Source organism: Pteronotus mesoamericanus, unplaced genomic scaffold, assembly GCF_021234165.1.
Source record: "Pteronotus mesoamericanus isolate MK-2021 breed Mesoamerican mustached bat unplaced genomic scaffold, CSHL_Meso_final contig_24, whole genome shotgun sequence".
Taxonomy (NCBI): Eukaryota; Metazoa; Chordata; class Mammalia; order Chiroptera; family Mormoopidae; genus Pteronotus; species Pteronotus mesoamericanus.
Genome location: NW_026555100.1, coordinates 28,585,413 through 28,873,770, shown reverse-complemented (window position 1 = coordinate 28,873,770; position 288,358 = coordinate 28,585,413). Strand labels below are relative to the sequence as shown.

The following is a 288,358-nucleotide window of genomic DNA, read 5'->3' as shown; positions in this document are numbered from 1 at the left end:
GAGCCCAGGGCCTTCCTTGACATAGAAGAGAATGTCTGCTGATCCCAAGAGGACCCAGAGAATCCCAATGCCATCTCCAGGCAAGCTGGCTCCCAGTGGGCTTTCATTCCCAACAGCGCCTGTGCCTCTCTTGGAGGAAGGGCTCTCCTCAGTCAGAATTGCTTTCCCTGGGTGCCCTGGAGAAACAGAAGTGCCTGGAAACTGATGTCTCCCTGGAGGCAACCCTTAAACAATGATCAGGACAATCCAGGAGTGATCTACATGTCTCAGAGAGCTCCTGGAGGGTTGACCCATACTTACTCTTTATGGGAATTTGCTCCATAAGGCACCCTTGGTTGGCTCCCTCCCTTCTGTGCCCCATTTCCCACTCCACTCTGGCTTTTCCTGGGAACAAATCACTTGAAAAGGATCTTCCACATCTCAGGGTTTGTTTCCAGGGAACTATGTGCCTCACAGCAATGATGCCCACCACCATGCTGTATATAGCTGCATGATAAATACCTGTGTGTGGAGACAGAGACGGAGACCGGGCGTGGGGAGGGAGGGGGAGGGGGAGGGGAGGGGATGGGGGAGAGAGAGAGAATGAGAATGAGATCTGAACCACTTTTGTCCATAGGCAAGAACCCTGGTCAGGGCAGCATATGGTCAGAAGAGAAAACTCACTCTAGAAAAATCACTGTAACCTAGGGGCATATAAAGGCTATATTTTGTCCTGTGGGTAGAATTTCCTCTTTATTTCTTTTAGTGAACACCTCCACAAACCGCAATGTGTTGGGTATAAAATCTCTGACTCATACCTGAAGGAAGTTCAATGTCAGGTCAAAAAGCAGTGAAAGAGAGGTGAGAGAACATGCCCAGAGAGCAAGGTCCAAGAGAGGCAATGGCCAGAAAACATTGCCATCCAGCCTTCTCTGGACAATCAGAAGAGGTGGAACCAAGACCAGAGCCTCAAGTTTGGCAAATGGCCTGCTTCTTCCCAACCTCTTCTTTATGCTCCTGCCACAGCAACCTTTCTGGAATGAAGGTAAGGACATTGCAGAGACGGTGGCATCTGTGCTAGGTCATTGTGGTAGGCAAAGTAATGCCCCTCCCTCCCAAAGATGTCCAAGTCCTAATATCCAGAGCCTGTGTCTATGTTATCTTACAAGGGAATATGCGATGTAACTTAATTAAGGATGTTGAGATGGGAGATTTTCCTGGATTATCTGGGTGAGCCCAATGTGATCACAAGGGCCTCTTTAAGAGAAGGGCTGGAGGGTCAGAAAGAGGGAAGATGTGATGACAGAAGCAGCGGTCAGAATGATGTGGCCATGAGCCAAGGAATGCAGGCAATCTCTAGTAACATAGTTCTGCTGGCACCTTTATTTTAGCCCCATAAAACCCATTTCAGACTGCTGAACTCCAGAACTGTAAGGTGATAAATTTGTGTTGTTCTAAGGTTTAAAGTCTATGGTAATTTGTTATAACAACATTAAGAAACTAATGCAGTCATGAAGGATGAAGAAGAGTTTTCCAGGAAAAAAGAAGTGGGGAAGTCAGACATTTTTGAGAACAAACACAAAGGCCGTGGCTGACTGAAGTGTGTTGAAGAAACAGTAAACTCCTCCCAGTGCCAGAAAGCCTGTTATAGACACTGTGTGTTGCCAGTCCAGCATCAGTTCCCCCTAATTTCCTCTTAAGAAAAACGCGGTTTTGTTCAGGTCATCCCTCAAACCCCATGAAGGCATATGCCCCATGAAGGGGAAGCTGGCACCAATCCCTACTTGGGGGCGGGAAGGGAAGGATGGCCTGAGAGTGATGCCAGGCTCTCACCAGTGGCTGACTGGGGAGTGGGTACCAGTTCTGGCCAATGAGAGACTCAGGCAAGTCTACCAGAGATGGGGGCTCTGAGGAATGTTTCCTCTTCTCCTCATCTGTACATTGTTAGGTCTGGTTGTGATGCCTGGAAGGGAGGTGAAAAGAACCCGGCTCTTTACCAATATCACTGAGTCCTTCAAACAAACAATCTGAAGTCATCCCTACTAGTTTACTTCCTGTATCATGAGGTCATTCATTTTTGTATTGCTTGAGTCACAGTTTCTGTTATTTGCAGCCAAAAGCACCTTAACTGGTACAGCGAATTTAAAAGGTTGAGATCAGATTACAAAAGGCCTTCACTGAAGTCCACAATAAGGGATGAGAAATGCAGCCAACTATTACTGAGGGATTAGACATTTTTAACAGAGAAGCGACTGTCAAACTTGTGTGAGAGATAAATGATTGTTGGTGCACAGAAGGGAGTTGGGACTGGGAAGAGACTGGATTGGAGAACAGAGGGCTCCCGGGTCAGTGCAGGTGAGGATTCTGAAGGTGTGAATCAAAGCAGCAGGCGAGGCTTGGGGGAGGGGAGGCTGAGGAAGGACCAGATTCAGGTCCCATCCGAGATGTTGGAACCTGAGTGCATGTGGAGGATGAGAAGCTGGAGATGCCTACAGGAGTTTAAAAACAATACTTATTACTGTAATCCCAAGAATTAAGTGTTTTAAATGCCTTTTAATGTCTACACCTGTATTAAAGGGAAGCCCCAAGTCTCCTTCCCCTTCACCTTCAGCTGGGCTGTAGCCTGTATTTAGAGTGAGTCAAAAGAAACAGCGATTGAAGTCAACACAGATGTTAAGAGTAAGATTAACGCCCAGAAAAGCTGCAGGGTCCATGGCCTTCCCCAGAGCAGGGAGCCAACAGAGGCTCCTTTTTTCTTTTTTTGTCTCTTGGACATGCACGGAAACGTGTTCCAGCTTAAACATCTGGAATTGCACCAGGGCCTTTCCTTTCTTTCTTTCTTTCTTTTTTCTTTTTTTTTTTTTTTGTCTTTCTGTTTTACATCAAGGGACAACCCAAATAGTGTACTTGGCAGTGACATTAGCACTTCTGCAGTAGCCACGTCAGTGTCATTTTTCAATTAAAAAAAGCTTCGTTTCAGATTTTTGCCCCAGGTCAGAGATTCCTTTCTCAGGTAAAAATATCATCCTAGGCATGGAAATGGGACTCTGAAAGGAGACCCAGAGCTCACATATTCCAAATGGCACCTGACTTCTGGCTCTTGTCGCTGGGAAAACACTGCAGGCTGCTGAGGGATGATTAATAGTCCTAACGCTGTAAAGTGAAGACTGAGCAGCACCACCGCGATTTGGAGTCTGAAGAAGATCTGTGGACAATCTGCACATTTGACATCATAAAGGATGTCCGATGAAAGATTTCTGCTCCAGAAGCTGCTGAGGGTCTGCCTTCTCCTTCAGCGGCCTCCCATTCCGCCTCTGTATTTATATATGTTAATATATTACAGTTTGAGATTTTCAGGTTATATTTCACGGGTGACATTTTTAATCTGCCTCAAAATGTAAACATAGCAAGGGTGTTCTGCAGACACACTGCCTGGAGCAACTGTCAAATGGAAAATTCAGTGGAAAGTTTAGCCTGTCTCCAGTTTAACTAAGTTGAGGAATGTGGCAAAAACAGGTGTTGTCTGACACAAGTAATAATTATCTTTCACCTTGATGGATGTTAGTTTAATCTGTTTCTTACATGGTAGCTTGGTCTCAGCTGACTGAATCTGGTGCCAAAAAAGCAGATGAGAGGGCGAATGTGGCTGGTATGTGACACTATTTACAAGACAAGGCTTAGGGGGCAGATGTGATTGATTTTCATAAAGGCATTTAATCGCTTCTCCTGTTTGCCTGATAAATATTTAAATCTAGATAGATATCATGGTACTCTGGTAATGCACTAACATTTTCATTACAGAACTTTAAGAGTTTCATTGAAAGGTTGAGTCAAGTCAATGACTTTAACAGAAAAGAGAAAATGACTTACTAGAACATTTTTCTAAAACATTAATAGACCCAATATATTAATGCCCCAGGATAAATTACTCAGCTAAGGAACTGCAATGTTAGCTGGGGGAACAGAGAATAAACACATTCCAAATGCTGATCACAAGCTCATTCAAAATCTTTCAAGCTGGAGGGCTGAGAATTTTACTCATGTATCCAGCAGTCCCAGAGGCCTGCCTGTGCCAAACGATGAAGCAGCATTGTCCCTATATGACTTGTTCTTTTTGATGTTCCAGAAATTGTTTTGTTTGTTTTTTTAAGCAATGACAGGCAATTCAAGAAGATCCTGATCTTGGTACTCTTTCGGACATAGTTCTTTCAGAAGGCGAAATAGTCTATCACCCCCAAATGGCAGGAATAAGTATTGTATATCACCTTCAGAGCAAGGCCTGTAAAGCTGACTGTATTCATTCGTGGAATATTTAGGTTCCTCTCACAAAAATCAATAGGGTGTAGTGGGTAAGCCTGGGACCGTGGATTGCCGGATCTTGGCTCCTTCACCCACGAGCTGAGTGGCATTGAGCAAGGCACTTACCTTCACTAAGCCTCAGTTTTCTCATCTGCAAATGGGGATAATAATATTGCCTACTCCATGGGACTTTGTATTAAATTTATAAAATATGACATCTATGTGGGGGGGGGAATAAAATGATGAATAAAACACACAGGGGTGCATATGTGCTTACAAAAAAACAACACAATGAAAGAAGCAGAGGCACATGAATTATTGCAGAATAAATGGGATAAGGAGAACGTGTAATGTGTAAGTAAAGAATTCTGGGAGCAAGGAATGATTTATCTCAATGTGCGTTGGGCCTTGAAAAATGAGTAGGATCCCCGCAGGAAGGAGACATGAGCAGGTGGGGCAGCCGATGAGCTGCAGTCGTGGAGAAGAAGTGAAACCAGTAAGCTTCCCGCCGCTAGGACAGTCCACAAGGAACCAAGCAAGGTTTGTCCTAACATACACCCCTGCACCAGACGCAAAGCACAGGGAAAACTCAGGGCTTCTTAGTCATACTGTTTCCATCACCCCAGAACAGGCTGTTTGAACAAGCCTGGAGCAGAGCCATCGGTTCCGTGCAGATGAACAAACCATGAGTTTTATACACCCAGTGTCTTCTCCAAACCATGGGGACCGAACGGCTGGTGGATGAGCTGGAGGGGAAGCAGGTCCCCTGTGCACATTACTCGGATGCCCCCTGCTGCAACCTTCAGTGAGCCCAATGGGTCACATTTATGGCCATACTCCAGACTTCCCAGTCTTCCCCCAGGATTTCACCCCCAACCCTCACCCCCAGGAGTTCCACCTGGGAGACTGGTCTCCAACAACAATGGCTGACATTTACCGCGCGAGCACCTACCACGTGCCAGCGACGGTTCTAGGCTCTTCACACTCTAGGTACTTTATGGAGAGGTGGAAACTCAGACTCCCTGAGTCTGGCCCCTCACTCAGGGCTGCACTGCCTCGGTGTCCTGTGATGGCTGTGGCTGCTATTGTCCTGTCTCCCACAAGGCAGTGCCTGGGCTGCCACCACGCTCCTCCCATTCACCTACCTCCAAGGATCTTCTCCTGTCCCTTGAGGTTCCCGTGAGAGGTGTTGGGCTCGAGTGAGTGATTGTTCTTACCTTAGTACCCAGCCCTTTCTCAGAGCACCATTGGGGGAGAGGGTGAGGGAGGAATCATGGGAATGGAGCCTATGTATACCCGGAGACCCCTGATCCCTCTTCATTCCACTGCTTAATCTCACTTTCTCGGCCAAATTTCTTCGATCCAGGCGACTTTCTCTCTAGGGACACCATGATCTTCCCTCAAGCCTGCCGCCTGTGGAGACTCCCCTCCCCCAGGCTATCTGTCAAACAGAACTTAACGTGCCCACCAAAGGTAAACTGTGAGTCAAGTTCAAGCCTCCCCACCAGTTCCCAATAAACAGGAGGAAGTTGGGCCTCTAGTTTAGTGTTTGTTCCTAAATGTCCTTGAAAGAAAAGTTTTCCTCACATATTATGACAAGAGACAGTTGTGCCCAGAGCATACAGAAGTCCTTTGGAGATCATTATCTCCGCCCCAGTCCAAAACATCCTACACCCTCTGGACATAGCCACAGGCCTATAGTTTGGAAGTCTCCCTAGAGGCCTAGTCTGTGCTGACGTCTCGGACAAGGGACGAAGGAAGCTTTGCCTCACTCCTGAGCAAAGCATGTTCCTCCTGCCCTCACCCATCCATGCCCACCCAGAATGCAGCTTTCACTCCAGAGCCAGGGCAAGATGGCCCCGTATGATCAGGAATCACAAACACATGATGACTAAACCAGCTGAGCTTGATGATAAGTACATGAAGATATTAAAAGTTTAGCGTTCTGAATATAATAATATCAACCACTCGGGCAGCACTTGCCAGGCCACACAATTTATAGAATCTAAGTCATTAATTCTCACAATAATAATAATAATAATAAGTGGGTATAATTATTCTATCCATTTTTCAATCAGAAAATTAGGGCTTAGAGGGGGAAAAGTTGCACAACCAAGCAGTGGCAGAGCTAGAATTTAAACATGTGCAGTCTCACTCGGAGCTGAGTTCTTGTTCTGCATGCTCTACACTCGCCCCTTGACGGGCCTGAAATGTAATGGCGGGGGTTTGTTAATGAGCTTCAGACCTTGTTGGGAGTTTCAGGGGCATGAGTCCTAGCGAAAGAACTCAATTTTTCATCAGTGTTTTCCTGGGAAAGGCCTTCTTATCCATTCACCCCACTGAGCGCCAATATGTGCTTTTCCTCGCTGTGCCACACCCTCACACAGCTGCGGTCTCGGACGGTCTCTGGTGGTCTCCCGGTGCCCCGCTCGGCCCCCTTTCTTCTGGACCACTTGGCACCATGGGGCAATCTTGGAGATCCACACCCCTGCTGTTCTCCTCATCCTTGGCTTACAAAACAGCAAGACATTCCTAATTCCTTTTCTCATTCTTATTATTTAATAAATTCAAGTTCCGGTTCTTGTTTCAGTCCCGTTTGCTGCTTCCTTTTCTTCTTCCACCCATAACGGGGTGGATGCCCCTTGCCTGTTCCATTCTCAAGTTCAGTCCCGAGACATCTATTCTTCCCTAAGCTAGAGGTTTCAAACCATAAAGCCAAGAGCTGACAGGGCCTGGACAAGGGTCCGGGACAGTCTAACCGCAAAGCTTGCAACCAAAGAAGGAGGCACTTCCTCCACAAGAAATCACCAATCTGCCCTACCTAACAAGGTCAGGAGAAGCTATGGGCCCATAGGAGCTCACGCATTCACTCTGTGGGAAAGAGGCGGTCAGCAGAGGCACAGTGAGGGGCTGCCTTTCAGGAACTCTCTACTCAGGTCAGCAGTCAACCTGCACACCAAAATTCAAATGTGGACGTTCAAAAGCTTCACAGGTGCCACCCATGTCAGCTTAGCCAAAATCACAGAACTAGAGCGATATTAACCTATAGCTGGAGTAAAGTAACAGTTTGGGGGAAAGGCTCAGGAAAGAATGACATGATGAGACCTTAGTAAAGTGTTAGCTGAAGTTAAACAGTAAGACTGTGTCCATTCCCATGGTGGCAACAGTGTACTGGCCATGAGACCTGCAAATGCGTCTCTAACCATCTTCTTCCCAAACCCTCAAAGAGGCCAGCCCTCCAAAAATGGTGACTGAAGAAGGGTCTGAGGTCCTTGTCTGGATTCCCTTGTCTCCTCACTAGCCTCTTTTCTTCCTCCACCCGCATAAACACCTGGGTCTTTTCTACCACCGTGGTCCCCCTCAGGGCATTGGCCCCATTTGGAGGGGTAGAGCAGATCATTGAGGTCCTCCAACCCCGAGGGGACACCAGATCTTTCATTCCTTCCACAGTAAAAAATGTTAACAACTGCTTATCTTGATAACAGTGGCCATAACTCTGATGCATTGTCCTCCTTACAAGGTCTCCTTTTCTATGCTGGAAATGATGAGAAGGGGAAGTAAAGAAGGAGACGAAGCGGGAAGAACAATCACGCATCTCCCTAGTAACTACTTAAATGGTAAGTCTCATCCTTCCAGAAAATGTACCTAGCATGGAGCATGACACATGATAAAAATTCAATGAATGTATTGCATTGAATTAAAACTTATATATTAAACATCTGTGTTTAAAGCTCCCAGGACCTATGACATGCCAGCAAAGCAAGCACTCTGAATGCCCATCTATACATCTACACTAGAAACTTACAGAGTGCCCAGACCACATTGTGCCAAGTCCAGTGTAATCACCCAGAACTGAAGGTAGTAGATTAAAAAAAAAAAGTTGGCAAAGCTCATCAGTAATCCACAGAGCAAATGGGCTTCTCATCCAGCTCACTGTGAAAGCTGGATTCCTGAGGATTTAACTCCAGGGTCAAACTCAGGTAAGACAGATGTAGGAAGCTTTCCTTCCAGGAAGGCTCTTCTGGCTTGGTTATGACCCAAGAACATACCTATGGTGACATCTAGAAATAAACACAAACCCAAAAATCTAGGGTGGGAAGAGAGAGAAAAAACCATGCTGAAACCCAGTGAAGCTAGACTAGAGCAGTGAGAATTGAAATGTGTATGTGTGTTTCACACACATACATATATACACACACACACACACAGAGACCACACACACACACACATGCACTTTTTTTAATGGCTAAGAGTGAGTGAGTCCCAGCATTCTGGAATTTCACTATGACAACCATGAGAAATAAAGAGACAGAAATGAAAACTGACGAGAGGCGATTGCAACAAAGTTTTTGTAACTCAACATTTAATTGATTTAAACGCATATTGTTTCATGTTTACTACATCCCCATGCTAGGTCTGGAGATCAAAGGTGACAGTAACATTATCCCTGCCCTTGACAATCTTACAATGCAGTAAACCTCACTTTCATTCCTCTGACTTCTATTTGCACTCTTTTGACCATCTTAAAGGTTACACAGCCATAGAACAAGAAATCAGCCTTCATTACTGACAAACCAGTCAGGGAAAGTTAAATAAAGCAAGAACTAAAAGCTAACAACACTTACTGAACACTTATGGCCACCAGCTACTGTGCTAAGCACTTTATTATGCATTATCCCCTTCATATACAACAGCCATGTGAAGCAGACACTACTATTACTCAGTTTTACAGATGAGGGAATAGAGACTGAGAGAGGCTAAAGAATTTGCTCAAGGTCATGCAACTAGTAAATAGTAGAACTGAGATTTGGACCTAGATCTATCTGACACCAGAGCATAAATTTTTTTTTAATTAATTAATTTTTTAAATTGTATTTTTTCATTACCATTTACTCCCCTCCCTCCCCACAATTACCATACCATTGTTCATGTCCATGAGTCTTCTTTCAAACTTTTGGCTAGACCCCTCCTCCTGCCGTTATAGCTGTCATCCTTCTCTCTCTCTTTGAGTCTGTTTCTATTTTGCTTGTTGGTTGAGTTTGTTCATTCAGAGCAACAAATTCTTAACTGCTAAAGTGCACTACCTCTCAGGTGTCATAGTGGTTATTAGAGGCATCTCACAAGTAATATCTTATTTGACTTCAGGATGGCAGCCCCAAGAATGGAAGGAAGAAATGCACATTAAAGGAAATATTCAAATGTCTGAAAGGATTATGTTTCCAGCCAATTGATTAAAAGTCTACAAGGTAGACTAGGTCAGAAGTACAGGATGAGGTAGGTAGATGGGAAGATGGAAGAGCCTGTCTGTAAAAGAAAACGACAGTTCCAGTAAGTGGGCATCTACAGCTGGAGCAGAGACAGAAAGACCTTGGGTCAGAAAGAGAGGGTAGGGCAGTCAAACCAAGGAATCTTTCTTGTAGACCACGTGGAGCCTTTGAAGGATAATGAACAGGAAAATGGCTTAAAGGAAGCTGAGGAGGCACTGAATGGGAGAGGGGCAGGAGGCTGAGGGCAGGCAGTGGATGAGACAGGCCAACGCCAGAGTCAGTGAAGGCTCTGAGTTTATAATCTGGGGTGGGGTGAGAAGACCTGAAAAACCTCCGTGACACATTCTGTCACAGGCTGATTGGACAAGGACAAAAGTCAAAGAGGAGACAAAGATGACTGACCCTAAGTGTAGGTCTGGATCTTGAACATGGTGTTGTCATTATCAGAAAAAAAAAAAAGAAGACGAAGAAGAAAAGAAAAAAAAAAGAAGAAAGAAAACCATGTGTGCTAGCTGGGGTTTGTGTGTGTTTGTTGGGGTTGGGGTGACAGAAGCAGAGATGAGTATTATGTTTGGGCACTTTACGTTTAACATGATAGAACTTATTATTCCCCATAAACCTAAAGCCTGGAAGAGATATCAAGGTTAGAGTGTAAACTTGGGCATTTAAGGGGATCAGATTGTTCTCTGCCTAACCTCCCCACCCTGAAAAAAAAGAAGAAAAAGAAAATTTTTAAAAAAAGTAACTGCAGCCTTTTTGATTTGCCTCATTTTTCAAAGTGAGGAGGACCTCAAGGGGTGGAGGTAATTGGAACACTATCAGTCATTGACCTTCCCTTTTGCAAGTTTTGAATTTGACACTTTACATACATTATCTCGTTTTATTCTCCTCCCCACAGTCCTGTGAGGAAGGGCTTATTTTTCCACATTACAAGGCTTACAGAAGTTTATTAGATCGTACAAAGTCACACAGTTTGTACATGGCAGAACTAGGATTAAAAAAGTCAGATGGGGTTCAAAACCCAAAGTTGCTTGTTGTTGCAGTCACAGCGCTAGGTCAATGTTATTAGCTCACTGGTTGACTCAAAGGTCAATGTCAGAATGATCTTCTGAACCGTTAACCACCAAACACCACCTCTCACACCCTGGAATGTGGATACCAGTTTTCCAGCTTGTAATGCTGGAAAATTCTTTTGTCACAGGTATTTGGTCTTGGTTCTCTGCCCATGGCTCATTCAGCCCCTCAGATCTGATTACAATAATATTAGCAGAAATGGCTACCTTTTGATAGTAATATTAAGGATTTTTTAAAATCCTAAAAAAGGTGTGCTTGTTTCAGCAGCACATACACTAAAATCCTTAAAAAGTTGAACAAAAGTATCATTAAAAAGACAAATGAATTAGAAAACCCCTTTTATGAAATCAATGTTTGCCATTGCCCATGGGTCATTGTCCAAGAAGACTCTCAGAGCAGCAAAACAGCTCTGAAGTAATTTCCTGAGACGTGTGTAAAGAACTCCTCCTTTTTTATGCATGTACACAGCATGTAAGAACCAAGATTCTTTTATGTTAATTAAAAATGCCAAGTTTGATTCTACAACACGGACTTCACTCAAAGACAATCATTCTACAAAACAGCGCCATCAATAATTGGACCCTCGCACAGCCTGGCACCTTTGTCTCCCCATGGGAAGGAGCTGGCTCCTCGAAATGCAGACAGCTCGTCCCCAGTCACAGGGAGTCGTCCCCAGCATCTAATAACTGCTTGTCTTGCCAGGAAGACGGGCAAGCCAGGGCAGGCCCACGGCCTGCAGCATCTGCATCTGATTCACTCTCCTCAATAAGCAAACTTCCTTCCTCCCCTCAGAGTAGGGCAGAGATCAGGCTGAACCATTCCACAGTCTTGGCCCAAGGACAGGTCTGGCTGGGATGCCACCCTCCAAGCATGAGGCATAAGAGGTTCTTACTGCAGGAGAACCCTTCGCCTCACCCCACCCGACCAATATTTCCTGTAGCCCAGGGGTGTCCAAATCCCACCCTCATACACACACCACTCGTAGCCAGCCAACTCCCCGGCCCACATCATCCACTCAGCTCATGCCTAGGCTGTTTCAATGGACCTGTCCAGAAATCCTGCCTCCATATGGGAACTGGAAAGAAGATTAAAACCTAACTTTGAAGTCATGAAAAATTACCCTTGACAGTTTTTGAATGAGCAGAGTTGTCTTTGGGAGTACACTTGGATCCATTCATTCATGAAACAATGAGCTATGGCTTTTTCCTGCGGTGTCAAGAAGTTTGTTGTTCTTGTTGTTTATTTTTGTTGGCTTCTACATTCAAACAGGATTTAGTTTTGCAGAAGCAGGTTTCCTAACTTCAAGATATTTTAAGATTTTTATGATTTCATTGCTAAGTGCTGCCTTTTATGAATGTGTCTGGCCCCCTAGTGGGCCAGATAGTAGCCTCCATGTGAGCAACAAGAGCAAAAGACAAGACTTGGACTCACAGGAATGACTGTTGATCTTTGCCAATGCAAGCCAGGCTGTAGAACCATCAGTCCTAAATAGCTCAACGTCAGTCCTCACTAAACAGATCCACCCAGACTTCTTGGCATTACAAGTTAAGGATAATTTTTTTCTTTTACTTAGGACGCTGTGGTGATTCCTTTTTTGGCTCTTTTTCACATGTGTCCTTAAAAGGCAAGGACAGTGTCAGTAAAGTGTTTAGCACTCAGTAGTGGTAACTCCCATTCTACAAGAAAAGGAAACTGAGGCTCCGAGCTAGTCTAACAGCTATTATGTGGCAGTATCAATATTCAGATACATGCCAGGGGCCAGTTCTCACTCATTTCTCTCCCTCCCTGGGTCATGGTCCCAAGAGTAAAGGCTCTGACCTCAACCAATCCTACCCGTGTCCCACAGGCTTTATAATGGCTTTTCCTGTATCATCATTCACCTCCCCATCAGCCACAGACTCCCTCACTTATATGTGAAAGTATGTAGCAGTGGGTTGGAGTAGGAGGTAGAGAAAGGCTGGAGAGAGATACTAATAAGCAGCTAAGGGTCTGTTTTTACATACAGGCAAATATGTGTATATATTACCCATTTACTGAGTACCTACTAGCTAAAGGGCATCCTAGGACCTGGCATAGAGAAGATATTTGATTAATGTTCGGTAAACTAATGTCTGAATGAATTCACAAGAAAATTTCAAAAAATAATAATGGGTTTCTGCACTAATATCAGAAAAGCAAGTCCCAGGCACTGCCATCCAGCCTCTGTAACCTCAAATAAAATGCTCTTTCTGTCCACCAATGTACCATCTGAAAATGACAAGCTAGTCTAAGGGAGCTTGCTGGTCCTTCCTATCCAAGCATCATGGGAACTTATAATGCTAGTTTGATTTTTTTTTTTTTTTTTTTTGTGGAGAGGAAGGGCTGCCCTATGTTTCCTAGATGGCTCTGCCTTCCCTTAGCAGCCCTGGGTGCTCAGTAAATACATGATGAATGACTGCCATGTAAGCAAGATACACTGCAGTTAGCTGAGGGAGTCAAGCTTCCTAGAAAGTGAGTTTCCATTAAGTGAATTCCATTTTCCTCCTGGTCTTCAATGTCAGAAATTAATTGTGCTTGAGCTAGCAAGAAATAAAAGCCACAAGATATAAAAGCACACTCAATGTCAGCAATCAAAAGAAATGCACACGCATTTCATTTCCAGCAGACTAGTGACCTGGATATTCTGAAACATTATGGCTACAAAAAAGTTTAAAACGTTAGGCACAATATAGAAATCCCACTTAAAATAAAGAGATAAGGACTTCCAGTCAAGATGGCAAATTAGGTAAACACAGCTCACCTCCTCCCACAACCACATCAAAATTACAACTAAAATATAGAACAATCATCACTCAGAACTGTCAGGAATCAAGTGGAATGGAAGTCCAACAATTATGGAATTAAAGAAACCACATCCATCCAGACTGGTAGGAAGGGTGGAGACACAGAACAGGCTGGTCCCACATCCATATGTGGTAGATAAAAGTTCTGGAGGGATATCTCAGGAGCGAGGAGTCCCAACCCCAAGGCAGGCCCCCCAGCCCATGGTTCCAGTACCAAAAAGATATTTCCCCATAACTTCTGGCTGCAAAAACCAGTGAGGACTGAGTCAATGGAAGAAAATTCTGGAGTTCCAAGGAGTTCCTCTTAAAGAACCCACACATAGACTCACCTACTCAGGCTTACTCCCTCTGAGCTCCGGCACTGGGGTACGAGCTTGAAAGGACCAGTGGCACACAGGGAAAAACTGAAGTATCTGGCATCAAGTAGAGAGCTGGGGACAGCCTTCTCCCAGACAGAAAGGTAGGCAGAGGCCATTGTATCTTTTCTGAACACCCTCTCCCCCCGACCCACCACCACAGAGCCACAGAGCCACAGAGCCACAGAGCCACAGAGCCAGCAAACTGGTGTCATATTTGAGTTTCCATCAACCTGGCTAACACTGTTTACTCTGCCCTGGAGATCCCCTGAGACTCCACCCCACCCAACTTACAGGCCCACACAAGCTGTTTTTCCATATTAACGGCTGGTCTTGGCTCATACTGCATACTTCTTAAATCCTCTCAAACAAGCAACAGCCAGCATCAGTGAGGCCCCAGTCCCCATACCTCTTGCTCAGAGTGGCCCCAGGCTTGGCACTAGCAGCAGCCACCCTAGATTCAAACTGTGGCTTTGCCTGGGAATCTCCAAGCCCATCACAAGTAGCATCCATCTCATATTGCTGTATAGCTTAGGCAGATTGGTCCTGCGCAAAACACAGGTCAGGGCTGAACTTGGCCTGCAACAACTGGGAAATTCCAGAGCTTGCACACCCAGTGGACAGCTACAGACCACCATCCTGCCCCTGCACAGCTGACCCTCCACAGAGGGTGGAGGTTAGTGACCAGTGGTCACAGCCAGTCCTTGCAGTTGACTGGCCTGGGTAAATCCCTCCTGTTGACCTGTCAACAGCAATCAAGACTCAACTACAAGAGGAGGATGTACTTAGTCCACACCAATGGCGTACCTTGAGTACCCAGCTTTGGTGATAGGGGAGGCTGTGCCACTGGACCCTACAGGACACCGACTACATTGGGCCACACTACCAAGACATGGAGTCATAGCAGCTCTACCCAATACATAGAAACAAACACAAGGAGGCTGCCAAAATGAGCAAACAAAGAAACATGGTCCAAATGAAAGAACAGATCAAAACTCCAGAAAAAGAGCTAAACAAAATGGCGATAAGCAATCTATCTGATGCAGAGTTCAAAACATTGGTTATAAGGATGCTCAGAGAACTTAGTACGGACTTCAACAGCATAAAAAAGATCCAGTCAGAAATGAAAGATTCCCTAATTGAAATAAAGAACAATTTAAAGGGAAACAACAGTGGAGTGGATGAAGCTGAGAATCAAATCAATGGTTTGGAACATAAGGCAGCAAAAAACAAGCAATCAGAACAACGAGAAGAAAAAAAGAATCCAAAACAATGAGGGTAGTGTAAACAGCCTCTGGGACAACTTTAAGCATTCCACCATTTACATCATAGGGATGCCAGAACAAAAAGAGAAAGAGTAAAAAATGGGAAATCTATTTGAAAATATAATGAAAGAAAATTTCCTTAATTTGGTGAAAGAAATATACATGCAAGCCCAGGAAGCACAGAGAATCCCAAACAAGATAGATACAAAGAGGCCCACTTCAAGACACATCATAATTAAAATGACAAAGGTTAAAGATGAAGAGGCTCTACCCTTGCTGGTGTGGCTCAGTGGATTGAGAGCTGGCCTGTGAACCAAAAGGTTGTTGGTTCAAGTCCCAGTCACGGCACATGCCTAGATTGCAGGCCAGGTCCCCAGGTGGGGGCATGCGAGAGACAACTGATCGATGTTTGTCCCACACGTTGATTTTTCTTTCCCCTTCTTTCTTGCTCCCTTCCCCTCTCTCTAAAAATAAATAAATAAAATCTTTAAAAAAAAAAAGGTAAAGAGAATCTTAAAAGCAGCAAGAGAAAAGCAGTTTAGTTACCTATAGGGCAATTCCCATAAGACTGTCATCTGATTTCTCAAAAGAAACTTTGCAGGCTAGAAGGGATTGGCAGGAAATAGTCAAAGTCATGAAAAGCAGAGACCTACAGCCAACATTGCTCTATGCAGCAAAGCTATCATTTAGAACTGAGGGGCAGATAAAGAGTTTGCCAGACAAGAAAAAAAACTAAAGGAGTTTTCATCACCAGACCATTATTATATGAAATGTTAAAGGGTCTTATTTAAGAAATAGAAGGTCAAAACTATGAACAATTAAATGGCAAAAATACACATCTATCAACAATTGAATCTAAAAAACAAACTAAGCAAACAAGAACAGTGACAGAATCATGGATTCGGAGAGTGCTTTGATGGTTGCAAGATGGGATGGGGATGCCAGGGAACGGGTGAAGAGGTGAGGGGATGAAGTAGAACTAGGTAGTTACAGAGTAGCCAAGGGGATGTAAAATACAGTATAGGAAATGGAGTAGTCAAAGAATTTACATGCATGGTCGGTGGACGTGAACAACGGTGTGGGGATGGCCTGAGGGGGTGGGGTTGCTGGGTGGAGGGAGACAGAGAGAGAAAAATCGGGACAGCTGTAATAGCATAATCAATACAATATCATTTTAAAAAAACAAAGTGAAAAAAGTCTCCACAAATATTTTTACCCCTTCCTTCCCTCAAGCCTTCCTTCCTTCACTTTCTCCACCTTTGGGAATACAAAGTTAAAAGCTAAATTGGCCAAACCTTACCTAAAAATAGAAGAAGTCATCAGAGTGTCAAACACCATAAAAAGATCAGCATGAAAGCCTCTGGTGACCTGAGCAAGAGCCCTTCCGTGGCTTGCGGAGGCTGGAAGCGGGAGGGCAGCAAGGAGCGAGGGAGAGGGGAGTAATGAGCGCGATGTGAGACATGGGGTCAGTTCACCAGAGGACGTGGACGGGGCACCGGGACAGGCAGACAGAGGTCTAAGGGGGCCTTGTGTGTCTGCAAATATAGTTCGTGTAAGACCGCACTCTGCGTTCGGAGGTGATCATTTTCACAGTAAACTGGGATAGAAATTCAAACTTCGAAAATACATGAATTGTTTTTAATTCTAAAGCATTAATATTCTTCTAAGACATTTCTTTCAGGTTTATTTTAAGCTTATATATACTGAGTGCTGACACTATACTAGTCACAGAGCACTTTATATAGATTATTGTTTAATCCTCCAATAAACTTTACAAGGAACTATTATTTTTATTCTCACAAGGAAAGCAAAGCTTAGAGAAGTTAACTTATCCAAGGTCATGGAGCTAACAGGGAATCAAGTCAGGACTTGAACTGAAGTTAGTCTGACTTCAAAGCTCATGCTCTCTTACTACACTTTTTTGCTGCTCTTATCTCTTTCTACTATAGGACCCTATTAACCTTTTCTTTTTAAAGTATAGGCCACTATATGACAGTAAAACAACTATGTGTGTATATAACTTAATTTATATCACCATAACTTATAGTTTATATAACATATTAATAAAATATTTTATATTATGCCATATATGTAGATATTATTTGATGCATATTATTTTACTTAATACAAAGTGACTTACTCAAGGGCTGTCACTGACTCTGTGTCTGGGGCACCAGTATGTGAGAACACTGTTTATATCTTACTCATCTCTGTCTTCCTTGTATTCAGCACACAGCAGGTACTCGATAAATGCTTGCTGAACAAAGGTCTATGACTCTCCCAATAGCCTGTAAACACTTTAATATTTTTAGGTGAGGATTTTTTAGAGATCCTTAGTAGGTGTTAGAGTATGCACATAAGGTAAGGATTTAAAAAACACCAGGTTTCCAAAACAGGGCCCAAAAAGTGCTGATAGAGTCAAGAACAACAGATTTCAATTCTAGTTCTGTCATTAGCTACTTTGCTATTTCACTTCTCTGCAGTGGTATAAATGCAGTGGTGTAAATATTTAGCAACAGTAAAACATAGCCCTAATTTGTATCACTTCCTATTTCCATGATGTAAATACTCCCACTGTGGCTGATTTCTAGGTAACATGACATCACTCTGTCATTAACAGCTGTGTTGACAGCACTTTGAACACGGAGCTGGTAAGAAGCATGCAGCAGTGCATCATTTTCTAGCATTTCCACCGCGCTTGTGCAATAGACACTAATAACCTCAAGAGCTTCAATAATGGTAAAATATAGTAAAATAATTGGGAAGTAATGAGTATGGAGTATATTATGATCTTTGTTTACTTTCTTATTTAATAGATAATTTATTTAACTCTAATTTAGTTCTATGCATGTAATTTTATTTTTTAATAATGGTTGTATTTAACAAGCAGATTACAAAATTCTTGAAAAGTTAGCAATCAGCTCTCATGCGCCAGTGGCCCCAGCATAACGCTGCTGCTCTGGATCTCGTTATTCTCATCTATCTAATTTTAAGAATTATCATAAGGGAATAACTAAGGACTTGTGCAAAAATTAAACTGAATTAAAAATGAATAAGAGTATTCATCACATTATTTATAAAATTAATAAATTTCAAACAAATAAAGCCTCTGACAATAGGGTAGTTAATAATAACAACAACAATCACTGAACACTCACAGTGTGCCTGGCACTGAGAACTTGGCAGGACAGTCACTCACTTGCTTGTCTCCAGTTAACAAACTTGCTAACTGACCACAGCCATCCCTACCATCAAATGTCCTGCCTGCGGCAAGTTGAACATCGGCCTAGGTGGCCTCTCACCAGTAGACTCCTGCATCCTGCTCCTACAAGTGAGTTCTGTGCTCTTCAAAAATAAGGTGTGCTTGTCCCAAGCCTGCTGATGCCCGCTGTACAGCTGACTTGGAACAATGCGGAAGTTAGTGGCACTGACCCCCAATATGTATGACTTTGAATCTATGGTTGGCTCTTTTCATCAGCAAATTTAGCAACCTGGGACCAAAAACAGTAATTTTCCATCTGTGGTTGGGAATCTGCAGTTGGGAATGAAAAAATATTGTTATTGATCCCTGGTTGATCGAATCCTCAGATTTGAATCCAGCCAACATGCAGGGCCAACTGCATTTATCAACAGCAGCAAAATTTACCTGTGAGAGGACCTATATACTTCAGACCCCTTTGGTTCAAGGGTCAGCTGTCCCTGTTATAGTGCATGCTCAAATTAACTATCGGGTACAGCAAAGAAACAGAAGTGATAAGAGGGAGTTACTGTTCCTTTGAATCTCCTTTCAATGCTTTGGAATGATTCAAGATGAAAAAGCTTTCAAATTAGGTGTGAGAAAAACACCTCACAAGATCAGTCATAGATATAAGAGCACACACATATGCCTAAAAATTTTTTGCTGTTTATCTGTAATTTAACTGAGTGTCCCGTAGTTCGCTGCCACTCTGCTGGTGACTCTGCTACACACTCCTCTTCCCAAGTAGCCTCAGATAACCAGCTTTACTCGTAAGAAGGTGTTCTATCCTCGAAGTAACCTTAGTGTCCCTACAGACTGCTGTCTGACAGCAGCAAGACAAGGCCTGCAGTGGGGCCTTCTCTGAAAGGTGGCCTGAGCAGCTGAATCTGTGGGAGCCAGAGGTCCCCATGAAATCCACGACACTCATAAATGCTTGGGGCCAGTGAAAAGCAAGGCATGGCCCGGAAGATAACCCTCACTTACTTGACACGTTTGCCCAAGACTAGCCTGTGTCTTCATGAGGGCTGATGAGAAGCCAACCCAAATTTCCCACGAACCCTCCCATGCTCTCCTGAGCCATATCTCTTTATTGGGCAGTTCATCTCACACATCCAAATCCCTTTGAAATCCTCACTCCTGGATTAAACAACCTCTCTTCAACTGCAAATCAAGTCATGTATATATCCTTCCAATGAGTCCAGATCCCAGTTAGACAGGAAAAGTCCTTACCCAGTCAATTCTGCCCCAGAATAGAAGGTGAGGCATTGTCTAAAGGTGCTAGAGTGCGGCACAAAACACACATCTGTGAACTTTCCCTTTGTCTTGGGACCTTCTACTTTCCCCTTGCCTTGGGACGATGCATTTTGACATCCCCATGAAAGATGGGGTTGCTGCTGCAGTGAGGAAATTGCCCACGATTAGCAAAAAAGGTGAAAGGATGGGAAATCCCCTTTGGAGCACCTCAGACAAGGTAATAGCTGTCATGAAAATGACCCCAATTTTGCCTGCTCTCTCTGGGGCATGAGAGAGGAATCTAACTTCCTAACATTTTGAAGGGTCCTCCTTGGTGCTAGTTTGGAATGTAGGAGATTTCTAAGTTTCAGAAAAACCTATAGGTTTAGGCAGAGGTGAAATGAAGTCCCAAAGCTGGAAACCGCATCTCAGAATTTGGTGATTTGGAGTTTAACAATAACGTTATTCCATAGTGGAAAAATCGGAAAGGGTCTGCGTGTACATAATAGAATTGCAAAAATAAATGACATGCTCCTTGGATAGAATGCTCTGTTACCATTAAACATGACATTGAAGATTAGTTAATGATGTGAAAGACATTTGTTATATAATTAGGTGAAAAGTCACAAAACATGTGCAATAATAATCCACCAAAATGTGGACAGTGGTAATCTCTGGTAGAATTACCAATTATTTTTTCTTTCTCATTAATACTTATTTACTTTAAAAAATGAATATGAATTGCTCTTCTAAAAGAGCAAAAAAGTTATTACATACAATTAAAAATCATTAAGCACTCCAGAATCTAGAAAAATGCTTTTAATTCAGGTAAAGAAACAAGGAACCAAAGACCTATTTAAAGCCAAACCACAGCAAGGAAATTCAGCAGGGATTCAAACCCTAGACATAATAGTATTTTTGAAACGTAGAGATTCATAGACTCTCCATGAGAGCAATGAGAGTATGTGTGAGCTACAAAGAACACAGTGATAACACAATGAACAGTTAACATCCCCAAAACTCTTTCTCACTCTGTGCCGGGCATCAGGCTGAGCAGTGATTCTCTCATTTAATCTTTTAACAACCCTGTGAAGTAGATACTATCAAATATTATTCCCAGATGAGAAAACTGAAGCTTTGCGACTATAAATGACTTGCCTTAGGACCCACAACCAACACACAGACAACCCTGACCCCAGTCCCTGCATTTACGCAAATCCTCTCCTTTGACTTCGCTAAGTGCCACATCCTCTGGGCAACCTCGGGAAGTAGGGTCTCTCACTTGCAAGAGGGCGGAGTCCTGGCTTAACTCAAAACTCAAGACCTTTTTTTTTCTATTTTAATTATCAGAAAAGAAATCCATGCCCTGGCTGATGTGGCTCAGTGGACTGAGCACTGTCCTGCGATCTGAAAGGCCACCCTGGGTTTGTGGGCCAGGTTCCCAATTGGGAGCACGCGAGAGACAACCGATCAATGTTCCTCTCACATGTGGGTGTTTCTCTCCTCTTTATTCCTCCATTCCCCTCTCTCTAAAAACAACTAAATGAAATCTTTTTTTAAAAAGAGAAAGAAAAGAAAACCGCAAAAGCACCAAGAATCTGTGTATTTCCTTCAGCATTTATGCGGGATAAAGTTAACCACATCTATAGTCACGTGCACCTGAACCAATGCCAGCAAGCATCAGAAAAGGTTCAGTTCGGTCAACCAGCTGGTTATTTGTAGAATAACTAGTTGGATCACTGACTTAACCAGTTTTCATTTTTTAATGTTATAATCGGTTGCTCGGCTTCAGTTCCACCTCTACTCACACTCCTGCACCCTCCCCCACCCCCACCCAAGGAGGAAGAAAATCAAAGTAGGTCTATAATAAATTCAGCCCAAACAACAGGCTAGGGAATCCAGCCTAACAACCAGCCGTTTCTCTATGTGACAAACAACCTTTTGATATTTGTTTTGGTTTTTTCTCTCTGAGCTGATGCTCTGTCTTATTGAATTAAGTCGAGCCTGATTGGATATCTTGTTCTTGAAAAATATGGCAGCATAGAAATACGCCAGCTCGCTCCTCCAGGGGTCTGCGAGCTCCCCCCTCCACTACAGAAGCACTGCAGTCTTGACCTCTAAACCCAAAGGGATTTCCCAGCAAGACTGTCACACACACACTAACTGTGACTTTTGATTCCTGAAATGATCCCAGCCCAGGTCTCTCCAGCAACAAGACAGTACTTAGAAAGAGTATAAGGAAGTTGAAGGCATAAGGAAGCTGGTACCTCCTTCACGTTAATCAGGGTAAGAAGAGGTTTAGGAGCCCAACTTAAAGAGAATAAGAAAATCCAAGGTTTCATTCTATAATTCTTATTCACTACTAAAGCCATGAAGCCAGGATGTGTGTTTAAAGCCTCTTTAATTCAAAGACCTGTTATCTTTACTTGACCTTATTTCCTGTCATTGGTGAGAATCAAGCTGCTTCTATTCCCCCTAATAGCCATATAGTATAACTCTTGCTGGGAACAACTGCTGTGTGTACCTTCCTTTGTGGCCCGCCACAATCTTGGGAAGTAATATGTCTGTTTTGAAAAGAGTCATTTACAGCCTGCTGTTTGACCTAAAGGATCCAGGAGCCCACCCTTTTCTGGCCTCATACACTGTATTTCCTTCCTGGGTTTTTCGCAGGTTTAATGCAGCACAGGTGGTGGTTTGTTTCCAGACCAGGTGTCTGAGGCTAAAGACATTCGCGAAAATATTTGGCTCGTATTTTTCTTTTTGGCTTGGAATTTAGCACTGTGAGCTGCAGAGTCTTGGTGATGACTTCATTTTTTATGACATTTTTTACTGTCCTTTACACAGTTTTTCCTCCCTGCATTTTAATACTCTCTAGAGGTGCTATAAAATCCACACAGTTTACTGAGCAACACTTTTCAATGTTGTGTTGATGCCACACACACAAACAGGCTGCTCTTCAATGGACTGGCTGTGGGGCTGGGGCTGCAACTACCTGATTGGGTCACACAAGGACGCACCACAGAGAAGAAGCACCTGGACAGGTTTGTGGCTGGAGACAGAGTAGGTCACTATGCTGGTCACATTGTCCTATCACCACAGAGCAACCAATGTCCAGATTTTAACACTGTTTGGTATAAGGCCAAGCCAGGGATTACACAAGTTTTTATAAGCAGCCCAGTAATAGAATAAAAATAACTCACATGTATTGAGCATTGACTGCGTTCCAGCACTGCACCAGATAAACAAGGTCTCACTTGACCCCTCAATAAACTTCTGAGGTAGGTGCTGTTATTCGTCAATGTTTAGAGATAAGAAAACAGAATCAGAAAGGGTCAATAATTTGCCCAAAGTCACAAAGCTAGCTCATAAGTGATAGAGCAAGACTCAAACCCAAACTTTTTAATCACTATGCCATCCTATCCTAGGGTACGTATGTCTATGCACCGAAAGCATTTACTGCAGGATATCTGGACATGTCAAAGGGGGAAAGCTGGTGCAGATGGTCACTGGCATGACACTACAAATGACTCCTCACTGGCTCTAATTTCATCAGAGGTTCTATTTTTCAGCAAAACCTACTCTACTAAATCCTCTTTTATAGAAACAGCTCTACTATAGACAAGTTTCCAATGTCTGATTAATCACCTTTGATGGGAAATAATGATATGAGTTCTACACCCAGTTCTCTCACTTACTAGCTTGAGAACCCTGGCAAAGTCATTTAACTTCTCTGAGGGGTATAGTTAAGGTGACCATATGTTCCAGCTTGCCCACAACAGTACCAGTTTTCATCTATTGTCCCATAGTAACTACTAATGGTCCTTTTAACTCTCTGAAGTATTCCAGTCTGGATGATAAATTGTATGGTCACTTTAAGTATAGTGTTTAAGTACAGTGTTCACTGGGTTTTTTTTTAATCCTCACCCAAAGATATATTTATTTATTTCAGAGAGAGACAAAGGCAGGGGGGGAGGGGAGGATCATACACACCCTGACTGGGGGCTGAACCCACAGCCTACAGGATGATGCTCTAACCAACTGAGCCACCCAGTCAGGGCTACAATGTTCATCTTTTGAGGCTATTTCCTACTCTTTTGGTAACGGCACCTCAATGGGGCTTGAGGAATTCTCCTACCCCATACGATTTAGGTAGCCCAAGATGGCCAACTAATGTTCTGAATTCTCGTGGTCATGGTGATTGGTTCAAAGCTGGGTATGTGGCCCACTCTGGCTGTGAGGGTAGACATGTTGGACTTTGTAGATACTACCAAGGAAGTGGCCCTCTCTCTCCAGGAAAGTTGCTTGGGCTGGTAGGGTGTAAGCCTAGGGTTGCTGGCAGCCACACCATGAGGAACATGTGCCAGACAAGGAAGCCATGCAGACGGTAGAACTGAGAAGTGGAAAGAATGCCGACAGGACTGCCTGAATCCCTGGCCTGACGCCAGACATATGCAAGAACTTTCTAGTCAAGTGTACCAATATTTTCCCTGTTTGCACAAGCTATTTTGACTTGTGTTCTGTCACTCACAACTGAAGGAGAAATGACTAAAAAGAGGAGGTTGGATTAGAACATTTCAGCACTGGCCTGTCAGGCTTCCATGGAGAAATAAATTCATAGGTACACACACAGAGAATTACGTGGAGCTCCATCCCCCCTGAGAAACTGAGGCATTGCTCACCCAGGTTCTTCATGGTTCAGTAATGCATAGAAGAGCATCAAACATTACCCAATCCAGTGGTTTCCTGACTGCTCCGTGGAGACCTGGCTTCGAACTATGTCTCAGTGGCAGTTCTGGAGGGTGAGAGGGCAGGTATGAAAGTTAGGCATAGAGAGTAAGATGGGTCCAGACTCAACAGCTGTCCCCTGCATCACCCAGGGCTTCACTGTTGCTTGGTTGACATGAGGTCTGTCTGGAAAAAGTCCAGCCATTGTTAATATAACAAGAATGATTTACAGGACATCAATGCAACCAAGGAGAGTGGACTGGAATATACATGCATGAACAATGATGATTTCACTATACTAGCCAATGGGGGTGGTAGGCACTGTTGAGTGAGCACGTGTGCTGTGTGGCTGTCGCATTCAAAATGACTGAGTGAGTAGAACAACGAATCAGCCCCATATTTTGTGTTAAGCTTGAGCATTCTTCCACGGCAACTATTCAGATGATTCAGAAGGCTTTCAGAGATGATGCAATGAGTACAGCACAAATAAAAGTGTGGCACAAATGCTTCAGAGATGCTCAAGAATTTGTTGAAAGTGATCCATGTTCTGGAAGGCCTGCAACAAACAGACATCTGAGAATGTTGAAGATGCACAGGCTATAATCAACAAAGATCAGCAACAGCAATGCAACAACTAGAAGCTGAATAGGGAGTCCAAAGAGTACTTTGTCCGAGATTTAGACACAGGATCTTGGCATGAAATCTGTCATGGCAAAACTCATTCCTGTGGCTTCTGCTACCAGAGCAGAAGGAATATTGTGCTGCAGTTGCTAATGACTTGATTCAAACTGTAACCAATGAACCAGATTTCCTCAAGAAGGTCATAACTTTGAGGGGGACTGAGGTGCCATTGTCCTATGTCCAATGTTGCTTGAATCTTCCACGAATGTCTCTAGTTTTCATAGTGTGTGGCTGGATACTTTCTGGACAGACCTCAGGATATTAAAGTTCAGTGTGAGAGTTAACATAGGGAGAGAGGATTCCATTGCTCTAAGAAGATTGGAAAAGTTCCTATTGGGTCAAAACCTATCATTTTAAAGATAAAGATAACAGAGTCCAGAAATACTAAGGGGCATTCCCTCACCCTTCCCACATATGCTCCCCCACCTCTTCCCCTTTCAACCCCGCCCATACACACGGTTACACATAATTGATATGAGAGGGAAGACCTGAACCTTCTCTGGTGCTCTTTGGCATTGCAATATTTCTAGGGTATATTAGAAAACCTTTCTATTCACAGTTTTATGATGACCAAAAAGAATTATATTTATATTATAAGCAATACATACTTACATGTTATGAAGTATAATATAAGTAATATTGCTTTTTTTTTTTTTGTTTGCTTAGTGTCTGTGTCCACCACTAGATTCTAAGCTCAATGTGCAATAGAAGTAGGTGGACAGGAACCCAGCACCTTAAGCACAGTAGGATCTCTAAAAAATCCATTTTAAAAAAAAGTTAATAACCAGCCCAGTGGTGTGGCTCATTTGGTTAGGAATCAACCTGCAAACTGAAACGTGGCCGGTTTGATCCCTGGTCAGGGCTTGTGGCTGGATTGCAGGTTTGGTCCCCAGTCGGGGCACGTCCAGAAGGCAGCCGATTGATGTTTCTCACATCGATGCTTCTCTCCCTCTCCTTCTCCCTCTCTTCCCCTCTCTCTAAAATCAAAAATAAAAATTAAATTTTAAAAAAGTGCATAACCAATTTGCCGATGCTAAATAGCCATGGGAAAGGACAGAAATTCTACAGGAGAGTTTTTTTCAACAAATGTCAAGAAAAAAGATGGAGATGATGTCTACAGAGTAAGAGAGATCTGAGGAATACTCACATATGAACAAGATGGGATGTGTGGATCTGATTCACACCAACCAAATGTTAAAATTATGAGATAATCAGGAAAATGTCAAAGGCTATATTAATTTCATTGATTAATATCATTGTTGTCCTCTTTTAGGTGCAATAATGATACTGTTTCTATGAGTCCCTATCATTTATAAATAATTTATAAATACACACTAAAATATTTACAGCTGAGATGATACAATGTCAGGAATTTTGTGCAAATAATCTGCAGATGGGAGGGATGACCGCAGGTACAGAAGAAAGAAGATTGGCCTCAGGTTGGTCATATTTTGAAACTAGGAAGGCCTATCTTGGGGTTCATGGGACTATTTTGCTATTATTGTATATGTTTGAGATTTATGTATAATAATTTCAAAAGAGGGAAGAAAAAGAAAAAGAAAGGAAAGACAAGAATGATTCTAGCCTGTGCAGTGACACCTGTATTCAAATCTTGGCTCTTCCACTTACCAGCTATGAGAGTCAAGGTTACTACTTATCATCAGTCTCCTTAGCTGTGATGGGACTAAAAATAACATTTGTCTCCTAGTGTGAGTTGTAAAAATCAAATAAAATTATATATGTAAAGTGTGTCTGATAAATAGTATGTTATAAATGATAACTGTTATTAAGACCAAATGTTAAACGTGTTATCAAGTATAATTTGTGCTAAAAATTACATTTTAATAACAATAATAACTAAAATTGCAGAGTATTTACTAGATACCTAGAATATTCTATGTTTTACATGTAAAAACTCATTTAATTCCCATACTTAAAATGAATCCTCTTTAATCAAGATTAAAAATTTTGTAGTAAATAGTGACAATAAAGGGTGATAAAAACTGGTTTTAAAAATGAAATGAAATGAAATAAGGTTATTTTATTTTATATTGAACCATATTTGAAAATATAGTAAGTGTGCTCTAAATCATAGAACAAATAACAAATGACTAGGTTTCAGGAATTTTGGTGCATTTTTCTGACAATATTATATGACAGAATAATAGTAATATCCTTCACTTCACATTTATTTTGCAGTATAATCATTAAAAAGTCATTTTCTCAAAAGTATTCACCCATTTGCTGAAGGCGTTCTTTTTTTTTTTTCTTGTTCAGTTACAGTTGTCCCCCATTTCCCCCCATTTTCTCCAGTGTTCCTTTGCTTGCCCCTCCCCCTTCTTTTCCCCGTTATCCCCCTCCTCCCTCCCCTCTGGTCACTGTCAGTTTAGCCTTTATTTCCAAGTCTCTGGTTCCATTCTGCTTATTTGTTTGTGTTGTTGATTAGGTTACACGTATAGGTGCGATCATATGGTATTTGTCTTTCACCGCCTGGCTTATTTCATTTAGCATAATGCTCCCCTATTCCATCCATGCTGTTGCAAAGGGTAGGAGTTCCTTCTTTCTTCTGCATAGTATTCCAGTGTGTAAATGTACCACAGTTTTTTGATCCACTCATTTACTGATGGGCACTTAGGCTGTTTCCAGCACTTGGCTATTGCAAACAATGCTGCTATGAACACTGAGGTGCAAAGGTTCTTTTGAATTGGAGATTCGGGATTCTTGGGTAACCATTAGAGAGATGCAAATTAAAACCACAATGAGATACCACGTCACACCAGTCAGAATGGCCATCATAAATCAACAAACAACAAATGCTGGTGAGGTTGTGGAAGAAAGGAACCCTAGTACACTGTTGGTGGGAACACAGACTGGTGTAGCCACTGTGGAAAATAGTATGAATTTCCTCAAAAAACTAAACATGGAACTGCCTTTCAACCCAGCGATCCCACTGCTGGGACTATACCCTAAGAATGATTTTCTGAAGGCTTTCTTAATGAGTTATCTTCAAATTATTCTCTTTGGAAGCATCCTGTCAATTTTCTCTCATTTAATAGATGAGTGGATTGATTCTGCCAGATCCACATTTGTTAAAAGCTTTGTCTGAACCTGTTGGAATTCATGAACAACACCCCTCCGAATGCTTCACAAAATCCTCTATTTTTGCAAGATTTCTTTTATGATTTTAGCTTGGATAGATGTTGACGTTAGGTTGGGGGAGGACACAGGTATACAAAGGGGTACTAATTTTATAAATTGTTAGTTGTTAGGGAATTCTGATTCCCTGTGCAACCTGTCAATTGTTGGGACTAGAATACAGTATCTCAGATGACCTCTTATAATGTAAAAGTTTCATGTAAATACAACATAGCAACATACTCCCAAAAAGCATTATTAGAATTAACATTTTAGTATTTCAGGCCAAAATGGTTTTGGCTTAATTATCTTTATAATTGCCCCCAAATCTCTATTTCTCTTTAATTTAATGGATGTAAGTTAAACAACCTCCTCTTAAACCCATTCAGATGGACAAGGATAAAAAGAGTACCAGGGGCCACCAAAGGGAAGATTAAGAAATTAAATATGTGGCCCTGGCCGGGTAGCTCAGTTGGTTAGCTCATCATCCCATATGCCAAGGTTGTGGGTATGATCCCTAGTTAGGGCACATAAAAAAATCAACCAATGAATGCATAAATAAGTGGAACAACAAATCAAAGTTTCTCTCTTTCTCTGTCTCTCAAACCAATAAAAAAACAAAAAGAAAAAAAAGTTAAATATGTACTTTGGCCTTTTATAGATCAGCATTAACCAAAATTTACACTCTCTCCACTTAACCAGGGGCCACCAAAGGGAAGATTAAGAAGTTAAATATGTACCTTGGTCTTTTATAGATAAGCATTAACCAAAATTCAAACCCTTGCTGCTTAACCAGAGAATTCCTTTCAATTCAATACCTGCAAATAAATAGTTCAGCTCTAAAATACAAAGTAAAATGAGAAATGATACCTCAGGGTGTGAAATATTGCTGTATTTTAGCTGTACCACCAAATATAAACATAATCCCCACTGATTATTTTGGATAATGTCATAATATTAAAAAAATCTGAGCAGTATCCGAGATCAGGGGAAAGTACATTAATATAACAGGAGACAGTTTACTTCCTGAACCACATAAAATCTTGCAAAGATAAACAGTTTACAGTCAACTGAGTTTATATACATAATTGTGCAAATTCACCTATACCAGTGTTGACCAAACTAGGCTGAGCACATCAGAATTACATTTGGAGCATGTTAAAATAGATTCTCAGGAAAAAAATTTCTCAGGCTCCTCCCATTGAGATTCAGTAGTTGTACGAATAGAGCCCAAGAATTCATATATTTTAACAAGCAACCCAGGAATTGTTATATTCATTTATGTTTAAAAAACACTAACTTAATAAGTTAAGACTTTAAAAGTGAGGATGGTTAAGCAATGAATGCATCTGATCTTTGGTGTCAACATGGAAAGTAGTTTGAAGAGATCCAAGATGGCCGAGGAGTAAGTGGAAGCCACACTAACTGACTCCCAGGACCAATCTGGAATTACAACTAAATTGTAGAGAAGTCATCCTGAATAACCCACTGAACATTAGCTGGAGAGAACCCTTATAACCACAGACAGACAGAAGAAATCACTTCACCACAATGAGAAAGGTATAGAGTGCAGAGGAGGCACAAGAGGGCTGGCTGGGCTCCCATGGGCAGCAGATGAAGTTCTGGGGAAATATTTCAGTGGCTGGGGGATCCCCACTGAAAAGTGTGGGGTCTAAATCCCAAGCTCATCTCCCCAGCCTATATAGTACCAGAGCCAGACAGGAACCCAGATAACATCCAGCTGTGACAAGCAGCAGGGTTTCTGCCTTCCAGGGAGAGACGGGTAGAGACTCAGAGAGACTCTTAAAGGGCCAATGCACAAAATTTCATTTGCAGCCACTTACCCTGTGCTCTGGCAGAGGGAAGGCATGGTGGACCAGAGATGTTTGAGAGTTTGGGGTTGGTGCCCTGGGAGAGAACTGAAGGAAGAGCCACCAGGATCCCTGTGCTGAGTCACTCCCCATACTGCAGAAGCCATCTTTCTCAGGCAGAGCAGTCCTCTCCAAATGGCATCAGCCTGAGGGAAAGCAATAGCCCCATTAGCAGGAATTACTCTGCCTTACCCTGTGGAGCTTAAGCCAGGCTGCTGATTACAGATTGAGGCTATATCACTGATTAGTTTAACAACAAAGGCATATCACTGAGAGCTCTGTGAGACTTCAGCTGACACCCCCACCCGACCCCCAGGCCCAGTGCTGTAAAAACCAGCCTTGGTGCACAGCCTGGTTCTTTCTGTACACACCAGGCCAGGCAGAGGGAGCCACATGCTGCGGGTCACTGATAGTTCCAAACAGGTTGAACAGGGCCATTCACCAGGAGACTCTGACCAAGGCCTACACCAGAGTTTTTGCAGATCTATCTAATACATAGGAACAAATACAAAGAAGCAGTCAAAATGGGAAGAAAAAGAAATAGACCCCAAATGAAAGGACAAGAGAATACTCCAGAAGAAGAGATAGATGAAATGGAGGCAAGCAATTTATCGGGTATAAAGTTTAGAGTAATAATTATAAGGATACTCAACAGCATGAAAAAAGACATGGAAACCATAAAAAAGGACCAGTCAGAAATAAGGAATGCAATGTCTGCAATAAATAATACACTGGAAGGAATAAACACTAGGTTACATGAAGCAGAGGATCAAATCAGTGATTTGGAAGATAAGGTAGAAAAAAACAACCAGGCAGAGCAGCAAAAAAAAAAAAAAAGAAGAAGAATTTTTTTAAAATGAGGAGAGTTTAAGAAACATTTTGGACAATATGAAGCATAACAACATCCACATAATGGGAATGCCAGAAGAAGGAAAGCATGAGCAAGGGGTTGAGAATTTATTATGACTGAAAACTTCCCTAATCTAAAGAAGGAAAAAGACACAGAAGTCCAGGAAGCTCAAAGAGTCCCAAACAAGTTGGACGCAAAGAGACCTATGCTGAGACACATCATCATTAAAATGACAAGGCTTAAAGACAAGGAGAGAATCCTAAAAGCCACAAGAGAAATGCAGGTAGTTAAGTACAAGCAAGCACCAGTTAGATTGTCATCTGATTTCTCAACAGAAACATTTCAGGCCAAAAGGGAGTGGTGTGAAATATTCAAAGTGATGAAAAACAAGGACCTACAACCAAGGCTGCTTTACCCAGCAAGGCTATCATTTAAAACTGAAGGAGAAGTAAGGAGCTTCCAAGACAAAATAAAGCTAAAGGACTTTGATAACACCAAACCAGTACTGCAACATATGTTAAAGAGCTTGTTTAAGAAGAGGACAAAGAAAAAGAGAAAAAAACAGAGGAAAATAGTCTGACAATAAAATGGCACTAAATACATATCTATCAACAATCACTTAAAATGTAAATGGCTTAAATGCTCCAACCAAAAGACACAGGATAGCTGAATGGATGAGAAAACGAGACCTATATATATGCTGCTTCCAAGAGACCCATCTCAGATCGGAAGATACACACAGACTGAAAGTGCAGGGATGGAAAAAGATATTTCATGGAAATGGAAAGCAAAAAAAAAAGAAAAGAAAAGAAAGCTGAGGTAGCAGTACTTATATCCAACGAAATAGACTTTAAAACCAAGGCTATAGTAAGAGACAAAGAAGGACACTACATAATGATGAAGGGAACAATCCAACAAGAGGATATAACCCTAGTAAACATTTACACACCCAACATAGAAGCTCCTAAATATGTGAAGCCAATCTTGATGGACTTAAACAGAGATATCTACAGAAATACAGTTATAGTCGGGGATTTTAACACCCCATTGACTTCAATGGATAGATCTTCCAGACAGAAAATCAACAAGGAGATGCCAACCTTAAACAACACACTAGATCAAATGGATTTCATTGATATCTTCAGAGCATTTCACCCCAAAGCAGTACAATATCCGTACTTCTCAAGTTCACATGGAACATTTCCTAGGATAGACCACATGTTAGGACACAAAACAAGTCTCAATAAATTTAAGAAGATTGAAACATATCAAGCATCTTCTCTGACCACAATGCTATGAAACCTGACACCAATCACAAGAAGAACATTGAAAAATACACAAAGACATGGAAGCTAAATAACAAGTTATTAAACAATGAATGGGTCAACAACAAGATCAAGGAAGAATCAAAAGGTACCTTGAAACAAATGAAAAGGACGACACAACAATAAAAAAAATGTGGCACACAGGTAAAGCAATCTTAAGAGAGAAATTCATAGCATTACAGTCCTATCTCAAAAAACAAGAAAAAGCTCAAATAAACAATCTCTTTACACTTAAAGGAACCTGAAAAAGCACAACAAACAAAGTCAAAAGTGAGTAGAAGGAAGGGAATAATGAAGATCAGAGCAGAAATAAATGAAATAGAGTCTTTAAAAAAAAGATACAAAAGATCAATGAATCCAAGAGCTGGTTCTTTGAAAAAATAAATAAGATTGACAAACCTTTAACCAGACTCATCAAGGAAAAAGGAGAGAGGACCCAAATAAATAAAATCAGAAATGAAAGGGAAGAAATAACAACTGACACTAAAGAAATACAAAAGATTGTAAGAAAATATTATGAACAACTATATGCCAACAAACAAATTTATCCTAGATGAAAGGGATAAATTTCTAGAAATATACAATCTTCCAAAACTTAACCAGGAAGAATCAGGAAATCTGAACAGACAGATTACACCTAGTGAAATTGAAGCAGTAATCAAAAAACTCCCAATAAACAAAAGCCCTGGACCAGATGGCTTCACAGATGAATTTTACCAAACATTCCAAAAAAAACCTAACACCTCTCCTCAAACTATTTCATAAAATTCAAGATGAGGGGAGGCTCCCAAACTCATTTTATGAGGCCCGCATTATGCTTATACCAAAACCAAATAAAGACACTACAAAGAAAGAAAATTATAGGCCAATATCCCTGATGAACATAGACACTAAAATCCTAAACAAAAAACTAGTAAACCAAATACAACAATGCATCAAAAACATTGTACACTATGATCAGGTGGGAATTACTGCAGGGATACAAGGTTGGTACATTTACAAATCAACAAATGTGATTCACCACATAAACAAAATGGAGTGTAAAAACCACATGATCATATCAATAGATGGAGAAAAAGCATTTGATAAAATCCAGCACCGATTTATGATAAAAACTCTCAGCAAAGTGGAATTACAAGGAACATACTTAAACATAATAAAGACCATATATAACAAACCCACTGCCAGCATCATACTCAATGGGCACAAACTACAAGTGTTCTCCTTAAGATCAGGAATAAGACGGAGATATCCACTTTCACTTCTCTTATTCAACATAGTACTCAAAGCCCTGGCCATAGCAATCAGATAAGAAGAATAAATTAAAAGCATCCAAATTGGAAAGGAAGTAGTAAACTGTCTTTATCTGCAGGTGACATGATACTATATGTAGAGTACCCCAAAGATTCCACCAAGAAACTACTGGAACTGATCAATGAATTCAGCAAAATAGCAGGATACAAAATTAATATCCAGAAATCAGTTACATTTTTATATGCGAATAATGAAATAACAGAAGGGGGAATTAAGATACCAATCCATTCACAATTGCTCCAAAAAGAATTAAACACCTAGGAATAAACATCACCAAGAATGTAAAAGACCTGTACTCAGAAAATTATAAGACACTGAAGAAAGAAATTGAAGAAGATACAAATAAGTGGAAGCTCCTACCATGTTCATTGACAGGAAGAATTAATATCATTAAAATGTGCATACTACCCAAAGCAATCTATAGACTCAACAAAATTCCTATCAAGATTCCAATGACATATTTCATAGAACTAGAACAAATATTTCAAAAATTTATACAGAACCACAAAAGGCCCCACATAGCAACAGCAATCCTGAGAAAGAAGAACAAAGTGGGACACACAAACTAATACCAAACTTTATTATAAGGCCATAATAATCAAAACAGCATGGTTCTGGCATGAAAACAGACACATAGATCAATGGAACAGAATACAGAGCCCAGAAATAAACCCACACCTTTATAGTCAATTAATATTTGACAGAGGAAGGAAGCACATAAAATAGGCTAAAGATAGTTTATTCAATAATGGTGTTGGGAAAATTGGACAGGTATGTGCAGGAAAATGAAACTAGACCACATTCTCACACCACATACTGGAAAAAATTCAAAATGGATCAAAGACTGAAATGTTAGACTTGAAACCATAAAAATTATAGAAGAAAACATAGGCAACAAAATCTAGGACATTGCTAGTAGCAATATTTTATTGGATATTTAACCCTAGGCAAGGAAAACAAAAGAAAAAATAAACAAATGGGACTACATCAAACGAAAAAGTTTTTACACAGTAAAGGAAAGCATCAATAAAATAAAAAGACAACCCACAGAATGGGAGAACATATTTGCTGATACGTCTGATAAGGGTTAATATCCAAAATTTATAAAGAACTTACAAAGCTCAACACCAAAAAAAATAAACAACCCAATTTAAAAAATGGTCAAATGAGCTGAATAGATACTTCTCCAAAGAGTACGTACAGATGGCCAACAGACATATGAAAAGATGCTCAATGTCACTAATCATCAGAGAAATGCAAATCAGAACCACAATGAGATATCATCTCACACCTGTCAGAATGGCTGTCATCAATATATCAACAAAAAACAAGCACTAGCAAGGATGTGGAGAAAGGGGAACCCTTTTGCACTGTTGGTGAGAATGCAGATTGGTGCAGCCACTGTGGAAAACAGTATGGAGATGCCTCAAAAAATTAAAAATGGGTTTGCCTTTAGACCCAGCTATCCCACTTCTGGGAATATATCCAAAAGAACCCAAAACACTAATTCAAAAGAACATAGGCACCCCTATGTTCATTGCAGCATTATTTGCAATTGCCAAGACGTGGAAGCAGCACAAGCGTCCATCAGTAGATGAGTGGATAAAACAACTATGGGACATTTACACCATGGAATACTACTTGGCTGTAAAAGAAAGAAAATTTTACCATTTGTGACAGTATGTATGCACCTAGAGAACATAATGCTAAGCAAAATAAGCCAGGCAGAGAAAGACAAATAGCACATGATTTCATTTATATGTGGAATCTAATGAACAAACTGAACAAGGAAAATGAGGACAAGCTCATAGATGGTGAGCAGGATGACAGATGGTGGGGGGTGATTAGGGGGTGGAGGGATTGAGCAAAAAGGAAAAAGGACTCATGGACATAGACAACAGTGTGGCGATTGCTGGGGGGAAGGGGGTATAAAGGGACTAAATAGTAATGGGAAAAAATACAATAAAGATTAAATTTTTTTTAAAAAAGAAAGTAAATTGAAATAAGTGTTGGCAGCAGGGAGAGTTAGGATGAATCTTGGCTCTGCCCCTTACTAGCTCTAAGCATTTTGAACAAGTAACTAACATTTCGAAGCTTCTTACTCCTTGTGTGCAAAATGAATATAACACTCAAAAAATTGTTACAGAAATTAATAAGGTAAGTAAATGAGAGAACTCAGCACCACACATAATGTATACTAATTGTGCAGTAACTATTAATTCCCTTCTCATTTCGCCTTCCTGGAAAATGGGCCCAATAAAGAATACTGCAGGGCTAATACAGGCTATGAGTAATGTCATTCTTTATAACGATTCAGTGGGTGCTGTATTCCCCTTTTCTACCAGCCTCTGAACTGCTGCTTCCCATTCATCCCCCACACCATCCCCATCACACCTGACTTTCTTCCTATCACAACCAAGCTGTATTGTGCCAGTGCTGCCACCTGGTGACAGGTGTGAAGAACTGGTCCTCTCTTTCCCCTCCAAGGGCTCAAACCCACACTGTCCTTTTTTTCTGTAACCATTTCCTCTTCTATTACTAGCAACAGGCACTGTCTTTCCCATGAAACCTCTCTTTTCTTTCCTGTCTTTCTCTCAGAAACCTCTGAAAGCTCTTCCTCTTACCTCCCCCAACACCTCCATCTGCATTCTATCTTGGTGCCAAAACCAACCTCGACAGAGGCTGATAAGCATAAGGGTAGCTCTAGGGGCTCTCCTAACTGTAGCACAAAACAGAAAAGCCATCTGTTCAAAAGTGAAATTGCAGTAAAAAGCATTGCTATCAATCTGGGAAGTCTTAAAGGTGCCCAGAAGTTCTCTTCACAATCGCTCCAGAAACCTGTGCCTCTTTCTTAACCTTTAAGAACAATTCTTAAATTCCAATATTTGTGATCAGTCCCAAGCAATTTCTTTTTTCATTTTTTTATTGCTTCCCTTGAAGAGAAGAAACCCTTGTCCAGGCTCATGCTGGAATCATGGAAGCCCACATGTGCGAAGGCAGCGATCTTTCCCCTTCTCCAAATTGCTTCTTGGGGCCCCATACTGGAGCTCTTGTTGGAGTGGAGTGAAGAGAACCCTGCAGATACTGGCCCCCTGCTCATACCCATGTTGGGTTTCTCCCTCCTTCGTCTTTCTTTTCTCTTCTCTCAGTTACTGTTTTTCCTGCTCCCCGACTTAGCGCCATCAGACCTGGATCCCAATTCTGACAGTACCACTTACTAGGTGTGTGGCATAGGGTAGACTACCCTTCTGGGTCTTGATATTCTCATCTTTAAAGTGGGAGCCAAGACAGTACCAATTTCATAAGATCACTGTGAGGATTAAATGCATCAATAAATTCAGGAGAAAGGGACAGGCATAACATCATGGCTGGCACAGGGTAAGCCCTTAATGTTGGCCTTGCTTTTTTAGGCCCTTGGCATCCTTCACCAACACCAGCATGGACTTGCCAGCAGCCTTGGGGGAACGCTCCGTGACTGTTCACGCGCTGGACTCTCCCCCTACAGCCAGATGTGTTCAAGTAGCAGCAAAAGAGGGATGAGCAAGACTTCGTGGGGTTAAGGAGCCCGCAGGACTTTTCCTGAGGGAGGTTCGCCTTTCCTCTTTTTTATTTTCCCCCTATCTTCCAAGCCTCAACAACTTCAGGTTCGGAACTGGCCAAAGTAGTTTAGTCTTTGAACACACGTTTTTTAAACCTCGAGTCAGGGTACATTACTAAATGTCTTTCTTCTAATTATAAATGAGGCATGATTATTGAGGATAATTTGGGAAAACAGAAAGTTAAGATGAAAATCACCTGACATTCCCTACTTTCACAGAAAACCACTAATAACGTTTGCAATCTTTTCCATAGGCATAGATCTGTTTGTTAAAAATACACTCTTAACATCTTCAATGTTTTTGTTGTATTTCAATGTTTTGCTTTTGTCACTTAACTTCTATAGTGAACATTTACCAGGATTAAATATTCACTGAAACCATAATCCATCACGAAAATATATCTTAATTATCGACATAGTCTCCATTGTTTCCAATTTTCTGTAATTTAAATAATCCCAAAGTGCACATTTTTATCACAAAATTTTTGTCCTCAATTCAGAGCATTCGGAGGGTATTAAAATCTGGAGGGGAATTGCTGAGTTCAGAAAGGAATGCTCTTTTTAAAACTCTAGGTAGATACTGCAAAACTTCCGCAGAAAGGTTTTACCACTTTACAAGCCCATCAGCGAAGTCTGAAGGACCAAAGAGGTCCATTTTAATCCCAGGGTCCTGGCAAAATAGCCACTTTGGTTTCTGAGTAGAGGTTGGGAACACGTACTGGCCAGAGCATTTGAGAGGGATCAACACTGCTTCTGCTTCTTACCTGTCTTCAAGAGAAGCTCTGGTGTATTCAAAAGGTATCAAGCTTCAAATCACTCCTCTAACCTGACACTACTCTGAATTTCTCCACCATCTTTTTAGTCAGACCCCAAACGCACCAGGGCTGAAACTGGCCTGCCCGCAAAGCAACACCTGAAACCCGCCTTCGCCACCCCATCATAAGCTAACTTAGCTCCTCAGGTGTTGCCTGTATAACACCAACCACAAGTAACTATTTGCTCACGTGATTCTCATTTGTCTCCCCCACAATAATGTAAGCTCCACGAGGGACCATCTTGTCTTATTCATTGCTGTGTCCAGCCCCTGGCCCTCTGCCTGACACAGAGCAGGTTCTCAAAAAGTACTGCTGACTGAATGATTTGTATTTGTCCTTTAAAGAGCTTCCTGTACCACACCTGCCCTTCAAGTTTACAAGAGCCAACATGAAGTCCATAAACAGACATAAATGTTTTCTAGTGACTTACAGTACAGCCACTTGTATCACCAAAGAGGACAGAGTTTCTTGACTGGCTTTGTCAACTTTGTCAGCAAAACCCCCTGTTACTCAGAACCTGCCCCGTTTAGGAAGTCACTTAGAGGAGAGCCACCAGCATGCGGCAATGGCTTGACTGCTGCTTCACTGGGCTGGGTTTCAGCGCTGTCTCACAACTCTCATATTGGGCTAAGGGTCGCTTCTGGGGATCCCAATTCTAGTGGGATGTTTTAGACCAATTTGGGCCAGCTGAGCTCTTCACAACCCCATGAGGTGAGTGCAAGCTGTTGAGAGAATTGGCTTACTGTCATTTAAAGTTTGAAGTGCCCAAATTAAATGTCTTCAGAGCACACAGAGAGTGTAGGAACCACACTGTCCAGTTTGAATCCCAGCCCTCTTACTAGTTGTATAACTCTGGATAAGTTACTTAACATTACTGTGCCTAAATTTCTTCATCTGTACAACAGAGAGACTCAAGGTCTCTTCCTCATAGTTTCATCCATTGAATCTGCCTAATTGGGGGGTTACAGATACTGTCCCACAGGGCAGGAGAGAAAGCTCACACACTCATCGCGAATGTGTACAGGTGTCACAGGTGGGCACAGTTAACCAGGTTCTTGGTGATCGTGGACAAAAAATTGAGCCAAACACAGTTTATAGCAGAAAGCGAGGGAAAGCAGACTTATTAAGCCGCACAGAACATGGGAGCAGGCCAAATCGGAGCAGAGCAGAGCAGAGCAGAGAAGAGCAGAGCAGGGCCTAACAGACCCGACCTCAGGGGCTAGAAAACTTTTTATTCCTTTAGGGTGGGTCTCCCATGATTTCCTTGATTGGCCACCGGGAAGGGGGGCCCACAATGCTAATTTATTTTAATGCTATTATAATGAAGCAGGGGTCAGGTAGCATCTCGTGCAAAGGTGCATTCCTGACTCACTAGGATTCAGTGCTTTTCCAGAAAGCAGGAACTACTAGTCTTAGAACAGGGTCTCCGCCCTTTATCCGTGTTCTTTTTCTTAGCCCTGTGGCACCTCTGGAATTTCCTCCTTCTTGACTATCTCCTGCCTCCTGGAGACGGCTACTCCAGTGGCTGTGTTCCCCGGCTCTATAAGTGAAGAGGGCAGCTTGTGCCCTCATGGGCCTCACAGAGCTGAGGATGTGTAAACCGTTACCCACATGCAGTGCAGTCAACTCATCATAAAAATGCTCACTGGCTACAAATGGGAGTGGAGAAGAGATTAAGGGTATGTTTTTTTGTTTTTGTTTGCCTTTTTTTTTTTTTTCTGACCACAGCTCCAACCGGCTAGTGTCTCTGGAACAGGTCTTTTCGCCCCCAGTTCTGCACACTGAGGACTGAAAGCCAGCTAGGCCCAATTCCAGGCCACCTGAGGGGCCTGAAATGCATAGTCCTTTCATCAGGGCAGCAAGTCCAGGGACCAGCTGGTGGTTTGTATCACCTCTTCTCATAGAAGAAAGTAGCTTCTTTGTCCACAGTGTTGGACAAAGGCAACCCCATCGTGGGCTACAAGTCAGGTTGCCTTGTTTGTTTGTTTTCCCTTCCCTTTATGAGCCTAGTTGTTGAAAGGTCCTGCATAGAACCTACCTTTAGCAGTTATGTCTCTTCATAATTATGCATGAGGCAAGGAAAAGCTACAACTGTAACTCGACACTTGGCAGTTCAACTTAGCCGCCCTAAATAACTGCCAGCGTGGGTATAAGAGTATAAAACATCCGCAACAATGCTGGCCCAGTGGCCATTAGGGTGATTTACTCAGCCACATGAAGTTCAGCGGCCGGGGAGGAGGGCAGAGCCTGAAGCAGCCTTTCATGCCAGTGTTGTAAATTCAGACAATGGCTTCAAAGGTGGTGCCAAAGTGTTGGTCGCCCAAAGTCAAGGGGCCTAGGTTTTGTTTTCCAGGGCAAAGGGACACCATCAATGATGGGAGAGTTCTGCGGAGGTGACCTAGGGATGGGTTCCCAGCCACCTCTCCCCTTGCTGTGTCCCTTTGGCCTAGAGGAAGGGGCATAAAAGGTGTCAGTGGCCCCCATGCTCGGTAAATCACTAGGTGTGAGCCCAGCTGGGCTGGGTGACAGCCTTCAGGGACCTTTTCTCCCGGAGGCTGAGTCCAGCATGCTCCACACTGAGTGACCCCATCGATGGGTCACTGTGAATGTGAGATCAGCTGTCCTGCTCAGGGACCTTCTCTAGGATTAGGAAGAGGCAATGAAAAAAGAGTCCTCGTTCCCCAAAAGAAATGGCCTCCACTGTCTTGTTGGGTGGGAATTTTACTTTACAGAGTGCTTAAAAAAACACCACATGCTGATGCTGACAATTTAATAATCTCCAGTGTTTATTGAGCTCAGGCTTTATGCCAGGAATAGTGCTACTGAAGAAAAGAAGGAGGGAAGAGAGGAGGGAAGGAGGGAGAGAGGGAGGGAGGGAGGGAGCAAGGGAGGGAAAGGAAACATTTTATTTCAGAATCAAAAAGACCAACGCAGGGGGTGGGGGGTAGTGGATAGGCTGCATTTCAAACAAACATTAAAGTCATTCATCAACACCTCCAGTCTATCAAGGGAATGCTTTATCCCAATATTTAACATTAAGAAGTAAGTATGATTAGAATTGCCATTTTTCAAGAAAGTGAGGTAAAAAAAAAAAAAAAACAACTTACCCAGAATCTCATGACTAGCTGCCCTTAGGTGTGTGCATACTCTTTTTATATTACATTGCTACATTAACTTAGATTTTGAACATTCAGAACTGGGATGGTACATTTACAGTTAGTGATAAGGTCATTTTAAGCAAAAAGAACAAGTGTTTTAACCATTTTTATGCACTTTTTTCAAAATAAATGTCTTTCTCTTTATTTTATTCATTGTAGTAGCGAAAAAAATTGGCCCAGCCTTCATGTTAAGCCTGGGTACTTATTAAATGAGGGGGTTATCACAGCTGGTGGCTCAAGGAGGTCCAGCAGTTTAAGAGACCTGGGGTCTAATCCCCCACCATCATTCATCTGCTGGGTGGCTTTAGTCCAGTCCTTTCCCCTTTCTACGTGTATCTCAGGCTCATCTTCTAAGGTGAGGGAGCTTATTTCTCAGGTTCCCCTCACCCCAGCTCCAAAGTTTAAGTTTTAATTGGTGCCCTGGGGAGGGTAGCCTGCCACTTGGACACCTCAACCCAAGAGACTGAAGTTATTCAGGGTCCTTTATACTTTATCTTGCCTACTGTGCTCGTCAAACTAGATTTGCACTGTATTGGAACCATTGAAAAGCCTCATTTTATGTAGCAAAAGCTTCAGTCACTGACACTACCGTAATGCCCCAGTCCAGGGATGTCCAATAGGCTCTATTTTGTTTGCATTATATCCATCAGGGTTCAGTTAGGGGGCAGAAATCATACCAGTTATTTTAATAGACTTTCATTCAAAGAATTGCTAACCAGGTAACTAAACGGATAATAAAAAAGAACTCAGGGAATTGTGGAGGCAATAACCACAGGAAGCAGCTACCGCCCCTACAAGCCAGTGCCCAAAGGGGATTATGAAAACATGGAAGCTTGGACAGGGGCCCACAGAGCAAGACTCAGACGTCCCACCAAGGGGCTGCAAGGCTGGCGGCTGTGTCTCTAAGTGGGCACAAGGAAGCTGGGGTTGCAAGTGTGATAGAGAAAACTACAAACTGTACTCAGCTTTTGCTATAGGAAGAAACTGCTGCTACGGGAGTGAAGGAGCCTTTCCTGGGATGCTCCCAAAAACACAAGCAGACAGGAAGGAGCATGCCCCTTCCTCCCCCCCACCCTCCTCCTCCTCCTCCTCCTCCCCTTCCTCCTCCTCCTCCTCCTCCCCGGCCTCCTGCAGCCAGGCGGCCTCCCTCGGCCTCCCCCTGGCGGGCAGATTCCCAGCCCTAGCATCACAAAGCAGGTGTAGAAGGGTGAGGCTGGAGGTGAGACAGGCATTTGGGCATATTACCTGGCTCCTGTCACCTTCAATCAGTTGGGTGACTGCTTCCTAGAGGGCAACACTGAGGCTTAGGAGGCCTAGTCTGGGCTCGGCAGAAAAAAACCTAGTGATTAATTGGTGATATTAGCCATATAACTAGAAAAGAAAAATGGTGGCATGAATGCCACATATTTGCCCTGTCCCTGGTGACTCAATTACCTGCACAGTGAACAGCAGAAGTGAGCACTGCTTCCCAATTTCCAAAAGCAAGGGCAGCTGGGCAAGCAGAGGGAGTGGCAGAGCCCAGACAACGGCACACAGAACCTCCTCCCTTCCCCACCTTCGCCAGCAATCACTTACCTCATGGCATAAATAGGTTGTTGTGTCAAAATCTGAAAGTCAAGTTTAGTCCCCTGGCCCAGTGCTTCCCAGGGAAACATTGATTAGGGCAAGAGTGGGACGGTTTACAAGGATGCCCCTGGCTGCCCTCCCCTCAGCCAAGGACGTTCTCCTCTTACAACTATGGAAGGTCAAGAGTCGGGGACAGAGCAGAACCTCAGACAGCACAAGGCAACCCTCCCACTACTACCCACCCAGGGCCCCAGCCTAGAAAATAGAGTCCATCGGAAGGCTAACAAAGCCTGGTAACCCTGGGTTCAAATCCCAGGTCACACATTTTCTTGGTGTTTAGATTAAGTAACTGATACAACTCTGTCCAAAAAAACCAAATTAGTATCTTTTATGAAGCACAACTTTTAGTCTTTTCCAAGGGGGTTTCCGGAGGGGTTGCAGGGATGCACTAGAGCCAGCTTGCACCAGCTCACAGAAGAAGTGCGCGCACTCTTCCCAACGCTGCATTCGTTGGCCTCAAGTTGCTTGCCTGAAAGCAGCCCAGGTGGGTGGAGTAATGCCACCAAATCAGCAAGTGCCAGTAAAAAGGTCTGGCTGGCTTGCTTGATTCCCTCCTTCCTTTTTTTTCTTCCTTTTTTTTTTAGTATGAATAAAATCTGTCAAATACTGTTCTTAAAGTTCTTAAGCTTTTGGCGGGGGTGGGGGGAAACCCAGAAGCTCTGTCTCAAATCTACCTTGACCTCAGGAGCACAAGGCAGAGTTTTTGTTTAAATGGGAGAAACAAGGGGGGGGAAATACTGAAAAGGGGGTGGGCATGGGAAAGGTTAATATGGCAAAGAATTTAGGCCACAAGCACATTCCAGAATTCTGAGCCGTTGGGTTTTTTTACCAATAGAATGAGCTAATAGCTTTCTCACACTTTTACTGTTCAGATTTGAAGGACAAATACTGTTAGTAAATGGCCTAGATAGTGGTTAGCACATAGTAGGTCCTCAATAAAAGGTGGCTTCTTTCACCTTCTTTGAGACTCAGTGCGGAGAGAAAGCCAGCAGTGGGGGCTTCATCCTCTCCTGCCCTGCGCAGTGGCAAGAGTCATGATCCACTGGGCTGGGCCATGTGACTTATCCTCCTGGGCTTTCAGAAGCAGACACTGGTATATTAACAAGGGGTAAAAACCCCACATGCAAAATTAACATGAAACGTACTCATAGGTTACTCAAAAAGGCAAATGGAATTTATAATAAGTGACTAAAACCAGTAATGCTCCTTCAAAGCATGGAATCTTGGTGAGCTGCCCTCTTTTGGATGGTTTCCCTTCTGCCCCCTTCCAACTCTTTCTTCTTGCATGTTATTCTGACTCTACATGTTCAGCCTGGTCAGTTTCATCCATAACCACAGCTTCCATGCACCTTCCTACTGCCATCCATTAATGAATCCCAAGTCAATTCTTCTGTGCCCTGAACACCAGACAATATTTGCAGCTGTCCCTTGGACCTCTCTGGCTGAACTTCCCATAGACAACCCCACAGCCAGCATGTCCCATCTTACACTCTTCATCATCGCCCTGCTTCAGATATTGACTACGATCTGTCTTCTCTCTCCTAGTGAATTTACTTTCAGCTCTAGTTCTCCCAGGCGCCTCCCCCACTCTCATTCTTCATATCCAGTTGATCATGACGTCCTATAGTTCAACACCCCTAGAGAAATTTCTGGGCCCAGATAGCTTCACAGGTGAATTCCACAAACCTTTAAAACAAAAAATAATACTACCTCAACACAAACCCTTCCAGAAAAGTGAAGAAGAAATACTACCCTAGTGATCCTATGATGTCGATTATCTTGGCATCAAAACCATACAAAAACATTACAAGAAAAGAAAACTACAAACCAATATTCCTCAAGAACATACATAGAAAAAATTCTTAATAAAATTTTATCATATCAAATTTTTAAATATATTAAAAAGCCAAGACCAACTAAGCATTATGCCAGGAATACAAGGTTAATTTAACATCAATCAATATAATTCACCATATTAACAGACTATAAAAGATAAGTCATATGAGCATCTTGATATATGTAGAAAAGGCATTTGATAAAATATCCATTCTTGATTTTAAAAAACAATACGAGCCCTGGCTGGTGTGGCTCAGTGGATTGAGTGCCAGCCTGAAAACCAAAGGGTTGCCTGTTTGATTCCCAGCCAAGGCACATGACTGGGTTGCAGGCCAGGTCCCCAGTAGGGGGTACGCAAGAGGCAACCATACATCGATGTTTCTCTCCCTCTCTTCTTCCCTTCCCCACCCTCCGCCGCTCTAAAAATAAATAAATAAATTTAAAAAAAATTTTTTTTAAATAATATGAACTCCCTTCAAACTGGGAATGAAGGGAACTTCCTCTATTTGATAAAGGGCATTTTAAAACTTTCAGGCAACATGATATTTTATAGCAAAAAACTTAGTGGATTCCCACTGTGGGGGCTAAAAAAATTAATATTTTTCCTCCCACCTTTTAAGTTCTTCTAGCTGGGCTAATAATCAACAGACAGGTTCACAGGAGAAAATCAAATTATAATATATGCCCAGGGGGAATTCACATAAGCATAAAAATTTCCAAGACAGTGACGCAACAGCAGGTATATGAGACATTTTTGAACAAAAGAGAAAAGAGGGGGGCAGGGTATTAGATTTCAGACTTAAGAATGGGGGATTGACAGGCAGCTAAGGAAGAGCAGGAAAATTCTTGCTGGGCGACAGAGAAACAGCGGGACACTAGCCAGCAGGCCCCTGCCTGAATCCCTGTTCTTTCCCAACCTTCCTGAGGGTTTCTCGGTCTGAATCTCTTGGACAGGAAAGAAGGGAAAGCCAAAGGTTCTTAGTCCTGTTTCTTCATAAACTGCTTAAAGTCAACATCCTAAAAAGGAAGCTTCAGGATAGCAAAACTTTGTTTCCCTTCACCACTAAAATAAAGAAGGCAAAGATGTCCCTTCTCTGCACTTGTAATCAACACTGTCCTGAGGGTTTAACAATCCAAGAAAGAGAAATAAAAGACATCCCATTGGAATGGAAGAAGTAAGACTGTCCTTATTCACAGAAGACATAATCGTTTATGTTATAGAATACAAGGTCAATACACAAAGAATTGATTCTATTTGTCAACATAAGAAATGTCCAGACCTGTAAGAATTTTTATGAGTTTATTTGAGCCAAACTGACAATTGCCAGAAAGCAAAATCTCAAGAAATTGAGGAAATGTTCTGGAAAATGGCAGTTTTTCCACTGACTGTATACACCAGAATCAAAGGGGAAGACCGAAGGAGGTAACGAAAAATCCATTGATGAGAGATTAGGGAGGCGGAGAAAGCAAAGCCAGGGAAACCTCTCAGACTGGATAAAAAGTAAAAGATATAGACACGCACTTCTTTTACATAGGTGGGTGTAAGAGAGTTAATTAACAATTAACATGATAATAACAATGAGGGGATTTGTGGTCTCTGCTCTGGGGTGGTGGCTGTGCTTTGAGGGGTCCGGAAAAAAATAAATTACCTTGATATTCCACAGGTATGTTATCTTGGATACAAAAAAAACTACAGATAGCCTCAATTAAGGCAAAGTTTGACTTTGTTACGGAAAAATACTGCTCCAGGACGTGACCTCTTAACCTTGAACCGCTTTTAGTGAGAAAGTTTTAATTTCAGACCATCCTGTACGGTTACTTTAGGGCTCTGAAGTAGGAGACCATGTTGGCCTCCCCTGAAATTGTATGGCCCCTTTTCCATCCACATATTTTTATTTATTTTTTTAAAGATTTTATTTATTCTTAGAGAGAGGGAAACGTAGAGAGAAAGACAAGGAAAGAACCATTGATGTGTTAGAGGAACACTATTTGATTGCCTCTCACATACCCTCCACCAGGGATCCGGCGGCAACCCACGCACGGGCCCTGACCCGAAATCAAACCCCCGACCTTCTGGTTCGCAGGCCGGCACTCAGTGCACAGAGCCGCGCCGGCCAGGGATCACCCTCATATTTTTATATCCCCACAATGAATGATCACAAGTAGAAATTAAAACAGTACCATACAGTATCACCATGAACATGAAATACTTAAGCATAAATCTGACAAAAAGAAATGCAAAGTCTTTATGCTGAAAATTATAAAACATTCCTAAGAGAAACTAAAATGGAAACATATCTCAGGTTCTTAGAAAGGACCTGTGGGGGCTTAAAAATGATAATAAAAAGTGGGAATAAATGATGATGGAAGGAAACTTAACGTGGGGTGGTGAACACACTGTACAACATACAGATGATGTATTATATAGAATTGTACACCTGAAACCTATATAATTTTATTAACAAATGTCACCCCAATAAATTCAAAAAATTAAATTTAAAAATAAAATATAAAATATAGGACTTTTCAGAAAAATTATCCAAAACTTAAAAATAAGGCAGAAAGGTGGGTCCCACATTCTTTCAATGTAATACAGAACAAAGTTCAGAGATTGCTCAGAGAAATGTATTTAATTTCTCTCAATATTTGCTATTGATCAAAGGTGCCAGATTTTAAATAAATAAATAATACTTTTCCTCCCACCCTCTAAGTTCTCTTATCTGAGATAATAATCAAATTAACAGATAGATTAACAGGAGAAATCTAAGTTTTATCACATGTACATGCAGCATTCCCATAAGCATGAAAATCTCTAAGACAGTGAGGCAACATTGGGTATATAAGACATTTTGAACAAAGAAAGTGGGAGGATGAGGTATTAGATTTCAAAAGTGAGAACGGGCGATTTATAGGTAGTTAAGGAAGAGGTAGCACACAAGGCAGGCAAATCTTTGCTAGGCAACTAAGAATCAATGGGACACCGACCCCTAGCTACAGACCCTGCCTGAAACCCTTCTATTTACCATACTTAATTCAAATTAGGCTAAGGTGAACATCCTAAAATTTCCTCAGTGGAGTGGCAGGTTTTTCTGTCTGAATGTCTGGGGCTGCAAAGTGGGGAATGGAGGGAGGGGTGAAAAGGTCATTCTGAGTCTGTGTTTGTTTGTTTGTTTAAATGCTTTTTATTTTTTTATAATCTATACATGTTTTTGTTTGTTTGTTTTTTAAAAGCAATGCCTCCACTCCAAATAATCAAGGTCAAAAGAAATGAAGAGCTCAAGATAGCATAAGTCCCATTTGTCCTAGTCCTCCTGGTATGTGGCTGAAAAGGAGCAGGCAGTTATGATGAAGGCGATCGGTCGGAACTGCCAGAAGGGTAACATTTGTCCATTTCTAAACCATGCTTGAAGAGAGTCATACGTGGGGTCGCACCGTCCTCACGGCTGTCCAGCAGAGTAACCATGCCATCTGCATGCATGTTTTCACCAATACAGAGCTGGTGGGTTTTGAAATTAGCAAGAATATGCTCAATGTGTTCTGCAGCCCCTATCATAAAAGGCTTTACTTACTCTGGTTTGTTCTTCAAGTTTCCCTTTGGTTGATTTCATGTAATCTTGGACGTACCCCTGGTAGGCTTCTTTGTAAAACTGGTTTTCGGCAAATGATGGTTCATGACTATATGAACACGAGCGCTTACTGTGCTTTAGGCACCTTTGCCCTCAAGGCCTTCCGCAGAGGCACTTCCACCAATAATCAAGTCATCGATGTTACCCTCTGTCCTACTGACTGTCCTTCCGCTCTACACCCAGACACAGCCCATCTGCAATCTCCCAGATCTTGCGGACGTAGAAAAACATCTCCTCAGGGCTGATGAGCTCGCTGTAGAAGACGATTGGTAGGAGACGATGATGGTGGCTGGAAGGAGACGTGGGGCCACTGGAGCTGTGCCGGGTGGTGGCCTGGGGAGGGGGGTCAGGCCAATAAAACTTTTGTTTCTTAGTAAATGGCTTCCACTCAATATGCCAAAAGGCAAAACTTTTGGTCCCCCTCAGAACACAACCAAAGATGTCTTAAGACATCTTAAGATGTCGGTTATCTTCAGATTGATCTATAGCTTCAACACAGTCCCAATCAAAATCCCAGTATACTCTCAGAAATTGAAAAGTTAATCGTAAAAGACACATATCGAAATGCCAAGGCCCTAAAATAGCCAAAATAACTTTGAAAAATAAAAACAAGATTGGAAAACTACACTACCAGATTTGAAGACATTATTAAACTACACCTATTAAGACAATGTGCTATTGGTGCAAAAACAGACAAATAGATTAATGGAACAGAAGAGATAATCCAGAAATAAATCCACACATATATGGACTACAGATTTTTAACAAAGGTGCAAAGGCAATTCAGGGGAGAATAAGGAAATTTGGCCCATATCTCATACCACTTACAGATATTAACTAAATGTAGAACTTAACACTATAAAAATTCTAGAAGAAAATATAAAGAACACCTTGTAAGTAAGTGTTAAACAAAATTTTCATAGAAATGACACCAAAAACATGACCCATTCAATAAAAATTAAAGAAAAAATTTATAAACTAGATGTCAATAAAATTAAACCTTCTGTGAAAGATACTGTTAAGAGAAATAAAAGACAAAGCACACAAAAGGAGAAAATATTTGCAAGTCACATATAAGTGACTTGGACCCAGGATGTATAAAGAACTTACAAAACTCACTAAAAAAATTTAAAAATGTCCCCTCCTCCACCCAAAAATAGGGAAAAATATATACGCAGCAAACACATAAAAACATAGTCAACATGATTTGTCATTAGGGAAAGACAAATTAAAACCACAAAGAGAGACCACTGCACATCTATTAGAATGTCTAAAATCAAGAAAAGGGGCCGTAACAAAATACTGGAGAGGATGTGGAACAAGTGGAATTCTCATATACTTGCTGGTGGGGATGTAAAATGGAGCAGCGCTTTCGAAGTTTGGGGTGTTTTTTTTAAGTTAAGCATATGTTCACTATATTAATATAGGAGAAGGGCATGAGAACTATACAAATCAACTAAAGACATACAAAGGTAAGTCAGTGGTCTGCTTCGTGCTGCCGGACATGGAGCTCCGCTGACCGGAGAGGCAAGCTGGCCACGAAAAGCCTCCAGACACAGACAAACCCTGAGAAGACTGATGAATAGCTCCTTACCAATACCTTATCATTTACCCATATCATAAAGGGAAAACACAAGGCCTCAAAATATCCCTTATAAAGGTTAAAGTTACTCCTAACATTTTTTCCACTCTTTATTTCCCCATGCCAGCAATTTTCCACAGAAACTACAGACAGAAGCTCAGCCTTTAGAGATTGTCTCTCTCCCTTCTCTTGTGAGGGGGTCTGCTACTCTGTGGAGTGGCTGCTTGCTTGTCCCCTGTGCTCAATAAAACCTGCTTTTCCACTTTAACCTCTTGTCTGGATCCAATCTTAAACTTTTTCCTGCTAGAAACCACGAAACCTGTTGGCTTGGGGCTTGACTCCTCCCTAGGGACTCACCCCTCCAGCATCAATAGACCTGGCCCTTCCACTACTATGCACTGAAGGAGAGCAAAAGTTTTGCCTTTTAAGATACTGATTTTAAGCTGGTTTCTAAGAAACAGACTCAGAAAGAAACTTTGTCCCTCTCCCTGACTGCTTCCTGCCCAGGTGATTCAAATAGAAAAACAAGCTTCAGGGAAGATAAGTTAGGATGTCCCCCTTAGCCTAATTTGCATTAAGTATCCTAAACAAGAGGGCTTCAGACTGGGGCCTATTAGCTTAATATCCCCCTGTATCCCATTGTTTCCCCCTCCTCCTCAGCCTGTAAATCTCCCATTCTCACTTCTGAAATCTCATATCCTGTCCCGCTCCCCCACTTTCTCCTTTGTCCAAAATGTCTCATATATCCAACGTTGCCTCACTGTCTTTGGAATTTTCAAGCTTATGCTCCCCATGTGCATGTATTAAAATTTTGATTTTTCTCTTGTTAATCTGTCTCTGTTAATTGGATTATCAACCCAGCTACAAGAATTTAAAAAGTGAGAGGAAGGGTATTAATATTTTTAGAATCTACATCATTTACCCAAGATAAATGAAAGCATATATCCATACAAAGAACGAATGTTCATAGCATTTTTATTTGCAATGGCCAAAAGCTGGAACCTAATTGTCCATCAACAGGTGACTAGGTAAACAAATGGTGGTTTATCGATATAATAGATCACTACTCAGCAATTAAAAGCAACTAGTTATCACGTAATAGCATGATTGATCTCAAAATAATCATCAGACTGAGGGAAGCCAACAACAAAAAGAGTATACTCTATGGTTCCTTTATAAAAAATTCTAGACAAAGCAAACTAACCTATGATGACAGACAGGTGACTTCCTGGGGACAGAGGAGGAGGAAGAAACTGCAAAGGGTACAAGGGAACTTCTGTGGGTGATAGATCCTATCCTACCCTTGATTGTGGTGATGGTTTCATGGGGGCATACAAATGTCAAATTTTAAGAAACCGTCTATTTTAAATACGTGCCATTTATTGTATGTGCATTATTCTTAAAGCTGTCAGAAAGTCAATATATACAGAATAAATTTTCAAAATCAGCCCAGAATCAGCATTTCCCTTCAGCATTTTTTGCAGCACTGTTTTCTGGTCACTCCCCCTCCCTGCTGCGGAGAGACCGCGATCGGGGCTGGAAAAGCTGCGGTCGGCAGGAAAGCAGGCTCCACCCCAAACCCCATCTCTCCCTGGGCCCAGTGCAGGCTCCTGCGCCTGTTCAGCTTCCTCCTCCGCGGGCTGCCAGCAGATTCACTGGGAAGGAGCCGCTGGCTCTCCACCTCTACCTTTGGCCCTGCCATTCTGCCCTTCTCGGTGTGTGGCTCAAACAGCTCTCCCCAGCTTATCCGCTGTCCTCAAGCAACAGCTGGAGTGTGTGCAGTGGGGACACCCCACCCCTTCTAGTCCAGGCTCTTCTCTCACCTTTCTACCTGAGGTGGTGAAAGGACCCTCTCTGATCCCTCAAGGCTTCAACCCAGCCCCCTTGGTCAGTCACTGCTGGGCAAGTCCCCTAATGTCAATGAGAAGAGATTGGAACAGTTTGGTTCGGCTTAACGCTTCTGTTTGCACTGCAGAGTTTGTCACACATGCTAATGAATAATCAGGATGCCCCGCGGGAGCAGACGCAGGAGCAGAGAAGGGGTGGGGGTGGCCTCTAATGAATCCTTCCTGGCTCCCAGGCTGATAAGATGCAGACAAACAGATGACAGGGGTCTGGCTCCCGGACTTAGGCCGGTTCACCTCCCCGAATGGCTAAGCTCCCAGGCCTGTGCACTTGTGGGGCCATCGTAGGCTGCGGTAAGACAGGGAAGGAGGTTGGCCACTGGGTGGGCGCGGCCACTGGGTGGGTGTGGCGACTGGCGGAGCCCAGCTCCTGCCCACTCTCCCCACCAGGCCCAACTTCGGGCTCCCCTCCGTCCGGACTGAGGGGCAGCTGAACAACCTACCTGAGGGTCGCGGCAACCAATGCAACCCTCTTCTCCCTCCTTGGTTCTCCGCGACTTTTTTTCCTTTTTGCAAGACTAGTTCCTATGTATTGTAGGGCATTCTGAAAATAAGGAAACAGAGGAAAATTAAACATGTGACCCCATCATTCAGAGACAACCATTTTCATTTTGCTTTCATTTCTTCCTTACCTTTCTAATTCATTATTGTAGGTACTAAAAACAACAACAAAAACAAAAAACCTTTCCTCCCACCTTCTAAGTTCTTCTGGCTGGGCCCATAATCAAATTAACAGACACATTCATGGGAGAAAATCGAATTTTAATATATGCCTGCAGGCAATTACATTAGCATGAAAATACTAAAGACAGAAGACAACATTAGATATATAAGACATTTTGGACAAAGGAGAAAGTTGGGGGAAGGGGACAGGATATGAGATTTCAGAAGTGAGAATGGGCGATTTGCAGGTAGTTGAAGAAGAGGGAACACCCGGGGCAGGTATTGCTCAGCAACTCAGAAGCAGTGGGACACCGCGGGCAGCCAGTTGACAGGCCCCTGCCAGAAGCCCTGCAATTCACCACTCTACTCGGATTAGGCTAAGGCATCACCCTAAGAGGCCCTTCCTGGAATAGGGTTTTCTCTCTTGAGTTTCTTAGGCAGGAAGGGGAAGCATCAAGCATTCTAAGTCTTTTGTTTCTTAATAAACAGCTTAAAGTCAATATCCCAAAGAGCTTCAGGATGGTAAAATTTGTTTCCCTTCAATATGTTTTTAAAAGCTAAAATAGTATCATCATCATCATCATCATCATCATGTTTATTGAACAAGTGCTTACTATTGGGCGGATCCAGAGAGTGAGTCCAAGATGTGCCTGCCTGGTACTAGCCTATGCTAAACACTTCATATGGATTGTCTCACTTCCTTTTCACAATAACTCTAAGTGATGATGTAACTATTATCCTCATCAACAGAGTAACTGAGGCTTTAAAAAGTTAAGTAGCCTGTCCGATGTCATCCAGCATTGAGACAGTGGGCTGGGATTGCAACCCGGAAGATGTGCTTCCAGAACCAGCACTCTCACTGCTTTGAAACTAAATATCCTGTAAATATCTTTCTGAGTTTTTAGCTTGCAGTGTCATTTTTAATTATTATAGTGATTAAAGTACTCCATTGTTCAGAAGTACCATAATTTCCTCAATCCCCTATCAGTGGACGTTACGTTGTTTTCAGTAAGTCATTGCATTCTCCAATGAGCATGTTCATAGTTAAATGTTGGCTCAAAAACTAAAATTAAAATTCTTGGGTTCAAAGCATATGTATTATTTTAAGGCTTTCGATACATGTGCCCAAGATTGTCCTCCAAAAATAATGGACCAAATTATTCTATCTACATCCTCATCCACACCAGACTACAAAATAGTCTTCATCCAAGTAATTAGATGCAGCTTAAGTTCTGCCACGTGAATAATAAAGTTTAGATTAATTAGAGGCTCGGATTAGCCCAATCTTTTCCATCAGAAACTCCATCCCCGCCCCCCACTAACAGAAGACCCAGAACCTGACATTGGGCAAACAGGAGCCTGGGCCAGAGGGTGCAGGACCAAATTCGGACGGACTGAATCAGCTCAGTATCCTCAAGTTCTCTGAAATGCCTTGTTTCAACCATTGTTACCGAGCAGTCACTGACAACTACCAAGGGAGAGAACAGTGTGTGGAAGGTCTGAGTTCTGTCACGGCTGGGGAAACAGTCCCCTTACCCTTTTTAGTTTTTCCAGCTGGTCAAATAATTCAAACAGCGTACGGCAGGGTGCGTTAACGAAGAAAATCAAAAGTGTAATATGTGCTCATAGGGCATTCACATAAGCATAAAAATTCCAAAGACAGTGAGGCAACATTGAGTATATAAGACGTTGGGGGGGGGGGGAAGAAGAAAGGAGGGGTGGGGTATTAGATTTCACAAGTGAGAGCGGGCAATTTACAGGTAGTTGAGGAAGAGCAGAACACACAGGCAAGGGAATCCTTGCTAGGGGGTGGGGGGTGGAATCCAGCCTGATGCTTGGAGCCCTCCTGACGGCTGCTAGGGTGTAAAGTCTTAAGGTGATTAAGCCAAGGCTCCCTTCCTAAAGCAGTTTTTTTTCCCCTATCTGAATCTCTTTTTTAAAAAAAGAAGAAGTAAAAAAACTTTTCCTGTGTTTGTTGGGCTTTAATTCATTTCAGTTCGAAATAATCTGCATGCCAGGGTGGGACATCGCAGGACACTGGCCCCCGACCCTTGCTGCCCATTGGCTGCTGAGTCCAGGTGGCAGCAGGTTGGAGCAGGGAGAGGCCAGAGACCAGGGTGTCAGGACACACCGGTTCTCGTCCTGGCCCTGGTAATGTTATAAGCCCCAGCAAGACACGCCAAGCCTCATTCCCTTCACCTGCTAATGCCAAGGGTGGACCTGGAGTTTCCACCCACTCCAATCTCTTATGTCCCAGAAGAAGACAGCAGTAAATACCAGCTAACACTATGCTCCTACTCAATACCATGCACAAACTAAGCACTTGGCTGATGTGTTCCCATTTAATTCCCACCAAATCTTTACAATATGTTTTGTGGTACTACTTTTTCCCTTGTTTGACAGATGAGAAAACTGAGGCACAGGAAGCTTAAATCGTTTGCCTGAGGTTGGCCTGGGAGCACAAGGCAGAGCTGAAATTCGAACCCAGGGCAACCTGACTCACGTCTCGGTGGCCTGCACTTCGGCATGCTGGACTGTGGGCACTCACCCCATCAGAAAACAGGCTCTCTGGGGGAAGGGCTGTGTCTGCACTGTCCCTCACTCTGTCCCCAGCTCCAAGCCCAATTCCACAGTAGGCAGTAAAGATTTGTGACTGTATTAGTTACCTCTAGCTGCACAACCAATTACTAAAAACTTAGTGACTTGAAAAAGCTGCCATGTATCATTCCAGAGTTCTATGGGTAAGAAGTCCAGCCACAGTGAAGGCACCAAAGTTTTGTCACCTGAAAGCTACCTTTTTGGAATATGGATTTTAAGCTGCTTATTAAGTAACGAGATTCAGAGGGAGCCTTTGACTCTCCCTCTTTGACAGCCCAAGAGATTCCGACAGGGAGACCTGCTTGAAAAAGAGAATCGCAGGATGTGGCCACAGCATAAAGCTGGGTGAATAGAGGGCTTCGGGCAGGGGACTGTTGGCCAGGTACCCCATGTCCCATGGCTTCTGAGTCGCCTAGCAAGAGTTTGCCAGCCATGTGTGCTCCCCTCTTCCTCACTACCTGTGACTCACCCGTTCTCACTTCCTTTGTCCAAAATGTCCTATATGCCCAACGTTGCCTCAGTTCTTGGAATTTTCATGCCGAAGTGAATTCCCCATGCACACGTATTAAAAACTAAATTTTTTCCTGTTAATCTGTCTCTGTTAATTGGATTCTTAGCCCAGCTAGAAAAACGTAGAGGGTGGGAGAAAAGCACTCATTTTCTTAAGCCCCCGCCGCTGCCTCGCTGGGCTCTCTGCTCAGAATCACACAAGGCCACACTCGAGGTGTCAGCTGGGCTGTGCGTGCATCTGGAGCTCAGGATCCTTTCAGAATCACTCAGATTAGTGACAGACTCAGTGTCCTGCTGGAGTATGACTGAGGTCCCCACTTTCTTCCTATCAACCAGAGACCTCTGTCAGCTCCCAAAGGCTTCCCTCAAGTCCTTGCCGCGCAGCCCCCTCCATATATGTCCTCTCACACTGTCACATTTCAAACCTCTTACTTCCGGAAGGGGCCATTAGGCCAGGGCCCCCAGGATAATCTCCGTTTTAATTAACTCAGAGTCAACCACTTAGGGACCTCAATGACACCTGCAAAATCCCTTCTGTCATATAATGTAATATAACCGCAAGAGTGATGGGCCATCATTGCCACAAGTCCCTGTCCCATTTGAGGGGTAGGGAGATGTGTACAAGAGTAGGGATCCTAGGGCTATTTTAGAACTCTGTTTGCAACAGTGACTGTGTGAATGAGTGAATAAATGCTTAATGAATGAATGAATGCATGCGTGAATAAAAGCATAATGAATGAAGTGCTCATCTGTGCTGATGGAAGTGGGGAGGGTGGGCGAAACGTGCCCTCACTTTGGGATACACCTTAGAAATCTTTGACAGATCCCAGGCTCACTTCACCCTTTAAGGAGCAGGGACCATGACAGCTACCCTTTCTGTCCGGTGTCTGAGGCAGGACAAACTTATGCTGAAGTTGAATGTATGGTCTGTTCTCTGAAGCCTGGAGCGGGGATAAGTACTAATAATCCAAACAGCAGTGAAGACAAAAAGCCCTGCTTTCTCATTGGGGCAGCAAACTTTCATTCCAAATCCCATTTTCCCTTTGCTTCCCTTCTCTCCCCTCGTGGGTATTTACACTGCCCCCTCTTGGCAGTCCTCTCACAGACCCCACTCTGCCTGCTCGGAGAGCGCACCCTGGGAAAGCCCAGTACGGTCGCCTCAGGGGTCAGAGGCTCTATCCAGGAAGCCGCCACCACACTGAGCTGGGCCCATGAAGAAAGGCATGGACTTCAGCCCCAATTACCCTGGGTTTCATCTTTCTAGCCCATAAAATCACCCTAACTCATGACCACATGACTCTTGAGTATCCCATGGGCCCCAAGAGTTGGGCAGGAGTCCCGGGGCGGGGAGCTAAGGCCACCTCCATGCTCGGTTGCCTCTCAGCCTGAAGTGATGAACTCTAAGTCCTCCACAAGCTGGCGGTGACCATCCCAGTATATATATAACTCAGGGTATGTATGACTCAGGGCACTTTTTTCATCAGAGGAAAGAAGCAGATGGCCTTCCTGGCCTGCAACTGGTGACCTCACTCCACTTTAAACATGCTAGCATCTCGGCATAGGACTTCCACCCCTTTCTGAGATGCCTTTTGGCTGAAATGTGTACCCACTCATTCAACAATGTTTTTTGAAGATCGATAATGAACCAGGCACTTTGTTCTAGGTGCCAAGGGTGCAGTGATATATGTATCCTTATCTTCAAGGGTCTTACATTCAGTGAGGAATGTAGACTGTACACAAGATAAATAAGTTAATTATTCATCATATTAGATGGTAATAAAGTGCTCTGGAGAAAAACAAGCCAGGAAGGGGGGGTGGGGTGGGGGGCTCAGGGAGAAAGGAAACAATTTTAGATAGGGTAGGCGAGAAGCCCCCCCCCCCCCCGCGAAGGTGAAGGACGAGCCAAATTGAGACGTAACTGTGATGAAAGAGGGGTCAGCTGGGTGTCTGAGTAGCTGCAAGTGCAAAAGCCGTGAGGCGGTCACATAGCGTGTGCATTTGCTGATCAGTAAGGGGGCCACACGCAGCCAGAGCAGAGGGAAAGAAATAGGAGGTAGGTAAGGGCAGAGAGGTAAGGCAGGCAGGGGCTTAGAATCATTCTGGCCACTGTGCGGAGATCAGGCTGTGGGGGTGCGTAAGGTGGGCTGCCTCACTGGGCCAGAAACATCACGTCAGGCCCAGGGGATCTTGGATCCTGAAATCCTGGCCCTCAGCAAACATTTCTTAAGTAAGTGAATTGAATGCCTGAGACTCAGGCCAGCTGAGTGTCTGTGGAAAGCATACGGCAGGAAGGGGACAAGGGGACATGGTTATCAGGTCATCAGGGAGTTGGGACTATGGCTAATAGACCAGCCGGGTAGAAGGAAGAGCAGGTGGGATCAAGAATTGAGGGGCCAGCAAGCTAGTGAAGCCCAGGTCAGCAGCCTGTCCTTCGGCAGACGGTGTTTGCCCTCTGCCCAAGCCCTGTGTTTTTTCCACTCAACAAATCCTTATTGAGCTCCTACTGTGTGGCAGGTGCCTTGAACACAAAGTAGTAAACAACACAATCAAGAGCCTGCCACTTAGTGGGGAAGATAGTCAAGCAATTATATAAATAAGAAATAAAATAATTATGCATTATAGTAAGGGCTGTGAAGGATAGTGTTAATATAAAATAACTGGAAAGGTTGTCTAAGGAGATGATAGTTCATGTGAACCTGACCAAAGATTCAACCACCGAAAGCGTGGCAGGGAGCAGAGTATTTCAGGCAGAGGAGACAGCATGTGCAAAGGCCTTGAGGAGGGGAAATCCACCATGGGCCTAAGAACCAAAGGGAAAACCCTACGGATTAGAAAGTTAATCAGAGACCTTGGGCACTCCTGGTTAGGTGGTCCAGGGCTGTGAAGGAAGGACCGGGACCGCCACTGCCAGGCTGCCGGGAGTGGCAGCTGCAGGTGGGCGCCGAGCTCGGGGGATGCGCACTCCCCTGAGAGACTCCCAGAAAAGCCTGTCAGCACCAGTAGTTCCTGGGCGCACTCTTAACTTCAAAGGACACCAACAACCATTGTTAAGTGGTCCGAGCATTTTAATAAGTTTATACCTGAAAATGTGGTAGGATGGTGTAGGGGCTTGCTTACTCTGTTAGTTCTTTACTCCTTGAGAGTTTCATTTCTGCTTAAATACAGATAGAAAGAAAATAAAAATACTGTTTTCCTTCCAGATAGCTTCCCCAAAACAAAAGAAGTTTATACTCATATATCCATATTTTTAGCTCAATTTTTGGGTTAAAGTAGAAAAGGGAAAAACCCAAATCCATGGAAATGCCAATTAAAAGTTGCTTTGCCATACATTTTTTAAAATTACATAATGCGTCTGTTCAATTCCGGCTAACATGAAAAATGTATAACTAAGTTTATAATATCCTACTCAGGGAAAGATCCTATTTCTTCTCAAAATAATAAGAAAAAGATGACAGAACTCTTCTAGATAATACAAGCAGGAAAACAAGAAAAATAAATCCTCCCTCAGGTAATTCTGAAGTAACATCAGCAGCATCTCCCCGGCTCACAATCCTTGGGTCTTTCCTCTGGGAACCCTGGGAGCCCCGCTCCTAACGTGCCCACCGGGGACACCTGACCCCAGCTGGGCCAACAGAACTCTCACCCAGGAATGTGGGTTTCAACTGACAGTTTATCAGACTTGGTAGTGGGTGAATGGGTAGTGGGTAAATCTACCCAGGAGCTCCCACTCAGCCCTGTCCTGCTATATGCTCAGGGAACTGAGAAAGCTGTCAATTCCACAAACATCTATAAGCTCCTCCTGTGGCTAGATCTGGGATCCAAGGATAATCTGGTAGTACACATGGTCTTGGTCTTTCAGGACGGCCATCTGGAGACGGCTCAGGAGACAGACACGCTCTCAAATCCTCAGTACCATCCTGGGGAAGCTGTGCCAGTAACTGGGAGGAGTGAGTCTAGCACTTCCCACTTGGGCCCCAGTTTCCCCTTCTAGAAAACAAAGAGCCTCTGCCAGTTCTACAGCCTGTGGTTCCTGAAGACAAAAGTAATCTGATTGGAGGTTGGAAGGCAAGTTTAAATCTCCCACCTCTTATGGACTGAATGTGGACGTCCCCCACCCTGCCCCAAATACGTTTGTTGAAGTCTTAACCCCCAAAAGGATTGTATTTGGAGATCAGGCCTGTGAGGGGTGATAAAGGTGAGATAAGACCATAAGAGTGGTGAAAAATCTGCTTCCAGCCAAGGTGGAGGTGTAGGTAGATACACCTTACTTCCTCGCACAACCAAAAGAAGGACAACAACAAATTTAAAAACAAAAAACACACAAAACTGCCAGAAAAATCAAACTGTATGGAAGCCTTACAATGAGGGAGTTAAAGAAGAAACATTCATCCAGACCGACAGGGGGGCGAGGCAGAGAGGGCACGCAGCAAGGCTGTGGCTGGTGGACCAGCCAGGTGAGGCGGCAGCTGGCAAACTGGGCAGTCCCATATTTGCGTGCAGATAAACTGGGAGGAACAGCTGGGAGTGATACAGACCGCGCAACTCAGGATTGCAGTGCAGGAAAAGAAAGCCTCAAAACCTCTGGCTGTAAAAAGCTGTGGAGGTTGCGGTGGCAGGAGAAACTCCCAGCCTCATAGGAGAATCCATTGGAGAGACCCATGAGGTCCTAGAATGTACACAAACCCATGCACCTGAGAATTAGCACTAGACGGGCCCAATTTGCTTGTGGGTAGCAGGGGAGCTGAGTGAAAGCCAACCAAGGGCCAAGAGCTAAGCAAGCGGCACTGTTTCCTCTCAGACCCCTCCCACAGATCCACAGACAGCATCACAACAAAGCGACCTGGGCTGCCCCGCCCTGGCAAATACCTAAGACTCTGCCCCTTCAACGTAAGAGGCATGTTGAGACAAAGAAATGTGGCCCAAATGAAAGAACAGGTCGAAGCTCTAAAAATAGAACTAAGCATCCTGGCTGATGTGGCTCAGTGGATTGAGCACTGGACTGTGAAGCAAAGTTTGATTCCCAGTCAGGACACATACCTGGGTTGAGGGCCAGGTCCTCAGGTGGGCTTGTGAGAAGCAATCATATATTGATGTTTCTTTCCCTCTTTCTCCTTCCTTTCCTTTCTCTCTAAAAATAAATAAATAAAATATTTAAAAAAAATAGAATTAAGTGATGAACAGATAGCCAAGCTATGAGGTGCACAGTTCAAAACACTGGTTATCTGGATGTTCACTGAATTGGTTGAGTATGGTCGCAAAATGTAGGAAAAAGCGAAGGCTATGCAAAGTTAAATAAAGAAAAATATACAGGGAACCAAAAGTAAAGGGAAGGAAGCCAGGACTCAAATCAATGACTGGAAGCAGAAGGAGGAGATAAACATTCAACCAGAACAAAATGAAGAAACAAGAATTCAAAAAAGTGAGGACAGGCTTAGGAACCCCTGGACAACTTTAAACATTCCAACATCTGAAGCATAAGGGTGCCAGAGGAGAAGAGGAAGAGTAAAAAATTGAAAACTTATTTTAAAAAATAGTGAAGGAGAACGTCCCCAACCTGGCAAAGGAAACAGACTTCCAGGAGATTCAGGGAGCTCAGAGAGTCCCAAAGAAGTTGGGCCCAAGGAAGCACACACCAAGGCACATCATAATTAAGTTACCCAAGATTAAAGATAAGGAGAGAATCTTAAAAGCATCAAGAGAAAAGGAGACAGTTACCCGCAAAGGAGTTCCCATAAGACTATCAGCTGATTGCTCAAAAGGAACCTTGCAGGCAAGAAGGGGCTGGAAAGAAGTATTCAAAGTCATGAAAGGCAGGTGCCTACATCCAAGATCACTCTATCTGACAAAGCTATCATTTAGAATGGAAGGGCAGATAAAGTGCTTCCCAGGTAAGGTCAAGTTAAAGGAGTTCATTGTCACCAAGGCCTTATTATATGAAATGTTAAAGGAACTTATCTAAGAAAAAGAAGAAAATCAAAAACTATGAACAGTGAAATGACAACAAACTCACAATTATCAACAACTGAACCTAATAAAAACAAAAACAAAAACAATCAATGCAAACAACCAGAACAGGAACAGAATCATAGAAATGGAGATCAGAGGGGAGGGGAAGGGGTAGAATGGGGGGAAATGTACAGGGAATAAACAGCATAAATGGTAGGTACAAAATAGCCAGGGAGAGGATAAGAATAGTACAGGAAATGGAGAGGCCAAAGAACTTATATGTACGACCCATGGACATGAACTAAGGGAGGGGAGGGGAAAGCTGAGGGGTGGGGTGATGCAGGGTGGAGGGGAATAAAGGGGAGAAAAAAATGGGACAACTGTAATAGCATAATCAATAAAATATATATTAAAAAGAAATAAAATCTTAAAAAAAAAAAAAAGAAGGCATGCTAATTGGTGGGCAGAGAATAGACAGGGGCATGTTAAGAATAGTATAGGAAATGGAGTAGCCAAAAAAAAAATTCATAAGAGTGAGAACCTCATCCTATAGGGTTGGCATCCTCATAAGAAAAGAAAGAGACACCAGAGCTCTCTCTGCACTGCAAGGACACAAGGAGGCGGCCATCTGCAGGCCAGGAAGAGAGCCATTGCCAGGAATTGAGATAGCTATCATCTTGACCTCAGACCTCCTAGGCTCCAGAACTGTGAGAAAATAAATCTCTGTTATTTGATTTTATTATTTTATGTTAAACAATTTTTCTTGTTTTAGCTTTTATTTACTTACTTCTAGAGAGGGGAAGGGAGAGAGAGCAACATTGATGTGTGAAAGTGATTGGTTGCCTCTCACACACCCCCAACTGGGGACCTGGCCCGCAACCCAGGCATGTGCCCTGACTGGGAATCGAACCAGCAACCTTTTGGTGCACGGGGCCAGTGCTCAATCCACTGAGCCACACCAACCAGGGCAAATTTCTGTTATTTTAACCACCCAGTCTGTTGTATTTTGTTATGGCAGCCCATGTCAACTAAGACATCACCTCTTCCTCAAAATTGAGCAGAAGGGGCTCTTCTATGATGATATAGTTGCCTAGTAGCACCTCCTGAATGCACCTGGCATACTTAAGAGGACAGCAGTCACCAGCTTTCCAAGTGGTATGAGAAAGAAGGTTCTTCAGGATGCCCCCAAACCTGCCCTGCCCTCAGGCCTTGGCCACCGCACTACCAGGATGCAGGAGCTGACAGAATTCATGCCAGTCCCTCCGGGCACCCAGCCTGCCTCCTCTGGTTCATTCCAGTTGCTCTGTCAGTGGGCAGGGGAAGCCCCACTTGGTAAGTGAGCAACCTTGGATGCAGGGGACATAGCCCAGGACTGAGTGCCCAAGGGCTCCTGACCCCTCCTGACTAGGCCCCCCAGGCTTTCCTGCTGAGATATGTGTTAAGTGCCAGCCAGGTCCCCATGGAGTGTTGGGGACTGGATGACCCCGGGCCCCTCCTCCGACCAGGCTGTAATCACCCAGGATTTACATAAAGGCTCCTCTCCTCTCTCTTCTCTTCCTTCATCTCAGTTGACCTATTGCCTCCCTGAAGCTCACAAAATTCCATCGTGTTTTCATTCATTCAGGAAAACCACCATGTTCATTAAGATGGAAGACAGAGATAACGAAGCAAATTTTCCTCTTGTTTGTGTGTTTCAGTGATGAAAGCTTAGCCCCTCAAAATCTGACTTCTGCCTTTTTCTTTATAGTTCTGTCTTAGACCTACATCAGGCTCTCTGCCCTCTGGAGGTACCTCCTGAAGAGCCTTAAAACACACACATATGCATGCACGCACGCCCCTCTCTCCCTCCTCCCTTGGCTTCCTGGCTCCCTGGCTTCTCCCCCACTCTCTGGCCAGTCCGCCTCTGGCTCATCAGCCTCCTCCCAAGTCCTTAGCGCCCCTCCCTACCTGCCACCCCACCCCGCCCCCCGCGCCCCGGGGGCCCAGCTGACATCATTCTCTCCACAAGCCAAGCCCTCCTGAGAAGCACACTTGGGCCCAGCCTAGGCGCACTTTTACCTGGTTGCTACATGGGTCCCCACACCACAAACCCAACCAGTGCCTGCTCCTGGTCTCCTTCCCTCCCAGGAACCTCACCTGTGTCCCGTCCCAGGGGCTGCCCAGCTTGGGCTCCTGCTGTCACTCCCTGACCGAGAGCCTCACCGAGCCCCAGCACACCCACCTCCCCCACATCTCCGGCTTCTCGACCCTCCTTGACACACCCAATATGCCTTTACTTCCATTTGTCTGAACTTTTCCAATAACCTTATAACTAATTACCAGCGAGGGAAATTGAGACAAGTCACGTGTTTTCCTTCTTGAGTTTCAGTTATTCTCCCTGCAAAGTGGGTGGAGTGATGCTCGCTGCTATGGGGCGATAGACTGTGGAACACAGAGAAATATAAACCACCCAGCACAGTTCTCAGCAAGGGCCAACCAAATGTTAATTCATCTTTCCTTCCCCCACTTCTGTAGCCCTGTTCTCCATCCTGTGGTTTATCCTCTCGAGGCAAATCTGATTTCTAGAGTCACAGTTTGCCAAACACACCCTGCAATTTTCTGCTTCCAATCATCCAGCTGCAGGAGTATTGAGTGTCTTTTTTTTCATATTAAACCACGTTGATATTGTATAAAATTATCTGGTTATTTTGATTTATCTAAAATATGCAGATCAGGAGGATACCTGAATTTTAAAAATAATTATGATTTCTTAAGGCTTGTCTCAGGAAGTTTTTATAAAACGAAGTAGAAAGAACTCATTCCCTTTAGGCATTCTCCTTCCTTCCCACTCTGCTTTTGGAAGGATTTGCAATTCAAATTGAGGATAAACTGTATTTTTCACTTAGAAAAGAACACATTTCCTCTAGCAATAAAATTTTCATTTGAATAAATTACCCACAAAAGAGCCATATCTTTATACTTTATATGTGCAACAATTCAACACAAAAATGCTATTGATCTCTTCCTTATCCCTTTCTTATTCTTTCCCATCATGTCTCTAATGATGAAAATTTAGTACTGCACACACACACACACCTCCTTTGTCTTTTCAGAGTTTTTTCCCAGCAAATCCTCACAAATGACAGTGGTCAGCTTTAATTTAAATGATTTTAGCTGACATCAGCTTAGGACCAGATCCTCAGCATCAAAATGAAATGAAAAACTGAAATAAAACCCATGACTTCAGCAGAATTATCCTGACAGTTGCCCAAAGTTCTATACACCCAAAGAAACTGATCTGAACTGCTTTCAGATCAACCTAGAAGAAAAAGTGTATTGGTGTGTTGGTAAGCAGAATGGACAGACGGTGCTGGCATGTCAACTTGAGTGTGTGACATTCCAGTATTTGTCTGATGACAAATACTCTGGGCTGGAACCCCAACTGTGCCCCTCACCAGCTGAGGGACCCTGGGTGAATTGCTGGTATCTCTGAATTTCAATTTTCTCATCTGGGGTTGTTGTGAGAATTAAATTAAGTAATTCATGTACAAAAGTTGGGACTGTGCCTGGTACATACGAAGTGATCAGGAACAGTGGAGTACAATTATTATTCCAGATATAATCAGTGCCAATTCCAGGCACTAAAAACCTGAAGTCAGTATAATGTAGTGATCAGAATCTTTTACTCAGCCAGCCTGGGTTCAAATCCTGACTCCGGTGCTTACCAGCTGTGTGACGTTACAAGTTACACAACCATTTTGTTCCTCAGTGACTACGTGTAAATAAAAGAGCATTAAAAATTGCACTCGCATCATAGAAACGCTGTTAGAATAAAAGGAGAGAATGCAAAATACTTAGCACATATAGTAGTTGCTCAATGAATTTTGGCTGCACCCCACAAAAATATACATAGTTAACTAACTCAGAACTACTTCCCCAACCACAAAAGCCTGTAAGATTTTCCACTTTAGTTTTGACTAGGGGCTAATTTTCATTAAAACACACCCCCTATTAGGATGGTAGAAAGTCCCCTTAGACAAAAGGAGGTCAGATTTGCCCTCTCCCCGAAGTTGGCAGCCAGGGCACTGGCAAGTGACCTGAGCTCAGCCAAACAGGTGTTCACAACCAGCAACTGGACCATTGTTTCTGAAAGCAGAGAAGGGGGAAGGCTGGAGGTGGGAAGGGAGGGAAGAAAGGGGAGACTGACAGCGGACCCGTGGGGTCCCATTCACTTCAGCCACAGCACCTTCACTTTTTCTCTGTCCTAAAATTCCTAATCACAAAATCAACACATAGTTTTCCGACCAGAAGAAGCATCTATAAATGTACTCAGACAGTGTGATGAATCTCCACGCAAAATATGCCCCTCGAGTCTCCTCACCAGGTAGCTAAGTCCTCCTGCAACTGATTCTCACTCCTTAACAGCATACCATAGCCATTTCTCGAGGCGGCAAATGTCTATGGTAGTCACTCTATTATGGCTTCATGATTTTCCATAATATAAAGGTACTACTATTTTTTTTTTTCCCAACACTCCTCTTTGGACAGACACCATTTTGCAATTTTAAATTTACATTCTCATTGATGCAGCAACCTCACTTTCGGGAATCAATCCTACAGAAACAAAGCACTAGTTTGTACGAATGGCTACACATACAAGGATATGTATCTAGCACACGTTGCTTGGAGTATCTGAAACTGGAAATAACCTAAATGCCCAGCAGTCTCCCCTCATCTGCAAAAGCACTTTATGGAAACCACTACTCAACTCTGGGTAAGAATGGGACTTTTAGGTTCCTTCCAACAACGAAATTTTAGATGACTTTTATTTTGGGGAGTTAGGGGAGGCAGGAAGAAAACATAAGATGTGCATGTCAATGTTAGATTACTACAGTACAAGTGGGTCATTGTTAGATCTATTTTATGCACATGGACAGAAAATCTGAATCCTCAGCCAGCCCAAGTGCAGGTTTTGCTCAGATCTGGAGAGTCTCAAACTTATGGAATGTGCATAAGATTCATCTGGGACTCTTGTTAAATTGCAGTTTGATTCAGCAGGTCTGGGGTGGAGGCTGAGATGTATTTCTAACCAGTGATGCAGATGCTACTGGTTAATGGACCACACTTCGAGTTGTAAGGATCTGATCAAATCACATCTGCTGGCTAACTGAATTTTCCTCATTTGTCAAATACTGTGGTTAACTAGGGCAACCAACCATCTGAGTTTTCCTAGGACTGTCCCAGTTTTTCCACTAAAACCGCTGGGTCCCAGGAAACCAGGGTGGTTGGATTAGGTCCAGGTGAGATAACTCAGGGGCCTGAAAAGCAATATACATGAAGGAAGTGGGCTAGTTAAAGACTTTGGCAAGCAGAAGAGTTTAAACACCACTCTCTCAGGCTCTATACAAGTCTCCAGCTGACAGCCTTGGTCCTGATGATCCCTTAGGCTCTATGCAGCTGAGCAGTTCAATATGGCAGCTGTCAATGCCCACAGGTGACAGGTCACAATGAAAATATTAGAAATTATCCCTGGGCGTTGAGTCACAGACCAAAAGGTCACTGGTTCAATTCCCGGTTGGGGCACATGCCTGCGTTGTGGGTTCAGTACGCTGTTGGGGTGTGTTCAGAAGACAACCAATTGGTGTTTCTCTCTCTTTCTTTCTACCTTCCTTCCCCTCTTTCTAAAAAAATCCAAAAATAAAATTTAAAATAAAATTTTTTTAAAAATTAGAAATTGGAAAATACTAAATGTATTAGATAATATCAGGTTTATTACCTAATATTAGAAAGATTTATTGGGTAATATTAGAAAACATTAGACTGCCCAAAGGAGATAAAAAAAAAAATTTTTTTTTTAAACAAAACTTTACAGAGAGGGCAGGGAAACAGTCTACTCATGTACTCAGAAACTAACTATGGTAGCCAGCCTCGAAGATGGGCCCCGACAAGTCTCACCTCCTGGTATTCACCTCCTCATGTGGCTCTCTCTTACACTGGATGGGGCCAACCTATGTAATCAATAGGATGTTGTGGAAGTGATGGAGTATGACTTCCAGCGCCGGGTCATAAAAGAAATGGAGGCCTCTGTCCTACTGGTTTTGTAGATCCCTTGCTCTAGGGGAAGCCAGTGGCTGTATTGTGAGGACACCCAAGCAGTCCTGTGAAGAGACTCAAATAGCAAGGTCCTGGGGCCTCCAGCCAACAGCTCCGTGAAGGAGCCTTCTCAGAAGCGGATCCTCCAGCTTCAGTCAAGCCTTCGGATGGTGCAGCCCCAGCCACCATCCCGACTGCAACCCAACGACAAGGAACCGCTCAGCTAGGCCACCCTCAGCTGAACACTCTGAAAACCCCCCAGTGAGGAAAGACACACGAAGTTGCAAACTCACAGCCAGCAGGGCCAAAAACAAGTTTTATTTTGGCTCTCTAATTTTTTTTAAAAAGATTTTATTTCTTTACTTTTACAGAGAGGACAAGGGAGGGAGAAAGAGAGGGAGAGAGAACATCAATGTGAGAGAGAAACAGCAATCGGTTGCTTCTTGCACATGCCCAGACTGGGGACCAAACCCCTCAGCCCAGGCATGTGCCCTGACCAGCAATCGAACCAGTGACCCGTCGCTTTGTGGGATGATGCCCAGAGACACACCAGTCAGGGTGCCTAATTTTTTTTTTAAATGTGGATTAGTTACCAACATCTAGAAAACAGAATATTTTCATGCAAGTCTGAATTCCAGCATCTTCTGAAAGATTGGTAGGGCTTTCATTCCTACAGGTCAAGGATAGGCAGGGGCTGAGCAGCACCTGCCCCTTAAGAGGGGGCTGGTACGCCCTGCATCGGCACTCCCACCACCTTCAGATGTCTCTCCCCTGGCGCATGTCCCTCGATAAAATTACCAGCTAGCCCTGCTGCGTCTGTGACCCTCGCCTTAGGGATAAGAAGGTTTTTTCACCAGCGGTTCTCAAAGTGTGGTCTCAGGACCAGCAGCATTAGCATCAGCACCACCTGGCAACCTGCTAGAAAAGTAAATTCTTGGATCTATTTAAAACCTGTGGAGTGGGACCCAGCAATCTGTACTACAGCAAGCTGTCCAGGGCATTTTAGGCAGGTCAAAGCTGGAGGACAGCTGTTCCTCACAAATAATGTCCTTCACCCTGAGGCACTGGACCAGGTCCCTAGGGCTGCCATAAAAAAGCAGCACAAACGGGGTGGCTCAGAACAACAGAAACCGGTTGTCTCCCAGTTCTGGAGGCTGTGAGTCCGAAATCAAGGTGCTGGCTTCCTCTAAAACCTGTACTGGAATCCTTCACCGACTCTTCCTAGTGTCTGGTGGTTTGTGGGAAATCTTGGCTCTCCTTGAACTGCAAATACATCCCCCAGCCCTCCATCTTCGCGCAGTATTCTCCCTGTGTCTTCTCTTCATCTTCCCTCTGTGTGTGTCTTTCCCAGGGTCAGATTCCCCCTTCTCTTAAAGACTCCAGTCATACTGGGTTAGAGCCCACCCTAAGTCCTCATTTTAACTTCATTATCTCTGTGAAGACCCTATTTCAAAATAACATCACATCTGGATGTACTGAGAGTTAGGACTTCAGCATTATTATTTTTTTAGTGGGGGGAGGAGGAATACAGTTGAACCTATAATAGGAATCATTTTCTGATGTTCAGTTGAAGGAGCTCAAAATGTCTGAGTGTCCAGCACTACCAACGTGCAGCCCCAGCGCGAGCCCCACCCGAAGCACCAGCCACCTGTACGTTCTGCCAGGCTTTGCATCAAATCCTTGCGGGATGTGTGGCCATACAACCCCAAGTTCTCACAGCCCCTCCGAGAGGTACAGTGGGTAGCAAGACCCTGCGAACAATTTGGTCTCAAATAATCCATTCACCTGCCTTTATTTTCCTGACATGTATATAAATAAACAAAATAGTGTTTTTGTTTTTTTAAATTAAGGGCTAATCCTACAATGTGCCGGACACCAGACAGCCAGGCCTGATTCTCTGTTATGACCTTAAATTTCTCAGAGCCTCAGATTTCTCGGGTGTAAAGTGAGGGGCTTGAGTCCATGATCTCCCCACTGTAACTGAACGCAGGTCCGGCCGCCTGCCACTTCGAAAGCCAATACTCAAGAGGCAGGTGCTGAGGTTAAGATCAGCAGTTTATTTTCAGGTGCCGGTCCCCTGGAAGATAGGGGACTCATGTCTCAAAGCCCATTTCCCCCTCTCAGGGGAGGCAGAGGTTTTTTTTAAGGAGGGAGAGGGGAATAGAACAAAGAGATCAAGGGGAGGGGGTTGCAAAATTCTCTACGTGCAGACGAGCACAGCCCATTCCAATAAGGCAAGTGATGGTCCCGCGTGCGTCATCCTGGTTTAGTCCTTCTGGCTTCACGTCATCCCGGCTCCACAGTCAAAGGTCACCAAATCTCCCAGAGCAAGGATGCCTGAAGGTCAGAATCTGTATCTTTTGAAGTTAGTTCCTAGGATTCTTATACAAACATGCTGTTTATCTGCAAGCTACATATTAGTCAATCAGCATTTACAGAAACAATGGCAAAGGAATCCTGGGGTGGGTTAGAATTCCCCACCTCTACAATTTTCCACTGTTACACCTCCAGCTCTAAAAGCCGGTGAGTAATTAACATTAAACAAACTTTCCATTTCAGAATACCAAAACCCCTCCTCTATCCTTACATAAGTTACTGTTACACTGGATGATATGGCTGTACTTAAATGAATCGATCAATGTGTTTTGTCAAATATCTATTATAAGCAAAACAACTTGTCATCTCTTGCAACGCACTTGAATTAAGTGAACCTATTAGTAATTTCAGGTAAAAATCTGGAAGCATCTACAGTCAGAAATGGAGTAGATTCCAAACCTCTCAATGGACCAGGGAGGGGCGGTCGGTGGTGAGAAATCATGCAGTGTGGGTCAGCTTCTGTGTTGTGGGTACGTGGCTATGAACATTGCAACACGATAACTCTCACCCAGAAAACCCACCACGTAATCCAGGGCTAAGTTTCCACCCTGTCTCAGGGTTCTAACTCAAGTTGACTGTACTTCAAACGAAGGAAAGCTTGTTTGGCCAAATTCCCATGGAGCGTTGGTTTCAGGAATGTGACATGCTGTTAAACCACAGCCGTGTAAGCTTGCGTCCACTGAGATTTTCCAAGGATGAAAGTTTCACTTTTCAAAAAAAAAAAAAAAAAAAAATGGCACCACAAAGCTGGAGACACATAAGGTGAATGGTGTGGCTCAGCCCCAGGACTCTTTCTCTCTCAAAGAACACCTACTACGAGTGAGTCTGTTCTGGGAGAGGGCAGGAAGGTACGGGAGAATGAGCTGTTACAAGATTACAATGATAAGATATAATTCCTGCCTTTAAGTCTTTTTAGGAGGCGGAGACAAAGTATAGTGGGATAAGCCCAATGTCAGTGCGTGGCACCTCAGAGACTGGGGAACCCTGGGAAAGTTGCTGGGTGTTACCCCAGAAGCCAGGCCAAGTGGGCGGTCAGCATGGCACAGCCTGGGGAGGCCAGAGGGGTGCTGGAGCTGGAAGTACTGGCAGGGGAGAGGCTCCCTAGCAATCAACACAGGGTGCTCAGCCCCTCTCCCAGGTCAGGCGTCGGGCCTCCCTGGCCTCGCCCTCCACATCTGTCCAGGTTTGGCAGAGTGACCCCCAAGGACTGCTGAATGCTGCCAGGAAAGGATGTGGGGATGTCCTGTCTCCCTAGATTGGAGCTAATTAAGCATTTCAAAGTGAAGCAGAAATCTGAGGAACTGAATCAATACAGAATCAAATCTCAGAGATTCACTCGAATCATCCTAACATAACCTCTACTTCCCTGTGAGAATCCCTGCGGCGGCTTAGTGACTCAGCTTGTTTGGTTGCCTCCATTGACAGGGAGCTTGCTCTCTCACGAGGAAGACTATGGCACAGCAAAGGGCTCTCTCTAATGTCTCAAAATGTTCTCCTTATATGGTGCTAACATCTTCTTCTAACTTCTCCTCCTAAGTGCACGCTACGTCCTTCAGAACAGGTCCAAACCCGTATTTTCTGCAACAGCCCCTTACGCAAAGGTGGGGCCACCACAACATCTCTTACACACCCCTAATTCCTCCCGCAGTGCTTTGGAGGGATGGCTTCTTGGCCCGGTTAAGGTCCCCTGAACACTGACTGGTATGTTCATGTCCTTTGAAAACCATGCTCCCCACCTCCCCAAAACCAGGGCCGTTTTCCAGGATAGTGAGAGCAACATAGAAGAATGTGGGCAACACTGGGAAGGCGAGCCAGCTGACCTCGGAGACCACAGTGGGATGGTGGCCACCTCAGGAACTGAGTGATGATCCCCATCAACCCAGCCCTGGGTGGCCCTCCCAGGGAGGCCAGGCAGCTTGACCAGGCCTGAGGCTGAGGATTTCCTAAGCCCTAAGTGGTCTGTAGCCTCCAGCTGTCTGGGGGAAAAGCAGGCCCTGCGCCAGAGCCTGTGGACGCTGGATTTCAGGGACACTGGTGGGGCAACCCCTGGGCCCTGAGTTTGGCATAGAAGGGAGAAGTCCGCCCCCTTGTGGACCTCTGGGGGGTGGCAAGGTGCGCCGAGCACCCTGAAACCTCTCAGGAGATGAGAGATGTGGAGGAGCAGCCACTCCCAGTCACGGCTCTCACTTCACCAGTTGTCTTTGGTGGCCTGCAAGAGAACTGATGTTGACCGTCACAGGGCAGGGGAACGGTGGCAGGGGATATGAAGGGAAGTCAGGGGATACGAAGGGATGTTAGGAGGTGAAGACCCCTGGGCCTAGTTGTCCGGCAACAGAAAGTGGGAGAGAAATTAGACAGGTGTTATTAGCTATTGGGAAAAAAAAAGAAAAGAAAAGAAAGAGTTGGGGGAAGGCACCCGGAGGCCTTTGCTAGCTCCGCCACTCCCTGGGTGGCCCCAGGCAAATCACAGTCCCTCTCTGGGCCTCTGAGGGCTAAGCTTGGGGAAGGCTACAATCCCTCTGAATGCAAATTATAGACACAGCTGAAGGCTTTCACATGCCAGCCTAGAAAATGGCCTGTCATTGGTGGCACCCGACCCCTTATTCAAGAGAGGCGGCCACGGCAAAGGGCACATGTGGAAGGGTAGGCAGAGGGCGCTCCCTTCCCCAGCTTGGCAGATCCACCTGTCCCAGTGATGTGCCCTTCAGTCAGTGTGCCATGTGCCTGGGAGCCCCAAAGAGTCATTTGCCCCCGTGGTCTCCCCTCCTTCAGAAACTCTGGCCCAGCCCGACTCTGGTGCCCGGTTCCTCCGGGAAGACTTCTCAGCAGAGAGGCCTGGGCCATGGCACACACTTGCCCCAGACAGAGGTGGCCCACAGGCATTGACCCTGCCTCACACTCTCGGCTGCCTTCACTCAGCACTAAGCACATTAACAAAGATTGCATTTTTAACGTATTTTTGAGGTGAATTCTGCACTACTCTGTAATCAATGAGAATCGGGCTTAATGTAGCCCCAGGAAATGCAAGCCAGAGCACTTTCCTCAAAGCTCTCCAGATAAAAAATAAATTTGAATTTAAAAAATTGAATTATATGCTAAAATGGCTCAAATTTTCTTTCTACTCATTGCTCACAGGGACACGCGGTCATAGAGTCACCAAAAACGTTTTGAAAGGCCAACTGTTTCCTGGCAAATGAAAAGTATTGAAGTCCTTAAAAACTGGCCTTGTATAAATTATCTGAAATAATGTCCTCAGGCTAGCATGCTCCCAGCTGGAATGATCTAGGGTGACTGTTACCGGGGGAAAGGTCAGCTCCGCACGCCACAGTACACAAGAGCTTGGGCTGGAACTAAATGAGCCTGTAATTTCTCATTTAAAAAAATATTATAAGGTTATTATAGGAATTACAAGTTGTTATGTAAACAGTCCTTAAAAATCAAAGGACTCCAACAATAAGTACAATCTAAGTTCTACCTAAAAAAACTAAAGTCAGGTAGAACATGTAAACTCTAATTGTAGACAGACCCTTTTCAAACACCTATTTAGACCACCCAGTTTCTGCAGCATTGCCAAATTTTAAAATTGTAATGAAAAGTTTAAAGTCCAAAACCTACAAGCCATCAGAGGTTCAGTAAGCAGATTGTGCCATTTCAAAACTGAAAATGTGCTTGCATAAGCAAGTCACCGGGGCTAACCTTTCTGGATGGAGTCTGGCCTTCAGCTTAGAACATGGCTATGCCAGGGTCAGAAATGTGACAACACTGCTTTCGCGGGGGTTAGCCAAGGTTCACAGGGTCACGACTGGGCCATTTTATCAGTCATGTCAGGCTCACACCCTATTGCCCAGCATAGATAAAAACTTTATCTGTCAGTTTGCTAAATCTACTCCTCCTGCCTTATTTTCAGTAGAGAAAACCTGGACTCACTTATCTAAACCAGAGACTGGCCTTTCCCAGTACTGTTTTCATGGCAACTTCTGAGTAAGGGAAACACACCAGTGATTTTTGGTCTCACTTTAGTCAATAAGCATCCATTACTGGAGGGACTGGTTTTGTCCTACCTAAAACCTTGGCTTCAGAAAACAGTTCTGTTGCTGTGTGACAACATGGATATGTTTACTAAACATAAGTTTATGGCTGAAGGGTTTATGTTAGAATGTGATTGTTCTCAAAGTGTTACCTTTTCAAAGTCATCTTTTCCTAAAGTAAAACAAAATCACCAAAAATCTAAAATTAACTTTGATAGATTTCCCAAGTAGGAAATCTAAATTGCCATAGAAATTTTACAAAGTTACCTTTGGACTAATACACATATCCACTATATGTTCTCTAATATAACTGTTAAGAGGAAAAAACAGCTAAAGTTCCTTCCTCGTAGAAAACAGATATGTAAGGATGACAAATACAGCCATGCGGGGAGACATCTAGGAACCTGGTTAAATAGAATAAGTACAAATACTGCACCAGTGAGTTTTTCCTACATAGAAATCTTAAATACAAGACAAACACCTTCAAATTCACTTTATTTGGAAACTATACAAAATTCATTATTTTAATATTTAAAGACTGTGGTACCATAGTAGAGACACATAAATATTATAATATACATTTAGAAATTAAATATAATAAAATCAACATGACACTATGTAAAAACTCATATGTACACTCCCAATAAGTCAGTCCGAGGTGTAGGCATTCATGCCCGTCAGATTTCTCCCTGGAACCGGGTGAACCGCGCCGGCAGATCATCCACAGGGTACACAGTGGGGCTGGTTTTCATTGTAGGAGGTCCATTTAGAAGCCTCCAGTCACAATGCCTGGCCAGCTCCACTGTAAATATTTTGAGAAGAATTTTTGCAAACTCTTTCCCTACACAGCTCCTCAGGCCTCCTCCAAATGGAATGAAGCTAAACCTGGATGCATCCTCAGGGTGCGGCAGCATAAACCGGTCAGGATTAAATTCTTCCTTGTTGGTGAAGATGTCAGCCACATCGTGAGTATCACAGATGCTGTAGATAACATTCCAGCCTTTGGGAATCTGGTATCCCTGCAAAAGATTATGAAGTCCTGGGGCTGACAAACTGGAATCTAACCTTCAGCAACAAAAAGCTATTGCTGATATCTTTGGAGTTATGAGTTAAAACAAAGGGTGGGAGGGAGAGACAGACAGACAGGCGTTCAGGTCGCTGGAACGAGGGGCAGGACACTGTTATCAAAAGCATTATAAGCCAATGCACAGCGAAGCAAGGGAATATTTAAAACCACAACAAAATGGGAGAGGAGAGCTTTTAACTTACATTTAATTCAAAAGTCCTAAGGGCAACCCGAAACCCTCCTGGAACTGGGGGATTCAGTCGAAGGGTCTCTTTAATAACACACCCAATGTATTTAAGCTGTTCCAAAGTTTCCATGTCCAACTTGTTGTCTTGATTGCTCTTGCAAAGTAAACCCTATCAAAACAGTCATACAGAGGTGAACGGTTATTTTGTGCTCCAATAAAATCAGACCAGCAGACATAAACAGGGTTTAAGTGGCGACCAGACCCAAAGGGCCCCATGATGGAAGAGCGTGAGGGGGAAAACAGTGAGCAGCGAGTGACCATTTGCCTCCACCCTTGGACCAAATCCACTCTCTTATTTACAGTTCCAAGAGAATGCTGCTCACTAGTTAGAACCACGAAGCTTCTTCCCCTCCCCCATCACCACCACCTGCTGCCACCCACCTAGAAGTCCCTTATTCATGCCCTTGAACACACAAATCCAAGAAAATGGAACCTATATGAAAACCTCCAAGATTCTGCAAAAGGTGCAGCTAGGGCAGGGATACAAGGTCACACCCTGCTTGAGTAGGAGCACAGCTCAAGATTCCCCCTTTTTATTCACAAAGCAAATTCTCTGTTCCCATCCATCCACCCGCCCCTGAGCCCTGCCCGTTAAAATACTCAGCAAAGGCAGCTGACTTATGGACTGGGAAGTTAGCTAGGAAGCAGAGGAATTTCTTAAGGTAATAGGGAACCCTCAGAATCCCCTACCTTACTCTTCAGCTCTTCCCGCACTTTCTGGAGGACATGAGGGTAGAGCCCCAGGTAAGTGATCAGAGATGTAGCAGCACTGGCTGTGGTTTCATGTCCCCCAAAGAGGAGTTCGGTTGAAGATTGCTTAAGTGCCTGAAAGTGAAATAAGATGAACATTTTTTTTACAAGTCTGCACGTAATTTTACAGAAGGATTAATTACTCACAACCCAGCTGCCAGTTCTGGAGGGAAGAGGAGAAGGGCTAAATTTTGCTGACAGAAAGTCAAAGAAAGCAACTTTTTTTTTTTTTTTTTTTTTTTTTTTTTTTTAATTCTAAGCAGAATGTAACGTCAGTTTGTAGCTGAAGCAGGAAGGCCAGTAAAATCCCAGTCTACCGGGAACTCTTGAATTGAAGCCTTACTTGGGCAATTAAATAAAATTGCCCAAGATTTCTTATTTACATTTTGCAAATTCCAACTTTCCCTTTAACACCTGGAAGGGCTAGGGGACGCTCCCTGATCCGCTGCAGCCTCTTCCACAGCTCTCCTCCCGGTGTCTCAACTCCTTCCGCGCCACATCGCGGGTGTATGTGCAGGCTGCCCTCTCCTGGAAGCTGGGCCCCAGGCCGGCGCTTTGGGGATCCCAGGAATAGCATTTGGAAAGCCAGGAGCCTAAACTCCGCAGTGCCCCTTTGGAAGCTGCCACTCACCTGCATATCCAGCCTCTCTCCCCTCTCCCACGAGTGCTCGATCAACAGCTGCAGCGCATCTTTGTAGTCTCCGCCCGCCTCGGCCGCCCGCAGCCGGCAGATCTTGGCGCGAATGTTCTCTTCGATGCGCGCGTGGATAAGGTTCCGCGCTTTCATGCCCTGAGCGCAAAGAGCGCACCGCAGTGAGCAGAAGCCGGACACCCGTGCCCCCGAGCCCCTAGCTCCGCACCCTGCTTGCCGCCATTACCCGGTATAGCCCGCTGAAGGGCACATCGATGGGCAACGAGAAGAGATTGCGGGTCATTTCCTCGAAGGCCTCCACCAGCTGCTGCTCGGCGTCCCCGCCGCTCGCCAGACGAGACTCGCAGCCCAGCAGGATGCGCATGGCGATGCGGAACATCAGGCGCTTCACCTGGGGGTAGACCAGGAGGCCCCGCTCGCCGCAACTCAGCCACTGCTCCAAGCAGTGTCCCACTTCTTCGGCGATCACCGGCACGTAGCACTGGAGCGCCTCACGGCTGAAGGCCCGCATAATCACCTGAGCCCCGAGGAGGGGAGAATGTTAAAACCCGGCCCCACTCCTCTCGTCGGCCGGGGTCCCCTTCCAGACAACCCAGCTCCGCCAGACCCAGGGCACTTTCCCGGCTGGGAAAGCTAAGCTGGGCTGGAGAGGGTCCTAGCCGACGCCTCCTGCAGCTAGCGCTCGCCCAGCATCACTCTGCGTAAACCCCGCCGGCGAATGGGGTCCCCCTTCCGGTCCAGGCGCCTTCACCTCCTCCCTCACCTTCTTGCGCTGCTTGTGCGAGGAGTCGTGCAGGTTAGAAAGGCAGCCGGAGCCCAGGATGGTGCGCACCGACGCGGGCCAGTGGACGGACACTAGCCGGTGCTCCCCGAGCAAGATGCGCCGCACGTTGTCGGCGCCCATCACTCGCACCGTGGGCCGCCCGAACAGATGCGTCTTGTAGATGAAGCCGTATTTCCTGCGCTTCATCTGCAGGAACTTCCTTCGCTGCGAAAGGAAAGCGGAGAGGAGAGGCGGGCGTGAGGGGGCGCCGGGGAGCGCCGCGTCTCGGGCTTGCCCAGATCCTAGCCGTAGTCACGTCCTCCCGGGGGCGCCTGCCCCGGCTTCAGTGGAACCCTGGAGCCGAGTCCAGAGAATCGTCCTGTCCCGCCCCGAGCTCCCTTACCTGTAGCACCATCTGCAATGTTTCCCCAAAGAAGGGGAAGCCCATAGTTCCGGGGGGCAAAGGGAGGGCGCAGCTGCGGTCGCGGCTGCTCACGCAGTACAGGTCCCAGAGTTTGATCGCGGCTAGGAAGAGCAGCAGCGGTAGCACGAAGGTGCAGAGCGCACTGGCCAGCAGCGCCAAGAGACCCATGGCGCGCTGCGACCTCCCGCGTCACCTGCTGCCGCCGCCAGCACTCCAAACCCCGCCGCGCGCCCGCTTTATAGGAGGCCCAGGTTGCTGCCCACGTTACCTTGGTCAGACAAATTAGTTCACCCAAAGTTCATCTTTAATTGCGGATTGGGTCCCTGGCTCCTCCCCCCGCGAGACGCTGCCCAAAATCTTTAACCGTTTGTTCCGCGTCGAGGCAGAGGCGGCGCGGAGGCGGCTTCCCCCGGAGCGTGCCTCCTGAGGCGAGGAGCTTGGAGCAGCCTGGCTCCGCATTCCAAGGTGTGTGGTGCTCCGAGGTGGCGACAGGGGCCGGCCCAGGCTCCCGGGAGCGGGGACTCCAAGCCCTGGGCTTCCTGGTGGTCTCTGTGGAATCCCTCCCGTCGAGTCCGACTGGCGGTCCCAGACCGGAGGTGCCTTCACCGGTTTTCCATTTACAGGCGCCACGTGGGCTCCCCTTCACCTGCTGGGGGAGGAGAGGGAAGTGCGTTCAGGGATCGTCAAGCTGCTTCATTCCGCTGACGGGGAGCTGAGGTCCAGAACGCAGAGTAAAACGAAGGCCTCCGGACTCTTATGAAGATCCCGCAGAAAAGCCGGGGGCTGGGACGCATGCGAGGGCCGCGGGGAGTTAGGCATGACCGGAGGATCATGGATCCCAGATCCCCAAACCCTAGAGGGGGCCAGCACTCATGAAGTCATGGAAGGTCCAATCTACGGGTACAAGAGAGCTCCCAGGTCCCTTAGAACGCCAGGTGCAAAACTACGCAAGTCAGCCCCAACCCTGACGCCACAGTGAGGGCAACTCCTCGGCGGCTGGGCAGCCAGCGCGCTGTGATCTGGCCACAGCTGGCCGGATTCCGAGGACCCTGGGGCGTGCAGCCCCAGAGTGGCAGAGGGGAGCAGGAGCCTTAGCCCCGGCAGGGTGAAGAGGCAGAGACAGAGTAAGGGAAGCGCGGGGGTCTGGACTCCGAGTCCCGGTTTCATCTCTACTTGTATCACCTTGGGCAAGTCACCACACATCCTTGAGCCTGTTCTCCTCCCCGATTTGGAAACGATCTTTCCCAACCTGTCTACACCTCGGGGTAGTTGTGAGTTTCCCAAAGGGGCCTTTGGTTGCAAATACTGTTCCCAGCTCCGGGAACGCTAGGTTGCGTACGCTACTAGAGTGACCTGGACTCCCGGCACTGGAGCCTTCCTGCGCCCTCCTTGCTCCCACCCAGCGTAGAGCCACCCGCGTAAGTGGGTACCGGCTCCAAACCCAGGCCTATGGGAGTATTGGTATCCCAACTGGGAAGCGGGTCTTCTGGCCTTTGCCCAACTACAATCAGCTGCTACTGCAGCCCGTATGCTGCCAATGCCTAGACCTCAGACACAGCGGCAAGTGCACGGGCGATCCCCGCTTCCCACCTGGCCGAGCCACGCCGCCTCGGACCAGGCAGGGCCACAGGCTCCCGTGGTTTCGGCGCGGAATGCACCAGCGAGGCCGAAAACGAAACAGAGTAACATACGTTTGTTTAAAACTGAACACCGGCTCTTGCACGAGCCAACCTCACGCCTTGGAAAGTGTCCCATGAGATGGAGAGCTCTTTGATCTTGAGAGCTGTTAAATACATGGCCCTCCCGCGGGGGTCCCCAAAGCCGGCGGGAACGGAAAATATCTGCCGAGTCTTAGGGATCGAGCAGACCACCCCCCTCCACCCCCAACGCTCCAAGCCGTGGTCGCCACAGCCCGTGTTTCGGGGAGTCAGAGTTTCCCCTTAACCCGACTTGGCGTTTCAGAGGCTCTAGAAAAGTGTTCCTCCGACTGTCATTTCTTCTGACGATCTGGTGACGGTAACTGGTGCCAGACAACTCCTGGGCTCCGGCCGGCAGGAACTGGAGCCAGACGCGCTAGAGGTAATTCTCAGAAATCCCGGGCCCACCCCTTTCTAGATTGTGCCTCTGGCGGGCGAGCAAAGTGGGCGAATGGGGGCGTGACCTGGGGCCCAGGCCGAATCCTCCGGCCTGACCCGCCTGTGACCCCTGCAGGCCGGACCGTGACATCAGAGTGAACTCTGCAGGGCCACCTCGCCAAGTTCAGCGCGCGCCGGGTCACAAGATGAGCGGGGCCTGCGGGCTGGAAATTGCGACAGGGGAGGGGGTGTGTCTTGATCTGCCCATCCAGACCCGTGCGGGGGTCCTGCGGGGGCGTCCAGCAGAAAAGGATTAAATGGGCAAGTGGAGACCATTGAAGAACATCTTGAAGGGGGATGGGAGAAGGGTCAATAAATTACCAGCCCAATGAGAACTTTGATCGAGAAGCCTTGCCAATCTTTCTTAGGTGGTGGAGGGTGGGGAGGGGGAGTTGTTTCACTGAGAAGCAAAATGTTTCCAAACTGTTTACAAAACAATCTCCTTGTGGCTCAGGTTGGGGTGGGAGGTGGGGGGTAGAGGTTAGTTTTTGCTGGGGGAGGGGAGGGGAGTAGGATGAGCGAGGGCAGCTGAAGCGCCCCTCCTCCTTTTTCTCCCTTCAGCTCCTTCCTCCCATCTCTTGAACTTTGCGCCCTGTCTCCGGGTTCTGTACCTGCTCTCCCCTTTGCTTGGGGAGCCCTTCTCCCAGGTCAACGCAGGCTGGTTCCTTGCAAAGTCCAGTGACCTCTCCTCAGAGAGGCCTGCCTGGCCCACCCTGCTGAGTGTAGCCCCCAGGGAACTCAGCATCAAAGGCCTGTTTGATTTTCTCTCCAGCACTTATCATCATCGGACATATTCTCGCTCTTTTGTTTTCTAGTTAATTTATTGTCCACTTCCTTCGTGAGCATATCGCATCCAGGAGGGCAAGAACCACGTCTGCTCCTTCCTCAGGGAATCAGGGGCTACTAACAAAAGAGCCCAGGTATTCTGTGAAATTACTTAAAATGATGGATCTATGGGAGATTAGAGTAAAATTAGAGCTGCCCCCTACAGGGGCTTATAGTTAGTACAGGATCCAAAACAGGTACACCAGGTCCACTGGAAACAGCTACACTGTCAGGGCTCCTGCGAGCCCCCTCCCCCCATATTTCTCTTCTCTCCCCTAATCAAAATCCACCCGCAAACCTGATTCTCCTGCCATGTCACCCTGGCAGAGCTTCTCAGGCCTGGCTGCTGTCTCTGCTGCTCAGAGCCCCCTGAGGGCAGGCCCCAGTCTCTCCACTTCCGCTGGCTCAGGTGCCTGCCAAGCCCATGGCCCGGCGCCGGTACTGTGGTCAGCAGTGGTGATGAATGGCTCTGGATGGGGTTATGGCAGTGTCAGCCGGCTCAGAAAGGCCTGCTGCGCTCTTGAGCTACTGGCCCTGCTGCTTCCCCCTTTCCTCCTGGCCCAGGGATCCACCTTAAGCATAAGGTCAGGAGGGCACCAGCTTCCTTCTGGTTCACTAAGGGGTCAGTTGGGGCCTCAGCAGTGGCAGCAACTTTTCTGGCTCACCCATCACGTCCAGCTGCCCTCGCCTGTCTAAAGATGGGTGGCAGGTTTAGGCTGTTAGGAATGAAGACACCGGAGGCTCTTGGCTTTGATTTAAACGCTGATGGGAACCTCTGTTGGAAAGGCCCGGAGAGAGTTCTTAAGCCAACCTAAGGGTCACTATGATAGGATGAAAGGGCTGAGTCCTACCTACATGGTGGCCACAGGCCCAGAGCTGAAGGAAGGAGAGGGGTTAAGCGATTTGGGTGAGGGAAAGCACTGGTCCAGGAGTGCAGAGGCCTCTCAGGTGGGTCTCAGGTGGGTCTTTTGCCTCAGTTTATCCTCTGTAATAAAGGAGGTGGGGGTAGTGACCCAGAAGGTCCCTGCAGCCAGCTCTAATGAAGATAATTCACAGCCCATCTCCTAGGACTTCCTGTGCTCAGCAGGGAAGTCTGTCCATGGTCTGAGTCCCAGGCTGCTCCAGCTCCCCGCACCTCTCTAGGTATAGGCTGAGGGGGTTCTTGCGGTGGGAGTTTGGGGGGGTCTTTCCTGGGTGTCCCCCCACTCTCCACTCCATGCCTTTCCATCAAGGAACAGCTAGCTGCCCAACTAAGCCCAGCCTCCTCGCTCAACTGTTGCCAGTAAACTATTTTTTGGCCTTCCTGTTTTTGGTACAAATATCCCAAACCTCTCTGAGTATGTCTCAACCTCCCATGAAAATAATCCAGACTTAGAGAATAAGTGTGCCTATTCTCCCATATAAATGGGAAGATTAAAGGAGTTCTTGAAGAAGGAATTTTTCTTTTAAGAAGTCGCCAGCAGAATCCGGTGATGTTGAGCCGTTTAGAGCTCTGGAGACGCCCACAATTCTGAGTTTCCGCCGAGACCCGCAGAGTGGCCATGGCGCACTATGTGGAGGCCGACTGCCTGGGGGCCTTCCGTTGGGAGCCTTCTCAGCGTGTCTTCCTATGGCCCAAAGCCAGGCCAGGGATGTGCTACTGGCGTCCCCGCTTCCGCGCAAGGGTTGCAGCCCTGGCCGTGCGTGCTGAGTCTCTGGCATAGTCCACGAGGCGCAATACACCCAGCAGCCGCTCAATCCAATCACCCTCCCCCGTTTGGGGCAGAAAGGCGAGGGTGTCCAGGCGAGAGAGTTTCTAATGTAAATCTGTTCCTTGTATCCCTGCTTCGGGATCCTGGGAAGAGCTTAAGCTTGGCGAACGACCTTTCCTTCCTAAGGGTGCAGAATGCGCAAGAGACAACTTCTCACCGGCCTGGGCTCTTCTCTACTTCTGCGGCGGTGGCTTGCGCTCCCCCTTCATCAGAGTCCCGCACAGAGACACGTTCATTGACCGTTTGTTGAACGAATAACTTAGTGCACGACTTGGCACCAGAGAAGCGCAGAAGGGTGGCGCTACGATTGCGCCAATGCCACTGGCCAAGTCATATCTCAGCGCAGCGGGTCAGAGGCGTAGCCCATCTCGCGATGCCGAAGGCACGAGAGGGTGGAAAAAGAGCTGCAGCCCGTCCACCGGGTGCACGATGGGCACGGTCTGCATGGCGGGGAAGGCAGGCGTGGCCAGTTCCCAGCGCGCCGTGCGCACCAGCTCCACTGCGAGCAGCTGGAGCACTGCCTGCGCCAGTTCCTGGCCGAGACAGCTGCGCGCACCTCCGCCAAAGGGGATGTAATGGAAGCGGCTCGAGGCGCCCCGTGCATCCTCCCCCGAGGCGCTGAAGCGCTCGGGATCAAAGCCCTCGGGCGGGCTGCGGTATACCGCGGCCGTCTCGTGCGTGTCCCGGATGCTATACATCACGCTCCAGCCCTTGGGGATCTGGTAGCCCTGTGGGGAGGTGAGGAGACCTGCCTGATCACAAGGCACTTGGAAACCGGGCCTGAACTGACGACCCTCCACCCTGGGCACATCACACAGAATTCTGAAAACTACCAGGAATTTGAGTCTCTCCCGGAAGAGTGGTCACTCTGCGTTCCAATCACAGTTCCTTCTCTGGTGAGCTGTGTGCCCTTGGGCTAACTACTCGATCTCTCTGAGCCCTCAGTTTCTTAATTGTAATAAATAAATAAATAAATAAGTAAAATTTTAAAAAATACTCCTTTTGTTGTGAGGATAAAATAAATGGGTCTGGCCTATATGTTGGTGGTCAGTAAATGTAATCTGTTGTTACTTATGTTTCACTGTTTTGTTTTTATCTTTTTTCTTCTGACATTAGCCCAGGAACTAAGTTTTAGTTCTGCGCCTACCAGCTGCCTACGCTGGAACAAATGATAGAGACCTCCGTTTTTTTGTCAGGGGCCAGCTCAATTATAAAGTTTTTCTTTGCACTGAACTGAAAACTGCCTCTCTGTCCTTCCTATCCATCCGCTGTAAGATAATAATGTTTAGGTCTGGTAGCTACACTTTAAGAAAGTGCACATGAGAATTAAACTGGGGAGTCCTAAGATGTTGGGAAGCAGCTTTTATGTTCCCTCTGAGTGCCTCTAGCTTTCTGAACTAGTTCACTGTTTAATGTGTCCTCCTACCTCAACTCTCCTGCTTCCCTTGCCTGAACAGACTCCACAGGGCCTACTAGGAGACTCTCCGAACAGCAGAGAGATCTTAGAATTGCCAAGGAGCTCTCTCGCTCTCCTCCCTCAGCCTCCTTTTTCCCATCTGTAAACTGGATGGCTGAGACCCCTGAGCGCTGCTCACACTGGGGGACCTGTGCTCCTCCCCCCTTTCCCTGTGGTCTTGTAGGCACACTAACACCTGCAGAATGACATCTGAATTCCAAGATGCAACATCCAATACACTTCTAAACACCTCACTAATCCACCCGCCTTTGTGGGGGCTGTCCCCTCTCTGTGGTGTGCTGTCCCCGCCCTAATCCTTTATTGCTCCAGCTCAAATCCCAACCCCCAAAGTGTTATGATGTCATCCAGGACTACAGATCATTCCACACCACATTCGGGATAAAACTGTAGGCCCAGCCCCCTTTCTCCCCAGGATGAGGTCCTCCAGGGCAGCACTCCAGTCTGCACTGTGCCCGGGATCCTGGGATGCAATGCACCAGGGATGTTTGCTGTTTTACATAAGGGTCAGGGAAGGAGATGCCCGTTTTGCCTGGAGCCTCCCAGGAACTGAGCTGGGGGAGAAGGGACTGAGACAGCTGTTCAGGCAAGCACCTTTGCCAAGTTAGGGCTCCACTCCCAGATCCTGCCATTGTGTAGCACAGCCTGGTGCCACCTGGAGTGTCAGAGCTGGAAGGGATCAAGACGGCTTCCTTCCACAGAGTAAACAGAAGCCCTGAGTGAGGTGGGAGCTGTCCCAGGTTTCACAGAGATGGAGCCAGGCCTATATCTTAAACTTCTTGCCCTGACCATGCCAGCCTGGTCAGATCATTAAGAGAATCTAACCCATATTTTCATTGTCCCGTTCTTCCGGAATCTTTAGCGAAGGCCTTGGACAGGTAACAATGATCGGTTCCTTGATCTTGTGAAGGAGTCAGAGGGGCGGGGTACGGGACATTCAGGGGAGCTCTTTGTACTCCACCCAGACTCACTGGCTAAGGGGGGGGGGGCGGATGCCGCGCGGAGAAAAGTTTTTATTCTCAAACTTGGGTCTAATCAAGTTGACCAGCCTCCACAGCTGCCCAAATCATAAGAATATGGAGTCCCTAACCTTGTCGGCTCACCAGGCGCTCGCTAGGCTTCAGCCCCTCAACCATGGATCTGGGGAAATAGAACAGGGCTCAGCCCACTTTACAGGTGGGAAAGTGGAGGCTCCGGGAGGCAAAGAGAAGACTTGGCGGTCTTAATCCCCCACCTCCCCACCTCCCCCCCCCCCCCCCGCCCAGGCACCGCAGCAGGCTGCCGGCGGCAGGGGGCGGGGTGCAGCGAGCGCACTTACGTCGAGCTCGAAGGTGCGCAGTGCTGTGCGATAGCCCCCGGACACCGGCGGCAGGAGGCGCAGCACCTCCTTGACCACGCAGTCGACGTACCGCAGACCACCCAGCGCCGCCAGGCTGAGGTCTGGCTCGCAGCCGCAGTGGGGCCAGGACCCCGCGCCGTCCCCCGCGGCCCTCGGCTCGCAGCTGCACGCGCGCCCCAGCCCCTGCGCCGCTAGCTCCTGCTGGATCTTGGCGACGGCCGCGGGGTGCTGCAGCAGCAGCAGGACGAGGGATGTGCTGGCACTGGCGGTGGTGAAGAAGGCAGCGAAGAGGAGCTCCACAGCCGACTCCTGCAAGACAGCCCGGGCGGCGCTGAGTCTCCGTCAGCGGGGCCGCGGCCTCCCGATCGAGATGTAAAGCGCCCAGATGGACCGTTGGGCAAAGGCCAGAGAGCCCGGGATGTGCCACCGTAGCGGCTACCTGCGAGGGTCCCGGAGTCAGTTGAAACCCATCTGCCCCCTTGAACAAGCCACAAGAGCAAAGGACAAAAGCAGGATCTGTCCACTTGCCTTGGGAGGGTCCCCAGAGATAATGCTAGGAACTTATTCTGTGTGCTACTCTTAGTGCTTTCAGTATATTAACTCATTCCATTCTCACCCCGGTCCTATGAGGCACCCTTACTGCCCCCGTTTTGCAGGGTTGGAAATATCCCTGCAGCTAGTGGTCCCAAGAATGGGGCGAGCAGCCCCGTGCTCTCGAGCGCGGGGCGGTGCTCCCCCGCCCCCCGTGTGGGGCTCCTGATAAGGAGTGCGGCGGAACGGAGCAAGGTGCCTGCAGCCGCAGCCCCAGCCTCGCACCAATGCGGGCAACATGGCTTCTTCCTCGCGCTCGGCGGAGCGGTCCCAGCGAGTGGTTAAATCCCTTTCTGGTCTGCACTGCCCGGGAAAACCAGAGGAGGGGCCGGTGGTTTCCTCCTCCGGGCCCTAGCCCGCAATGCTTGCTCTGCCCTCCGGACTCCCTGTCTTCCTTCCTGGCAGCAACCACAGTGTGTGTTTATACACTGATGTGTGTGATCATAAGATGAAAGTGTACTCTGCCCCTCCTGCACCTCAAGGGGAGGGGCTGTGTTTTGATCTTTCCTAAATCCCCAGGCCCAGCACAGCGCCTGACACTGACTAGGCACACAATATTTGTGGAATGAATGGCCTGGTCCAAGGCCTTCTGCCCGGAACAAGATGGGAAGCCAGGACAGAGACCTTGATGCCAGCCCTCACATCCTCCCTGAAGAGGCGTAGCCTGCCTGACCTGCCCAGAGTACCAGACAAGAAAAAAAGTCTCCTTCTGAAACCGGGGACAACCCCTTCCCATCCCTGTCAAGGCAGTGGGACTGTCCACTCATTTCCACACCACTCCCCTCACCACCCAGAACTGTTCCTACCCTTGGGCAGCTCATCTACTTCTAACCGCCTGACTCTTCTAGACTTCACAGCCACCCAGGAGTCAGGGTGGAGATTATTAGCCCCATCCTCAGCGAAGAAACTAAGACACTTTGAGGCTGGTGGAAACGGGGCATTGAGGCCTAGAGAAAGGATAGGCATTGCCTTCAGAGGGGCTCAAGTGTTTCCATTTCTAATGGTCTCCTGCTCCCCAACTTCTCCACTGTTTTTCTGGGTTGTCAAGCAGGTCCTGGGGGCTGGTCCAAATCTTCCCCCACCTCTACTGCATGCTATGCATACATGGGGAACGGTTCCAGTTCTTTGGGGGATCCCGCAGTAGACAGACAGGTAGAAGTACCAGGTACCAAGGTGCCTCATGGGAGGTGGGGAGCTTCCAGGAAGATTTGGAGTTTGACCTTGAGCCCTTAGGATTTGTAGAGAAAAGAAGTGAAGAGGGCTTCATTGTGAGGGTGGGGGGCATACAGGGACAGCAGAGGCAAAGGCATGAAGTGACAGAGAAGAGGAAGGAGGAGTGGAGCTGTTTGAGCCCAGAAGGGCCTAGGATTCAAGTCTTCTAGGCACCTGCTGAGAGTGGGTGTGGCTGAGCCAGGACTGAAAGCCTAGTCTTCTTTTCCCCCTTGCCCTGAGTGACTAAGGCTTAAAGTGGGGCTATGACCCTGCTAGGAATGCAAAAGAGAGGAGAAGGCGAGACCTCTCACCACTTACCTTCAGCTCCTGCACTGAGGGCTCGTGGCCCAGCTCCCTAGTGCTGTGGATAATCATGGCCAGGGCATCACCTGTCTCCCCGGTCATGTCTTCATGAAGCTTCTCTGCAATGGCCTCCTCCAGGTGCCGATGCAGCTGGTCCCTTGCCCGGATGCCCTTATGGCATGGGGAGAGAAGGGAGGTGGGATGGGAAGGCTGCGGGGACCAGGCTTGGGCTCCCACCCCGCATCCCCAATCTTCCCAGGGCTGCTCTGGCTCTGCTGAGTGCCTGGTGTTAGCAGTTTCCCAGCTTAGCTCCATGCCTGGCACATAGAAGAGGTTTAATAAATGCCCAGGAATTTTTCCACTTTCCTGACACATCCTTCTCTCTTGATTATCACAAGCCCCTTTGAAGCTGGCAGTTTCTTTGGTCCTTAGGGTAGGACGCTGAGGCCCAGAGAGGTTCAAGCAGTTGCCCAGAGTCACACAGCCATCAGTGTCCATGCCGGACACAAAGTTGTGGGGGTGAAGTCAGCCTATTGCCTTTCCCTTGCACTGGGCTCAGGCAGCACCATAGGCACCAGCGAAGAGAGCAAGGGATCCCTTGATGCATCCAGAAAAGCTCTGGCTTAGAGGACACATTGGGATGTTCTAAGCATTAGCCTCTGAAAGGTGGTAGGTAAGAGGGCCGGGGTGGCTCTCCAGGGTTCAGGGAGCAAGTATAGCAAAAGCAGTTGAGGGCTTGAGCTTTGTAGTCAGAGTAGATCAGGTTCAAACCCTACCTCTCTGCCCCGCTCTACTAAGCTGCGTGATCTTGGGTAAGTTATTTAACTTGTCTGAGCTTCAGTTTCTTCATCAACAAAATAAGAATAACACTTTGCAGGTTGAGAGGATTAAATCAGGAAACGTATCCAAGGTGATCAGCCCATATAATGCCCCTTTATACATAACTATTATTTTTTATCCAGGTGACTGAAAACCACTGCATTGGCAGAGAGAAGCCCCAGCTCAGAGAGAGAGGAAAGGCGGAATGGGGCTTCCTAGCCGCTCCTGGGCCTCGCCCTTCGCTCTGAACTCTGAAGAGGCCATGGTTCTCTGATCCGGAAACTAGCGGCTTGGGGACGCGGGCGGGGAGCCGGCACCCACCCCTTTCCTACCCGGGCTGGCGCCGGGCTGGGCCAGGGGCGTGTCTGCAGCCCTAAAGCTCCCATCCGTTCCGCAGCCGTCCGAGCTTCCAAAGGGGAGTTGGAGGCCCAGCCAGGAGGCGCCGCTCTGGGGAGGGGCTGGGCCGACTGGCCCGCGCCTGCCACGGAGTATCCAAAGGGAGGTCCAAGGCTTCTGGGGCTGGAGCACTACCCCTCTGTCCAGAGAGGGTGTGTGGCCCGCCTCGGGTCACACAGCATGTCAGGGCAGAGGGCAACCTCAGCGCCCACTGCCACACCACGCTGCCTCCCCTCCCTGGATTGTGCCCCTGTCCCTCAACAGAGGTGACGCGTGGGACACACCAAGGGAGCCACAAGAGGAAGGTAGGAGGCTGGGGTGGCAATACCTTGCGCAGGCCGCTGAAGGGCACGTCCAGGGGCAGCGAGAAGAGGTTCTCCACAAATTGCTCGAAGGTTCGGGACAGCTCCGCGCATTGCGCCTCGTCCAGCCGTAGCCCCAGTAGGATGCGCGCGGCCATACGGAAGGTGAGGGCTTTGGCAGCCTCATAGACCTTGACAGGCCGGCGAGTTGCGCACCAGGCGCGCACCTCATGCCGCAGCGCCCCCTGTAGGCGGGGCACGTAGCGTTCCAGCGCCGCGCGGCTGAACACTTGTGCCAGAACCTGCAGGGAGCGCGAGGGTTGAGCCCTGACCACGGTTTGGCCTCCTCTGCTTGGCTATTCCAGAGGAGCCAATTTCGGGCCTTTCTTCCTTTTTTAAGTGGCTCGGACCTACACGTTATGGCTTTTGCTCTCGCCATTCCCCCTAGTTCTTTTCTGATGTACAGTCCCTCCCACCAATCTAGACTCCAGCTGTCGAGTCCTCCTTCAACAAGTCGTCCCTAACGACTCTCCAATCTGTTTCCGGCTCTTCTGGTATCAGAGTTAGAGAAGGTCAGAGATGAAAGGAACTTTTAAATCCTAATCCTGTACTTAAAAACCTAAGAGAAGGTAAGGGACTGGCCCAAGGCCACCCACTCTTTAGCCAGGGGTCCCGGCCAGGTTTGTACTGTACCCCTAACACTTAGTTCCGACCTAGCCCTCAGCAGGCGCCCGAGAACCACGGGTCTGATGTCCCGACGACCCCTCCTTTGGCTTTGGCTCACCTTGCGCCGCTGCCGGTGTGGCTCACCAACCGCGCCGAGCAGTGTGTGCGAGCCCAGTAGGATGTGCGCGCTCTGTGGCCACTGGCTGCGCACAAGACGGTGTTCGCCTAGCAGGATTGTGCGCACATTCTCGGCGCCGCTCACGCGGATCACCGGCCTGCCAAGCAGGTGCGTCTTGAACACTGTCCCGTAGCGCTCCCGGCGGGAGCTGTGGAAACGCGAGCCCTGCGCGAGGCGCAGCAAAGAAGGCTGGGGCCGCTGGGAATCTGGCCCAGGGCTCCCAACCGTCCCTGGATAACCACCCCCTGCTCCAGGCCTGAGCGTTACTCTTTACAAAGGTCTCAAATGGGCCTCGCAGCTACGCTATAGGAATGTAGATGCTCCTGTTCCGTTTGGTCAAAGGACGAGAGTAAGGCTCAGAATGGGGATGTGAGCTTCCAAGGGCTCACGGCTGAGACGCCCCCTGACTCCTGGTTCTATGCATGCTCCTCAAACTCCTTCCTAGAACCCTTCTGTTCACTCGCATTGCGTTGGGACGTGTTTAAGTAGCGCTGAGAACTGCGGTGACAGACGGTCCTTTCGAGGGAGCAGCAGAGCGAAGCCGAGGGCAGTGTGTGCTCCATAGGCAACGGGAAGAGGCTGGCTACGAACCCTGGGAACACTGAGAGTGATGAAGGTCCAGTGGGAGCCAGGACAGAAGGGGCCATAGTGGGGTGAGAACGACCGACTGCTCACCTGAACTAACCAGTGCAGCGTTTCACCGAAGAAGGGCCAGCCCATAGAGCCCTTGGGCAGGGGCAGGGAGGAGGCCCGGTCCCGGCTCAGCGTCCAACGGAGGGTCCAGAGGTGCTGGGCCAGGCTGAGCAACAGGCCAGCGCACAGGAGAGCGGTGCCTGCCGCCCCCAGCACAGACAGGCAGCTCAGTCCGCAGGGGAACATGGCGAGCCTACCGGGGGCCAGGCCGCTCAGAGCTCCGGGGCAAAAGAGCTGGGGAGTGGTCAACGCGCAGTGCTCACCCGTTCTGTCCGGAAAGATCCTGGGACTTGGGAGCCAAGACCGAGAGTTATAACCTCGGCCAAGGACTTGGCTCTCAAAGCAGGATGGAAGAGTATACGACAGCAGTGACCCCACGCCCTCAGGGTACGTGCCTTCCTCAAGGCCCGCGTGCGCGCGCGCTCTCGCGTGCTCAAGACCTTCCCTCTCAGGGTGCAGGCTGCTTCAGGACCCTCACGCCTGGCATCCATGGGCACCTCCCACCTCCTCCCGGGGCCAGCACTCCTTTGATAGAGGCAGCAAGGGCGGGCAAAGAGGGGAACAACTTACCGGTGTTGCCAACCCGGGCTTCGATCACCGGGGCTGTGGACCCCTGTCCCACCTCTCTCTCTCCCCCAGCCTGTTAACCCTTCTCGGCCCACCCTGGACACATTATATAGACACTGGCTCCCTCCCAACAGACCGATCCTGCTTCACACGACGTGACGTGCCTATGCATATTTAAAGAGCTCTACGCAGAGTAACGATTGGAGGCGGTGGGCAGCAGCACGCTCCCCGAGGGGCTAGGAGCAGGGCGTGGCAGCCGCGGCGGCACTGCAGCGCGGCCGGGGCTCCCAGCGCAGATCCTCGGGCGGGGTCTGCGGGTTCGGCGCCAGAACTCCCAGGCTGGACGCAGGGGCTCCGTGGTGGACAAGCAGAGCGCTCACTTGTCCCTGGGGTCCACACCCTCCAACTTCTAGGTGCCTCTCCCGCTCCCCGCACTCCAAGTTAAGGGCTGGGGTTTCTCCCATTTGCCTTGTTTCCCTCTCAGGGGAATTGCGGTCTTTGATGCCAACCTAGGCATCGCAAGCGCCTACAAATACACCCGGAGTCGAGATTCTCTGACATCCCCATCCATCCCTGGTCTCTAATCTACCACTTCAGGAATCCTTGAAAAGATGGTAGTGTCATTGTTGCCAGGACCCAAGAAGAGCAGATATCCACGGGCTCCTCTGGGGTCTCGAGGACCAAACTCGCCGTTTCCTCCCTCTCTGGAGAGCCCCGCCCCAGTCTAGAGGGCTGCTTCCTGTACTTTTGGCGAGCCAGGGGGCTCCAAATGCCCCACGACGCGCGCATCTCGGTCTCTACAGCGCAACCAGAGGGATGGGGAGTACAGTAAAGTGAACTCCTCCAGACCATTCCAGCTGCGGACCCACAGTAGCCTGCTCCAAGCGGCGCAAAGCCGACGGCTCTCCGAATCCTGGACGCCTCGCCAAAGCCGGGAGGTCCCCCATGCCCTGGAGGGCTGGGTAAGGCACGCGAGGGGCAGCCGCATTCCACAGTCTTCAAAGAGGGCTAGCTAGTTGTTCGCCGCTCCTCTAGTAACTTTTAAAAGTTACCATGTTTTCCATGTAATACTTTTTAAAAATGTGAAAAACCTTAGGAAAAGATATAGTCAAAAGAATAAATGTGGGTTTTTTTTAGTTTGTTTTTGTTTTTTGTTTTTGTCTTGGTGATACCCCCATTCCAATAGCTAGGGAATAAGAACCTTTCTTAAGGACGCTGTTGCTTTAAAACAGGAAGCTCTGAATAGATGCAACAACTCATTTTCAAGAACTTGCTCAACCTTTTTTATATTTCATCACAAAATCAAGAAATGTACATATAATTCTTTACATTTATTTTACAGAGTCAAGTAATAAGTATCTTACAGGCATAAACCCTGAAAATGCAGAAGGACTATTTAGCATAAATACAATGAAGAGAAAGTAAGGATCAGACTGATGTTAGTATTTGGATCACGGTAATTTACACAAAGGAAAAATGTACATTGGTTTCAGGTTTTCCAGAGTTCATTCGGTTTGCCTTGTTTCCACAAGGAGGATACGGTACTGAGATCTGCTGTTTGAAGAACGTAACCTGACCCCTGTGGTAACGTGTGTAAGAACATATCCACCCTCGCACAAGCTGCACCTGAAGTGGTTAGCCCCACTTAGTTCCTGTCCTCTCTTAACGTGACCCAAACCAAACCAAATAAATTCTAGAATGGGGTCAGCTACAAACAATATAGTTAGAAATATTAACCCTGCTGAACAGAACCACTGCATCTTTAGAAATTCTAACACCTTGTTTTCATACTCAGAATGATCACATTAAACCACCCAAGGAGAACAAATAATTCACATTCTTACGGATTTAAATCAAGTTTGATTTTGGAAACCTTTAAATATTTGTCTATTTCCCCCTCAGAATCAGCAAAATTAGAAAATTTTTATCTGCATAGAGCATATTTAGGTGAAAAAAGCTAAAAGTCAGAAAATGACAGTGAAATATTCCCATATCAGACATGATTACATTCTAAAACCACATACTGATGAAAAAAACAAACCACTGAAGTTTGAATAAAAAAAGATACTTACATGTAGAAGCATAAGTTTTTCCAATGTATTTACAATCAGTTTCATATACAATTTTTACCAGATTTATACATATTTTTAAAAGTGAAAAAATTAATGTCACATTTTCCATATATAAAATAGTATTCAATTATTTAAAAATCCATACAAATGATATTTATTATTGTTTCTTGTTTCAGCTCTCATCACTATCTTTTCTCCATTGTATTTTTTAATTCTGCAAACAAAATGCTGTTATAATAACCAGTGCCTGTTAGAGATCAATGTTCAGTCACAAATTTGGTGTCACTGAGTGCAAGGGATGTGAAGTCTATGTGTGCTGGGACATACCATTCACCAAACTTCTCAGCTGTTTCATGACTGTCTCTATCAACTTCTGTTTGTCTCGATCATTCTTCCTGAACTGCGCAAATATATTGTTCTTTTTGCTAGTATCCTTCATCCTAGGAATATATGTGAATAAAGAAGCTTAGTAAAAGGAAATCATAAGCTACAGTGTCACAATAAAAATATCTTGGCGTGCTCTGAACTATTTCACACTAATCCTATGCTTGAAAAATATATTTCAAAGAAAGTAAGCATGAATAAAATTATGGAAATGGCAGCCACACACAAAATTAGCAGCTTTTATTCTACATGCTATATAAAGTGGTGTTTTTGCATTAGTATGTAACTCTAAAGTATACTAAGTTTTCTAATGTCATACTATTTTCTAGTAGCATTCCATAAAGTATACTAAAATACATACCCTCTGTTAACTCTGCAAATTACATTCATAGCAAGACAAAGTGAAAGGAAAAACAACATTAGAAAATATAAAGCAACCATTTTTTTTTTGCCCCAGTAGTGTTTCATGGTACTGTAAAATAAATTTATGTTTATTTTAAACAGTCCCTTTTTCCTCTCAAGTAAAATACACCATAGACATTTTGAAATGTGGGAAAATAATACAGACTTTTAATTCAATAAGTGAAAATTTTAATAATTAAAAATTTTTTAATTAAAAAAAAAAAAAAACCCTGCCACATAACTTGAGGGAAAAGCAGCACCTAAACCTGTATTATTTTTAATTGGACAGTAGGTACCAGTGTCCTGTTTTTTCAGACCTGACTATATTATTTTTTTAAATCACACGTTTATCTACCTGCAAAAAACCCAAATTCATAAAGGCAGGATTTTTATTGCACTCACTGGTAGCAACATTCCAATTCCTAGTCACATTTTAGAAAATAACTTGTTTCCTATGTTATAGTATAAAAAGATAGTTCCAATTTCTCACTTGTCTCAAGTAAACATATTTCTAAGGCCAATTAAACCTACTGTTGTGGATACAATAGGAAAAATGTTTTGTTCATATCAACATAAACAGCAATCTCATATAAATCTACATCAACATTAAAGGGCAAGAAAGAGGCTCATGTTTTGGTCATTAAACTGTACTAAGCTTTTAAGCTCCCTTTAGACATTTCTCTTTTGATGAAAATCTCTAGTTCTTCAATTATCACTGAGTCACAAAATGCTAAAATGTTTTGTAAAAAAGTTTTCAGAATATACTCACTTCTCCAAAAGAGTAAGAGCTGTGTTTGGATTCACCCGGAGGTACTTAGAAGCTGGCTGTCCATAATCAGCCAGATAAGTAGACCAATCCCAAACCATAAACAGGTCAAGGAGCTGAGAAAGATGGGGGAAATGTTAAACCAACTTTTGACTATTTACTGAGAGCTAATACATAAAGTATATGCCATTCTCAATCCATTTTAATATCACCTGCTTCTTAGATAAAACAGAATAAAAAACTTCATCAACTACACTTATAACCAAAATAGTATTTACTGTCTTTTTACTTTTAAAATTATTAAAATTGTCAGGAGTTGCTTTTCTAGTAAAATACTTGACTGTATTTTCAAATAATTGTAAAATAATGAAACACTGTTAATATAGTTACATTAACTATACTAGATACAGAGATTTAAACTTTACACATTATTCAGGTCATATGCAAAGTTAATAAGAGTTGGTGCTACTAACTGAAGAATTTTAAAGAACTTAAATTGAACCTTTTCTCCCAGAGGTTAAGTATGTTTACCTTTCTAAGAAGCCATTTGCATCTAGACTTTCCCAAAGTAATTTAAACCAAAAGCTCAGATAATCTCAATTAAGTGCATTAAACAACCTCTGCTGGATTCTCCCTGGTGATAGATCTGCAGTAGTATTATGAAAAGAGGGTTTCAGGACTCAGCATGTTAACTCTAGGCGATCATTTTGTATAAACAAACAACAACAACAAAGAAACCCTCTTGTTTTCCATAATGTTTTAAAATTGACTATTTGCTTTATAATCTCCAGTTAGAATTGTTGTCAAATATGGAAGTAATCTTTTAAAAGCAATGCCATCCCTAAACCAAAGCACCAAACTCCTCATCCAACTTTAAAACCCTAATCCCCTTTAAGCCATTTAAAACCAACTTCCTATCCCCATTTGAATTGTTTCAGAAAACGAAATGCTTTACTTACTACCTTCTTTCATTTTTTATATTATTCCTTATTTTTTTGTTTTAACTCACTTTATACATAAGGAGCACATTGCTTTTGCTTTCAAATGAATGAAGCCTTTGCATTTAGGACAGATATGCAAGCCAACCCACTACATATGAAAGGGATACAGCCTCTGGGCTGGTAAAACCTGAAGAAAGGTTACAGCAAACGAGCTCTTCCTCAGGAAGGTAATGGACTTGTTGGACTATTTTCCCATCCAACATACAGCTATTAATAGAGAATTTCTTTAAAGAGGAGGAAAATTCTACCATGAAATTATTAAGTACTAATATTAAAAGCCATTCTATTTTCTATCAGACAACATTCTAGGCCATACCAATATTTGGAACACTGGTACAAAAACTACACTGACACAATGTTAAAAGAATATACTGTCTAAAAAAGAAAAGGGAACTTATTTAAAGTTCTATGTAATTTTTAACTGTTGCAACAAGTATATTTTTCCTTCCTTTCATAAGGAGGAAAAGTTACTTTCATACTCTCCCATGGTGAAAATGTAAATTGGTGTAACTTTTCTGCAATGCAATTTCTTTTTTATGTTTAAGAACCTTACAAAAATGGCCATTCAGGAACAATAATAAAAATGGACAAAACCTTATGAGAAAAGATATTATCTCAAAAATGTTACTTGTGTTATCAAAAAACTGAAGGAAAGAAAAACAGCCTAAATCTCAGTATTGAGTGATTAAGTAGTGAGGTATATCTGTAAGACAAATATCATGTGGTTATTAAAATTGATGTCTACACAGAATTTTAAATAGCTTGGGAAAATGCTTGTAATAAATGTTGCTACTAAAATTACCTTAAAACCCATCAAAAGAGACTGGGAGAAACATTTGAGAAAATGTTAAGAATATGTTAAAAATATGTTAAGAAAATGTTAAGGCTGTTATTTGTGTGATGGGATTATGGGTAACTTATTGTATTCTTTATTTTCATAATATTCTACAATGGACATGTATTAACTCTAGAGTCAGATATAAGGCTTACATATTTATATATTAAATTTCAATAACAAATACTCCTCACAGAGTTGTTACCAAAAACCTCTTTTTGAAGGATTCCTCTTTCAGGTTAGGTATGTGTTTGCACAAGTGTGTGTGGGCATGCGCACAGTCGGCAGAAAGTAACACTTAATAACTGTATACTGGCTGTAATCTCCCTTTCTTTCCAAAAGGCATTAGCAACATGACCTTTGGGATTTGCAAGAGGAAGAGGCCTTAAACTAAGTCTGTTTTTCTCTTGTGCTGATCTACCCCCAGGTGGGAAAGGAGGAGCCCATTTAATTAATCTAAAACCTACACCAACTCCAACTGTGAATACAGAACTGGTTCTTCTACAGCACAAAAACAGACTTTCCTAGATAAAGATATATTATGCTTACAATTTTCACATATGGCCTGACACTCCTATGCAAATCTCTTATCTCTAGAAATTACAGGAACCACAAAACTTAACCTACCTGTCCACATGAGGACAAATCTAATCTACATGCTTACAAATTTACACTAATCCTTTATAGAAATACATATTGTGCAGAGTTAAGTTACAGATATCTATGGAAATCTGCATAACTGTGCACCGTTAATGGTGACGGAATGCACTGCCAGTATGGATAAAAGGGCCAAGGATGTAGATAACATTTATTTATTCATTCAACAAACATTGGCAGCCCACCCGCTAGCACCAGAGGTATAGTATTGAAGAAGTCCCTGTCCTCAAAGAGTTTACGTTATAAGTGAGGAAGGCAGAGAAGCAGTTAACAAGGAAATAATATTTTGATGTTAACATGAAGAAATTATAAAGAAAAAAAACTATTCATACAAAATCCTAATACTTTAAACCACAATAACACACGAGGAAGCTACTATCAATTTAAGAGAATACACAGAAACTACTGATCTATGTAGGAGCCAGTGACTGCTTGCTCATTACTCTCAGCCCACGAATCCAGTGGCTGTAGACTTGAGCACCATTGCACTGTCTATGCCCTAAGGTACACATGGGTGTATGTGGGGAGGAAATACGGGGCCCACGAGTATGTTGATCTCACATTCTGGTTTCTCATTTCCATGTGTGTAAGGATTTTTCAAATGCATAATACTGCATTGGTTAAGTTAATGGAAACACATTTCACAAAACTAAGCAGGAAAACTCATAAAATGTGTCCAACAGGGTATAACTACTCAGCAGATATTCAAGAAATAACTGATTGATGATGCCAGACCACCATTCCGAGTTTACTTCGGTTTTTTTCTTCAGCTTCATGAGTACAAAAAATGAGCACCCTACAGACCACGCTGGCTTACGCTGACAGCCCTCTGACAAAGGGCCTGCAGGCAAACTGCAGGGCGAGTGAAGGCAGTCGAGGGACTTCCCTCCACCGCTCCCAGGATCTTCCTGGGGCATTGGTGAAGAAGACAGATTCCTTCACAATAAAGCATTGGATTTAATGCTGAATGAGTTCTATGTTCTTCCTAGAGACAGGACACTGACATTTCTGAAAGGTCTACCACTGTCCCTTATTCGTAACAATTGCAGGTCCTTTTTCACTTTTTAAAGTACAATTCTTGTGAAGTGAAGGTCTAACACGAAACTAGGTCATTATGAAACTAACACGACGCCAGGCCAGGTTTATGGCCTGAGCCCACGTCTATAGGCTGTTATCCATGCCTGCTTTGACCAAGATGCATGATGCCTGATCTCTGGGATGGTTTAAAAAGAACATGACTGTTCTGGAGCCAGAGAGTGACAGGAAGAGATGAGGAAACTGGAGGGATGATGGGACAACTACTGACACCTTCACACCTGACACACAAACAGTCGCTGCCTTGAGGACGCCTCTCACATTCGGTCAGGTTTCACAGGACGCACTACGTCCTTATTATTAAAATCTAAATTATGGAAAACCTTACGTCTCTATCTCAAGTTTTACTTCCTAAAGATGGCAATACATAAATAATACATTTATTATTAATCACACAAAATCTCTCTGACTTGTAAATAAACAGTAAGATATAGTCTCAACAGATGAATTTATTAGTTTACACATATACCAAAAATTCAAAGATGGAGATCAAATGTGAACAAAAACAAAAAGCTCCCCTAGATTATCCAAACGCAATTTTACAATTACTTATTAAAGGATAAAGTCAGGCATATTATAATGAAAATTGGTATTAAGTTCTATAAATGGGTTTGTTCCAATAGTCAAGTAAAGTAATTCCACCTTAAATCCTTTTGGGAAGTAAGCAAAGTATGGATCACATAAAAATGAACAGCAAAATAATGCACCTCAGTTCTATCTCATCATGATTTATAAGATTACCTAAAATTAGTATCCTACCTTTTTTTTCACCAAGGATTCAAAAATACCCTTCATAACTAATCTGATAACATAAAGTGGATTTATGCCAATATTCGTAAGTAAAGTTGTACGTTTCACTTCCTCAGCATTCCCTGTGTGTGTCCACCAAACAAAAAGATTCAGCTTACAGAAAGAAATAGTTACATGGGTGGTCCCATTTATATGCTCAAAATAGTTGAATCACTTCAGAATCACTGAAGAATTCGTTTGTGTCATCACATTTAGCTTGCTGACAGTTTCCCATCCTGAGTCTCACTCTAGGTCTACACCCAAGAAACCTGGGGTCTCAGACCTGGTGAGATCACTTTGTGCAAATGACACAATGAATCTAGGCCGATTTAAAACCATTCTATGGAACTCGTAGTGCCTTTTTCCCTTTGTAAAAGTGAACCCAGAGTGCCAGGCCATTTTTTCCTTGAATCTGGTTTAGCTTTCTTTGTTTTGGGTCTTTTGGGTTTTGCTTTTGAAGCACCTCAGGGGCAGTGACCCAAGACAGAAGATAAATAAAGTTAAGCCAACCTCAAGAGAAAAGCACTTGGGGAGACCAGGTTTGCTTTTGTAAATGTGAACAGTGACCTGGGGGCTCAGGGTCAACCGTCGTCGTCCCCCAAAGTCCCTTTTCCAAATGCCAAATCCACCTGGGACCTCAGAGTTGCTTTGCAGATTCCAAAAGTAAACCAGGAGATCATTTTTCCTTTGCCTCCAAAAAAGCAAAGCCAAAGCAAGGGTTCTTAGAGTGCTTCTGAGATTTAAACAACAACAAAAATCCTAAACCATAATACAGCTTTAAGGAAGAAATATGAGTAATCAGGCACTTGGGATTCAAGAAAAATGGGTCTTACTAAATTAGGCACGGTGGGAAAAATACAAGTCCCTTTTCTAAATAGATGTTGAAATCAAATGATGCGCTCCCTATGATTTTTAAAGCATCTGGCTTTACCCTCTTTCCAGCTATCTGAAAATAGCACATTTGGAAAACTCCGCATGCAGCACAGAAGAGAACTTCAAGGAGAAGACAGGAGGGGCTAGGGCAAAGTGAGAAAGGGGCAGCACGGAGTCTCCAGCGCGCTCCCTCACATTCTGCCCTCAGGAGGCCTTTTGGCTCTCTGACACACCTGAGCCCTAACTCACGCCTGCCCTCTTCTAACGTCCCATTTGCCAAACCTGCTCTCATGCAGTCTTTCCACCCCACCTACTGAGGACCAGGCACAAGCTTTGAGCATGTTGTGCTGCTGAGGTTGTTTAAAGGCATTGGTCTCCACAAGTCAATTCACCCAGGTGAACCGTGCACAGCAGAAGGAGAATGTTCTTAAAGTATTTCTGATGGTAAGCTACGTATTAGTCCTAGATAACTACTGTGTGGGTTTGGCACTGGGGGGAAAAAAAAGAGGTAACAAGGGGAATTTACATAATCAGATTTATACACATCCACATTTGCTTCATCTTGAATTTTTGGGTCACTACCTGGGTAAAATGACATATAGATACATATGTATTAATTTTATGTGGTTAATATTTTATTAAAATTAGTTTTATCATGTAATACATGGTTAATAATTATATGGGGTATATCATGAAAAACAACAGTCTACTTCCCCTCAATCCCCATTCTCAGAAGCAATCATGTTTAACTCCTTCTGTTTGCAATTCTGGTGATTACCTCAGTATCTATGAATATGCTGATTTTTCTGATTTTTTAAAAATCTTGTAGCCAATACATAGAAGGGTTTATCTTACTAAGAACACCTTTCTATTTTTGGTAGCTATTACAGATTTTCTCTATATTTTGCTTTTTAATTTTAATGTAATTAAATTTCCATTTCTTGTTACATCACTTTTTACAATTTTTTTTGGAAAACATCTTTGAGATATATTTTGCATACCATACAATCCTTCCTTTTAAAATGTATAAATCAATGGTTTTGAGTATATTCACAGAGATGTGCCATCTCAATCAATTTTAGAACATTTTTATCACCCAAAAGAATCCTATAACCATAAGCAGTCACTCCCCAAATAAAAATCATATAACATATAGTCTTTTGTAACTGGTTTCTTTGGCTTAGTTTAATGTTTTCGAGGTTTATTCATGTTGTAGTGTGTGTCAGTACTTCATTCCTTTTTATTGCCAAGTAACATTCCATCGTATGGATATACCACATTTTGTTTATCCATTCATTAGTTAATAACATTTGGATCATTTCCAATTTTTGGTTATTTGTTGTCAAAAAATTTGTATTGAATTTATTGGGTGGCGACAGTTAATATAATTATATTTTTTGGCTATTATAAATAATATTGCTCAAAACATTCTAGTCCAAGTTTATGTGTGAACATGTTTTTATTTCTCTCAAGTATATAACTGGGAGTGAAATTTTTTATGTAATTTTTAAGAGTATCTTTTGATTCTCCATTTAGTAATATAAGAATATTAGTACCTTATATAATCAAGTTTTAAAATAATTCTTTTGGCTATTGTGGTTTAAAATATTTATGATATATATCTCAACCCAACTAACAATAGGTGTTTTTAAAAAGTTTACTAAAAGTTCTGTATTAATGCAGACAGATATTAATAATTAACAAGAATTTTTTTATCCACTATTTCTGAAAAACAAAAGACCCTATTATTATCCAAAAAGGAAACAAAACCCATTTCAGATAGTCTCCTCAAGTAGATTTACTTCAAATATAGTTGATCCTTGAACAACATAGGTTTGAACTGTGCAGGTCCACTGATACGCAGATTTTTTTCCCAATAAATGCTATATGTGTTTTTTCTTCTTTCTTATGATTAAAAAAAACAAACAAACACGTTTTCTAGTCTCTAGCACCTTCAGTTGGGAGAGTATCTGTTCAGCTTCCTGATACTGTGAGATGGGTCATACATACACCGAATGGTAGCATTTAACCTAATTACCCAAACTGGAAATCTGGATTCAGTCTGCTGTGACTCCTCTCTTACAACTCCTACATCTAACGTATTGCCAAATTGTTTCAATTAACGTCCTAAAGATTTCTGGAATTCACTTGCTTCCTACTGTCCATCCCTACAACTACTACTATCCTAGTTCGGACACGGAAATCTCCCTCCTTTGGTCTTGTCCATCCCTTTTGCCTCTCCCTTCTAATACTCCAGATCACCAACCTTCACACTGATGCCAGGGATCCAGCTAAAATACAAATCTGATCCCACCATTCATTTGCTTAAAACCTCCAATGGCTTCCCAAATCTTACAAGATAAAGTTTAAGTTGCTTAACATGACATGCAAAGTTATGCACCTGCTCCAGGTCAATCTCTGGCTTCCTCCCCTGATTTGTAGTTTAAACTCCTAAACAAGGAACACTCACAAATCTCTTACAAACTATTATGATCCCCAGGACATTTATCATTTTCTTCTCTCTGTGGAGCTCCCTTCTCCTTCTTCACCCAGGTAACTTATTTATTGCGCAAAATTTAAGTCTGGATTCACCTCTCTCAGGGAGCTTCCTCAGACCGCGTGATCTTAGTTGGGTTAACTGTTCATCTCCCATGTCCTCAGAGTACCCTCCACACATCTCACAGCCCATTGAGATCGTGGGTTAACGTGTCTGTCTACTCACTAAAGAATCACATATCAATTAATTCCTTCTGTAGTTGGGTGACTCATGGCTACCTCAGCCTTGTCTCTTTCCAAAATCCCAATAGTTGAAGTGCCTTTTCTTCCTCCTAAAAATATGCTTTGTTAAGTGCCTTGATACTGGTGACTTATTTTGCTTAGTATGTATATCTTCACATTTAGCCCAGTACCTGGACTATAGTAGACACCAAGTAAACCTATGTTGTGATGAAATGGATAGGCCACCTTTTGACACTGACTTTTATGTCTACACTGAACTCACATCTTATATACTAATAAAATGGCTATGTTATCTTACTTTATATGTAAACTATTAATAATTAAGACATCTTCAAATTTTTAGTAATGTCTTAAAATTATTATGAAAGCCAGACTAGTCTATTTTATTGACTGATTTAATTTGTGAATGTACTAAAATATTTCACAGCGAAAGTTCTGCTCTTGAGATTACCTTTTGTAAACCAGTGGTGTCATCATCAAACATGTTAAACAAACATTCTCAGGGCATACACTGAGTTTTCTGTTCAGATTCATTACATTATCTGCCATACTTATATAACAGGTACATATGTAATGCCTTCACCAATGGAGGTCAGACTTCCCACACTAAGGAAATCAAACCTTGAAACTTATGATGAGAGATGTTCGCTTGACTCTTTCACTTCCCTCTGATGAGTCCTTGCCCTTCACTGAAGCAATGAAGAAACTGTGATCTGCTTGTCTAAATTGACTTTGGAAGAATTCGAACAACAAAGTTAGACAATATGGATTGGCCAATGAAGAAAAGTTGTACACTGACGTGTCTATACTCCAGGATATAGTAGAGAGAGTAGTTGCTTGGAGGAAGAAAGCTAGACTCTGCTGGGGTTTCTTTACATACTCGTTTATAACTCAATTGTTAAGGAAAAGGGGGAGGGAATAACCACTTCTTAAATATTAAGACATTTGTAAAAATCTTAACTGGATATACTTCCCCCCTTCTCCCCATGGTTGTGATTTAAAATGAGGCATATGAAAACTTGGAGAAACTAGTAGCTGGATTAATTTAGCCTTCCATAAAATTAGTCACATATGTTTTACTTTAAAATTCTAGTAAGTCAAGTAATATATACTGTTTATAATTTTCCATTATTTATAAACACTGACTTTTTGCTTTTGAAAAAACAAAGTTAAACTAAAATTATACCTAAAAACTTCAACCCCGAGAGGCATTTTATCAGTGTATTCTTTAAAATGAAACTCAGGCCACCTGAGATAAATGAAACAAACTAAGAACATTAAATCCCAGCTGCCTCATGAAGAAAATAAGTTATTTTCTCTAGTAATGCCTTAGCAGGCAGTGACAAAAGTAGAAGTCTCAGTTTTTAGTCCTCGCAAGAAATCTTTGGTTAAGTGGGAAACTGAATTTCAAATGCATACTCATTTGTTTGGCTTTCTCGACATAAGGTCTCAGTTTTATGTCCTGAAATATAAATACAGACCCTTTACCATTTTTGTCTTGGATTCCCAAAGGAATACTAAGTATGGTAACTAGACTACCATACTTAGCATTACAGAAATCAGAAAATAAGGATCTCTGTGGTTTCTATTAAATACATGAAAATTACAATATCTTGATTGTTTTTATTTCAGGGGGTTTGCATCCTAACTCATTTTATTTCTTTCTAATCTTATAATAGGTTTTATAATCTTTACTCAAAGAATTTTATAAGAAATATATTTAGTTTACTTTCCTAGAATCAAAGAGGCACTTCACTTATATCCTAGACAATTTATTAACTCTTAATTATCCAGTTACTTGCAGGCCTGATTGTACATGTAATTACTTTTTGTCAGGTATAATAATTTGCTCAACAAACATGTCAGAACACTTGCTGCTTAGTCTGTTTCAGTGATAAATTCAGTTTTCCTACAACCTCAAGGCATAATTAAATATGACAAAAAAGGCAGTTATCAACCTACACTGAAGCTGATTCACGAAGGTGGGAGCACACAGCATGTAGCCCTGGCTTACTTTGGGGCCTGATGCTTTTCTGAGTGTTTAGTTAGGAACAGAGCTCTGGGACCGGAGGACAACGACAACGCCGTGACATTCTGGCTATGCCTGTATTCACCTGAACTTCAAAATGGGCAACAGACAAACTTTATGATGGCGCTTAGTTAAGAAGAGCTATAGCTACTGGCTACACACCTTCATTACAGGTTATAACAGCAAAATACAAAAAGAGAAACTAAAAAAAAAAAAAAAACCCAAAAAAAGCCACAGGAGAAGGACTTACTTTCTTAGAAAGATTAACGCAGTCAGCAGAATTAAGTGGATTGTGACCAAAGTTCTACAATGCTTGCATGATGTGAATCTGCACTACAGGAGTGCAGAAAGAAATCCCTACCTGACCTCTAGATAACCTACGCAGGAAATGAGGATATTTCTAAGCAAAATAGGCTGTGTCATCCTGCTAAGATAATTGTTTCCACTGACACTTTGCATAAACATCTTACATGAGGCCACCAGGAAAAAACTCAAGCCACAGCATCTCTTCTTTGTAACACATAAAACAGAGCCTGGCCCAGTGCCTGCACCACAATTGAGAAGGTAAAGTTTGTTGACAATTAGGAGGACAAAGAAGGGGAGAGAGGGATAACAAACAAGTAAGAAAGCTGGAAGCATTCTTGAAGTTACAGATTAGTTGAAAATAAAATAATAAAACATTTTTCAAAAAGAAATTTAATTCTTATCAAGAATCTTCTGTAATGAAGTGCATTTAGTAATTCTGAGGAACTAACCACTCAACAGACACTATAACTTAAAATGAGTCACCTTTGTTTTTCAGAATAATTTTCTTTTTGCTTTTTTTAAAAAGTTCATTTATTTTTAGAGAGAGGGAGATAGAGAAGGAGAGAAACATTGATGTGAGAGCGAAACATCAATCAGTTGTCTCTTGCACACTCCCTGACCAGAGACCGAACCCCAACCCAGGCAAGTACCCTGACTGGGAATTGAACGAGCAACCTTTTGCTTTGTGAGACGATGCCCAACCAACTGAGCCGCACTGCAGGGCATTCAGAATAACTTTTAAATATCTAATATTTGGTTATGAAACTTCAGAATGTTAGAAACTGACACCATTTGGTTGGGAACAAACAAGCTTCTCCAATGTCTCACCTAATCAATATTCTATGGATATTACTTGCTTACTAGTTATATCTCACTTGGATAAAAAGTGCTATTTTGTATGATACCAGTACGGTATTTATACACAGGCCCTATTAAATTCCCTTCCAATTCAGTTTTGAAAAAATCAAACTACTTTTCATTTTGAATTACTCATTTAAGGGAGTTGTAAACTTTGGGCCTCAAGTTCCTCTTCTGTAAAATGAAGGGATCGAGTTTTCATGTGACAAGCACTCTATTTGACATTAGCAATGAAATGATAATGACGACCCAATCTTTGGATACAAGGAGTTAATAAGTGTAATGGAAGAGATATTCACACACTTATGAACTAACACGGTAATTACACTGATAGAGTTATGTATATGTTATTATTATTGAACATTCAATCTTGTTTTGGGGGGGTGAGAAGTAAACACAAGAAGGCATCTTAGGTAGAACCCAAACTGAGCCTTATAAAGGAGTTAATCAAGGGAAGGGCAGTGGTATTTCAAACAGATGGGACAGCATAAGAAAAGGTACAAAGATGAAAAACAGTTCTGCTTGTGGGGAGTGTCAGGCACTTTGGTGCTGCTAAACTGAAATATAAGGAGTAGTACACGGCAGGCTGAAGGAGGAGATGGGGACTGGGTCATAAAAGGGCATGTACGTCTGGTTTAGGAACTTGGGGAAAGTTTTAAACAAGGGGAGCTCATGTGGTCAGATTCCTCACTTAAATATGTAACTCCAACTGCTCAGTGAAGAATGGATTTGAGGAGAAAACTCTAAAGGCAGGAAAAATAATTAGGAGACTGTTGTGATAATCTTGAAATACACTGGGACAGCCAAGTAAGTAGTTAGGATAGAGAGAAGAGGATGGATAGGTAGTAGGCAAAAACTTAGGATGGAAAGAGAATGGGTTTGACAATACATAGGAGAAAAATAATCTCCGGGACACGATGAAATGACTAAAGGTGAGACAGGGCAGAGTGATGCCAGCGACCAAAATAGAGAACACGGAGAGAAGATACAATTCGAGAATGAGGGGAGGTACATGTTGACAGCTTTGGCCACGCAGAATGTGGGACACACATCCCAGGGAAAATGTCTACCAAGCAACTGGTCTGTATCGAGGGCATACAGCATTTGTGCCGGAGGCATGAGGAGAGTGAAGGAGGTCACCAGGAAAAGTGTAGAGGGAACAGTGTTCTATGGACAGGAACTTCAGGGACACCAGCACGGAGGGGGTAGGAAAGGAAGCCACAAAAGAGACAGATAAAGAATGTTGTAGTACAGCCTTTGAGGAAGAGAGAATTTTAAAGACATAATTAACATTATGAAATGCAGTGGAAAGAACCAGTAAGATAAGGGCTTAACCATCTACCGGCCTTCCCGGGTGAGCTAAGTGAATATTGTTTCAGCACCGTGGCAGAGCAGAGAACAGTGGATTGAGGAATGAATGAGAGATGAGGAAGTAAGGATATAATCAATTATAAGTCATTCTTTAAGGAATCTGGATGAAAAGAAGAAAAGTGATTGGAAATAACTAGCGTAAGACTAGAGAAGATATTTCCCCTCCCTCGCTCCCTCCCTTACTCCTTCCTTCTCTCTCAGATAGGAAAGATATGAACATGTTTTTAGGCTAAGGTAGTTAGGAAAAGGATAAAGCAGAGGACAAATAGATGAATAATGAAACAAAGTCCCTCAGAACAGATGCAGTCAAGGGCAGAGGAAGATGAGAAGCTTGAATTAAATGGCTACCTGCCACCTGAGTCTGAAGGAAAGGAAAGGGGGATGTGTGTAAATATAGGTAAACTGTTTGACTGCAAAAGCAACAGTGAGAGACTGATGGTGATAGCGATGAATGAGGACACTCCAAGGGGCTGGAGCTTTCACTCAAGGGGAAGAACAATGGACTATACACAGCAATGAGGAACTAGAAGGAAACCAATGTCTCAGTCGCTCTGTGGAGCAGGTGAAAGAATGCATGGCCACCACTAGAGAGGGCTACAGGGTTAGCAGCATCCTCAGAACTGTGGCAAGGAGGCGAAGAAAAACATTCTGACAGTTGAAGCTGTAGGGCCATTTCTCTTGGAATGAAGAGGTAAGGGGTTTAGAAGTGACAGGATACAGTGTGAACAAACCAAGGAGTGAACAGACAGGAAAAAGGTTGGGTGGGGGTGGGAAGGAGTGCAGTAAGAAAATGCAAAGAGTAGGGAGAAAGTACTTAACTTCATTGAGAAATCAAATTATTTTAATCTTCTAGAATGAGGGATAATGCATGGCTGGGAAGGCTCAGGAAGAAGGCCGCGACAAGGTTTTCAAAAGGGCAGAGAACCTTCTATGTGAATGTGTGCTGTCTCTAGATGTCTGCGGCAAGAGCCCTGGTTGAGGGGAGAGCTTCTAGGAGGTTTGGTTAGATTTTCTGAAGTTCCGTCCAATTCTCAAGTCTTAGGATTTCAGGACCATGAAAATCATGGAGTCACAGACTGAAGGTAATGGAAAAATGATTTGACATTTAAGAAAACAGAGTCAAAGAAAAAAAACTGTAAGTTGTAAAACACTCTCAGGACTAACCTGTCAATAAGTACTAAGACTGTAATGTATATGTAAGAAGGAAGTTCAGGCAAAAATACTGTAAGTGTTGAATTCTCAAATCAAATAATTCCTTCAGCAATTTCATCCTTTTGATATATATCAGTACAAGTTTTCATAACTATATATTCATTTGGATCTTAAGAGGTTATTGACCTAAAAGACAGTAATCTAAATTTCTTTTACTATATGGTATGTATGGCAGAATGCATCCCTTCTAAGTGCTAGCCAAATGTTAGCAGTGTTCAGTTCTCTGAGTCACCTAAATTTGAGAATGGGTGCCTCTGTGGGCCACTGAGAACTTGCTCAAGTTTGGGGTATGCACATATGCCTAGTGTACTGGGTATGTTTGTTCTCACTTTCCATCCAAGTTATGGGTTCTTCAGGGGCAGGGTTATAACTCTTACTTCTCCCTTAGGGTACTCACTAGAAGCTTGAACTGAACTAAATTATGTAACACTTTGAAAAGCAAAAGTTTAAGGATTGTGTCTTTTCTGCAACAAAACATAGCTACAAAGGAAAAGCAGAGATTAATGCACAAAAGAAATCTTTTAATTTATACCACTGGAAAAACTCTGTATAAATATAGTTTGAGGCTGTGAGTCTTTCACACATTGATTGCCCGCAGTGGATCTGATTAACCTACTGTTAATTTTTCTTTCTCTTTCAGAGCATTAGTTGTACTGGTGTAGAACTTGAACAACTAATTCCAGTGAAATGCAGGCTTTTCTATGCTTATAAAAGGAAAAACTGAGTTTCAGAGAGATTAAGTATCTTGTTCAAATTTATATTTAAGGTAGAATTAGAATCTAACTTCCTCGATTTATAAATTAAGTGCTTGAACAACTATATTAGGATGGCTTAATTTACATAAGATTTCCTTTTATTTGTATGTATAACAAATCTGCTTCAAAAAGAATGTTTGGTAAGGATTTCTAAAACACTGTTGTAAGATTCACACTGGTGATGGCACATATAGCATAGGAGGCTAGGGAATTTTGTTTTATATAGCAAAAAGATCATAATAGTGAATATAGTGCTTCTGGTTATAACAATACATGAATCAAACGGTGCACTACTGCTGTTGTTCTGATAAAGCATTTAAATATTTAAACTTCCCATAAACTATCTTCCCAATTCAATCTGTAATAGGAAAAAATAGAGAAACATTTCCATTCAATAAAAAAAGAGAAAAACATTATTTCTTATAAATAAATAATAGAAAGTTTGGCAAAAATGTAAATTAATTTTGAGAGGAAAAATAAAGTTTCCTGTTGGATAGTTCCAATACTGAGATTGCATCTAATGATTAATTTAATGGATGTATAATATTATCAAAGACCATAATATCACTATCCTTTATTGCTGATTATCCTAAAATTTTAACCTATCCCTCTCAGTAAAAAAGTTAGCAAGAATATTGATAATTAAAAATATTTAAATTTAATGGATTGCCTCTCTTTATATTATGCACTGGCTTACAATTCCCAGTCTATGGAGACAAAGACTTAATCCTTGTGTAACATGTTGAATATCTACCTCAAATATGAATCACAGTATGAAAATGATTATAAATAAGGAATATTCCATATTTGCCCAAATGCACACTTATATGAATCATTTCTCTCATAAATCTGTTAATTTTGTTTACTGTCATATTGCTAACATAAGCACTTCTCTTAAAAATAACTCTGGTTGGTATATATCTTTTGAGCATTATTTTGGCAATACTCAGTAAATTTCACTTCAAAAGGCATATAGAAGTACTTACACAATTGCTTGGTATATACATCTAAGGATATTAATTACAGCATTATTTAAGTGCAGAAAAACTGGAAACTCTATATAAAAGAGGACATGTTTTTGTTCTCGTTTTAGAAGATTCTATTTATCTATTTTTAGAGAGAGGGGAGGGAGGCAGTAAGAGAGGGAGAGAAACATCGGTATCAGAAACACCTTGCATGCCCCCAACTGGGGACCTGGCCCCCAACGCAGGCCTGTGCCCTGACTGGGAATGGAACCAGTGACCTTTCAGTTGATAGGCTGATGCTCAATCCACTGAGCCACATCAGTCAGGGTGAGGACTTATTTAATAATTATGGCATATTTATACTACACAATATTATGAATAAATGAAAAAGAATAAAGCATATCCACATATACAATATGAAATTCATACAGCATTGCATGAAAAATGTAAATGATAGCATTAACGATTCATTTCCTCCCCAAAAGTAAAGACTGCTACATGTGTTCACACAAGTGGGTATGTGTCTGTGTTTAAATGTACCTTATAAAAGGTTTGCAGGGAAACACACCAATGACTCTGAAAAACTGAAGAGGAGGAGAGCTTTGTCTCTATATACTCCTACATGTTTGATTATTTTTATTTTAAATAGTGAGCATGTGATTCAATTTCCTGATTTGATAATTATATTTATATAAAAAATTACCACGGGGGGAGCTGGGTTTACATAGGACCTCTCAACTGTATTTGCAACATCTTTTGAGTCTCTAGTTTTTATTACTTAATAATAAAAAATTTAAAGAAATAATGAGGATTCATTATTTTTGTAATTATTATGATGTTCATTTGTTTTTCTGATTTTCAAAATATCATTTTAGAGGGTAATTTTCCAAACTACAAAACAGCACTAACCTTTTTTAAACCTTCATTTAGTCCCTCTCTAACACTTTTCCTGTCTTTATGAAAATAAAAATTTCTGACGAATAGCATGTTCCTTCTCTCGGAGAGCTTCTTTTAACATTTATTGGTGACAAATTCTCTCATTTTTGCTGTCTGAGTACCATGGATTAAATTGTGTCCCCCCCAATTCAGGTTTTGGAGCCCCACCTGCCAATGCATGTATATTTGGAGACAGGCTTCTCTAACCCTTACTCCTAAAATAATAATAAAAATCTCAGCTCAACATTTATAACAATAACAGAAGATATGAGCATAAATCACATACAGAGTTAAGCACAAAAACTGTAAAGTAGCAGAATTATGACACGGGAACAAAAAAAGGACAAAAAGGCAAAAGTCACTTAGGTTCAGACTAATCCTTTATAATCTAAGCTCTCCCAAAGGGCCGCATACTTTTCTAATATCTGGACCTTAAGGTAAACTTTGTGAGATGTCTGGTCTTGTTATATTCAGGAATAAACCCAAATACATCTTCCTTTAATTCTTTGGCACTTCAAATGAATTTAAGATTGTCTAAGGGAAAAATGCTTGCTGGAGGAGCTGTGTGAACAAGCTTGTTGTCCTGCTTCTATATCTAGTCAAGCATTCAGATACTACAACTTTGGCAAATCCCATTAATACTTTAAGAAGTCAAAGACTTTAAAACTTCTAAAGAAAGTTCCTGTGAAATAGTCACAGGGGCAAGTTTAAGCAAGCAGAGTGTGTATACAATATAGTAACAAATATAATGCAAACAAAAGAAGATTTGTTTAATTATAGTGGAAATAATTGTTATTTAAAAGTGCCTTCTTCCTCATCATAAAAGAATAAACTGGACTAGTGGCAAAAGAATTGTATGTTATGATGCCTTAAGATTAGAAACAGAAGACAGAAATTTCAAAGTAAAGTCTTGGCAGACGCCCAGTCTCCATGGCAAGAATTATGGCCAAACAATTCTTTCATAACTTCCAAGGCTTGTTCATGTCCCTTTAGGTAAAATACAAAGTTGTTCATTTTGAGTCAAACACAAATGTATATTTATCAGGTTCTCCTATATTTCTATGGTGAAGTACATCTGAACTTCTTTCCTAAACTCTAAAACTGTCTGGGGATATGGCAGAAGAAGGATTATCAGACTATGTAGGAAGGGTGGAAGATGTAGGTGAGGGGGGTAACAAGAACAAGAAGACGGGTGCCCAGAGTACTTCCCTTAGGAAGCAGTACTTTCAGAAGGAACCATGCTTCCCACAGGTCCCCGTGACACAGACCTGGAAACAGGCCCGGCCATCACCCTGACGAAGCACGGCAAGTACAGGCCGATGGTCGCTGCTGCCGACTTAATCAACTCATGGTCGCTGCAATGCAAGCTTCACGCAATCCACTGATTTTAGCAGTGAGGATTAAGCATGTCATGAAAAAGATCTTTCAGAAGTAAACTGTACAGCGCTTTTCCTCACGGATTTCATTAAACCATTAATATATAGTTGAAATAGTTCACAAAACAGTTTCCCAAGGTCACACAGCAGTTAAGAAAAGTGAGACTACTCGACCCTGTTTCCTGAGTCCCTCCACAATGGTGTCTTCATCAACATACCATTCGGATACTTCGGTGACTTTTTTCTCTACACTCCTAATTTCTATCCTTTAGCCAAGATATGTTTCTAAATTTAATAGTCTTTATCTTTAACTTTATCCTTCACTGATTCCAACTAACCTATGTCTCAAAATGTCTACCTCTTATTTTATTGCCTATTGTTCAATTCTGTTTCCCCAATGGCTACAGGGAAGGGCAGTCAGTAAACATTTGTGAAATAAATGAGTAAATTAAAAAATAAATAAAAATCCACTTACACATAATTCTTTTTACTGCATGCAGTTTTAGGATTTTCCTAACAAATGTTTGATTTATTTACATGTTGCTTGTTCCAAAGGGATTTTAGTGTAACTTACAAAAATATATGCAAGATAAATACAAGTTAACAACTGAAAAAAGTTAGGGCCAAGAGAAAGTGAAGATGGGAAAAAAGATGAAGTCAGTATATAAAATTCATGTGATGCTATCCTTCACGCCTGAGTTTTGCAGCTCCAAAATAAAGAAGACAATTAATTGGTTAGATAATTCAAGAATTCTTGAGATAAAAACAAATTAGTAATTGCTCAGGATAAATTCAACTATTTCTAATACCAAAACCAGAAATCTATGAGTCCACATAAAGAAGCCACTGTGAAATGTGGTGAACCACATCATCAGTAATGAATAGCAATCAATCATCTGTAGCTTAGACCACCAAAATAATCATCTAACTGTTCTTCCTGATTATAATTTTGTCCCTTTCCAATCTATTCTTCTTAGAGCAGCCAGAACAATCATTTAAAAATGAAAACCAGAGGACGATACAAACCTGTTTAAAAGCACGGAACGCTAAACTCCTTAACAAGGTCCTGCATGACTTGCCTCTAATAATCTTCCCCAATGTCATTTGCACCTCTGTTTCCCTTGCTCACTGCATTATAACCACATTCTTACCCTTTCTCTTCCTTGAAGGCACCTTAGGACTTTGACTTGCTCTTCCCTCTGCCAGGGATGCTATTTCCCCATATCTTCCAATTTCATGCAGATATGTACTCAAATGTTGCCTCCTAAAAGAGATTTTCCTTGACAACCCAACCTGACACAGTCGACCTCACCCTCAGTCACTATCACATTAACCTGCTTTATTTTTCTCATCAGATCTAAAGCTCTTTGAAACTCTATTTAAAGCTAACTGAAATTATCACTATTTGTTGTGGATCTTCCTCCAACAAAATGAGATATGAGAGCAGGATCTTGCCTCTCTTTGCTCACCACGGTATCCTTAGCACTTAAAGTAGTTCTTGGAGCAGGTGCCCAAACAATGCTTGAGTAAATGAAGAAATATGTGAAAATGGGGCCGCTCTTGCTGATCTGGCTTAATCTGGAGAGCCTTAGGCTTCACTACAACAGTGGCGGTTAGATAACTGTTGTTACGTCATAGAGGATGCCTCTGAGAATCTGTTGAAAACACTGTACGCTCTTTTCAGAAAAACAGACACACAAGCAAAATTTTGCATAAATCTCTTGAAACCAACCCACAGTCCTCAGGTTATCCCTGATGTAAGGGCATGTGAGAACATTTGTGCAATGCAATCTATGTTATAACTAATTCCTGCCCACAGAGTTAAAGGCTGAGGGGGGAAGAAAATCAATAAAAAGCTGTGAATCACTCCTAACAGATTTCTCTACAAGGTGAAAGAATATAAAAGCAGTCAAATGAGTAGCAGCCATGGCTAATAGGCGCTTAGTCTCTTCATGTAGCATATTGTATTGAGAAGCCCAGACTTGGAATTTTTCATGAAAGAAAATGGCTTATATGTTGATGACATACATGGTACGAAAACAGACCCGAGTGGCGGTAGATTTCTGGGTTGCCTCTTTAAAAAATGGCGGACAATACTCTTGTTTTAACTGAATGAGACAGTACTGGACTAAGATATGAATAGGGCAAGTCAACTCCCAGAAATTGATAAAGAAAAAAACCCAAACATTGAAAAGGCTTGGCTTAGTATTTAGAACAGTCCACTAATGCTACTGGAGGTAGAGAATCTTCCCTGGATACCATTAATAACAAGATGCATATTCTGGGCCACAAAATGACTTTAAAAATGTATTCTTTTAAGTTACGTCAGATCAAAGAAGTGATGGCAGAGAAAAGAATATATTTAGGTGTAAAACTCCTCCTTTGCTTGCTAGGGTGGACTTGGTGTCAGGTAAAAGAGGCCAACTGAACAAAGTAGCCTTTGTCTCCTTATCCCTTTTCTTTTTGTATCTGTAGGTGCTTACCACTGAGTTAATGTGTAAAGTAAACCATCTGGGCAAAAAATTTTCGTAAGTTCCAAAGGACTTAGAACTTTTTTCATCACATTTTTAGTACTGCTAAATAGTAACAGCCACTATTTTCTTTGTTTGGTTTTGTTTTAAGGTTCTTATTCTGGTATTAGGTTTTTTTGTCTTAAGGTGCAATTATCTTGAAAAAAGTCACTTCAACTGTATTTCCTTTTTAATACTAGGAGACACTTTTTACAACACACAGAGAATATAGAATTTACCTTGATCATTTTATCAAAATCTTTCTTCCAAGCTTTTCCCATCTCATTTATAGTGTATTAGTAAGGGGGGAAAAGTAGCTAATATATTCTTTATTTCTCTCAAAGAATGCATACTGTGGCTCAATAACAATAGCCTTGATGATTCACTAAGGAATCTGACAACTGTTAGGATTTGAACTCCACATAAGCTGGTATTTTAATTTCCCCACTTAAATCTTTTCATTCTTCACAAGCAATCCTGTGTTACTGTTTCATGTTTCTTAAAAACAAGTTATTCTGTATGACTGACTGACTGGTTCGCTGCATCTAAGCAGCATTAATCTTCTAGTAATTATTATCTTTCACAAAATCATCTGAATGTATTTTTATAAAAAGGAAGTTCAACAAATTATTTTTGAAAACTTAACTACTATTTTTCATCATTTTGTATTACCTGCATTTTCATATTTAAATTTCACCTATCTACTGAAAGGCTTATCTATTTGCTGTCATAGCCTTGTTTTAACCAGAATGGTTCTAGGAATCCATACATTAATGTAATGCACTAGTGGTCCAGCTACTTCAGTGTTTTCTTTTTCTTTTTCCTTCAGTGTTTTCAAACTGTGTGCTACACAACACTGCTTTGCAGGACAGTAAGAGATTTTCACTTGAGAAAAGTAGTCCATACTCAAACAGGTTTGGGGGGAAAGAGATACACATTTACTCTAGGACTTCTCAGAGTCGTTAATGTGCTAATGAAACAGTGAATTTGCAAGAGAGGGACACAATATTCAGAATTTCCCAAACTTAAATGACTACAGTTTACTTTCCTCAGGACTCACGTTCCAAACAACAGTAGTTTAGGAAACGCTGCTTTAAGTTCTGCTTTGTATTGTCATTGTTGATCACTTAAAGTGTATATTACCTTTGTCTAAATTCCTATAATCTCCATCCAAATATTTATCAATAAAATAAGAAGCAGTTGGTTTTGGAGCAATGACAACATTTCTTAGAAATAAGTTAGAACACTATTTTACTATCCATAATGATGAACAAGATAAATCAAGAAATGTTTACATTTGTTACACTTTTTACTTGAAAAGGCAGAGAAACGTATGATGTATTTTTAGAAATACTGTCATCAAAAGTAATTAAAATAGAAAAGAGAATTTACTGTCTTTAAAGACATTTAAAGAATGTTTATATGGAACATAAACTTCAGTGGGATATCTCAATGCCTAATAATGTGCTTATACACCTAACAAATTTAGTATAGCTAAAAAAATCTGCATTCACGTATTCAGCATGTATTGATTGTTTACTCTGTGCCAGGAATAGTGTGAAACAATGGATGTATGGCAGTGAACAAAAAATGGCATGAGTCTTGTCCTCATGGGCTTGTAGGATAGCTTTTGCTTTTATATTGCCTATATTGTTATGAATACTTACTCTAGACATACTTTTTTTTATTTTAAAAAAAGATTTTATTTATTTCTTTTTAGAGAGGGGAAGGGAAGGAGAAAGAGAAGGAGAGATACATCGATGTGTGGTTGCCTCTCATGCGCCCCCTACTGGGGAACTGGCATGTGCCCTGACTGGGAATGGAACCAGGGAGACCCTTTGTTTCTCAGGCCGGCACTCAATCCACTGAGCCACACCAGCCAGGGCTAGACATTTTTTATTTTTAAACATACCTTTGATGTGGTAAGAGTATAGTTAGGCTGGTATTAAAAAACCTTAACCTCGCAGCTAATTTATTAATAAGAGATGGCATGAACCATGGAATATAAGCATACAGTTAACTGGAAGAAAATGGAAATCACTTAAGCTTTACATTAGAAGCACACATCACTTACGTCTCACAGTTTTGTGTTTTACAATTATTTTACATTACAATGCTGTGAGATTCAATTATTTTCAATAAATAATGCTGGGTCAACTGGACAACCATATGAAACAATGAATCTTGAACCTTACACCCCACACTATGTACAAAAATCAATTTCAGATGAATTATAAACCTAGGTGTGAATGGTAAAACAATGAAACCTTTAGAAGAAAACATAGAAAAATATTTTTATAATTTTAGGGGCAGGCAAAGACTTCTTAAACAGGATATTAAAAAGAACCAAAAAGGGAAAATATGATAAACTGGATTTCATTAAAATTACTAACTTCTGTTCATTAAAAGTCACCACTAAGAGTGGACAGACAAGCCACAGAGAGGAACATATTTGCAATGCATATATTTGACAAAGGGCTCATTCAGAATATACAAAGAACTTATAGATCAGTAAGAAGTAGACAATCCAATAGAAAAAAATGGCAAAAAACCTGAACAGGTTATTCACAAAAGAGAATATTCAAATGGATAATAAATATTTAAAACAGACTTTATTAGTCATCAAGGAAAAGCAGAGTAAAACCACAATGTCAAACTCTCATATACCCACTGGAATGGCTAAAAAGGAAGACACAGATAGTATCAAGTGGCAATAGGACGTAGAGCAACAAGAATCCTTCTAAACTGCTGACTGAAGTATAAACTAGACCTCTTGCTTTGGAAAACTGCTTCACAGTACCTATCAAAACTGATCATATACATTCCATCCCCTAACTCAGCAATTCTACTTGTAGGTAAATATCTCAACAGAAATGTTGAGTATATGCTTACCAAAAGACACGAGTAAAAATCAACTCATATGTCTGTCAACAGAATGTATAAATTATGGCTTATTTGTGTAACAGCAAACTACACAGCAAAGGGAATGCATAAACCGCAACTGCATGTCACAACATGGGTAAATTTCACATACAAAATATTGAGCAGAAAAAGGCAGAACTAAAAAGTTGATACGGCATGATTTCATGTATACAAAGTTCAAAATCAGGCTGAATTTATCTGCAGTATAAAAAGTCATGATAATAGTTGTGCTTGAAGAGGGAGAAGGGTAAGTAATGACTGGGAAGAAGTGAACTGAGGTGGGGCTCCTCTTTTAAGATACTTACTAGTCAAGTTTTCTTTCTTGATCTAGGTGTTAAAGAGGTGTATCCAATTTGTGAAAAATCAGCAATGGTACACCTATGATTTGCTTGAATGTATGTTATACTTCAATAAAACATTTATTTGAAAAAGTTAATGAGATACAAATTTATTTTGCAAAATTTAAATTCTCTCTCAAATTAGTGTGCCTAAATTTGTGGCCCTGGTCATGTAGCTCAGTTAGTTAGAGCATCGTCTGGATGTGTCAAGGTTGTTGGTTCAGTTCCTGGTTTGGGCATATATAAGAATCAGCCAATGAATGCATAAATAAGTGGAACAACAAACTGATATCTCTCTCCCCATAAAATCAATCAATAAAATATTATTTTTAAAAATAAATCATATACTTAAAAACAGGACCTAATCCTGGATGCGGTAAAGGAGAATTTAAGATAATTTTTATGACATAACATTTTAATAGGAAAAAAAATTGTATAGTTGGCTCACACCTAGTCTAATAAGAACCACATATATGGATTTCTCTACAAAAGTATCTAAGGTGGAGTTGACCAGATATTCCTAGATTTTTTTTAAAGGCTCTTCATATGACAAAGTATCTGATCCCTCACTAGTCTTGTAATTCTCTTATGTGGTTTCCAATTTGTGTGTGTCTATATCAAGTAATACCTGAGACGCAAATAACAGTGGGTCTAACCCAAATATCACACTTTCAATTAATGCAATCTAAGAACTCCGAGCACAGTGTGGTACATTTGGAGGTTAACTAAAACTACTAGACCGTTTTCATATTGTAAGTCAGATTTCCTATAGCCTGTTGTTATTTTTTAAAATTTAACTTTAAAGAGTTAAATATAACACTTAATATTGTCCTTGCTAAATTTCGCTTTGTTGGCTTTGGCTTATGATTCAAGCATACTGAGAGCACTTTGATTCTGTCTTCTGTCATCTTAGGTAACTCTCCTAGTTTTATGTAATCTATGCATATAATTCATATTTCTTCTATGTATTTATCCAAGTCATTATTTTAAAAATTCGTTGATCCCAAACTGTCAAGTACAGACATCTAGATGGTGCTTTCCGAGTCTTGACTTAGAGCAGCATTTCACAAAGTATGTTTCATATAACACAACTCAGAATGAGTGAGGGAAGTATTCTGTGATGACTTTGGGAAATGCTGGGTTACTGCAAAATTTCTTAGCCCTTACAATTCTAATGTGCATAGTAAGTCTCTAGGATGGAATTAGAGTATAGTGTACCTTACCTGGAACCTTTAGGAGAAAAATTATTTTTCTCATCTTGAGAAATCAGTATTCCTGGAAAAACACTTTGGGAAACACTGCTCTAGGGTGATAACAGTACATCAACCAACATTCTTTGGGTAAGAGATTATTTTATTAGCTTCAAACCCACCTAACTGCATTTTTATCTAACCTACTTAAACTTCTCCATACTGTCTAAATGATTATCAAGATATCGTCAAATGCAGCAATAATATATTTTACCAGTCTACCTTATCACAAAGTGAAATAGGACCGGGTAAAGAGGATTTAGTATTAAGATTAGTAAGGCACAGATGCTCAATTTACTGTGAGAATTATGCTCAATAAGAAGCTATGAGAGTGAGAGATAAATGGTATTTTTAAAGTTTCTCATTAAATTGGCTACATTTAAAAAGTTTTGGTGATTAAAAACTAATCTGTAGTTATCTGGATAACTCAGTAATACAGGACACCTCATTTTCCAGGGATATTTAGTGAAATATTTCTACATACTAAGAATGAGTTATAAAAAATTATCACTAAATACTATATATTATATAGAGTCTTATAAAAATAATTTTTAAGTGTTAAGGGTTTCATACATTGTCAAGGGAATTTTACATACTTATCTGAAAATCCATTTGAAAGACTGTGTTTAACAAATACAGTTTCACAAATAAACAGACACACATGAGTATATCAAAGTCATTCATCATTTAGTGACTTAATTTCAGAACTGGGGATAGGAGGATGCTAGGCTTTACTTGTAAAAAGTTTACACACACACACTGTGTTCAAACAGCACACTGAAAATTAACTGAGGCAACATACTCGCATAACACAGTACCAGTACTGCTAATCCTCCACATTGTCTTTGGGGGCAGTAGGCCTTCAGATATTGTTGAGATAACTGGCTTCCATTAGCAAGCATGTGATTGGCAGGATGATAAAGTCTTTTCACTCACAGGTCAGCTATTTCCTTTTCTTTAGAAGAGGGCAATTCTGATGATCCATCTTTTAGCTACAGTCTCTCATTGAGTCCCAATTCTCTTGCCTTCAGCTTTGATATGGCTCTAACTTTCCTCTTGTATCAGCTCATACTTGTCATCAACTCCTCTATTCAGAACAGCAAATATCAGGAGTTTGACCTCAGGGCAAAGTCCGGGTGGGCAGGTAAAATTTGACCACTGGACCTACTTCCTAATCTTTCATACCCAGCAATTCATGAAGCAGTATCAAATTCAAACTAAAAAACAGAAGCATGACCCCTTATAAGTACTATGAAAAGGGCTCTTTTGCCTTTCTAAGTATACTTGAAAAGAACTGTCAGCCACTCTATTAAGACAGAAATGGATCACAGACTAGAAAAAAAGAAGGAGAAGTGTAGAAACTCAGCTGAAATGTAAATAAAAGTGTTAACACCCTCTTTATGTTTGGTGATAAACTACTTTATATAAAAGTGTTAAAATAATATGCTATGAAATATCATTATGAAGTCAGGAATATAACACCATCGAAACTTTAAGGCATCCTTATTTAAATAATCACTGACATCTGATACAAAAAGCTTGTATCACCTCATATGAGACTTTGGTTTTCAGGACTAATTTTACTTTTGGTCAATCCCCATACTGGGCCTTTCACCACTTAACTGTTTATAAAATAATTTGAAAAACAAATATAGGTGAAACTTAACTATCCTTTATCAAGTTATTAAATCCAGACCTCTGATATCATGAAATTCAAGTTATGTCACAGTGGTCCGGCAGCTAAAGACAAGAATTAATTGCAACTTCTTGTTTTAGAATACAAAAGATTAAGAATAGAGTATAATTACATTTTAACATATTCATTGTCAGGGAATATGATTTTAAGCCCCTTTTAAAACTAGAAAAATTAACACAAAAAAGTAGGTTATCAAAATTTTCTAGCCACTAGTCTCTTCCATTGCATATTAACTCCATACTTTTTAATTGTGTTTTATATTAAACAGTTATATGTCTATACATCTTTTAACAGTTCTACATGTGTTATGGTAGATTTCAGAATTCTAAATGTTTCATAATAGATTTTTTTTATTCACTTAAAAGTCTCTTAAAGAAATTACATTGATGAGGAAAAGTCAACCAGGACTTAATGCCTCTAAGTGCACATACTTGAAAAGTAAATTCAACCAAAAAGACTTGAGATGTTTATTAATATTTATAAGCATAGCTTAATAACAATTCCCTAGTGAGCTATATGCTTGTAAAGAGGCCTTAACTGTCAAATGATGATTGTCTTTGAAGGAAGAAAGTACCTGAGATCAGAGTTTTAATCTGCATTAAACCAACCACTTATCTGGACAAATCAAGGAAACAGAAACAGATTCTTCATCAACAGTTTCATAAATTATGTGGTCTTATTCATAATCCTACAGTGAGATTACAAACTAGTTAACACCATACATATTCATACAAAACTGAGAAAATATCTCAGTTTTTTGACATATAAATGCCAAATTTTCTGTGTACAGATTATTTGCATGTAATGGGAGCTATCTTCCAATCACATACTCTTTGGATTGGAGAACCTTTCATATCATTGCAGTAGGGAAACTTACTCCAGGAAGTGGCCATAACCAAACCTGGAAATGAATATACAACCAAACCTATTTCCAACTTGCAAAAGGATCAGTTTTCTACATTAGATCATCTTGTTCAGGGCAATAAGTCTGTAACAGAGAGAATCCCTTCTAAAGGAAATGGATCTACTTTCAATAGAAATAACATATTCTGGTAAACTGGAGTGGAAATTCAGAGTCCACCTTCTTCATTTTCTATTATCTTCCTCTATTTAGTAAGGCTAATCATCTGTAGATCTGGGTCATCTATAAGTGTTCCTGGTTTGGCATAATATGTACATGAACATTGCTTGCTAACAGAAATAAAAACAAATAAATTTTATATGTTCAGTGCTTTAGAAACACAACTGAGAAACAGGAATGGCTGTTTCAGTTTCCTTCGAAACCAGTCTTGAAGCTACATACCATTTATTTCTACATGACCCACTGTCTTATAAGTATTCCTAACCAGATCGTGGGTGTTCTACTTGTCTAAAGTAATTTTTTAAAAGATTTTATTTACTTATTTTTAGAGAGGGGAAGAGAGGGAGAAAGAGAGGGAGAGAAACATTATTGTGTGGCTGCCTCTCATGTGGGGACCTGGCCCACAACCCAGGCATGTGCCCTAGCCGGGAATCAAACCGGTGACCATTTGGTTCACAGGCTGGCACTCAATCCACTAAGCCACACCCACCAGGGCTGTCTAAATGATTTTAATGCTCCATAAGGATGAAACTATGCTTAATATTACCTTTCTGCCTATTTCAACCACACCTCCCCTCTCCAAACAATCTGTATATAGCAGTTCAAAATACTTAACTGAACACTGGTTTGGAATTAGAGCAAAAAGAGCTGCACTGTCAAACATTTCCTGAAATCAGAGCTCCTTGACTGCTCAAATTGGCCCTCCTCAAAACATCCCTGTGGTAAAGTCTATTCATACCAGTGGTGGAGCCTCATCTCCAGCCATCTCCATTCCCCAAAGGGGATGGGACCATAAACAGACTGATAGCACAGTGTCTTTGTTTTAATTCCATCTCCACTTGGGTCTTCTTGCCAAGGGCAGCAGTCACTCCTGTGTCAATTCTAGCACTCTTGAGCCCTCTCACTTGGATCTACCCCTCCTCCACACTCTTGGGCCTCCCAGCTTTATTAAGCTCCTTAATCCTAGGATTAAGAAAGAAAAAGAAAAAGGAGGAGGGGGAAGAAAGAAGAAAGGAGTAAGAAAAAAAATAGGGGGGAGATGGGAACAGGATAACAGGAAGAAAATAAAGAAAATGACGATAGGCTAGAGGTGTTAAACAGCCGTATAATGAATGGATTTAAAAGTTACCATATTTGTTACTACACTATGAATTATGTACTAGAAAAGAATTATATAAATGTATAATTACATTTTTAGTTTTATCCTTTCTGGAGGCATACGGAAAATTTATGAAAATAGCATTCTTTACCACTGACAAAATTTTAAGCAAGGGGCTCCTATGTAGTTTGTAATAATTTACATTTAACTTGGGTTCTGACACTAATGTTCTCTAACCACCAGTTTTCATACATGACCATGAAATCATTAAGAAATAACTTAAAATTCAAGTGTCATTAAACCAAAGTGGAAAGTCATTATTTAGTCATGTGCCTAGCAGGTAATAATTACATTAAATATTCACCAATGAGAATGTTCCATGAAGTTGAGACACTGAATGAATACTGGTTCAGAAAGAACGGCCAAATATGTAGTTATCAAAGAAGCACTTTTCTAAAGACAGGTTGTTTCAAGGCAAACAAGCATTCCCATAGCATTAAAAAAAAAAAAAAAAAAAGGGCAAGAGGTAGAAGGCAATAAACGAGAAGTACATCATTACATCTTACTTGTCTGAGGTCAATGAATGCTAGCTGCAAGGTCTCTCCCTGGAATCCTGGCACAGGTTCAGAGCTGGCAAACACTATTTTAAAAAAAGAAGAAGAAAAAGAAGAAAAACAAGATTGCAAAATATACAAGGGTCTAACCGCTAAATTAATTTCTACTCATTACAAATGTATTATAATATTTACACGTAACCATTTCAAATGAAGACTATTTATAACCTTCAATTTCCACTACTGAGAACGTTCTCCACACCCCTTACCACAAATATTTTAATAATTTTAAACTTCTAATCTGCCATTTAATCACTATAATCCTTAATTACAATAAATTTAGAATGGTTATCCTACATGAAGTTCAAGGTAGTAATATACTTCAATCAAGAGAAGTTTTCTGACTCTTTTTAGCCTTAGGTGAACGATTATAGAAGCATTTTGAAACTACCCCAATTCCATGACTGTCAGCATATTTCAAAACATCTGCTTTGTTACAGAATACGCTCTATAAAAATCCTACCTCTAACTAACAGCAAAAACAGGCAGACACCTAAGAAGGTTTCCATGCAGACAACAGGTAAAATGTTCTAAGTGGCAAAATGGGGATGATGCAGGAAATGTTTGTTCAGATCATTTAATAATTTTTTTTCCATAAAGGAACCAAACGTTTTTAAAATTAAAAGATATATTAACAAAAGATTGAAAACATATTTTTAAAGATTTTTTCAACATTTTTTTGTACTTGAACAATTGTAATACATAGCTTGTCTGTTAACGTGAAGACAAGCCCAATGTTAGTAATTCTGAAGACAAAAGACTTGGCTCATAAAAAAGACCCTATCGTTTTACACTCAAGCTTCTCTGATAAGAATAGGGATGCCTGCAACCATTCTCCCTCCCCTTAATACCTGGGTTTTCTTAGAGAACATTGCAGGTTTTCCATTTGTGACTTTTTCTGAGTCAGTATTTTAGAAACTATTTACATTTCCAGCCTATATCATTCTTGGAATAACAAAAATAATTCTTAAGTTTAGTGTATTCTGTGTGAAATATAGTTTACAAAGGCTCAAAATCAACAATTAAAAATAAAAAGTATATAAAGCCTAGTACAGCTTATCTGGCATTTTTAAGGCATGAAGAATTCAAAATGTTTTTGTTGCTGTTATTTTTAAGATAATGATAATTTTTGTTCTAAGCATCAAAACTCTTTTTAAATCTTAAGCATTTTTTATCTAATTTTAAAGTGTAATATAATACTTCCCCCTTTCTTGGATTATATTAAATGTATTTTAAACTTTTCTTAATTATCTGGATCACCATTAAAACCATTTTACATGCACAAATATCAAGTCACTCTATTATATACTTGAAACTAATATAATGTATGTCAAGGATATTTCATTTTTAAAAAAAGAAAACCTAAAGAAAGTTAAAGAAGAAAAAAAATCCACTTTTTATTCTATAGAATACATTTCCAATGCTGCTATGGTATTTAGAACTGTTTTCCAATCTTATTATATTAAACAGCTCAGAATGCTGTGTTGTCTGAATTGTGTCTGGCTTAAATTTTTTTCTGCCTTTTCTCTTGCAGTTTTAACATAAATTCTGACTTCTTGTTCTCTCACTCACCTTTATTAATATGTTATCTTTAATATTAAGTTACTAAGTGTCTAAAGAGCGAGCAAATACAGGCTGAGCAAGAGCTGTTCCTATGACTAAGGTGAATGGGTTTGATATATGCCTTCGAGTATATAATATGTACCCTTTGAGTATACATAACCTTCTGATGACTCAGAGGTACACCATTTCCCCCTCTTACTTCTTGGTTCTCTGCTAGGTTATAGTTATGCCCACTAAATAGGTGACTACACTCACCTTTCTCAAGCCCTCTATTTCCAGAAAACTAAGATTTATTGAGCAAATCTAGACACGCTTTTCATTATTTAGTATAATTTACTCACATCACTGTCTTTTCATACAATGAAAAATGGCGTAATCTCATGCTGTAGCAATCCCATTATCCCCTACCACGTCCCAGATAATTGGGTTGCCTTTCTCTAGTACTGTCAGATCTTAATGAGGAAAAAAAAAAAAAAAGAAGCAAAATCATAATAGCCTATTAAAAGTAAGGGTGCTTTTTAATTTTTTAAAATCCTATCTTAGGACCAGCCAGCATGTTGTTGGCTTTCTGGCCACCTTCCTAGGCTACTGTTTCCAAGAAACAGTTGACTATGAATCCCTAGCGGTTTCCAACCAAGGCTGTAAATGTTAGCTTAGCTTCTACCATCATCACATATATATATACACATACATATAAAAATAAGGACTTTTTATAACCCAGGGAGACATGCTTTATATATGAGGCATAAAAATCAGCTCAGTTTCAGTTATATTTGCAATTACTAGCTATTTAATCTCCCAAAATTTTTCTACACTGAAAATAATGTCATTTTTCTTCTCCTTCAGTTCCTGTTTAAGATACTATAGTTTAAGCCCCATTGCTTGGCGTTAAACCAAAGAGCTTAGTGTCAAAATTATAAGTACCATAAACTCATGTAGCACTTTAAGTTTACAAAGCACTTTCTCACATACTACCTGCTTTGATCATCACAGTAACTTATTTTAGTGAACAGGGCATAAATTCTTGCAGCCAGAAGAGACATCCCCTTTGAAATACCTCCGTCAGTCCCTTGAAGGCTCAGTTTAAAAGTTACCCAGTTGTGCCCTGGTTGGTGTGGCTTAGTGGATTGAGCCTGCAAATGAAAAACCTGCCAGTTCAAACCCCAGTCAGAGAATAGGCCTGGGTTTCGGGCTAGGTACCCAGTTGGGGGCATGTGAGAGGCAACCAATCAATGTATTCCTAGCACACCAGGTATTTCCCTCTCTTTCTCCCTTCCTTCCCCTCTCACTAAAAAATAAATAAATAAAAATTAAAAAAAAAAGTTACCCTGTTCTTCATTTTATAGCATAGAACAGTAAGTGTGAGGTGACTTGCCCAGGGTCACAAAGCTAATTCAGACATCTTAGCTGACCCAGAATCTGATTAAGTATTCTGCCTCTCATCTTTTACCTATCTCTTACAAGAACCTAACCAATATGGGAATGAAACTCACTAGTTTATAGCTCTTAGGACTTTTTCTCAAATTTTTTTTTTTTTTTTTTTTTAGAACTAGGCAATTGAGCAGTCTTATAATCACCTGGCAAAGAGGACATTTGTAATTATATACTATTCAATTTATCAACAACTTCATTTTTGTTTTTTCCAAAGCAGGCAATCAATTCTTTTGTTTCTACCTTCAAAAATATCTTGAGTCTGAATCTGTCTCTACCTTATTCAAACTATCATCATTTCTTCCTTGGATCATTAAAATACACTTCTATCTCATCTCCTTGTTTCTTGTGCGCCACTTCTCCATCCACTTTTCCCAGTGTGACTTATGTAAGATGTAAATGAAATTTGCATCACTTCAGAGCTTAACATCTTTCAGTGGTTCCCCATCACCTTCACAATAATGCAAGACAATTAAGATCCTCTATAATCTGGCCTCTGCCTATCTCTCTAGTCTCATCTTTTACCTCTTCCCTAGGGGCACCTTAAACTCGACACCAAACTACCTACATCTCCTTACATATGTCATAGTCTCTTCCCACATTACCTTTGATACTTCTGCCTGGAACATCCTTCTGCTTCTTTTTTTCCATTGAATAACTCTTATTTATCCTTCTATTCAATCATCATATTCTATGGAAACTTCTGTTACCCTGCAGGCTGGTTTAGGTCCCTCCACTGTGCTCTCACTGCAATTTCCTGTGCACTCTTCACTACACCGCCCGTTTTGCTATCTTGTAATTGTTTATCTGTCTGAGTCTTAGTACCACACTATGAACTCTCTAAAGGTAAGAATATATGATGTCTGCCTGGAAAAAGTCCAGCCACTGTTACAATGAGGACAGTTTACATGACATTTATGTAACCTGGCAGCCAAGGAGAGTAGACAGAAATGCACATGCACAAACAATGATGACTTCACTGTATTAGTCAGTGGGGGAGATAAACACAGATGAATGAATATGTATCGTGTTCAAAATGACCGAGAGAGTAGAGCAATGAATCTGCATCAAATTTTGTGTTAAGCCTGAACATTCCTCTGTGGAAATTATTCGGATTATTTAGAAGGCATTAGAAGACAGTTCAGCACAAATAAAAGTGTGGCACAAATGCTTCAAAGATGGTTGAGAATCAGTTAAAAGTGATCCACATTCTCGAAGGCCTGCAACAAGCAGAACGTCTGAGAATGTTGAAAGTGTATGGGCTACAATCAACAAAGATTGGTGACTGACAGTGAGAGAACTAAAAGCTGATCTGGGGATTCCAAAAACTAGTGTCTCTGAGATTTTGACGCAGGATCTTTGCATGAAATGTGCCGTGGCAAAATTTATTCCATGGCTTCTGCTGCCAGAGCAGAAAGAGCAACATGCTGCAGTTGCTAATGATTTGATTCAAACCGCTACCAATGAACCAGATTTCCTCAAGAAGGTCATAATTGGTGATGAATCATGGGTCTACAGCTATGATCTGGAAACGAAGGCCCAGTCATCCCAACTGCAGTTGCCTGGCTCTCCAGGCCTGAAGAAGGTGCGGCAAAGTCGCCGCAAAATCAAGACCACGTTCGCTGTATATTCTGATTGGGAAGGTATTGTCCATCACAAATACGGCCCTCCAGGCCAAACAATTACTAAGGAGTACCACCACAATGTTCTTCGTCGGCTGAAAGATGCAATACAATAAAAATGGCCACTGCAATGGGCAACTGGTGATTGGCAGCTTTATCACAACAATGTACCTGCTCATGCATCACATCTCATACAGAGTTTTTGGGGGAAACGTCAAATCACCCAGGTAACTCAGCCCTGCAACAACCCAGATTTGGTGCCCTGGGACTTCTGGCTCTTCCCAAAACTAAAATCACCTTTGAAAGGGAAGAGATTTCAGACCGTTGATGAGATTCAAGAAAATATGATGTGGCAGCTAATGATGATTCCAACAAAGGATCTTGCAGAGTATTTTCAACAGTGGAAGAGACGCTGGGAGAACTATGTGAGGTCACAAGGCACCTACTCTGAAGGGGACTGAAGCATCATTGTCCTATGACCAATGTTTCTTGTATCTTCTTCAAGAATTGTCTATTTTTCAAATTCCATGGCTGGCTACTTTATGGACAGGCTTCATATGTCCATTTTTACATCTCTATCACCATGCCTGACAATAATGAGTAGTCAATGAAAGTTTCTTAAAATGAATGAAGAAAAACTGAAAAAAAAAAAAACAAAAAAAACGAACAAATTCTAAGGGGATGACATCTTGTCCTGGAAATTGATACATGAATGTGGCTTGTTGATTAGATCTAGAATGATGCTAAGAGAGCTTTCTGCGATAATGGTTCTGTAACTGTGCTGAATTGAATTTTTAGCTTTATTTGATTAATTTAAATGTAATAGCCACATATGGCTATTGGACAGTATAAATCTAGAATATTCTATGCATATTTAGTATATTTATTTCAAAATAATTGATATTGGGTGAAAATACCCCTGAAGTTTTCTTCAAAGAAAACTAAATTGTGTGTTCTTCCACACAATTTTGGCTTGTGACAAAGTAGCAATAATTTCTTTTACCTTTATACCCACCTCATGCACAGTGTACAGAAAATATTCAATAAATGTGACAAATGAATAATAATACAAAATTTTCATTTTTGCTAATATTGTCTAATGGGCCTAATAATTCTGGAGGTGGATTTCAACTTTCAGTTTTTAAAAAACTGAATATTAATGTTTTAGAATCCCTCTGAATATTGTCTTCAGATTTCTTCTTGGCTCATCCAGATTCTCATTTTGTATGTGACTTGTCATATTTTGGGGTTTCTTTGTTCTTTTCACTTGGTCCTCTTTTTATTGTCTTCATTTAATACTACCTACTTCCCTCCTTTGATATCTCTGTCTTTGTCATTTAGCCATGCCATTAAGAGTATTTTTAGAAACATATTGATTCTGGTCTTCCAATAATTTAAAAATAGTTTCCAGGCTTCCTGAAATTTTGGGCTTCCTGTTTGTTTTGTAAAAAGCTCATCTAAATTTTTGTGTTTTTTCTCTTAATGCCTCCAATTTGACAATTTCCTTTTTAAGAAGAAATTAATTTCATAATATATTCATTTCCTCTTATTTTCTGCTAGAATATGGAACTTAATAAATGATTCCAAATTTAAAAATATTCTAATAAAAGAAAGACTAGAGTGGGAGGTGTCTAATCTTACTGGGATGGTTTTTTGTAACAAGAGAGTAAAAGTTTACTATATCAGCCTAACCGGGGAGAATTAATTTAGATGAAAGTGAAAACAGAAAATAATATATATGTGTGAGCTGTGATTATAATGATAAAAAAATGTCTTCCACACTGGCAATCTGTGAAGTTTAAGAGAATAAAGAATATCTGTAGGCAAAAACATGAGTTATTCGTATATATAACAATTTTTTTTCCCCTATGAAGTAGGAAAATAGGCCCTTCCTGCCCTCAGGAGCTATACTCAGATGTACAGGGGAACAAAAATTGCTAAGAAGTCAGACTGTGTAAGTATTTATCCTGGCATGAAAATATAAACTTTCCCTGCAATTCAATGCAGAGGCAATAAGCCCTTGAACAATTTTATCCTAGGAAGACAGTTATCATCACTGTAAGGTAAAAAACGTGTATTATTTGGAAAACACCTACCAAGGGTGAGAATTGTCAGGGAGTAGGGGAAGGCAAAGAATGAGTATCCATGGAGTCAAAAAAGATTGACAAAAGATTGAAAGAAAGGGTGAGAAGGCTAAAGTCTCAAGACTCTGCTTGTGAAGGACAAGGCAGGATCATATAAAATTAAATAATTTTGTAACTAAATGACTGACTGAATGTAAATGTCAAATAGTCTGCATACTGAACATATTTCTAATTCTTTCTTGCTAGATCTAAAGACTTAAAGCAACTAGTTAAGAACTCAGATTTTGGCTCAGCAAACAAACTACCCTGTGTTTACCAGATGTGTCATTAGAATGGATGACTAAGAGCACCATCTAGTGGTTCTTCTGCTGGTGAAGAACTTACGCCTGGGAATCAAGGGTCTTAAAATTCTTAGCCCTTAGATGTATACATTCTGTTACATGGGGTTGGCAGCAGAGGGATGCAAGCCCCTTGGACCCACTGCCCCACTACATTCATCACCCTACTTTTATATAAAGTACTGTCTAGTCCTCTCCCTTTCTCGGAGATAAACATGGGCAAAGTAGCCTCAATCTGGTGCCCTTAATCCTGGTGGCATTAAAACCAGGAATAATTTCAGATAGCCAAAAAATATAATACTAAAAATAAGTATCCGCCTTACTTTTTAAAAAGGTATTTAAATATTCTTCATATATCATCCACCTGATTTTCCCTGAGCCCTTTCATTTTGGGGCATAGGTCTTTTTCAAGGCTAGCATTAGAGGCCTTCAGGTCACGGTCTCCCCCGCTCCCCGCCCCCACTCGCCCCAGTGTATAAAGAAGCTTCATCTTTTTTTCCCTTGAGGTGGGTTAAGTCTTTATCCAAAAATGAATAAAGACAAAGGCCTTCACACCTAGAGATTCACCAGTTCCTCAATAACTCACCTTTGAAACAGGTGCCTGTACTCTTCAATCTGGACCTTTTCTAGTGCCTAGAGGTTTAAGATGTTAAACTCTTAGGAGATGATACCTCATTTAGGTATTTCTGTAGAATGCATAAAAAAAAGTACATTCCAGACCTACTCTGGGTACTTCAAAACTTTCTGATTCCTGATGCTTTAGGAATATTATGTATTTTGTTAGTGATGTGAAGAATTTCTGAGATACTTTTATAGGGACTTAAAAGGACATTTCCATCTTTTCCTCTATACAGTTGCATTTGTAAGGAAGGTACCTATATTGTGGCCCCGTACAAAACAGGTGTTTAAAAAATATTTAAAAAATCACATACACAGATTTAGGACATTATCTTCATGCCAACCTTTGCAAACACTGTTCCATCTAGGAAGTGATTTCTCTTGAACTTACATAAAATCTACAATAGGATCAAAGGTTCAATGCAACTTTTGGAAGGGGCACAGCAATTCCAGAGTGTGTTCCCTCATGACTTCCAGACTTCTCCATCTCCATAGCTATTTATGTATTGGGGTTATGGTCAAGTTAACCAAAAGTATATACTTCATGTACAGATTCTACCTAATATTTTCAACTTATATAACTTTTTATCTAAATTAGGTCTGCTACTTACGCTTTGTCACAGCACCATATACTTTTATAGAATTTAACAATTTACTATTATATTTATTACTGCAGTTATTTAACAACTGCCTCCCTACTGGGCTTAAAATGAAAAGGTCCTAAACACCAAGAACATAATATATATGAAGGACTTAATTAATGTATGATTCCAAAGACCCACACTCTCCTTTGCCTTAAATTTTGCTGTGTCTGTATCTTAGGACAAGGATATGTCTTAGAAATTACTAATTCCAAATACCATATTTAAAGGAAAAATTGAGATCTCTGGATTGCTGAGTGTTTACCTAAAGCCACTTGTCCAAAGTACAGGCAAAGCCAGGACTGAAACCATGGTCTCAGCTTCTTGACATGTGCTCAGACTATCTGAAGACTGATTTGAAAGCACTTTTTAAAAAATGTCCTATATAATTTCATATGATTCTACATTCCTGAACTCATCAAGTTTGACCGAGTATGGTTTAAAAAAGAACAATACAAAAAAAAATCCAAAGAAAAACAACAAAAGTGGGAGTGAAAATAATCCCATAAAAAACATTAAAGCTACTATGACTGTTTAGCTAAAATCGGATGTTTACAGGTCATTTAAAGATAGTCATCAATGTGAAATTTTATAAAATATCAGTTATGTCTATATCAAGGAGTTAAATGGTCTCGAGTTAAAGTACAGCAGTATCACATGGGCCTTAAGAACAAAGGTAGAACTCTAGAAGAGACAAATATAGATTATAGAGACTTCCTGATTTGTTAATTTGTTCATTTAGTCAACAAATATGCTATGAGCATAGAATTCTGCAGGGTCCCTACAGAATTCTATATTGAATTTAACTATCTATCCCTGTGGTGAAAACTCTTCTATCCCTTTTTACCTTTTTTCTTTCTCTCTTCACACCCTATTTCCCTAGGTCTCTTCCACTGTGGTTCTCTAACTCAAACCATCCTAATCATATCAAAATGTACCATTACTCATTCACTAATTTTATGTATTCCCTCCTCCAAAATGTCTGGAATCCATTCTTTTTTCTTCAATACCACTGCCCAAAGTCAAGACACTTTTATTATTCACATGGAAAAATTTAATAGTCTTTAAAAAAAAACCTGGTAAAATTAAAAAAATTTTTTTTGAATTTTAGAGAGGAAGGGAGAGAGAAGGGGGGCATCAATTTGATGTTCCACTTTTTTAAAGATTTTTATTTATTTATTTCTAGACAGAGGGGAAGGGAGGAAGAGAGAGAGAAACAGTAATGTGTGGTTGCCTCTTATGCGCCCCCTGCTGGGGACCTGGTCCACAACCCAGGCATGTGCCCTGACTGGGAATCGAATCAGCAACCCTTTGGTTCACAGGCCAATGCTCAGTCCACTGAGCCATACCAGCCTGGGCTGTTGTTCCACTTTTTTATGCATTCACTGGTTGCTTCTTGCATGTGCCCTGACCAGAGATTGAACCTGCAACCTTGGAGTATCAGGATGCTGCTCTAAACAACTGAGCTACCGGCCAACACAGTTCGATAGTCTTTTAACAGGTTTTCCTACTTCTGTATCTCCGTCTTTTTAGTTCAATTTCCACACGACACAGAGTTAACCTTCTGTGACAAAGATTTCATCATGTCACAGTCCCAATTAAAAAGCTTCAATGGCTCTCTACTGCTTACTAAATAAAGTATTCAGAAGCCTTAACTTTTTTCAGCCATATCTTTCAACACTTTTATAATGCATCTTGTAGTCTACACACAAGCCTGTTTGAGGATTCCCTAAGCATTCTATCATCACAATGCTTTTGCCTATTCCATTCCCTCTGCTAGGAATGCCCTTCCCTGTGTTAGATGTAATCTTACTCATCCTTTAAGATCCAGCTCAAATTTTTCTGCTATTATGGTCAATCTTCTCAACCCCAGGGCATGTAGAATTAATTGCTCCCTCTCTACAAATAATATATACTTCCATAAAGAATTTATGTTCTATTACGGTTATTAACATGTCTGTCTCTTCCCCTACCAAATAGGCCATGAAATCTTTGAAGCCTGATTTCATCTTTTATTTCCCAGTCTATTACAGGTAACAGGTTCTCATGAAATATTGAATCCTCCTCTAAATCAGTTAAATTTACATGGAAAATAATTCAGTTACAGACTGAGAGTTAAGCTCAAGCTAGTTTAACTCAACAAGTATGTGTGTCACAAAGGAAAGGGGCACCAACACATTGCTTGAAAAAACAAGTGAGCACATAGATGGATCAGTGCTAATTCTTTCATCACCAGAAAACAAAACAAAACAAACAAAAACTAAAAGCACATGGATGAATGATGCAAGGAACTAAATTATTTCCAACTTTCCATCTCCCCAACTTCAGCTAGATGTGCTGTTCGTTTCTACCTGTGGACTGACATTCTGAGGCTGGGGAAATATATGTATAATGTTTTTACAAAGTAAGAAGATGGCAAAATAAATATTCTGCTTTCTTTTTAAAAAACAATATTTTATTTACTTATTTTTAGAGAGAGGAGAAAGGAGGGAGAAAGAGAGGGAGAGAAACATTATTGTGTGGCTGTCTCTCATGTGCCCCAATGGGGGACCTGGTCCACAAGCCAGGCATGCGCCCTGACTGGGAATGGAAGCAGCAACCCGTTGGTTCACAGGTTGGCACTCAATCCACTAAGCCACACCAGCCTGGATACATTCTACTTTCTGATCAAACCAAATAAAAAGAAATATAACTCAGAATAAAGGCCATTCTTGATGCTTATCTTTCACACTCGCCTCTTATTGCTTAAATTCTTTGACTGAAGCCTTTCTTGAGTTGCTCAGATCTTTGGTGGTTCATGGTCTCCAGTTCCTGATCCCTGAACCTGATTTCCTTGGACTGTGGATCTCTTGCTAATTTTAAACAGACTAGTAGGATTTTATGTTAATCCCAAGAACCAGTCACAGATTTTTAAGTGATGGTTTCTAAGTCTCTTGAAGAGAAAGTAATTATTATGAGTCAATATGGGTTTATGAAATAGAGCAGTATAATTTTCTTCTTTGAAAGTCCAATTAGACTGGTAGATGAGGAAAATTCAATGGTCATTGTTAGCCCTATCTGCCAGTAAGGTTTCTGACAAAGTTGTTCATAACTGAACAAAACAATTATAGCTTCAATTAGGGAATTACCAACTGGCTGAAAAAACCTTGAGATACCCACAAAATTATAAATAATGGATCTAAGTCAATATGAAGGGGAGGTCCACGTGACGTTGTGGCTCTCAAACGATGCTGTGCATCAGAACCACCTGGGGGGCCTATTCAAAGACAAACTGATGGGTCCTGTACCCAGAGTTCCCAATTCAGCAGGTGGGGCACAAGAAGCTGCATTTCTAACAAGTTCCCAAGTGATACTACTGCTGCTCATCGGGGGCCATGCTCTGAGGACCACCAGCACACTGCATCTCAGGTTATAGACATTAGGTTTTGTTCAACATTTTGCTAATTACCTTAAATATGTAAAAAGTATGATTACAAATCTGCAGATGATATTACGTTGTGATATAAAAAGATCTTAATTGGCTAGTTATGAGACAAATCTTAAAATAAAATCTAATAAGGGTTATCTTAAAATCCTAAAACAAAAAGCAATATACAAGTATAGGATTAGAAAAAACAGAGCTTAACAATAACAAAAAGGGAGAAAGATACGGAGATTTCGTAACATTATAGCTTCAGCGATTCAAGGGTATATGATGGCAATCACAAAAGTTAATAACCATTTGGGCTTTACTTACAAAGTCCAGAATATAGAACAATGTATTTGGTAGCCCAGCTTCATATTATGCTGGTTCTCCCCACACCTGAGTACCTATGTAGATACTTTGGGTATCAGACATTAATCAGAAGGTAGTCAAACCAGTGATATGACTATCACTGAGAACAGTAAGAGGAATTGTTGATTTCTAGCCTTCAGAAGATTCAAAAGGCTATATAAGAGCAGTTTTCATCCTTGTGGATGAGGATTTGTTTTTTTCTTTGTGAATCTAAGAGGAGCTGCTAGAGTTGTCAGACTGCTCACTACACATGGTTGCCCAGCTAAGTAAGGGAGGGGAGGTGGGAAAGGGAAGATGGAAATACAGCTCACATTTCACTTGATATGCCATATGGTTGGGCAAAAGGGTGAACTTTTCCTAATTCATACAAAGCAGAAAACTCCTGAGGACATTTTCCTTTTAGTGGGGAACCTTTTCTCATTTTCACAAAGGCAAAATATAGACTCATAATGACTCTAGCCCTAAGGTAGAGAACTAGGTCCAACAAGAGAAGTTTAAAGAAAGTGATTGAGCTCAATATAAGAAACAGTAAGAGTGAAATATTATATGAAAATTTATTTTCTGAAGAGTAGTTAATACCCCCCCCATTGGATATTCAGGAATAGCTGGAAACTAATTGGTAGGGTTATTTAGAGAGGATTTCAAGTTAGATAAAGGAGTGTGTGTGTGAGAAGCAGGGCAGGCAGTTTAGTCCTTTAAGAAAACATAAACATTTTAAAAGGAGCCTTCAGTAACTCCTCCCAAAGTAACAAAAGGTAGAAGCTGTCCTATGGCAGGACAGAGAGGCAAAGATTTGGTTTTTATGTGCCTTTCTTTAAGTATAAGTTAGACTAGTCCTTCACGGAGAGAGGTTAGGGAGCAGAAAGAAGATCTAGACACCTAAAGTTGTCTTGTCAAACAGTAATTTCTGCTTTTGAACAAAAACTCTAATTGAGAAGATACAACCAAATGCTAATAAATGATTCAACCACCTAATTATCTGAATCCATGTTAAAGATGTAATATTACACAATGCTTCAAGCAGTATTTCTGTAAGATGTTTATATGAGCAATGTCATACAGGAATAATCTCATAGAACAACTTTTAAAGAACTTTAAATCAGTTTTAAACCATTTGTAGAGTGGAATAACAGTTACTTTGAGCTTGTAAACTTGTAAAAAATGTTATTTGGTAAATGTTTTTGTAAATACAAAATAAATATTTTGTAAATAATAGTTTTATTTTGAAAAATAAATATAATAAAGGTTTTCTAATTACAGAAAATTGGAAATGCTTTTAAGGAAAGGAAATGAAATCTCTTCCCTAGGGAAAAACTACCTTGCTTTGTAGATAAGGATTTCTCTTTTTTATGAAAAAAATAGGTTTTTAAAAACATTGAATTTATTTTGTGAGTGTGTTTAATAAACAATTGATCTTGATCAAAGAGGCTAAATACTTACTCTTTTTAATATTAATTATGGTTTTTCCAAGAAGAATGCCTTATATACAGTGGGCAAATACTTGATATTGGTTTGAAAAAAAAAATCTGTCACTCCTGTTTCAGTTGCAATCTGCTGACATTTAATTTTTTAATGTCTTTCACACAGAATATATTACTGCAAAATTTGTCTCAGACAAGTATTTTATAATCCTTCTTGTGCCCCACTGATCTTCAATTCATTAACAAAGGTGCTTGACTGAATTGTGAACCAGGGATTTTCATCATTGAATCAGTATACGATTCGTTTGAAAGTATCGCTTAAAAATTGCTCCATACGACAATGTCTTTGCATTTAAAGAGTTATAATTTAAGGGTGATAAAATTCACATCTAAAAGCACATATGACAAGGCTAATAACCAAACAGCATACCCAGTCATGAAGCTGACTGGCTAATGTCAACATTAGATTATGGAATCTGCTAACCTCATTACCTAAAGAAAATAAAGTGAAAAACAATGGCAAAGGTAACATAAAAGTCAGAATATAAAAGATACACTTGGAATGTAGGGTCCTAAGATCATCCATCTAGCAAATATCTAAAAAGTTACTTACAAGGAAAATACGAATGACAAACTTGGAATAATTTCATTCATTTATAACAAACATTTGGAGAGTCTTGGCAAGGAATGAGCAGAAGAAGGAATAAGGGGAAAAACTCATCATCTTTTTAATGGCCCCCGTCTGGCCTGCCACCTCCATGCCTCCCCCAGGAGGCCCCAAATGGGAAGCTCAGATAGTTTTCTCTTCTGGAAGGAAGTTGCTTCTATTGCTGTGGAAAGTGTAGCTCTATCAGGCCTCTTTCCTTCTTTCTGAATTATCTTACTACATACCCTTTTTTCCCCATGTAATTTAAATATAGACTCCGAGAAATGCATGAGATTCAACCACTAAGGTACTTACATTCACACTGTATGACATCTAAGTTAAATTGCTGAATGGCTCCCATGCTTATCTGTTTTAACTCACTGTCCAACAGCATCTGCATTAAGGACGTTGACAGATGCTGGCAGGCCGACATGCACGCAGTCTGGGCAACTTTCCCCTGTTCAAAACAAATATCCAAACCAAAAAATAAACAAACAAAGAAACAAGCATAGAAATACCTCATAAAGTATCAGAAAAATTATACATCTGGCTCTCTCTTGTTGCCTCTGGGGGGTACAATAGTGATTATTGGTCCTTCTGTTTCTGTATTCAGAGTGGCTATGCCTTTTAGCATAGAAATTAAAATTAATACTCTTGTTCACTTGACCCTCTCAGGACATAAATATCATTAAAGCTCTAATTGCACATAGGAAAATTAAAGTAACAAGTAAAAACAATTATCTCAGATCTCTGGAAATGTCTAACGTATTTTTAAAAAGCACTTTAAAATATGACATTTACGACATAAAATAACTGTCATATTGACAGAACTATTTACATAATGCCCTTTAAGCTCTCCTTTATGTAATTAACCAAGCCAGAATAATGGAAATTAATAAACAGTGTAATTCAAGTTATTATCATTTAAACTGTACCTAAAATTCAAAATATACTTTGTCATAAGTTCTTAACTTCTAATCAGAACACTAGATTGTGGCATAGCTTCAATTAGTAAGAAAAAAAAAGGCTTGCCTACCAATATGACTTCAAATCATCTATAGATCTACATTTAGTTTTTAAAAAGTAAGTTTTAAAATCATTTGATAATTTAGAAATATGTAGTTAGGTAAACTACAAATACTTGTGGATTTCTTTCATTAAATATATCATTAGAAAATAGTTTCTACTATAATAAACTCCTAAAACACTACATGAACTTTCACTGATAGCCTTAATTAAGGCAATATTTTCTCAAAAATGATCAAGAAAAATGACAATTTTAAATGGTTAGCCTTTAGATTACATAGCTGAATCACAATATGATATCATTTTTAGTATAAACTGTTTCTTTATACAGGCTTTGTATTTCAACTAGAAGCTTAAAATAAAATAATATAAAGAGTTTTAAAGTTTTCCAGTGTAATACTGCTCCTGGAATGGCTGGCTATCTTCAATCTCCTACGATGTGATTTGGAGATGGACTGACTCCCGAGATAGGATTCAGAGACTATTAAAAAGGTTAGAAATAATGACTTTTGGAAGATGTGCCACGTTTTGTTTCATTTGCGTTAACAAGTATTTACCCAGTGATATTTGATAATTCTTCCTACTTAATCACAAAGGCCAAGAAAGCTACAAAATCATGAAAAATATCTCCTAAACATAAAAAACTACAACATAGTGGTACAAAAATGTTTACATAGAGTTGATGTGTTAGAAAAGAAAGAACATAAATACATCTTTACGATATTTGCTAGAACTATATTTGGTCATTAAATTACACATTTAAAGTTAGACAAGCAACAAGCAACTTCTATGAATGAGTCTTTAGCATTTAGACACTATGCACAGTGAAAAACTGCGTATCTGAAATGGAATGTCAATTTCTCAATCAAAAAGTTTAGAGATAAAAGCTGATGCAAACAATATATTTGACAGATACTGATGAACTGCCAAAAAGGAATGTAACAAACAATGCAAAACCCAGCATGCTTCAAGATCCCCAAACCCAAGGGGAATTAGTCTGGGAGACATGCTGCTCCATTCCCCAACCAGAATAATATCAATATGAATGGAAGGGGGAGGGGAGCAGAAAAAGAAGAAATCAATGCCATGTAATTGAATTACAATGTCATAGGCTTGAGAATACTTAATGGAAATGTCATTGTGACCTAATGGAACAACTAGTACATTTTAGTTTAATGTACTTCTCTATTAATCAGGTCCGTGTCCTACTTATGTTGCCACTATAATATACTAAATACGAAAGCAGATTAATAAATTGCCAAAACAAAATTAATATTATATTCATTTCAGAAGCAAACATAGTGCACAATATAAGTGGTATTACTTTAAGGTGATCTTTAAAATTTAACATGAGTTCAGATGCTACAAACGACTATAATAGCACTTGAGCCAAAAATGATAGTAAGAGTATTGAATAACAGGCTATTCCATAAATCTAGTGGAAACAGGTAATGAAAACACAAACACACATGTACACACACATATGTGCACATACATAAATTTAGCTTTTTCTTAAATCATATATATAAATAAAACTCTAATATTAAGTTTCTTTGATTGTGCATATTAAATATAGGCTTATTGTTCTCAAGGACAGAAGTTTAAAATAACTAAAAACTTCATAAATCTTCAAATGAAATAAATTCTTTCTTTACAGAGCTCAAAACTGAATATCAAGGGTTCAGATTCTTCAGTTTTTAAAAAGATTATACATTATTTTTTAAAATGTCTCCTTCTTAACTATAAAATATACACAAATATTCTTTCAGGAGTAATCATTTGTTGTTCATCTTGTGTATCCTCAATTTTTAGTGTATTTTTCCCATTACTTAAATTTCATCTAATATTTTTAGATTGAAAATTTTTAATTTTCCAAATATTTGCACACCTCAAAAAATACCTTTGTCAATCCATTTCTGACGCCTGTAGCCCTTAATACACTTCAGTATAACCAAAACACCCCTTTCTGAACACTATTATTGCTATTATTGTTGAAGCTCTTAATAATACATCATTTTCTAGGACAAAAATAATCAAAGTAGTCTTACAATTATCTTTAAAAACTAGACTTTTTCATTAGAAAACCCAGAGATACTCTGGTTTTTAACATTACAACAAACAAGGCCAAAACAATTAAGTGAAGTGGCTGAGAAAACAGCACATTTAATAAATCTGAAACACCTAGAAATTTTTTGCTGCCCTCATCTGAAAAATTAATTGCGACTATTATTAACATTTTCCTTTCCTTTAACAACACAAAGTTCAATAAATAAGTAAAAACACCTGTCAAACTTTTAAAGGTAACTACTTTTTTACCCAGCTCTAACATTTTGCTGAAAAACAACTTGCAAAAAGAGAACACCCTTAGACAAACTTCTTATATTTCAAAGGAACTTGTAAAAGAGAATCTGCTGACATATTAGATCCTTTTTGCATTACCCAAAAGCTTTTCTTTTAAGAACAATTGTGGTAAAGAGACATTTGGCTCCTAGGAAATTCCCAAAGGGTCAACCATATGCATCCTTCCATGGCACCTTCACACTGCTGCTTTCTAGATCCATGTCTCAAAAGCAGCTTTCATCATTTACTTGTGTGTCAGTCAATATGATTTATGGACTGCATTCAACAAAGTCAAAGCATATAGAATGAGAAATATGACTACAATCTGCTAATTTGTTTTGTATTGAGCCACTTAAGAGTCAAAGACCTGATGTCAGACTGAGACCAGCAACACAATTAACCAGTCGGTGACAGATTCATCCATCCTCCCTGCCAGGCTGTGCCAATCAAAGACAGCATGAGGCGACATTTGGTGAAATCAGTAAGAAAACTCATTCTCTAAGTAACCTATGTGAGACCTTGATTGACACTTTCTGAATTTAGTTTGTGGAACACAGCCACTCTTTACCCAATAGTCCCTCGCTGCAAGCTGTGAAATAAGGCTTTTAATGCCAATCACAGGAACAATAAACCACAAACCACCAACCCTCGGTTTAAAAGGAATCGAGAAAACACATCTGTTTGTATGTCAAGCCAAATTTCCAAAATAATTTACTAAAGATACTGTTTCCTTTGAAATATCATAAAATGGCATGATAACAAAAATACAACACATTTTATTAGATTATGGCTAAAAACTGTTTTGGTTTCAAAGTTATATTTTGATAGATCTACTCTAATAGAATAGTAGGAGAAATGTAGAATGCTTAAAAACTAATTTGACACACTCAAATTTTCATTTGAAGCTTTCATTTATGTCTCACCATTCTCTTATTTCAAAGATCTAATAAAAAAAAAGGTTTGATTTCAACAGTAATTATTTGAAAGCATTTTTCAATGGCGCTTTCATTCTCTCAAGTACATTTAAGTTAAAAACATGCTCTTGAAATCACAACCATTCATTCTGTATTGGTCTACTTTCCTTAATGATCCCAAGAGAGACCATTTTCCTTTATATCCCTACAAAAGGTCAACTTTGCACAATAAACTACTTTTTTATTTAAGTAAAAAGGAATATATAGACTTAGAAATACTCTGCTGCATTTATTATTCTTTAAATTGATAGCAGGTTTTGTTTTAAAAGGTTATGGAATTCTTGCCAGAAAATAGTGGAAAAATGAAATTAAATGGTGGTCAATTTGAAAATTAAATCTAACATTGGTAAGTAAATTTATTAATTATGATTCTGTATGGTTATTTAAAGTTATTAATTTTTAAAAGTTATTTAACTTAAAGCAGTAAAATAGTGCTATAGTACTCAAACTCACTGCCTCTTAGTTTGCTACATAAATTTTAGTTATGAGACTGTGAAATAGTCTTTCAGAAGAAAGGCAAGAGGAAGGAAAGTATTTTAATGAGTCAGTCTCCTAAAGAGCCCCAATTTATATCCTTTGAAAACAGACTGAAAGAGTGAGGACTTTCATCAAATGTGAAATAAACACTAAAATTAGAAATAAATTCTCAATTGAAATATGAAAAAATATGCTTAGTTAAAAAGTAGACATTTTAATGTAAGAAATCTATTATTCTTACTTCTATTTTATATAAGAACCACTAATCTAAAGTTTTACTATATGAAAATACATCTTGCTCTAATGGAAAGAATGTTATTAAATCAGGAAAAACACATGCCTAAAACATTAGTATAAAACATGAAAATTTCCCCAAGATGATTTTTAAAAATGCATAAAGTTCCTTCTATCTAGTAAGATAGGTTTTAATCTATTTTCTGGCTGAACACTCTGTATAATACTGAAATGTATAACACTGAAATGTCTCAGATTCCCAATAATAGGGAATGGATGAGTTATAAGGTTTAAATATCAAGATGAATTCCTTTAGTGAGTTTTAGTAATAACTTTAACACCATCTTGAAGACAGATTTTTGAGATTATGCCAAAAACATTCATAGGCTATCAAAATATACTCACTCTAACACCCGCAACATTCTCCAAAATACTTCTTTTGCACTTCTTTAGTCCTCTCTTACTCTGTTTCTGTCCCTATCTAAGTAGCTGTAGCCCCAAAAGAACTGGTTACCACATCAGCTAACCACAATCCCCCCAATTATGAATTCCCATTCCCCTTCTTAGGCTTTTCTCCTCCTAACAATTCCTAACCATAAGGATATGAGACAGTAACATAAATGTTTCCTCTTGCAGCTGACACACACACACACACACACACACACACGTGCGCATGCACAAACACACGGATTATATAAAATGCAATCATCTTAAGGTTAGAAGAAAAAAATTCCCCAAACTGGGAAATCTTTAAGACACCTCTATGGCACCTTGTTATTTCACTCAAAATTTCATTATCCCAACCAAAAAATTCACCAAACTTTGGGGGCCTTTTTCTTTTTTAAAACAATCTTTTGAACATGGCCTCAGATGACATGTAATGCCCAGATTTTTGGCTTTCTGCAAGTATCATTGCTGTCATGGCAGACCCACGATATCGTCAAACTAATTTCAATAGGCAGGAAGATAATGCAAGGAGAAGCAGAGCAGTACAAGTTTAGAAGAGGTCAAGGTTTTGAGGAAATGCCTCTGCTTCCAAGCTATCGATGATATCAGAAATGTAGATAAAATGTAGAAAGCTGCATGCACATTTGCCCAGAGTAGCAGGAAGAGTAGAAGCTAGTCTGTGCTGCCTGAGAGCAGACAGGGATTATTCCTAAACCCTAAATCTACTTGATAACAGCAAGTTGGGCAGTCAGGCGTTATGTTTAAATACAGAATTGTTACAAACATTAAGGCCCTATAACGTCTCTCACTTGGCAAATGTAAGAAAAGCGAGAGAAGTTAAAGATGAGCTATAACTTTCCGCATGGTGACTGCTCACTATGGCCCAGCCACAGAATCAAGATAAAAAAACTGAAGCATCCCAGGAACTGTTATTAAAGCAGCAGCTTCATGATAGCAGTCACCCTCAGTTCTTTACAGAAGCATCCAGTTCGAGTTATCAAGGCTATATAATCATTAAAATGTACTATTTCACAACTGCAGTATGACTTAGAATTTGCAAAGTTGCCAAGCTAGATAATACAGGTGGTTTCCACATGATCATTAGTAAAGTGGACAAATGTTCCCCAACTGACTATCTTAATACATGTAGGTTTGTGGCTGATATATTACAAACATAGCCACGTATGTAAATATAGCACAGAGTAGGCCTTTGTCATTCAAGAATTTATATTTAGGTTTCAGTCTTTGAAGAATGACTCTAGAGTCCCTACTGTCCGCTATGCCAGTAGGAAAAGCACGTATTTGATTAACACGTTCTGTGAAATGGGTATGGTGGCAGAGCGAGAAACCAGTCACTCAGGCTGAATGCAAAATCCCAACCTCCCCATCTTAAGATGGCTTGACAGTCTACCGATAGTTGACATGAATAAAGAAACTCTTGTTAAGGTCTACAGTTTTCAGTAATATTTTATAGCATTTTCTAAAAGAAATTGCATGATATAGCAATATTCTCAAATTTGGGAATTCTCAAAGTTTTAGGGTATACTCATGCAGAATGTCAAGGGTTTTCTGAACAGGTAATTTCACTGGGCTAAATTCTAGATTACGAAAATGGGATTGGGGTAGAAACAATTAGAGTCACTTTCAGTTGAGGGAGGATGTGGGATGGGATTTTAAAAGAATAAGGGAAACGCTTCTAGTGAAGGGAGGGTTTATATTAAAACAAAACAAAACCCATACAAAATAGGAGGGAGAGATCAAGCTAAGTTATTGCCTTACTATTTTTTTCTAGAGACAACCTTGCAAATGACATTCAATAATACTCTGAAAGTCAAGAATAAGACCTTACAGCATCTACAAGATGTTCCCCTCTTTCTTCCAAAGAGTTGACAGAGGCCTTCAGCTTAATGCTACCAGCACTGATTTCCATAAGAGGTAGAAAAAACATGATAGATTTCCTAAAATACCTAATGTCTCCTGAATGAAAAAAAAGAAAGTGATTAAAATGTTGTTGCCCATCTTCTGAATTCCTCCCATACATGTAATATTCATCTGAACCACTCAGTTCCTTTGGTGAGACTTTACAAAGTCCAATCTCTTTACTTTTTGTATTATAGTACCTTATGTAAGTTTTCTTTTTATAGGTATATACCAGCATCTTGGCCTGTTACATTTTGTTATCTCCACCTGACCTGCAAACAACCTGTAAATATGATTTCGCCAAGGCTTTTCCACCTCTCCCATCAGCTCTTTCCTTACCTTTTTCCATTCCTGTTTGCTCTATACAAAGGAAGAAAAAGAAAAATAGAGATTCTTGGGCATCACCAGATTGTGGATTGCACAGGAAACATCTGACACCAACATCCTTTCCTGCCTTCTCCTTTCTTTCTCCCCAGGGGATCTGACCTCCTTTTTGCTGTTTTTATCTGCTCACAATAAAACAGAATCCCAATTCAGCCATGGCTGGTGTGGCTCAGTGGATTGAGCACCAGCCTGCAAACCGAAAGGTCGCAGGTTCCATTTCCAGTCGGGACACATGCGTGGGCTGCGGGTCAGGTCCCCAGTTGGGGGTGTGCGAGAGGCAACCAGTGGATATTTCTCTGGCACATGGATGTTTCTCTCCCTTCTCCTTCTCCCTTCCCTTCTCTCTAAAATACATAAAGTCTTTAAAAAAGAATCCCAAAACAATCTCTTATCCACATATCTTAGCCCCTTTACTTCTTCCTATTTCAACTTTTGCCCATATAACTTGGGAAGAAATAAGTTTCTTCAATTTCTTTCTTTCTATTGTGGAACACAGGTTAAAGGGAAGATTCCATTTGCATTGCTAGAACTTTACCATTCTTATCTGCAAAAACACAACTTTCTTAATGTGAATTCTCTGTCACCATCTGGCAGTACTTCCAGATGGTGCATTTTCGTTTGTTTTTAGTACTGAATCTTCCTGTGCAAGATGGTACTTTGCTCATGAAGCCTGCGCCAATTCTCTTATTTATTTCATGTATAGCTGTTAAAAAGTAAACTTATAGGATATTTGTTAAGTGTGCATATATGTACACAATTACTATACATATACATATATTTAGTCTATAGGCTCAGAAGAGTCCATTTTAATTATTTCCATTTTTATCTCCCTGATCTGTTACTTGCAGGTCAGGTTTCCTAATTCTCTCCTAATCCACTGGCTTCCTACTGAAACGCTCATGCTGTTTCCTTCTAAAAGCCATCTATTATTACTTCTTCCAAATATGCCCTGATTAAGAGCAATTCAAAATGCTGTTTTCTACAACCTTTGACAGCAGGGAAATATTTTAAGTATGCTTTGCTATATACACACACAGAAGTTTTACAACTTAAGAAATTAAATTTCGCACCAAAATTTGTCATAGCATTTAGCTAATAGAGACATCAACTTCAAAAATATCTAAAAGGATTAAAGTTGTAAGATTCAAGTATATTCATTTTCAACTAAAAAGCAAGATTTTTTGCAATTAGCTTCTAGCAGTGAAAATCATTTAGCTGTTTTAGTACATTAAAAAAAGTTTAAGCAAAAAAAAAAAATATGAATCCTATTTCTAATAATGGGCTTTGACTGTTCATTTTTTCTTAGCCTGTGGAATTTTTACTTAATTCAGTAGATAAGCCAGATACCCTGAAGTTTTTGAATAGGGAAATAAGATTAGGGTGTGACTTAGAAAGAGTAATCTATCACTGGTATGTAGGATGGACTGCACTAAGAAGAGCCTAGTAGAAGAAACTACGTAGAAGACAATTAAAATCATCAAAATTGGAACTTCAATAATAGAAATAAAAACAGAAAGGAGAAGAGATAGGCAGCGTGCATTTAAATTTCAAATGCTAGGTGAGATTTTTTTTTAGGATAAGAAGAATTTTCAATTATCTATACATTCAGAAAATATTTATGAGTTCTTACTCTGGCATTCAAGAGCTCGTAATTGGAAGTAGAAAGGAAGGATAACCATGTTTCAAAGCAAAATACAATGAAGACACATAAAAAGGTAAAACCTAAGGCAATTCAGAAGGGCCAAACCGGGCCAGGGGTAAAAAAAAAAACCTAACATGTACCCTGGTTTATGAGTCACATTGGGTTATGGAGTGGGATAGATATCTACAGGTTGGGTTTGGGATAAGAAAACGCACTCAGGTGGAACTTTCCAGGATGCCCTGTGAGAGGCAGAGGGCAGCGGCTAGTACCTTTATCTTAAATAGAAGAGAATTAGGACACTGACAAAAGTAAAAGGAACAAAGAATAGGAATATAACTATTTTATAATACCCAAAAAAGCAATAAAGAGAAGAAATAAAGCATAATGGTACTAATAGGAGAAAAAAGGGGAAGGAGAAAAAAGGGGAAGGAGAAAAAAGGGAAAGGAGAGATTCCTACATGTGGCTTATCTTTCATAGCATGGAATCACTAGATATTCTCTATTTTTTAAGTTAGATAACCACTAGAAGAAATAAAAAAAAAATAAGAGTAAAAAATGGTAGTCCGAGAGAGTGGAATTAGGGGTGAGGAAAAGGCAAGGAGAGTGGCTATTTTCCAGCCCCAACTCTTCTGGACAACTGGAGAACTTGACTTATTATTATGTACATGTATTACGTACATGGAAATAAAAAATGCAAATACCATTGCATTTCATTACATTGAAATTCCAAAAGTACCAGACACATTCAGTAGGGAAAGAGACTATGGTCCAAAGCATAAAGACTTTACAAAGCATACTAAACTAGCTCATCAAATAAAACACTACTAGCCAAAGCAAACCATTAAGCCCAGGAAAAATACCCTAAAAGGAAACACCTAAAAAGGGAAATTACTTAAAAGGGAAATAAATCAATGGGGAAGAAGATAGAGTTTTAAGGTCAAATAATATTTAGGGCATATTTTCCTGTCTTGAAAGTAGTTTCTTCTATAATATTTTAACTTTATTATTAAGTATATACTGATTTACTTCTTGATTTAATAAAAAGTAAATTTTTCTTTAAGAATAGGATTTTAAAAACTATGCTATGTTTAAAATTGTGTAGTAAATGTTTAACAACAACTGGGAAAAAAGCCTTGATTTCTAAGATCTGCCCATTTCCATGGTCTAACTAACTACTCCTGCTATGGCCACAAATGTGATGCCACTGAATGCGCAGCTGGGAAGAGATGTGCGCTACAGGCTTTCACAATGTATATTTCCCAACCTGATTTTGAAGCCATTTTCTCTAGCCAGAAGGCATCTCTAATTCTATAGTAAAAGATATTGGGAGGAGTGATCCTATTAATATATGTTCTTTCTATTAGGAGCTGTTCAGGAATTTATTCTGGAAAGTGAGATATACTTTCAACCAAAAAATGATCTTGAAAAATACCCAATCGTATTAACATGTACTTACAGCTACATGCTAAAGATAACCTCATTTATTCCTAAAATCTTTTGTTCATCACCACTTCTATTAATGCAAAAAGTCAAAAGTTAAGCATATCTGAAAACAAAAGGAAAACACTTTTCTGGGGGAAAAACAGTTTTGATACTTAAAATTCAAACAGAGAGCAGATTAGTTTAATACATCTAGAGTTGCAGCAAACATAAGCACAGAAAATTATTTTATGGCTAAAGATAAAACAATGGAGAATTTCTAGAAAGGAAGAAAAATGAACACACTAATCATTAAAGATCTTCTATTTATTCCTACTATAAAAGATGACTATTTGTTATATAAACACTTGGATAAAATGGGTCCCTTTAGCAAATTAATAATATGTGAAGAAATTAAAAGTTTGTTACCATTTACATATACCCCTTAGTGGTTATAAATCAACAAATTATCTTTATTGAACGAAACATATGATTAGCATTTATGAAGGAATGAAATGTTAATTGTTCTTTCCAGAAGCAAACCAGTGCTAGGTCTTTAGGCAGTACATTCACAGTAAAATGTTACTGAGTTCCATTTGGCAGTCATAAAGAATAATTAGATATGTTTGAGCTGCTCAACAATTTCATCTATTTATATACATGTAAGTGGTGAATGAATGTTTAAATTCTTCTAATTTTAAATTGTTTAGCTAATATAAAATCTTATTTTTAAAAAACCCTAAAGCTTGCTTAATAAATTAGGCTTAAAATAAGTGTCATAAATGCATAAAAAGATGACTTGTAGAATACATGCCAAAATGTTAGCAGTAGTTATCCTTTGATAAGATAATACTTTTTATTTTCTGCTATACCTAGCTGCATTTTCTAACTGTCAGGGAAAAAATTATTAGAAACAAAAAGGGTCATTTACATATTTGAAGTAGTAAAAACTGCTGATTCCAAGAGTACTAATATAAGGGTAAAATAATATTTATTTGATATGCAAATCAGACTTCAATGACATTAGCTATAATAGCATTTGACTTTAGCCCCTGTAAGCACTGTACTCAAACTATAATAATTTTAAATAAATATGCTTTATAGTGATATCTCTCACCATAATTTTTTAAATGGCTAATGCAAAAGTACAGAATCCACAGCTAAATAAAGAGCTAAAATATATGCATAAATACCAGATAAAATTAAAATACATTAAAATGAAACTAATACCATAAAGGACCTTAAACAACAATAGAGAAAGGAGGGAGAAGACAAAACATTTGTTAACAGTATCTACTTTATCCCAAGCACCCTGCCAAGCAACTTTTTTTACACATTATTTTAATTCATCCTCTAGGAAAAATGGATTATGCCCCTTTTGCAGAAGGTAAGAGGCTGAGAGGTTAAGCAACTTGCCAGGATCACAGTCGGTAAATTGCAAATCTACGGTTTAAACGTTAAGTCTCTAACTCTAGGGCCCTTTCTATGTTCTCACTTTGTAACACCCTGGCCCCCAAGAACAATAAAAGATAAATGTGTTTAGCTCTAATTGAGTCATGAAAAAACAAGTTCCTTGAAGCAGAAAATATATTTAGCAAGGCAGCTTAATATTTTGGATAATGGAGAAATACCTGTGATTATTTTAAATACTGCCTATTCAGTTTGCTGCTAATTCCTATAGCCAGTAGAGAGCCTGCTTCTCTGCTAGAGCATGGGGAAGTACAGATGAATAGGTAAGTTAAAATGGAAGCGAGGAAGCTCTTCATTTTTCCACCCCCTACATAGGTTTGTACTGGCTGACTCTTATAGAAACAGTGAGGGAAATAAATAATATACCAATTTCCTCACTCATCAACAGAGGTATTTAAGGTGACAATAGCAGTAATTCTCCAAATCCTACAGATTCCTACTGCTACCACAGTATAGTAGAAAAGTGAAAACGATCAAGTTCTTTCCCTGGGCTCTGTCAAAACTATTATTACCCACTAACTTCTACCGTTCTCATAGCCTGTAACAGAGAACAAAATTCTTTTGGGTGGACTATAACTTTCTTGGAACTAATGAAACTTTTACTGGACAGACACATCATGACCATCTCTGACTGAGAAAACATGCTTTGCAACAATAATAGGGACTAACAAAAAACTAAATATGCAGTAAAGCTGAAAGTGGAGATTTTAAACTACAAGTGTTCTGTGTCAAGTACTTTTTAGGGTGGGGACGGTGAGAGAAACACCTTTACCACACAGTTTAAGTATTAGCCAATACTTAAACTATTTGAAAAAGTGGCTCTTGGCTTCACACCTCCCACTGACTAACTCAGGGCATTGTCCCTGACCACCACCAAACCAAGGACAGTGCACAGGGCTAAAACGAGCCCCAATATTTAACTCCTCATGTCTATAAGTGGGACAGCTTGTTCTGCTTAAGCTGCAAAACTTGGGACTGAATGCAATAAATAATTATCTTCTGAAGCTCCTTTGAGGGTTGGGGGAGTCCAGAACTGGCCCCTCTCTCTCTATTTGTCAAAGGGTAACCTTAAATGAATGAATCATTTTTAGCTTAAAACATTTAAATAAAAATAGTAGGTTATATAATACCATAGGTTGCTTAGAAAAATTATATATTTAATAATATCATCTCTGTTCTTTGCTTGAAAGGAAACAATCTAATGGGATGTCTTATATAACTTCAGGGTTTCAGAGAATTAATACACTAAGCCTTAATATAATTATCAACTTTTGCTAAAGTTTACTGTAGTCAATAATTTAATATTTTTGCTTGAGAATTATGATTACAGTTAAACCATTTTCTCTTTTCTTAACTGTGAACTATAATTTTTTATTTGGTGATGCCCTGTATTTATTGAATTTGATTACATTGTATAAAAATTTATTTCCTTTTTAGAAAAACCCCTGTTAGGTGCCATAAAAATTCAAAATGATATATGAAGATCCATCTAAAACTGTACAAAATATCAGTGTGTCTCTCTCAACATCACCAGAGCATGTCCTATGAGAAAATAGGATTTCCCTCCAGATGTCAGCCTCTTGAGGTGAGGCATTTACCCCAAACATTTCTAATATATAGCCTCTCCTAGTCCTACCACAGTCGTGTACAAACTTCCTACCCATCACCTCATGCCAGCCTATGAACCAGATATTACAACATGATGTGTGTATATTTGTGTACCTGTGCATACAGAAGCATGTGTTTATTCCTGAGGATTGCTTTTGAATAGAAGCATATAGAATTATACTGACAACAATTCAAATTAATTCATCAATTATTTAATGCCTATTATATGAGGAGCACTTTTCAGAAATTAGTTGATATAAAAATTAAATATATTTAAAGGTTCCCCATTTTAACTCAAGGAGAGCAGTTAGGAATAACATCCTAATAACATCCCTGGATAAGCTTCTCAAAGTTCGTTGGCACAGATCCACCATTATAAACTCTTTTAAGATATTCTTCTTTTTATTTCTTTAGTAACACCTTCCTTACACTATTGGCCCCTGGAGCAACTCCTGATAGGGAAAGAATGTAAGATAAGGAGAATAACTTTTATTTCTTCATTTTAGAAAAAGGAGGTGGTTAGAAGCAGTTAGGTAGGCTTCAAATTAAATACTTCTTTTTTGTGTTCAGATATATCTTATCATGAGATAAATAGGTCAATAAATATTTTTTCTATTTTACTTGTACAAAAACTACTCCATTCACATTTTAACAACAGTTCTATTCTTTCTGAATATACCTAAAGAGCTCATGTTCATTCCACCACAATCTCTTCGATCTTTGCATTCCTTATCTGAAGAAGTGAATGTTTCAGCTTATTCACAAGCAAATGTCTCTCTATACATTTTCTGGGGGTAATGTTTCATCAATACATTGTCCAAGATATAGATATACTATGGCTATATATCAAGATAGGACAATACTCCTGTTTTATTTTAATCTCTGACCTAAAAATATCCAATAATTTCATGGTCTTTTCTAACCAGGAAAACCCAAACTGACTTTTATAAAAAATAGTCCTAGTACAGTTTATTTCTATTTAAGTCCACACTGTCAATCTCACAGTTTTACTTTTGTTTTTATGGGAAGAGAATTGTAAGTATTTCTGTTAAAATGTAAAAAAAAAACCCAAAAAAACCATTGGGTACTACAGGATTCTTCACAAATCAATTTATAATAATGAAAGAGGGAATATACTCAAGCTAGGAAGTTGGTTTAAACAAGTAAACATCAAACTAAAATTGAATTATAAAATACATTTTAGTTAGAAAAATAATTTTTGAAAAAAATTTTATACTTACAGGCAAATGAGTAAACACTTGAAAGATGCTTCTCAAAAAATTAATAAGATCCATTAAATAACCACTAGCTCTTCCATCTGGCTCAGACATTGTCCAGTCATAGTCAGCAAGCTGAACAAATTCATCAATTTTTTGATTAAGTTTGGTATATATTTCTCCTTCTGCTGCATGTCGGGCATCCTAAAAGAAGGCAAAATAACAATAAGGAACAGTTACAGAAGCAGATAATAAAACAAGATTTCTTAAAATTCTAAATTTTGTTTTATTTTTTCCTTTGGTCTAATATTTTAATCATTTATTCAAAGTCCAATAAAACTGCTTTTTGGCTGGCAGTACTCTATGTTTTTTTGCCAACCTCACTATCACCTTTTTTTGTCTTTATGTTGTAAGATATTTGTCACTTAATACTTCTGAATTGTTCTCACAGCTCTAAGAAGAATTTTAAGAGAAAAAGAAGCAGAAAAACAGAAGTTGTTAAGAAGGCAGAAGACTACCCTAATCCACTGAGAGAAGTTAAGTTGGACTATCACAGAAGAAATAAAATAATTATTGGTGTTTTGAGTTGAAGAGGTGCCAAAAAACAAAAAAGGTTAATTTCTCTGAGGATGAAAAAAGAAATAAAGAAAGTGATGCAAAAGTAGCAGAGTAAGTATCTCCAAACACTCTCTCCTCCATAAAAGCAACAAGAAAAACTGGCAAAAATTGTCAAAGTCAACTTTTCCAGAACTCTGGATATTAACTCAAAACTTGTAGCAATCCAGAGAGCATTTATTTTTTTAAAAATAGCTAAATCTTGGTAAGAAAGCAAGCTTTGTGGCATTTTAATATGCCCTATTTCTATTCTCCCTCCCCTGCTCCAGCTCTGCAGTCCCTTGAAAATCAACATCCCACAACTGTGGTGAAAACCAGCAGCCTGTCAGCCATTAAAGAGGGCCAAATGGACTGGACGTCCTTCAAAGCCCTAGAGAATTATCATTATTTGCTGTATCTGGTGGCTCCCTGGAAGACCCTACTTTCAAGGATGCCTTTATATAACCTAAAGTGGGACTTGACCAGTACAAAAAGCCTAGTACCTGGGGACGTTTGTGGACAACAATTAGAAGCAACTGTTTTAACATCGCAAATGCCTTAAGCAGTGGATGACAGGGCACACAACAGGCTAACCAAAAAGCTTAAAAGGAAAATATGAGGAATGAGATGTCAATAGATGGCTTTGAAAAGCTCTGATATATTGCTGGGAATCTAGAAGACTATGTACATGTAGGTTATATAGGGCTGTGTACATGCTCAGGAAAGACATGAGAAGGCTCTAAGCTCTCATCTATGGCTGACCGTGAAGCAATTTACAAGCAGGAAGTGAAGGCTAAAGCAGAGTTGTCAAATGCCTAAATGTTGACATTAAAGCATGCCCCAATACACACAGAGTCCTTCAGCAAAGACTGGGGGACTTATTGGTCCCAGACTTTTAAGGAATTTTAATGATTGTATCCAATCATTAGTTGGCCACTAAGCTAAACAAGCAGAGACATCAGACTTGTATGACACAGACTTTAAATCAGTTACTTAAAATAGGTACAAAGAACTAAAGAAAAACCACATCTAAAGAACTAAAATATAAAAACAATGCCTCACAAAATACATAATATAAATGAAGAGAAAATATGTAAAAATGAAATCCTGCAGTTGAAAAGTACAATAAATAAAATGAAAAAAATCACTACAGGGATTCAAAAACAGATTTGAGCAGGCAAAGATCTGATCAACAATATAAACCAACTAAAGCTAACAGACCTCTACCGAACACCCTCTCAACAACAGGAAACAATGAGTTATTCTTAAGTGAACATGGGACACTACCGACAACAGAGCATATTAGGCCTCAGAACAAGCCTTTAAAAAACTGAAATCATACAATGTATATTCTCCAACCACAATGGGATGAAATTAGAAATTAATAACAGAAAGACACTTGGAAAATTTGCAAATACGTAGAAATTAAACAACAGACTCCAATAAATAACCAATGGGTCAAAGAAGAAATCATGATAGAAATTAGAAAATTTTCTGAGATAAATGAACAAAAACCACATTGTCAAAACTTATAGAATGCAAAGAAAGAAGTGCTTAGAGAGCAATTTATAGCTACACATGCCTGTATTATAAAAGAAGAAAGATCGCAAATCAATAACCTAAACTTACACCTTAAGAAATTAGAAAAAGAAGAAATGATAATTGTGGGTTCTCACTCAGACAGCAGCACTCTGATAGAAAGCCATGAGGTGCTGAGGAAGACTAGGCATTGTGGCCTTTGGAATCTAGGCAAAAGATCCCATGACTATGCTTTTATTTTAAAGGGTCACATAGACTTGGAGAGGAAGCGTTTTCAAACTTAAAGACAGAAGGATCTCTGCCTTTATCTCAGGTTCTTTGGACTACACAAGCTCCTGGAATTCTCTGTACCACCTTAAGGAGGGGAGACACCTTGCCACCCTGGTTGGCAGCACTTGAGAGCTAGATTTAATTTCATGGGAGTTGAGGGGGGAGGTAGCAATGTGATATTTCTGGCAAAACTAATACCTACTTAGATTCTTACCTTGACTAAGAAGAGACCTAAGAATCACTCACCATTATTAGTCACATATTATATTTCAGTAAAGTTTAACCTAACATATAATTTAAATTGTGTCTATGAATAAGAGCACTATGAATAAAGACACTGAGATGAGTAAGACAGCTCCCACTCTCAAGGATCTCACAGTCCAGGGAGAGATACAGTATAATAAAACGTGACTAGTGTTATATTAAATGTGTAACAAAGCATCCTGAGTAAACAAAGGAGGAAATAATTACTATCTATTTGGTAGAAAAACTTTGTGGAAGATATGTCATTTGAGCTGTAACTTTAAAAAGTATCATCAGGAATGCTCATTCAGGTATTTTGGTCTGTGTGCTTAAGAAATTTTCGAAAGAATAGTGTAAGAGAAGGTAAACATGATCAATCAAAACACTATATGCCATTTCCACATTTCAATGCTTTTTTGGGCTCCCTCTCCGATTTTCACAATGTCTAACTACTTACTACTCACTGCCCCAGTGGGTTGAAGAAAACGAACTACTGCTACCACCTTGCCATTTGCATGCCTGCCATCCCAGTAGGGTTGGAACAGGAATTCCAAGGGGGATTTTCCTTCTCTCCCCCCTCCAAGATCTAACACAAATATGACACATAAAATAAAAACTTTCAATAGTGTCTCCTCAACTATGGAAGAGAGTAAACACTGCTTTAGATTAAAAAAAGGAATTTAAGATAAGTTAATATTAACAAATGTAATGAAAGAACAAAAATGGCAGTAGAAATGAGTTCTGACTTAAAATTACTTATAAGCAACTTATTAGTGTTTCTCTACTAAAAGTTCTAATGCAATGCAAACCTCCTCAGAAACAATCTTAAGATTGAGAAGCTTATTAGAGTTTATCAATCACTTCTCTCCTCCAAACTCAGAGTTGAACTATTTGATGAAATTTTAGCTATTTTTAAAAATAACCATTATTTTAAGATCCTAATTTAAATCCAGCTTTAAAATCAATAGTATATTGCTTAATTCTCCTTTTTACTACATAGAATTTTAATTAAAACCCTATGTAGTAAAATTAAAGATGTTATTTCAGATTTTCCTGGATTTTTAAAAGCAATATGGGACAATTAAAACATTAACCAATGGGGAGATGGGGAGAAGGACAAAATATCTTCAAATTTTGAAGTGATGGTAGAAAACAAACACTATTTATCTAAAGGAAGAAAAATTATTGATGATGATGAAATCATGCACATTACAGTCAAGTGAAATCATTATAATTATATGCTTTGTGGATAAAGTGATTCAACAGCCACTAATTTTCTGTAAAGGAACTAAGCAAAAATAAAGGAAAATATAAAAAACCAAAAATACTTTTTGTTATTATCTAGAACTTTGCTGATTAATCTACTTCTTTTCTGAGGTGACAACAGGAGCAGGTTCCACTCCTCCCATAAACTATTCAGGTTAAGATAACTTTTCACAAGTTAAATGAAATGGGGGAGAGGGATACTTTATAGTTTCAAAAGTTTATCCATGTTTCCCATAGCCTATAATAGTAAACAAAAAAACCTAAGTGAGTCCAGAGCAGTTCAGACAGTAGTTCTAGGCAGGAACATGTTTTAAAGTCAGTATTTAAAAGGACTTTGCTGAGGACTAAGGATTTTCCTTATTTTATAATCCTGACAAATACAATCATGAGAAAATATACGTGCATGAACTGCATGAACTGACTTACTACATTCTATTTTTAAAGAAACAGGTGCAATTAAAGACAGACAGAAAAGGTTCTCATTGTAACTTTTCCTATATTCACACATAGGGACACTGAATTATTTGCTAATACATTTCTAAGAAATTACTAATTGTAATTTAGAGACTGTTAAGAAATTAGTTTGGAGTTTCTGAGGAATTCTACTACAGTTGAAACCAAATATTCTCAATCCTTATGACCTCATCAGAAAGTCAGGAATACATCGACTAAGTCCTAAATTAAATTTTAAAGGGTTCAGTTTATAAGCAAAGCAATAAATTCTTCCTTTGCTTGTTTGGAAAAACCCAAAAAACAGTGCCCCCTGGAGGCAGAACTGTATCAGTGGTTCTCAGTCACAGGTGTGCAACAGAACCAACCACCTGAGGGACTTTTAAAAACATACACGTGTACAAACTTCATCTTAGAGTTCCTAAACTATAAGCATGTGTGTTTTTAATAAAAGCTACGTGTAACAGCTAACCATTTTAGTAAATATCGATATTTACTGTCTATGATCCATTCCCCCTCCTTGGAACAGTCACCAAACATTTTGGAAAATTACTCTGCTCCCATTCACATCTCTGTTTGGTCTGGATAGAAGTGAACCTATATTTAGCTCCAAGGACGATACTGATGGATTGAAGTCAATTAGCAATTAGCATTCTCCCACAGGGAGTTCCATAGCAGCTAGTGGAGACACAGACTTTCTCTTCCTTCCAGTGAGAGGGCATGAGGATATACGGTTTGGAACTGTGATGGGGCAGCCACTTTGCTACCTAAGTGAGAGAGCCTACAGCTGCTGGGCCACCATGCAGTCTAAAGATGAGGCCAAGGTTGTGTAAAGCAGAGTTGAAAAATGGAGGGGCTCTGGGGTCATTGATCACATCTTCTGAGCATATGGCTTCAGCCTCACACAAAACCTGCTACATTCTTGGAACTTCCAGTCACACTGGATAATAATTTTTCCTTTATTGTTTAAGACAGTTTGTTTTTCCTGTCAGTTCTTGTCAATTTTCTATTAATAGCTCTAATACCAGTATCTTGTATTAGTTTATTGAGCATTCTAGGAAAAAAAGGCTACATTTAATATTACTCACTTGAAGCAAGGGGAATACCTCTGTGACATTTTTCTGAGCCCTAAAAATCCAACTGGGAGATAAAGTTGGAACTACCAAAACTAAGGTATACTCTCATGCTATTTTCTCCCTGCTCTAATTCAAGAAATGAGGCTCTGATAATCTATGATCTTGATCTAGAAATTTCTAAACAGTGGTAGCACACAGCACTCAATTCATTAGCCAATGTCACTACTGATACTATAAAGAAAGGGTGGGGGGAAGTAGTTAAGACGAAACATCAAAACCTAGTAATTGGTCATAATGGAGAAAGGGGTGTGACAGGAGCAGTTAGAAAGAAATAGACCAAAGATAACTCCAGATTTCCCAGGAAAGGAGGCAAAAAAAAGGGGGGGGGATTACAGTAGTCCCTTGTTATCTGCGTTTCCCTTATTCCAATACCCCCAGGGGATGACTGAAACCAGGTAATACCAAACCCTACATATACAAGGTTTTTCCCCATATATACATAGATACCTTTTCACTTAAAGGGAGAATGTTAAGCCTTCTCTTTGGCAGATCTGAATTGCTAGCATCACTTGTGCTTCGGCGCCATTGTTAAATAAGAGTTACTTGAACATAAGTGCTGTGGTAACCACGAGAGTCAATCTGATAATTGAGTGGGCTACTAAGTGACTAATGGGCAGGTGGTATAGACAGCATGGAGATGCTGAATAAAGGGATGATTCACATCCCAGGCAGGACAGGATGAGATGGCATGAGTTTTTATCACACATTTTAAAATTTAAAAATTGTTTCTTTCTAGAATTTTTCATTTAATAATTTCAGAGTACGGTAACTGAAACCATGGAAGGCAAAACTGAGGATAAAGAGGAACTACTGTACCAACATAAAGAAAAATTAGGTAGAAAAAGGAGCCAATTTAAGACATTATGAGTTTTTATTGAACTATTTTAGACATCAGCGTAACAATCAAGAAAAGTTAATTTGGTACCTAAAATTAATTTAAAAAATTTTAAAAATTTGCTTGCTTATGCTTCAAATTAATTTAGTGAAATAGCTACTTTTCACCAGATGTTTTCATTATATTATATTACTGTGATTTTTTTAAAAAAAGTTGTAAGCTTTACGATATGGATTGTGCCTTATACAAATACCCAAAAGCCTCCTGAGTCCAGGCAGGTAACGTGAATGAGTATGGCAGACAAGCTGACAGTGGCAGGCAGGATGACTGTAAAGCATAAATGCGTAAATCTCATCTAACGGTATTCAAATTCAAAACAGTACAAAACCAAATCAAACATGTCTGTAGGGCCAAACTGATCTATGATTATATACTACAGTTGTTTATTCGTAGTTACCTGTTCTTTGAATTTTTTTCCAACTCCAATTATACTTTATTGTATTTTTTCCATTATTGTTTATCCCTCTCACACATCCCTCCCCCTACAATCACCACACTGTCCATGTCCATGAGCCCTCTTTTTCGCTCCATCTCTCCACCCCCTACCTCCACCCCTCAGCTCTGTATCTACAAATATCTGCCCTTTTAGATTAAAAAATCCTAATGGCTCAGGACCATTCCACATCTTCTTAGTAACTAGCACAGAACAATAGAAACACATATCCTTTAATATATACTCCTAGGCCAAACTGTCAGTATAGATGGCAAGTTCCAACCAATTACTGCTTTGTTCATAGTTATGCCTTTTGAGACACTATGCCTTACTTTAGACAGATTAAAATATACCAAAATGGCCTGTCCTAGAAAAACTTAAATCCCTCACATAGCCATTGGCTCGCTACTCCACTTCTAGCAACATAAAGGAATGGGCAATACGGATTTTGACCTAGAGTTAAAGTCTAACATGGGTGTCCAACCTGCAGCCCGCGGGACACTTGAGACCCAGGATGACTATGAATGCAGACCAACACAAAATCGTAAATTTACTTAAAATCCTTTTTTTTTTGCTTATCAGTTTTTGTTAGTATTTGGGTATTTAATGTGTGGCCCAAGACAACTCTTCTTCCAGTGTGTCCCAGAGATGCCAGAAAGCTGGACACCCCTGGAATAATTCAAAATCCAGCTTTTGAATTATCTAGTATTCTTGTCGATCATTATAAATTTAATACTTTTCTAATTCTCAAATTACCTAAATTACCCCCTGTTCTTTTTTAAAAGATTGGTGCTACATTTTTATCTTTCCAGTTTTTAAGAGTTTTTGTACCTCAAAGGTGCTGAAGAACGGCTGGAGGATTTGTGGTAGCATCTGCCACTTCTTAGGCCATCCAGGTTGTTTGTCATCAGGTTTGCAAACCATCGGATATAAACAGCTATTTATATCCATCTCCTCCCCTATTCTATTTCCGCTTCCTGCCACCTTTACATGAGGCGCTTGCTATAATTAAGTGATTACTGATGATAAATTACAGAAAAACAGAAAGGTGAGCATTTTTCATATACCCCATGGGGGTTGAAGTTGTCTATAAATTTTGTTGATCTTCTCCTTTTGCTTATAGAACAAAAAAAATGATTTTGCTTTTTCTGTTAGCTTTTATGTTTTTGGCAAAGTATCATCCTCGTTATTTATGTTACTTACTTTTCTGTACAATTGGCGTAATTATTTATTCTGTTCAAGAAATATTTAAGTTTTGCTTTTCTCTGATCTACTTTTTAGGATTTTATGGAGTTAAAATTTATTAACTTAGTTGCAAGCACAAAGCTGCTTAATGCAGCCCTCTCTATTTGGGTAAGATACTAACAGGAGAAGCTGGTAGTAACCAGTAAAGAAAAAAAAATAAACGTTACATGCACTGCTTTGAAAAGATGACAATCAAGCTGCACAACAAAATAAGAAATTGTACTAAAGAAAACTTCACCAATTATACAAAAGACTATACACAAAGCATATAAGTAATCAGAAGCTAAAATGTAACTAATCAGTCAAGAATATTGCAAGTGTGTTGGCAATGCAATAATAAGTCAACTTTATATATATAAAATAATTTAAAAATTATCATTTAAGTGAGAAATTTTTAAAATTCTTACTCATAAATGTATAGAGACACCCTATATACCATGTGCTCCCACATTTGCCGTCTCCTCCACTATCAGAATGCCTTACCAAGGGGGTGCATTTGTTACAATCAATGAACCTACATCATTATCACCCAAAGTTCATAGTTTACATTAGGGTTCACTCTTAGTGCTATATAGTCTATGGATTTGGACAAATGTACAATGACATATAGCCACTATTATAGTATCATACAGAGAAGTTTCATTGCCCTAAAACCCTCTGTGCTCTATCTATTCATCTCTCCCCCACTCCCAACCCCAACCCATGGCTACCACTGATCTTGTTACTGTCTCCACGTTCTGCCTTTTCTAGGATACCACATAACTGTAATCATACACTAGGTGGCCTTTTCAGATCGGCTTCTTTCACTTAGTAATATGTCATTTAAAATTCCTCCATTTCTTTTTATAGCTTGATAGCTCATTGCTTTTTACTGCAGAATAACATTCCATTGTCTGAATGTACCACAGTTTATCCATTCACCTACTGAAAAGATAAGAAGCAGACAATCGTGGTTGTTGCCAAGTTTTGGCAATTAGGATTAAAGTGGCTCTAAACTCACATGTGTGAGTTTTTGTGTGGACGTAAGTTTTCCACTCACTTGGGTAAATAACAAGGAGTGTAACTGCTAGATTCCATGGTAAGAGTATGTCTAGTTTTATAAGAAATTGCTAAACTGCCTTCCAAAGTGGCTGTACCACTGTTTAAAAAATTTAATCTTCATTGTATTTTTTTCCATTACCATGTAGTCCCTTTATACCCCTTCCCCCCAGCAGTCACCACACGGCTGTTCATGTCCATGAGTCCTTTTTCCTTTTTGCTCAATCCGCTCATCCCGTCCTCTGCCTCCACTAGCTGTCATCTGCTCTCCACCTATCAGTCTGTCTCTGTTTTGCTTGTCAGTTGTTTGTTCATTAGATTCCACATATAAGTGAAATCATATAGTATTAGTCTTTCTCTGACTGGCTTATTTCACTTAGCATAATGTTCTCCAGGTTCATCCATACTGTTGCAAAGGGTAAAATTTTCTTCTTCTTTTTATGGCTGAGTAGTATTCCATTATGTAACTGTCTCATAGTTGTTTTATCCACTCATCTATTGATGGACACTTGGGCTGCTTCCACATCTTGGCAATCGTAAATAATGCTGCGATGAACATAGGGGTATTTATGCTCTTTTGAATTAGTCTTTTGGGTTCCTTCAGATATATTCCCAGAAGTGGAATCACTGGGTCAAAAGGCAGATCCAGTCTTCACTTTTTGAGGTATCTCCACCCTGCTTTCCACAGTGGCTGCACAAGTCTGCATTCCCACCAAGAGTGCAAAAGGGCTCCCCTTTCTCCACATTCTCACCAACACTTGTTTGTTTATTGATGATAGCCATTCTGTCAGGTGTGAGATGGTATTGCACTGTGGTTTTAATTTGCATTTCCCTGATATTAGTGACATTGAGCATCTTTTCATATATCTATTGACGCTCTGTATGTCCTCTATGGAGATGTGTCTATTCAGGTCCTTTGCCCATTTTCTAATTGGGTTGTTTTTTGGTGTTGAGTTTTGTAAGTACTTTATAAATTTTGGATGTTAATCCCTTATCAGATGTATAATCAAAACAGCATGGTACTAGCATAAAAATAGACACATAGATAAATGGAACAGAATACAGTACCCAGAAATAAACCTACACTTTCATAATCAATTAGTATTTGACAGAGGAAGCAAGCACATACAATGGGTTAAAGATAGTTTATTTAATAAATGATGTTGGGAAAATTGGAGATATGTGCAGAAAAATTAAACTAGACCACCTTTTTACACCATGCACAAGAATAAATGCAAAATGGAAGAAATACTTAAATGTTATACCCCAAACCATAAAAATCCTAGAGGAAAACATAGGCAGCAAAATCTTGGACACTGCCCGTAGCAATCTTTTATCAGATATATCTCCCCAAGCAAGGGAAAACAAAAGAAAAACAAACAAACAAACAAATGGGACTACATCAAACTAAAAAGTTTTTGCACAGCAAAGGAAATCATCAACAAAATAAAAAGACAACCTACGGAGAACATATTCGTTGTCGCTGTACCACTTTACATTCCTACCAGCAGTGAATGAGAATTCCCATTGCTCCACATCTTCACTCGCATTTGGTGGTGTCAGTGTTTTGGATTTTGGCCATTCAAGTAGGTATACTGTGGTATCTCACTGTTAATTTGCAATTCCTAATAATATATTATGAGGAACATCTATGTGCTATTCTTCAAGGCAGGGGAAAAACCATTCTTAAGGTAATTCAGAGATCATAAGGGATGTTTCTTTGCTTCAAAAACTGAGGCACTGTCTCAGTTGCAACAGGTCAGAAAGCAGCTCTTCTATGGGTGGGCTCCCTCTAGGTGAGCTGCAGAAGGGAAATCCCCACCCTAAGAGTCTACAAGGCAAATACAGAACCAAAAAGGATTAGCCTTGAGCCGTAAGATCTAAAGAAGTTTGCCTTGCTAAATTTTGGACTTGCTTGGAAACCATAATTTTTCCCTTCTTTCCTATTTCTCCCTTTTGTAATAATATCTATCCTATGCCTATCCCATCATTATATTTGGAAAGCACACAGCTTGTTTGGTTCCACAGGGTTGCAGAGGAATTTTGTCTCAGGATTAATTATACTTGGAATCTCATCTATATATGATTTAGATGACATTTCAATACTTTGGATATTTGACCTTAAAATTCATGCTGGTAATAGTTAAACTTTGGGGGCTCTTGGGATGAAATTAATGTATTTTGAATGAAGGAAATGAATTTTGGAGGTCAGAGGCAGAATGTTATGGGTTGAATTGTGTCCTTTGAAAATTCATATGTTGGGCCCTAGCCCCCAATGTGACGGTATTTGGAGATGAGGACTTTGAAAGATAATTATGTTTAGATGAGGTCATAAGAATGGGGGCCCTTGTGATGGGATCAGTACCCTTACAAGAAGAGGAGGAAACCAGTATATTTTCTCCCCCCGCTTCTCTGTCACTGCCAGATGAGGACATTGTGAGAAGGTAGCCATCTGTAAGCCAGGAAGAGAATGCTGTCCAGAACCCCACCATGCTGATACCCTGATCTAAAACTCCCAGCCTCCAGAAGTGTGAGAAAATTAATTTTTGTTGTTTAAGTCACCCGGTTTATGGTATATTTTTTAATGCCAGTTTGAGCGGACTAATACACTGGTAAATAAGAATGTTATTGGCTTTTGTATATTAACTTTGTATCCTGAAACCTTGCTATAGTTGCTAATTAGTTCCAGGAGTTGGTTTTTTTTTATTATTATCCTTCTGGATTTTCTACATAGACAATCATGTCATCTGTAAACGAAGATAGTTTATTTCTCCCTTCTCAATCAGTATATCTTATATTTCTTTTTCTTATTTTATTGCATTAGCTAGCACTTCCAGTGTGACGTTTAAAAGGAGTAGTGAGAAGGGACATCCTCGCCTTGTTCCTGATCTTAGTGGAAAAGTTTCAAGTTTCTCACCATTAAGTATGATGCTAGTTGTAGGGTTTTTGTAGATAATCTTTATCAAGATAAAGGAGTTCCCCTATATGCCTAGTTTACTGAGAGTTATGAAAGAGTGTTGAATTTTGTTTCAAATGTTTTTTCTGCATCTATTGATATGGTAATGTGAATTTTCTTCTTTAGTTTGTGATGTCATGGATTATATTTACTGATTTTTAAACGTTGAATTAGCCTTGCATACCTGGGATAAATCCTACCTGGTAATAACATAGAATTCTTTTTATAAATTATTGGATTCAATCTGATAATACTTTGTTGAGGATTTTTGCAACTATGTTCATGAGAAATATTGGTCTATAGTTTTCCAGTCTTTCTTTTTTGTTTTAGGGTAATGCTGGCCTCATAAAATAAATTCAGCAGTACTCTGTCTGCTTCTATCTGAAAGAGACTGTAGAGAATTGGTATAATTACTTCCTTAAATGTTTGGTAGTCTTCTCCAATGAACCCATCTGGGCCTGGTGCTTTCTGTTTTGAAATATTATTAATTACTGATTCAGTTTCTTTCATAGATAAAGCCCTATTCAAAATGTCTATTTCTTTTATGTGTCAGTTTTGGCAGATTGTGTCTTTCAATGAATTGGGTTATATATATCATCTAGGTTATAAGATCTGTGGGCATAGAGTTAGTAATTATATTCCTTTATTATATTTTTCTTCCTATATCCACCTGTTAATTAGAAGTATGTTGTTTAATCTACAAGTGTTTTGGGATTTTCCAGCTATCTGTCTGGTACTGATTTCTTGTTTAATTCCGCTGTAGTCTGAGGGCACACACCGTATGATTTATATTCTTTTAATTAAATTTGTTGACATGTGTTTCATGGCCCAGAATATGGTCTATCTTGGTGAACATTCCATGTGAGTTTGAGGAGAATGTATGTCCTGCTATTGTTGAAGTAGTCTATAGATGCTGAGCATATCCAGTTGATTGAAGGTCTTATTGAGCTCAACTATGCCCTTAGTGATTTCCTTCTGCTGGATCTGTCCATTTCTGACAAAGGGGTATAGTCTCCAACTACAACAGTGGATTCATCTCTCTAAAGTTCTATCAGCTTTTGCTTCATGTATTTTGACCCTCTGTTGTCAGGTACATGCACATTAAGGACTGTTGTATCTTCCTGGAGAACTGATCCCTTTATCATTATGTAATACCCCTCTATCCCTGATAAATTTCTTTGCTCTGATGTCTGCTCTGCCTGAAATATAGCCACCCCCACTTTTTTTTATTAATGTTAACATGGCATATTTTCTCCATCCATTTAATTTTAATCTTTACATTTAAAGTGGGTTTTATAAACAACATATAGTTGGGTCTTGTTTTATTGGTCCACTCTTAAAAATCTATCTGCCCCGTGACTGTGAACATCACAAGTACTTCCCGTTTCCACCCATTAGGTGGAACAGGATGCTAGAGCAGGCCAAGGCTGAATATTTGCCTTCCTTCAGTTTGGTTAGGCTTTGATAAAATCCCAATAATTTAGGCACGTAAATAGTTTGTTTCCAGGTTAGGTCTTGTTGAGAAGCATAAAATGCTTAAAGAACAAAAACACTTGAGCATTTCAAATGGTTCCTTTAACTTTTCCCCTGCTGGAAGCACGGAAGAATTTTTTTCTCTAATATTCACTGGGAGCACCTGGTATGGTACTGGAAGGTAGCACTCACGAAAGTGTAGGCCCACCTCTCCTATCTCCCCAACCCCACCCTCATGATTACAAGTTTTAACCTTCAGAGTTATTCATACTGAGTCTCCAGAAATTTATCAAGTACAATTCAGGTTTTCCTACCCCAGCAGTGGTTCCTGAAGAATTTTCTGCCCCATTGAGTTGTGATTCTCTGTATTTGTCTGACTGTCTCTTCAATCTGGGGGGCAGTAGTTTGCCCTATGATCTCACTTCTCTGACAAATCAAAGAAAGACTGTTGATTTTTCAGTTTTCTCAGCTTTTTACTTGTCAGGATAGAGCAACAACTTCCAAGATCTTTACATGCCAGAAATCTGTTCACTTTTTAGCAATTAATTGAGCTGTGTATATTTATAATCTGTGCTGCTATAAATTGTACGTGTTCATACACATACACACACACACACGTATGTTATAGTTCAATGAAAAATATGTTTTAAAAGTCCATGTACCGTATCCTAGCTCCATAGGAAGAGACTTTCAAGCCCTTAGAGACAATTTACCACTGTCACTTTAGCTATGATCCTGAAAAAACTTTGTTACCTAGTCATCAATAGATTTTAAAAAGGCAAACTAGAAAAAGAATCAGATGCATATTCCTTTTAGGTTCTTAAAAGTTTTTAATCACGGCCAGTACTCAAAAGGAAAGGATGCTTTAGAGTGGCAGGTTGGAAAAGCTCCATGGAGCAAAGTTAAAGTGCTCTGATGCCAAAGAAAAAGACCAAGGTAATTTCTCTACTACACAGATTAAAAAGGAAATAGTATTCCCATTCCTCCCCTCTATTCTGATGCAAATCTTTTCATGTAGAAGTTTTATGTTAATTTCGAGTAGCTCTCAGTGTGTATCCAGGTTAACTTCAAAAAGGTGAGGTACTGCTTGAGGGCAGAAACTACTTATTTCTTTTGTATCACTCATAGATTTAGCAAAATGAAAAGGCAAGCTACCAATATAATCTATATATTTCATAAAATATATATGATATAAATCAAGCATTTTGTGTGTGCGTATGTGCTTTTTGGAGGGGAAGTAAAAGGAGGTGCAGGTAAAAGGATCTTGTAAATGCTTACTTCCATAATCATTAAGCAACTAAATAGGAACATGTTTGGTAGAGTAACTGGACTGAAAAGAATTAGGCTAAGCGGTTAACTAAGCAATCCATGCTAACATCTGCAATCAAGGCTGTACTTTAATCTTCTCTCTGAAATAGGTAACAGACTGAGTACTCACTATAAATGAAAATTCCCCTATCTCCCTCAATAATTCACTTTAATATTTATTTAACAATTCTTGAAGTTGAATTGCTCCTCACATCATAGTTTATGACAAATTCCTCCTGAAATAAACCAAAGGTAGAAATGAAGAATACTTGACTTTCACATAACTGAGCTTGAAAGAGCTTTTGTTCTCTCTAAACTGAAAGGGTTTCCTGAATTCTATGTGAAAATAAAACAAACAACAAAAAAAAAACAAGGATGTTCTACTATTTGTAAAGGCTAAACTTGATTTCTTGATATCCAAGAAAACCATGGGATATTCTATGGCAGTTGTAGTTTCAACCAATTATCTACAGCTTCAGGGACGATGGACCAGAGCTAACATTTTTAAACATTCCCTCCCAACAGTTAGATTTGACAAGTGTAGCTTCAAGATCCCGTTGTCTAAGAGCACCATGTCTCATAGCTTTGGTTCTTTGAGTTATAATTGATAAAGAAATTGCTTGAGGATCCCTAGATACACCAGATGTCAAGGCAATTTGGAGCACAGAGTAAGCCTATTAAATTTAATGTTAACAGTTAAATATGCTTACAATTCCAGTCCTTAGTAAATCCCTTCTTGACTGTCTATAAGTAACACATGGACATAAGGACAGAGATCAATAAAGAAAAAGAATGAAGATTGTACAAAATCTAATATAAAAGCAAAGAATCAATTTGTCCTTAGATAAGTGTCCAAAATCTTGTGGAGGTTTCTCCTACATTATGGTACTTATCCTACCATATCACCAAGTGTCTTTTTATAGTTTATTTTCCTATGAGCTTCTCAAAGACAGGGATACATTTTTATATTCTCATCACCTAATAGAGTGCTCAGAGTATAGATGATGTACAAGTGGAACTGTGCTAAGAATCCCCATTAATCCTCATAAAAATTTGATGAGGTAGGTAATATATTGCTACTCTAATTTTATAGATAACAAAACTGGGAATCATTAAAATTAAAAAATGTGCGCAAGTCACATAGCAGTCTAACTCCAGAGTACATGACCTTAGTTACTATTTTATCTGGACAAATGAATGAATATTTTGTCCAGCTTCTCAGTTTTAATTACTAATTTTATCAAAGTACTCACTCAAATATTATCTGCATTTGTGCTTTCTGGATCAGGATGACGATATGAGCTCAAGAATAAACAGAGACGCATTAAGATTTGGGGCCATGCAGATAATTTCAGGAACCAAGGGTCAGTCCTGGACTTTGAAAATCTAATTACCGTTAACATTTAATTAGTTACTTCTAAATACAAGTACACTGAATTTTTTAAGTGTAATTGATTATACCACAATTTTAGGAGAAAAATTGGGTAATTTATTATATAACAAGAGTAGAAAGAAAAGAGTTCTCTTTAAAAGAAAACTTAGAAAGGCCTGTGTGGTTAAATCGGCAAGCACATTGTACAGCTAAGGGATCAATAAGTGATTTATATTTGTTTAGTAAAATATGTAATGCAAAGCAATTTATATTATAAGACTATGCCAGTGTCACATCTATATGACCCCAAATCAATAAAATAATAAAATAGCTTATAAGACAAATTTTTGAAAGTATTTAACCTTCCATTCTGTTTAAAACAACTATTAATCTTTCAGTATATCCCATGGTATTATACACACAGAAATCTTTCCATTCAGATAAAAGCAGGACTTTAATAACCTGTAATAGGATATTTACTTTTCTTCAGATTAGAGCCAATTAAGGACATAACACCAATCTAACACTTATCTAATTCATCTTACATTTTTAATTTCCAAACACACACATATACACATTACATAAAAAAAGTATCTACTGAACTGTGAGACATTAATGGAAGTCCAAGGAGACCAATTCCGCACTACTGGAAGTCTTCAAAACAAAACAAAATGTAACATAGCTGTAGAAAATCAATATACTTTTCCCCATATTAATAAGATGTTTAAAATACCAAAAGGGCACTGACATTTATTTGTTCAGTGCTGACAATGATTACCTTTAATTTTCAATTGTTAGGAATATAATAAAATCACATATATAATAAAAACTTTCTTTAAAAGTTTGTTTGCAGAGATTGAAATAAAAACTTGGGTTAGATTTTTTACATACCTTAAAGGTAGAAAGTCCATAAAGTCTTGTGGTATGAACAGTTTCTTGAGAAATATTTGTAATGTTAGTTATAAAGTCCTCTAGGTATTTGCAAGCTTGTTCCAGGTGTGTTGTGTTTATGATGATCTGCACTAACTAGAAAATACAAAATACATCCGGTAAAATGCATGTTACATGTACAAGAAGCCATTTGATTTTTAAAAACAGGATTACTACTTCTGGTAACAGAACCATTTATGCATAATTATAGCATTACAGGATACAATTGATTATCTGATTTCAAAAGCCTGCTACAAACACGGCTTATGAATGCTATCATTAAAAAATAAAATAACCAAGAGTCTGACAATTAATTTAAAATAATGTTTCAAAGTACTTTGTCAAATTTCACACATTTACGAAGTAAAAAAAAGGGTATTTTCATTTTTCATGGAAGGTCTGGCAGTCATAACCCTACATGTATGTTCCAACACCTTCAACTACAGCAGTCCCCCCTCATCTGCAGGGGCTACATGCCAACACCCCAGGGGGCTCCTGAAACCATATACAGTACTACACACTATACATTCTGTTTTTTCCTATCTGTATATACCTGCAATAAAGATTAATTTATAAATCAGACGCAAAAAGAGATTAACATCAGTAATAATACAGGAGAACAATTATAACAACATACTATAATGAAACTTATGTGAATGTGGTCATGCGTTTCGGGGGATTCCTTTCTGGAGCAACATGCTGCTGTCAATTGGAACATGTTTTTGTTCATGTCTTTGATCCACACATTTAATGCCTTTTCCATGTTAATTTAGCAAGCATTGTGGCCTTAACTTTTGCAGTTTGAGGGGCAAGAAAACTAGCATGGATTTCTTCTTCCTTCTTCACAACTTCACAGACAAAAGACCGGTTCTCACGAGCTTAGCCACTTTAGCATACAATTTTTTTCTTTCCTCATTAATTCAAGCCCTGTTACCTCTTCACTTTAAAAAAAAGCACTTTGCAGCTTCTTTTTGGCATATCTAAGTTGCCAGCATCATTACTCTTGTGCTTTGGAGCCATTACTAAATTAAAAAAGGGCTATTTGAACACAAGCCATGAGATACCATGACAGCTGTTTAGATAACTAAGCCAGCTACTAATAACCAACGGGTAAGTAGCGCATACAGGGAGAATACGCTGGGCAAGGGCTGATTCACTTTCTGGGCGGGACAGCATGAGGTGTCATCATGTTACTCAAAACAGTGTGCAGTTTAAAACTTATGAATTGTTTATTTCTGAAATTTTCCATTTAATATTTTCAAACTGCAGTTGACCATAGGTGACTGAAACTGTAAATAAAGGGAGACTACTGCGTCTATTCCCATGTAAAACCCTTTTCCGTCACATCGCTTAAGTTCACACTGATGCTTTTATTTGAAATAGCTAGTTTTACAGGATGATATTCAGCAATAACTTAACTTATAATAATTGTTTCATATAGTAAAACATTTGGTTATAAACCTACCTCTGTCAAACCTATATGAGGTTTTCTAATAAGGTTCAGTAAACAGCTATTCAAAGTTCTCGTCAGCAGCAGATTTGTAGATTTTCTAAGCATATCATCTATTTCTGTTGAGCTGAAAACAAGTTAATATTACTAAGCTTTCCACCAGGGTACATACAGTTAGTTAGTCTCCTAAATCATTTAATACAATTTAGTAAAATAATTTGCTCCACCTCAATCCTTTATATATTTAAATAAATTATAATCACCCATATCTATTAAATCACAAATTTCAATACAATTTAATTCCATAAAAGGGATATTGCAATAAAGTAGAATATGCATTTATGGCATAACATAAATGTACTCAATTAACCATTACGATAAAACCATGTAGTACTTAGTGTAAGAAAATAAAATTATTCCTTTTTTTAAAAGTGATTAGAATGTAATTTATTAAAGAAATTTACCAGTATTTTTTTTTATGGAAAATTTTTATTTTTTTAAATTTTTTTAAATTTTTTTATTATTATTGTTGTTCAATTACAATTGTCCCCATGTTCCCCCATTACTCTCCCCTGACCTACCCACCCCCACCTCCCCATTCAGTCCTCCCCTCGTTGCCTTTGTCCGTGGGCCCTCTATATAGGTTCCTTGATTCGACCCTTTCCCTCTCCCCCATCTATTATTCCTCTCCCCCCACCCCTCTGGTCACTGTCAGTTTGTTCTTTATTTCTATGTCTCTGGTTCTATTTTGCTCGCTTGTTTGTTTTGTTGATTAGGTTCCACTTATAGGTGACCATCTCACCTACAAAATTATTTTTAAATAATGACTCCATTATGGGACAGCCACTTTCAAAGACATTTCACACACAATTATAGACAAAATTACTGTTAAAATGCAAATTGATGTGAGCTCTTCCCAGATATAATTAATTACTAGATTTAATTTTAATATAACTAAGATATCCATTTCCACTGAGATTTCAAAAAAAGATTCAAAAAACTATAGTTAACTACCTTACACTAGTTTTAATTCGGTGCAAATAAAAACACTATGGTGTTTCTTAACATCTTAAAAGATTCCTAGGCTAGCACTAAAAAGCTTATTATTTTCTCCCAACCACTAGGCCTTCTTGCATATAGCTTCACTATCAAAACTGTTAAACTGTCTTTAAGCCAACTTTTCTCAGTCTCAGCACCACTGGCATTTTAGGCTAGATAATCCTTTGCAGTGGGGCCTGTCCTGTGCGCACGGAAGAGTGTTTAGGACAGCATCCCTGGCCTCTACCCACTAGATGCAAATAGCACCCCTCCCCTTAGCTGTGACAACCCAAAATCCCTCTACACACTGCCAAATGTCCCTTGGGAAGCAAAATCACCCCAGTTGAGAACCACTGCCTTACACATAGGCTTAAATATTTAAACTTTTTATTTTATTAAAATATTAAAATTCTATGAAGCACAAATATTTACTAGTTTATATTCATTTAAAAATGCAAAGAGAGCAAGATTTGATAAAACATGGTGCTTCTCACTACTACTCTAGTGTTGTCCATTTGAATGCAGGCTCTGTTTTCAATTTCTGTCACCCCTATTTCTGGCAGACCTGAGAAGAATACTTCCATCTGGATCTTTTTATCTAAAATCAAGACTTCCAAGGGAATGTGCCACCAGTAGGGCTTCAGGGTGACTTGGCATCAAAATCTCAGAAAACTCTTTCTAATATGTCATTATCCTCAAACGAGCACATGTACTCACCCTGATAAAAAGGGGGTGGTTGCCACCTCTGGTTTCTTTTCTGTCACACTCAAATTATGCTTAAAGACACCTGTATAACATTCTTCAGGTAAAGTATTTGCAGATGAAAGGGAGAAATAGATAATCTATCATGGTAAGATAATGTCTTTCTTTTAGTTTCCCCGAACTCCTTTAAATGCTGAGTCAGTACATGCTTTTTTTTCCATGAGTAAAAGCAGAGAAAAAAACCCTCTCAGTACCTATTGTCCTGTCCGTGGCAGCAAGATTTACCTGACAATAACCACTATTTTGTCCATGAGGTTTTTATCCTAATTGAGCAATTTTTCCCTTAACTCCCTGCCCTTTGAGCCTATAATGTGTACTCTTCCTAATTTTTAAAAAACATTTCACAGTAATTACATCTTAATATCTAGTAAAACTCCTAAAATATATTATAGTTTAACCTCTTATGCAAACTGAGAAGTTCTTAAAGATTATATTAGGTCCAGATGTTTCCTCTACAACTAAATAATTGAGACTTTGGCGCCTATTCATAAAGTCACTTCATTCTCTGACCCTGCTTTTATTCATATATAAAAAGAAATCCAAACTTTCATGCTATAAAAGCTCTGAAGTATCTTCTAGTTCTAAAAATCTAACTCCAAAATGTTTAAATGTAATAAGAAGGCTTTAAACACAGAAAGTGATTTTTTTCCATAACTCTAATGACAAAAAAACAAAGCAACTCTAAGAGCTCAATTTTAGGGCACAGATGTAAATTTTTAAAATAAAAATATGTGTCGAAAGCTGATAATCTAGAATAAATTTAGATTTACGTATTTATTAACTATGCTGTCACTATATTCTGAATTGTTTATTACTTTCATTAACATATGAAAATAACCAACAAATTTAGTAAGGCACAATTTTTTTAAAATGTAAGCATTAAAGCTTTGTTGAATGAGTAACAATGATTATATAGAGTTAAACAACTGGACATTGAACTAAAAAAGTGACTAATATATTCATCAAAGAGAGAAGGAAAAAATTGATGGAGCTGATAATAGAGGAATGCATGAATCACTTTTTTCAAAGACGACTAACTAAAACCAGAATTTATTTGAGATTGTATAAACAAATTCAAGCTCATCCATATGTAATTTAAGTTGTTCCCTATCCCTTAATTTCATCTAGTTACTCACAAGTACTCTAATTTCAAGCTTCTAAAACTTCTTGTATATGTTTCTTCCTCGCCGCCATCACTGATCCTGATTATTTCAGAATCCTTTTCTCGAGCCACTGCCTTCACCTGTTCAACATGACTGTTTTTTTTAATCCCCTCCAATCTACCATCCATATAGATGCCCGAGTGAACTTTCTACAATATAATTCTAATCACGTCAACCCTTAGCGAAAAATTCTTCAACAGTACCCCAACAAAATAAAACACTCCAAGCACCAGTCTTACATCTAATATTGTAGTAGCTCATCCTCTCCTAAATCCTGTGTGTCTACCACGTACCAGGCACTATACCAAGTGCTTTATACACATGCATTACCTCATTCAATTCTAACAACCACCCTATGAATTATTTCCTTCATTTTAGAGATGAGGAAACTACAATTTAAACAGATTAAGTCATTTGCCCAGGATCCTACAACAACTAACAACCAGTGAATATTAGCATCAAGACTCAAACTAAGGTCTAAATCTGAAGCTTATGTTCTTAACCACTCCAATATATTATCTCTGCCTTAGATCAGAACTCTAGGATGTTAAAGGAAAAACAGGGTAGGCATAACCTATTAGTGGTTCTCAGACAGTTCAAGCTCCACTAGTGAAAACTACCATTGTAATAGTTATTCCTTTTCTGTTAATACTCATCTGTGTCATTTGGTTTTCAAATGCCAGATTATATCGTGTGTGTCATGTTGTGCAGTATAGCACACACATTACCTCTAGTGAGTTTTATGACAACAGTTAGAAGTTATTGTACTTACAATATACCTGTAAAGACTTTGGAATATGAGTCTAGGTACATGATGAAACTTAAGACAGTGGTTCTTCAACTTTAGAGTACTTTAGAAACACACAGGGAAGTTGGTAAAACCAAGGGTACCATCCTCAGAGTTTGTAATTCAGTAGGTCTGAGGTTGCATTTCTAACAATGTCCCGTGTGATACTAATGCTACTGGTCTGGGAACTACACTTTGAGAATCACTGGCTTGTGAGAAACACATAGCACAGCAGATGCTATGAGTTAGGTATTTGTCTTCCTTTCTTTTCCTTTCCTCTCCAACTCACATTATTGAAAAACAAAAATTAAGAAATCCTTTAAAGGATCCCTATTCACAGGAAAAAGCAGTGCAAGACCTAAAATCAGATACTCTTATATTCTCACAGAGTACCCATTTCTTTTTCCATTTATTTAGGTCACTTAAATCCAAAATAATAATTACAATACATGACACAGATACAATAAAATATAACTTAAAAACTGTCATTGTTTCACTGTTTCAGCTTGAAAAATAGATAATTCTTATATCTGAACTGACTTCATGCCTTTTATGACTTAAAATTAAAAAGCATTTAACACTAAAGGATTATTTCCTGCTATTCAGTATACAAATTGAAAAGAATGAATTTCAGAGAGGGAGACATTATATTATGAAAGCCAACATCACCACTCTCTCCTCCAGAGAGTATTCACAATTAGAAATAGATCATGAACCTATAATGCAGGGACTCTCTAGGTCATTTATTTCTTTTATGTCAGACACTTTGACTGATATGGGAGTCAGAAGAACCGCTCCTTCGTCCCATCTCTCACACTAATTGGCTGGTTCATTCTGGACAAATGATGTAGCCTCTCTGAGCCTCAGTTTCCTTATTACCAAAACTGGGATACTACCACATTTCCTACTTCCATACACGTAGGATATTACTTTCGTCATACTAAATAGATGGTATTCTCTTGTTTATAAAATCAAGCTGGCTATGACTACCAACAGTTGCTGCACTGTTCTCCATTGCTGCATCATGATACCAGTTTGCACAGCATTCTTTATTATTCTTTAACTTTGTATGAAACCTTACTTTAAGCCTATTTGAAGAAAAACAAAACTAATGAGAAGATCAGTTTTTTGACAAGTCAATGACATAGGTAAAGAAGGGGTATTGTTTAGCTACTGGTAATCTAAGGAATAAAAAAGAAAAAAAGAAACTAAGTAAGAACTCAATAACTAAAGAAAAACAAAAAGGATATTGGTAAAACAGATTTAACAACAAATGCAAGTGTGAACCTCATCTAGATACTGCTTCAAATACACCAACCCCCCAAAAAGGAAAAAAAAACATAAACAAACATATCAACTATAAAAATACATTTTGGGGACAACCAAGAAAATATTGGTTTGGTTTAATTATCTTAAACATTTCTGTTACTAATTTGAAATATCTCTAGATTTAAAAGAATTGTTTTCATTAACGTAATGATAAGGTAATCTTAAGCAATTTGAGGGATACTAAGCCAAAATATTGATAGGTTTTTGCTCAAGATTATATTGAACTATACTGAGGTCTAGAAATAATATTTAACATAACTTTATAGATTAGAAGGACTCGTGATACGGGTCTCTGATCTCAATATGTTAAGTCCATAACTCTCCCACACCTTCACGGGACTGATTAGATTTTAGACATTTTATTTTTACTCCTAAGATATATAAATGCCTCTTATATAGTTGTTAAAATATGTATTTCAGATATATACATCTAAGATATTTTCTCACATGTGAATCTAATTTCTATGTTACTTTCTGTTTTATAAGCTTTTGTTGAATTATGAAACTGATAGGCTGAAAGATAGTAAATTTAATATTAAATTAAAAAAAAGAAAATATTGATAGGTACTAGGGAATTGATATTTTGGAATAGTGTTAAATATAAGTGGGTAAGCAATGAAATGTTCTTATTGATTTTACAAACACATACTGAAGTATTTAGTGGTAAAATTTGATTATCTGCTTTAAAATACTTCAGCAAAAAAATAAAGCATGGCAAAATGTTTATTACTGTTAAATCTAGATGCTGAGAATATAGGAGTTTCCTATCCTATTACCTCTTCTTTTATGTATGTTTGAAGATTTACATAATAAAAAGTAATAAAAAGTAAAAAAAAATCAGATTTATAGCAACTTAACCCCATATATCACTAAAATGTGGTAGCCTTTTCAATGAGGTAATAATCCATTAAAAAGTAATGGCCTAGAAATCAACTGTTAATGTTTCATAAAAATAACTATGATAAGGATATATTTCTTATTAGTAAACTTACCTCCGGTGTAGTGACTCCGAAAATTTAAGGCTGGCATAAATAAATTCTTTAACTTGAATGTAAATATGAGGCACTGACTGAGACATTGGGAATTTCTTTGGGAAAGATTGCTGTAGAAAAAAAGTTAATTTTTTCAAAAGTTTAGAAAAAGCTGTTTTAATCACCTAAAAACGTAAAAATTGATTGTACGTTTGAATTAATAGTAAATACCTGTATCTCAAAGTCTATTGTTATATTTTTACATTATTTTTGAGATTTTAAAGAAAATAAAAATACTTCTGAATAAAATAATATAGCCATTAACTTGTTTCTTAAATCATATTGTTAGACTTCTAACAAACAGAGAAAGCATGTATGAACACCCCTGTATGTTCTGATAACTATCCTGCGGAAGAGGCCTGGGCGTCCGCGGTCTTACTCTGCATCCACAATACATGAGTCAAGTTGGTCATGAAAGTTATGGACCAGCTCCCTGGCTTAGAGTTATCAAACAATTCTAAGACTCCCTTCACAGACCCTCAGTGAAGGCTTGATACCAATTCAAGAAGGTATTTATTTCATTCCATAACTCCTAAAACACCTTACAACAGCTCTCTGTCCAAGTACATCATCGAACACTGGTACACAGTCAATGGTTTACAGTGTGCTTCTTGGTTAAACTGCTTTGTCAGCCAACATCCATTAGCAAATACTTGGTTTCGAAAAGGTAAATTCTCTCCAAGATTTTTAAGAAAAACCCCTTACTTACATTTCCTGAAGTCTAATCTATACTCCTATCTCCACATTCATTGCAACCTAGTTATGTCAGTGAAAGTACCCTCACTGAGGTCACTAATGACCTTGTAAATCTTAAATCCAATAGTCTTTTCCAGCTCCCATGTTCCCTGATTTATCTAAAGTATCTGACACAGCTGGCCCCATCCTGCTTCTTAAATGATCTCTCTTTCCTTGGTATCCCTGCCCCACACTGGTTTTCCTCTTATTTCTCCACCTTCTCTATCTCCTCCTCTAGCCTCTCCTTAATTAATGCCTTAGGGTCTATCCTACATCTTCCTTTCCTACTATACATACATACTATCCTTATGATCTCCTCTACTCTCATGACTTCAACTACCATGCAAGTGCCAACATCTCTCAAATCTATAAAATTAGGCCAAATCTTTCTCCTGGAGTCCAAATCCATGTACCTAATCACCACTTGGACACTTTCATTTGTCTGTTACACTTAAAATGTAACACCCGTAGCCGCATACCAGTTGACACAAACTCAATAGATCCAAAAGTAATTATCATCCCTTCCTTCTAAATCTGCTCTTCTTGTGTGTCCTGCCTTAGAGAATGCTACCCCTGTCCAAAGCAGAAACTTGGCTATCATACTTGAGCCTTCTAGCTTTGTCATCTCTCATATGCAAATGATCACCAACTCCTATTTGTTCCTACCTTCTAAGCATCTCTTGAACTCCATGGCCATAACTCTCACTCAAGTCACCAATCTCTCTTATCAAGATAACTACAACAATCCCCTAGCTGGTCTCCCTGCCACCAGTCTAGGCTCTTCCCCAATTCATTCTCCACACATGAGCCAGAGAGATCTATTTGGAAGATATTTCATCTTTAAGAATCTATTTTTATGACATTAAAGACAGAATATGAATATGTTCTTATTTTAGCCAAAGGGTTCTAATCAAATTACCACAGCTATCTGCAAAAAGATTGATTTTTGCATATATGTTCAGTCTTACTCTTTCTTACTCGTAATTTACACTGAAAGCACAAATCTGATTATGTTTTTACTACTTAAAATCCTGTGGAGATGTCTCTAGTCCCCTCAGGATAAAGGCTAAACTCTCTAACACTGTTTAACAAGAGATAATATAGTTGGGCCCTTTCTACTTCGTCTTCTTCTCTTGTACTTTATCAACTTTGTACTTTATACTACAGAATTATAGCCTTTGTGCATGCTGCTTCCTCTATCTTGAGCAGTGCCAACTTCTGTGAATTATAATTTCCTGTTGACTATAAGCTCTTTGACAGCAGAAACTGAATATTAGCATGTAGCACAGTGACTACTGTATAGTAGGTGAGAACAAATATTTGAGTGGACAAATGTATTCTTAAATACCTCCAGCATAAAGAAATTTAAACTAGCTGTTAGCAAAAGCATTCATAGAAAGCAGCGTCTCTCCAAAACGGCTAAGTTCAACCTTTCCAAATTTAGAGGAGTAATTAGGAGTACTATAAAAATCAACTAAGGAGTTGCTATTCTTTAAAATCACCTGATAATAATGTAAGTGCTAACTCAGATACAGTTTATGTTTTGCAAATAATGAATGTCATACCAGCTATCTGGAAGATACTGCAGCTTGAAGAATTTATATTAATGACATTAAAAACAATATGAATATGTTTTTATTATAGCCAAAGGGTTCTAATCACAGCTATCTGGAAAAAAGACTGACTTTTGCATATATGTTTAGTCTTACTCTTTCTCACTCATGATTTACACTGTAAATAAGCCATCTGAGATACAGTATTACATCTTACCCAATACTTTTAATTGAAAAATATATTTAAATTAGGAAAAAATAAATATATACACACACACACACAATGAAGAGTCTACTATTAAATAATTTTTGGGATTTCTTTTTAAACTGTCAAATTTAAATTTTCCATGTGGTCTTTACCTTAAAGTAGTTTTTCTTTTTAATAATAAGTAATATATGGACCAATGAATGCAACTGCTAGCAAGTTTAATCCTACTATATATTTTGGAAGCACCCTACAAGCCAAGTCAAACTTCCTTTTAACTATAAGCCTATTTATAGTAGAATACTGTAGTGTAATTAGCAGGAACATTACAGATTATTTTGTTCAACCTCCTCACTTGACAGATGAGCCACAAATGCCCAAATAAGGTAAGCCACTTGTCCATACTAAGCCACAGGCAGAGCTGGCACGTGAACCCAGACCAATCCAATATTCTCTATGGAGATATTATAGCTTGAAGAAACTTTATTACCAGTAATTAAAACAAAACAAAACCAAGTCATGGAATGGAGACTATTCTGATAACATTTCTTGACAGGGACAATTTTGATTGGGGCTTTAAAATTATAGGTTTAGAGTAACTGTTCTGGTCCTTTGTGCATTAGAACAGCTACTAGGTTTATGCAATGGCAGTTCTAGCCATAATCCATAAGCTAAGCATTTAATTACCTGGTCCTATATTTAGACACTATTATACATAATAAGCTTAGTTTATACATATAAAAATGTTACATAAAAATTACAATCATTATTCACATATTTCACTTAGAATTCACTTTTATTTGTCATACAGGGATAAAAATGTAGAAAATGGCTGAATTATAGAGCTGGAAAAATAATATAGTATAAAAAACAAGAAGAAAGAAGATTAAAAAGGTTGCAATAATTGAAAATATGAAACCCTTTTCCCATGAGATGTGATTCTACCCAGAGATACTAGATACGTACAAGTGTGTGTGTGTGTGTGCGCACATACATGCAATCATATGTAGTCCTAGATTACGCTACATGCTGGGATATTTCCTTTCCATATCCTGTCTTTTATTCAGACATCTTGACTCCAAAAATACATATTCCTGCTTCAAGAAAAAAAATCTACAGGTGGCTACTAACCTCATTCTTAACCAAGATAAATTTTTTATAAAAGTAAATTTCTAGAAAAAAAAGCCACAAAAGAAGAGCTTCCACTGTGATGGACATTTCAAAGAAATTCTCCTCTCTTTCTCTAGAATATACTTAGCTCTATAATCTACTCGACATTCAGTATATCTAATCTGAAATCCATCCACGGTTAGCAACACCTGTCCTGAGAATCCACCCAATGTTTGGGGCAACTGTTCCTAGTATCCCGGGAAAGTCCCTTCCTAACCACCAAAATACTAGTAAGTAGCAACATAACCTTTTAAAAAAAACATAATTTTCTTAAATAATACACAAAAAAGTATCAAAAAAGAGACATTCTCACTTATGGTGTCAGGTTACTATTATGTAGCAATAAATACTATGAGTTTATTTTTAAGAAAATTCTTGGGTGGAGAAGTGAAAGGATTAAAAAGTACAAATAGTAGTTACAGAATAGCCATGGGGATGTAAAGTACAGTATAGGAAATGGGGTAGCCAAAGAACTTACATGCATGAACAATGAACAATGGCATGGGGACTGCCTGAGGGAGTTGGGGGGTACAGGGTAAAGGGGGGCAAAGGCGAAAAATTGGGACAACTGTAATAGCATAATCAATAAAAAATAATTTAAAAAAACGTTTAACCTTTATAAAGGATAATAAAAAAAAGCTTGTACCTTTTCAAGGTCTGGATCTTGAAAGGGAAATTTACTGATGACTGCTTTATATTCTTCTTCATTAACCACAGGGATGGGACTATAATTATCATCTTCAAAAATGTCCCTGTTAAGAAAGAAGAGGGAATTAAAAATTTAATATTAGAAAACATATCCTGAGAGTGCTGTTGGATTATTTTTTTTAAAATCCCCACTATTGCCAAAGCATTTTTAATTTGTCAGTTTTTAGTTTTCTAGTCTAGCTCAATTCTGAAGATGATATACTCTAAATGAGCTTATTATCTATTATGTATAACTAAAAACAAAGCCCTGAAATAGTTTTCCAGCTGTATTCCTTTCTAGGAACAATTCTCAAGTTTTATGTCTTTTCTCTTCTTTCTTTCCAACTAGATCATAAGCTTCTTGAAGATGAAACAATGTCTTCTATTGTTTAGTCTCACACAATGCCATTAGCAAAGGCTCTTTTAAAATTAATAAGGCAGAAACATATACTACTCACCAAATATCAACATGCTCGCATACACAGCTCCCTTGCAAACAGGCAGAGCTACGTGACCAGCTTTGGCCACTGGGCTATAAATGGAAGACATATGTATTGCTTCACATCTAAAGCATTTAGGAACTACCTGTGTGACCCTCCTTCCCCTGGTGACAGAGGAGACCACATGTTGAGAAAATAGAATCACAAATGCAAATCCTGGATAAGGACTATTAGACTCACTACGGACTTCTGCGTATGGAAGAAATAAAGTGTCTGTGTTCATCCACTGAGATGTAAGTCACTTTTATTCCTGTAGCATAATCCGGCATGTCCTAATATACCTGCTGTCCAATCACCAACTTCCTTTCAATCAATAATTTCATTTGTTTAACATTTATTGAACACCACCTGTATGCTAGGCTCTGAGCTAACTGTGATGGAAACTCCCTACCTCATGAAGATAAAAGCAAGATCTCTGTTTTCAAACCTAATAGGAGAGACAAATATACAAACAAATTTTTAATGTTTATACTGAGATGTTATACACACAATAGAAGGGTGCCAGGTTCTGAAAGAGGACAAAGGAAGAAGTGATTAACATTATTAAAGTAGGTGGGGGACATCTAATGAAAGTTTTACAGAGAAGCTATGGGCTTTGTGGAGTCTCTAAAGCTGCAAAGAAACACTTCTGATGAGATTATGGGAGAAGAGCAGTTCAGAAAGATGAAACATAACATGCAAAAGTATAAGGGGTAAATAAATATGAGCCAAGTGTGGGGTGTGTAAAACCACAGGTGGCAAAGTTTTACTGAAGTAGAGTATACCAGGGATATGATGTAAAATGAGGTTGGGCAGGTGGGCAACATGAGGCATCCAGAATTTATACTATAGGCAATGAAATACCATTAATAGGTTTAAGGCAGAAGAATGTGGAAGATAAACTGGGAAAAGGACACTTATAAACAGAGAGGACATTGAGAAAGACTGAATAATAATCTAGATCAAAGGTGATGGGAATTTGAATGAAATCTGTTCTGGGGTAGGCAAAAAGAAAGTGGTAGAAACAACAGCTTTTAGAAATAGAATATATAGGATTTTAAAACTAAATGACGATTATAAGGGAAAGTGTAACCCTGACAAATCTGTGTCTTCTAGACAAGGCAAAAGGACAAAAGATGTATGAGATCTGTCCAGAAAGTATCCATCCATGTTATATGAGAAATAGGGACATTTATTGAAGAAGATACAAGATAAAAGAAACATTGCACATGAGACAGTGACACCTCAGTCCCCTTCAAAGTAGGCACCTTGGGACCTCACACCGTTCTCCCAGTCACCATCACCTGCCCTGTCATACTTTCCTGAATCTCACTGATGGTTTAAAATCTCTGCCCTTTTAAAGGTGATTTAGTTTTGGGAAAAGCCAGAACTTGCAGGGTGCCAAATTTAGGCAGTAGAGGGGCTGAGTCACCTGCATGATTTGATGTTTTGCCAAAAAACTCTGCATGAGAAGTGTTGCATGAGTGGACACATTGTCATGATAAAGCTGCCCATCACCAGTTGCCCATAGCTGCAGCCTTCTGAATCATCCGAATAGTTTCCATGGAGGAATGTTCAAGCTTAACGCAAAATCTGATGCAGATTCATTGCTCTACTAGCTCAGTCATTTTGAATGTGACAGCCACACAGTACACAAGCTTACTCAACTGCATCTACCACTACCATTGAATAGTACAGTGAAGTCATCATTGTTCATACATGTTCATTCCAGTCTACTCTCCTTGGCTGCCAGGTTTCATCAATGTTGCACAAACTATTCTCGTTGTATTAACAGTGGTTAGACTTTTTCCAGACAGACCTCATATACCTCACCTCATCAGAGACATTTGCTTAGGTAAGTAATACAAAAGAAGGACATGGTTTGCATAGTAGATAATTGATATCTAATTGATAAATGGGTCTGGGGTCTTGAGGAGAGGCTAGAAATAAAGGCACAGATTTGTAAATCATAGTGGCACAAAAGGTAGTTAAAATGAGGCTCTGTTCACCTAAAATATAGTAAGAGGCTTCAATTTACTCTATTTCCTTCTAAATAGTGTTTACAGTAAAGGGTTAAAAGGCAAACTAAGGGAAAGAAACTACTAGGTGACCATAAAATATTCACTTTATGCAAATGCCAGGAGTCAGCTAATATGCAAGGAGAGATAATTTAATGAATGGTATATTAATATTCTGAAAATGTTAATGTGGTCCTGAAGTGATCTAGTTACTGAACCTAATTCTATAAACATTTGCTGAGTTCCTACACTGTGCAAGGGACTATATTTGCACTAGGCAATCAAGAATATAAATAAAACACTGTACTCATAATATAGTTGGAGAGAAGCACACACAGATAAGCAAATTATGACAGTAGTCAGATTGTAAATTTTATCATGGAAGTAGCCAAGTTTTAATTACTCAATACTGATGGTAACTTCTACCTTTTCTCCACTTAATTGTTGGGTTGTCACTTCACTACTTGTAAAATCATAGAAGAAACAGATAAGGGATAAGAAGACTTTAAATCTTGTTACTTTCTAAAAAGCTAAGCAAAAGCCCTGGCTGGTGTGCTCAGTGGATTAAGCGCTGGCCTTTTGCAAACCAAAGGGTCCAGTTCGATTCCCAATCAGGGCACATGCCTGGGTTGCAGGCCAGGTGCCCAGCAGGGGGTGCATGAGAGGCAACAGCACATTGGTGTTTCTCTCCCTCTCTCCCTCCCTTCTCCTCTCTCTAAAAATAAATAAAATTTTTTTAAAAATCTAAGCAAAAAGAATGATCTAGAAGAACAATAAAAGAAGTCAATGGCTTTGGGAATTATATTCCTCAATTCACATACTATCATTTGTTCTTCCAACAATTACAATGGATGATGTTAATCCTATCTCTCACAGAGAGAAAACAACACCTCAAAGATTTCCCCATCTTGGGGAGCAACCTCACTACTAGAAGTCTTACAACAGAAAAGAGACAATAGCTGACTCAATAGAAATCTATCAACAATTGTGAAAATGTAAACATTCTTCCGAAGAGTGCAAGTTAATAACATCACCTATAAGTAAAGGTTGTGTGTGTGTGTGTGTGTGTGTGTGTGTCTGTGTGTGTATACACATACACATATATATATATAAATAAAGCTATTATATCATCACATTATATCATAGCATATATATTATAGATTACTACCCCTATCAACAAGCATTAGCTCTATTTCTAAAATACTAAATATCAAAAATTGTTGACACTTATACATGACTCATCAAGACTGTCAATTATCCATTCAAGACAATATCCTGACAATATCACTCCTAAGAAATGTTAATAGAAAAACCTTAAATAAGGATTTGTTTAGTTGGTTTTAAGAGAAGTGTATCACCTTGTGAGTCAGTTAGGTATTTTAAAAAGAAAGACTTCTATTAAAATATTCAGATAGTTAGCGCTCCACAGTTTTGAAAATTGATGCGGTAAATGCCAAGCCAGTGTTAAATCACTTAACGTATTTTCTATTTCGATCTCATCAAACATTATTGTCACATTACTTCTAACATATTATGGATGACTTAGATCTAAGATCTCAAGACTGGCTTTTTCTTGAAAGAAAGGAAGGAAAGAAGGAAGGGAGAGAGGAATGGAGGGAGAAAAAATTTATAGAATTTAAAAGGGAGGGAGCAGATGTCTTTTCAGGGCAATAGAAAATTGCATAGATATTAAAATATGTTTCCTATGCCCTACAGGCAAGTGATTAAAGCAAAAGTAATTTTCCTAATTATATGCTTTAAGATTTTGTAAAAAAAAAAAAATAGCACTTTTCCCAAACAAAATTTAAAAGCTGTAAGTTTCTAATACTAAATACATTTGAATACTTACAGCCCTTTACCTAATCACTTACTGGGAAAACAAACTATAGAGATTAAAACTAGAACTAGTACATTTAAAAATTAGCTATAAGTGGTGTAGCCACTGTGGAAGACAATATGGCAAGTCCTCACAATATTAAACATATATTTACATGTAATCGAGCAATTCCACTTCTGGGTATATATCCAAAATAATTGAAAATGGGGACTCAAACAAATATTTGTGCACCAATGTTCATAGCTCCATTACTCAAAATAGCCAAAGGGTAGAAACAACTCAAATATCCATAGATGGATCAACAATAAATAAAACATGGTATATTCATAGAACAGAATATTATTCAGTCTTTAAAAAAATGAAATTCTGACACATACTCCAACACAAATAAACCTTAAAGACATTATGCCAAATGAAATAATCCGGACACAAAAAAATACAAATATGTATTTAAATATGTATGATTCCACTTACATGAAGTACCACGAGTAGTGGATTTAATAGAGACAAAGTAGAATGGTGATTGCCAGAGGCTAGGAGAAGTGAATGGGGAGTTATTGTTTAATTGGTATAGTTTCAGTTGGCAAAGATCAAAAAGTTCTGGAGAAGGATAGTGATGGTGGTTACAACCTAAATGTACTTAATGCCACTAAATTGCACATTTTTAAAAGGTTAAAATACTAAATTTTGTCTTGTGCATACTTTACCACAATAAAAATTAAAAGCACTTTTTTACTGCTGAATACAAAATCAATTACTTTAGCATCTGACAAACTTTTTCACCACATTAAGGCACCATGGCTTAGACTAACCTGAAAACTGCAGCCCATTTCTTAAGCAGTGTTTCATTGTATTGATCTCTTATTTCAAATAAAAGGTCAAAAAGTCGGTTCACTGGAAAACCATAACCCTAAAACACACATACAAAAAAAGCAGATAAACAAATCAGACAAATAAAATATTCATTTTTAAAATGTTGGGAACACTGGAGAATTATCTGAAAGTGAACTAACTATATCACATATCACATTGTATGCCATTTCAACAGTATGAAAAAAATATCCTTTCACTTTCTACTAGATTGCACTGGGTAAAAAAGTGTCTAGAAAGTTTTATGAAGCTGGAATAATTTTTCCATTTCTTTTCTCTCCAATCACTCTGGACTTCTTTGTTAGCCTTAAAAAGTATCAGAAGTCAGAACTGGTAAGAAAGTTCAAGATTAATGATCTACATAATTGTGTCTTGAGAAGTAGTCTCTAAATAGGATTCAAGAAGATAGGGGAATATATTCTATCTAAAACATGCTGGTTTCCTTTTCCACCTTCAGCTTCAGATTGACTTTCTTGTATAGGAAAAATTTACATGTTTTAATTGAACATACACTGCCCAAAACTTTCTTTCCAACTCCAAGTTCGCTGAAATCTCACCCATATCAGGACCAAGCATTTTCACTCACCTCACAGAGCTGTCAAGGTTTACATTTTAGTTCTTGATCCTATCTCATCCTGTTAGAACCATTCCAGGGATTATCTACTCATTCTATTGTGTTTTTAACTTCCACAGCTCCTTTCTCTTGGTTAAATAAATATACAAAATTGCCTCCCATCTTTAAATCAAAACAACAAAAGAGAAAATAGCCCTCTCTCAATTTTCTGTACCCTGCTAGCTGCCTCTCTTTTCACTCCTTTCATAGCCAAACCCTGCAACGGTCTAACTCCAGACCCTACTCCTCTATTGAAACTGCTCTCAACAATGACACCGATTATCTCCTAAATGTAAAATTCAATGATCTCTCATTCTAATATACCTCTCTTCTTGAATCTCTTCTGCTTTGAATTCTATAACACCACTCTCTTTATTCTCCTTTTATCTATAAATAATCCTATCAGTTTCCTTTTTTCTTCTATCTCCATCCTTCAATCTTCTCTAATTTTCCAGGGCACTCTGAAGTCTATACTGACTTTATACAGCACTTTCTCTGTTATCCCAAATCTGTATCTCTAGCTATAACTCTGTAAATTCCAATTACTTAATTCTAACACCTGTTAGACATCTCTAGTCATTCTGCTAGCAAGCACTTCAGAGTAAACGTATCTCCACCCCTTCCAACTAAACCAGGTGTTCTGCTTATTTCCTATCTCTGTTAATAGTTCCATCATCAATACAGTTTATCAGGAAAAAAAATTTTTAATCATCTAAATGCCCCCTCACAGAAACATCTAATCAGTCACCAAATTCTTTTCATTTTACCTGCTTTACAAACCTTTCAAATACATCATTCTTCTCCATAATTTACTACCTTCCAGAAATATTCCTAGTGCCACTGCTTTATTTCATATTTCAGCTCTTAAACATCTCTGAAATTCCAAACACCTGTCTCTTTCAACTCAATCTATTGCCTAGACTCTCAAAATTATCATTTAAAAGTGCGAATGGTTAAAAACTACAGAAGGCTTACGAAAGTCCCACAAGATCTGCCACAATCTGGATCAATCTAACTTATCAGTGTCAAGATCACTACTTGCCCTTCTTTGTCCATACCCATATTCTGCAGTTTCTAAGACTGTGAAGTTGCACAACTAGTCTCATCCTTACCATATCTTACCTCTATCTATAATTCACATGTGCTATTTTCTCTGCCATTAATGTCCCTTCCTTCACATCTACTTGCTGAACGCATCCTTCAAAATCCATCTCACATTTCAACGTTCTATATATAGCCTTTCCCAGTTCCTGAAATCAGTTAGTTATTCCATTTTCTCTGAGCCAAAAGCTCTTTAATATATTGCCGTAACAGTATGTCATTTTATACATTTTATTTTTTTACAACTAAACTGTGAATTTCTTGAATCCAGAGATTTTTATGCCCATACTGTCTTGCTAATTTTTATGTGTATCATTGTATATGTAATCTAGCTGCCAGTATTTAGGGGATGCTCAAAATGTTAGTGAATAAATCAGTAAATATTTACTTTTGGTCTGCTTGATAGGCAGAGAGCAGAACTATACGCTGGTGTTACATTTTACTTTATTGTTTTAGCTTTGTTTTAAATGATAAAATAATGAGATTTAAAAATTTTTTTCCTTAGGGTGGCAAAGTGCCAATTTTAAACTAAATAATAGGCAATATTCTTTAATTGGCTTTTATGAAAAAACTCTTCCCAATTCCTCAATTAATAGGTATAACTTGAAAAGCCAGTATTTATTAACTCAGTATAAGATAGACCTAATGCTCGGCCTATCAATTTTCAATGGAGTGAAAATACTTCAGGATTTCTGAATAAATAGGAAGGACTGGTTTGTCTTCCTCATTTTTACTTCACAGCTGTAAGATTAGGAAGGTACACCTACAAAGGTTTATGCTCCCATCACCATTACTTTTTAGTGCCTCTATTACCTGAATGTTATCAACTACTCTTTGATTCTCCTTGGAACCACATCAAATACTCTAGATTCAGCTGTACTCAAAGCCAGTCCAAGATCAGTTTGTTATGGTTTACAAAGAGGTAAGGAGTTTGCACCAGCATATAAATCGACAGGGAAGTGAAGATTAAAACCACAATGAGCTACCACCTCATGCCTGTTTAGAATGGCCATTATCAGAAACACAAGAGATAATAAGTGCTGGTGTGGAAGTGAAGCAAAGAGAAATCTTGTACTGTTGGTGGGATTGTCAATTGGTACATCCACTATGGAAAACAGCATAGAGGTTCCTCAAAGAAATTAAAAATGGAACTAGTATATGATCCAGCAATTCCACTTCCAAGAAAATATCCAAAGGAAATGAAAGTATTAACTTGAAAAGGTATCTGCACCGCTATGGTCCTAGCAACATCATTGATAATAGCCAAAAAACAGCAACAATCTAAATGTCCATCGATGGATGAATGGATAATGAAGTTGTGGTATATATATAAACAATGGAATATTATTCAGCTGTAAAAAATAAGGAAACCCTACCCCTTGCAACAAGATGCATAGGTCTGAAGGCATTATGCTAAGAGACAGAAAGAAAATATTGTATGATCTAACTTATATGTGGAATCTAAAAAAACAAACAAACAATCAAACACCTCATAGTAAGAGATCAGACTCGTGGTTACCAGAAGTAGAGGGTAGGAGGAGGGGAAATTGGAGGAAGGTGGTCAAAAGGTACAAACTTCCAGTTACAAGGTAAGTACAGTACTAGAGATATAATGTACAACATGATGACTACAGCTAACACTTCTATATAATGAACAAAAAAGTAAAGGAGTAAATCCTAGGAGTTCTCATCACAAGGAGAAAAATTTTTTCCTTTTTTCATTCCTTTTTATTGTTTCTATTTGAGAAGATTATGTTAGCTGGATCTACTGCTGTAATCATTTAACTATATATATGTAAATCATTATCATCATGCTATATTCTTTCAACTTAGAGTGATGGATGCCAGTAATTTCTCAACAAAACTGGGGAAAAAATTAATGCTGCTACCTACAGTAAGAAAGTCTTGCTACAAAAAATGCCAATTGAGTTAAACTGTGTACTTAGTGATGTAGCTGTATTACATTCTGGCAAAACCTCCTTTTTATTACAGACCCATAATAAACAATTTGCAGTCTAGTAACAATTTGCAGAGCAGTGGGCCCCAGAACATACTTTGAATAGCAAAGCTTTAAGTCATTAACAATAGCAACTCTCGCTGAAGTTACTTAGAGATAGGCCTAAAAAATTAAGGCACTCTCCAATAAAACTTCCTAAAAGTTTTTTTTGTTGTTGTTTTCAAGAGAGATCAGTAGTACAGATACATTTATCAGAACTTATGAAAACAACAACAACAAAAAACCCACATTATTTTGGTCTTACAGTTTAAACCACAAAAATAATAAAGATATAACACAAATAAAATAATTTACTAAAGGAGCTTGTGGAATCTTCTTAGGTTTATGAATAAAGTAGACAATTATTATTCTATGAAGGAAAAACTCTTGTGATAAAGCAAACAGTTTAAATTACCATTTCCCAAAGCATATTTTATAAAGCTCTAAATCTAACAGATACTGTAAGAGCAAAAAAGATTCAAGGATCAAATATATTGGGAAAATGCTGCAAAATCAACTTCCTTTTGGAAATGTATGGCATACATTTGCTCTGAGAAGGGCTTTTAATGGAAAAGTCTGTTTTACTTCACTTAGCATTTTCCAAACATTTTGACCAGAGAAGTCTTATTTAAGTAACATCTGAACTTCCAGTCAAGATGGCAGGGTAGGTAAACATGACTTGCCTCCTCACACAACTACATCAAAATTACAACTAAATTATAGAACCATCACTCAGAACCATCAGAAATTGAGTTGAATGGAAGTCTAGGAACTATGGAATTAAAGAAACCACACCCATCCAGACTGGTAGGAGGGGTGGAGACATGGAACGGGCTGGTCCCACATCCATGAATAAAAATTTGGGAGGGATATCTCGGGAGTGAGGAGTCCCAGCCCCCAAAATCCCCCGAGTCCAGGGTGCCAGTGCCAGGAATATAAGTCCCCATAGCTTCTGGCTGCAAAACCAGCAGGGATTGAGTAAGTGGAAGAAACTTCTGGAGTCCCAAGCATTTCCCCTTAAAGAACATGGACTTATTGAGACTCACTCCCTCTGAGCTTTAGCACTGGGGTAGCAGCTTGAAGGACACCAGAGGCATAAAGGGAGGAACTGAAATTTCCAGCAGCAAGGTGAGAGCTGGGAGACTGCTTTCTCCCAGACAGAAAGGCAGGCAGAGGTCATTGGCCCCTTGCTAAACCCTCCCCACACAGAGCCGGCAACAGGTGTCATTCTGAGCCTCCATCAACCTGGCTAACACTGTTTGCCCTGTCCCGGTGATCCCCTGAGGCTCATCCCATTCAACCTACAGCCGTTAACAACAGCTTCTTCATACAAATGGCTGGTCTTGGCTCATGCTTCACAACTTTCTAAGTCCTCTCAAACAAGCAACAGCCAGCCTAAGTGAGCCCCCAGCTTCTCTCCTCTTGCTAAGTGGCCCCAGGCCCAGCACTAGCAACAGCCAGCCTAGACTCACACCATGGCTTGACCTGGGAATCTCCAAGCCCAGCACAAGTAGCAGCCAACTCAGACTGCTTTCTAGCACAGGCAGGGTGGCCCCAGAAAAAGTACAGGCAGGGGTGACCTAGGCCTGCACCACCTGGGAAACCCCAAGGCCTGGACAGCTAAAGACCACATCAGAACACCACCACACTGTCCCTGCACAGCTGATCCTCCATGGAGGGTGCAGATTGGTGGTCAGTGATCATAGCCAATCTTTGCAGCATTCTGGCCTGGGTAAATCTCTCCCACTGACCTGCCATCAGCAATCAAGGCTCAACTACAAGAGGAAGGTGTACTCAAACAACATGAAGGGGACACCTCATGTACCCAGCTTGCGTGATAGGGGAGGCTATTCCACAGGACGCTACAGGACACCTACTATGCTAGGCCACACTACCAAGACATGGAGTCATAACTGCTCTGCCTGATACAAAGAAAGAAATACAGGGAGGCTGCCAAAATGAGAAGACAAAGAAACATGGCCCAAATGAAAGGACAGATCAAAACTCCAGAAAAAGAACTAAACAAAATAGAGGTAAACAATCTCTCAGATGCAGAGTTCAAAATACTGGTTATAAGGATGCTCAAGTAATTTAGTGAGGACCTCACCATCATAAAAAAGATTCAGTCCAAAATGAAGGATACACTGATTAAAATAAAGAACAATTTACAGGGAATCAACAGTAGAGCAGATGAAGCCAAGAATCAAATCAATGATATTGAACACAGGGAAGCAAAAAAACCCAAAAACAAACAAACAAACAAAAAACAAACAAAAAAAACCCAAAACCCAATCAGAACAAGAAGAAAAAAGAATCCAAAAAAAAAAAAATGAGGATAGTGTAAGCAGCCTCTGGGACAATTTCAGGCATTCCAGCATTTGCATCATTGGGGTGCCTCAAGGAGAAGAGAAAGAGCAAGAAATGGAAAATCTATTTGAAAAAATAATGAAATAAAATTTTCCTAAGTTGGTGAGGAAATAGGCATGCAAGTCCAGGAAGCACAGAGAGTCCCAAACAAGATAGATGCAAAGAGGCTCACTCCAAGACACATAATTAAAATGCCAAAGGTGAAAGATAAAGAGAATCTTAAAAGCAGCAAGAGAAAAGCAGTTAGTTACCTGCAGGGGAGTTCCCATAAGACTGTCAGCTGATTTCTCAAAAAGAAACTTTGCAGGCTAAAGGGATTCGCAAGGAATATTCAAAGTCATGAAAAGTAGGGACCTATAGCCAAGATTGCTCTACCCAGTAAAGATATCATTTAGAATCGAGTGAGAGATAAAGAGCTTCCCAGAAACAGAAAACTAAAGGAGTTCATCATTGCCAAACCATTATTTTATGAAATGTTAATGGGACTTATTTAAGAAAAAGAAGAAGATCAAACTATGAACCATAAAATGACAATAAATACATATCTATCAACAATTGAATCTAAAAAACAAACTAGGAAAATAAGAACAGACACAGAATCACAGATACAAAGAGCATTTTGATGATCGCCAGATGGGAGGGGGGCCTAGAGGAATAAGAGAAGAGGTAAGGGAATTAAGAAGTACAAATAGGTAGTTACAAAGTAGGCATGGGGATGTAAGGTACAGTATAGGAAATGAAGTAACCAAAGAACTTATACACATGACCCATGGACATGAACAATGGTGTGGGGACTGCCGGAGGGATTTGGGGGTGCCGGGTGGAAGGGGGCAAAGGGGGAAAAATTGAGACAACTGTAATAGCATCATTAATAAAACATAATTTAAAAAAGTAACACCTATTGTCAAACTTTGGAAAATGCTGGTCTATATTTCATAAAACATTATTTCAACCATAAAAATCTCATAAATTTAAGCATGAAAACAAGCTACAATAAATTCTTTATTATCTGTGACAAAGAAGGAGGGACAAGCTTAAAACTCTGATACTGAAAATCACAAAGACAGTGAGTTTCCAGATAATTTAGTTTGAATCTTATTTTTTAAAAAACACAAGTCTCAAAGAAGTAAAGAGATTTGCTCACAGTCATAGTACATCTGAAATTACGAAGTGACTGAAGGAATACAACTTTCAAACTATGTGTTTTCCTAATTATTATCACATTTAAAACTCAAAAAAATTCTTAAAACTAATAATGAATCTATTTTCACAAATGAACATCTAAAGTTTAGAAAACTTGTAGACATACAATTAGTCAATAGCAGAAGAACATAAACTAAGGATCTGTGTGACATCCAGGGCCCATGATTACTGTTCTAAGGCAGAGTTTGTATCTTCTAATTTCTAGTTCAGAGTTCTTTCCACTGTACCATGTATTTCTTCTTAAATACAAAAATACTATATTCTGAGTGACCAATATTTGAAAAGGTGGTAATATTCCATGAGCTCTGTCCAAGCTTCATAATCAGAAAGGAAGTGGTATGAAAAGTTCTGGGTAATAGGGAGACACTAATATATATATATATATACATGTATTTGGTTACTACCAATTTACTACTATTAATCCACAATAAATTAAGTGAGCATGGCCTATTGTTTTATATATCTTTAAGTACTTAAAGTAGCCAGGAATTGAATGTTAGAGTATAACCCACCTGCAAAGTATCTGCAAATATTACAATGAGATTCTTCAGCTCCAAGACAAGATCAGGATCAGTGCAATAAGACTAGGGGGTGGGGGTGGGGAGGAATGGGTAGTATAGATGTAGGAGTGGAAACAAACAAACAAAAACCAGTCATTAGGTTAAAAACTAAGAAATAAAACCTGAAAATTTTTCCTTTAATCCCTCAGGCTTACAATAAATTTTAAATCTTGGTTATTAGTTATATCCACAGCTTGCTTCCTCTATTTAGTAAAAATTCTCAGGGAAAGATCATAAAATGATATATCTAAAATATCTGTATTATATGAAAAAATTTTTCCTGAAATTTGTGCACACTAAACTTTGGTTAAGGCAATGATGCACATATTTCTATTAGTTATTTTAAACTGAAAAAATGGGTTATATATATAGACCATGTATTTTTCATTTTCAATTATTTATTTATTCTCTTATAAGAGACACAGATTTTTTCCAATATAAGAAAGACAACTTAAGTAATTCACCAAAATAATTAATTTCAAAAAAAGAGTGAAACTTGCTCTGTCCCCTTAACAGTGTTTAATAAGACTTTGAGTGTGATATGTTGCATTTAACATATTATGACTTCGTATTTGATGTCATGGAATTAATAGGAAGCAGACTGTAACTTTACATAGTCAGAGCTGGTCTAAATATAAGCCATGATAAAACTGTATTGCTATTTATTAATATACTAGGAAAGTTAGTTCACTGGACAAATAATGTATCAAGAATTTACATTCCGGATAAATAAAAATGTAGTCTATTTATAATCTAAACATAAGTGAATAATCCTTCTTTAAATTATTTTCAATCTCTATTCTCAATAATAAAATTATGAATAAGATTAAAAAAATTTAAGTATTAATTTTACTGAAGGCAAACTACTAAAATTGTCTTAAGAAAAATTCTACACTGAGCAATCATTAATTTCAGTAGTATCTATAACATTAACATATTTCTATTTCCACAAGAGGCATATTAAAAAAATTCTTGGTCATTTTATTTTTATTTATAAAAAAGTCTCATTACATAAAGGTTCATTATTCAAATGAGTTCAAAGTTTGACATTGCATATTTTAAAGAAATTTGTAATTGTATTACTGCAAACAAATTATGAGCATCAAAGAACAAGTTCTATTGAGTTTTACTGGAGTTTATTTTGGAAGCAAGGAATTCAGAATGATAATTAAAAACCCTTTATTGATGGTGTTTTACACTAATCTAATGAATAGGTCAGTTGAAACTAATGAGGCCAGATTAATTCTTCATTTTTTATAATGCTGGACTATATGTGTCTTGGGAAGCCCCAGTCAGTAACAAAATCGCAGCCCAATATTACCAAACAAAAGCCTGACATTACTACTTCCAAATCTGAGCAATTACCAAAAATATGCAGAATGATGGAAATATAGTTTCCTTCTGACAATATACATCTCAGAAGTTCTTAAAGTAACTAAACTAAAAATGTAGTAACATAAATTGTCTGACTTACTGAATGAGCTCTAAGGACAGCAATTATCTTTGAGAGGGCCATGTTCCAGAGTTCATCCGTGTATGCCCTGGTTACTAATCGCTGAGTCACATGTAATACGTGATCTTCTACCACAAAGAACCTAAAAACAGTAATTACCAATATAACGTGTCAAAAATTAAATCTCAGTAAGAAAATTATTAGTTTTGACATTTGACAGAATATAAAAATAGTATTTATTTGCATATTAGATACATACCCTACAATCTGAGTGAAATATCTTCTATAGCCATCAACTGTTTCATGCTTTAAATGAAAAATAAAAATCATTTAAACCAATCCATACCAGTAACATAAAAGTAAGTTCCAAGTCACTGTATTTATTAACAAATATTTATTGAGAGCCTACTATCTGCTGCATACATTTTTAAGGCACCAGGGGATATACTGGTAAAGTAAAAAAAAGTCCTTACTCTCATGAAATTTGCATTCAAAGACAGACAATAAACAAATTAAAAAGTAAATATGACTTCAGGACCTTCCCCCCAGCAATGAATTCAAGCCACTATCATCTCTCACTTTGGCTTTTACATCATTGTCCTACCTAGTCTCCCCAGCTTTTAGGCTTGCTCCCTAGAGTCTATTGTCCAGATAGCTGCCAGAACGATACTTTTAAAATAATAATAGGGTCATATATCTTCTGCTAAAACTTTCCAATGACTTTTCATCTGATTCACAATAAATGGCAACCTACAATTGCATATTGTTTATAATTTTAACAAAAGATATACAGGGAAATAGTTCATCATTAGAATTTCATTCATAAAGGTATTACATGAAATATGTCACTATTTCAATTAAGTTCAAATGTTATTTGCATACTTCATAAATGTGATCAAAATTTTCAAACATCTGGTTTTTTTCTGGGTTGGGGAACACTTACTGTTACTTTTTAACTTAAGAATACTATGATCAAAACAGTGTGGGGATATCTGGGGGGAGGGAGGTATAAAGGGACTAAAAGTAATGTAAAAAAATACAGTAAAGATTAAAAAAAGAATACTATGATCAGAGAATGTAGTGTATATGACATGAGACATTTCATATTTCTTGATATTTACTTGTTAGTTATCTTTGATAATGTTCCATTTGTTCTTGAGAGAATATGTTTCTCCAGTGGGTGAAACAGGGTTCTATATGTTCCATTAGATCAAGCCTATTAAGCATGTCCTGTATTCTTACTGATATTCTATTTGGTTTATAAGATAGTGGGACATTTAAAAACCCACTATGCATATGGATCTTTCTATTTATCCTTTTGGTTGTACCAATTTTGCTTTAAGTATTTTGAGTCAATATTATCAGTGTTTAGAAATTAAACTTACTATTTCTTAACTCTAAGACACGAATATTTAACTTATCATTCTAGCTTTATATGTTACATGAAAGTATACACTTTGTGTCTACTCTTTTCCTGGTTATTCCAGAAATTACAGTATGAATACTTAAGTAATCAAACACTAAAATTAATAGTTTTATTCTTCTGGACAATTCAGAAACTATGGAATAGTTTCATTTCATTAACTTCCATCCCATCCTAATATTTATGTTATTGTAACGTATTTAATTCTATCTTGTTTTAAAGCCTGTAATATTTTATTATTTCCTACAGTCAACATAGATTTATCCACTTACTTACACTTTCTTTGCTATTCATTCTTTCTAGCATCTCTTAGCTCCCACTTGGTATCATTTTCCCTTTGCCTGAGGTGGAGCCTTTAGGACTTCCTTAGGAAAGGCGTCTTGGTAGCAAACTCTCCTCTTTTTGTGTGAACATGTCTGCCTTTGCCCTTGTTTTACTAGATATAGAATCCTAAGTTGATAGTTTTTTCCTTTGGCATTGAAAATATGCCATTATTTTGTTTATCTGAAAATTTCTTCCCTTTGGGTATTTCAAGATCCTCTTTTTATCTTTGTTTTTAAAGTCAAGTTTATTGAGGCATAATTTACATATAGTAAAATTAATACTTTTTACATGTAGAGTCCAGTGAGTTTTGACAAATGTAGATATTTGTTTAACCATGACCAAAATCGAAATGCGGAACATTTCCATTTCATAATAAAGATCATTCATGCCCCTTTGCAGTGAAACATTTCCTAATTTCAGGCCTTGGCCTGATCCCATTCTGTCTCACAGTTTTGCCTTTTCGAAATGTAATAAAACAAATTATACTATACATACCTTTGTGGTATCTAAATACTTTTGAGAGTCATCCGTATCACTGCACATCAGTTCCTTTTCTATTGCTGAATGGCACTCCATCATATGAATGTATGACAATTTGTTTATTTGCTAGTTCATAAACATTTAAGATGTTTCCAGTTTTTGGCATTTATGAATAAACTACTATAAACATTCACACATAAGCCACTGTGTAAAGATACACTTAAATTTCACATGGGTCAAAACCCAGGAGCTAGACTGCTGGATCATGTGATAAGCAAAAGCTTAAGATTGTAACAAATTGACAAATTATTTTTCAAAGTGTCGATATAATTTTTATAACCACCAGACATGTGTGAGGGTTCCAGTTGCTATATATCCTCATCAATGCTTGCTATTAGCAATCTTTTTAATTTTAGCTATTCTAGCAGGTACACAGATATCTCATTGTGGTTTTAATTTGCATTTCCCTAATGAAAAAATGATACTGAACATTTCTTATGTGTATATTTGTCATGTGTATATTGTTGGTAAAATGTCTATTTGAATCTTTTATCCATTTGTTTGTTTTTAATTATTTAGTTATACAACTTCTTTACATATCCTAGATACAAGTCCTTTGTTAGACATGAGTTTTGCAAGTATATCCTCCCTATGTTTTATCTTTTCATTTATTGACAATGCCTTTTGAAGAGAGGTTTTTTATTTTGATGTTCAATTTATCAAGTTATTCCTTTTATAATTCATGCTTTATATATCACACCTAAGAAAATACTGACTGCCTAACCCAAGGTCACAAAGATGTTAAACTTCATTTTTTCTAAAAGTTTTACAATTTTAGCTCTTATATTTGGGTCCATGATCCTTCTCTTAAATTGGTGAAGGAGGTAAGAGTCAATATTCTTTTCTTGCATTTAGATAATTTAATTCTCTTGTGGTCAGAAGACATACTTTGTATGATTTCAAGTACACATATATTTATATTGTTGAGATGTATTTTACAGCCCAGGATATAATCTGTCTCAGTGAACCCTCCAAGGCTAATTGAAAAGCATTTGTAGTCTGTTTTGGGTGACGTATTCAATAAATGTCAATTAATTAAGTTAGTGGCTAATGTTTTTCAGGTTTTCTATTTTCTCTCTCTTTGGTGTTCTGAGGTTTCACTGTAAGGTCTTTAAGAGTACATTCCCTTTTATTAAACCTACTTGATATTTCTTGGGTTTGACTCTCTTGGTTTCTATTTCTCATCTGTTCTGGAAAATTCTCAGCCATTATGTCCTCAAATACTCCTCTGTCCCATTTGTTTTTTCTGAAATTCCAACTAGAAATATTTTAGAACTTCTCTCTGTATATCCCTTCCTTTTCTGTATTTTTATAATTTTGTCTCTCTGTGATGCTGTCTAGATAGTTTCTTCAGATCAACTAAGAGAATTCATCAACTTTTAAGCTTATCATAAAACATTTAATGGTGGCTATTATATCTTTAATTTCTAGGTATTCTACTTGATTTTTCTTAGCATATTTTGGCCATTCTTTATAGTTTCTTATTCCCTAATTCTATCAGCAAGCTTGCCTTTTATTTCTTTAAATATTTTAAATAGTGTTATTTTACATTCTATGGATAATAGTTCAAATATTGAAAATCTTTTAGGATTTATTTCTGTTGTCAATATTTCTACTGATTCTCACTTGTTTGGTAATTATTTTTGTTGTAAATTGCTAATTTGCTTTGTAATTTTAACTACAGGTATTTTTTAACTCTGGTATGAAGGTTCAAAGACAATCTGCATTTGCTTCTACTAGGCATCTAGAGGCAGTATCAGCATGGAACCACTTTAAACAAAATTTTCAACTTGAGATTTTTTTGACTATCCAACTAGAATAAATCTGGATTGCAAACACATGTGTGGAACTGTTTGTTATGAATTCTCAGAGATATTTTTTTCTTTGTTCACTCAGTATCAAGATTTGAGATAGGCAATTTCCTCAGCATATTTGGCAGAAGGAACAGAGCAGTTTTGTTAGGTGGTTTTTATCTCTAGGTCATCCTAATAATGGGCTATAATTAATTAGAGTCTCAGCTTTCTTTACAAGGGAGACAATCTCTTATCACTGATTTTGGGTGGCTCTGGGCTGGGCCCTCTATGTCTCCGTGTCCTCAAAACTCTTTCTTTCCCATTCAGTACATTCCTCTTGGATAAAAGCTACACCTAGTGTTTCATTAAACTTATCTCATTTGCTGCCTTCATTTAGGAATTCTTGTTTTGTTTGTTTTATAGTCATATCTATTGGGGTATAAATTACATACAGTAAAACTCACTCTTTTTCATGTACTATAAGTTTTCATAAATACATCTGGTCATATAACTATCACCAAAACCAATACACAGAACAGTTCCATATTCACTAAATTTTTATTCTGACTATACTTTCTTATCAGATCTTCAGAAAGTATTTAAATTTTACAAAAAATGTTTTGTTCATCATCATTAGTTATTTTGTCCAGCACCATCAGTTAATCAAGATACAGAATCTACCACATTATCAGAAACTAATAATCACTCCCTAACAGTTCAAACACTTATGTATCTTTTTATTTATTCACTGTCTATTTTATTTGTTTACTGTCTATCTTCGCCAATAGAACACAAGCTCACGAGAGAAGAGACTTGTTTTGTTCACTGCTGTACCATCACCACCTAAACCAATTATTGAAAACAGAAGATATTCAATAAATATTTATACTTGAATGAACAGTGATGCAAGCTCTGAAGAAATAAAAGCAGGTAAGGGGATAAAAAGTGACAACATGATCAAACATAATCAAAATTTTCATATGCTTACCATATTTGACTGGGGTTGCAATACTAGTCTTGCTTGTTTCTTTCTTTGTTTTCGGTAATAATTTTCAAATGTTTCCACATCACCCTAAAATAAAATCAGCAGAGTAATGAAAACACACACACACACACACACACACACACACACACACACACACACACGAAACTTACCAAAACAGAATAAATGTGCAAACATCGATAAACTGGGGAAAAATCAACAAGGTCCTGAACAGTTAAGACCTGAAAAATAACACCATTTTTTAAAAAATTAGAGGTCAAACTACTAGCCCACTGTTGGATAATGTAAAATTAAAGACAAGGAAATTTATGAACATGTTATAGCATGTATCACCTATAAAAAGCATACAATATAAATGTAATGCCTTTTTTATATTGTTTTGGCATTTGTTCGGTAGTTCATCCTTTATATAATTATCATCATTGGCTGCTTTAGATTATAAGATAATAAAGGAGACAGACTGTATGTCCTCAACATGTTTGGTAGCTTACCAGGAAATATCTATAGAAAAGTGGATACAATCATTATTGCTTTTGGTAAAGATGGTACATGGATTTAAGCTATAGCTATAGACAAAATTTCTTCTCTTATGCAGCTAACTCATGATTTACAATTATTTCATCATATTGAAGACATAATCATTATTATTTTATAAAACACGAAGAAAGGAAAAACACTATCACTTAAAATTATAGTATCACCAATTTAAGATGTATCCCAACTGAGATTTTGCAATATTTTAAAAACTGCACTTCAAAATTGAAATAGAGTAGTATAAAGTTTTTCAAACTGCACTTCAAAATTGAAATAGAGTAGTATAAAGTTTTTCAAACTGCACTTCAAAATTGAAATAGAGTAGTATAAAGTTTTTCAAACTGCACTTCAAAATTGAAATAGAGTAGTATAAAGTTTTTCAAACTTGAGAAATAAACTATTTTTAAAGGAACATATTTCTATCCTCATGAGTCCCCAGAGTGGACCTAAATTATTTTTATTACAGTGCTACTTATTTATGGAAAATGACAGAAACAAAATGTAGTGATAGTAAAATAGATCTGTAAAAACAAGGAAACAACCTAATTTTCTTAGACTATGAATTTGGCAGTAGGGCATGGTGGTAATGGTCCCAGCAGTTAAAGATGTACAAATCAGACTAGGAAAAATTGAGGCAAGAACACTAGCTGGTCTATTTTCACCATTCTGAGTATCAAGGGAGAAAAGAATACAGAGATTCTGTAAATATTAAGAGAAAACAAAAGGTAGATTTCAAAAATATTTATTAAATTTCAAGAAACCAATCAGGACACACTAATTCCATATTAGAAAGACATTAAACTGTCTAATGCTGTTTATTTGTCTGTATTCATTACAATATCAGACATCTGCTGCATATGCATATATGTGTACATATACACACAAATATACATATACATACATACACATATACATACACACACACAGACATAAGTTCATATACAGATTATCCCTGACTTACGATGGCTTGACTTTACCATGTTGCAAAAGCAATACGCATAATAAATTACATGAGATATGCAACACTTTATTATAAAATAGAGTCTGTGTTAGATGATTTCACTCAACTCTAGGCTAAGTAAGTGTTCTTAGCACTAATATAGGCTAGACTAAGCTATGATATTTGGTAGCTGAAGTGTATTAAATGCATTTCGACTTAATGATAATTTCAACTTAATGATTTTATCAGTATGTAACCCCATCATAAATCGCAGAGCATCTGTAGTCTCACACATCCTCAGGCACATAGTAGATATGTACATATTATATTGTTCTCCCAACCACAGAGAAGGCCATGGGGACATATTCATAAAGTTCCTTTTATAAATCAGTTAAAAGTTCTTACTATGCCCCAACTAAGTCCTTAAAAAGAATTTAACATCTTATTGACAAGGCAAAAACTTATAAACAAGTGGGAATAACCAGGGTCCTTATGGTCTTCACTAAATTCAAAAAAATTCAAAGGAAAAGATATAAAGTGCGCTCAACAGAAGACTTCATGGAGAAAATAAAAGAAGCAATAGGACTAGAAATGAATTTGGATACAGTGGATGAAAGAGAATAAGGATAATTTCAAGGTTTCTAAACATATTAAAACATTTTTAAGAAATAAAAAACTTTAATTATATTAGAATTATTGTGTAGTATCTCAGCACCAATTTTCAAAAATGGTAGGCTATCCAGAACTAGTCTAAATTCAAGGTCAAGCCATCATGATATTAAGTATTTATCACAGATAATTAAAACATAAGTGACCACTTCAAAAAAATCATTCGATTTACACTTTTGCTGCTAATTATGGCAGAACTAAGTTCAACTACCTATGATTTAAAATATATACAATATTTCTTGTTTATCAGTCAGTTATGCAGTTTAATACTTCAGATGATTCGGTTGCCCTAATATCTCATAAATAACTAATATACATAAATTCAATTTGCACATGATAAGAATGAGAATCACACAAGACATACATTATAACCTAAAAGAAAAAATTCATAGAAAGAATGGAAGGCATAGAGAAACTAATTCCCATCACCTCCTCTTCATTCTCATCCTCTTCCTCAAATGCATGTTTCAATACAATTTCATTCCTTTCCTCTGGAATTCTACCACTTATACACATATTCTTCCCAAATTTTACACTGAAGGTTTTCTGCTGTTGTGCCTATTTTGGAAAAAGAAAAATTCAGGTTATTTCACAATTTATTATGGTCTAAATCAGTTCAAGAATTCATTCATACTTTCTTATATTTTTAATGTCTGTGGATGTAGGATCTGGAGTAATAGCCCATTTTTTATTTATGGTCTGTACCCTTTCTCTCCTTTTTTTGAACAGTTTTGCAGGGGTATATAATTTTATTTGAAAAGACTGAGCATAATGGCTGGGAGATTTATATATGTTGTCACACATATCAGTGATTCATTTTTTTTATTGCTAAGTAATATTGTATTTTATGAATATAGCACTATTTGTTTATCCATTCTCCTTTTGATGTTCATTTGGGTTGTTTCCAGTTTTTAGCCAAATGTGAACAAGGCTACTACAAACGTCATGAGCACAGGTTTTCAATTCTCATTGGTAAATACTTGGGAGAGGAAATGCTGACTCGAAATGTAGGTACATTAACTTTATAACTGCCAAATATTTTCCCATTGTCTGTATTTTTATTATTGAGTTGTAGGAGTTGTTAATTCCAATAATGCTTTCAATTTTAAAAAGACAGCAATTTAGAACCTTGGCATAAACGAGGTGCCACTTTTCAGTTAATTTCATACCAAATTTCACAGCTGGCAAAAGTTAATGTAATACTAGATAGTGGGGGAACACTGCCAAGGAATCGGGTGGTGAGTCAAATTACATACGGAATAACTGTAAAGCAAAAGAAAATGCTGATGAAATCTATTCTAAACAAGAATCAGGAAAGATAAGGGTAAAACTAAACAAAAATAAGCATTTTACAGAAGTAAACTTTGGAAATATTCTATAACAAATTATAAAATAACATTAAATTAAAATTCTCCTTTTTAATCTCACCTGTTTCATTGCTGTTTCACCTATTTTATCAGAATGTTTTCGAATGCTTTCCAAAAAGTCTTTGAGATCAGACATGGAAATTTCTTTAATATCCTCGCGAAGTTTAGGAAGATTTTCTATCATTAGCTGACAAAACCGGTATTGGCTAACCCGAGGAAAATATACATTCTCTAATTGTTCCATAGTTTTTAGAGCAGAATAATACCTATAAGAAGTTAAAAAGATAACTTTATGAAGTTATTACATTAATTTTACAAGTAATTACAAATAATCAGCCCAACATTCCCATCAAAAAGGTCGTAATTATAGGTAAAATAAGCATTTTTTTCTATTTACTAAGCACAAACTATAAACCATATGAACATGCTGCAAGCTGAAAATTTAGGTTTACACTAAACATACTTCATTTCACTTCATCTAAATCTGTAACATCACAAGTATTATCAGAGTCATCACAATACTTAACTGTATAATAATTCCAAGTTTTTAAATTAGAATATTTAGCCATGGCTGCTGTGGCTCAGTGGACTGACTGTGGGCCTGCAAATGAAAAGGTCGCCAGCTTGATTCCCAGTTAGGGCACATGCCTGGGTTGCAGGTCAGGTGCCCAGTTGGAAGCATGAGAGAGGCAACCGATCGATACATCTCTCTTTCTCCCTTTTTTCCTCTCTCTCTAAAAATAAGTAAAATTTTCTAAATAAATAAATAAACAAATAAGTAAGTAAGTCGGGGGTGCCTACTTGTGGCCCACACGCCACATGCCGTCCAGGATGGCTATAAATGAGGCCCAAAAGAAAATTGTAAATTTACTCAAAACCTTTTTTTTGCTCATTAGTTTTTGTTAGTGTTTGTGTCTTTAATGCTTTAACGTGTGGCCCAAAACAACTCTTCTTCCAGTGTGGCCCGCAGACACCAAAAGGTTGGACAACACTGATAGCTATTTGATATCTGATTTCATAATATTTCTCCCATCCACAAACCATCATCATCAGAAAAATACAAAACACAAATTTAACTTAAAGCAAACTATACTTTAAGGAACTTTAAAAAATCACTTTAAACTGTTTAAGACAATTAGAAATAATACTAAAATTTTAAAAATGGGTGTCACAAAAGAAAAAAAATCAGAGTGATTTTTTTTTCATTTCAACAAATATTTACTGAATGCCTGTTACATATTAGGCACTGGTGATATGCTGGGCATGCAGCAATTAGTAAAGTATAGCTTGTGCCCTAGAAAAACTGATATATATATATGTATAATTTCATAGACACACTTCAATTTTCTCTAGACTTCTATGGTGTCTAGGTGTCTATGGCAGATATTACTATTAATCTATAAATGAGAAAACTGAAACACAGAGAAAAGGTATAAAATTTGGTCAAGATACTGTAACTGATAGTAGGACTCAGACTTTCCAAAATTGTGAATATCCGACAATAATATTCACCACCAAAATCCTTACAAGTACGTACTTTTAAATTTATCAAGTAATATTCTATGCCTTCCCAGTGAATTGCATTATTAAAATGAGACAAGGTACAAACTTTAAAAAAAAAGTTATATATAAGTAAACTCAAAACAGAGAAGGTTGCAAAGCTATTTAAAGATAGTTATTGGCTCTCTAACTTATATACTACCAAAGACAGAGCATATTTTGCAATTTATCACAAAATTGTACCATTAATTTAAAAGTTAGAGCTAAATTTTATCACGGTTATTTAAAATCACTAGAATTGTTATACTATAAATAGTGTAACATTTGGTCAGAAATCAATATGATTAGGTGAAGGTATGGGAAAGGAGATGTCATTACAATGATTTTGATTATACCTAAAACATTATAAGTTTTAAATTTAGATGATGTGAAATAATGAGTAATATCTTTTCTGAATACAGTAACATTTTTAGATAGAACAGGTTAATGAATAGTCAAAATTAATCCTGGTCTATTTCCTGAATTGATTTAAATTAGGTATACCCCAAAGGTATTCTCCCTATAACAGATGTGCTTTTTGAAAAATCATGGTAATATCTGTAACATATTTGAAATTATAAGTGATAGATGCTAAGTGAAAAATATTACCAGCAGTTTTTGCAACATACCACAGACACAATCAACTAACTCCACAGCACAACTGTGCCTTCCTATTCATGCTGCTCATCTCTCACCTCCCACCTTGGACTTCACTGTGTCATTGAGGCATGAGACATCACATGACCTTTCAAGAACCCCAAAATGTGATAAGTTACTGCCAGTGGGTTAAATCCTTAAGTAATGAGAAAAGGAAACCAGAAGATTGATTCTCCTTTCTTCTTCCTAAATGAAATGTTGTGACTTACAATAATTAAACTCCTCAAAAGTTCTTTGAAATTGATCAATATTAAGCATCGGCTAACTCAATAACTCAACCTCATATTTCCTCTCCCAAATTCCCTATCTCATCTCTCTTTCCCTCAATGCTCCTTCTCAGCTTCCCTAAAATTATACTCTTTAAAAATGTAAAAAGCATATATAAGGTTATAGCTCAGGCTTTGCTCTGGGAGGCCCAACCAAAGTTTATAATCTCAGGAAAAGAGCAAAAGCCAGAGACCAAGCCTTGGATCCTATCGAAAATTTTGCAATTTACCTAAGCTTTGTCTGTTTGGAAATGTAAGCAAGTTTCCATAATGAATCCTTTCTAAAATTTAGCAATTTATCTGAGCTTTATTTGTTTTGAAATGTAAGCAAATTTGCAAAATAGATTACCACTTCTCTTTTGGTATACATGATGCTGTTTAAAAAAAAAAAAAATGGGAACAGTTATCTATAAGCACTGTAGAAGTAGAAAAATTATGAAGAGAAAATTAAAGGTACCTATGATATGCTACCATGTAGTAACTGCCTCAGTAACACCTGATCACATTCATATCCAGTCATTATCTACATATAACAATTCCACTTCAGAATGCTCATATCCTGTTTAACAACATACTACAGAATTTATCTCTAACCAAAATTATTTAGAAACAGATTATTGCCCTATTTGTAAGTCTATCACAATGATATCCTAATTGTTGGGATTTTTAAGGCTCTGATTTTTTATTTTTTATAAATAACCCTACAGTAAATTTCCCCCATGTTAAGCCTCTGTCAAATTGTCTGTTTTTATAAATGAGACACTTCAAAAAGATATAAAATGGTAATAAATATGTATGCATCTAACAAATAGACTTTAAAAAGTACCATATTTTGCCCTGTATAATGTGCACCCACATTTTAGAGCTAATTCCCATGTATAACTTGCATTATACAATTTGCATGCATAACTTGCATTATACATGGTAATTAGTATTACCCACATATAATGTGCATCCTTATTTTTTCCCTCAAAAAATTGGGCAAAAAAGTGCACTTCATACATGGCAAAATATGGTATGAAGCAAAATGTAAAGAGCTAGAGAGAAAATAGACAAACCTACAATAGTTGAAAACTTAACTCCTTTTCTATTGTTGATAGAACTGGCCAAAAAAAACCCCAAAACTAAATATATCAAATATTTGAACTGCACTAACAATTAACATGACCTAATTGATATTTCTAGAACACTAAAGCCAATTACAGCTGCAGAATATACAGTTTCTAAAAGTACACATGAAATATTCACCAAGATGTATAATATGGTAGGCCACTAAACAAGTGTCAATAAATATCAAAGGAAAGAATCATATACAGAATATTCACTGGCCCAACAGTTTTAAACTAGAAATTAATAATTGATTATAATATAGCTAAAGAATTCCACAAATATTTGGAAGTTAAACAACACACCTGTAAATAATACAAGAGTTAAAAAAGGAAAATCAGAAAATATTTGAAAATAAATTATAACAGCATAACATTTCAAAAATTGTGGGATGCAACTAAGGCAATGCTCAGAGGGGAATGAAGTACTTCAGATTCTTCTGATAAATAAAGTTATTAATAAACTAAGAGTAAATCATTACTTCCCTTTTCCAAATGTCTCATTTATTCTGATTTTTCTATGTTACTTTAAAATTGTTCATCTTTAGGGATTTCTGGTCAAGATGGCAGATTAGGTTAACACAGTACTTGCTTCCTCCCAAGAACACATCAAAATTACAACTAAACTACAGAACCACCACCATTGAGAACCTTCTGAACTCTAGCTAAACAGAAGTCCTGTAACTAACGATATACAGAAGCCACATGGAGGTTGGTAGAAGGGGTGGAAAAACAGAATATGCTGCTCCCAAACCGATGTGTGGTGTTTAAAAATCAGGAGGGATGTCTCAGCTGCAGAGGTCCCCCACTATGGAGCAAGGGGTTACTGCCTGATATCAGGCTTCCAAGTTTAGTGTTCCAGTGCCAGGAAGAGAAGTTCCCATAATTTCTGGCTGTGAAAACCAGCAGGGATTGTGGCTGTCAGACAGAGTGCTTCAGGAGTCCCAGGATTCCTCCTAAAGGGCTGGCCCATGGACTTATCCATTGACAGACTCACTGTCTCCAAGCTCCAGAACCGGGGCAGCAGTTCAAAAAGTGCCAGGGACATATGGAGAGGAACTGAATTTTCTGGCTAGCTTCAGGGATAGGGCTGGAGGGGTACCTTTCTCCCAGACAGTAGTGCTTAGTTACCTATAAAGGGGCTCCCATAAGACTACCAGCTGATTTCTCAACAAAAACTTTGTAAGCTAGAGGGACTGGCACAAAGTAGTCAAAGTAATGAAAAGCAAAGACCTACAATCAAGATTAATCAACCCAGCAAAGTTATCATTTAGAATCAAAGGACAGATAAAGAGCTTCCAGAAAAAGAAAAAGAAGTTCATGACCACCAAACCAGTATCAAAGGAAATAGAGGAGAAGGGGGACAGAGAGAGGGAGGGGGAGGAGAAGAAGAATAAAAAGAAAAGATAAATAATATGATTAATAAAATGGCAATAACTACATACCTATCAACAATTACTTTTTTTTATGTTATTTATTTATCTTTAGAGAAAGGGAAAGGGAGGGAGGAGAGGAAGAGAAACATGACATGATTGTCTCTCATATGCTTCCAGCCAAGGACCTGCCTGGAACCCAGGCATGGGTCCTGACTGGTAATTGAACCAGCGACCTTTCGATTCCCAGGCTTGTGCTCAATTTACTGAGCCATACCAGACAGGGCTCAACAATTACTTCAAAAGTAAATGGATTAAATGCTCCAATCAAAAGGCCTAGGGTGACTGAATAGATAACAAAATAAGTCGCTTACATATGCTGCCTATAAGAGATTCACTTCAGATCAAAATAAACACATACATGGAGAGGGGTAAAAAAAGATATTTCATGAAAATGGAAACGAAACAAAAAATACTGGGGTAGCAACATTTATACCAGAAAAAAACAGACTTTAAATCAAATGCCCTTGCTGGCGTGGTTTAGTTGATTAAGCACCTATTGGCGAACTGAAGGGACTGGCAAACCAAAGAGTAGCAGGTTCGACTCCCAGTCAGCGCACATGCCTGGGTTGCAGGCCAGCTCCCCAGTAGGGGGCACTTGAAAGGCAACCACACACTGATGTTTCTCTCCCTCTCTTTCACTCTCCCTTCCCCTCTCTAAAAACAAATAAATAAAATCTAAAAATAAAAAATAAAGAAATAAATCAAAGGCAATATCAAGAGACAAAGAAGGACCTAATTCCACTTCCAGGTATTTATACAAAGAAACCCCAAACACTAATTTGAAAAGACATATGCATCCTTGTGTTCATTGTAGCATTACTTACAATAGCCAAGATATGGAAGCAACCTAAGTGTCTATCAAAAGACATTAGGATAAAGAAGTCATACATATATACAATGAAATATTACTCATCCATAAAAAAATAAAATAAAATCTTGCCATACATAACAACATGGCAAGTACCATGTGGTTTCACTTATACGTAGAAACTAAAAAACAAAATAAGCAAAGAAAACAGAAACAAACTTATAGATACAAAGGACATTTTGATGGTTGTCAAATGGGAGCAGGGTTGGAAGGATAGGAAAAAAAGGGGAAGGGATTAAAAAGTACAAATTAGTAGTTACAAAAGAGTCATGGAGATGTAAAATATATCATAAGGAATATAGTTAATATTGTAATAACTATGTATGGTATCATATGGTAACTAGTCTTATCAGGGTGATCACTTAATTATATAAATGTCTAATCACTATGTTGTACACTAGAAACTCATAAAATAATGTACGTCAACTGCAATTAAAATAAAAAAATTTTAAAAATAAATCAAATTGTTCATCTTTAAAACATTTTAAACATTAGTACACCTAATGTTTCTATGGCAATCAAAAAACTACTTTAACTTATTTTATTTTGACTTTTCATTTGTCATTTATTCATTTGTATTATTAAACAGAATGTGCCCTGGCTGGTGTGACTTGGTTGGAGCATTGTCCTGTGAACTGAAAGGTTGCCAGCTGGATTCCCAGCGAGGGCACATGCCTGGGTTGCGGGTTCAGTCCCTGGTTGGAGCACACACAAGAGGCAACCAATCAAAGTTTCACTCACATTGATGTTTCTCTCCCTCTTTCTCTCACCCTTCCCCCTCTCTAGAATCATAAAAGGAAATAAATAAATAAACAAACAAACAAAAACACGAACTACACTAGGCAAGGTTGTCAAAATGTAATTACCTACATTGTGCTTTCAATTGTGGACCCACAAATATACACTAGCCTTTGACTATATGCAATGTAATGTTGGTAAATTAATCAATATCTTTTTCATTCCTGTTCAGTTGTCTATTTGTCCTTCACTGATATCACTTATATAGGGTAAGGATCTACAAATAAATGGTTAAGAATTTCTTATTGAATCACCTTGATGGGCATTGCATGAACAAAGCATAGTTTAAGGTAAAAAGCAAACTTTATGATTCACTATAATTTACAGTAAATTTAAATATGCCTTCAATAATAGAAAAAAATAGTCTCACTAAAAACGATTAGGAAAGAAACCAACTCACCTTTTTGCATTCATCTGTTCTTTTAGCTTACTGTACATTTCCAGCACTGCATTAAAAAAGTAACTTATTTTAGCGTTCAAAAATGGAAAAATATTTTTTGAGAGATAAAAATAACTAAGAAAGGGAACAATGTATTATAAATTCATTAATTTTCTCTATATTTTGATTTAGGCTTACATTTTCAAATAAAATTTTATATTTCAAGTAAATAAAAACATTTCAATTTCTAAATATATTAAACATTGTATGTATTACTACATTATATTAAACTTGGAACACTTGAATATGCTGACACCTATAATTGAGACACTAACCTACTAATATATATCCTGTTCAGAAACTTACTAATATATCATCTCTTCCCTGCACTATAATTGGAAGTTTAAACTTTAGTTATTTGAGAAAGTTGAGCGACAGTGAGATTGATTTTGATTCAGTATACCAAATAAAATAACACAACTGTGTTATAGCTCACTAAACAAAATTTTACATCAAATCCACAAAGAAAGAGAAACTTCAAAAGCTGACAGCAGACAGTGAATTACAATAAAGGCATAAATAAACATAACAAAGCATCTTCCTTTGTTTTATCATTTCTACCATAGATTCAGAAATGCAATTATTCATTAAAACTGTTCCAAGCTTTAGCAAGACGAAATACTGCTACCAAAAAGGTTTTAATGCACCCATATAAATTACCATTCATCCTTAGTAGAATTAAAGTATAAAGTGAGTGAATAAAATTATTATTGGCTCATCAAATCACCTCCATTTCCCTAGACCAAAAAGACAGATATTTTTTCCAGATTTTCCTATAGTTTTATGGCTACCTTCAGGGTTCTTCAAGTTTACAAAAGATATTGTTTGCTTCTCTGAAAACCATAAAAACTACAAAGGTAGCTATAGCAAACCTGTCCTAATTCTGCAGATTCTACATATACCACTATCATAATGCAATATGTCTCACATTTTCCAACCAAAACATCAAGGTTAAGCACACACCAGGGAAAGAGCCTAAATCTGCTGCTACAAGTATAAAGTCTTCTCTGCTTTACCTCAAAAATTTATTTAAATTTCCTATCTACTTTCTATTATTTCGATATACTTTTCTCAAATATAATTAAGTAAAACTAATGCACCAGGAAAATACATTGTTTAACTCACGTCTTCGTATAGCATTTCATACTAAGGAGGAGTTAATCTAAGGAGGAGTTAAGCAACTGTACAGTAATTGATGGCTTGTCTTTATTCAGATCGATTATAGGATCCTTCAGAGCTGGGATGATATCATTTTCAACTTTATATTTCCAATATCTACCAAAATTCCTGATGCAAAGAATGTATTTATAAGAGGATAATTAGATAGAAGGATAAATTAAAGAAAGGAGGTAGTTCTGGTACTAGGAATACACAGTTTACATGAACTTAGATTTCCTCTCCAGCACTTAAAGTGAAGACAGTAACACTAACAAAAATCTAACTAACCTCTGTTTCCCTTTATTTCTCTATTTCAAATAGCCTACTAGATGAATAAGCTGAATTCAGCTCTTTCTCATTCCATCAGTTCTAATTTTTTAAGCTTATTACCATTCAGGGACAAAGCATCCAAACCTAGAGACTATTCATGACTATTCAGTGTATCTGATAGTGGCAAAGAGGTATTATTAAACATTTCCATAAAGGAAGTAGGTTTCTTAACCCTGAAATCTAACACAATGAGCAGGCATTTTATTTACTCAATGTTAATACACAAATATCCCTGGGTCAATCAGAGATTAAACTGAGTAGAATTTCAGTGATTCTTTAAAAAAAAAATCTATTCCCACAAGTCAGAAAACAATTTTTTAGCTAATAAGATCTGCTGACAGTTTTAATATATAATATGTAGTCTAAGCTAACTACATTATACAGGGTGGAGCAAAAGTAGTTTTACAGTTGTGAATACACAAAATAGAGTTTTATTCTCATATTATCATTTATTAATTAGTGCATGACTTTTCTATACAAACAACTGTAAACTTACTTTTGCCCCACTCTGTATAATTATTATAAACAAAGCATCTTATTCTATTCCCCTAGGTATGGAGGTTCCAGCTCCTTTGCCAAAAAAAAAAAAAATTTTTTTTAATGGGACACTGAGTTGGATTTAGCTTACAATACTGAGAAAAAGATGACATTTACCTGCTTCCTTTTGTTTGAACAGGATACATCCGGATAAAGAAAATACTGGTTAGTTTCTTCAGAATTTATTGATGTCCCAGTAATATCTGAGCCCTAACAGAGAGTCCAGAAACTCAGAAATCTAAAAAGTCAGTCTTTCCAAAATATAGATGGAAAGGCAAGAATGAAGAAGGGAGAAGATCTAGAGGACTTTGGGATGTTTTCTTACATTACAACAAAATGAGATTATGAGCAAAGCAAAATCAACCTGTTTAAGTATCAAACAGAAAACTAAACAAAATTTTAGGCTAAATAGGACAAAGCAAGAAAATGTAATCTAAAGACACTCTCCCCATTGGAAAGTATTCTGAGGAGAAACAAAGTTGAAGAGGGAGTGATCATGGACAAAGAACAAACTAAGGCAAAAAAAGGAAACGGAAAGATAGAAATTGTTCTGGGAGACTCACATGACATCATCAAATGGGGCTTTATAATATAGGAAAACCATGAAAATTCAGGGATAAAGTGGGAAAGAAAGATCATTATTAAATTACAATTTTATCAAGCCAAACGTTACATTATAGACAAACTTAACTCACCTGGGAGGCACAATTGCAATTTTTCTACTACAGTTGTAATATTCCTCTGCTGAATTCTACATCGAATAATATTTTCTGTTTGGACTATCACCTTAAGAAAAAAAGAAATGTTCATATTTTTTTAAATGAACAGTTAAATCACACCCACATACTGGTACACAAAGAAATGTATCATTTTCTCACCTCCTTTCCAGCATCTTGAAATCTTCGATTGGTATCAATAACTTGTACCTTAAAAATAATTTCACCTTAGTTAGACAAATGTGCATAAAGCATCCCTGATGTAACTGTTCACCCTTGTAATGAGATCATGCTTCATGAGAAACTTAGAACAAAGAAATGCAAATTCAAATTAACTCTACAGCTTGAACTTGAACTTTTGATTGAAAAGGGCTTTTAACTTCAATTACTTATGACAGTTCTTTTTAACAGATTCTGTGGCAAACTTCTCAAATTTACTCAAGATTTTTGAACTTGACTTGCTTCTCTAAGTCTGTCAAATAATTCAAATCACTGACCCAATTGACCACTGGTCCCTTTTTGATAACTTCAATGAGGTTTATGTGCCATTCATTGTCTGTAGGAAATGGTGATTGCATTTTACGGTAATTAAACATTCATACTTTGCTGAATGCAAACACTGGGTGGCTGATTAACATCAAACACAGAAATCTCAATCCACAGCAACATTTTAATGCTGCAGGTGCAGGCAAAGCTCAACCCCAAATTTTCCCACATATTAAGTGACTCATTAGGTCATCATAGTAAGGAACCACAGTCTGGTTTATTAAAAATCTCATTAATTTTTGAACGAAGATGCTCAGTGACCTCATTGATGCTGTATTTGGTCTCTCACTGTCTGAACATCCTTTATATAATGGTTTTCTAATCATAACCTTTGGTAAACCAGGGTCATTCTGCCTGCTAAGCTCTCCAAATGTAAAGGTAAATAGGACAATTCTTACAACTAAATATTTTGTGTTCTGAGTGAACAAATCCAGGTCTCATTTAATAAATAATGTTTTTCCTGTATGACAGAAAATGTAGACCAACTTTAAGAAAATTACACATTGCTAGTAAACTAAAAAAATAGTTTAGATATTATTAAATGATTTTGAGACTACAATTATATATAGTAGTTTTAAAGGTTTTTTATGTGTACTAATTGTCATTTAAAAAATTCTGAAACTGCCAATTAGGCCTTTCATTGTATGAAGTTTTTTAGTTCATTTACCTACATGGAAAGAAATCCTGTTAAGTCAGTGCATTACTTGTTTTACCAAAACAGGGATTGCTCCTGTTATTAGCATGACAACTGTGTTAACAAAGCATGAAGAGTATTCCCAAATATATACACTAATGCACTTCTTGGAAGTAGTACATTTAATAATGATTTGGACATATGCACTATAAAGTAATACTGAGGAATCTGACAGCAAAGATAAATAGAATTTTAACATATTTCTTACCTTCAGTTTTTCTGCATCAGTTCTCACTTTAAGAAGTTCTGTAATAGCATCTACAAAACCCTGATGATGAAAATTACACATTTTTTCGATTTCCTTGTCATGATTACGGATACAAGCATCTAACTTTTCCATAAACTTCTTGTGTGCATTTGGCTGGTCATCATACACAGACCTATATGTATATAAAGAAAGCTAACATTAATTTCCTAATTAATGAAAGTGTATTCTTAAAGCCCAGTCTTTGCAACAGCTGATATCTTAAAATTAAATCTCTAGACAGATAAACTAAGTTGATAGTACTGCAACTAGTAGAAGTAATTTGAGTGAAAAATATTTAATTTCTTTTTGAACATGTTAGTATTAAAAGAGTCACAAGCCCTTTCAGTGTATCACTAGGTATCCGGAAACAAAAAATCTGAGGCTATGGAGAGGAGTCTTAACACACTCGTTAGTGCTCAAAACAGGGTCACTGAGTGAGTGATTCAGGAATAAATGAGCAAACTCCTCATTTCTATAGCACTGACTATGTGTCATGACATACACTAAGTCCTTTATACAGTAACCCTTTCATCCTCACAAGCTTATAACGTTAAGCATTGTTATTACCATTGCTTTACATATAAGCAACAGAATATATAACTGCCACATGTTCCACAACTTGCAAGTGACAGCTGGGATATGAATCCTGGTAATCTGGCTCCAAGAGTTCATATTCTTAAGTACAGGCCATACAGAAATCACAATATTCTCTAAATACGGCATACACATTCCTACTGTATCAAAGCTCATGCTGTCCCCACATAGAGGGCAACCCCCTCTCAACCATGCGAGAAAGGATTAACCTTGCCCAAAGAAAGGCTTGGCCCTTGCTCCCAGATCCTGGGAGGTAAGCCTTTGGAATGTCCTGCCTGATAGATGTCTTTGTCTCTTTGGTGAACTTGAGCAATGCCAACTGGTCTATGTTAATACTGTGATTTACAGTGAGTGGGGACCTTGGGCCACAGTATCAGCTCTGGAGGGGTTGAAGACTAAGGTCAGCAACACAGGTGGTTAGCCATGTCTATGTGACTAACCCCAGTACAAATCCTGGACAGCACGGCTCGGGTAAGCTTCCCTGGTTAGCAACAGGCCCTACGTGTTGATACACCTCAGTGCTGGGAGATGTAAGTGTGTCCAGGCTACTGCACTGGGAAAAAAACAACTGGAAGCTCCTGCCTGGAACTCCCTGAGACCCTGCCTTATAAGGCTTTTCCTGTTGTGAATTTTAATCTGTATCCTTTTTTATCCTTTTGCTGTTAACAAACAGTAACTGTGAGTGTAATAGCTTTGCTAAATCCTGAGTCCTCCTAGTGAATTATTGAACATAAAAGTAGTCTTGACACCCTCCCCAAAGTGCACGTCCCAATCTGCTGCCCATTGTTGGAGGTTTAGTTCCAGTCCCATTTCCTCCTTCAGGCCTTTGTCAATCACTTCCATGCCCAGTAATCTTTTCACAGACAGGACAGGTAAACATGTAGTCCTTTCCATTCATTTCGACATGTAATCAATATATAACTTTGCACTGTAATTTAAATGTTTCAATTATATGTCATAGATTTTATTTCTTCACATAGACCATAATCCTCTTGAGGGCAGCAGCCTCCATGATTTAGGTTTTTAATAGGTACCAATCGTAATACTAGAGAGGACAACATAGGATAGCAATTATAAAGTACTTGGACTGTTAAGAACTGAGCTAGAACTAGGCTCCGACCTTGGACATCTCTTTTCTACCTATACTACTCTCTTTATTTCATCTAGACTTGAAGCTTTAAATTCCATAAACATACTGACACCTTCCAGATGTACATTTCCAGTCCTGACCTCTCCTCTGAAATTCAAACTCATATCTCTCCAAGCAGATCTCTGATAAGCATTTCAAATATGTTCAAATATGCCCTCTTCTCCAAAAACTGCTCCTCTCATAGTCTCCTCCCATCTCAGTAATTTCATTCTTCTAGTTGCTCAGGCAAAAAACCTTAAAATCATCACTGACTGTTCTCTTTCGCTCACTCTTCCCCACCACAATAGGCCAGCAAATCTAACCTTCACTACCTCCACTGGTAACACCCTTGGTCTAAGCCATTGACATGCCTTCCCAAGATGACTGCCAATTGCTTCCTAACAGTCTTCTTGATTCCACCTTTGCTCCTCTTCAGTTTGTTCCCAGCACAGGAGACAGAATGATCCCATTAAAACATAAATCAGGTCCCATGTCTCTCTTCTGCCCAAAACCCTATTTTTCTTACCACAGTCCATAAAGCTCTACATAATTTTGTCCTATGTTATTTCCCTGACGTCTTTTCCTACACTTATTCTCCATGTTACTTATTCCATGTCAGCAACACTGGCCTCCTTGTGGTTCCTGAAACACACCAGGCACATTCCAGTCCTATGCTTTGCCCCTACAGTTTCCTCTACCTGGATCGTGTTTCTCACATGTGGCTGCCTCCTCTCCTCCTTCAGGTATGTTACCCCCTTCTGTATTAGGCCCTGTCCGGTTACATTATCTGTATTAGGCCCTGTCCGGTTACATTATCTGTATTATAAACACACGCACACGTGCATGTGCACACAATTCCCTTCCCTGATTTATTTTCTCCCCTTTTTTATTTTCTAAAATAAAGGAGTTACTTTGTAATTGCACCATTCTTACCATTGGAGAAATATTCGCCACTTTACACTTCATTTTCTGTCTTGCCCTACTGTAATATAAGCTGCATTAAGGCACAGAATGTTTGTCTGTTTTGTTCGCTGTTGTATATCCAGCCCTAGAATAGTGCCTATTATATAGCAGATGCTCAATAATTGATGAATAAATGGGTGGATGGATGGATAGATGCAATCAGAAAGAACACTTACTAGCTGTTCAACCTCAGGTAAGCTACTTGACTCCTCTAAATCTCAATTCTTTCAACAATTTTATTAACGGATAAAAATGGTGTTATGAGAATTATTATCAGAGTGCTATGAGGATTATATTAAACACATGAAAAATTCTTAGCACAATAACTGACACACTGTACACTAAATATACACTGACTGGCTACTAGCATGGCATGTATTTAATAGACAACCAAATCTTTGTTAAATGAGTGAATCCTGCTGAATAACTGAGTATTAGCTGCAAGTATCAAATATGGCTAACACTCAAATTATCCATGCTAAATGAGCTGATTACTACTACCACCTGACATTTGTATGGGGCCTTTTTCATTTTAACATCTAATGCTCTATTTATTTCTTATATCACGCCAAAGAAAGTATCATTGCCTCCTTTTCACAAATGAGGAAATAGGCATAGAAACAGCAAATGACTAGCTCAATGTAGCCTAGTTAGTGACTGACTAAGGCAGCACTAGAATTCCCACCTTGTGCTTTTCTTACAATTAATACATATAACAAAAACTCAATTAAACAATGTTGTTCAAAAAAAAATCCATGTGCAAGACAAAGTTTATCTAACTGACCTTGGCATGCCATAAACAAATTTTTATTTCCTAATTATGTGCAAGTATTATATTTCTTAAGTAATACATACAGGGTCCGGCACAAATAACACCTCTTTTCTTATTACAAAATCAAAAGCGTGCAATTCTGTAACATAACAATATCACACTCAAGCACATCATATGACATTTTAGGTGAAATGTCCAAATTAAAACTATAAATTATTACACCCATATCATTATCCTCTCTACCACACTCAAGCAGGCCTTACTTCTGCCGGACCCTGTATATCCATTTCTAAGTATTTAAACACTCTTTAACGTAAGTGTGGTATTTATCTTTTGAAAAACCAGGTAGTAAACAGAATATACCAAAGATTTGGCTTCCCAACCCCCTCAGAACAGTTGTAACATTGCAGTAAAAATCTAGCATGCGGTATTTCAGGAGTGCCTCACTACAGTGTGCCTCCAAAGGGTCTGACTCCATTTGTGAGGGCAAATACAATACTATTATCCCTCCTTTAAGTTTAATAGTAACATATAAACAGGAAGAGAAATAGCTATTTTCCAGAGGTCTATTTTATTTTAGAAAGTTCTTAAAAAGTCTACCCTTTAATGTGTCTTTCCAATTTATTCTCTAGAGTTTTAAAAGGAAAACTACTGTTGTTTCAGCAGTAATTCAGGACAGTGGATCTATTACAGCATCAAAGATGATTTCCTCTTTTTCTACTAATGTTATTAGTATGAAGGAAAACAATATCAGAACATAACACTCTCCATTAACAGAAAACCAAAGCCTGAAATGAGTGAACTATTTACATTCCATGCCTTCTACTGTTAAAGTAGGACTATAAAATCTCAATGAAGGAAATAAAAAATAACATTAAGGAATCAGTACTGTAAATAAGAAACAGTAGGTCATGATCTACCTATTACTAAATCTTGGTCTCTCCTGACCCTTGATAATCATTGCTCTTCCAAACATGAGTAGAAGCAGCACCCCAAACTGATAAAACCACTTGTCATCCACAAGCCTTGTCAATGAGAGCATTCTGAGCAGAGTACACAAAAATAAACATGCCAAGGTGAAAAAACATTCTAAACCACAGGAATAATTGCATTTAAAGAAAGTACTGAAGAATCAGGTAAGTGCCAGAATCCAAAATTCATCAAAAGATAGAATACTGGCCCTGGAAAGGATACTATAATATTCTTAATTCTGACTTTCTCAATTTAATAGATTTTTGCAGGTTCCATCCCAGGTTGGGTGCATAGGGAAACTGATCAATGTTTCTCTCTCACATTGATGTTTCTTCCCTGCCCCGACCCAAGCAATAAAAAAAAATCCTCGGGTGAAGATTAAATAATAAATAAATAAAATCCGGCATGCAAGCACTCAGAGTGAAATTAATCACCACATGTGGTAGAGTTAACCCTCTACCCACTTTTAGTATTAAAAATAACTATTCTAAAAATTTGCCTAAAAAACCAATAATAAGTATCTGACTGAATAGAGAGTGGCAAGAAAGAAGAAAGGGTGAATATGTGTAAGTACACCGGAAAAAGGAGGAAAACAAAAGCAATTCTTTTTTTTAAGTGCCTTTTTTGACTATGCTATTACAGTTGTCCTATTTTTTTCTTCCCTTTATCCCCCTCCGCCTTGTATCCCCCTTTCCTCTAGCATTCCCCCTTGCCCTTAGTTCACATCCATGGGTCGTACATATAATTTACTTGGCTTCTTCATTTCCTATACTATCCTTAACCTCTCCCTGTCTATTTTGTACCTACCCATTATGCTTCTTATTTCCTGTACCTTTTCCCCCATTCTTCTCCCTCCCCCTCCTCACCAATAACTCTCCATGTGATCTCCATTTCTGTGATTCTGTTCCTGTTCTAGTTAGCTTAGTTTGCTTTTGTATTTTTTTTTTAGGTTCAACTGTTTAGTTGTGAGTGTGTTGTCATTTTATCGTTCCTAGTGTTGATCTTTTTCTTAGGTAAGTCCCTTTAACATTTCATATAATAATGGCTTGATGATGATGAACTCCTTTATCTTGACATTATCTGGGGAGCACTTTATCTGCCCTTCCGTTCTAAATGATAGCTTTGCTGGATAGAGTAATCTTGGATGTAGGTCCTTGCCTTTCATGACTTTGAAAACATCTTCCCAGCCCCTTCTTGTCTGTAAGGTTTCTTTTGAGAAATCTGCTGACAGTCTTATTGGAACTCCTTCATAGGTAACTCTCTTCTTTTCTTTTGCTGCTTTTAAAATTCTCTCCTTACCTTTTATCCTGGGTAATTTAATTATGATGTATTTTGGTGTGGTCCACCTTGGGTCCAACTTCTTTGGGACTCTGAGCTTCCTGGGCTTGCATGTCTATTTCCTTTGCCAGATTGGGGAAGCTTTCCTTCATCATGTTTTCACACAAGTTTTCAGTTTCTTGCTCTTCCTCTTCTCCTTCTGGCACCCCTATGATTCACCCCTATGATTTTTTTTTAAAAGTTAAAGAAAATTATCTTTTAATGGATGCTCAGCAATGTCTATAAAGTTATTTAAAGTTGTCTTAGAGGTTCCTAAGTCTCTTCTCATTTTTCTTAATTCTTGTTTCTTCATTCTGTTCTAGTTGAATGTTTATTTCTTACTTCTGTTCCAAATCATTGATTTGAGTCCTAGTTTCCTTCCCTTCACTGTTGGTTCTCTGTATATTTTTCTTCATTTCACTTTGGATAGCCTCCACTTTTTCCTTTATTTTGTGTCCGTACTCAATCATTTCTGTGAGCATCTTGATTACCAGTGTTTTGAACTCTGCAACTGATAGTCTGGCTACCTCCTTTGCACTTTGTTTTTTTTCTGGAGTTTTGATCTGTTCTTTCATCTGGGCCACATTTCTTTGCCTCAGCGCACCTGATACATTGTAAGGGGCAGAATCTTAGGCACTCCCCAGGGTGGAGCAAATTACGTCATTGCATTGTGGCACTGTAGGTGGGGGAAGGGTCAGAGAAGGAACAGTGCCGCTTGCCCAACTCTCACCCTGCTTCTAGTCAGTTTCCCTGCTTCCACAAGCGAATTGGGTCCTTCTGGTGCTGATATCCTGGCAGGTGGACTTGTGTATGTTCTAGGACTCCATGGGTCCCTCCAACAGCCTCTCCTATAAGACTGAGAGTTTCTCCCACCCCTGCAACCCCCACAGATTTTTACAGTCAAGGTTTTGAGGCTTTATTTCCCCTCACTGGAACCCTGGGTTAAATGGTCTCTCTCACTCCCCAGGTGTTCCTCCCAGTTTATCTGCACGTGAATGTGGGACCACCTGGTCCACCAGCTGCTGCTTTACTGCACATCCTCTTCACCCTGGCTGCCCAACTCCACCCCTCCTACCAGTCTGGATGAATGTTTCTTATTTAACTCCTTGGTTGTCAGACTTCCATACAGTTCAATTTTCTAGCAGTTCTGGCGGTTTTTTTTGTTTTTAATTGTGTGAGGAAGCAAAGTATATCTTGGCCAGAAGCCGTACAAAAGCAATCCTTATCCCAAAAACTTGACACCAGGTGCATAACAGAATTACCAATCTTTTCTATGAAGGGATCTATGTTTATTTATAGAGACAATTTGGAGAGATAGTGGAGGGAGAAGGACATGAAGAAAAGCTGAGAAGATGGGCACCCCTGTCAACAAATCTCCACAGTGACTTACCTGACTAAAAAGGAGTCATATTGTCATATTGGGGTTTGCAGGGCTGGTTGAAAAAGGTGAAGGAATTAAGCAAAATAATACTAATATTAATTAATTAAAATGGTAAAAAGAAAAAGGAGTCATATCTGATGCTTCTGGCTTAATGTGGTGAAGATTTATAAAATACAACAGTAACACACAACTGAGTGCTTACTACTAAGTGCCTTACATTCATTATTTCATTAATATTCACTATAGCTTTATGATGTACTTCTGCTGGCATCCTAACTTACAAATGTGGTAAGAAGAAGGAGAAGAAGAGTTTAAGTCCAAAGTCACACAGTAGTATGGGCAAGATTTGACCTCAGGTCTATCTGGCTCCAAAGCCAGTGCTCTTAACCATTATGTTATACAGACTCTTCAGTTAGAAATGGTGGTAAGCAGCAGGGAATGCAAAGAAGTTACCAGCTTAGCAACTAACCAGATCACCTTTGAAGATCAGCAATTGAGAATGACTCAATAGGGAATTCCTGATGTGCGCTGCTGAATCCATCAGGTGAAATCATCCAATAGACAAAAAAAAGAATGAGAACTGAGGCATACCTAATTATGAGGCAGTATCAAATTGCAAATGCAACACAATAAGAAAAAACAAAATATGAAGTAGAGAAAACTGAGGCCTATACTCATCTGGCCTCAGTTGTAAAGGAATTCTGAAAAATCTATTTTTCTTTTTTCCCTTCTCCTGTCTTCAAATGATAATCATTATTCTTTAAAATTTTGATGTGCAAGGCAAGAAAGGAAATACCATTCAGCTCTATTCATTCTTTGAACCCTAAGTTGGTTAACAGTGAATCCATCTAATTAATATACTAATGAGTTAGATATACTACTGTTCTAAATTTTCAAGCAATACATGATTTTAATAAAAATAATTTTTCTTCTTTCAAAATGTCCCCCAGAATTTGATAGTGTTTATTGGCGAGTCTAATCATGTTCCTACAAATGAATATACATAGATACATGACAGAACCAGCAAAAGTGAACATGAGAAATTAATGTTCTAAAAAAACAAAATTTTCCACTATCCCACATACACTCTGGTTGTACTTTAATGCTCCATATATAGATAATGGCTTCAGTAAAAGACCCAGTTATCCCTTCCAAAAGCTTAGCATAATAAAGTATTACTTCTGGAAAAATGTATTGCTAATCACACAAAAATTGAGATACAAAATCAATTTTAAAATAACAGATAACTTTACAGTGATTATCAGAGGGAAAGAGGGGTGGAGGGAGGTAGAAGAGGGTATTGGGGAGAAAAATGGTGATTGAAGGAGACTTGACTTGGGGTGGCAAACACACAATACAACATACAGATAATGTATTATCAAACTGTACACCTGAAACCTATATAATTTAGTTAACCAACATAACCCCAATAACTTCAATAAAAAAATAAAATAGCTAACTTTAAAATTTTATGTAAATAGAAAACAAAGATGAACTATACTACACTGAAGATTTCATTTACATATTTTAATTGTGGAAACTAGGAAGCACAGCAAAAAAAAATTTTAAGTAAATATATTTTCTATCTTTATTATATCTAATCTTCCACACCAAAGCAAAGTGTTGAAATATGAGTTATCACTCAGTATTTGATCATCTGATATATCAGGCTTATAGAATTTAAACAAGTAAATGACCTTTCAGATAAGCCTTCTTGAATTCTATGTATAGCGCACCACCTAGTGGTAGTAAAATATAAATATAAGAAAACAAAGATGTCATTAAAATGTTAAAATTGGTTCATTGAAAATGCTTTTATCACCAAATCCTCTGTCTTAACAGAGGAATTCAGGCTACTTCAACTTTTGAATACATGCTATATGTTGTTACAATAAATGATTTATTAATCATTCTACTTTTTTTTAGGAAAACATCTTTTTCTGACTAAAAATAAACAACATTCACAAGATATCTACTGAAAAAGGACTCTTCTTATTACTGGTGACATATTAGGGTTTTTTGTCAAAAAGCACATAATATCCTTATACTATTTTCAATATTTTTCACTGTATCTTCATTGTTAAAAAAATTCATCACAATTACTATGAAGAATATAAAATATATTTTCCCTGAGAACATTATGCCTCCTCTTCAAGAGCCTGGCAAAGCAAAATGATTAAGAGTATAGTCTCAGAAGTCAAATGGCCTGTATTCACACCTCTCTCCACCACTTTACTGAGTGCCTAGAGCAAATGACATAATCTATCTCTACCTCAATTTCTTCATCTGCAAAATGGGTACTAATGGTATCTCATTTGCTTCTTGTGAAGGAAGATTAAATGAAAATACTGTAAATATTTAATAGATCTTATTACCTATTATTTCCTACATGATTACTTTTACTTCCAGGAACAAAAATCTGAATAATATTTTAGAGTTAATATCACTGTTCATAGAATTTCACCAAAAAACCCCACCTAAATGGGCAACAATAAGAGGATAATCAAATAGAGAAAACAGGATGAAAATTATATATACAGTTATAACTTCATTTAACAAGTATTTAATAATTTTCAACATTCAAAATGATTTAATGTTTAATAACACTATGTTGAATATGATAATTTAATAAATATTCAACAAATACTATTTCTTGCTCCTAATATAAAAAAAACTAGGGTTAATGTCAATTATAATATCCTTGAATTGTAGGGGAAAAAGTCATTTTTTTCCTTCTCTCTATATTTTCCAAGTTTTCTATAATGAAGATTTTGTTTTTCATTGACTCAGTTCATTCTGTTGTACCCACAGCATTATACTACATAACATATTGAGACCCTATTAGATATATAGGCCTCAGGGACAATTTAAGTCAGCCTACATTTAAGAGATTTACTTATGACACACATACAAATTATACGTTCACACACAAATAAATACATTGTGTATCATTTTAAAAATCCATGTATGAGAAATCAGACACAGGAAAAGTGTGTGTGTGTGTGTGTGTGTGTGTGTGTGTGTGTCCATGTAGAATGCAGTTCTAGGATGCAAAGATTTCATGGAGGAAAGACCTAAGATGAGAATTCAATGAATAGGTGGAGAAATAAGGAGGGGTTATTCAATCGCTGGTAAACACAAACAGGAAAGGACACAACTTTGTGAAAGAGTTACAAGTAGTGGGAATTCTATTATAACTCTTACAGGAGTTATTTTTCGTTTGTATTTGAGCAGCGGCCTGGAGAATGGCAAGACCCTCCTCTGTGATTCTGAACAGCAGTATCCAATCTGTGGCCCATGGGTCGCGTCCATCGCGGGATGGCTATGAATGTGGCCCAACACAAAACTGTAAATTTACTTAAAACATTATGAGATTTTTTTGTGGTTACGTGCCTCATCATATTTAACGTGTGGCCCAAGACAACTCTTCCAGTGTGGCCCACAGATGCCAAAAGGTTGGACATGCAAAGCTATGGATCTTCTCCCCTGTAAAGTGCACCAACAGAACTGTAGTACATTCTCTCTGAAAACTCTGGATCATCCACGAGGTTGGAGGAGCAGTACGGCCTATTTCAATCACAATAAATTACACCAGAGGTATACAACTGATCCAACCTGGTTCAATCGGATACACTCTTAGGAATTTTGGGTTCGAGTTTGGATATACCCAACTGGGTCTGAGTGACGTGGAAACTGTAGGTAAGGTTATCTTCTATCAAGTGCAGAGGCACAGAGAAAGACAGACTTCAGAGAAGAATGAAGACGGCAGAGGGAAGCATGAAGGAAAACAGAAAGAAATGTGACCTGCAAAGAACAACTGCCCTAAGATTTTTGTGAGACCCCCCCCGGTAACCTTCCACTGTAGTTTTTCATTTTTCCTTAAGCTAACTCAAGTTAAAGTGGTACCTGGAATTAACCCCCACCCCAAAAATACAGGACTAAGACACACTTGAACACACAAACCCATGCACATATTTTTTATATTATAAGGGATTTACAAACCCCATTATCTGACCAATACATTATAGCATATCTTCCTACCTGATTAGGTTACAGACATACTGCAATAATAGTCTCAGACTTCAATCTAATGTTCTGTTTGTGCCATCACATAAAAAATGCTGGGAAGCACTATCACAAAATAATCCAAAAATAAGAGTCTAAAGGCAAAGTTTAAGTGAATACAATTCTGAGGAAAACAACATGTCCAGCAGGCCTCCGGAAAAACAATAATGATTCTATTTAGCTTTTATACAACGCTTTTAATTTTTTTTTCAAAATATCCACAATATTGTACAGCTACATAAAGAATACAGGATAAGGTAAGTGTCCTAAATTAGCACTGTTGGGTATCTAAGCCAAGTAGATATCCTGTAGCACAGAGGAACTGGGAGTTCCTAGCAACTCTGGGAGGAAAACATATACACATAGAGAGTACAATTTCTTTCTATTGAAAAAGATTTCTTGTTTATAAAATATTCACCTCTTATGTATTTACCCATGAAGTATTTCTTCTAGTTATCACATGCACTCTTAGAATGCTGCATAAAATAATGCCCAGGTGCTTCCTCTAATTCAACTGAAGACATTCTGCCAAAACAATTTTTTAAATAATAGAGTCGACATATCCTAATTTTTAAGGGGTACAATCATATCTTAAAGGATCATACAATCTGTCAAAGTGTCAAGATCAAGCAAAGTAAAAAAAAGAAAGGATGATTTTTCATATATTTCTGACGCTGAATTTTACTTGCCTTGCCTTCTTCTACATGCAAATATTGTGACTTGTTTTCACTAATAGTATCCTGTTTCTATGCATAAGAAAGAGCCTAGTGCAGTTTGTTAGTCAACATTACTTCCTATAACTAAGGTTGCTATTCTATAATACTGACATTAACACCCACTATAATTCTGGGTAACAACACAGCACAATTATGATCGTTAATGGACATCCTCTATGGTGAAATCTAAATTGATAATCAGCTAACACAGATTTGCAATAGACTTCCTCTTCCTGTTTTTACACTCCTGACCAAGGAGATGTCTCTTCCTGTTGACTTTGTGCTACTTGTTAAAATGCAAAATATAAGAAATGAAAACACCCAATACATAATAAGTTATGTTCTCTAGGAAACAAATTTAATTCCTAAATAAAATTTAATTTAAAAAGCTTAAACTTTTAAGTAGGTTAATGAATGCAGACGTAGACTTTTCCCCAGAATATTTTAGAAAATTAAACAAAAATATCAAACTATCTAGAGCAAATCTAATGTACAATACAGTTTGCCTAATAGCTTAAGAGATGATCTGTATACCCTATCAAAGACCTTTACAGGGGTATGAACCTACAATTTAGGAGAAATTCGTTAAGAACTGACTTTTCAGCAAAACAACAGTAAAAACAAACAAACAAAAAAGAACACTATTAACCATGGAAAATAAAACAGAAAATTAGTTAATATTTATATACCCATTACTTTAGCAACAAACGTTCATAAAACAGAAATTACAAAATATGTAAGACAAATTAATAAACGAGGACTTGAACACACCTCTCTTAATCCAAGAAATAACAGATGAAAAACAATACTAGGCCTAAGAAGATACAACTAAAGAGAAAAATCAACAAAACTGAGTCCTACTTAAAAAAAAAAAAGAATATGCTTTTTTCCCAAGAACATGTGCAACACTCATGTAAACTTACCATATAATAAGCCACAAATAAAACCTCAATGAATTCCAAAGAACATAAGTAATACACAGATTTATCTAGCTATAATGTAATAAAACTAAAAATTATTAGCAAAATTTTAAAAATAAAAAAACCCCTTCACATCTGGAATTTTTTAAAAAACCCTAATAAAAAACTGTTGGATAAAAGGGAAAACATAAAAATAAAATAGAAGAATTTCTTTAAAATACAAATAAAGAAAAAGTCAGAATATGTGAAATAGCCCTGGCTGGTGTGGCTTAGCTGGGTGGGCATAGTCTGCAAAATGAAAGGCAACCAGTTCAATTCCTGTTCAGGGAACATGCCGAGTCAGGTTACGGTTCGGCTCCTGGTTCGGCAAGCACGGAAGGCAACCAATTGATATTTTTCTCTCTCATCAATGTTTCCTTCTCTCCTCCTCCCCCTCTCTCTAAATAAATTTAAATAACTAAAGTTTTTAAAAAATGTGAAATAAAGCTAGAGCAATCATCAGAAAAAAACTTATAGCATTAAATAATTACATCAATAAAGTAAATCAAGTACAAAATACAAAAAGCTAGGAAAAAAATAAAATAAATCAGAAGAATTAAATCATTAAAGATACAGAAAGGAATGTCTTAGGAAACAGGAAATTAGTGGAATGAATAAATTCAAAAACCAACAAAACAGACAAACCACCAACAAATCTAAATTAAATGGGAAAAAAATGAGTGAAATCACAAACACCTAACATTAGAACTGACAAAGGGGTATAAAACAATCAAAATAAAATAAATTATACCATAAGACTATATCTGTATAAATGTACTCTAATAAATTTGAAGAAATGGATAATTTTCAAAAGAATACAATATATTTACCCTCTAAAGACAGAAAGTCTAAAAGAACAATTACAGAAGAAATAGAAAAAGAAGTTAAGATGCTCCTACAGGAAAAAAAAACAGGCCCAGTTGACTTCACAGGGTAATTCTAACAAACCTTTAAATATCAGATAATATCAGTGCTAATTAAGGTATTCCAAATGTAGAAAAAGAAAACTTTCATTTTTGTTTGGTAAAACCAAGTATAACATTTATTTGAAGACCTGAAAAGACTGCACCAAAAAAGAAAACTATAGACCAATCTCACATCAATGCAAAAAAAAATCTTTAGAAGAATACAATATCAGAGTCCAAAAGCACACTAAAAGAGCAATTCATCATGAGCAGGAGGGATTTATTCTATGAATACAGAAATATTTCAATAATAGGAAATACCTTAATAAATTCAATCACAGAACAAGGCAAAGAAGAAAAACTATATGACCATCTCCATAGACGCAGAAGACATCTGACAAAACTCAGTAATCTTTCACATTAAAAACACTGAGTGACATAGGTATTGATGGATATTTCCTCAGTGTAATAAAATGTAAATACCTCAGCCCAAAAACCAGAGTTCTCCTTAATGAGGAAACACTAAAGGCTTCCCTGCTAAAGTCAGGAAAAAGATAAAGATGGCCACTGTCTCAACTATATTATGTTGCAATTAGGCTAGACAAGGCAATCTAGAGATTAAGAAGTGATGTCCTAGCTGGTGTGGCTCAGTGTATTGAGTGCCCGCCTGTGAACCAAAGGGTCACCAGTTTGATTACCAGCCTAGGGCACATGCCTGGGTTGCACGTCAGGTCCCCAGCAGAGGGCGCACAAGAGGCAACCATACATTGATGTTTCCTTCTCTTTCCCCCTCCTTCCCCCGGCTAAAAAAAAATCTAAAAAAAAGTGAAAGAAAGAAGTAAAATTATTTCTAAATACAGATTATACAATTACATTCCTGGATAACATAGGAATCAATGGGAAAAAATACTACAAACAAGAAAATTTAATGAAGTAAAAAGTTAAAAATTAACAAAGATTATCAGCATTCATATATATAAGCAAAAAAATAGAAGACATAATGTAAGAAAAGATCCAATTAAAATAACAAAAAATACACAGAATCTTAAGGAATTCTAAAATTTATTTGTGGAAAACTTTAACTCTCCTGAAAGATACAATATACTCTTGGATATGAAGACTTGACATCATAGAGATATCTGTTTTTCCCTAATTAATTTATAAATTTAACTCAATACAATAAAGTATTTTAAAAATAAACATGAAAGAATCACCAGGAAACCCCTGATAAAAAGATGATCAATCAGGTGAGGGTAACACTACCAGATACTATAACAATAGCCTCAATGATTAAAAATCATGGTATAGCATGCAAATAGATATACAGTGAACAAAATACAAAAAACTTAGACCCACCACATGTGAAAATTTAGTAAATGATAATGATGCCATCTCAAATCAGTGTGAAAATGATCTAGTTTTTAGTAAGTGTAAGGACAATAATCTCACCCATAAGTAGAACCTAACCAACAAAACAAATAAGCAAGGAAAACATGACCAGCAACACTGAAAGAAAAGAGACACCAACAGAGTCAAGGACAACTCGATTGCCGTATTTAAAAAAAAAAACAAAAAAGGATAAAACTGGAACCATTCATCACCCCATACCCCAGGAAAATTCAAAAAGGTACAGATACATCGAAGTGAAAAAATAAAACCACATACGTTCCAAAATAAAACATGGGCGGATTCCCCTATACTCATAACCTGGTAATATAGAAGACTTTCCTATGATTCAAAATCCAAAAGCAAAAAGGGGAAAGATTGATGAATTTTATTTTGATAAAAATAGAAAACTGCTCTGGCTGATGTTGCTCAGCAGGTTGAGTGCCAACCTGAGAACCGAAAGGTTTCTGCTTCAATTCCCAGTCAGGGTGTGTGCCTGGCTTGAGGGCCAGGTCCCCATTCGGGGTGTGCAAGAGGTAACCAGTTAATGTTCCTCTGACACATCAATGTTTCTCTTTCTTTCTCCCTCCCTCCTCTCTGTAAAAATAAATAACATCTTTAAAAAAAATAGAAAACTATTGCATGGCCAAAAAAAGCGGGGGGTGGGGGGGCAACATCATAAAAAATAAAGTAAAAAATGTTTCCAAATAATGGCAAGAAAAATTGTGAAAAATTTTTAAATGGGCAAAAGTGATTACTGAATGTCCCATTTAGCATATCCTTCTAGATTATCTGTACTTTTCACTATCTCTGGGCTATTTTACAACTAATTCCATAAACTGTAGAAAATTGATACATTATTCTTGTCTATAGAAATGCAAACATTTTGGCTTGTGAAATGAAATTGATTATTATACCCTGGGGATACTGACCAGTTATCTGCCTACTACAAATCTATCTCAGCATTCCTAAATGCTCATATGGTTTTTGCCATTGCCTTTGAAACAGCTGTTACATCTTACTGGCTACCTTATTAATTAACAGACTAATTAGTTAAATTAACTCTTTAACTAAGTTAAATAGACTCTTTGGCATGCATTAATTTTACATTTGTATGAGAGTCATGAATTTAACTTTTTTAAAATTATCTTTTAATGCTTTTGGAGGTTTCACCAAGATGCCCAGCAGATTCACCTGACAGAGCCAGGAAACTGCACTGCCAGATAACTGCACCTCCTGAATGAATTAAGCTTAGGCACGTCTTTTATTGGCTCCTAGAAATAAAACCCAAATGGCAACATACATTTAACTGTACTGACTCTCTGATTCTCTGGTGTTTTTCCCCATTTCTCTTCATATTGTATGTTTTGGCTTGGTTTCTAGTTACTGTATATTCAGTAAGTTATTAACTCTATGTAGTAGCAATGACTAAGAATTTGGTTTTATGGTTTGACCATTTATTTGGTGATCCCTCTACATGGATGAAAGAGATCTCTTGGGTAAAAGATAAAAGACACTCTGGTTTTTTAATCTTTTTTGTTTGTCTATTTGTCTATCTTGAGCTCAAATCGCTTAAGAATTTCATAACCACCAAGGACAGGTCTTTGATATCTGGACTCATGAGGGTTGTTGTTTTTTTAAATTAAATCTCTACAACTCATTTCTCTTTATTTTTTTTTGTTTTATTTATTCTATTACAATTGTCCCAATTTTTTCCCTTTTACTCCCCTCCACCCAGGCCACCCCTCTAGCCCAGAGTCAATCCCCTCTCCATTGTCTATACCCATGTACCATTCATTCACACATGTTCTTTTGACTAGTCGCTTCCCCTTCCTTCCATCATTCTCCATCCCCTTTCCTCCCCTCCTATAGCTATCAGTCCGTTCCATGTTTCAATGTTTCCGGTTCTCTTTTTCTCATTAGTTTATTTTGTTCATCAGATTTCAGTTATAAGTGATGTCACATGGTATTTGTCTTTTGCTGACTTATTTCACTTAAGTCACCAGCTCCATCCATGCTGTCATAAAAGGTAGGGCTTTCTGCTGCATAGTATCCCACTGTATAAATGTACCACAGTTTTTAAATCCACTCATCTACTGATGATGAGCACTTGGGCTGTTTCCTAACTTAACTATTATGAATATTGCTGCTTCTGAACATAGGGTGCAGAAGTTCTTTTTACAACTCATGTCTCTTAACCTGTGGGTGAAATTACGGAAACATAAACTATAACGCTCTGTATCAGTAATTCAGAGAGACTTTTTTTTTTTAAAGATTTTACTTATTTTTAAAGGGGAAGGGATGAAGAAAGAGAGGGAGAGAAACATCAATGAGGCAGGAGAAAGCACAGGAAGAACTCTGAGACTGCGCGGCTGTTACTGGCCAGCGTCTAGTGTCCTGATTGCTAGGAAGCACTTTATAACTTAGGTAGAGTGAGTAGTAAACCAAGGCAGTGGGGAGGAGGAAAGACATGTCTCACCCACTAACTCAGCACACCTGAGCCTGGTACAATAATACTGCCAGGTGTTCCAACATCACAAGGAACACTATGTTAGCAAGGAAGGCGGGAAGTCCTTGAAATTCTATGTCGCGTTTCCACTATCTGGGAAAGGCCTTGAAACTGTGCCTTCATCCCAAGGCCTGAAATGCAGGACAGGGCCCGCAATGCCCAAAGCAGCAGCCCATAAATAACTTTGGGTAACTGCCCCAAGTTTAATTAAGAGCCTCCTGTCACGTATCTGTTTTACAACAAGATGAACAAATGGAGTCTGGAGCAAGATAAGGATTCAGGCTAAAAAACCCCGACACATACCTAAGTTTGGGTAGTCACATCCCCCCAGGAAAGCTGGCACCACACTTACCCATTAATCAATATGTAACATTTTTACTCCTATCCCACCAACTATGTAAGTCCTCGGAATAAAGGACTTGCTCTCTTGGTGTGCTGGGTACTCTTGGCACTCTGGCCACCTGGCCTCAGGACTCTCGGGGGCTTGCCACCTCGGCCTTCAGCTGTTCATACTTTTGCTGCCCTGCTTTGCCCTGAACCTCTGCCTTTCACCACTCCCCACCCGCCCTCCCATCCCAGCTAGGCCCGTTGTCTTCCATGGGAACGGACCACTAATAAACTTGGGGTGTACGCTAATAGATTTGCTGATATATAATTCCTTACATGCGTCAGCAAGAAGAACCAGGTCTTTCCCATCAACATCAATGTGTGGTTGCATCCCATGCACCCCCTACTGGGGACCTGGCCCACAACCCAGGCATGAGCCCTGACTGGGAATCAAACGAGCAAAGCTTTGCTTCGCAGGCCAGCGCTCAATTCACTGAGCCACACCAGCCAGGGCAGTAATTCAGAAAGGCTTTTCCCTCTCATTGTGTGTGATAATCAGACAATTTACCTCCAGAGGGTATTAATAATTTAGATTTTAAAGTCCCTTAAGTTAAAAGAACTCTGTTCTGACTGGCTTATTGGTTTAAAAAAAGTATGTATATAAATGAAATATTTGTAAATTCCCCAAAGAACAAGAAAATTTACTTTCTAATACTTTAAATATGCTAGACTTGTAATAAATAGTCTTCTTACAGGAATTAACTCAGAGACATTTTAAGAATCCAAGTTCACATAACTAAAGTACAACTTCAGCAAACAAGTCTAGTTTAAAAACTTGGGTTTATAAAAAATAGCCATTTAATCTTTTCTTTTTTCATTGATTATTTTATTGTGCTTGGGTTTGTTCTTCCTAAATGCATACAGGTTTACTATTTGAATGAGCTAACATTATTGTACATAATATTTAAAATGATTAAAAATGTAAATTTGTGCTCAACCGAGTTGAATCATTATTCTGACCAACTTTTTATTTCAACATGTATTGAAGATAGTTAATCCAAGATGTTTAGGTTACTTAAAGCCTTAACATTAAATTAATTAATAGATAATCTTAGAAGGCTAATTATTAAGCATAATTAATTTTTATACTTTTTCTTATTCTTAAATGCTCTAAAGAAGCTACAGTTTGGGATATACAATGAAGAGTATTCATATTTGCCATTTTCATGAGGTATAAATGGGATGTTTGCCTTTGTAGAAAGTTGTATTATGTATGTTCATGAATTTTGCTAGTCAGATAAAAGGAGTCATACAACAGACATATAACAATGTTCTACCTCAGTGTTTCAATATGAAATATAAATTAGCCACTTTGTTTTTTAATATTTTGTTGATTATGCTATTACAAGTGTCAAAATTTTCCCCCTTTTGCCCTGCCTCCACCCAGCACTCCCTACTCCCTCAGACAATCCCCACACCACTGTTCATTTCCATGGGTCATGCATAGGTTCTCTGCCCAATCCATTTCCTATACTGTATTTTACATCCCTATGGCTATTCTGTACCCATCTATTTGTACTTCTTAATCCCCACACCTCTTCTCCCATTCCCCTCCACCCCTCTCTCATCTGGCAACCATCAAAATGCTGTCCATATCCATGATTCTGTCTCTGTTCTCCTTGTTTTCTTAGTTTTCTTTTTAGACTCAATTGTTGATAGATATGTATGTATTGCCAATCTATTGTTCATAGTTTTGATTTTCTTTTTCCTAAATAAGTCCCTTTAACATTTCATATAATAATGGTTTGGTGATGATGAACTCCTTTAGTTTTTTTCTTGTCTGGGAAGCTCTTTATCTGCCCTTCAAATCTAAATGATATCTTTGTTGGGTAGAGAAATCTTGGCTTCTAGATTTCTGCTTTTCATGACTTCGACTATCTCCTGCCAATCCCTTCCAGCCTGCAAAGTTTCTTTTGAGATATCAGCTGACAGTCTTACGGGAACTCCCCTGTAGGTAACTAACTGCTTTTCTCTTGCTGATTTTAATATTTCTTTCATTGTCTTTAGCCGTTAGCATTTTAATTGTGATGCATCTTTGAGCCTCTTTGCATCCATCTTATTTGGGACTCTGTGCTTCCTGGATTTGCATGTCTATTTCCTTCACCAAATTAGGGAAGTTTTCTTTCATTATTTTTTCAAATACATTTCCAGTTTCTTGCTCTCTATTCTCCTTTTTAACATCCCTGTGATGTGAATGTTGGAATGCCTGAAATTGTCCCAGAGATAGCTTACAATATCCTCGTTTTTTTGGATTCTTTTTTCTTCTTTTTTGTTCTGATTGCTTGTTTTTTGCTTTCTTATGTCCAAATCATTGATTTAATTTTCAGCCTCACCCACTGTACCATTGTTCCCCTGTAAAATGTTCTTTACTTCAATCAGTGTATCCTTTGTTTCTGATTGGATCTTTTTTATGCTGTTGAGGTCTTCACCAAGTTCCTTGAGCATCCTTATAACTAGTGTTTTGAACTCTGCATCTGATGGACTGCTCATCTCCATTTTGTTTAGTTTTTTTTCTGGAGTTTTGATCTGTTCTTTCATTTGGGCCATGGTTCTTTTTCTGCTCATTTTGGCAGCCTCCCTGTGTTTGTTTCTATGTATTAGGTAGAGCTGCTATGACTCCTTGTCTTGGTAGCATGGCCTCATGTAGAAGGTGGCCTATAGGGTCCAGTGGTACGGCCTCCCCTATGACCCAACCTGGGTGCTCGAGGTGTGCCCTTCATGTGGGCGGAGTATACCCTCCTCTTGTAGTTGAGCCTTTGTTGCTGATGGCAGGTCAATGGGAGGGATTTACCCAGGCCAGCCTCCTTCAAGGACTGGCTGTGACCACAGACCACCAAGCTCTGCTCTCCATGGAAAATCAGCTGTGCAGGACAGTGTGGTGGTACTCCAACATCGTCTGAAGATGTCCACTGTCTGTAGCTATCCACTGGGTGCAAAGGCCCTGGAGTGTCCTGAGTGGTACAGGCCAAGGTCAGCCCCTACCTGTGTTTTGCCTGGGACCACCCTGCCTGAACCATAAAACAATCTCAGATGGCTGCTACTTGTGTTGGGCTTAGAGATTCCCAGGTGAAGCCAAGCTGTGAATCTAGTCTGGTTGCTGCTAGTGCCAAGCCTGGGGCCACTTAGCAAGAGGCAGGGGAGTTGGGGGCTCATTGAGGTCAGCTATTGCTTGTTTCAGAGGACTTAGGAAGTTGTGAAGCATGAGCCAAGACCAGCCATCCATGTAGAAATGCAGCTTGGGTAGGCAGGCCTGTAAGTTGGGTTGGCCTGTCTCTGGGTATCTCCAGGGCAAGCAAACCATGTTAGCCAGGCTGATGGAGTCTCAGATATGGCACCAGTCTGCCAGGCTGTGGCTCTGTGGAGGGTGGTTCAGGTAAGGGACAATGGCCTCTGCCTGTCTTTCTGTCCGGGAGAAAGCTGTCACCTAGCTCTTGCCTTCACACTGGACATTTCAGTTTCTCCTGGTATGCCACTGGTGCCTTTCAAGCTGCTACCCCAGTGCTGCATCTCAGAGGGAATGAGTTTGAGTAAGTCCATGCATGGTTCTTTAAGAGGAACTGCTTGGAACTCCAAAAGTTTATTCCACGGACTCAATCCCCATTGGTTTTGCAGCCAGAAGTTATGGGGACTTATCTTCCTGGCACTGGAACCCTGGGCTGGGGGACCTGTTGTGGGGCTGGGACTCCTCACTCCTGAGATAGCCCTCCCAAATTTTTATCCATCACACGTGGATGGATGTGGAACCAGCTCATTCCACCCTTCCTACCAGTCTAGATAGATGTGGTTTCTTTAATTCCGCATTTGTCAGACTCCCATTCAACTCAATTTTTGATGGTTCCGAGAGATGGTTGTTTTATAATTTAATTGTAATTTTGATGTGTTCGTGCAGGGAGGCGAGCTGTGTTTACCTATGTCACCATCTTGAGCAAAAGTCTAAATTAATTTTTTGGTTAAAAGTTTAAATCAGCCCTGGCTGGTGTGGCTCAGTGAATTGAGCGCCAGCCTGCAAACCAAAAGGTCACCGGTTCGATTCTCAGTGCAGGGCATATGCCTGGGTTGCAGGCCAGGTCCCCAGTAAGGGGTGTGTGAAAGGCAACCACACTTCGATGTTTCTCTCCCTCTCTTTCTCCTTCCCTTCCCCTCTGTCAAAAAAAAAAAAGTTTAAATCATTACCAGTGGCTAAAATTATACTAGAAAAAATAGTGACAGAGAAAGACACACTTTTGTTTTTCAAAGAAAAAGAGTAGTTTTGTCCTAAAGTAGTTACTCTCAGTTTTGGGGGGTGCTCTCTTTTACACTCTCAAAACTTATTAAGAACTTCAAAAAGCTTTCTGTTCATGTGGATTATGACTATCAATATTTACATTAAAAATTAAAACTGAGAATTAAAAAATATTTTATAGATTCACTTGAAAACATTATTTTAAAATACTTCGATCTCACAGGTCCCTAAGAAAAAGCCAGTGAACTAATGCAAACTGTTATTTCAGAACACAAAAGAACACAATGAAGGACAAAACACAGAAAATGAATTGCATTTGCCTTAGTTTACAATAACCGAGTCTGAAAACAAGCTATGAAATAAATGTTAAAAATTTAGCAACACTTTCTCAGTTTCTTTGCTTTTGTTTCTTCAATCTACTGGTTAATGACTTGCCTATAACATAAAAGGTTATTCTTTACCTTTTATGTTATTCTTTTACCTTCTGTGTAATCCATCTGCCTAGATAACAGTGAGTCTGTATCGCTAGAATGATTTTCTGTGCTTCATGCACTTTATTACATAGTCTTGATTATTTAATAAACAAACAAAAAAAAGGTTTCCTGTCACTTATGAAAGAACTAAATTGGGAGTGACTGCTTAATGGGAGTCAAAGAGAACTCTGCTAAAACCACAATCTTCCCAGAGTCACTCTGTACATGACAAGATTGCACCTTCTGAAGAGCAACAGCAGTCTTCACACTGTGAGGGGAATACACTTGACTAACATAGTCCAGCCAAGCCACTAAACAAACAAACAACAACAGGCCCCAGAGGATGGTGGAGTGGTGGGAATCAGTATCAAGAGTTGCTACAATGGATTATTTAAGATTTGTTATTTTCAACAACAATAACAAATTATTAGATACAAAACAGGAGATTGTGACTTATACACAGGAAAAGAAACAGACCCTGTGAGTGGGCCCAGATGATAGATCTTACAAAGACTTCAAAGCACTATATTCATAATACCAAAGAGAACCATGCTTAAAGAAGTAAAGAAAGGTATAATGGCAATATCTAAGAAAATATAAAGTAAATACAAAATACTGATAAAGAATAGAATTGATTAAAAAATGAAAATTTTAGAGTTGAAAATTCAGTAACAAAAATTAAAAAATCATTACAATATCTCAACAGAATATGTTAATTGTCAGGGAAAAAGGACTACTGAAAGATAGACTAATAGATATGATGCAATCCAAAGAGCAGAGAAAAAAATGAATACATCCTCAGAGGAATGTAGACACCATTAAGCACAACAACATACACATGATGAGAGTAAAGAGAAGGAAGGAGGAGAAAGAATATTTGAAGAAATAATGACTAAAGTTTCCCACATTTGATGAAAAACATTATGTAGACATCTAAGATGAACGACAAACTCCAAGAAGGATATATGCAAAGAGATCCATACCCAGGCACCTCATAGTAAAAATAATGAAAGACAAAAAGAAAATCCTGAAAGCAGAAAAGGAAAACTATTCACCATATACAAGAGAACACCAGTAAGTTAATAACTGACTTCTCATCAGAAACAATGGAAGCCAAAAGGCAGTGGGACAGCATATTTCAATGTGCTAAAAGAAAAAACTGTCAACCAAGAGTCTTAAATCCATCAAAACTATCTTTCAAAGAATGAGAGTGAAATAAAGACATTCCCAGACAAACAAAAACTGAATTAGTTACTAGCAGACCAACATTACAAGAAATACTAATGGAAGTTCCAAAAGATCAAGACTAAGCCCAGATGGCGGTATGAATATACACATCACACACAAAAGAGTACCAGTAAAGATTAACTATAAAATGCAAAAGTAATTATTAAACACAATATAAATGCATCTTTCTTCTTTTAACTACTTTAAAGAGCAATTGCATAAAACGACATACATAATTCTATTGGTGGGCAAAGCATACAGAAATGTAATATATTTGATAATAACAGTACAAAATAGGTGTATGGGAGCAAAGCTGTACAGGAATAAGAAAATTACACAAGATGACAATTAAAAACTCAGCAACAAATTAAAAGAAACAGAAATGATAATTAAGATTAATACAACAAATTCTATAAATGTGTACTTGCTCTCCTTCTCTCGGCTTCCTTCAAACACAAAAAGTTATATAAAGTAACCATTATAACAATGTATTATTGATTTCTAACATATACAGATGTAAGATGTTTAACAGCAAGAAAAATCAGGGAATAGAGTTATATAGGAGTAATATTCTTATATTTTGCTAAAATTAAGTTAGAATAAATTTGAAGTTTAATCTGAGAACAACCACTAAGAAATAACTTTTTAAAAAATACTGAAAAAACAAAGTAATTAAAATGTTACACTAGAAAATATTCACTTAATAAAAAATAATTAAAAAAGGAATAGAGTACCAAAAAAAAAAAGACATATAGAAAACAAACAAAAAAACAGGCATAAATCCAACTATATAAATTATGTTAAGTATAAATAGAATGAACAATTCAATGAAAAGTCAGAGATTGTCAAACTGGATTAAAAAAAAAAAAACAAGACCCAACAATACTATATATAGGAGGCACGCCAGATTTAAAGATTAAAGTAAGTTGAGAGTAAAAGGATAGATATATTAACTAAAGAGCAACCATAAGAAAGCTAGAGGGGCTATATTAAAGTGAGACAAAATAGACTTTCCTACAAGTCTAAAGGTAAAGAGCGATATTTATGTTGGTAAAAGAGTCAGTCAATCAGGAATATTTAACAAGTATGCACATACAGAGTATACTAACAGCAAAGCCCAAAAATACATAAAGCAAAAACTATACTTACCCAATAACAGATAGAATAGCTAAGTGAAGATCAAAAAGGATACAAAAAACTTCAACAACTATAAGCTGAGATCTAACAGACACCTATATAGTATTCCACCCAACAACAGCAGGGATACACATTTTTCTCAAGAGCACATGAAACATTCTCTAGCACAAACCCTATGCAAAGTTGTAAAACAAGCCTCAATAAACTTAAAAGGACTGAAATCAGGCAAAGTATGATCTCTGACCACAAAGTAATGAAATTAAAAATTAATAACAGGACATTTGAGAAATTCACAAATATGTGGAAATCCAACAAAACATTTCTAAATAACCAATGAGTCAAAGAAGAAATCACAAAAGAAATTTTAAAATTACTCTGGAATGAATGAAAATGAAGATGAACAGACATAAGGGATTGAGTCAGGAACCAAAAACCTCCCAATAAAGAAAATCTACATGGCTTCACTGATAAATTCTACCAAATATTTTAAAAATTAAAACTAATCCTTCATAAATTCTTTCAAAAAGTGGAAGAGGAAGGACACTCGTTAACTCATTCTATGGGACCAGCATTATTCTTTTACCAAAGTCAGATAAGACATCACCAAAAAAGGAAACTGCAGACCAATACCACTTATGAACATAGATGTAAAAGTATTCAACAAAATACTAGCAAACCCAACCCAACAACATAGTGAAAGGATTATACATCATGACCAAATGGAATTTATCCCAGGAATGCAACGGTGATTCAACGTTAGAAAGAAAAGCAATGTAATACACCATATGAATAGAAAAGGGGAAAAAAACACATGATCACCTCAATTCAAAGAATACTAACTAATTTTATAAGGTATTATTCTCATAACAAAACTAGACAAAGACATAACCGGAAAATAACAGAACAATATCTCTTATGAATATATATGCAAAAATCCTAAACAAAATCCTGGAAAACAGAATCCAGCAACATATAAAAGGATTAAACACTATGACCAAGTGGGATTTACCCACAAATGCAAGGTTGATTTACATCTGAAAATTAATGCAACACACCATATCAATAAATAAGGGACCAAAATCACATAATCATTTCAATAGCTGCAGGAAAATTGTCTGACAAAATGTGACACTCCTTCACAATAAAAACTCCCAACAAACTAGGAAGAGAAGAAAACTTCCTCAACATGATAAATGGCAGCTATGAAATTCCCATAGCAGTGTATAAAAATGCCAATTGTTCCCCAAATTCACCAATATATGGCGTGGTCCATCTTTCTAATTTTAGACATTCCAATATCATGATAGTTTAATGTTGTAGTTTTAATTTACATTTTCTAAAGACTAATGATGTTAAGCATTTTTTCATATCCTTATTTGCCCTCTGTGTATCTTCTGAAGTATCTGTTAAACTCACCTATTTTTATTTTTTAAAGATTTTATTTATTTTTAGAGAGAGGGGAAAGGAGAGAGAAAGAGAGGAAGAGAAACATCAACTGGTTGCTTCTCCTATGCTCTGACTGGGGACCAAACACAACCGAGGCATGTGCCCTGACCAGGAATGAACCTTCAACCTTTTCCTTAGCAGGATGACACCCAACCAACTGAGCCACGCTGGTCAGAACTCACTTACCTATTTTTAATTGAGTTCTTTGTTTTCTTATGTCTTAAAATCTTCTTTTATACATTCTGGACTCGATTTTTTCTTATCAGATGTGTGATTTGCAAACATTTCTCCCCATCTGTGGCTTGTCCCCTAATAGTCTCTTTGAAGGCCAAATGTTCTCAATTTTGATGAAGTCCAATTTATCAGTTTTTTCTTTTATGTATTATACTTTTGGAATAACATCTAAGAAATCTTTGCCCAACCCACACTTAGATTTTTCTCCTATGGTTTCTATGAGTTTTATAGTTTTGCATTTTATATTTGAAATGCCTTTTGAGTTAATTTTTAAATGTAGTGCAAAGCTCCTTATTTTGCATATGGATATCCAATTGTTCGACCACCATCATTATTTTTTTTAAACTATCTATTTCTGCCCTGGCCGGTGTGGCTCAGTTGGTTGGAGTGTCATCCCATAGATCAAAAGGTCGAGGTTTCAATTCCCGGTGAGGGCACATATCCAGGTTGTAGTTTTGACCCCTGGTTGGGGCATGTTTGAGAATGCAACCAATCAATGTTTCTCTCATCACATCAATGTCTGTCTCTCTAACTAGCAATGAAAAAAAAAAATCCTTGGGTAAATATTTTAAAAATTATATCTTTTTCTAATGAATTACCTCTGCATCTTTGTCAAAAACTAATTGTCCATATGTCTGAACCTATTTATGGAGTTTTTATTCAGTTTCTGTTTGACTGTCTTGCTGCTAGTACTACACTGATTGATTTACATACTTGATTACTATAGCATTATAAGTCTTTAAACCAGGTAATGTAAGTCTTCCAACTCTGTTAGTTGTTTTTTTAATTACTTTGGCTATTCTAGATCCTTTGCATTTACTTGTGAACTTTAGAATCAGCTTGTTAATTTGTACACACACAAAAATATTCTCCTGGGACTTTTATTGCAATTGCCTTGAACCTAAAGACCAATTTGGGGAAAACTGATCCGTAAATATAGCATATGTGTGTATTTATTTAGGTCCTCTCCAACTTCTATTAGTAATGTAAAAGTCTTCTGCATCTTTTGCCAGATTTAACTATTTAATATTTTTATTATATCAATCTTTATTTCAATTTGATTGTTCCTTGCTAGCATCTAGAAACACAACTGGTTTTAGCACATTCATAAGATATCTTACATCCTTGCTAAAGTCACCTCTCAGTTCTAGTAGCTTTTCTAGATTGCATATAATTTTCTCTATAAATGATCACACTGAGCAAATAAAGACAATCTACTTTCTTTTCCTTGTTTAATTATACTGACAAGGACCTCCAGCACAGTGCTGAATGGAACTGGCACAAATGAACATTCTTGCTTTATTCCTGATTTTAGGAGGAAAGCATTCAGTCCTCTACTATTAAGTACAATGTTAGTTGTAGGTTTTTCATAGATGCCCTTTTTCAGACTGAGAGTTTTCCATTCCTTGTTTCTGAGGGTATTTATCAGAAATGACTGTTAGATTTGTGGATGCTTTCTCTGCATGTATAATTTTTCTTTTTTAGCCTAATATGGTGAATTATACTGATTGGTTTTTGAAATATAAGCCAACGTGCTTTCTTTAAATAAATCCCATTTGATCATGATATATTATTCCTTTTATATACTGTTGGATTTAATTTCATAAAATTTTGTTTAAAGTATTGTCATCTGTGTTTATGAGTAATATCAGTGTACAGTTTTATTTTCTAGTAATGTCTTTCTTTAGTTTTGATATCAGGTCAATACTGACCTTAAATGAATTGAGAAGTATTTCTTCCTCTTCAATTTTTCTGGTAGAATTTTAATAGAACTGGTACCAATTTTTCCTTAAATGTTGTAAAATTTACCAGTAAAGCCACCTGAGCCCAGAATTTTCTTTTGCAGGTCTCATACAGCAAATTCAACTTCTTTCATTGATATGTGTTATTCAGTTACCTATTTTTAAGTGAGCTTTGATAGTCTGTATCTTTCAAGGAATTTGTCCATTTCTTCCAAGTTATCAAGTGCACTGGAATGAAGTCATTCATAATATTCCCCTATCTTTTTTAATATCTGTAAAATCTGTAGTGATGTTACCTCTCTCATTCCTGATATTCCTACTGGGAATTGGTAATTCCTGATAATTGGGTTTTTTTGCTTTGTTTTGTTTTTTCTCCTAGAGGTTCATCAATTTTACTGATCTCAAAGATTCAGGTTTTGGTTTCAATGGTTTTCAAAACTGTTTTTGTATTTTCTGTTTCATTGACTATCTGATGTTTATCATCTACTTTCTTTGGCTTTTTTGAATTTCATTTGCTCTTTTTCTAGTTTCTCTCTTTTTCAAACTCCAGCAGTTTTTTTTTCATGGGTGAGAGACTCCTGGCCAGCAGGGGCAGGAAGAAGCGGGCATGGAGATCAACTGTCAGGTTCTGAGCCCAGAGCCTTGGCTGCTGCCTGGCACCCACTTTCTATACAATCATTGACAGCAACCCCCTCATAGGAAGCTCTAGCCAGAGTCAGGGGCAGCCTGTCAGCAGCCAGGAAATGGGTAGATGACTCCAATTTTTTCAGTGGCTTAGTGTATACTGGCAGATGCAGTTCCTGTGTAGATGGACCAAGCAGTGACTTGGTGGCTCCTTTAGTCCTAATTGTGTAGCAGCTCCTTCCTGTGCCAGCTGTTGGAATAGTTCCTAAGAAAAGACACACTCCCCTGGCTTCCAGTGTCTATAAACCAGGAACTTCCTAGCATCATTGTCACTGAGGCCACAGGGGCTCCCATCTTCCTCCAGGGAAGCAACTGAGTTGTACACAATTCCCAGTACGCCTGGGTCTTCTGAGGATAGCACCAAATGTCCAAATCTCTGGACAGGCATATGGGCTCCTCAATACTGCAGATTCATGACATCCATAGACACAGCCGAGATGGAGCTCAGGACACAAGCAGTTTGCTGAGCACTGAAGCTGACTAATAACGTGGTCAGCCTCCAGGCGGCCATCCTCTAGAGACACCTTTCAGTGTCCTTCTGCCTGGAGGCTTAGCCCACAAACTAGCTGGTCTCTGAGAACAGCGACCCCCCTACTGATCAGTTGGCTGTAAGTGCCTGAGGCAACATCTCCAGCTCTCATCTGAGTGACCACTGACTTCGGCACTCAGCTAGGGCCTGGCGAATGGGCGAATGAGCGAATGAGCACCGAGTCTGGCTGTGAGCTCTGCGCTGCCCCCAGCAACAGCCCCTGTAATATGTAATGATGGGCTTGCTCAGTTTGTAAGAGATTGGGAAAGCAGGACCCTACACTGAGCTCACAGCTGTTGCCTGCCTACACTCCACAGCAGAGACTGTCCCTGCCTAGAGACGCCACCTCAGTTTGAAGATGGTGCTCAGCAAAACTGTGCACGGTCTCATCAGGGTCTTTGCCCCAAGATGTGGTTGACTCCAACAGCCCAGCCCAGCCCAAAACAGAGGTGAAGAAGAAAACTTGGGGGAGAGAGGTGAAGGGCGGAGTAGCCCCCTAATGCCAGAGAGCAGGGCATGCATGGCACTGCCTAAATACAGGAACCTGTTCTGGGCAGCTGGATAGTCTCCTCAGACAGGTAACACTTCTGAGTCCAAGCCAAGCTCTGAAACCTGCTCCTCACACGTCCTCAGGAAGAGGAAAAACTAAGGAAAGAACTTGAACAGGTCCCAACTCCCAGCACTGCTGCCAGGCAATTCTTTGAGGCCCAAGTTTGAAGACAGTACCACCTGGTCCTCATGTAGAGTGGATCCAGCCTCTCATACGCTCGCTGACCTCCACCAGGACGACCTTAGTGGGTCGGGTGTCCCAGCTCAGGTCATAACTGGTGGCCAAACCACTGATGCCTCCGCCCAGTACAATCATGGTCCAGCCCATTGGGAACCCATGAAATGGAAAAGAGAAAGTGAGGGAGGAACAGATGCAGGTCACAGACTTCGCCATGGGAAATAACGAGCCACACCTGTACTATCTGGACACATGGCACAGGGCAGACCGGTGAGGCCCCCAAACCCCAGGCCCTCTAGTCTCTTAAGTTAGAAGGTGAGGTTATTGACTTGAAACCATTCCTTTCCAGTACAGACAGGTGTTTAGTGCATAAACTTCTGTCAAAGTATTGCTTTAGTTGTAGCTCACAAATTCTGATATGTAGTAGTTTTACTTTATTCAATTCAAAATACTTTGTAATTTCTCTTTTGATTTCTTCTTTCACCCATGGCTTATTTAGATGTATGTTATTCAGTGTCCAAATATTTGGGAATTTCCCAGAGTTTCCTAAGGTTGATTTCTAATTTAATTCCACTGTGGTCAAATAATCCCATTGTATGTCTGGCACTGTCAAGAGTGTATACATGCTCACCCTGGTTGGTGGGGCACAGGGGACTGAGTGCCTGCCTGGGAACCAAAGGGTTGCAGTTGGATTCCCAGTCAGGCGCATGCCTGGGTTACTGGCCAGATTCCCCACTAGGGGGCGCTAGAGAGGCAACTACGCATTGATGTTTCCCTCTCTCCCTTCCCCTCTCTAAAAATAAACAAAATTTAAAAAAAAAAAAAAGTGTATACACGCTTCTCATGCAGTCATCTGACTTCCCCTAGAAAGCCAGATCTGATAAAAAAAGTGAATCAAGAAAAGGTCAGGCTAAAAAAAGTCTGCCACAGAGAAAAATATTAAGAAGAAAACATAAGCCTACAGGCCAGATAAAAGATAACTGGGAAATAACAACAAAAATTAATCTTAATACTGAAATATTTACAGATGTATTGATGTCTGGGATTTGCTTCAAAATAATCCAGGGTGAGGGAGAATGGATAGGGGACAAGATCAAATGAGACTGGCCAGATAATAAATTGAAGCAAGATGATAGGTTCATGGTGCTTCATTACACTAGCTTACTTTTAAAACATCTCACTTTTACCATAATAAAAGATCTGTTAGAATTTAATATTAGCGCTTCACTCAGGAAATGTAGGTGAAAAAATAGTAGTAGCTTAAACACTGCTCAAGAAAAAGAACTGCTAGCAGTGCCTTCTGTCTGTGGAAATAGTCAGCTTGTAAATGAGAGATGTCAAGTGTATAAATAGAATAAGTATGAGTCACTGGAGTTAGCCAAAGAAAAGAGGGTGGGTTTCAACAAAGTGAGTAGGTAACACAATTGTCCAGCAAAATAGAACAGAATAACATGTAAATACAAATATTCTATTTGTGAGTGTCAACAGACGTTTCTCAACATATTTCTAAATTTTCTTCTAAATTAGTTTCATCGTTTTTCAAGCCTACAGCTTAGCACTTTTCACAAAAGGAAGCATCTCCTTCATAACCAATAGTTTTCAAAAATGGACTGTTCTGGCAATTACACCACATACTGTATTATTTCAGTTTCACAATACATTGAAGAAAACAAAGCTTCCCTTTAATCTATGATTTCTACTTTCATTACCAAATGTGTAGTTTATGAAAAAAATAATTATGTTGAAAAATTAAAGAAATGCACTAATCATGCTTATCCTATCGTTAGCAAGAACATCATGTGACAAAAATGTAGCAGGTGTCTGCCATATGCTTGGTGTTAAGGATAGAGTCGTGAATAAATAGGCAAGGTCCTTAATGTCCTGGGCTTTCTGGGCACATAAATATCCACCCTTACCCAGTCTACGAATGAGGAAGTCAAGGTCCAGATAGGTTAAATGATTTTTACCCGTGTCTGCACACTTCATCAGTGATAGGACTAAGGCAAAACCCAGGTCTCGACTCTCGGAGCAAGGTGGATCTGCATTATAACTTCAGCTGGTTTCACGTTATACTACATCCACAGGACCACAAAACATAGAGCATTTCTAGGAAGTGAATACTGAAAATAATAATGCTGCAGCACAATCAGTCCTAAGTTCCCTAAGTGAATCGTAATATTATCATCACTGCAAAAGATGAATCCTTATATGTAAAAGGCATGTATTCTTGAAGACAGTGACTAACCTAATAGATCGGTACAGTGTCGACTAATAGTCTATTATTAGGGCAGCAGGCAGTCAGTCTGGAATATTCGTTACCTAGTGCTATTGTTATAGGGTGGAGATCCTTTTTAAAATAAACGGAGAAATTAATGCAAAATTAATGAAACTTTCGTAAATAAGTAAAAGCTTTCCTGGGTGAACGCACGGTCACACCAGCGCGTTCCTAGGCATCAGTTCCTCCTCTCCTGCCTACGCGCTCTAATCGCCCATTCCGGCAGCGCCCCGGGATGATGGTACCCACGTCTCCCGCTCAATTTCAATTCTCCCACATCCGCGGCAGCCGAGCGCTCCAGGGTTTCCACCTGCGCGCGCCTCCGCACATCAGTCACACCGGCCGCCAGCAGTTAACCTTCGCTCCTAGCACTCCCGTGGCCAATGAACCCTCAGCCCGGCCTCGATCAAGGAACCCGGCAGGCCCAAAGCAGGGAGGCAAACGCAGGGGGGCGCCGCGGCTCCCAGGGTCAGAGGCGCCGCGGCAACCACACCCACCGCCTGCGCGATGACAGCTCCGGCGGCTGAGGTCAGCAGTGCCTACAGGTGCAGCCGCCAGTTCCGCTCCGCCCCAGCTCAGCCGGGGTCCCAGACATCAGCCCCGGACCGCCCCGGACCGCCCCGGACCGCCTCTGCGCGCACCACCTGTCGGGCTGCCCCACCCGGTTCCTGACAAGAGGCTGGCGGGGACAATTCAAGGTCCCGGGGGGATGACAGCTTTACCGGAGAGTGGGCCCCACGCAGGCGGTGTCGGTGCTCTCGATTTCCTGCATGATCCGCTCATGCTCCGGGACGGTGCCCAGACCTTCGCCGCTCTCCGCCATCTTGGCTGGAAGCTGAGGAGCTAGCGAAGCGCGGCACCGCGCGAACGGCGGGAGCGAGCGGCACGCGGCGCGAGCGCAAATGGGCGGGGCGGACGCGGAGACGCGCGGGCGCGTCGCCCAGCCTCGGATCCAGGCCCTGGCATCTGCCCAAGACCAAGGTGCTCCCTGGGACGGCGCAGAGAGGAGACGCGTCGCCTCCCGCTCAACCCCGCCACTTGTCCCAGTTGCTGTCTTGTGACTAGACTTTTGCATATATTATTGTTTCCTGTGTGCCAGGTCCTCCGCTACAAAAATCAAATAATCACCCTCAACCTGTAATAAAAGCTAAGGGAAAGCTTAATAAGGAAATCTGATGTAGTCGGTGGTGGAGAGTCAGAAAAAGGAAACGTGCACTCAAGAAAAGCAAAGTTGTGTATTAGGGACTAATATTTATTTCAGGAATGAACTGGGAAAATCCCAGCTGTCGACCATGATGACTGCTTTAAGTCCCTGACCTCAGGAAGTTGACAGAGGGCAATCAACTTGGAAAATAAATTATAACCGCCAGAAAAGCTAAATGATGAAGAACTGTGACACTTAATGGCAAAGATGCAAGAGAGACCAAAGGCAATTAATTTATGATTCCACGCCAAAGTCTTTCAATCCTAGTGTCCCGAAGTCGCTATAGCTGGGATGAAGAGCGGCGGGAGTTTTTGAGAGGAGAGGGCATCAGAGATGGGAAAAGACAGGCCGGATGGCTTGCACAAAGGTACTAGTGTAGAAGAGTCCTGTTTAATGATATCTTTGTGGGATGCTGAGTAAGCCCGTTTGTCATGATTAAAGCAGCAACTGAGGAAGATGAATCACGGAGACAGTGCGAACCTAGCCCTGAAGGACAGCTATTTTCTGACCTCCATTAACCCGGAACTCTGAACTTCTCTTTAAGTCAGCCAAACCCTTTACTATCCAGCTGTATAACTCACCCTCTTCATTGAACTTTTACTGGAAGCATATCTCCATCCTCCTTCCCACAAAAGTCTGGGAGATGATATACTGCATGATAGTTAAAAGCATGAGCTCTGAGGACAGGCATCCTCTATTTAATTCCTGGCTCCTTCACTTTCCTTCACAGCTGGGTGATAAGAGGCAAAAACCTAATCTCTTTATATTTCAGTTTCCCCAACTACACATGACTCTAGATTCAATTTAGCGCATTTATCCATTCCACCAATGACTTTTAATAGTACACACTTGTTTTGATTGGTTCCTTTTTATACATTTGGGAGTTTTGTTTGTTTCTGTGCACTTGGCCCTCAGGAAACCAAAATGCCACTAACCTCAGTGCATGCTGGCTTAGAAGACCAAGGAAGCTCTGCTACATCCAACTGCTCAATCTACCACAAACCGCATCACAAGCCTGTTTCCACTGTCTTGTTGGTACAGGAGAATCCAGATCATCTCTGGGAAATCCCATTTTCTTGAGCTGCAAGAATATGCAGAAACAAAACAAAAAAATCTTTTCCCATGCTCTTCCGCACTATACATCATATTAAGGTTCTTAAGTTCAAAGATACTTTTTAAAAACTTTTTGCAATTTCCTATAGTTTCTTATAGAGTTCTGCACTTATCTAAGAGAGAGCTGGAGGGGTTTTGAAACCTGACAATACTGAAGTTCTGAAGCCATTGGAAAGAGGTCAGGATGAGATGGAAAGGAGCATTCCAAACAGGTCTGAGCATAAGGCAAGAGTTGGATTAATCTGTGATTGGTAACAATTAGAAATTAGAACAATATCAAATTATAAAAAGTTTATTTTAAAGTTAGTTTCTTAAACTTGCTCTTCATACATTGACATTACATAAAATATTATGTAATGTGGCTGTATTCAGTTGCCTTAATAGAAATTTGTAGCACTAACAGAAAATGTTGCTTCAAATTCCCTGATACCTACTTTTATCAAGAGCTTCAATGCAAGAAACAGTATGTAAGGACTTTTGTCAGGGGATATCAACATCATCCATTCCTCTGGTTATTTAAAATTTTACCCTTGGATCAAGTCAAATCCCTAATTCCCAGTGTTCTGGCCCTTCCTGCCATTGATTTCTACTGAGTAGTAAAAAACAATTTTTTTTTTCTTCACAGACTGCCTTTCCAATTACTGGGGCAACATCACCTGGTGTTAGCACAACCGAATTGCAGGTTCAGCTCTTGAGAGGTCAAAATAAACCTTTTGAAAATTGAGACTGAAACATAAAAAATGAGGACGAATTCTGAACTTCCTATAGAGAGTGTAGAAAGCGAGTTGTCTCTGCAGGAAATGGCAGACTATCTTAGCTCAGTTGATGTACATGGCCAGAATTCATTGCTCTTAGGAGGAAAGCAAGATGAGGAGAAGAACAGCTTCTCATTTGGCAGCTGTCTCCCGATGGGCCATTCCTTTCCCGAGCATTTATTACCCAGACCATTTCCCCTTCGCTTCACTAATCCTGATGCCGTTATCCAAACCCAGCTCCAGCTGCCCTTTCTGGGGAGTTAGCCCTGCTTAGGTACTGACTCCTCACTCGTGGCCTGTTTCAACACCTACCCATAGAGATTACCTCAACATAAGCAGCAGTATTTTCCCTGCAATTCAAGTCAAGAAGGGAGGAAGTCCATATACCACTTCTCCTTCTGAAACAGCTTTTGCTGGTTCCCTTTGTGATTTCTGGCAGTGCTGTTAGTACATGAAGATTTTTGCTAAGAATTTAAAGCTTAATATCCTAAGTAACTATGTAAATTTTAACTAAGGACATAAATATAACAAATGTGTTCCTCTGCAAAGCCTATTCTAAAGTGATACATTACTAAAGGCTCTGAAATAAAGAATTTCAGCTATAGGCCAAAATATAAACCATAACTGCTATTTATTGAGCACTGTTTGGTAAGCCCTTTATATTATCTAATTTAATCTTTACTAATTTAATTAGTAACTTAATTGGTAATTAAGTTAGTACTAACTTTACTAAAATCTCATTTAAATCCTGTGGGGTGGACACTTTTACTATCTTTTAATTTGAAGTAACTGAGACTTACAGAAATTAAGGCACTTGTCCGAGGCCACACAGCAGTAAGTTAGAAAAGATGGATCTACTTACCAGTTCCTGTTTTTCTCATTAGTTAAAATGTCAGCCAAGAAGAATGCTCCAAGGTTGTTCAACCCAAGAGATAAATGATTTAATCAGTCTGGTCTGAGGAAGTTGAAGGGTAGCAGGGCACACACAGACAGATTGCACATACAGGCTGAATTATTTTCCAGGCAGTGGATACTGACTTCCAGAGATCCACCCCAAATCTATCTTCAGGACTCCCAGCAGGGGCAAGATACACCAGAAGACCGGCAGGGCAGGAGATGCATTCTGTGTCCAGTATGAAACGAACCAAGGATTTCACCAGTATATTAATTCTTAGTCATTAATGATATACTTTCAGCCACTTGTCTTCAGACTAATAACCAATCTTAGGAAAGCCCTTCTCTAAGAAGAAGGCTGTAGAATGCAACTGCCCTAGTCTGGCGTTTAACTGCTTGGGTCCGGCCTTGAGAGAATTACTTAACTTGTGTAAGCCTCAGTTTCTTTAAATGTGAATTAGGCACAATAATAGTTCCTAGTTCACCAAGTTGTGTGGTGATTAAATAAGATAATATATGTATAATGTTTAGCCCAGAGCTCAATCAACATTAGCCCTGGAGACTAGGATTATTAGGCATTTTATTATTAAACCAGAAAGCCCAGAATTTAGCTTTCTCTTGATAAAATAAAACTATCATATAAATGTTCCTTTTTTAATCATTAATAAAATATCCTAACTTTGTATCAGGGTTCTCTGAACCTGAAACTCATTTTTTCTGAAGGCTCAGTTGGTAGGAACTGCCTGAAATTTGTTTTCAGTTCTGGAGGAGGAAACGGGACCGTGTCTTTGGGTTAGACTCTTGGTTCCTGATCCACTTTAGTGAGCCCCAGAGATCTTGCTTCTAAGTCAAACACTTCTTTGTTGTCCTTGAAGTGCTTATCCTCTGAGGCACATGTGGTGGTAAAAAAAATCATTGAGCCTATCTCCACTTCCCACACACAGAAACAGTGTCTCTATTGTTTACTGGCCAGCCCAGTTAATAGCTGTTAAAGGTATGATCCACATGCAGATACTTCTGATGTTAGGCTTAATGTTGTAAATGCATGTTTCATGAGTTAGTGTGCAACGCTACAAAAAGATTCCTTTCTCCAGTCCTGAAAACCCTGTAGCTGACTTTCTGATCTTCATCTTCTCAAGACTTCGCTAATATCATTCAGATGTTTCTTAAATGGTGTAAGAGCCCTCATTATATAATTGCAGAACTGTACCAAAATGTAAAGTACGGGCAGTCTTTACACATTGGCTCTAATAAACTAACCCTTCCTGGTGCCTTTAGCTACTTTTTGGGGATATCTAGCCAGCCACACTTCTGCCTTGTAGGTGCAGTGACACCAAGTGGTCACATTCTGTAAATGCAAGAGCGTATCAACGGAGCCCCGTCAGGCTTGGGAGAATTCCGGCTAAAGATCGGATCCCACGGTGGAGAACAATAAAAGAAAATTTGAAACTGAAGCCAAATAAAATCAGTGTCTCTTAAATATGAGCCATCCTCAGAGAAGTTCAAAAATAATTAGCCCTGGGTTCTGTTCATTCAACAGCTATTGTATTTTACTGGATGTTTGCTGTGTGGCAGGCTCTGTGTGAAGCTCAGAGCTGACATCATCAGTGTGTGACCTATGCCGTTGCATTTGCCTTAATGCTCTGCCATCACCGTTCTGTAATGCTTAATAATTTTTAACGAAGGGGCTGCATTTTCATTTTGTATTGGGTTCGGTAAATTATATCACTAGGCCTGCCCTCTGAACATTGTCCTGAAAGCACCATTAGCTTGCTCATCCTAAAGCTAAACAATTACAGTTCATTGAGCAATTCAAGAGTAATGTTGATTTATCTGAGTTCCATTCTCCCTCTTTTCGTCCTCTTCCCCCCGGGCTGTTTTCTATTTTTCCACCGCTTTTTCTCCTTTTTCTTCTCCTCATCTTTAGTTTTTTTTATTATTCATCCTGTTTAGTACACTCTCAATTCTTCACTTTCCCCACTTAGCTTTCCTTTATTGCCTTCTGTGTTTTCTCCCTCTTCTCTCACTTGCCCTCTTTTTCTTTTTCCTGTCTCAGCAAAATAGATTTAGAATTGTAATGCGATGAAATAATAGTAAAAGCTAACATTTACTCCCTGGCCAGTCTTTGTAAATACACCACCCTCTCCTTTATCCTGTTTTGTTTTTCTTCATAGCTCTCATTACCACCTTTTTTATTTGTTTATTTCTAGTGTTCTTTAATTAAAAATACAAACACTCTGACACTTGAAACTAAAGCAAAATAATATTCAATGTAAACTGTAATTGAAAAAATTTTTAAATAATAATTTTTTAAAAATACAAACTCCCTGTGACCAGGGAATTTCTAAGCCTTGATCTTGCTATATCAACAAGACCATTGACCATCCTAGACCACTGCCTGCCACACAGTAGATGCTCCATAAATATTGATATTTACTAAGTGAATGAATGAGTGCCCAAGCATTGCTGTATGAGGATTACATTAAATACATTTCATGCCTAATCCATGTAATCCTTTCAACAGTTCTATTAGTAAGTATGGAGGCAAAATTTGAACCCATGTTCTTCTGGTTCCAGAGCCCATTCCCTTAACCACTATATAAACAAAACTATCTCCCTGGTTCCCAAGTATAAAAATGGTTTTTTAAACTTCTTTCTAATGTTGTACTGAAGATCACACAGCTAATGCTATCATGTGAATGTTCAGCAAAAATATGGCAACTACACAGCTCGCTCTCACCAGGGATGCCAGGCTTTCCTGAGGTGCTGCAGACGTGGCCTCAGTAAATAGTTAGGCCCACATTTATTTCTAACAGTTGCTCCAGACTCTATTTTATATACACAACTTGTAGTACACTATACTACTCTTGTTAGTGATTAAATGAGGTCATGATATTACATTAGTACCGCTATTTTCAACTTTTTTTTATCTTATGGCACACATAAACCAATTACTAAAATTCTGCAGCACATTAAAAAATACATATTATATTTTTTGACAATCTGACAAAAACAAAGATATAATTTAGGTTCATTTATACCAGACAGCTATTGTGTTGGCTGTTGTAATTTTTTTTTTTTTTGACAATTGAAAGGAGAAGAGGTCAGTAGTGCTCCTGAATAAATAGTCAGGCATTGCATGTTTTAAAAATTCTTGCAACACACTGGTTGAAAATTGCTCCATTAGCATAAAATATAATTATTAGTAGTGATAGTAGAAAATGTAATTTTGAGAAAGGGATATCTCTCTCCCCTGCATATTATGTGACCAAAATGAACTTTATGTTATTCAGTATTTCCCACCTGCTCAGAATTTCAAGATGCTGTGAGTACTTGTTTATATCAATATTCTAAAGTATATATTTATTAAATTATGTTGGAATATATTTCCCAGGTGTAAATTAGACATAATAATAACGGCTAATATCTATTAAGCATTTATAATGTACTAGGCAGGCATTGTGCTAAGCACTTCAAATACATTAACCATTTGAGATAAATTTTATTATAATCTCCATTTTTAGTTTCAGAAACTAAGGCCAAAGTCAAGCAACTTAATAAGACCTAGGTTTTTTATCTTAATCAATATACTTAATGGAATATGATTTAATAGAAATCTACATGTCTGAAGATATAAATAGCAAGAACATTCTAGAATGTCTACAGCTGAATTTGACTAGTCATATTTTTTAGTATGCCATCCTAAAATTATATTGCATATATAGTTTAGGTTATTGTTTTTTTTCCTTTTTTTTTTTTAAAGTTTTCTATCCTTTCCTAACCGTATGTTATCTTCAATCCTAAAATCATGAAAGTCAAAGAAATAACAATATCCTGTTTGCTCTTAAACTGGTAAAATTTCACAGTCAGCTTTTGGAAAAGAGCCTGAGAGAGTCTGTGAATACAAGTGTAAAACAATCATGTTATCATAAAACAATTACAAAATTTTCTTCTGGTACGTCATCTTGTACAATTCCCTTTTCCTCCTATTTTTCCCAGCCCTCTGCAGCACTTTCTTTGGATAATCCCCTTCACTACCTCCTGCTAACTTTGCAGTACCCTTCCATGTGTTCACAACTTTATCTCACATTCAGCTATAGCAACAAGACACACTGTAACTTTCAAACCCAAACTGGTTCAGACATGCTGTAACTTCTAAGAAGCTAGCGACACCCCTGCAGAAAGGCCCCCAAGAGGTATAATGGCTACATCCACATTGGAGTCAGGATCCATGGTGGGGTGGGGAGAGGGGCCACAGGTCAAATGGGCGAAGCCTGGCAGCAGGAAATTCTCCAGTAAATGTGATAAATATTATGAACACTGCTACTGCCCTATCCTAAGACCATAGCTGCCATGACTAATTTATCAGAATCACTCTCAGTGTGAGATTCAGACAACCACTACCAATGCATTGGAATTGATATGCTAGTTGAGACCTGGTGACCATCCGCATTCAAAGATGTTGGTAATGCTGAATAAAGCTGCTACAAGTAGCTTCCTTTAGTGTCATTCCAAACAGCCATGAAGCCTACCAGGGACAGAGCCCTAAAGAGAGGACCCAGTAAGGAATTGGGTATATCTAAGCCAAATGAAGGAATTGGAGTGAAAAATTAGAAAACCCAAAGAGAATGAGAAAAATCCAGTGGAAATTAGCATATGGGGGGAACACTATGAAAACTGTGATGCCCACGACTAAAGGATTGGAGCAGCAAAGCTAATTCCAGACCCCACCTACTGAAGAGTTTCAGCCTACCAACAATCTGATAGCCAGAAGATTTTAAATGTCCAAAGCAAAGCCATGCTAGGACAATGCAGGCACTAGCAGTAGGCCTTTCTTTATATTCCTCCCTTTTCTCTTTAATCCATTCACCATCTGCATGGTTCATATCAAATTCTACTGTCCAGACTGGAATTTTACTCCCCAACTCAATAGTTACAGCTGCTTGAGGTATCTTTAATGTATATTTATTTGGCAACACAAATAAACCATTAAAGAAAGCATGGTGCCTCAGCTATCCCCTAAAACTATCCTTTAAACATAATATGATGGGCAGTAGTCCTGTTTCACACACAGAAGGAAGACAAACGCAGGACTTTAGCTTCATCTAATTGTTCACTTTTACACCAAAACAGAAAGAAGGCCAAAGGAGCTGATCCAAGGACCCATTGTGGGGGAGTCCAGCTGGCCCACCTGAGAGAAGCTAACTCTGGGAGCAGCCGCGTATGAAGTCAGGAGTTGGGGGGAAGCAACTTGGGCTGGGTCAGTGAGACTGGGGGCCACTGACAATCCCCGACGCCCTGACTCCTGGTGTCATGACTCCAAAGGTGGAGGAGACCCATTCTCCCGGATGATTTGTGCGGGTAATTGTGCCAGGAAGGCTTGTACCTGCTGTGAAAAAAAGGCTGTTGAGCAATTCTTAAAGGACCTTGGTAGAAACCATGAGTCACTGAGCATCCCGAGCTTCCCTTGTTGGAGTCAGAAAAGCACACCCCTCCTGACGCTGATCTGAACACTGACCTTGAGCAAGGCACCTCAGATTCCCTACCTGAAAAACCAGGTGGGCAGGCAGAGGGAACTAACCAAGTTCAGGATTTTACAACAGAAAATGTTTGGTGGCGCAATGCCTTTCTTCTGTGACGGGGGAAACAAACTGAATTTTTGGATGTTCTTTCGACCTCAATTTCAAGGTGCAGAGCTTTCCCTGAGAACGTTTCTCTCCTGTATTCCCAGCCCCATCCTCTCCAAATACTAATTCCTCCCTCAATGGCCATTCCAGGGCCAGCCAGTGTCCCTGCAGCCACACACCTTCTCCACCCTCTGCCTTTGGAGCTTTTAGCTTTTTAAATACCTCTACCTCCTCTTCTTCCCTACAGGGTGACTTTCTCTGGAATGTCTTCTTTCTTTTGCCTCACAAAGCCACCAGTAGCTCAGAAGCTCATACAGATTAGTTCATTTACCCAGCTACTATGTGCCAGGCACAGTAGAAGGAAGCCTCTGCAGAGGGTACTAAGATATAAGACACAGGTCCTGCCTCGGGAATCTTTTGTCTGAGAATGGTTATAACACAAAACACACAAACACACACGTACACATCCAACTGAGTCAAAATGCCCTGGGTTCTTGGCAGGTTCAAAGGATGGAATGTTCACATCTGGTCGGGGAATCAGGAGAGGCTTCATAGAAGAAAGCCTCATATGAGCTGTGCCTGGCAAGATGGCTGCATTTTGGCAGGCAGGAGTAGAGTGAAGAATAACAAAGGAAAGGAACGAGTGAGTTCCATGAGGAAGAAAATCTCAGAGCATATGTCAAACAGTAAACTCTCCAGTTTGGCCAAAATGGAAGTCCCATCTTTATTTTCCAACCTTCGTATTTGGCCGCATGGGCTCACGTATTCCATAAAAGCAGTGGAACAGAACAGAGTTGACATTGAACTACTGATGGTGTGCACAGGTATGTGTAGAAAGGCATTGAATGCCAGCGTAAGAAGTCTTCATATAATCAATGATTTAACAACAGTGTAGGAAAACTAATTTTGGCTAACGTTGTCCCAGATAAAAGCTTTCCAGGAGCCCTGTTCCATCCTCCAAAATAACAGTAAGATGTTTTAGCAGCAGGTTTTGCAAATGAGTGTTCTCATTTTATAACCTAAACACGAAGCTAGTGGTAGACCTTCCGGGTCCACTGGCTGCAGTGACCTTCCAGGTCCAGGGCAACACCTGGGGAAAATATCTGTGCAGCCTCCACTCTTGAGGGTGATGCTGGGAGAGTTCTGGGACTGCCAAGTCAAAACTGATTATTTTTCTTTAGGAAGGCCAGGTCCAAGACTGGGGATATTTGCCCTAAGAAGAGAGAGTATAACAGATCCAAGACACACAGTAGGAAGTCAAGTCCAATGCCAGAGCAAGACTAGCTGATAGTCCCAAGGATGGACGAAGGCTATAGATGTTGGCCAGGGTTGTGAGACCAGGGGAGAGATGCAGAGAGTCAGGGACAGAGGCCAAGGCTCTGAAGCAGCCATGGCAGCAGAGGCCACAGTGAGTAACACATGTCCGGGCTCCCTCCACCCCTTTCTCTTGTTTCCCTTTAGGCTGCTGGCCTGGCCACCAAGCAAACACATGCGTTTTAGACGGTGCTGGGACAGTAGAAAGTCTGTTCCATGTGAAAAACAAATTGAGTTTCCCTTTAGTAAAAAGCTCTGGTTTCTTCTACCTATTAAATCAGGTAAAATTACTCGCCCTTCTTCATATGATGCTCAGATAAAATGAAGGTGTCAAGATGGTTATGATGAAGTTGTGAGGATTTTGAAACACCTACATGTTGATAATCTAAGAATCAACCAGCAAATAGCAACAGCTTCCCATGCCTACAACACTACCCTCCACCTTTAGAAGAGATTCAAAATATACTTAAAACAAAATCAAATTTAAATGCTTGGCAGAAATATATTCAGATTTACTTATCTATAGTGAATTTCAGAGCGCCTGGCTCTGGGACCTTTCTGAGAATGAAGAGACAACATCAAAAAAAAAAAATCTTTTCATTTAACCCCCAAATACTAGTCAACAAATATTTATTGACTGTCACATTCAGATGCAGTGATTACCATGCCGTTCCCGCACTGATAGATGGCCGGTCCAGGCAGACAGGAAGAACGAAATGTTAAAAGCTGCCCTCTTAACACAAAGAAACACGTTCATTCATTTTAATCCTGTTCTTGTACTCTGCAAATTAATCCCCATATTACCAAAGATGCTATTTTTAAGTTTTATGTGGAAGTAAAAAAATATGTACCTGAGAGGTCACCAGACTTGAGAGGGCAGCAAAAATACAATAAACATTCTGCATTTTTTTCCCACAACTCCTATGCACTCAAATATAAATTGGTTTCATTGATAGGTCTTATTTTTCTCCATGCTTTTCACTGAGCAATATTTTAGAGAAAACAATTGAAACTTTATAGAAATGAGATGGACAATCTATTTAGAGACGGCATGAGGCCCTTTCTGATCATTTGAAAGTCATTTCTATTTTTTAATCTTGTTGTGATGAATCAGGAAACAAATACAATGCCAAAACAAAACTGGATTACTTAATTTATTGTAATTTCTCTAAGAATAAGAAAACTTTGAGATTAGGTGTATACAAAATTATAACTATTTCTCAAAAGTATTTTTTATTCTGTTATAGAGAAAAGTATAAAGAGAAGTGAATGAGACTACCTTATTGCAGCTAAAGAAGAAACCATAAAATATAAAGGAGCCCTACCTTAAAGTAGCTTCAATGGGCAGCTCAAATGACTGAATCTCAGCCAGGACATTCTCATATGTTTGATCTGGGTCTTCTTCCAACATTGCTCCATGTGCCCCTGATTTTCCAGTTGCAGACATCAGATTTCAAGAGCAACGCAGCTTTAATTTATCAAAGAAATGTAGTTTTCCTTATAATTATTATAAGGTTCTCTGCTCACTCAGAGTAGCAGCAAAAAGCGAGCTGTCTGACTTCATGCTACCAAAATCCTTGCTTCCAAGAATGTTGCACAGCTGTTGCTGTCCTGTCTCCACTTATAACATTTTACTTATTATTAACCTTGACACAGTTCAGCAAGTTCCTGCCTGATGCTTCTATATTTACTCACTTGTTTCTCAAAGACAGTAACTACAAACTTGGTAGGAATTAGAACCATTACACTATAAAAAGTTATTGAATAGTTGACTCGTTAGGACACATATTTTAATATTATTTATGCTAAATACATAATTAAAGCTATGTTCCTAGCTGTTCCTGCTGCTATACCCTTGCCCACAAACTCAAGCATGTAGCTTGTCCAGGAAAAATGTAACATCCTATAGGATAGGATTTTGAGGTCAGTAGGCTACTCCCGTGGTTCCCCTTCTCCTTCATTGCTCCACTCCACTCACAGCTGTGTGAAGTTTCTCCATTACAGGACTTTCCCTTTTGTCCCCTGTCCAAATACAATGCTCCTGGAAACAGATTTTAGTCACTCAGGCTTCACTGTGGATGCATTTGCCAGGTCCCTTCTGCAGAGACCAAGTTGTGATGGGGAGAAAGTATGAAGCTGCCAAGATATGAAAGGAGACAGGTTGCCACTGAGAGGAAGGCAGAGTGCAGGAAGTAGAGGCCCAAAAATATCAAGGGAAAGGGTGGCCTACAGCCAGCCCCAAGTACACCTAAAAAATTAAATGGGCACGTTAGCCTTTGCATTAGATCTTCTTCAGCTCTCCGTTGAGCCTCAGGTTGATATTTAAAGGGATGAGTGTAGTGAACCTTTTTTATTTTTTACAGTTTTTATGAGATATTTAAATATTGCTCTAAAAACATGAAGTTCTTTCTCCTAAAAATGTAGTACTCATATAAGGCATACCAGACATTTGTCATAAGTTGCATCTGTTTTTGTAATTCTCCCTGTGTCATACCCTAGCCAGTGCCTCACTGCAGGCAGTGTGTGTCTGTGCCCCATGACTTTGGGCTTAGCCATGTGACTTCTCCTAGCCAATGATAAATGAGCTCAAGTGACCGTCTGTGAACTCCACAAGCCTAGGCTTTGGAAGGCCTGGCATATTTCCGTTTGCCCTCTTGCACCTCTGCCATCACCTGAGAAAAACATGCCCTAGCTCGCTTGCTGCTCCACAGAGGAAGCAGTCATCCCCGTGGATCCACAAAACGGCAAGGGGAAGCATATGGCCGATCTAGCTGCAGCAGCCTAAAGCGGAGCTGCCACCCAAGCACAGGCTAGGTCGACCATGCCCCAAATGATCCACAGACACAAGGGCAATAATAAGTGATTGCTCTTCTCGGCCACTGAAGGATGGGGTATGCAGCAAGAGCAAATTTATGAGGCATCTTGTACTCCAACCGCCGCCCCCCGCCCCATAAGCTCAGTTCCTGGCTCTAGCGTTCCTCCAGGGCAGGAGGGAAGAAATGCAACAGAAGTGTGCCTAACACCACTTACCCCAAGACGGAGGGATGGTGCCCTCCTTTAAGCCTTGACACAAAACAGTGGTTTACTATCTCGCATTAGTCATTTATGTGCAAGGTTTTTAATTTACATAAAATTATCAGATTATTTAAGAACAAAATGTGTATTTGATTCAAAATGTGTATTCCTATTTGTAGTCCCCATAACACTTAACACATTTCCCCATATACGCTGGGTGCTCAAGAAATGCTTATTGAATGAAAGAATGATTGCAAAAGCTACAAGCTAAGAGCTCTGACTCGTGAGAAAAATATTGGTCCATATTAGGCAAAAATCTAACAATTCCACATTAAATTTACCAATATCTGAAGATACACAAATACAGGATGACAAATTACTCTGCTCGTAGGAGAGCTTTGGTCATCACTATATTGTATCATAGAGAACAAATTCATAAGTAATGCCACACACCCATGAACAGAGAACGGTGATGACCCAGCCTTATATAGTGCATATTTTTTAAAAATTTTGATTTTTCTTTCCACATAGCCCCACACTTCTATTTTTTAAATTTTCAACCTTACAGAAGAGTTACAAGATGAATACAATGAACAACCATATATCCTTCATCTGATTCACCATTTGTTAAAATTTTGCCACACTTATTTTCTCTTTCTGTTGATTCAAGGGGGATTATATAATGTAGGTATATGCTTTTAATACATATAGTGAGAAATTTGTATTAATTTGAAAAGAGTACATTTAGCATAATATAACACTATACCACAAAGTAGTATAGTAGGCAAATCACAATAGTTTGACGTATTGTTGTTACTGCATGACCCTGTTCTTACTACACAATCCTATCACCCTTTTTGGTACAGCCAGCGCCACCGGGAGATTCAAGGTCTTCCAAGCTGTTGGCCTGATAGCTGAGTCCCCATGCCTCCTCCTCCTCTCCTCAGCTCTCCCCACCCCTCCTCTACTCCTACGCTTCTCTCTTTTGCTCCTCCCACTTCTGTTAAGTGAATTTTCTCTCTGCCTCTTACTTTCTTCTAAGCTGTGTAAGACCCAGGCAACAACTTCCTGTTTCCACTGGCTAACCAGAATCTTCCTTTTATTCAAAACTTTCCTTGAGTGCCATTTCCTGCCGGAAGTCCACACAGACTGAACGAATAGGAGACAATCTCCTCCCTAAAGTAACATTTAAGAAAAACAACCTCCCTTGTCCCATAGTGCTGACAACAGTTCACCAAATAAGGAAAAGAAAAGGAGGAAATGGAAAAATTTTAAACAGACATAATTTTCAAGGTGCCCATAAAAGTGAATGGTGTGTGTGATTGGAATGTTTCCTCTCCTCCCAGCTGCAGTTCAAACTGTTGAACTACTTCCTAGGATCAAGCCTGACCAGTGACAGGGGTTAAGTGGCCCTAGGCCAGTGGTTCTTGTCCCTCCCCAACCCCAGAGCAATGCTGGGACATTTTTGTTTGTTGCAGCTGGAGGCGAGTGCTGGTGGGTAGAGGCCAGAGATGCTGCTAACTGACCTGCAATGCACAGCACAGTCCCTGATGACTGTCAAGCCCAAAATGCCAATAGTGCAAAGGTTGGGAGTTCCTGCCCTAAACTGATCTTTGGGACACATGATCAGGCTCTGTGTGGTGTTGATTGGGCCCTGTTCCTGAGGTCCCTTTCTGGGCATCTTTTTCTTCTCCATAACGGAGTCTATGTCTTATTATTCTGCTAGGAATCTTAGTCCCTCTAGAACTAGAAACCAATTTTTAAAACCAGTTTTTATAGGCGTTTATTTGAGCCGAACAACATTTGCTGGGGATCAAAATCTCCAATGCTTTCCAAATTGTTTTAAAAGTAAGTTTATTGTTCAAATAAAAATCTGTCAGTGGTTTGCCTCCCTCGCTCACCAAGACTAGAATCCCAGCCCTCCACTCTGTCCTGGAACCCGCTGAGGCGCTCTGTTCGAGCATTTCCCCGGCACAGGTGCCCCTCTGCTGTTGTAGTTTCTAGGAAACATAGGGCCTGGGGGCAAAACAAGGGCGGCCAGACAGCCGGAGAAAGGTACCAAAAGGAGGTGACCCAGCCTGACAATCATCACCTGGTGTTCACTTCCACTCAGAGCCTTGGGGGAGTCTGACTCTCACCCTCCTACCACTGCCTTACAGCTCCCTGTGGGAGAAATTCTCTCACACGTATATGCCGTCCTCACACCTCCGAATGTTTTGATGTCTCCATTAAAAAAAATTCAGTGACCTAAGGCTAGAAGAGAATTTCCTAATATAATAAAGGGATTCTATCCAAAAAAAATAAAACAAAGGAAGGAAGAAATGAAAACCCATGCCGACATCTTATTAGTTGAAAAAAAAATGTCAAACATTGGCCTCCTAAGTTCAGGAAAACATCACTAGCTCTGTTTGAACTTGAGCTGGAAGTCCAAGCCAAGGCAATAAGGCAAGATAAAGAAATAAAAGCCATAGAGATTGGTAATAAAGAAGAAAAATTTATACTCACAGAAAATATGATTATTTACATAGAAAGCATAGATGGACCAAAGAACAGAAAATAGAGCCCAGATAGCTGTCGGTAGAGCATCAGAATTAATTAATGAATTTAGCAAGGTTTTTAGATTAAAAAATTAAAAATCAGACTATATATTAGTAACAATTAGGAAACAAAATACAAAATCAATACCATATACCATTGCATCCAGAGGGGTGCTACCTGGAGAGGGTTGGGGGTCTATTAGGTCATGGGTGAAAGGACCAACAGAGTCATAAAACATTCTTTTTAAAGTATGCCAGGAACACCCTGACCAGTATGGCTCACTTGGTTGAGCATCATCCTGAAAAGCAAAAGGTCACCAGTTCAATTCCCAGTCAGTACACAAGCCCAGGTTGTGGGCCCAGACTCCAGTTGGTGGGGGCATATGAGAGGCAACAGACTGGCGTTACTCTCTCTTTCCCTCCCCCTCCCTTCCCCTATCTTTAAAAATAAATAAATAGTCCTGGCTGGTGTGGCTCAGTGGATTGAGCATCAACCTGTGAACCAAAGGATCAGTGGTTCATTCCCAGTCAGGGCACATGCCTGGGTTGCGGGCCAGGTCCCCAGTAGAAGGTGCAACCACACATTGATGTTTCTCTCCCTCTCTCCTTCCCTTCTCCTCTCTCTAAAAATAAATAAATAAAATCTTTTTAAAAATAAAAATAAGTTTTAAAAGAAGTATGCCAGTCATGCTCCACCTCTTGCTTGCCCCTCTTTCTGAAATACTCTTGTTCTGACATCCACTTGGCTTAATCCTTCACTTCCTTCGGGGCTTTAATAAAAAGTCACCACCTCAGTGATGTCTTCATTGGAAACAAAATACAGCATTTTACACTTGATGGAAGTCCATTTCCCCACACTACTCTCTCTGCTTTGTTTTTATTCCTTAGTACTTATCTGCTTTAAACATACTATTCACTTATTTACCTTGTTTATTATCTGTCCTTTCTCTTAGAATGCAAGATTAATGAGGACAGCAAATTTTTTCTATTTCATTCACTGATTATCGCCAGTGCGCGGAACTGTTCCTGACAAATAGGGAACATACACAATAAATACTTGTTGAATGGATGGATGAATAAACAAGAAAAATAAAAATGAGAAAGCAGAAAAATAAATACCTGGACAATTTTAATAAATGAGGGCAAGAAAAAAAAAGTACTAGAAAAGAAAAAAGAAATAAAAATGCCAGGAAGGGCAACTCACCAACGCATTAAAAGATGAATGGATAAACCAAATATGGTAGAAATATGCAGTGGGACATTATTCAGCCTTTAAAAGAAAGGATATCTTATCTCATGTGGATGAAGCTTGAAGCCCATATATTAAAGGAAATAAGCCAGACAAACACACACACACACACACACACACACACACATACACAAATTCTATTTGATTCCACTTACATGAAGTATCTAAAGTAGTCAAATTCATAGAAACAAAAAGTAGGATGTTGGTTGCCAGAGGCTGGGGATAGAGGGGAAGGGGAAGTTGTTTAATAAGTATAGAGTTTCTTTTCTTTTTTTTTTTACTTTTTTATTGAACTTATTGGGGTTACCTTGGTTAATAAAATTATATAGGTTTCATGTGTACAATTCTACAATACATCAACTGTATATTGTATTGTGTGTTCCCCACCCCAAGTCAAGTCTCCTTCCGTCACCATTTATCCCCCCATATCCTCGTCTACCTCCTCTGGTTAAAGAGTTTCAATTTTGCAAGAAGAAAAAGTTCTGGAGATTTCTTTCACAACAGTGTAAATAAATTTAACACTACTGAACTGCACACTTAAAAATGATTAACATGGTTTTAAAAAGTACAAGAAAGGCTCAGAAGAGGATAAAAAATGTCTATGTAGGAAGAGTATCAGGACTGAGAGTTGAAGGTTGGATGCTATTTGGAAATTCTGGAGTGGTGAGGGCACTCGTAGCCAATTAATATACAAAGCAGGTTGGAACGGGGACCCTAATGTAGAGAGAAGGCATTGCCAGGGAAGTGAGAGTGTGGCTGCGGTGGTGAACTCTGGTTGCCGGGTTGCTGGCGAAGACAGTGCGGAATCGCAAAGGTAGCAGGGATTGGGCCCTTAGTTGTTTTGCTGCTACAGTTACTATACCTATAGCTACTAACACAATGGCCGGCCCAAGTTAAGTGCTCAATAAATATTTGTTCAATAAATAACCTTTACACAGCAGTGCAGTGGCTTTGCAAGTAATGGACAATCAATAAATATTTAATCATGATATTGCAGAGTTTAACTTACAAAGGTTATCTAAAATAAAACAGTTAAAAGTTGTCTTAGTTATATTATTATTATTTCGACATTGGAAAATCTTTTAAGATGTTCAGTTAAATTTTAAAACTGTAGTATTATTATTTTCAGGAGACTCACGATGATATGGTTTGTTATTAGAAACTTTGCTTTTAAGAAATATCTATGTTATTCAAAATTGTGATTCCACAGGGCCATTCTATGTTTTTCTAGCACCTTAAAAATTTAAATATAACATTTCATTACAAGAGAGTATTTTGGTCTTTCAGTAGACCTGCATTTTCTCAATAAACTGTATTCTTACTGTTCTATGAAGAACAAAATGTTTAAGCAATTAAGAAAATAGCTTATAAAAATCTGGTCTAAACTTATGATTATCTCATCACATTTTTCAGTTCGTAAGATTATAGAGGACATGGCGTTTCTGTGAATAGTATGATATCATCACTGTTATCTGAGCTATTATTCCCCAGAACATACTGTGGTTTTTATACACCTCCAAACCCTTATACATGCTGCTTCCTTCTTCTAGGATGCCTTCCACAAACTCGCTTTCTTGTCTCTAACGTGGGGGTAATAATAGCATCACCTATCTCATATGGTTGTTGTGAAGGTTTCATGACTTTTAAGCATTTATTAGGTAGAGCACTCTGGAAAGTGTTCAGCACCTGATGAGCATAAGTAAGTGTTAGCTGTTATAATTACTCATCTCTTAAGGCCTTGTTCAAATATCACCTCATTGCAGAGAGTGATTTGCTGCTCTCTCCCATAACTCTTTTGAACATATCTTTATCAAAGATCTATCCCTTGGTATTACTGTTTTTGTTATACATTCATCTACCTCCCCGGACAATGAATCTCACCAAGGCAAGGAATCTGCCTTATGCTTCTTTAGACTCAAAGCATCTAGCATGATACTAGGCACACAGTGGGCATATACTGAATGATTGTTGAATGAATGGAAGACATAAATAGGAATAATGAACACAATAATTACACTCCAAAACAAATATCAGTGCTGACAACCATTTGATTAAATTAAGATTTTCCAAATTTTACAAGAAAATTCTGGATTAATTGTTTTAACTGATTATTTTTTTCTTTATCTTTGTGAAAATCTGTGGTTTCATTAAGAGAAGGCAAAATAAAATCTCTCCTACCACCTACATTGTCTGTTTCTCTGAATTCTCTAACATAACTGCTATAACAGAAATAGCTTCACCAAGTAAATACTTGAATCTTATACCTCTTCTGTTTGTTATATTAGGGTGCTCTGATTGAAAGATTTTAGGGCACCCCTGCTGATCTTTTCCCAGGTGTAAATCTTAAACATTTTCCTGGCCAATATAGAATCCACAGACAGCCTTATTGTCATAGAGCGAGGTTATGGCGCCACCTAGTGGTCAACTTTTGGCACATATTTTATTGAAACTGGCTCATGCTCTTCAAGGTTTTAACTTTTTATATTGGCAATTGTAAAATGTCATTAGAAATCACTAAATATCTTGCTCTCTTTTTTCTAGAATGTCCGGCAACTGTTCTACGTGTGATTTATCCTCCATTCATCTAGCTCAGGTCTCTTCAGCAGAACTGAGTTCACAGACATGCTACAAGGCCATTATCAAGAAGCCAAAGATACCCTTTACTCCCACAGGGAAACTGGGATCTTCACAGTCAGAATGCAGGACACTAACTTGTCTGGACCATACTATGAAAGGACAGGCTGCTGGGTGCCCCATTTGAGTCCCCGCACATCTGGCAAGCTGCCCATAGCAAGTGCACCCTTTCTTTGCACATTCTCCTAAAGAATCATTCTATTTTCCCTCTTTTGAAACTAAACAATTCCCTCAAAAGTATAGTTTCAGGTATCAAATAGGAAATAGTACAAAACAGACGGAAATGTTTTGCTTTAAATACTGAAGCCATTTCTTGACATTAAGAAGTAGTTTGCATTCAAAGCACATAATTGAAAAGAAACATGAATCATCAATCACAAGAGGACTTTATAGATAAGAAATAAGCACTGGCCTGAACAATTGTATTGAACACATACAAGGAGCTTTTGCTGAGTCATTTTACAGGAAGTGGGCTGTCCAGGAAGATTTCTACAAGAGGAACAATTGACAATATTTTCATATTAATAACCTCCAGTTACTTTATTGTTCTCAAAACTTTTGTTAATGAGTATTTTCCTGTTCAGTTAAAAGAGACATTAATCAAAAGACAAAGCCTAATCTGATTTATTTTTATGTGGTTTTGGATTTTTTCTTGTGTAAGTGATTTTAAATATATTTACTTAAGTTGTAAAATGTCCTCCTTACTGAGCATAATATTAGAAAATGTTCTGTTATGAATCTTTTTTTAACATATGTGCTATAGCATATGTTGGATACATTTCTCAGAGTGACTCCAAATAATCATGTTGCAGTCAATTTCCAAGAAGGCAGCAGAAATGTTCCTAATTGATGGTTTGGAGCCTCTTCTGGACAATTCCTTCTGAGAGTTCTCTCAATTACTCCTCAGACAAGGGACAATCAGTGTGGGCTCCTGGAGACTAACGTCAAGATTAGGCCATTCACACAAGGCCTCCTCAGAAAACGCTCCAGCAGGACCACAGAGGAGAGAAAAGATCGGTGTGTTCCCTGGACACTCCCTAGGATACATACTTTTGGGCCCTGTCCTGTCCACAAGCAATGAGCCTCTCTTTTTCTTAGCTTATGAATGAGGGTTTGTCACAAGGGGCTGAAGAGACCTGCCTATGGGATTGGGGGAGGTAAATTGTGAAATAAGATCATTGTGTGATTATGATTCCTGTTAGTATAAATAATTATCATGCTTGTCTTGATTTAACACAAATATATCTCTCAACACTCCATCCTAACTGCCTCAACAGAAGCCTGGTGAGAAAGCCTCCCTTTGCATACACAATGTAGCTTTCCTTTTGTACTAGGTGATAAACAAAATGGTCCCAGCTATACAGTCAGGTGTCAGAACTGAAGCAGGCTTCTGTGTAATAGAGCAGTTGCACGTACAATCTCTGGAGCTGGACTGCCTAGGTTCAAATGCTACCTCTGCTACTTATTAGCTATGTAACCCTGGGCAATTTCCTGTGCCTGGAGTTTCCTAATCTACATAATAGACAAGCTCCTACCTCATAGACTTGTTGGGGAGATTAAATTAATTAATGCAAATAAGGCCTTCAGGACAGTTCCAAGAAATAAAAAGCACTATAGAAGCATTTTATGTCCTTGTTTAATAATAAACCATTGAGGGTAATTTTTTAAAAATTCAACTGCTTTATAATTTTGATGGTGAATAATGTTGTTCTTCTATTTCTTTTCAAATGGACACATGTAGCTGTGTCTCCCATACTCAATCGTCAGAGTTTTGAAAATGTCAGTAACCCATTAAAATGTTATGAGATGACAACGCTCATATACTATAAAGTTGTTTCCTGTGTACTGATCTTTATGTTTTGCTAATTTACTCATTCATCTTTAAAAACAAACCAATATTCATTACAGTGTTATTTACAATTGCCAAGGTATCGCCAAGACAAGCAGCCCAAATGTCCATCAATAGATAAATGGATAAAACAACTATGGGATATTTACACGGTGGAATACTATTAAGCCATAAAAAAGAAGAAAAGTTTACCCTTTGTGACAGTATGGATGGACCTGGAGAACATCATGCTAAGTGAAATAAGCCAGTCAGAGAAAGGCGAATACCATATGATTTCACTCATAGGCGGACTCTAATGAACAATCTGAACTAAAAAGCAAAACAAACACAGGCTCATAGATGGAGAGCAGATGACAACTAGCGGGGGGGGGGTAGGTTAGGGGGTGGAGGGATAGAGCATGGACATGGACAACGTGCAGTGATTGCTGGGGGAGGGGGGGAGGGGGACTAAATGGTAACGAAAAAATATGATAAAGATTACATTTTAAAAACTAAAGAGAAACCAATATATTTAAGAACATACTATGTACTTAAAAAGTGTGTATTTGAAAAGTCCACAGATCAGTGGAGAAATGTCTCCTTTATCCCAGCTGAACTGAGAGTGGGCGGGGTCTGGCAATGAGGCACCTGCAGTCCACACCCGGGATGGCACTCACACCTGCTGGGAGAATTCACCTCTGGACCTCGGGGGCAGGCTTTGAATGCAGATCAGTCTAACTCCAGAGCACATAACCAGCGTGCGATACTGGCTCAGTGGAGCTTCATAACCCAGGATCCCTTTTTTCCTAAATCCTAGAACCTTCCATTCTCCAAGCACCAGGCTCCTGAAGTTTTTATTTTTGGAGGTGAAGAAATGCATCAACATTAGAAAAGGAACCTTAAAAGAGAAAGGATCTGACTAAATGCATTTTAGTGGGTTTTTGCCCACTGCGTGACATTCCCCAACCATCATTAAAGAAAGGCTGGATGGTGGGAAAAGGGGGAAGCTAAAATTTCCTTGTGGTTTTTCATCACATCTCCCTGGTTTCCCCATTCGCAGCCTTCTTCTCAGGTTTCCTTTCATTAGTCTGTCCCTTAAATGTAGTTGTTTTCCAGGAATCTGTCCTCAATTTTCTCTTCTTATGCTAGACTTTTATGAGTTCATCCTCCACTTGTGTGGTGATGAGTCCCAAATCCAGGTCTTTAATTGCTCTTCTCTCCTAAGCTCCAAACTTTATTTCTAACAACCTGCCTAACACCTACACCAGAATATCCTATCCCACTGACCTGCAACATACATGCCCAAAATTGAACTCATTAACTCTCCCTCTTTGTCTCAGTCCATTTGGGTTGCTGTAATGGAATACCATAGGCTGGGTGCCTCAAACAGCAAACATTTATTTCTCACAGTTCTGAAGGCTGGGAAGTCCAAGATCAAGGTGTCAGCAGATTCACTGCCTGGTGAGAGCCTGTATCCTGGTCCATTAATGGCTCTCACTGTGTCCTCGCACGGTGGAAGGGGCAAGGGAGCCCTCTGGGGTCTCTTACAAGGACGCTGATTTCATTCTTGAGGGTTCCACCCTCAGGACCTAATCATCTCCCAAATGCCCCACCTCTAAATACCATCACATTGGGGATTAGGTTTCAACATATAAATTTTGAGGGGACACCAACATTTAGTCTATAGCATTCTCTTCCCTCTTGAAGCCTGTCTCCATACACCAAACACCCACTTACTAATAACGATGATACCTCCAACATGGATATTCTTAATCTGCTCTTGCTCTCTACATCAATCTCTGCCTATCTCTGATCCACTAGCTCTGAGCCCGGTCACTTCTGGGCCTTTGTAGATGCTGGGTTTTTTGGTTTTTGTTTTTTGGGTTTGTTTTTTTTGGGGGGGGTATGATATGTCTTTCTATCTGTCTACCTGGTGAACAAATTTCTATGTATTTTTTTAAAGATTCAATATAGACATTTCCCTTCTCAAAGCCACCTGAGGTCCTGAACTATACTTCACATAGAACATATTTTAGATAGGGGACATATATATTTTATTTCCAATACTAAGCTTTGAATTCTTTGAAGACCACCTCTAGTTCTCAGAGCACTTAGTACAAGACCTCATATATACAACTCCTCGATAAATATTTGCAAAAATAATCAATTAATTAATGTAGTAAAAAGGAGCCAGTGTGTTTTAGAGTGATGAGTTATTTCTTCCTCCACTCATACTTCATCTTCAAATTTCCCATTACCAATGATCACTCAGAAACTCTGATGTTGTAAACACTCAATCTCACAAAAACATTTTGGAGTATATTTCGTTCGTAAGTCCTGACGCAGTCTATCCCCTTATAAGGACAGCTATCATAGAGTAAAAACTGAGCAAATGACTACTGTGAATTCCTTCACTTCAAACACACTATGGTAAAAAGAAAAGTTTCCATTTATACCAGGTTTTACAGGGTTATGGTTCAATAGGTGATCTGTATGCTTCCTTTTTACTTCTAAACACATGTGTTCCTTTGTTTCTCAGGAAGCAATTATCATGTAGCCATGGAAATCAACAAGTGCAAAGGAAATGTTGCAGGGGAATAATGAAGCCAACTAACTCAACTCTACAAAAGTTGGTCACATCCTAAAATAATTAAAATACAATCATTCAAAAGCTCTTAGATGAAGTCTTAATCAGTGCTTGGTATTTTGACAGTAATTGCATAGTATGTGAAAACATTTCAAAAATTCTAAAGCATTAATAAAATGTAATTTATTATCAAGATGAATCTACAAATATTTATTGAGTGACTACTACCAGGTAGGCCCTTTCACATATATTCCCTCATTTTATCATTTTAAACAGCCATATTTTTAGTATCCATACTAAAAAAAAAAAAAAAAAGCTTAGACTCTAAGAGGTTAAATGCCTTGCCCAGAGACTAGCAAGAAACCGCACTTGAAGTACATGCTCTTTCCATCCATCAGAATTCGTCTTAGAGATGAATGATGTCCAGATCTTATGGTCTGAATTTCAAGAGAGACTCAGCACAGAACTGCTTCCCAACCAACTTGCCACTCTTGTAAGATTCAGCTGCTTCTCTGTATAAATAGGCCTACAATTCATAGCTTGAGGTGAACTTGTGATTTGGAGGTTTAAGACCTCTCAATAACAGGAAAGATCAAGACTATAAATTGTTTTCTTTAAAGTCATATATAAGTCATAAACATCACATAAGTAAAATTCTGACACAATGGACAATCCTATTATTATCTTCCTCTTATAGATTTTGTAACGTCAAATTTGTTGTAGGTTCTGTAAAATGTCCAGAAGAAATATGTGACAAGGAGAATTAACAGGAATTATGTTAAGCTTTAAGTCACAGGAAAGACACTACAGTGGCCTTCATTCTTCCATGTAAAGGGGTTCATATATGGATCAGCACAGTCTAGAGCTAATCTGGCAACTCCACAAAGTCAAGAGATACCCAGACAGACTGCTTCTATATTTCCACTTTTAGCAAAAGCTCCTATAGATACTCAGGATCATCTCAGGGTATGAAAACACTGGAGCTCAATCCACCAAGTCCTCAATCCAGGTAGCAGGAAGAAGGGTGGAGGAAAGGCAAAAAGAGTATGGACTAGTTGTGTGTTCCCCTTACATAGGAGTTTTCCTGGAAGTTCCACTCAGAAACATCTGCTTTTCTCTCATTGGTCTGGACTTAGTCACACGGTCAACCTACCCACACATGGGTCTGGGAAGGATAGTCTTTATTTGATCACAGTATCATTTCAAATGTAGTTAAGATTCCATTACTAAAGAGGAATGGAAAAATGGGAAAGGATATAGGGGAGGTCCCTACATTTGCAGCCACCAAAGGTAAAGAGGCAGAGGGACGGCAGAGCCCAGACAAAAGTCCAGAGTTTTCAAAATGGAAGAATAATTGGGCATGAATCTCAGCTCTGCTATTTAGCAGGTATAGCAGAGGGAGGAGATCAGCTAGAAGTTAGTTTAGACCAGCGTGGTAGTAATGGAGATAGTAAGAAGTGGTCAGATTTTGAATATATATATATATATATATAGAAGGACTTGTTAATGGATTAGAATGTGTGGCGTTAAAGAGTCAGGGGTGATGCCAAGATTTATTTATTTATTTATTTAAACAACTGGAAGAATGAAGTTGCCACTTACTAGGAAGGGAAACACTATTGGAGGAGCAGGTTTCAGATGAGGGTGGACAATCAGATTCTCAGATATTCCTTTGGACAGCCAAGGGGAGATGTTAAACTTGATGTTAGACGTATGGTCCTGTAAATTTAGAAACAGTTGATATATATACCTCAATTGGATGAGATTGGATGAGATCAAGGCAATAAGAGGAGATGGAAAACAGAAAAGATCCTAGGACTGAATCCAACATAGAGAGATCAAAGAAACTAAAAGAACCAAGTGAGAAGAATGAGAAGCAGGTGTTCTCCCTCCCAGAAGCACACCCACACCTTTCTTCCCTCTCAGGAACGCATCTCCTAAACTCTCAGGCACCCCATGAGACTTGCAACCAGGGGAGCACTGGACAGTGGCCGCTCATCTGAGCTAACCCCCTGAACCTGTCTCCAAGGCCCCTTTTCCTCTGATCCCCCCCGCCAGGCTCTTTCCTGCTGCTGCTTCTCTCTTAAGCCCTTCCTTGTTTCATTGTCCCCATATATAATAAAATACTCTCAAAATCAAAAGAAGAAGGAGAAGGAGGAGGAGAAGGAATGAGTTAGATGGAAAATCAAGAGTTCATGGAAACCAAGTAAGGGAAATAGTTATGTGAGAAGAGAGTAACTGTTTCAGATGCCACTGATAGGTCAAGTAAGATGAAGACTGAAAATCGACCAGTGCATTTGTTGTGGATGCCTTATAAGAGTAGTTTCAGTGGATAGTGGGGGTTAGAGAAGAAGAAATGAAAGAAGAATTGGAGACAGCAAGTAGATAAAACTTCTTTGAGGAATTTTGCTATAAAGGAAAGGAGAGCAATGAAGTGGGAACAGGTTAAATTAGAATGAGAAGAGGGATCAAGAGAGTTCTGGGTTGTTTTTCTTTTGATGAGAGAATACTTACATGGTACTAGGAAAGAGAGGACGAAATTCATGATGCAACAGAGAGGAGGGGATTGCTTGAAGTGCTGTCCTTGACTGGTTAGGTGACTGGGGTTGGGGGAGGAGGTCAGAAGTGGTGGTGTTGGCCTTTGTAAAGAGTGTGGAGGGTTCATCCAGAAGAACAGGAGGGAAAGCAGAGTCTATGAGACCAGATGTTGGTAGGTGGGTAGATGTGGTTGTAGAGCTTATGGAAATTTTCTCCTGAAGGTTTCCATTTTCTCAGTATATAGGAAGCAAGGTCATCATGATAATAAGAAATTGAAGGTTGAGAAGAGAAAGTGTAAAATAATCCCCTTCCAGTAGAGTGAACAAATGAATGGCCTAGGGAAATATAATATGATTTCTGAGCAGCTTGAAGAGTCCACTAGAGATCAGTCATTCAAAATGAGACCAGTCAGCTTGGTTGTGTGTTTTCTTGCAGCTTAGTTCAACCATGTGAATAAAGTAGGGCAAAGTTGAATTTAACAAAGGTTGTAGGGTAGCCAAGTTAGTTCAACAAAATGAGAGGGACAATAGAGGTCTGAGTATATTCAACATAGTTATTAAAACGTTTGACCACAGATTTAAACTGAGTAAGGAGGAAAGTGAGGACATCAAAGGGGTGAGGGGCAGTTAAAATATAGTTGAATCAATGGATTTTAGGTTTCGATGGACATAAAAGTTTATTGAAGTTTATTGACATAAGAACGTCAAACCTGTAGAGAATTTTTACAAAGATGTATTTGAGCCAAGCAGAGGATACACCTGGAAGCAAGATCTCAACAGACTGAGATAAATGCTTCCAAGAATAACAGCTGGTGGTTTCTTTTATGTATTTGAGATTAAGAAGGGAACCTAAGGAAGATTACATGCATGTTGGAGAAGGTCATCGGATTATGAGATAGTTGACATTATGTACTCTCTTGCATGCGTTAGAAGAAGGAGTGTGAAAGGGGGCATTTCAAAGGTGCACAAAAACAATGGAGAGGGCTTGCTTAAGGCAAAGACAAGCCTTTTAGTAAAGAAGTTATATGCCTGGGGTGTGACTACCCACCATGACCTGCCCCGCTAGGAATTTATGATCTGATAGATCATCCTTTGAGGTTACTTTCCATAGAACCAACCCTCCTTTTTTTCAGCCACAAATTCACAGAATATTTACATGTCAAATAACAAAAGAGCCTGAAATTCTTAAATCCAAGCCTTAACGATGACCAAAGATGCTAGAATTAGGGGCTTGCCCATGTGAGTTCCCCCATTCACTCATCCCAAAATAAATAAATCAGCCTCTTCCCTCTCAATCACTGACCTGATACAGAGGACTGACCTCATAATGTGCCATGATAAACCCCTGTTCCTGGATTCCACATTTTCATAGACTTCCAGCCATTTCCTGCAAATAACAAAGTGGAGATTTCAGTGGCTCTCTGACATGGCAGAATGCCAGGCCAACCAAACAATCTCTCATTCCTGTAGCCCTAAGAGAATTGAACATCAGATCTCAGAGTCTATTGTGTTAATCAGTTTTCCAGGCAAGGCCACATCTGTTTTGAAAGTGGCTCATTAAAGCTGTTTAACAAGCAGCAAAGGTGCTCTTTCTTGAGTCCCACTCTTGCTTTGGATGTAGAATGAGGCACTAAATCAAAACCTCTCTGGTCAGGCTCTCACAATAGGAACATGCAGAACCCAACGCTTTGGGTGTGTACAAGAAAAGAAAAAATATAGCCCAAAATGAAACATCTCAGGAAAACCACTCTCTCTTAGTGAAATGCAGGGCTCACTCTTTTCAGCTAGTAACTAACAAATGCACTCCCAAATATCTTCATATGATCGATTAATAACTGAAAAACATCCAAGATTTGAAAGGGTATTCATACATAAAATAGTGAGTTTTAGAAAAAGTCATGCTGAAATTCTTCTTTCTGTTTCTCTCTGTCAGTCACTGAAAACCTAGTTTCTTTTAGTATCTAAACTGATGACTGGATAGTCAGGCATTTTCAACTTCCCCTATGCAAGTCTCTCCACAGGATTTTAGAATTTTCAAAAATTTATCTTCTTGAATAACACAGGCCTGGAAGAGAGAAAATGGATAATTAATATACTCTTTCTTTCTTTCTTTCTTTTACACCTTTTTAAAAATACACCAGCAATCAATATAGCACCAGCTATCCAGGAGTTCTTGGTAAATGTGTTTACTTGATGATAACAAATAAAAGCAGCAAGTAATGTGTTTTACCTTCCTGAAATTTAAAAACAAAAAAAAAAGTCATTTTAAAATATAAACTAAGCATCAAATGCTACTCCTCTTCCCTTTTTAGTCAAGTACTACAATACTTAAAACACTTGTCACCCTTTACAAATCTCAGATACTATAAAAGGTTCAACTTAGATTATAAACTAAAGATGTGCCACCACAAAATAGAACTGAAGTCAGAATGTCCCACTTCTGTGAGTTTTAGAAAAAGCCTTAATGGTTCTTTTTAGCGTGGGGTTTGGGGTTGAGTAGTATTTAAAGAACTAAACTGTCTCTCCAATATTTGAGAGGATTAGGTTTAGAGTTCATTGTGTTGACTGTCTTTTGAAAGATTAGATAGTTTAGTTAGGCTCCTACTGACCATGTAAATGTCTCAGTGTTTATTGACTGTCTGCAGTCACTATCAAAGGCTCTGAACACCTTGTAAACAGAAATCCCATTATTTTGGGGGTACTGATAAGATTTATCAAGTATTTAATTTTTGTATGATTGACTGGCCAGTTAAAGATATTAATACAGTACAGGAAAGCATGATAAACAAGTATGAATTCAGTCAACAGAGGCTCTTTTATTTAGTTTGAAAACTATAATCTCATTTTTGCTTGTAGATTGTAGAAATAATATCTGTAAAGTGCTCTGTTTAAAAATACTTCCCAAGTACATTTGAGTGTGTTATATGAATTTCTACCAATCCTTCAATGATCTACAAAGGGATTTACTTCTTTTAGAAAGATGCCTTCTAATGTAAATAATATTGCATTGTTAATTTGAAATTGCACTATTTACTGCTGCTGTATAAAAAAAACAATTGACCTAGGAAAGAAAGAAAGAAAGAAAGAAAGAAAGAAAGAAAGAAAGAAAGAAAGAAAGGAAGGAAGGAAGGAAGGAAGGAAGGAAGGAAGGAAGGAAGGAAGAAAGAAAGAAAGAAAGAAAGAAAGAAAGAAAGAAAGAAAGAAAGAAAGAAAGAAAGAAAGAAAAAGAAAGAAAGAAAGAAGCCTTAAATCTTTCAGTACATAGAAAGAAAAATTTCATAGAGAGTATATTAAGTTGGTTTGGACACACTAGAAAGATTTATTTCTTGAGTACTTTGGGCCTGCATATTAAAATGCTTTAATCAAAAGAAAATTTGGAAAGGTAGGCAACAGACATGCTTCACCTGACCACAGGTAAAAATCTGTGGGATCAACATTATTTTGATTCTGAATTTGGTGAACTCTGCTAGGGGCTTGCTATCAAGGCTCCCTCCCTGCCCTCCACTAAGGCGTGTGTGTAAAAGACCAAAGAGGCCTGCCCTGAGGACCTACCTATACATGGCAAGGCTTCAAGAGAAGACGACTTGACAGCATTCAGAGTTTAACCAAAGCAAAAAAGAGTCACTGCTACAGAAAGTGTTGAACTGGGGTTAATGTTCAAGAGACAATAGAAAGATAGATAGTGGGATTAGAGAGTTTTGCCTACGACATGTGGAAAGGGTGGTCCACCAGCCACCTTTGATTGCCTTAACGCAAAACACAAAACCTTTGCAATGAAGCCCCAGCACATCTGAACAGCCTCTGTGCCCAGCCTTTGAGCCCAGCCTTCAGGACCCTGGCCTTTGCTTTTGCTCTACCCTGCTTCCTCACCTCTTCCTGACTTGAAACAGCACCTGTTTCCTCACCTCTTCACTCTAAACATCCAAATGTCAGTTATTCTGTGATGTCTTTACAAACTCAGACAAGTATCTTAGTTGCTCTATGATATTCATGGATTTCATGTCCTTTCCCTGTGTGTCCAGCTTCCCCACATCAGTAAGCTCCTAGAGGGCAGGACTCAATCTTGTTCTTTTTTTCTGTATAACCCCAGGGTCTAGCATATAATTTCACCTAAAACATATATTGGGCAGGAAGAGCAAGAAGGAAGACATACGTCTATGCCTTTGCTCACACACCCACCCTATTCTCTCTTCCAATATGACGCTTGCCCGGTTTAAAACCAACTCCTTTTTGAAGACTTCCCTGACCAATGATCTCCTACTTCTTTAAACTTCCGTAGCACCTAAGTGAGAATTACACAATTGATACTTAACAGACATGTGTTGTCATCTTAGTTGTGTTTTAATATCTATGTGCTATTTCCCCAACCGCAATCAAAGAGTCCTTTGTATCACCCACAATGCCCTGTGGTGCCCTGCTTAGGGTTGTTGCCTACCAAGTTTGTTGGTGAAGGAGGAGAGGGAGGAAGGTCTGAAAGGTAGACCAGGAAGGTGATTTTTAAGGAGGGCACTTTCAGAACAGCACAAGCCAAGCAATTAGGAACAGCAGGCAGCCTGCCCCCAAATCCTCAAGTGCCTCAAAAGGAGACAATGTCAGTCCACTAGGTGTTTAACAGGGGTGAAAAAAGAGCTTGTACTTAAGTTAATGAAAAGCCAGGACATTGCAAATGGGAGCAAATGTTCACAATCAGTTGCTGGAGACAAACCAGACGAGGAGAAAAAGGACAATGAGGCGTTATTGAGCACCAATTATGTGCTAAGCCTTTGACATACAAAAAAAAAATCTGTATTGAGATATCATTCCTATACCATATAATTCACCCATTCAAAGTGTTTGATTTAATGGGCTTTTTTTTTTTAAGTATCCACTAAGTTGTGTGACCAACAGCACAGTTTGAGAACATTTTCACCCCTCCAAAAAGAAAGCTCTACCTACTAGCAGTCCCTGCAATTTACCTTACTCCATCACTGTCTCGCCCAACCTCCAGCCCTAGGCAACCACTTGTCAACTTTCTGTGTCTACAGATTTGCCTGTTCTGGATATTTCATTCACATGGAATCAAACATGTTGCCTTTTATCTTTCACTTAACATAATGACTTCAAGGTTCATCCAACTTGTAGAGTGCATCAGAACTTAATTGCTTTTCAGTTGCCAAATAGTATTTTTGATCCGTGGTTGGGAATCTAAGTATGTGGAGGGCCAGCTAGGAGTTATACACAAATTGTCAACTGCACAGGTGTTGGCGCCCCTAACCCCGGTTCCAGAGTCAACTGCTTTCCATTGTGTAGGTATATGATATTTTCTTTATCCATTCACCACTGATGGACATTCCAGTTGATTCTAGACATACATTCTTTCGTTTATTCTTCCCAATACTCCTGGATGGCAGGTGTTAGTGTCCTCATTTCACAGATGAGTAAATTGAGCCTCAGAAATGTTAACTACCCTGCCCCCTCATGTAAATAATGGCACTGAGATTGAACCCAGGTCTGCCTGAGTCCAAAGCCTCTATGTTTAATCACTGTCTGTTATTTGGCAAACATTGTCAATGGAGGGATGTAGATCATGCCAAATTCCAAAGACTCATAGAGATAACTGATGTTCCCCAGCTTTCAAGGAATTTAGCTATAAATTTTAAAATGTGATAGCTGTGTGACATAGCAGAAAGAACTGAGCTTTGGAATTTAATCTTGAATTTGAATTCTACATAACTAGCTTTGGTTTTGGGGGCAGATTGTTTAACTTCTCTGAGACTCCGTTTTTTTCACCTATAAAAATGCAGGTAAGACCTATCTTACAGGGCTGTTGCAAGGATTAAATGAGCTGCTAAATATAAAGTGCCTGATATATAATAGGTAATTGGAATACAGTAACTATTATTGTTATCATTACTGTTTGCGGTAGTACCAAAAGCAAGTAAAATATTCCACCACCACCCCCCACCCACAATTCATTTCCCACTCATAGGTAGGAATCTGAAGAGGTTAGGTTGGGATATGTGGTAGTGGGAAATCCAAGAAGAAGTCTCCACAGGCAAGCAGACAGAGATAACAGGAGAGACCTCAGGTGATAGGTCAGAGCCGGAGATATAGGTTTGGGGGTTATCAGCATGGCGGCTAGGGCTGAAGCTGTGACAACTATTCAGGTAGAACCAGGCAGAAAATAAAGAAATGAGTCCAGTGCCTGAGGCTTGAGATGTCCATAATTAAATCCAGGAGAAGAAATAAGCAGTAAAGGATGTAGAAATCAGTATTAGGTGGGGTTGTGGTTATACTGGAAAAGTATTTTATTTTGAAACCCAAAAGAGAATCTTTATTTAAGAAAGGGATAAGAGGGAGAGGAGAAAGTTGAGGTTCTGTTGTAGAAAGGTTTGCAATAATGAGAACTGAGAATAAGCCATTACATTTGACACTCAGTAAGTCAAAGGCGATCTTAAATCCCAAGCATCGATCCTTGCATGCATGCATTCATCCACGCACCCATCCATCCATCCATTTGTTCACTCAGCATTCATCGAACACCGGTAGTGCACCAGGCACTGTGCTATGCCTGAGAAACTCATGAGTAAAACATAGTTTCTTGCCACGCTGAGGATGACATAGTACAGAAGGAAAGTTCAATGTTTTAAGACCAACACTTTTGTCTCTGAGTTGGGCCCCGGAGGAGAAACTGAGCCTTCATGGGACAATTGTGAGAGAAAGACAGAAAATTAGCAAATCAGAGGGAAACTGAAGGAATTGTAAAAGGCAGGCTGAATGAGAGAGGGGCTTTTCAATTTTTAAAGGGAGATTATAAAGGGAAAAAGAGAAGGCAGAATCCTTTGCGTTAATATATTTGACCCAGTATCATCTGGACGCTTCTCTCCTCGTTGGTTTACAATTGAAATGTTGCTACAAGGAGTCTATCAATTTTTGAAGCTTGGGGTGAATTCTTTAAAATTAATAGCACATTTCAACTGTATATTAATGATTTCTCTCCAAGGATCTTCAAGGATCTAATTTTTTTCCTCCCAGATCTTTGAATAAAATGGACTCTTCAAGAAAATGCACCATGTTCATCCTTTAGCTCCAGTTCCTTTTGACCCACTAAAGAAACTACAGACTTCTCCTCTTCTCCCATGCCCCAGCTTATAGCCAAGGTACCCCTACTTGGAGAAGCACATTAGGTAATGGGAGCCAGGACACCATGACCACACGTGTGGCCATACTTCTACATTAAAGCAAATAAGTAAAGAGCAGTGAATAAAAATCAATTCAGTAGTTATGGATAGAGCCCTGGCTGGTGTGGCTCTGTGGATTGAGTGCCAGCCTGCAAACCAAATGGTCGCTGGCTTGATTCCCAGTTAGGGCACATGCCTGGATTGCAGGCCAGGTCCCCAGTGGGGGCACATGAGAGGCAACTATACATTGATGTTTCTCTCCCTCTCTTTCTCCCTCCCTTCCCCTCTCTCTAAAAATACATAAAATATTTTTAAGTTGATTTAAAAAAGGAAGTTACAGATAGAAAACATAAAATAGGTATATGCAATAAAACCAGGAGTCCAAAAATCAAAAAAATAAAAATTATGATATTTAATATTAAAAAGTAAAACAAGTTAACCCTGAAAAAGTTAAATAAAAAAAAATTTAAGAATGAGCCCTGGCTGGTGTGGCTCAGTGGATTGAGTGCCAGCCTGAGGACCAAAAGGTTGCCGGCTCAGTTCCCAGTCAGGGCACGTGCCTGGGTTGTGGGTTCGGTCCCCATCAGGGGCACGTGCAGCAGAACTATGCTTCTCTCACTTTCTCACTCCCTTCCTGTCTTCTAAAATAAATAAATAAAATAGTTAAAAAATTTAAGAATGAACTTAAAAAAGAAAACTTAACATAAGTAAACTTAAAAAAATGGAACTAAAACCATAAGAATCAAAAAGAATAAATAGTGACAAGCTTAATTAACAATAAAACTTTTAAAACTGGATAATAAGAAAAATTAGTAATATTAAGATAAATAAGAAAAATGATAGAGTAGGTTTTTAAAAATCTAATCAAAAGATTAAAGGGATAAAGAGGAAATGATAAAATAATAACATAAGAGAATAAAAATAGAAAATAATGAGTGTAAATAAATTAAAATAGCAAACAAACCAAGTAAAAACACTAAAAAACTTAGACATAAAAGAATAAAATTATATCAAAGCTAACATGAGTAAAATTAGTAAAAATCAAAGAGAAATATAATGAAAAACACATTGTGCACAAAAATACAAATATTTTTAAAGCTAAGGTGTTGAAAATAAGCCCTCAGTAAGAATTAAATACACATCTACAAGGAAAAATGACAAGTATCTGTTCCCAACATGATCCTCTGGGTTGAATGAAGCCACGCCCACCCTGGTTCTTGGTAGAGGGTGAGGGCAGAGCCAGGGGGATAAAAGCAGAGCAGGGTTTCTCTCCTCCATCTTGATGGGGACACAATGCCATGCCCAGGCTTCCAACAGCTGGGAGAGAACAGACCCCCAGGGACTCTCTAAGCAAGCACCACTGTCTTATTGCTGCTCTACACTGTAAAAGGTCTTATAATTGATAACATCGTATAATTGATAACTGGCAGCCAGGTGAAGGGTCCACAGGGAGTCAGCTGGTTCTTCTTCTCACATACAAAAGAAAGTGTCAGTTAGGGTTAGGGTTAGCTGTAAGTAATAGAGACCTAGAATAATAGAGGCTTGGAGAAACTGGAACTGTATTTTTTTCTCATGTAGCAGTCTAGAGGTAAGCCCAGACTGAGATGATAATTCTTCTCCATAAAATCCTCAGCGTCTTGGGCAACTTCCAGATATCTCTACATTCTGAGCACTCTACACTTAGGCATTGTCTTCATCGCCCATGATGAAGTTTCTTCCATCTTTCTCCAGGATGAAGGAAGCAAGAAGGGGCAAAGGGCATATATCAATTAGTTCTTAAAGAAGGTTTCCAGAACTGCCTTACAGCACTTCAACTCATATCCAATTGGCCAGAACTAACACTTAGTTGCAAGGGATGCTGGAAAATGTAGTTTTAATTCTGGTGATCATGTGTATAGCTGCAAATTCTGTTATGATGAAAAATGAGAATGAATACTGAGGGTCAATGAAAAGTCTCGGCCTCAGTAGCATGCAACACTAGTACTCTTCTATTTCCCCTCCTATTTTAGATGACAACCAATTTTAAAAGTTCTTGATTACCCTAGTTTTGCTAGAAGAAAGAAGACTCCAGTAAAACTACATGAGCAAATAGTAACATAGATATGAATGTTTCCACACACTGTAAGAAGGTCATGATTTGACAAGATGCCAATGTCTCACTCTAGTCTAATGTATCAACTATCTGAAAATTAAAATTATTACCAAGTTGTGTAGGCCCAGGGTTGTCTTTTTATACAAGGAAAGGTAATGGCTTTCTGGTTTATTTTCTGCCTCCCATTTGGTTCCCTGAATATCCTAACCACCTTGGATAAGTAGGCTTTCTCCTCATTTCTCCCTTTGGGATAGCCCTTTTGGATACAAAGAAATTTACAGCGAAATTTAGAGGAATGTACAGGTCTTCTATTATGCTTCCAGAACTATATTATTCACTAAGAAAAATCACAAAAGGAAAGGCCTAAGGGCCTGTGACAAGAAGATGCATTTATGGACCCTCACTCTATCTCTGGATAATTAAAGGTGTTAAATTATATTTGGTGGTTCTAAAACTATACTCTGTGTAAGTATCACACTAAGTAACTGGTTAAAAAGGGCAGATTTTGAATAGATGAATAAAGTTTATTTAACAGTGTGAAAACTTCAATAATATAATTTCAGATTCTATATTGTAATTACCCTTTATGGACTTGTTAATTGTCCAGTTTTGGTGAAATATAGAATATATAGTTGGTGTTTAACTTGGTTTCTTCTTTGCTATTTTAGTTTATTTACAGTAATTATTTTCTGTTTTTATTCTCTAAAAATTATCATTTTATTATCTGAGAATGCTATTAAAATATCCATTTTTTTCCCCAACCACATACCTGTATGAGGCCAGACTTCAACCAGAACAACATATCACAACAAATACAATGCAGAAGCAGAAAAGAGAATTCATCTGTCCTTAATTAAAACTAGATAGTAGAGATTAACAGCTGAAGGATACAGCCACAAAGAGTAGATTACTGGAATTCTCAAACAGACTGCCTAAGGTCAGACAGCGTCAACATCTGAAATCATCAGAGGCAGATCCAGAAAGTAAAAACAGCGGTCTCCAACCAGAGAAGTTCATACCACAAAGTCAGGAAATCAAGACAGATCACTTAAGAAGCAGAAGCAAAAGAAAGGAGGCTCACAAATAATGGGAAGACAAAGAAATATGCCCCACTCAAAGGGAAAGGAGGAATTCCCACAAAGAGAACTAAATGAAATGGAGCCAAGTAAACTATCAGATATTGAGTTCAAAACAATGGTTCTAAGGAAGCTCAATGAGCTCAGTGAGCTCAGAGAGAATTACAAAAAACTACAGGGAAACTATGAGGAACTTACTGCAGACTATATCAGCATGAAAAAGGACATAGAAACTATCGATAAGAGACAAGAGGAAATGAAGAATACAATTTCTGAATTGAAGAACACAGTAGAAAGAAATCAAAAGCAGGCTAGATGAAGCCGAGGATCGAATCAGTGAGCTGGAGGGGAAGGTAGAAAAAAGCTCCCAGAAAGAGCAAGAAAATGAAAAAAGACTCAAAAAGAATGAAGAGGCACTGAGGGACATGCAGGACAACCCGAAACATAATAATATCCATATAACAGGGATATCAGAAGAAGAAGAGGATGAGGAAGGGATGGAGAACCGGTTTGAAAAAGTCATGATGGAAAACTTCCCTAATTGGAGGAGAGAAAAAGTCACACAAATCTAGGAAGCACAAAGGGTCCCATTTAAGAGGAACCCAATGAGGCCCATTCCAAGACACATCATCATTAAAATGGCAAATATCAAAGACAAACAGAGAATCCTAAAGGCAGTAAGAGAGAAAGAGGTAGTAACATATAAGGGAGCTCCAATATGGCTAGCAGCTGACTTCTCAACAGAAACACTACAAGCCAGAAGGGAATGGCAAGAAATATTTCAGGTAATGAAAAGCAAAAGTCTGCAACCAAGACTGTTCTACCCAACAAGGCTCTCAATTAAAATGGAAGGCAAAATAAGGCGTTTCCCAGGCAAAAGAAGGCTAAAAGAATACACCTCCACCAAACCAGCACTGCAAAATATGCTAAAGGGACTTCTTTAAGATGAAGAAAAAGTTCCTAAGAATACCTAGTTCCTTTCAGAGTTGCCAATACTTGATATTACCAATATTTTTAATACTCATTAATCTGATTGTGACAATGATGTTATTTTAATTGTTCCTTTAATATTTGTTGAAACTAAACCTGTTTTTGTATATTTCTTGCCTATTTCTATTATTTTTTTAAAAAGCTTTAAATGACTTTTTGGTATTCTTTATCCATTTATCAATTAAAGGTTTGTAGAACTTTTTCCCTAAAAACAAACAAACAAATAAAAAAACCCTGTTAATCCTTTTTTAGATGTGTTGCAAATAATTTTCTATTCTATTCCTTGTCCTTTAACTTTTTTTATATGTATATTACTATGTAGTCTTAAATATTTAATATAGTCATATTGTCAATATT

General features: G+C 39.2%; 3 protein-coding genes and 2 pseudogenes across 6 annotated transcripts; all 5 read right to left on the bottom strand.

The window, feature by feature from the left end:
* Positions 1-47,807: 47,807 nt before the first annotated feature.
* Positions 47,808-51,377, bottom strand: LOC129069761 (translationally-controlled tumor protein-like; annotated as a pseudogene).
* A 22,937-nt stretch (positions 51,378-74,314) lies between these two features.
* On the bottom strand, positions 74,315-77,864 carry LOC129069826 (cytochrome P450 26A1). The gene is made up of 7 exons (XM_054572471.1): positions 77,654-77,864; positions 77,251-77,475; positions 76,714-77,004; positions 76,467-76,625; positions 75,776-75,910; positions 75,042-75,194; positions 74,315-74,791 (listed from the first exon to the last, which is right to left on the bottom strand). The coding sequence occupies exons 1-7, from the start codon at positions 77,840-77,842 to the stop codon at positions 74,450-74,452; spliced, it is 1,494 nt and encodes a 497-aa protein (XP_054428446.1). The 5' UTR covers positions 77,843-77,864; the 3' UTR covers positions 74,315-74,449.
* Positions 77,865-82,735: 4,871 nt separating this feature from the next.
* LOC129069825 (cytochrome P450 26C1) lies at positions 82,736-90,544 on the bottom strand. The gene is made up of 6 exons (XM_054572470.1): positions 90,341-90,544; positions 89,606-89,830; positions 88,848-89,123; positions 87,320-87,475; positions 85,178-85,507; positions 82,736-83,113 (listed from the first exon to the last, which is right to left on the bottom strand). Exons 1-6 carry the CDS (start codon positions 90,542-90,544, stop codon positions 82,736-82,738), a joined length of 1,569 nt encoding a protein of 522 aa, XP_054428445.1.
* A 1,640-nt stretch (positions 90,545-92,184) lies between these two features.
* Positions 92,185-261,909, bottom strand: EXOC6 (exocyst complex component 6). 4 transcript variants are annotated; one of them, XM_054572861.1, is made up of 23 exons: positions 261,622-261,909; positions 216,600-216,771; positions 215,314-215,361; positions 215,131-215,221; positions 212,372-212,417; positions 205,363-205,567; positions 204,364-204,492; positions 201,944-202,012; positions 201,777-201,860; positions 196,968-197,014; positions 196,730-196,850; positions 195,208-195,279; positions 187,358-187,455; positions 182,171-182,276; positions 177,823-177,932; positions 171,767-171,878; positions 170,263-170,397; positions 153,178-153,357; positions 138,311-138,452; positions 123,809-123,882; positions 94,553-94,665; positions 93,743-93,754; positions 92,185-93,437 (listed from the first exon to the last, which is right to left on the bottom strand). In XM_054572861.1, the coding sequence occupies exons 1-23, from the start codon at positions 261,741-261,743 to the stop codon at positions 93,305-93,307; spliced, it is 2,421 nt and encodes an 806-aa protein (XP_054428836.1). In that variant the 5' UTR covers positions 261,744-261,909; the 3' UTR covers positions 92,185-93,304. The 4 variants fall into 4 exon arrangements, with proteins under 4 accessions (XP_054428836.1, XP_054428839.1, XP_054428838.1 ...); XM_054572864.1 differs by lacking the exon at positions 261,622-261,909 and adding an exon at positions 250,112-250,414; XM_054572863.1 differs by lacking the exon at positions 93,743-93,754.
* On the bottom strand, positions 245,638-247,376 carry LOC129070022 (protoporphyrinogen oxidase-like; annotated as a pseudogene).
* Positions 261,910-288,358: the final 26,449 nt, after the last annotated feature.

Excerpts from the sequence above, each read along its gene's own strand:
- LOC129069826 (XM_054572471.1), bottom strand. The coding sequence starts at position 77,842 with ATGGGTCTCTTGGCGCTGCTGGCCAGTGCGCTCTGCACCTTCGTGCTA. Across the intron at positions 76,626-76,713 it reads CCTTCAGCGGGCTATACCGG|GGCATGAAAGCGCGGAACCT; the intron begins GTAATGGCGGCA and ends CTTTGCGCTCAG. Across the intron at positions 75,911-76,466 it reads GAGAGAGGCTGGATATGCAG|GCACTTAAGCAATCTTCAAC; the intron begins GTGAGTGGCAGC and ends TTTCACTTTCAG.
- LOC129069825 (XM_054572470.1), bottom strand. The coding sequence starts at position 90,544 with ATGTTCCCCTGCGGACTGAGCTGCCTGTCTGTGCTGGGGGCGGCAGGC. Across the intron at positions 85,508-87,319 it reads CCTCAGTGCAGGAGCTGAAG|GAGTCGGCTGTGGAGCTCCT; the intron begins GTAAGTGGTGAG and ends GCTGTCTTGCAG. Across the intron at positions 83,114-85,177 it reads TGCGCACCTTCGAGCTCGAC|GGCTACCAGATCCCCAAGGG; the intron begins GTAAGTGCGCTC and ends ACCTCCCCACAG.
- EXOC6 (XM_054572861.1), bottom strand. The coding sequence starts at position 261,743 with ATGTCTGCAACTGGAAAATCAGGGGCACATGGAGCAATGTTGGAAGAA. Across the intron at positions 215,362-216,599 it reads CTGATGCAGAAAAACTGAAG|GTACAAGTTATTGATACCAA; the intron begins GTAAGAAATATG and ends ATTATTTTTAAG. Across the intron at positions 212,418-215,130 it reads ATTGCAATTGTGCCTCCCAG|TGCTGGAAATGTACAGTAAG; the intron begins GTGAGTTAAGTT and ends TTTTTAATGCAG.